Below are 286435 nucleotides of genomic sequence, written 5' to 3' on the forward strand. Positions count from 1 at the left end.
TCACTGCAGATGGTGATTGCAACCATGAAATTACAAGACACCTACTGCTTGGAAGGAAAGTTATCACCAACCTAGACAACATATTAAAAAGCAGAGACATCACTTTGTCAACAAAGTTCCGTCTAGTCAAGGCTATGGGTTTTCCATGGTCATGTATGGATGTGAAAGTTGGACTATAAAGAAAGCTGAGCACAGAAGAATTGATGCTTTTGAACTGTGGTGTTGGAGAAGACTCTTGAGAATTTCTTGGACTGCAAGGAGATCCAACCAGTCCATCCTAAAGGAGATCAGTCCTGGGTGTTCATTGGAAGGACTGATATTGAAGCTGAAACTCCAGCACTTTGGCCACCTGATGTGAAGAGCTGACTCATTTGAAAAGACTGGGAAAGATTGAGGGCAGGAGGAGAAGGGGATGGCAGAGGATGAGATGGTTGGATGGCATCACCGACTCAATGGACATGGGTTTGGGTGGATTCCGGGAGTTGGTGATGAACAGGGAGGCCTGGTGTGCTGCAGTTCATGGGGTGGCAAAGAGTTGGACACAACTGAGCTACTGAACTGAACTGAACTGAATGCCATTTGCAGCTATGTGGATGGACTTAGAGATTACCATACTAAAGGAAGTAAATCAAAGACAAATTTCGCATCATATTGCGTGTATGTAAAATCTTAAACAAAGATTTAAATGAACTTGTTTACAAAATAGAAACAGACTCACAGACATATAAAACAAACTCATGGTTACCAGAAGGAAAATGGGGTTGGGAGGGATAAATTAGGAGTTTGGGATTAGCAGACACACACTACTATATAAAAACTAAACAGCAAGGTCCTACAGGATAGCACAGGGAATTATATTCAGTATCTGGTAATATCCTTAATGGAAATAATCTGAAAAAATATATATATATATATAAGAAGCAAAGACTTTACTTTGCTAACTAAGGTCCATCTAGTCAAGGCTATGGTTTTTCCAGTAGTCATGTATGGATGTGAGAGCTGGACTGTGAAGAAGGCTGAGCACCAAAGAATTGAATCTTTTGAACTGTAGTGTTGGAAGAAGACTCTTGAGAGTCCCTCGGACTGCAAGGAGATCAAACCAGTCCATTCTAAAGGAGATCAACCCTGGGATTTCTTTGGAAGGAATGATGCTAAAGCTGAAACTCCAATACTTTGGCCACCTCATGCGAAGAGTTAACTCATTGGAAAAGACTTTGATGCTGGGAGGGATTGGGGGCAGGAGAAGAAGGGGATGACAGAGGGTGAGATGGCTGGATGGCATTACTGACTTGATGAACGTGAGTCTGAGTGAACTCCAGGAGTTGGTGATGGACAGGGAGGCCTGGCGTGCTGCGATTCATGGGGTCGCAAAGAGTCGGACACGACTGAGCGACTGAACTGAACTGATACATATATCTATATATAAGAACTATACATATATATAAATATATATATACACATATGTATACATATACATATACATATACATATACATATACATATACATATACATATATAACTGCATCAGGGTCTTTTCCAGTGAGTTGGCTCTCCACATCAAATGGTCAAAGTATTGGATCTTCAGCTTCAACATCTGTCCTTTCAGTGAATTGAAGGCAGGAGGAGAAGGGGGCAGCAGAGGATGAGATGATTGGATGGCATCACCAACTCAATGGACATGAATTTGAGCAAACTCCAGGAGATAGTAGAGGACAGGGAAGCCTGGTGTGCTGCAGTCCATGAGATCACATAAAGTCAGACACAACTTAGCAACTGAACAATATATAATTGAATTCCTTTGCTGTGCCCCAGAAGCTAACACAACATTATAAATCAACTCTACTTCAACTATTTTTAAAAGGCCTTTTCCAAATGCAGAGAAGCCAGGGAGAAACCGCCTTTGATTCTGCTCAGCTTCAACGCACCTGTCCTTGGAGAGGCGGCTAAATGCCACATCCACCCGATAGGTGCTCTGACCTCCACTTGCATTACAGGAGGAAACACCATACTATGGGGAAACACCCTACTCTGTGTACACCTGCCAGGGACACTTTGTGGATTCTGTGAAGGCATTTTGCACACTTACATCCATGCACAGCTTTGCTTTCTCTCTGCAGTTCAGTTCTACAAATTCTTCCCAAAGAGAGACCAGAGTCTATTAACTTTCGTATCCTCTTCCTCCACAACATCCCCCCAGATAACACCTCATACTTAGTAGGTGCTCAGTAAATGTGTTGAAGGGAAGAAATGGAAAGGAAAAGAGAGAAAGGAAGAAAGAAGAGAGAAGGGAGAAAGGGGAAGAGAGGAGGAGGAAGAAAGAAGGGAAAGAAGGAAGGAGGTTTCAGACAAGCTCTCAGGTGGAAACAAGAATCTGTCAACAAAGTCAGGCAGCTCTCTGCGCCTCTCCTCTCCCTCCCAAGGGCTGACAAGAGGACCCAGGAAGCAGATTGAATTTTCTATTGTCATCCTGGGGGTAGATGCCCTGTCTTGCCAGCACCCTGTGTGGAACCCAACCCTTTATGGATAGCGCTGAAGATGTGTTTCTGATGAGAAATAACAGCTGCAAACTCATCTGGATGATTAAGAGTCTCAGATCGACAACCTTGAGCAGGATCCAGTGAGATAGAAGAAATCCATCAGCATCTCGACTCCCTTTGGGAACGGGAGGTTGCTGAGCAGAGGAGGAGTACCAGGCTTCTCCGGCCAAGAGGTTGGTGAGGCTTCCAGGTAAAGACAGAGGCAGGGGATGGCTGGAAGGTGGGGGCTCTGAGCCTGGAACCGGAGGTATTTAGGATGGAGTTGGCTGAAATGCAGTTTATGGAAATGTACTCCCATGTTTCTTTTTTCGTTTCTGAGAACTGGGGGACCTCAGAGTCCCATGGTCATTTTTCCCTAGCAGAGGAGGAATGGCCACGGCGGTGAGTGGAGCCCAGGAAAGAACAGCAGACTTTACCAGAGTCTGCAAAAGATTCTAGTCGATGCCAGGAGCTGGCAGCATGACCTTGGAGCATTCAGTTAGCCAACCCTGTCCTCATCTGCAAAACCTGTTTTCCCACTCAAGGTGGTCCCACGTCCCATCTTCAGTCTTTACGGACTCTTTGTGAACCAAGAAGCTTCAATGGGATTTGGAAATAATTCTTTATTTTCATAGGGTTTCCCTGAAGGCTCAGTGATAAAGAATCTGCCTGCAACGCAGGAGACGCAATTTCAATCCCTGGATCAGGAAGATCCCCTGGAGGAGGAAATGGCAACCCACTCCAGTATTCTTGCCTGGAGAATCCCATGGACAGAGTAGCCTGGAGGGCTACAGTCCATGGGGCCCAAAGAGTTGGACACGACTGAGTGACTAAGCACACAAAAGATTCTAGTGTCAGAGATGCTCAGAGCTGGCACCTTGGCCTTCAGACGCTTAGTTAGCCAACCTTGTCCTCATCTGGAAAACCTATTTTCCTACTCAAGGTGGCTCCATGTCCCATCTTCAGTCTTTACAGACTGTCTTTGTGAACCAAGAAGCTTCAGTGGAATTTGGAAAAATGTCTTTTTTGTTGTTGTTTTTTTTCTTTTTTTTTCAGAAAAACCTTAGGCTGCACTTATTTACCTTATTCAAATTCAAAACTAATTCTTCCACCCCACATACTTCTGGTCTTTCCTCAATTGTTGCCAACCAAAAGAGAATCTACTCTGCTCTCAAACTTACTCAAGAACATGGTTATTCTTCGTCACACATTCACAACACCTTCACCTATTCATTTATTCAGCAAACATCTTTTTGAGCACATACTATATCAAGTCTGTAAGGGAAACAAAGATAGATAACATAGCCTTGTCTTTAAGTAGTTTCTTTATGGGACAAAGAAGTTAAGCAAATAAATCAATGATTGTATGTATAGCATCATTTATTCCATACAAAATCATGTTCTAGATTGTAAGTTGATCAAAATCTTAGCGGTCACCCAGTCTTTAAAACATCCAGTTCCAGAGGTTTTACTAGCTTAAACATAAAACAACACTTTATTAATTTAAAAGTGAGGATTGAAAAAACAACTTTAAATTGAAACTAACTTCCACAGGAAACTATTGATGTATTCAATATATTGTATATACTATACAGTCCATTGATATCTCCAGGCCAGAATATTGGAGTAGGTAGCCATTCCCTTCTCCAGGGGATCGTCCCAACCCAGGGATTGAACACAGGTCTCCTGCATTACAGGCAGATTCTTAACCAGCTGAGTCACCAGGGAAGCCTTCAATATATTGTAATAAATGATAATAGAAAAAGCTGAAAAAAAGAATATATATACATATATGCCTATATATTTATGGGCATCCCCATTGGCTTAATTGTAAAGAATCTGCCTGCCAAGCAGGAGACGTGGGTTCAATCCCTTGGTTGGGAAGAGCCCTTGGAGAAGGAAATGGCAGCCACTCCAGTATTCTTGCCTGAGAAATCCCATGAACGGAGGAGGCTGGTGGGCTACAGTCCATGGGGTTGCAAAAGAGTCTGACATGACTTAGGGACTAAACAGCAGCAGCAGCAGCATATATGTATAACCAAATCACTTTACTGTACATCTGAAACTAACACAGTACTGTAAACCAACTACACTTCAATTTTTAAAAAAAGCAACAACCAAAAAATAATTAAAAAATAAAATACTCAGTTCTTCAAAGTATCAGCCTTACAATCAAAGCATCATCTTTGCATTGGAAAGGCCTAAGTTCTGTGATTATAAGAAAGAGATCAGAGACTTTTTATCAATCCATATAAGATAAAGGCCTGCCCTTCCTGATGCTTCCATGACTCTCTATCCAGCTGGCCTTTTAAATCCAGAACTTAACCCCTCCAGACCTCAGTTCTTTTCCCTGCCAAATGAGAGAGCTGGACTACATGACTTCTGAGATCCTTCCACCTCTAACATTTTATGATCTCTGTTTAAGACTGAGATGACTTTGTTCAGCCTGCTGTCCAGAGGGTAACCTGCCAACTTTCATAAAAACAATCATCATTAACCTATGTTAATTGGTCAATAAAACCATCACAATTTTATAGCGTGAAACTTGAGACCCGCTGAAGCCAGTGCTACCAAGGAGTCAAGTGGAAGTTCAGCCTTAGAATCAAAAAGAGCTAATGAGTACCTGTCATTTTAGTCAAAGTGACATAGACTCAAACTTATTAAGGCTGAAGTGAGGACGAATGAGTGACACATGAAACCATCTCAGGGTTGGAAGAGCTCAGGCCAGTCAGATGGTGGAGGAGGCTTTCCAGGATAGAACTGGTACCCAAGGAGGAATCCAGAGGGCTTTCTGCCCCTACCCCCAATACTACACAGAAGTCACACCTTCATCATGAGCCCAATGGAAACTCCATCCCAAACCACTGTAGTCAAAAACAATTAGGGTTTCCTTTTCTCCACACCCTCTCCAGCATTTATTGTTCGTGGATTTTTTGATGATGGCCAGCGGGATGGGGTGGGAAGGTGGGAGGAAGGTTCAAATAGGAGGGTACATACATATACCTATGGCTGATTCATGTTGGTGTATGACAGAAATCAACACAATATTGCAAAGTAATTATCCTTCAATTAAAAATAAATTAATTTAGAAAACAAGAATCATTAAAGGGTTTTGTTTTGTTTTGTAAGGTAATCCCTGCCTGGAGAATCCCAGGGACCGGGAAGCCTGGTGAGCTGACATCTATGGGGCCGTACAGAGTCGGATACGACTGAAGCGACTTAGCAGCAGCAGCAGCTGCTGCCCTCAAGACTGGTGGGGGTAGCTTTTTAAATGGGCTGTGATTTTCGTTTGTCCTAGAACTTGCTGCCCTGCCTGCCAGAGAAGAGATACAGCAGATGAATTAAATCACAGAAGTGTGTTCCAGTTTGACTACCCCAGGGGCCCTAAAAGACCACCACAGTCACCTTTGGGGCCAGGATGTCTGTGGTCAGTGAATAAAGCCTGTGGTCTGCCTTCCAGCCTCATCTGGCAACTGCTTCCCACTCTTCCTCAAGCTGCTTTTTTTTTTTTTTTTTTACCACACTATGCAACATGGGCAATCCTTAGTTCCCTAACCAAGGACTGCAGGGGAAGTACCGGATCTTAACCACTGGACTGCTAGGAAAGTCCCCTCGAATGGCTCAATCTGCTCAGTATCTGCCCCACTTAGATTTGAGGACCATCTCTCAGCCCTGGCTCTTCATTTGTCCTTTGGCCTTGACAGAAGTCTGCTGAACTCGCAGCTCACCCTCAAAATCAAAATTGTCCTATTGTGCGCCACTCTATTCATAATAAAATGAGAATTATCAGGTGTTACCATCTATCATGGATTTGCATACTGTATCTTGCTAAATCCTGACAACATCCTTGTGAGATCAGAATTGTCCTCACCATTTTTATAGCAAAGGAACTGAGGCTCAGGGAGTTGAAATGTTGATAAATTTCCAAGGTCATATACAGGTAATTGGTGGAACCAAACTTCACACCCACATGGTCTGGCTTCCAGAGCAATTTCTCCATCATCTCTACCCCTACTCCATTCACACCCCGGCCCTCCATCAAGGAGGCATGAGATAGGTAGATTCATTTTAAGTTGTCAGTCGTGCCACCTTGCCCAGGACTTCCCAGGTGGTTCAGTGTGCTTGCCAGTGCAGGAGACTCCAGTTTGATCCTTGGGTCGGAAAGATCCCCTGGAGGAGGTCATGGCAACCCACTCCAGTATTCTTGCCTGGAGAATCCCATGGATAGAGGAGCCTGGTGGGCTACAGTCTGTGGTTGCAAAGAGTTGGACACAACTTAGTAACTAAACAAGAACAATTAACCTTGGTCACTGAAACAGGTGAAAAGTGGAAGTTGGTTGCTGTGAAAGACTGGTCCATAGCCACCCAAAGGGCCCAGAAAAACCCACAAGGTGACAGCCATGGGTTTGGAGGTCACGGAGGTAAGGAGCCGAGCTGTGAAGATGAAAGTAGGCAGCTCAGAAACCAATGCAAGACTTTGGAGGCTGTGGTGAGAGGTGGCTTTTAGGACAAGGCACATCCTGCCAGGGGGAGGGCAGTTCGTTACGGATGCTGCGTGTGGCTGGACAGAAGGAGACATTGAAGGTCAGCCACCTAACTTCTATCATCCTGTGTTAGCTGTGCCAAGAAGCCTTCCAACCTAGTATAGAAAGACAAAGTCACTCTATTCATAGAGATCATTATATAGAGACTCTATATGGTAACTCGTTGTTTAGTCACTCAATCGTGTCTGACTCTTTGCAGCCCAGTGGACTGTAGCCTGGAGAAGGCAATGGCACCCCACTCCAGTACTCTTGCCTGGAAAATCCTATGAATGGAGGAGCCTGGTAGGCTGCAGTCCATGGGGTCGCTAGGGGTCGGTTATGACTGAGTGACTTCACTTTCACGCATTGGAGAAGGAAATGGCAACCCACTCCAGTATTCTTGCCTGGAGAATCCCAGGGACTGGGGAGCCTGGTGGGCTGCTGACTATGGGGTCGCACAGAGTCGGACACGACTGAAGTGACTTAGCAGCAGCAGGACTGTAGCCCACCAGACTCCTCTGTCCATGGGATTTCCCAGGCAAGAATACTGGAGTGGATAGCCATTCCCTTCTCCAGGGGATCTTCCTGACCCAGGGATCAAACCCACATCTCCTGCATTGGCAGGCAGATTCTTTATCACTGAGTCCAGGGAAGCCCTGATACACTCTTACCAAGTTATAAAAGGAAAATATATACCCATAGAGAGAAGTGGGGAGGGGTAAATATAGATGGAGGAGGGGAAGTACACTGTTGGGTGAAAAATAGGCTACAGGATGTGTTGAATAACATGGGGAAAAGAGTCAATATTTTGTAATAACTGTAATTGGAGTATAGCCTTTAAAAATTGTATAAAAATTTTTAATAAAAATAAAAAATTTAAAAGGAACATATATAATATAGACCTGCAATCTATACACCTACTGTCTTACATAAAGACAGAAATAGTCTTTATAATGTTCAACAGTCAGCCCTGGAATATTCCAGGTATGTCCTGCTTTACGAAAACTTGTCATACAAATGTGTAAATGCATTAAACCTGATTCTGGAAGAAGGGATTCTTTCTTCAAGTTACCTACAGGTTTTGAGTTGCCCAGGTTCAACTTAGAGACATGTTTTCTGGAACATGTCTGCTGTGTAGAATGAAGATGTCTGCAAATGGATCAATACAGTCCTGCAAAGCATGGCTGGCAGTGGCTGCAATCACGTGCACATGCCCCTGGGGATGTGCTTTTCGATTTAACAGAGCCAAGCTTATTTTTCTGTTGTGGTATCACTAACCAGAAAGGTTCCAGATGTGTATGTCTGAAAGTTCAGGAGGGATGTGACTGGTTATATGTACTGTGTAGTCAATGCTTATGTTGCTATAAGACATTATAACATGGTGTTACACATGGGTTCTAGATGCTTGATTAGCAATACATAATATTGTTAGTGTTTTAATGAAGGATAATAAGGTGGCCTTCCCCAAGTACTCACATTGAACAAAGTACCTAAATGTGGAAAAATATTCACCAGGGAGCACTGACCTTCCAAGCCATAAGGATGGAATCCCAGGTCTGCTTTTTCTGTGTTGTGATATTGTTCAAACCACTCACCCTTTCTGAGCCTCAGTTTCCCTCTGTAGCTCCATTTTAGGGCTGCCTCCTGAGCCCCATCCTTCCCACACTTTCTTCTGTCCCACCCCAGCAGGGCTGACCCTCCCACCACATGGCTGCTATGCCTGCTGCTCACTGTGCCCACTTGCTTTTTCTCAGTTTTCAGCCCACTTGGCATCCGTCGTCCTTCAAACCTCAGTTCAAGCATCATTTCTTTAGGGAAGCCTCGTTGCAGGCACAGCCAGGTCCAATGCTTCCTTTAAAGACCACGTTGCCCTGCATTTATCACTCATGCAGCTGTATATGCATCTGGGTGATAATTTCACTCATGTTTATCTCCTCCAGCAGACTATCAGCTCCTGAGAAGAGAGGCCGTCTGTTGTACTCATCACTGAACCCCAAGAAGTTGAACATTGTGGAGGCTTGATTAATGTGTGTTGGGTGAAGGAATAAAATTAATCAATCAATGGATATAAAATGGGATGACATCTACCTAATGATAATAATAATAATAATAATAGAAGAACAGTGTACTCTCCCCACCATACACCCCTCCTCAGCATACAACCCTTAATTTCAGGTACATATAGTCTTGAATTATGAATATCTGACCTTACAATAGTTCATTCCTTCTGCCAGCTGCCCACCGCCCACCACTGATCTATCCAACCAGTGTGAAAACAATCTTTAATGTCAGGCAGGAGCAACTGTCCACCTCCTGCTGCTTCTCCACTGTGTCTTTTCTCTTCCTGAACAAGTTGCTTTCTTTCTCTCTTTGCCTCTCTCCCTCAGGAGCAAAGTGAAGAAGACCCTAAACAATTTTGCTTATCGAGTCAGTGATGGTTCAACATCTTTAAAGAAATTTGCATTTTTCCCCTTTCCCCTGTTCTGTCTGCCTTTCCTCCTCCTCATACCTCCCTTTCTTATACCCCTATTTCTCCAGTCATTCTATTTGTGAGCCAAAAAATTGACCTTAATCATGACTGATAAATGCAAGAACAGTGCCCAAGTGATTCGTCTGAATCAATGAGGAGAGTAGAATTAGATGTCATAAAGAAACCAACCTCAGAAGTCCTTGAACATTCCCACATCTTTCCCTGGAGTCCCCACAAAAGTTTACTCCTTCTGCTTTCCTCCCAGCAATTCTATTCCTTCCAGAATTCAGGGCAAATGCAGACACAGGATATTCAACTTTCAGACTCATTGTTTAATTACTAACCCAGCAATAAGATGATGTCTCCTTTCCTTGCAGATGTGCAGAATCTCAGCTACCCTGTGATTGACTGGTTCCGGAATCTTAAACAAGATTCAGAATATTGTTCTTACATACAAGGCTCGGATTCCTCAACTCCTTCACAACTTTCATCCTCCCTTCTAAGAAGTTGGAAGCAAACTGGTAGATCATTAGAAAGATCTGTTGGAGGTAAGACCATCCAAATTTTAAAAAGATTGGTAGTGGGGACTTCCTTGCTGGTCCAGTGGCTACCATCTACCTTGCAGTGCAGGGGAAGTGGGTTCAATCCTTGGTCGGGGAACTAAGATCCCACAGGTCACAGGGCAACTAAGCCTGTGCACCACGACTACTGAGTCCAGACACTCCGGAAGATTCTGCATTCTGCAACTAAGACTCAACACAGCCAAATAAATATTAAAAAAAAAAAAAAAAGAGTGCTCACAATACCAAATCTTTGGCCTGGGATCTGCATAGAGCTCCTAGCATCTCAGGGTCCAAGGTCCTCGACAAATGAGATTCATGCAAAGCTCCAACAGCAACAGCACTGATAATTCCAGAACTCCTGTCCCCACCCCCTGTGCCTCGGCCCTCCTGGGCCCACCTGTCTGTCTGGTAGAGCTGGCTTCCCCTCATTTACCACGTTGCCTTACCATCTAGTCCTCAAGGGAGTCTATAGTCACAGTTTAATAGAAATCACAGTGCAATACAGCAATGCCAGCCATCTTTCATGAAACATGTCCCAAGTCTGTGCCACATCCTTTGCAAACACTGCCAAGCAATCCATGAGGAAGAATGACTGTCCCCACTTTGCAAATGAGGGGACTCAAGTTACATGACAAAGGCTGGATGTGGGGGCTGAGGTCCCAATGTCTCCGTCAGTTCTCTTCTCTAAAACCCCACAAGCTCCTGTCCATCCCATCCCAGTCTTGGGGTCTGACATGCACATTTCTAGATTTCTTTTCCAAGGGGATACTTTGCGCAGAGTCCAGAGCAGACAAAGCCCAAATGGTGAGGTGGCATGCATACAAAAGGGAAGCCAAGGTGAGCCCAAGAGAAACACTATCAGGGTTCCAGCCAGAGGGATGACCACCTATAACCTGGGTGCCAGCGAACAGCTGGAGCCAGAAGCCAAAAAAGGTGAGCAGTAAAGAACAGGCATCTCCAGGTACAAGAATATGGATGGAGCTAAGAAGTTTGGAGCTCTAGCAGCACACACTTACTCGGTCATGTCACAAATTTCAGGAGGCAGAGCTCACGGCCCCTCTCAGGAAGAAGAAGCCACTTTCTGATTATGGAGGCGCACACACCTAGATATGGCATTCTGAGATGTTATATTAATGATGGAAGTCCAATTGTAAATCCACAGGGGAGATTCACTTATTAAAGGTCCATGAGAGGAATCAAGGAATTTAAGATGACTAAATAACCAGGCATCCCCAGCCATCCTGGACTACAAGTTTGTGTTCTGGAAAAGCAGATTTTCTGGAAGTGGACGCCTAGGCTGACCTTGGTCGATATTTTAGCAGCCCACCCTGGTTTCTGATGAGCAGCGAACCACTGATTATTGCCACTGATGGCTGCTATGGCCTATTTGTTGTGGTCTCTGGGGAGGAAGAGCCACAGTCCTTTTTCACCAGTTTTTTTCAGCTCCTAAACTTTTTTCCTCTGCCCTCAATCTCACACTCCCACTTCAGGAGGGGGTGACCCTTCCCAAGAGTCTCTTTGTGGGCTGCCAAAACATTTTAACTTTTCACATTCCTGTTTTTCCACTGAATGCCCGGATGCATTTTATTTTCCCCCAATATAGGGAACCTCTGGCTAAAGAGGTTGGAATGCAGTGATGGTCCGAGACAGACTGTTGGATGGAAGGTCCCACCTCTGCCACTTGTTCTGAGCCAGCTTGATCTTGTGTGCTCTGAGCCATGGTTCATGATCTGCGTAAAGTAGAAAGGAATAGCACCCACCAGGCAGGGTGATTTCAAGTACATCGTACCTGAGAAGGTAATTGTGACCATCAGTGCCTCAACCTCAGTCCCCTTCCACCGACTATAATAACATCTATCGTGTGGCTTGCACTTCACAGCTGTCCAGGGACTTTCGTGGGGACTCCATTCAGCCCCTCTGTTTGCATGATGCTTACCTGTGTGCAGCTGCGTTGAGGTCTTGTAATACCTGTGTGTTTGATTATTGTAGTCCTCAGTCATGCCCTACTCTTTGCTACCTCATGAGCTGTAGCCTGCCAGGCTTGTCTGTCCATGGAATTCTCCAGACAAGGTCATTTGCTAGTTACAGGATTAACTGTCTACCGGAGATGGTCAAAGGTTCATCGAATGTAGCAACTGTGTGGACTGGGGTCACATGTTAAGACATATTCTGAGGCCAGTGCTTTGGGAAAGAGTGCTTTGGGATCCAGGAGGCAAAGAGACAGGTGTTTGGTATCCTGGCTTTTCCGTCTTGAAGGCTGCATCACAGCATCCTTCAGGTCCACCGATCAGAAGGATTCTTCAGCTGTTCATTGTCTCCTAAGAACACATTCATGCTGAGGTCCAGGCACTTTTTTCAGAGGTGAAGACCTGAGGTGGAGAGAGGAATGTGCGATCTGAGCAAAGTGCTGGCACCCAGACTATCTGCCACGTCCTTCCCTGGGCAATGGAGCCAGAAAAGGGAGCAAGTTCTACTCTCTCAGCAGAGAGCAAGGATTTCAGGCGCAGTGTGGGACGGACAAGCCCTGTAGAGCCATTCCCCTGGGACTTGAAATGCCTGCTCCCCACATGTGGCTGGGAGCTGATTGCAGAAGTTGCAACTCCTTGTGAGTTGCTCCAAACACAGCTGCGCTCCTCACCTCGTGTCCACATAATTAACCAGCAGTTGTTGCCGCTTTGTGGAACACGGGCTAGGCCACCCCTGCAGTGTCCTGTGGGGACATTCCAAGTCTGCGGCAGACAATTGACAGGCGGGAGAAGTTTCTGCCATGCTTGGCTGAAGGGACTGATGGCAATCTAGCTTTTCCTTTCCCATCTGGCATCATCCTAATTGTCCTCTCCTCTCAGCAGCAGCTCTCCCTCCAGACCCTCCCAGAGTATCCATGCACTCCTGGACACAGACCCCACCACTCTTCTAAGGTGATCCAGCTCAGCCCCAATTTTCACCTCTGCATGGGAGTTTGGATTGAATCCCTAAAAACACTGAGTTCTAGTGTGTCTAAGCTAGAAGAAACCTTAAATATCTTGAGGTCAATCTTGCTGCCATGCAGAAGAGGAAATTTACGCTTGGTATAACCAAGGACACACAGCTGGCCGGAGTAAGGCTGTGCTGACTCCCAGGGCTGGTCACGGCCACATTCCACTCTCATTTGATCCTCCCCAAACCCTGCAAGACACTCAATCCACAGCAATCTGGACCCTCATGATCTTCCTAGACAAGTTGTGCTGCTCTCTTAACTCTCATTTCCATATCTTTAGCACCAACCAATTTTTTAAAATTGAAGCATGGTTGATTTGCAATATTGTGTTATTTCAGGTATACAGCAAAGTGATTCCATTTCATTATATATATATATATATTTTTTTGTTATAGATTATTGCAAGTTATTGAATATAGTTCCTAGTGCTACACAATAAATCTTTGTTGTTTATCTATTTCACATACAGTAGTGTGTATCTGTTAATTCCATGTTTCTAATTTATCCCCTACCCTTTGGTAACCATATGCTTAATTTCCATGAGTCAGTTTCTGTTTTGTAAATAAGCTCATTTGTATTATTTTTTAGATTACACACATAACTGTTACCGTATAATACTTGTCTTTATCTGACTTCACTTAGTATGATAATCTCTAGGTCTATCCATGTTGTGGCAAATGGCATTATTTCACTCTTTTTTACAGATGAGTAATATTCCATCTTCTTTTTCCGTTCATTTGGTTGATTCCAGTTTCTGGCTATTGTAAATAGCGCTACTAAGTACATTGAGGGGTGGGATGTATGTATCTTTTTGCATTAGTGGTCATCTTTTCTGAATACGGGCTCAGGAGTAGGATTCCTGCCTGCAGCCATTAATTCTGTGTGTGGATCTATTCTGGGAGAAAGTGGATGCCTGTGCCTCTGGTCTCAGCCAGGTAGCCACAGGAGAATTGCTGCGCCGGCTGCACCTCGGCCATGAAGGTAGACACAGGCCACCACGATGACTGACATCCCCTGGTGGATGCTCGGAGAGTAGGCAGAGAACTTTAGATGTCTGACACCTGTCCAGATGCAGGAACTGAAAATCCCTTTCACCGTAGGTGATTCTGTCTGGGGAGGGGTGTTAGAACCTGGTTCTGCCTAAAGCCAAAGTGAGACACACCTCTCTCCAAAGTCCACAGTACTAATTAACTCTATGTGATAGCCTTGCTAATGTTTAAACATAACCCTAGATACCCCCAGCACTTCCCAGGTTGCACAGTGGTAAAAGAATTCGCCTGCCAATGCAGGAGGCTCAAGGGACGCAGGTTCAGTCCTTGGGTCAGGAAGATCCCCTGGAGGAGGAAATGGCAACCCACTCCAGTATTCTTGCCTGGAAAGTTCCATGGATAGAGGAGCTTGGCGGGCTACAGTCCATTGGGTCACAAAGAGTCAGACAGGACTGAACACACACAGCACAGCACAAGTCCCCCCAGACCAAACATTTCCTCTCCTCTTGTCCCAGCATCTCCAGGGACCTCATCCCCAGACTACCCCAGGCACACACCCTGTTGTGCTCTCAGAAGGACAGTGCTCAGAAGGCAGTTGAATAGGGGAGAACCTGTTCATAGCATCATCTCTCACGTCCCAGCAGGGATGGATGACCATCCTGGCAGCCTGAGGTCATGTCCGTCATCTGGGCAGCCAAGTGTGGAGGACCTCTTCCCAGTTTTCCGAGAAAATGAGGCTCAGTCTCCATCAGCAGTGTCTCCTTCCTGCCCTCAGCCAGGACACACCCCCACCTCCTTGTCTTCTCACAGCCTCTCCTATACTTTTTTCAAGTGAAAGTGAAAGTCACTCAGTCATATCCGACTCTGTGACCGCATGGACTATACAGGCCAGAATACTGGCCAGAATACTCCAGAATACTCCAGGCCAGAATACTGGAGTGGGTAGCTCTTCCCTTCTCCAGGAAATATTCCCAACCCAGGGATTGAATCCAGGTCTCCTGCACTGCAGGCAGATTCTTTACCAACTGAGCCACTAGGGAAGTCCAAGAATACTGGAGTGGGTAGCCCATCCCTTCTCCAGGGGATCGTCCCAATTCAGGAATTGAACTAGGGTCTCCTGCATTGAAGGTGGATTCTTTAGTCCTCCTCAAATCCCTCCTCTTCCGTGAGGTCTACTCTATATACTCCTCGCCAGGATTAGGAGTGGATGGCTTCGCCTAAACGCTTTTTGTAAAATAAGGGGATCAAGCTGAGGGATCACTCAGGTCTCTCCCAGCCCATCTATATCGTTAATCAATTTCCTTCCGGGTTAACTGAACCATAGCTTCTGGCTGATCCTTAAAGGTGTGATCAAGCCTGGCCAGTGCACTTGCTCATCAAGCTGAATTAATACATATTGAGTGAGGAAATGGAATGGGGAAGGTAGGTGTTGATAGAGAGTGAACCAATCAATCATTCAGAAAGAGACAGAAAAACGAAGTCTTTTCCCAGGGAAGCGATTCATGGGTGTCCAGGGTGGGTGGGGGTGGGCTGAAAGGGAAGACAACACTCAAAGTGAAAGAGAAGACAACTGTTATCATGGCTGTGCCTCTTGTTTGGTATTTGGGGTTCAGGTAGAGATAAAAAAAGAGAGAGAGAGAGATTGGAAGATGAAGGGCATGACTGTCATTAGGCCAGGAACTTGGAAACCAAGATTTTTAAGGCACCCATATCCATGCTCGGAGCTTCATCTGTGACATGAGAGACCTGGAATCACAGTCTCAAAATGTGGGCTGAACTAGTTAGAAATGCAGAGTCCCAGGCTCACCCGGGACCAAATCAGCCCTCAACCAGACCCCTAGGTGATGGTGTGTGTGCTGAAACATGAGAACCGCTGTCCTGGCCAACCTCTCTGTGACTGCAAAGCAGAAACTGTTGGAACATGAGCACTGGAGCCCCAACAGTGCTCAAACGTTGATGTACCCCCAAAATCATCTGGGAAGCTTTTAAAATGTCATGTCCACAAGGCCCTTTCTGGGAATACAGCTTATTCCGTATCTTGATTGGGACCGTGGTTCTATATGTGTACATATATGTCCAAACTGCACTACATTTCATTATATTCAAATTATATCTCAGTAAAGTTGACTTCAAAAGAAAACTGTCCCTAAACCTAAATCTTTTACTAACAGTAAAGCTGTAAGGAAGAACACTGTGTTCAAAGATATAAAGAATGTCTCAGGGGGCTTCGCTGGAGGTACAGTGGTTAAGACTCTGTGCTGTCAGCATAGTGGGGTCATGGGTTCCATCCCTGGTCTGGGAACTAGATCCCACCAGCTATGTGGTGTGCCAAAGTTTAAAAAAAAGAAGAAGAAAAATGTCTCAGGACATTGTCCACTCCTTCCCCTAGAGAAGGGGCTATGCTCAAGCATGATGTGAGCTGGCATGTTTTCCAAGGAGACAAATCTGGTTTTTGTAACCAGTTTTTTTAAATATTCTTACATGTCACATGAATCACACACACACAACACACAGTCCCAATGCCTAGCTCATACCAAGTAGGTCAAAATTCCTGTATATATTTTTAAACCTCTCCAGGTCATTCTAGTGTACAGCAGGGCTGAGAATTACTCTAGAGTTTCTTTTAAGTTTCAGCCATCAAGCCTCAGGGCTTCGCTGGGATTCCCCCACCCTGAGTGCCCAGCACTGTGCGATGGCAGCATTGGGAAAGATGGGGGAACAGTACGTGGCACATCGTGGCCCTGAGTAGTTTATAGTCTGGTTTGGGAGGCAAGACAGGGGTCCGCACAAAAAGGAAGCCAAATTGCAACTGAGGGACAGACATTTGCACAACTGGAGAAGTTCATGTCCCCACACAAGGGTGACAAGGGCGGGATAGTCCCTGGATGTGGCAGGTACTCACCTGTCAGGTAACTTTTGAGAGCCCTCCCCTTGGTTCCTATCCCACTTCTGCTTTTAGAGATGAAGGGGTAAAAGTGGAAGCAGCAACAGATTTTATTTTGGGGGGCTCCAAAATCACTGTGGACTGCAGCCATGAAATTAAAAGATGCTTGCTCCTAGGAAGAAAAGCTATGACAAACCTAGACAGCATACTAAAAAGCAGAGCTATCACTTGGCCAACAAAGTTCCGTATAGTCAAAGCTATGGTTTTTCCAGTAGTCACGTACAGATGTGAGAGTTGGTCCATAAAGAAGGCTGAGTGCGGAAGAATTGATGCTTTCTTTTGGTGCTGGAGAAGACTCTTGAGAGTCCCTTGGACGGCAAGAAGATCCAACCAGTCAATCCTAAAGGAAATCAACCCTGAATATTTACCGGAAGGACTGATGTTGAAACTGAAGCTCCATTTCTTTGGCCATCCGATGCCAAGAGCCAACTCATTGGAAAAGATTCTGATGCTGGGAAAGATTGACTGCAAAATGAGAAAGGGACGGCAGAGGATGAGATAGATAGCATCACCGATTCAATGGACATGCGTTTGAGCAAACTCTGGGAGACAGTGGAGAACAGAGGAGCCTGGTGTTCAGACCACTGGGTCGCAAAGAGTCAGACTCAACTTGGGGACTGAACACCAATAACAGAGAGATTAAGCAGCTTCCCCAGTGTCACACAGCTAGGAACGGAGGAGGGAAGCGTTGAACCCAGACGACATGGCATGCTTCCCATCAGGCACAGGTTGAGTTCTCCCCAACCTTGTCGATTTGCCAGAACCAATCGATTGTTAAACTCTATGGTGCCCCGACTCAGGACACGGGAACAAAAAAATAAACCAGAGCCGTGGTGATGTATGCTGGAATGTCACTGGAGACATCTACCCAGTTTGCAATGGCAAAGACACGTGGCTGATCGCAGGGTACAGGTGTCTGGTGCCTCCTGGGGAGCTCCAGGAGGTGCGGGCACGGCGCGCCCCACCGCCCCTCCCCCTTTGCCAGGGCAACGTAGGGCGTCAGACAACATTGCGGCCGCCTCATTATTGGGCGGCCCGGCCATTGTCCCCGGGACAATGGTTTCCGGCCTCTGCTTTGTGTGGGGCTCCCAGCCGAAGTTATTAACCACAGGAGCTGCCTTTGAGGGACATCCAAGGAAGGGGTGAAAGGTCACCGGGAGCAGCGAGGGGAGCGGAAGTGGGAGGGAGAGGCAGCACAAAAGAGAGGGATGAGCCCCTGTCCCCTCCCTCTCCTCCTGAAGGAGCCCCAAACAGAACTGGACTCAGAGGGAGGCCTGGCGGAGTGGGGGTGGGGGGTGGGGGGAGTCGTCAAGAGGAAGTCCCTGCTGCAGAGCAGAGAGGAGCCTGGGATGGCTGGATCCTAAGGGACTCGGATGTGGAAGCACCGAAGGGACGCAGGCTGCATGGGGTGGGGTCAGAACCAGGGTGACTGGAAACAGGAGGAGGTGACAGAGGCTGGGTCTGGGGCTCCCCCACTCCCCCTAAAACAGGTGCTCAATTCCCGGGACCTCTGATGTCCACGCTACCTGCCTGACCTGCTCTGGGCTGGCAGGGGTGAGGACGCCATGCTTTAGGCTGCCTGGCAGGTGGCCGTGAAAATTAAGCCATACATAGACCTGGTGACCACCTGCCCTTAACTGGATAGGAAACTGGCACCGGGACAGGAAGAGGACCATGTAGGGCACAAACCCAGTGATAGGCAGTATTGGAATTCCCTCCCCTGGGAGAAGGCCTAGGGGTCTCTTACATTCACCTGGAGCCTCCATCCTCACCATAGAAGTTCCAGTTTCTTGGGTTCCCATGGCAATCCCAACTTCCTGGATAATGTCAAGAGGCCTGAGCCCCCTCCCCTCCAAGATGCCAAGCAGAGGGAAGACAGCCTCATTCTGCCTCTCAAAGAAAAGAAAGGCTGAGGGGGCTGCTCCCATCGTGGCTACCATCCATGCCAGGCCTGCCTCCTGCTCTGCCAGCCCAGAGGAAGATGCACAGACCAGAGTCTGCCCCCCAGAGTAGGACCAGAGCTTCAGGTCATGAGGCCACAAGAGGCCTGTGTCTTGTCCAAGGTCAGAAGGGTCAGGAATGTGGGGAGGGGCAATACACTGAATTATAAGAGAAGCATTTACAGCTCTCTACAAGTTTAGATGGGACTTCCCAGGTGTCTTGGGTTGGGAAGATCCGCTGGAGAAGGGATAGGCTACCCACTCCAGTATTCTTGGGCTTCTCTTGTGGCTTAGCTGGTAAAAAAATCCACCTGCAATTCAAGAGACCTGGGTTCGATCCTGGGTTGGGAAGATCCCCTGGAGAAGGGAAAGGCTACCCACTCCAGTATTCTGGCCTAGAGAATTCCACGGACTGTACAATCCATGGGGTCACAAAGAGTCGGACACAACTGAGCGACTTTCACTTTCACTTTTCCCCGGTGGCTCAGTGGTAAAGAATCCACTTGCCAATGCAAGAGATACAGGAGACTTGGGTTCAATCCCTGGATGGAGAAGATCCCCTGGAAGAGGAAATGGCAACCCGCTCCAGTATTCTTGCCTAAAAAAATCCCATGGACAGAGGAGCCTGGTGGGCTACAGTGCATGGGATCCTAAAGAGTCAGACACGACTGAGCACACACACACACAGACACGCATAAGTTTGGATATGTAGAGGTTATGACTGGAAAGCATAAATTATTCCACTCAACTTTTATATTTAAGGTTCAGTTCAGTTCAGTTGCTCAGTTGTGTCTGACTCTCTGAGACCCCATGGACTGCTGCAAGCCAGGTTTCCCTGTCCATCACCAACTCCCAGAGCCTACTCAAACTCATAACCATCATGTCGGTGATGCCATCCAGCCATCTCATCCTCTGTCGTCCCCTTCTCCTCCTGCCCTCAATCTTTCCCAGCATCAGGGTCTTTTCCAATGAATCGGTTCTTCTCATCAGATGGTCAAAGTACTGGAGTTTTAGCTTCACCATCAGTCCTTCCAATGAATATTCAGGACTGATTTCCTTTAGGATGGACTGGTTAGACCTCCTTGCAGTCCAGGGGACTCTCAAGAGTCTTCTCCAACACTATATTTCAAAAGCATCAATTCTTCGGTGCTCAGCTTTCTTTATAGTCCAACTCTCACATCCATACGACTGCTGGAAAAACCATAGCCTTGACTGGACAGACCTTTCTTGGCAAAGTAATGTCTCTGCTTTTTAATATGCTGTCTAGGTTACTATTGAAGGTTACTCAGTTTTTAAAACTAAAAAGAAATTTTCAGTTACATGATACGGTTGCTTGGAAGAGAGAAAAAAAGAAACACCTGAGAGGTGAGGACTGCAGGTGGAGTTGGGAGGGACCACAGACCAGCCAGTTTGGGGAGCTTGCAGGAAAGGCCCCCAGAAGACCAGCATCCCGTCTCCTCTCCAATTTTTCATCCCAAATCCTGTTTCCAGTCCCCTGAATCAGTCGTCTCCCTGCCGTCTCCCCATCACGGTGGGAATGCCCACTTCATGGCCCCCTCCACCCCATCACCCGTCAGCATCTCTCCCAGGCTTCCTCCTCCACAACTCCAGCTCTCCTCACACCCCACCCTGGTTCCAGACATCTCTTTATTACCACACCCTGCTCAGGCCATGAAACCTGGCAGCTCACTCCTCCATCCCCTCTCTTGCCCACCCAGCATATCCCAAGGAAGCCCAGAAGAGACCAGTCAGCTTTCTCCACCCTCACCCCATTTCCAGATGCTCTCCTGAGCTTTGCTAATCTCTGACCATCTCTCCCTGCCTCACATTTGGGTGAAGACTGCCTGGTATATCCATAACTGCCCTTTCAGAAAGCCAGACAGTTGTATGCTAAGTTGCTTCAGTTGCGTCTGACTCTTTGTGACCCCATGGACTGTAGCCCACCAGTCTCCTCTGTCCATGGGATTCTCTAGGCAAGAATACTGGAATGGATTGCTATGCCTTCCTCCAGGGGATCTTCCAACCCAGGGATCAAACCCACGTCTCTTATGTCTCCTGCTTTGGCAGGTGAGTTGTTTACCACTTGAGCCATCTGGGAAGTCAGAGAGTTGACCTTAGTGCAATAAACAGCTAGGGGTAACTTCACTTTAACAAACTTACAGTGAGGAGATCAAACTAAGGTAAAAGTGAGGTCTCTCTCTCTCTCTCTCTCTCTCTCTCTCTCTCTCTCTCTCTCTCACACACACACACACACACACACACACACACACAAAGACTCATACATACATGCTTCCCTTGTGGCTCAGCTCGTAAAGAATCCGCCTGCAATGCGGGAGACCTGGGTTTGATCCCTGGGTTGGGAATATCCCCTGGAGAAGAAAAAGGCTACCCATTCCAGTATTCTGGCCTACAGTCCATGGGGTCGCAAAGAGTCAGACACAACTGAGCGACTTTCACTCACATACATACATGCACACATTCACACACACACACACACACACACACACACACACAGCCACAGCACAACCCTTCAAACATTGCCTATATTCCCATGGCCATTCTGACCACCGTCCATGTCTCTCCAGAGCCGAGGACACTATGCCTCTCTCCTCTGTTCTAAATCCCCTGTCCTGAAGCCCCCAAAACTGCAACCCTGACCCAAAGCCTGCAGCTACTGCAAACTGCGCAGAAGATACAAAAGGCTTTCGTTTCCCCTTCAGCACGCTCCATCCTTCTGGCAGCCAGACACCACAAGCACCGATGTCATGGGATAAACTGGCACATGGTAACAGGGCTCCATCCAGCTACTGCCCCAGGTCCACCTTGATCCTCTCCTCACCAGCAGCCCAGAAGCCAAAACCTTCCAGAATTGGCAACAGAGGAAAACTGAGCCAACAACTAGAGGAGGAAGTGGGGGGAGTGGAAAGCAAATGAAATGTTAAGAAAAAATTAAGCAATACTTGCATTCTCATTAGGAGGAGCATGTGAGATGAAGCACGTTATGTTATTAGGCATTCTCTCGATTCAGTAAACACAAGCTGAATAAATTTATAAATATCAGCATTAAGCGAGGTTTAACAGGGGGCTGTTTATCTTCCGCCTGTCAGGAGGCAACGCTAACCATGTATCACTCTCAGGCCAGGCCATCTCCACTTGCCTGCCCCGGGTGCCTCCGGGCCCCTCCCAGCCCCACCAGGGGCGCTGCAAGTGTCTGGGTGATTTGAGGACACACTGGACACCCCTCTGAGTTCAAGGGCTTTAACTCCAGCTTTGAGGAACCTGGGGAGCCTCATCAGGCTGTTGGAGAGTCAAATAAGGTACTGTTTAGATAGTGCCTGGCGTAGAGTAGGTTCACAGCCAAACAGCACCCTTGCTCACTTATCCCCAGCACAGAATTGGAGGAAATGTCCCTGCAGCCATGGGCACTGCCAACCTTGATGGGAAGGAAGCAGGTGGCAGGTGCAGGGGATGGCAGCCTGGGGTGGGGGTGGGGGGTCATGCACACAGAGACCCTGGATTTGTATTATCCTGGTTCTGCTGTGAACACTGGTGGGACTTTGTATGGGTAACTTACCTGGTTAGCTCCTCATTTTCAAAAGATTGAAGACAGAAGGAGAAGAAGGCAACAGAGTATGAGATGGTTGGAGGGCATCACCAATTCAACGCACACAAACTTGGGCAAACTTTGGGAGATGATGAGGGGCAGGGAAGCCTGGCATGCTTCAGTCCCCGGGATCACAAAGAGTTGGACACGATTTGATGACTGAACAACAAAGTCTTGAAGTCCCTCTGACACCCCAGCCTAGGTGACAGCGGCCCACTGAGGCCACAGGCGATAAGTACTGAGTGTCAGAGAACAAGGCCGCTGAGACCAAGAAGACTTCACATAACGGTGCGATCTGAATGTTGGGGAGATGCCACTCCTCTGAGATGCCTGTAGCCTGTGTCCTCCTTGCCTGCACTCCACCTGCAGCCCAGGCCTGTTCACCAGCTCTGAGAATGAGCAGCTGTGATTCTGAAGGCCTTCCCAGACCACACAGCGTCTCCTGGATCTGTTGGCTTTCAGTGTAGAGCCTGGACCTCAGGTCACGTCTAGGCACCCACGTCATTCTCTCTCTCACTCTCATAAAACAAATTATCTTACATCAAATGAAACAAAACCTGCACTCCTGGTCCATCTCACTATGTAAGAACTGCTATATCATGACAAAGCCCCCAACAACAGTAAGTCCTCAACAAAGAAGTGTTGAGTACGTGACTGACCAAATTTCCAGCTATCCAATAAGGCTGCTTTTATTTTATTTTTGAATTTTTTGGCCATAACACTTGGTATGCGGGATCCTAGTTCCCTGACCAGGGATGGAACCCACGATCCCTGCATTGGAAGCAAGGAGTCTTAACTACTGAACCACCAGGGAAGTCCATCAAGGCTTCCTTTATTGAAAGAAGTCATAAGGTCCCAGCAGAGTCCTTGAAAACAGAACATATACTTGGGCTCCACATGAACCAGGATGTAGCCCAAGGTTTATATTTCCCAAAACGTGACAACACAGAAATACTCCTTCTCTTCCTTCTTCCGTCTCCTGAGCCCTCTAGAGTCCAAGAATTCACCCCAGGACAGACTCCCTAAAGTTTTCCTGAGATGCTTGGCTGCCAGGCAATATTTCCGTGATGCAGTGGGTGGATGTCGCAGGATAAAACTGTGCAATGGGATGGCTCCTCCCCCCGCCCCAACACACTGCAGGCAAGTGAGCTCGTAGAAGGGCCCCCTCTGCCTGCTCCAGCAGTGGTCAGCAGAGCCCAGTGCTATCCTTTCTAAAGGGAGAGTAAATAAAGGCAGGTAGCATGAAAGGGAGAGTAGGTCCCAGGCAAGTCCCTGACTGTCTCCAAATGTCTGCCTCCTTATCGATCGAGTTAGAGTTAAGGTCAGTTTCCAGTCCCCTCCAGCCTGAATCTTGTTCAGTTGCTCATTTGTGTCTGTCTCTTTGCGAACCCATGGAGTGCAGCACACCAGGCTTCCCTGTCTTCACCATCTCCCAGAGTTTGCTCAAACGTGTCTCCATTGAATTGGAGATGCCATCCAACCAACTCATCCTCTGTCACCCCATTTTCCTCATGCCCCCAGTCTCTCCCAGCATCAGAGTCTTTTCCAATGAATCAGCTCTTTCATATCAGGTGGCTAAAGTACTGGAGCTTCAGCTTCAGCATCAGTCCTTCCAATGAATATTCAGCCAGAATCTTAATCATCACTGTTACTATGCTCTCTGGCTATGCCTGGAATGAAGATTCTGGGGAGCTGAGTTGCAATGAAACAGCATTAACTGCTTATTTACAGACCCTTGAGTGCAAGTGTATTGGGTTTTATGGCTGAGATAAGCACTCAGGCAAATTCTATCATTCAACCACATTTATAGGAAGCTGGCTGTGTGTGAGGTTCTCTACCAGAGACTCTGAAAAAAATTGCAGAATTAGTGCAAAAATCATAGATCCCCAAACAAGCAGCATTTGAAAGAAAGGGTGCCCGCGGGCTTCCTTGCATCTGAAACCAGGCCTAGAGTCATCCATATGCCTAAATGGTCTGCTACACATGCTCTTGCTATTGTGGCTATTAGAGTATCAGCCACAGAATCAAGCATAGACCAGACTTTCCCTGGCCTTTTTTTACTCCCTGAGTCTAAGGCTGGAGTCACAATGATGGCAGTAAGGCACATCTCACTGGTTGGGTCCCACTCACTCTGATGGAGCCTGTCCAAGATCAAAGTGCCACAGTATTTCTGGAAACCTCAGAACAATTTCACAGAGACTGATGTGAATGCATGGAAAATAAGGATCAGGAGGGTGGTGGTGTTAATACCAGCAATAGAGAGGGCAAGAAGAGAAATAATTGTTTCTTTGAGCAGGGGAATATGTGTGTGCGTGTGTAAAGAGAATGTGTTGTTTGGGGGATATATCACCTTGGAGGCTCTTCAGTGATTTCCAAGAGGCAATGCGTGCCCTGAGTTCGGGAGACAGTCGGACCAGAGAGATATATTTGTTATCTATTCACTACTTCGAAGAGGGTACTGAAGCATGAAGGTTGGGTAAAGGCCAGAGGAGAGAGTGAGTTAAGAGCATATGACCAAGGCCCCAGCATTAAAATGCACCTTGAAGTAGAGATGGGGAGAGAAGGAAAAGACATAGAAGAAGATATATGCACAACACTATGGAAGATGGAAGCAGCCACCGGTGTGCACAGTCCCTGGACATCAGCTCAGCAGAGGGATTCAGGAAGGAGAGAAAAGATAACCGTGACAGATACTGCAGGGTGGTCACAAGGCTAGGGACTGAGAAGAGCCACTGAATTTGACACTGACGACCTTCAGGGGAGCCATGTGAATAACAAGGCATGGACAGAAACCCAACCACAGGAAGGGAGAACATTTGTGAACCGCAGAAAGATATGCTGAAGTCTTCATCCCTAGTTCCTGGGAGTGTGTCCTTATTTAGAAGTGGGATTGTAGCAGATGTAATCAAGTAAAGATTTATATCTGAGAGGCACAGATGTAAAGAGCAGACTTCTGGACTCAGTGGGAGGAGAGGGTGGGATGATTTGAGAGAATAGCATTGAAACATACACCATATGTAAAATAGATAAGCAGTGGGAGTTTAATGCATGACGCAGGCACCCAGTACTCTGCGACAACCTGGAGGGATGGGGTGGGGAGGGAGGTGCGAGGGAGGGTTCAGGATGGAGGGGACACATGTATGCCTATGGCTGATTCATGTTGATGTCTGGAAAAACCCAGCACAATACTGTAAAATAACCATTCTCCAATGAAAATAAATAACATTTTTAAAAAGATGAGCCTTTGATGGTCTTTTCTGCAAAGCAGAAATAGAGACACAAATGTAGAGAACAAACATATGAACGCTAAAGGAGGAAGGGGGCCTGGAATGAATTGGGAGGTTGGGACTAACATATACACACTACTATGTATAAAAGAGATAACTATGAGAACCTACTGTATAGCTCAGGGAGCTCTACTCAGTGGTGATCTAAATAGGAAGGAAATAACAAACAGAGGGGATATAGGTACATATATATATACAGTTGATTCACGTGGATATACAGTAGAAACTAATGCAATAGTGTAAAGCAACTATACTCCAAAAAAATTAATTAAAAAAAAAGGTGGGGCCTTTAATCCAATATGACTGGTGTTCTTATAAGACACAGGAGAATATGAAGACATAGACACACAGAGGGCAGGCAGCCACGTGAATAAAGGCAGAGACCAGAGTTACGTGGCCATAATCCAAGGATTGCTCAAGTGACCTGAAGCTGAAACAGCTGGAGAAGGATCCCCCCCTAGAATTTTCAGAGGAGGCATGAAGCTGCCAATACGTTGATTTCAGAATCCTGGCCTCCAGAACCATAAGAAAGCAGATGTCTGTTGCCTTAAACCAGCCAAATTATGGTACTTTGTGATTGTGGCCCTAGCAGACTCTTACAGGCAGGGAATATAATAAGAATTTGTTCATGCAGAGGTAGAATCAAACACTTTGAGTAAAAGAAATGCTTATTTTTTAATGGACATCCTTGAGTATGTTCACAGAGCAAGAGAAAGGAATCCAGAGAGAGGGAGAAGTTAGAAACTCAAAACAATGGGAGAATTTATAGGCCTGTGTGCATCCTAAGTCACTTCAGTCGTGTCTGACTCTCTGCGACCCCATGGACTGTAGCCCATCAGGCTCCTCTCTTCATGGGATTTCCCAGGCAAGAATACTGGAGTTGGTTGCCATGCCCTCCTCTGGGGGATCCTCCTAACTGAGGGATCAAACCCAAGTCTCTTATGTCTCCTGCCTTAGCAGGGGAGTTCTTTACCACTAGTGCCACCTGGGAAGCTCCTTATATGCCGATTATACCTCAAATTAAAAAAAAAAAAAAAAAGGAAGAATGGTTACTTCATGAAACATGGAGGAGGCAGAAAGAGATTGAATCAAGAACCCAAGTGACAGAAGTGGTCTTGCCAAGGAGGTGGAGGGGGACACTTTGTCCTCTGAGGCCAACAATCTTAGCGTCAATCTTATAGAAAGCAGAGCCTGAGGCAGGGATTGAAGAGCTGACACTTTAGATGGGAGAAAGACACAAGCCCAGGACAGTGAGGGATAGGAAAAAATTGAAGGAGGGCAAGGGGCAACATGAAGCACTTGATGAAATGCAATACTGTGCTAAAGGCAACCTCACAGCAGACTAAGAAGACACACAGCTGGGTTTCTCTGTAAGAGACATAAAGAGAAATCAAAACGAAGTATACGCTGAAAGGAGGACCGCTCCCCTCCAGTATCTCATTTCCCACCAATCAAGACTTATCCTACAGTGAGTACATGCCCCTGAACTGCCTCACTCAGTCCGTAGTTGCCAAAATGTCAAATCTCAAATCCCATGGTGTCATCAAGTCTGTAAATGGAGGGATGACTCAATGGAATGGGCACCAAACAAGAGAGATAAAGGAGGAACCCAAGGAAGCACTCAAGATTTGTGGCTTATACAGGCATACAGTATTGCATTTCACAGACAATGCATTTTTTGCCCATTATTGTGGCAACCCTGCATCAAGCAAGTGTATCAGTGCCATTTTTCCAATGGTATTTGCTTATTTCATGTCTCCATGTCACATTTCGGTAATTCCCACAGTATTTCAAACTGTTTCATCATCATTATATTTGTGACGGTGGCCTGTGATCAGTGATCTTTGATGTGACTATTTAAAAATGACACACTAGATAATGGCTAGCAATGAGGTATTTTCAAACTGTGTACATTTTTAAGACATAATACTGTTGTACACTTAACTACAGTAGAGTTCAACATAAGCTTTTACATGCACTGGGAAACCAGAACATTTGTACGACTCTTTTTTGTGATATTTGAGTTGTGTTGGAACTGAACCTGCAGCATCTTCAAGGTTGGCCTGTAAAACAAGGAAAGGAGGAGAATGGATGAGCGGAAATATAGAGACTTCTCATTGAGAGAAGTAGAGGAAATTGACATCAAATGGTTATTGATGAGACATAACGCAAGTAAACTGTGGGAAAGGAAGGGGTGGGGAATACAGTTAGATGCCCCCAGATTTAAAGAGGTAGAAGAAATAAAAGATAACTAAGATAAATCTTATCGCAAATGTTATATTATGGAATCCTAGAATTGGACATTAGAAATCACTTTGCTTACCTTTTATACTTTAAAGATGGGGTCTGGAGAGAATAAGTGATAAGTAAGTGCATTTATAATACCTATTAACGGAGGAGTTCTTTTCTGGTAATGAGCACTTTGTGATTTTTTGTGGACAATTTTGAGCGTGATGTTGCTACTATCTTAAATACACATGCCCATGAGAAACCATGCAAGGCAAGCATTGTAATCCAGACACTTCTCCACCTAGCGGCCCCTGCCTGAATTACAGGCAGAGTCCGGCCAATGGGAAGAATCCGCAGAGGACAGTCCCGGGATCCCAGAAGGACACTCACGACCCCTTCACAGACCCAGACCAGCTTCTCCTGGACTTGTTTCTTCCTTTGCCTTAGTTCTCAGGGACTCAGTGTGTCTGTTGCCCCCTTTCCTTCCCTCAATCCACACTGTGTTCCCTGCCCTTTCCAGTAAAAGTAAGTCAGAACTAGGGGGTTAAAAATCAACAAACCTTGCGACTTTCTGCCAGTGGTGGTCCTGGCCTGTTAATTCTTTGAAATTCCTGGCTGGAATGAACAGCGGCACAGTGCGCACACAGATGTGAAGTGCAGGGACTGAGACCCTGTACCTGATGGACCTCTCTTCTTTGACTCTGAGAGATGGGTCTCATCAACCTCAACCACTGCCCTCCGTCCCCGCAGCTCTCATTTGTTCCAGCTTCTCTCTCGGAGAGTCCGTGCTATTTCTCCCCCCAGGACAATTCCTTGACTCACCCAGAGATCCTGCCAAACTGCTGGACTCAGAGGAACATCCCTGATGTCTCCAGGACAGCCTCTGGGAGGACTCCCTTAGGGAACTGGATCACAGTTTCGTTTAAAACGCCCAGAAAGAATTGATGTGTTAATTTACCAAATCTCCACATTAGAGCTAGAGGCAGGTTTAAAACTCAGAGAAGTCAACTGAGAATTTTTTTTTTTTTAAGGAAGAATAAAAAAATTCTATTTTTGTTCTAGCAATGATGATATTCTCCCTGCCTGCTGATGAAACACTTTGGGGCCAAGCGTAGATTCTCAGAGCAGATAGAAGAGTAAAGTCTTAGTTATCCAGAGCTGAGTAACAAATTATCATGAACTTAACTACTTAGAGCAACAAATGTTTATTATCTCACACAGTTACTGAGGGTCAGGAATCTAGGAGCTCCCTAGCTGGGTAGTTCAGGTTCTGCGTTTCTTAGAGGTTATGGTCAAGCTGTCAAGCAAATCTGTGGTCATCTGAAGACTGGACTTGGGCTGGAAGGCTGACATCCAAGATGTCTCCCTTACATCCTTGTTGGTGGGGTGGTGGGGGGCGACGAGGGGAGCCGGGGTGCGGGGGAGAGGGGGTAGAATCAGTTCCTTGCCACAGCTTCCATTTCATCCTTGGCCTTCTCTTCTTGGGTAACATACCCCCTACCCTTTTCATTCATCCTCAGTGGGAATGGTTTAGAGTCTCTTTATGTTCTTCTGAACGCCTCTGTTTCTGTTTCCCACCTTCTTCCTTTGAACCTTGTGTTTGGAACTGAACCCAGGGACTTCCCTGGTGGTCCGGTGGTTAAGAATCTGCCTTGCAATGCGGGGGACCTGGGTTCCCTGGTCTGGGAACTAAGATCCCACTTGCTGCAGAGCAACTAAGCCCAGGAGCTGGAACTACTGAGCCCAAGCAACACAACTAGAGAGTCTGTGCATCCCAATGAAAGATCCTACGTGATGCAACTAAGAGCCAAATAAAATAAATAAGTGAATATTTTTTAAAAAAGAGAACTGAACCCATAACCCAGGGGCAATGTGACCCACAAGGAATGCGGAGGGAATATTAACACTTGCACCTTGGATGCCCTGTTACCACGGATGCCACCTGAGACTATAACCTCTCTGTCAGCCATGCTCCTCCTGCAAGTTGTGCCTAAACAGCTACCCTTTGAGGATCGTTCTTTTGCTTTGGGGTGACAGTGAGCTAACCGAATGGCCCAGTGTTTGCTCATAAGTCTGATGGGTCTTTGGATTGATATTGTCACATTCTTTTCAAGACAAACACGTGTTTTAATACATCTCTGGAGTCACTGTGCCTTAATTAGAGAAGAGACCCATTTAGGGTCATTTTAAGCAAGCTGTTCAAGTGTTCTTCGTCCAGGAAGCCAAAGCCTGGAGACACAAGGGTCTTGCCAAGGCTTCACTTGCCTTCCAGACAGTCTTCCACACTGACACCCAAGCCACTGTTGGGAATTAGAAGGTCTGGGGCCAAGCCCTGGCTCCAACACTCATAGTTAGGGGCCCTTGGGTATGTTAGCTCATGAGCGCCTCACTTTGCTCATCTGTGAAACAGATCAATACTCACCGCATCTATTGTTTACCAAGATGGTATGAGAAAGTGCCCTGTGGGTGTTAGTCATTGTCATCATTCGTAGGAGCGTGCCCACCTCCCCTGATTCAGCAGGACACAAATGGCAAGGGACATGGAGAAAAGGGGGTGGCTCACTGCACTCTGGGGTGCATGGCTGGGAAAATGCTAATGAAAGGCTTTTATCTTCCATGTGCTTCACCATCTGGTAGGGAGGAGGAATAAGGCATTAAAATTTTGCACAGAAAACACACCTCTAAAGGAAATCCTGAGCTTACCCTGCCCTCTCCTGGGCCTGGAATGGTGTTGACTGACTGTCTGGGTGATTCCAGAAGGCAAAGCAACCCCTCAGCCTCCCACTTCCAGAAGCTTATTAGGATAAAGTGAGTGGGAATATTGACTGACTTCCTCTGGAGCACTGCAAGGAGGAGCTGATGTCATGACAGCCCCCAGAGGGTCCCAGAAATATGACAGGTTTATTGGGACATGAGTCAGTGAATAGGGGGTTCTGAACATTTCTGCATTCTGGTGCATGCCTCCTTCCTCCTTTAACGTGAAAGTCTGAGGCTAATTCTAAGCTCATTCATTGTTTAAGAGTGGGTATGTGCTCACTCGTGTCGGATTCTTTGCAAACCCATAGACTGTAGCCCGCAGGGCTCCTCTGCCTATGGGATTCTCCAAGCAAAAATATTGGAGTGGGTCGCCATTTCCTATTCCAGGGGAATCTTCACAACCCAGGGATACCACACCTCTTGAGTCTCCTGTATTGGGAGGCAGATTCTTTACCACTAGTGCCACCTGGGAAGCCCCATTCATTCATTCATTATTTGCTGTCTATTCTGTATCAGACACTGCATGGAAGAAATCAGAGCAACCCCCAGTACCCCTTGCTATGTTCCCATCTCCTCGTTTGAGGAAATGAAAAGGGATTTGTAGAAAAGGAAGAGCTAGTTCACAGAAGTCAGAAGGTGAATCTTCAGAATCAATCTGGGAGATGGGATAACAACTATTCTTTAAGTACGGGGGCTGCTACACAGAGGAAGGTTGACCCATTTGTCTCCCTGGTCTTGAGACCTTAGGGCATCAAGAGAGGAAAGCTGGGTACAGGCCTGGTGATGGAGGAGACTCAGGTGAGCAGGGTGATGAGAAAGCTGGTGGGAGATTATGAAGAAAACTCAGGTCTTGAGGAAGCCAGAGCCATGAGGCAGAGGAAAGTGTGGGGTCAGAAGCAAAGACCTTGAGGTAGAGTCTCCCTTGTCTGGGTCTTATCTTCTCACTAGAGCAGGAGCACCTGGGAAGGAAGGAGTCTCGTCTTCCCAAGGTGGAGCCTACTCTCCTCTTGAGTGAGAAATGATGGGCCTGGGCTTAGGCCATCTATGTGACCTTGGTTAATTTGCCTGCTGGGTCTAAGCATCAGAATCATCTTCTTAATCCTAATCAGTAAGTGTCTGACATTGACTAGCAGCTCAAGTCCTGTTTTTCTCTGAATTCCAGTGCCCTTCAGAAACTGATCAGCGATCAGTTTCTTCCAGATAGGAGCTATGTGCCTGTGCCTGCATACTAAGTCTCACTCTCTGTCTCACTCTTTGGAGGAGGGCATGGCACCTCACTCCAGTATTCTTGCCTGGGGAATTCCTATGGACAGGGAAGCCTGGTTGGCTACCATGGTGTCCATGGGGTCTCAGAGATAGGCGCTTTGACCACAGGAACTCAGTCCAGGATCCAGCAAACACCTGCCTGCCTTGTGGATTCAATACATCCAGGATCAGGCCCGAGACTGCAGAAGTGCAGAGGACCACGCCCCCTGGCTTCAGGGACCGAGGTGGACTGGGGCCACGCCAGCGGGAGCTTCGGAAGTTGAAGCCTTCTGCTTCTGCTTCCCCGGATCCGAGTCGGGCGGGGCGGCCAAGGGGCTAGAAAGCTGGCCGCTCCCCGCCCCCCACCCCTCCACTCTCTGTCTTGCCCGGAGCAGCGGGCAACAAATGGAGGCGGGGGCGGGGGTGGGGAGTCGGCTCTGCTTCGCCTTCCAGGGCGCAGCTCAAGGATGCTCTGTGAAGCTCCTGGCTTCTTATGATACTGAAGCTGCAAAAGGATAGGATCCTATGCAAATAAAGGCCAGTGTAGCGGAAGGCTAGGTACCTTTAATTAAAAGGAAGGCACCTGGAGCCCCAGCCAGTGGGAGGAACAAGGATCTAAAGCAAGTCTGCCAGGCTGCTGGGGTGGTGGGGGTGGGGGGTTGGGAGAGGTGGAGCTGAGCCTAGCAAGGCTCGCCCTTTGCTCCAGGCCCCTCTTTTCGTGTCCCCACTCTCCTCCCCAAGCAGAGGAGGGGCATCCTCACCTGGCCGCCGCTGGGGCAAGGTACTGGGCACCTGGAGAAGAAAAGGGGCTTTTCTGTTCTTTGGAATAGTTCTGACTTTGTGCCCCTGGCCCAACACCCTGGACCCAGCTCCCAGACCCCAGAGTCAAAACTGTCTACAGGAAATCATTGACCCCAAGTGACCAGGCAAGTGAGAAATAGAGTCATTCCCCCAGGATTGCCAGAGTCAGGGCCCTTCTGCTACCAGCTGGAAATTCCATGAGGCCAGGAGTAGCAACTACAGGCTTCCCTGGTGGCTCAGTGATAAAGAATCTGCCTGCAATGCAAGAGACTTGGGGTCGATCCCTGGGTCAGGAAGATCCCCTGGGGAAGGAAATGCCGACCCAGTGCAGTATTCTTGCCTGGAGAATCCCATGGACAGAAGAGCCTGGCAGGTTACAGTCCATGGGCAAGAGTCAGACATGATTTAGCAACTGCTGCTGCTGCTGCTAAGTTGCTTCAGTCGTGTCCGACTGTGTGCGACCCCATAGCCGGTAGCCCACCAGGTTCCCCCGTCCCTGGGATTCTCCAGTCAAGAACACTGGAGTGGGTTGCCATTTCCTCCTCCAGTGCATGAAGGTGACGAGTGAAAGTGAAGTCGCTCAGTGGTGTCCGACTCTTCTTGATCCCATGGACTGCAGCCTACCAGGCTCCTCCACCTATGGGATTTTCCAGGCAAGAGAGAGTACTGGAGTGGGTTGCCATTGCCTTCTCCAGATTTAGCAACGAAACAACAAAAAATAGCAATATATATTGTATCATATATAGTATTACGTGTTGTTGTGTAGTAGGTACAGATATCAATACTAATAATACAGGTAATACTGACGAATATATTAAATGAAATAAATGGATAAGGTAGCCTTTATTTACTGTAAAGTTTGTATCAGTCTACAGTATTACTGTGGCTTCTAGCATTTCAAAGTACTTCCACACATGCCAGTTCATAAGAGCCAACCCAGTGAGATTAGTGAGGAAGATATCCTGAAGAACTTTGTACTGAAAATGAAAAACTATGGCTTAGAGATACTGAGTGTTTTTTGCTCAGGACACATTTCTAGGAAATACTCCTTTGCACTGGGACCAGAAAGCCAGTACACTTTCCACCTCCCACTTAGTCCTCATTTATAAAGCTGGGGACACAAAGGCCCAGCCAGGTCCTTGGCCTCCCCAAGGTCCCATAGCCTTGGTCTCAAGTCTAAGACCCTGTGTGTGTTAGTTGCTCAGTTGTGTTGATTCTTTGCCACCTCATGGGCTATAGCCCTCCAGGCTCCAGGCTGTGCATGGACCTGGCAGGAACTGTGCAGGCAAGAATACTGGAGTGGGTAGCCATTCCCTTCTCCAGGGGATCTTTCCAACCCAGGGATCAGACTTGGGTCTCCTGTATTGTAGGCAGACTCTTTACCATCTAAGCCTCCAGGGAAGCCCAGCCTCCTGACTCTCAACCAATTCTCTCTCTCTCTTTTTTTTTCCTGTCCTACATAGAGGCAGATATTCTTTACATAACTTTCCAACCACACCCCCGACTCTCTCCTGGTCTTTGTTTCTCTGTTACTCAGTCACAAGGGTGCTATCTGTGTCCAGATCGGAGCGGGATTTGAAATCCACACTCCTCAGCAACTTTGAGTGCATGCTTCCTCTCTCTCCCATCAGCCCATCAAACACAGTCTGGGTCCTGGACAAACATCTCTGTTCTCTCTTGTCTGATCTGTCACCAGACAAACTTCTCCTGGGCCATTGGGAAGTTTTGAGAAGAGCCAAATCTGTCTTCCCTTTTGGGGGGACCCTAGGTCTGAGTCCTCCAGAAAACATAGGAAGGTAAGGGGGCTAGCAATTATATTCAATCTGTTTTTCATAGGACTTCAACCTATCACCACCAAACCCAGGGTGAAACTGAGAGTCAACAGGTGACCGTGACAATGTTTCCACCACCCCATCCCCATCGTGCCTTCTCCACCTCTGACGCTCCCATCAGCCTGAAGGGAATTATGGTACCGCAGCCTCTCCATGCCTGCAACCTGGACTCCTCCAAGTCTTTCTCACACTGCACCAGGAAGAACTTTCTAAAATAGGAGTCTGGCCACTCTTTCCCCACCTCCCCCACTAGAATCTGCTTAGACATGTCCCTTTGCTTTTTAGGATAAAGTCCAAACTCCTTATGGACTACTCTGATCCAACCCTGCACACTTTCCCAGTCCTATCCCTCAGCCCTCACCATACCTGTGCACGACCAGCTGTGCACACACACATATTCTATAATTACACTTTATTTCTCACTTCAGGCTTCCCAGGAGGCACAGTGGTAAAGAATCCACCTACCAATGTAGGAGACACAGGTTTCATCCCTGGGTCAGGAAGATCCCCTGAGGAAGAAAATGGAAACCCACTTCATATTCTTGCCTGGAGAATTCCATGGACAGAAGAGTCTGGTGGGTTACAGTCCACGGCATTGCAAAAGATGTGAACACAATTGAGCAGCTGAGCATGCATGCTTTCTCGCTATAGTGAGTTCAGTTCCCTAAGAGCGCCTGCCAAACCCTCTTCCCTTGCCTCCAGTCTCTGGATCTTCACTTGCATTATTTTTTTCTGCTCATGTCAGACTATTCTACTTTCTCCTTTTCCTCTGTTTGGTTGGTTCTACCTTTTCCTTCAGGTCTCTGCTTACAGGTCCTTTTTGAACTGCTAAAATTTTGTGAGGTGCCCTCCAGATTTTTTGCTGCTTATAATTCCCACTCTCCACCCTACCCCATCACAGCAGGCAGCACACCTCCCTTCAGACCTGTCTGTTCATTCCATAGGACATGATTCTTGTTCTGGTCAGCACGATATTCCCAGGTCTCAGCAGAGTACTCAGCACTTAACAGATGCTTGATAAAGATTTGCACAATTAAATACATGGAAAGGAAGCATTGGGGTCACAGGAATAGGGAAAGAAAGAAAGAATAAGGAGAGGGTTGGAGGGAGGGAAAGAGAAAGGGCTATCCTGGTGAAGTCATCCAGGCATTATATTCAATATCATAACTGCTTCAAATCCATCATTCCTCACATTTCTTAAAAGTTTGCAATTCACCCCACCCTGCTAATAGGATGTGAGTATTATATGCATTTTTTTCTAAGTATGAAGAACCTGAGAATCAGAGTGGGTGAGTGACTTTCCCAACATCACACAGCTCAGAGCAAGACTGTATCATAAACTCAGGTCTCTCCCAACTCCTCGGGCTCCAGAATAGAGAGATTGAGTCCCAACCATGGAAGTCCAGCTCTCTCTTGAATCTTGAAGGAGAGACTATAACACTGAATTCAGTCACCCAATTTGACCTATGAAGGTGGCTTTGGGATCCCAGGGAGCAGAAATGCAATTATTCCCTGATTAGTTTGGGGCAGTCCGGAATGTGCTCAGGAGGAAGAACATTCCCCAGCAACATCTGTACACCATGGAGGATGCCAATGACCCTGGATGAGGCAATCTCACAGGTACCTCCATCTGACCTGCTTACCTTCCAACTTGAAAGGGATATTCAAGGGTCATGAAAAGAGAAGCTAGACTAGGCTTGAGGGAAGCCGAGTAGTTCATCCATATTTTAAAGGTGCCCACCCCACCCTGTGCTTTTGAACTGTGGTGTTGGAGAAGACTCTTGAGAGTCCCTTGGACTACAAGGAGATCCAACCAATCCATTCTGAAGGAGATCAGCCCTGGGATTTCTTTGGAAGGAATGATGCTAAAGCTGAAAACTCCAGTACTTTGGCCACCTCATGCGAAGAGTTGACTCATTGGAAAAGACTCTGATGCTGGGAGGGATTGGGGGCAGGAGGAGAAGGGGACGACCGAGGATGAGATGGCTGGATGGCATCACTGACTCGATGGACATGAGTCTGAGTGAACTCTGGGAGATGGTGATGGACAGGGAGGCCTGGCGTGCTGCTATTCATGGGGTCGCAAAGAGAAGGACACGACTGAGCGACTGAACTGAACTGAACCCCAACCTGTGCTCCCATAATCCCATTTTTCAGTTTCAATTTTTCCAGGAAAATATCCACGTACATACACGAAGAGTTTATCGAACAATTTTGATAAGAACCCAGATGAGTGATAAATGTCCATCAAAAGGAGGACAGTTACTTAGACTCTGTCCCATTCACATTTTGGACCCTGATGGAAAAGTTCAAAAGGACAAGGCAGACGTGTCAGTCTTGAGATGCAAAGATGTTTCAGATGTTGCTAGTGAATAAGCACAATTTGCAGAGCAAAACCCTTTCATTATGCTGCTAAGCAGAGTGAAACTTACTTCTGGTATGCTGCTACACATGCTAAAACACACACTCCAAACAGAGGTCATTATTTCTGCAGTTACAGACATTAGGTATGAATAGAAGAACAAATATTGAAAAGATAACAGGGTTACCTCGGGCTAAGGGCTGGAAGAAGGGAGACATTTATCATTTCTGTTTAAATTATTTATGACCTATTATATGTATAAGCTAAAAGTAAATAAATAAAAACAAAGAAAACTAGAGAAGACACTGGCTTATCAATAAATCTGAAAGTGACAGATCAGACATCCCCGCCAGACTGCCCTCTCCCCACCCCCCTCCACCCAGGGCACCTGGGAAGCCGAGGCCCATGCCTGCCCCTCCAGGAATGATGTCTTATGTTCTGGAGTCACAGGAACAGAGTCGGGGAGGAGAGTTCTCTGGTTGAAGAGTTTGGCAGAGCTGGTCTGGTCTATGAGCACAGTCTCAGGGAGCCCAGCGTGGGTGCACAGCCCAGATGAGGGGGTAAAGAGACAAAGCAGCTCACGTGTACCTGGCGGCCTTGCGCTCTGGTTTTCCCAGGAACCTGCAAGTTCAACTCTCCTCCCCAGTGCCATTCGCCCACTGCTCTTAGGAGTCTCTCAGTGTCTCCTCATGTCCTGAATATGGTGGTAGTGACACCACCCCCCGAGGTCCATGAGTAACACTCGGCATCACCTGTGTTGTGACTAGGTTTTCTGTTTTTGTTGAGGCAGGCATACAGAATCTCAGTTCCCTGACCAGGAACTTGGAGCACATGCCCCCTGCAGGGGAGATGCAGAGTCTTAAGCACTGGACTGATAGGGAAGTGCCTGTGACTAGTTTTATTTCCATTCTAGTAACCATTTCTGAGCATCCTTTGTGCTCCAATGCTCTGTCTGACTTAAGCATCATAACAATATGAAAGAAGTACCCTTATTGGCCTCACTTCTCTTAGAAGCTTCAGCTCGGAGAAGTTGGGTGCTTGGCACAAGATCACACCACCTGTACAGAGTGGTGCCAGAGCATCATATTTGAGCACCAGATTCCCAGCCTGGAAGAGAATGGTGACTCCTACACTTTCTCTGTATGACGGAAGGGCAGGTGTCAGGATCTGAGTGGGAAAAGATCCTTCTCTAGGACTATGGGGTCTCTCCCCCAACCCCCCAGAGTGAGCCTGAGAGAAGTGATTCTACTTGGAAAACTAAAGTTTCAGAGCAACAAGATGAAAGTTTGCAAGGAGAGAGGCAATGTAGATGAAGTGAACAGGAGTCATCAGGCCGACAACTTCAAAGGAGAGGCATTAAGGATGAAAAAAGGGCATGCTACCTTACATAAAGACCACATGCCTACAAATGCAAAGAACTTTTTAAGAAGTTTCAGAAAAGATACAGATTTTTTTAATATTGGAGTGTAGTTGGTTTACAATGCTATGTTAGTTTCAGGAGTACAGCAAAGTGAATCATGTCTAGATTCTTTTCCCATATAAGCTATTACAGATTATTGAGTAAGGTTCCCTGAGCTATACAGTAGGTTCCTGTTAGTGATCGATTTTATATACAGTAGGGTATATACATCAATCCTCATCTTCCAATTTATTCCTCCACACCTCTCCCCCAGTAACCATAAATTTATTTTCTACATCTGTAACTCTGTTTCTGTTTTGTAGATAAGTTCTTGAGGATCTAATGTACATGGTGACTAGAGTTTATAACACTGTTTTATATAGTGGTGGCACAGGTGGTAAAGAATCTGCCTGCCAATGCAGGAGATGCAAGAAATGTAGGTTTGATCTTTGGGTTGGGAAGATCCCCTGGAGGAGGAAATGGCAACTCACTCCAGTATTCTTGCCTGCAAAATCCCATGGACAGAGGAGACTGGCCAGCTAGAGTCCATAGGGTCACAAAGAGGTGGACACAACTGAGTGACTGAATACACAGACACACACAAACACACACACTCGCAAGAGAGCAGAACTTACATATTCTCACTAAAATAAACAGACGAATGAATGAGATGATGGGTGTGTTAATTAACTAGATGGTGGGAATTCTTTCACCGTGTATACATATATCAAATCACTGCGACATATGCCTTAAATATCTTACAATTTTATTTGCCAATTATATTTGTCAATTTTATTTGTCAATTATATTTGTCAATTATACCTCAATAAAGCTCAAAACACAGGGGGAATAAAAAGGAAAATCCATAGGTAGATGATTAACTCATTCTTGCCACAAATGTGTTCTGTGTCTGCACTCTGCTAAGTGCGTAAAAACTCGGTTAGGGAGAAAGGTAAGACTCAACATGACTTCCACCTTAATTTTTTTTTCATTCTTTCATTTACCTGGCCTGTCTGTGAATCTCGGCAGTGTAAATCTCATTACTAAGGGTCATGCTTTCTCCTATTAAGCCACTGATGGCCCCTGAATCTGACAAACAAAACGGTTTTTCTAGTTTGCTTCTTCCTAGTTTGTTCCGATAGCTTTCTTGGAGCTGTTAAAGCTGTCCTGCCCTGTAAACAGCCTGTGGGAAAGTGGAGGGAAGGCTGTCTCAGGTCACATGAGCCCAAGTTCCCATCATGACTCCACTGCCCAGCCATGGGATGATCCAGAGCAGCCCCTATGCCCATGTTTCCCCAAAACTCAGTTTTGCTGGCTGTTGTGGAAAATAAATAGGGTTAAATGTAAGGCATTTGACAGTTTCTGGCATTTAGGAATACTTAATAAATACTAGTAGATTTAGCTGTTTTCTTAGAAGGAAATGCATGTTCAGTGTTCCATCAACGTGATGGCGTGTCCCCTCCTCCTATGGGGACCAAAGAGGACCACATTGTTGGGACAACTAGAGCCTAAAGACCAAAAACGGAGAGGCCAAAGCTCTGCTCCTCCAAACGCAGGGGAGTCAAAGGCTGTCGAGTCTGTGGAAGAATGCAAGAGGTCTAAACAGGAAGAGAGTTTTGGGCCCAGCCAAGGCCCAAAGCATGGCAAGGTGCCCAGGGTTACTCAGCTTAGAATGTGGGAAGCCTTCCAGGGGGTAGGCAGTGAAGGCTGGGGGCAAGAGGCAGGTTAAACCTTCCAACTCCTTCTCTATCCCTCAGCTTCTCCTGCCTCCTCCCACCATATCGCCAGGGTCTCAGATCCTTTCATCAGGGCCCTGGGCACTACCAGGCTCTGTTCTATGGTTTGTGCCAACATCAGACACCTCTGGCTTTCCAAGGCCACAAAGAACAAAACCAACCCTGAATCTGATGAAAAAAGTCTCAGACCTGGTTTTTTCCCTTGGCACCTCCCCAAGGACAGCTGTCAGGAGGGCAGCCCATTTCAGTGCCCTGGCGTCCACCTAAGAGGATTCCTGTGTCCTGACCCCCTCTGCTCTGGGCTGGACTCTGGGGCTGGGCCAAAGGGAGGGCATTCCTGCCTGGTGAGCTGCACTTTTCTCCTGTGGCAGGAAAGTTCTCTGGCCCTGGGAGTTTGATCTCACCCTGACCACACCCTGGGATCCAGAACCTTCCTTTCTGATGGGAGGTAGAGTAGGTGCTGGGGAGTGAGGGAACTAAGTGGGAGTGAGCAGAATTTTTAACATCTGAGGCAGACCTGGGTCCCTTGTGTTTATTTGGACATTGAGTCAGCCACCTACCAGCTGGGTAACCTTGGAAATTGTACTCACTTTTCCTGGGCCTCAGTCTTCTCATCTGCAAAATGGGTGGCAAAGGAACCTAGGTCATTATTTACAACTTTTTAAAACACTGTTAAAAGCAGGAGAAAAAAAAAAAATAATCTGACCTCTCTGCTTCCCCAAAGGAGATTCTTTCTTATTCAACCCTGAAAATACCAAGTCTCCCCGCTCCCGACCAGCCCAGGTAGCAGCCACCAGGTGCTTTGGGGTAGGCAAAGAGCTCCAGAGACCTGTGCCCAGGACACATCTCCAACCCCCAAAGCAACTGGACAGATGCCAAGGGTGGCTTTTTCCAAACTGCCTTCCACTTTCCTTTCCCCTGCCAGGATCTGTATTTGTATTTCTGTGTTTTGAAAGCCCAGAGGGTGGGGGGAGGAGAGGAGGAGTGCTGGGTAATTAATGATTGATTCTCTGGCACAGCCGCCAGGAGGCCTCAGGGCACGCTGTTGGCCACTTCCTGAGGCATAGGGGACAAGGTAAAAATCCCACCTGGCTGCGACAGAATTGGACAGGTCTGAGAAGTGAGGAAGGGGGAGAGGGTGGTGCCCTGAGCACTTCTCAGGGCATCAAAGCTCTGCCCTGGCACCACACCACGCCCCCCCTACCCCATGCACATATGCACTGGCTCTGCTGCCCTCTCTCTGGGTCAGAAACTATTCATTGCACCCCTCACAGACACCCCCAGCCCCAGAGCCTTCCCTGCACCCGCCCTGCACCCACAGCATCAGCGCACGCTCACTGGCCCTTTCCTGCCCCACTGCTCACCTGTCCATCACCCAGTGGCTCACATGGCTGTATGACGAATGCACAGTGCTGCTGGGAAAGGATGAAAGGAACCGACTTGCACAGCAAAATTTTAGAGGAGCTTTAACTCTGCCCTTCTTGGAAGTATTGCCCTGCCTTTGTTGTCTAATAATAATTAACTTTTGTACAGAGCTGCAGTTTTCAAAGGCCTTTTACGTTCATAATTCTATTCATCCTCACAGCAAGGCTATGAGGTGGGTCTCACCCTCCTCACCCTCTCACTCCCACTGCTACCCCCACTCATATGCTACAGAAGAAGAAAGTAAGATTCAGAGAAAATGAATGGTCCCATTTCACACAGTCAGGGCTGACAAGCTAGCTTTCTAACTCAGGGTAGGGAGCTGCTGTTTCTTTCCCAAAGGATGCACTTTAGTCCTGGGATCATTTACTATGTAGGGGAAGGTGGCATAGTGGGTAAGCAGGGAGCAAGGATCTCCCCAAAGACAGCTGGGGACTGGGATCTCCTCCTCTGGATGGAAGTGGTCTTGGGTCCCTTCACCTAGGATATAGAGAGGTGACAGGGAGAGAAGCCTGTAGACCCACTCTGGGGTTCAAGGACCTGAGCCAGGAGGTTGCAGAATTCCATCTGCACCCAACCCAGAGACAGTTTAAACTCTGAGCTTCTTATAAAAGACCCCAGACCACCTTCCTTCCCAACTCTATCAGCTGACATGACCAGCTCATTCTGGTTTCCCCAGGACAGTTAGCCATTTTAGCACCCCAAACCCCACGTCTAGGGAATGTCCTCAGTCTCATCCCCAGCTGGGTGGATTTCAGCTGAATTGTGGAAAGACAGACCCCCTTTGGAAGGTTCCGTGGATCAACTTGGAATTTAAAAGTCTCAGAAGACTCACGGGGGTTAGGCAGCCACCTGGGATGTATATTAACCTCTTGGAATGTTGAACAGCAGACAATTCATTTCCACAAAGAAACACTCAGATCTGTGGCCACATCTGCCAGATTTTTAAAGGAAACCAAAGTTACTCTCTCTTCCCTATTGATTTTCATATAGGCAAATAATTAAATTTTCTTGGAAAAACACTGAGTTTAAAAAATCATAACTGGGTTTAAACCACACACTGCCAGATGATAGTGTCGATATGAAAGGCTTATGGACATCACATCTGAGAAGGGCAGGAGAAGGTGTTGGGTTTTGAAAGAATGTACTAAATTTCCCATTGCTCTGAGCATCTTAGCATGCTAAAGTTATTTGGAAATTGTAATTACATCAAAGGAAGGCTTGAGATGTTCATGCTTAACTAAAAGGATCATGGAGTTTTCCTGTTTGAGAAAAAACTGTGATAAAAGCCATTTTCAAAATTATGTGTATATAATTATTAATATAAATATACAAACTTTGTGGAGCAAATGGCATGCATGCAGAGTTGTATCTGATTCTTTGTGACCCCATGGTCTATAGACCTCTAGGCCCCTCTGTCCATGGAATTTTCCAGGCAAGAATAATGGAGTGGGTTGCTATTTCCTCCTCCAGGGGGGAACTTCCTGACCCAGTGATTGAACCCACGTCTTGCATCTCCTGCATCTTTTGCATTAGCAGGTGGATTCTTCACCACTGCACCACCTGGGAAAATTGTGTGTATGTATATGTATATATATATGGGGTTTTTTTTGAGCTTCCTTTTGCAAAAAATCAGGATACTGGTTAATAACCATTTCCTTGGCCTTGGTTGAAAAGAATTAGAAAGTAGCAGGGAACCCAGGCCTTATTTCCCATTGTAATTAGAAAGCAGAACCAGACCCAGAGGCAACGGAGCTCACTGTGTTCTCACTGCCTGTTGGCTCTTGGCTTTGGAAGAACTCGTCCGTGGTGCCTTCTCTTGGTAACCCACTGTCACCCCAGTCTGAGGGTGGGCTGTTCTCAAGGTGTGCAGATGTGCAGATTAATTTGTCATAGTAAAATGAATTTTTTAAAACACGAACTCACAACTGCGACCTGAATGTTTCAATAACTTGCTGTTTTTGTCCTCTGAGAAATTTTTCTAAAAGCAAAGAGGGAGACGGGGCTTTGTTTTGCTGAGCAGGAGGAAAGCATTGGCAAGACTGAATGTGTGCCTTTTAAAAGTTATTGGTACCTGTCAGCCCCTCGGCCTGGGCAGATCTCCTGAGGTTTGCAGAACTGTTTGGGTGAGGGCTTATCGGGCTCACCCTGGATGGAGCACTGCCCTCCCCCAACCCCAGGCAGGAGGGGAGCTCGGGCGGACTGTCTCTGAGAGGCCTCCACACTCCACAGCTCCGCTACAGACAAGAGGGCAGGCATCAGAGTAGCAAACTGGCTGAGGCAGGGCAGAGGGGTCTGTGGGACCTATACCCAGGTCCACTTTGATCCCGACACCCTTCTTTGCTCTCTCTCTCTGGGGTGAGAGTGGAGTTGGGGGGAGGTCTGACTAGAGAAGCAGAATATCTGAACATTGTGAAACCACAGAGCAATCTTAAGTAACAATTTTCGAGAAGCACTTAAAACAATAGAGCACCAATTGTTTTTTGTTTCAAGTCACATGTAGGGGTGGAGGACCCATTTCAGGACATACATATTCTTTTTCTATTCATAGAATGATTCATTTCTGCTAAATCCAGAAAAAGCAAGGCTGGGCAGGAGGAGGAAATGGATTAACCTGAAACCTTTTGTGGGATGTTGTATGCGTGTGTATGTGTGTGCTATTCAAACATGTGCACACACACTCCTGCATTACCCCTGTTTCCTCTGCCTCATCCCTTCCCTCTCACCCTAGTGGCTCTGGCCTCTGCATCCCAGAGTAACCCCTCCCAGTTACAAGCATCACTCTCCCCCAAGCTGTAACCCTGAGTCCAGAGCAGGCCTCAGTGTGGGAACACCCTGCTGGCTCTGTAGGACATTGGTTCACCCACACAGCCATCCATGTATCTGCTTCCTCAACAGAAGAGGAGAGCAATGAAGAAGGGGAGGAAGCTTTTGCCCCCACCAAGGGCTTCTCATCTCCACCCAGAGAGCTCTTCTTATCCAACCCTTCTTACCCCTGCTCCCCTGAGGCTGCTGATTCCTGCAGACAAGTCAAAGGTCAGCTCGCCCCGTCCCTTTATAACATACTTCCAGGTTGAGTTGTTATCTAGGCAATCTAGGCCCTCAGCTAGGCCTGTCCTCTGAACTCTTTCCCCAAGTTCAAATTCCTCAGGGAGCAAGAAAGGTGGCGGGCTTCACTGGCCCCAGAGGTTCCCAGAGACCCCTGTCCTCAAGCTCTAAAGCCTCCATCGCACACTCCTCAGATCTTTCCAGGCCTGCTGAGTTAGGGCTCAGCTGCCTCTCTCTCCTCTCTCCACTGGAAACAGAAGCTCCAGCGAATGTTTCTAACTCCTGAGTCCACTCAGCCATGTCCCCCTTGCAAAATCCTCCCCTTCCCGCACCCAGCCAGCCAATCGGCGGCCTGCGAGCCTCTCCAGACCCATCTCTCCGGGCCCCGGCGGGATAAAACCAGTCGGCGATGCCGGGTGGATGGGAACAAACTTCGGAAGGAGGAGAGACACGGGGTCCAGGGCACCCTCGAGGGCGGACCCGGGCAGTGAGGGCCTGTGGCCGGCCGGCCAGGTATGCCGCCCAGGGGTTGGCTGAAAGCTGAGTGGGAGAGAGGGGTGATTCGAGAAGGGAGAGGGTCCCAGGAAGCCCAGCAGCCTTTTCTCTCTCAAGTTAAACTGGATGAGGCTGGGGCAGCCGAGCGGAGGGCCCCGGGTTAGAGTTTGGCGCTGCCCAGCGGACCCCAATGCCGGCTCTTCCGGACAGGCTCATGGGTTAGGCCGGCCTGAGGTTGGCCACTCTTAGCCTGAAAATCCTGCGACCCCTGCCTGGCGATGAAAGCCTCTGGGTAGGGCCTGGGGAGGAGGTCTAAGGCGGCTGGCCGGAATCTCATAGCCGTGCCCGGGTCTGTGCAGGGCAGCGGCGTGGCGGCGGGTGCGGCGCGGACCTGCGTGAGGAAGCCCTGAGCCCTCGGCGGGCTGCGAGCGACTCTCCGGGATGCCTCACAACTCCATTAGATCCGGTAAGAACGCGGCGTGGCCGGGGACCCCCGGAGCCCCCGCGTCGCTGTGCGTCCGTGCGTGCGTTCGGGTCGGTGGGGCTCGCGGCTCAGTGGACCCCTTGCGTGGGGGCGCAGCTGGGGACGCCTCGGGCCTGGCTCTCCGCAGCGGCCGCCTCGCCACTCTCTTGGGCCCTGAGGTCTCCCCTCGGCCCGGCGGAACCGACCTCCCCAGGCCTGGGTTTCTGATGACCACCGGGAGGGGCGAGGAGCTCTCCGTGGGGTCAGAGGAGTGTCCTTCGCGTCCCATCCGCCTCTCGCCTGGCCCGTCAGAGTGGCCACCCTGCGCGCTCTCAGGCCCTACGCCGCGCCCCTGCTGGACTTGCAGCTCCCCTGCTCCCGACCTCTAAGCCCTCGTCCCCGGGTGCGCGCAGCTGTCTCCTGAGGCTCCCCGGGCGGGACCCTGAGCCCCGCGCACTTCTCCAGCCCACACGAGAGAAGCCCGCGGTCCGGGGCCCAGGAGCCGTGAGCGCACTGGAGGGCTATCGGACTCCTCCTTGCTCAACACCGGTCAGTAGGGGACCCGCGTGCGGGGCATCCGGCAGGGCGAGGACTGAGTCCTCCGCGGGCCGAATCCCGCTCCCCACCGGCATCCGGGTCCACGGCCTTCAAAAGCGCTCGGGGTCCCTGGCCGCGGCGCTGACTCTCCGAGACCTCCGGGCTTAGGTCGGGGTGGTCTGTGCCAGGAAGGAGCCGCAGGGCTGGGGCCGGTCGGCACAGTGGGCATGGCCCGCCGGGCCCTCAGCAAGTGTGGACAGCGAGCAGGAGTCACGGCCCGGTCCGCGGTGATGGATGGAGCCGGGCCAGCCGCGGGGAAGGCGATTTATGGGGCCAGGGCGCAACGCTATCGATTTGGGCCGGTGGAGTGAGAGGAAATCAATATTTCAGATGAATTCTCGGCGAATATGAAGTCCCGCTCGGCAAGCGGGACATTTGTTATAATAAGGAGGGTCGCATCGGGCGCTGCGCGCGGCTGAGATCTCAATTTAGCCCAGAGCGCCGCGGTGCTCTGGGACTGGAGGCGGAGGATCCACCGACACAGGCGCGGGGACCCCTGTGCACGCCCGAAGGTTTCTCATTCGGGTTCGCTCCACCACCGGAGACTGAGTCAGCAGCACGCTCCCTCCCGATCCCGGTGGCCGGAGGTGAGCGAGGCCACCGCAGTCCTGGCCCCGCTCTGCGGGCGCCCGGCCTTCGGGGAGCGGAGTGGAAATCTCACCAATGCTCCCGGGAGCGGCGGGGTCGGCGAGCCAGGAGACCCAGCGGAGCGCCTGGCACTCCTCACTCCGCGCCCAGGCGTCATAAAAGCTCCTTGACCACTTTCTGGGACCAGAACCAGGTTTCAGTCTCCTAGTCTTTAGCCTAATGCGGGTGTAACGACACACGTCGCCCTCGCCTCAGAATCAGGACTGGTCTCCCAGGCCGAGCGCGCGGCGCGGCGTCAGGTGCTGGATCCCACGCCAGGCTGGTTCCGCAGCTTCTGCTCCGCTCCGGGTTTCTTTCTACCCTTAAGCCACAGCCGACTTTCCCCTGACCGCTCTGGCGGTGATAAGAGTGGGTGCTCTCTCTCGGTCCTCGAATTTACAGTCCTGGACCAGACCTTTTCCTCTCTGTCGCTGCGTGAGAAATAAGACGATGTCACGGTCCCTCGGGTTGGCTGGATTTTGTTTTCACTACTGATTGTCATTACGGAAGCGCTCGTTAGAATACATGGAAATCAAGAGGGACAGAAGAAAGGGCACAATTTATTTTTACTTTATTTTTAATCAGCCCCAAACCCAGATGAAGAGACCCTGCTTTTCCATTAGCTCGGAAGCAATCGCCTTTGGGTTTGGGGAGGGAGCGGTTTCGCCCCTATCGCAGGCAGGGCCTGGGACAGAAGTATTTTCTGTCTAGAGGGGACTTCTTCAATCCTCTCCCCAAAACAAATAAAATAAGTCTGAGAGAGAGAGAAAGGCTTTCTCCTATAGTTTAATTTAATGCTAATGAAACAGAAGAAAATTGCTTAAAGCATAGCTCAAAAGATTCAAGGCTGTCCCCTGTTTCTTTTCCAAATCCTCTCTAGGTAAATCTGAGTGAGAGACCCTCCGTCTTTCCAATCACTTGACACGATTGTCTGTATTTAGAACTAAATTCACAAGCTGAGCCCTCCAGTTTTTTATAAGCCCATTTCCCTCGTTGGTCTTAGAGATTTCCTTCTTTCTCCCTTTCTGAGTTCATGGCTCTGCCTGGACTTTGCCTGGAGAAGCCTTCTTGAAGCTTTTCCCTGGAGCAAAATGGGGTGAAGGCGGCCGGCGGGATCTTTTCGCGGGAGCGAGGCCCAGCTCACCGTTTCAGATAGAACGAAACGCGCTGAGAAAAGTTTTGCTCGGCCTCTGCCGCCCCCGCTACTGCGGCTCACCCCAGGCTGATCTTGCTCCGCAGGGGGATCTTTAAAATTTCTTTTTTCCTCCCTACTGTTTTATTCTGAAGGGATGTAGAGAGCGAAGAGTGAATGAGTCTGATTTGCCGATGGTCAGCGATGGGATGAACGGTCCGTAAAATCCACCCGGAGTTTTGTAGCATCAAGGAACAGAGATCCCGAGCAAGAACTTTTCTTTAAAGAGTAAAAGATGCCACCTAAGTATTAGAATATAAACAGTACTACATCCGTGAGGAAGAGGGCTCAGTTAAAAAAAAGCAAGCAGGTTGTTATTAAAAGCTATGCACAGTAACTTTTCAGAAATCCTCTTCCCCCAACTCCTGAAAATATATTATTCAAGAAGTAAGATGAGACTTTCCATGAAGGAAAGAGTGTTTCTCTAACTTCCTTAGATCACAGACGGAAAGCCCCCCCCATACCCTCCTCTCGGTTTTAAAAAGGAGAAGCCAAGAAACTGTTTTCTTCCCAGGTTTGTTGCCTGGGTTGAAAATAAGGTCTAGGGATGAGAAAAGGTCTTGAGGAACATAAAGAGGCATTGGGGTTCCTCAATTCATCTTTGTTTGGAGATGGTCCATCCTCCAACCCTGCTCCAAGCAAGTTAATTAGGAGATAATTTAGCTACCTTGTGAATTAGTTTTAAGATAAGTATCTTTTCAAGCTTTGTCACTTTAATTGCCCCACTGATTGATAAGAAGTAATTATTTCTAATTGACACTTTTTTGATGTCTATTGGAAGCATTTATTTGGGACATTTTCAGGGTGGAAGGAAAGTTAATTAATTTTATCAGTCTATACCCAAAAGGACTGTACCTAATTTTACTGAGGAGGACAAAGGAAGTGGAGGGGGAAAAAAAAAACCACACAAATTAATCTCAGAAATTTAATTATTAAGAGATATTTTGGTTCAGAGGGGAGCACCTACCATTATAACTACATGTCAAAACTTTCTATTTATGGCCTCGAATCTTGAATTTTAATATGGCACGTGGTTTATGTGTATGCCTTTTCCCAGGAAAATACATCCCTTTATATACTGACTTCATTTTGGAGGTTACTCAGCTTTGTAATTAAATTTGTGAAAAGTAAGATCAAGGGAGCTCAGTACCCTCAGAATAAATGGTATCATTTTTGTAAGAGCAAATTGTAAGAAAGATTTACTAACCGTCATCCTTGCTCTGTAATTATTGATAGAGTTGGGTATAAAGGTGAAACTTTACTTACGGTGACATGACTTTTCATACCTAAACCTCAAATCTCGGAGTAAACAGTTTAATCATTCACATCCCTTAGAATGTGTTCGTGTGAAAGAAAAAGAAGGGAGAGACTAAAGAGAAAAAGAAAGACCCTGAAAGGAGACAATGAGGGAGGGGAGCCTAGAAGGGAAGAAGGTGATTGGAGAGGAAAAAGAAAGAACTCATTTCAGAAATGAAGGTAGCCAGGTACTTGGAAACTTTGCCATTCAATATAAGGAAATCAAAATCCTACCTTAAAACACGTCCTTTTGAATATGATCTCAACCACATTCCCTACACCCTCACCATCACCAGAACCCCCACTTGTTCATGCATAAAAAGGCAGGATCTTTGGGGACTGGCTGGTCCAATTTTGGGGTGTCTAGACATCAAAGTTTGGATTTGGTGCCCACGAAAAGGAAGCAAGAAAAGAGACATTGTGCTCTGGTGGCTTATAAAGAGATTTAAGTGTTGTTTATTTTTATTATTAAAGCCCCTGGGATCATTCCTAGTTCTGAACCCACAATCTTTTCCGTGGATTGACTTGTGACTCACTGACATAGGAAAACATTTCCACATTAATCCAAAGTGGAGACACACGCTCCCGCACACCCACGCATGCCTGAAATCAGAGCAGTTATCAGACATGATACTGTCCTGTCAGGTTCATTTCAGCCAGTGCCTGTTTCCATCATTTATGTTTAAAATCTTGTCTGCTTTTAATGATGTTTCTCCCGTATTACGTGGAGCGACAAGAATGAGGAAACACGTTAAATGAAAAGAAATTTAAAACTTACAAACAGCAGATAATATCGCATACCAACCTCACTATTAGTGAAACTGAAATAATGTATAAATAATGCAAAAAAAAATCAGCAAGGGAGAGTTTAGTAATGGAAAATTCCCCTGCAATTAAATGAAAGAGTAATTTAGTGGAGATATGCCTGGATGGATTAGCATTTATTAATTGGTTCTCATAAAAACAATTTGTGTGTGTATGTTTGGGGAGAGAGTGTTTAAAGTATGGATTTTTCATGGGAAAATTTCCTCAAATATTCATATCAAATTATGTAGCGATCACAGTCTATTTTGTGAAAAAATCCAGTTCTCTCACTGGCGAATTTCACCTGCACACAGAGAAAGTAGGGGTAAGGAAGAGAAACCCCTTGAGATCAAAAGAAAGAAGCGGGGTTCCTTTTTCTCTTGGGACATTTTCGGGCGTGAAACCAGTTGGCAGAGCCGGCTATGCTTAGGAACATCCAAACCGGTCCTGAGACGACTCCCAGGTGACCCATCTCCTCTGGGACATGACTAAGAAGCAGAGGAGGCTGCTCTGTGGCTCTGCCCCCCGCAACCCCGCCCCAGTCTGCTCCAGCATCCTCACCAGCTCAGGCAGGAATTGCAGTTTGTAATCTCAGCGAGGAGCTTGCTAGGGTTGACTGATGCGGGGATGTGTTTACTTTCTCTCGCCACAGTTGGTCTGTCTTCAGTTCTAAGCATTTTAAAGCTGCTCTATTTATCAATCCAAGAGGTACTGACTTCTCAGTTGTGCTGAGAAAGCTTTGAGCTCTGAGGTTCTGAGTACACAAAGAGATAAAAGACACAATTTCATTTAAGGGGGGAAAAAAGATGATTTTAAAAGGAGGAGGGAGGGGAGCGTGCCCCTCCCATTCCAGGCTACAGTTTGCTTTTGTTTTAGTTGAGATTGGGCGAAAGACTGTGTCTCAGCCCCCAGGAGCCTTCACTCCCTTCAGAGATACAACTTGGGGGTGTAAAGCTCCTTCAAAAAAGAGGAGGATGCAACCTCCCACTCAGAGCTCTTTGGTGGGGAGGATTCTTTCTAGAACACCTTGGCTCAGGTTCTTTTGGAGACGAAGTTAAAAAGACATTCTGCCTAGGAAGTAGGTGCAATGCCTGCTTCCAACAGACGTGCTAGGTGTTTCTTTTTTGGAAGAAAGAGTATAGAAAGCGCAGTCCAAGGGTCTCCTTGTTCCTGAAAACTTCACCCTCCCAGGCGAATCTCGGTTCCTCCAGTCCATGGTCAGTGACCCTACGGTAGAATTTCTGGATCAGGGTGGAGTGGGCAGGGGCATCCACAATTCCTTATTTATCTGTGTTCTTAATTGTATACTGGGTCGTCCCTGGTGGCTCAGTGGTAAAGAACCCACCTGTCAATGTAGGAAATCCAGCTTCGATTCCTGGGTCGGGAAGATCCCCTGGAGAGGGAAATGGCAACCCACTCCAGTATTCTTGCCTGGAGAATCCCATGGACAGAGGAGCCTGGTGGGCTACAGTCCTTGGGATCGCAGAGTCGGACACGACAGAGCAGCTAAACTTGTTGTGTTATGTTTAGTCACTGAGGTCCAGAGTCAGGGCTGACAAGTCTTTGGGGGTTTCTTAAAACCCCTCCAGACCCCTCCCTTGGTCAGGTGGGCCACATGAGCAAATGTCTCTTACCGGCACTATGGATCAGAAAAATCATGGTAGAAAGGTTTCTGTTTTAAACCACCTTTGGACACTAAGTATGGGCTTTACTTTGACTGGGGCTTCTTCCCCACGAAGGACAAAGGGCCTGGGTACACACCAGTGTCTCCTTGCCACGGCATGTCTCAGATCAAAGGGAGGGAAATTCAGGGGTCCTCCAGTGATATGTGGGTCTTGTTTCTGTGTTAATGCTGGAGGGTCCTCCGGAGGTCCTGAATACCATGGAAAATGCCAAGGATCATCAAGGCTCCGCACAGCCTGCCCACGGCTGCGGCAGCTCTGCCTATGCCTCATTCGTATCCAAAGAAAGAGGTGCGATACACAGTGCTGAGCACACCGTGGCACTTAGGGAGCCCTTGGTAAATGTAAGTTCTGAATATTTTATCTCTGAGGGCTATTGCAGGTGTGGAATTCTGCTGGGAGTGAGCACATCCATCATCTCATTTAATTCTCAGGAGCCACCAGGCAGGTGTGTTACGGACATTTTTACAGAAGAGAGGAGCACTCGTGCTCAGTGAGGCTGATGTGTCTGCAGCTCCCTCTCCACTGTCTTCTTTCTCAAAGTCCAGCTCATCAAAACTCCCCGCATCGCTAGATGGCTTCACGCCTGCAACTCTATTGGGAACTTAGGCCAGCATCTTGGGGCAGGAGGCTCAAGGATTCTTACCAATAGAATCAGATAGGACCATCAGTCTGTTGGCTTGGTTTCCTTATCACCGTCCCTAAAGCTCCAACTCAGTTAAAACAGACTATTCTCAGTCTTCCCATCTGCAAAATGGGGGCAGTGGTCCCTATCTGGATGTCCCTCCTGGAGGTCCTGTGAGGAGGAAGAAGATGGTCAGCCACTCAGGAAAAGCAGAGAGAGGGTGCTTTCTTTTAACACATCCCCTCCAGTGCTGCCATGTTTCCACCTGCATCAAAAAGAGCGGCTACCCTCAAGAACCTCAGAGCTCCAGCGGTGCAATCCTTCAGCGCACGGTACTTACACAGCAGTATATGCAGAGCAATGCCGAGGTTGTGAATTTAAGTCTCACCTAGAGCATGACCCTTTGGGCTTCCCAGGTGGCACCAGTGGTAAAGACTCTGCCTGCAATGCAGGAGACCCAGGTTCGATCCCTGTGTCACGAAGATCCCCTGGAGAAGGGAATGAGAACCCACTCCAGTATCCTTGCCTGGAGAATTCCAGGGACAGAGGAGCTTAGCGGGCTACAGTCCATGGACTTGCAAAGAGTCAGACACGACTGGACGACTAACACTTGCACAAGTACCTCCATAAATCATAGACCATCAGGGAACTTGCTTCCTTGGCATTTCCAAACCCCACTGGGCCTGCCTGCTTGGCTACATTTCAGAGACTAATAAATTAGTGGAAATGATGGACACAGGTTCAGAATTACTGGGAAGACCAAATCACAAAGTCAGGGGTGGTTGCTGGGTGCCCTCTCCGTGGGCAGCAAGTGGGGAGCCCTTGGGATACCAGATCTTATTTCCCCAAGTTTAGGTTCATTCCCTCTTCTGCTTCCTGAGGGTTCCTCTCACTCAAGAGTTCAAAATTAAGTCATCTGCTCCTTTGGCGCTTCAGCCAAGGTTCCACTTGTACCAGGAGCTGGAAAGGGAGTTGTTTTGTCCCTTTTTGCTGTGGAATGCAACTGCCCAGCTCCTGGCTGCTTGCATTTCTCAGAAGCAAACCCATCTTTGATTTAAGCAGAGAAAGACATGGAGAGACAAAACTACTTCTTCCCTCCCTTCCTTTTAAAAATTTTTATTGGCGTATAGTTGCTTGACAATGTTGTGTTCGTTTCTGCTGTACAGTAAGGTGAATCAGCCATACATATACATAGATCCCCTCGTTTTTGGATTTCCTTCCCATTCAGGTCACCACAGAGCGCTGAGTAGGGTTCCCCGTGCTATACAGTAAGTCCTCATTAGTTATCTATTTGTTACATGGCAGCGTATATATGTCAATCACAGATCTCCCAACTCATCCCACCCAGCCCTTTCCCCCTTGGTTTCCATACGCTTGTTCTCTATGTCTGTGTTTCTATTTCTGCCCTGCAAATGAGATCATCTCTACCATTTTTCTAGATTCCACGTGTGTGTGTTAATGTACAATATTTGTTTTTCTCTTTCTGACTTACTTTACTCTGTGACAGTCTTCTACGAATTATGCCTTTTGCAGAGACATGGATGGACCCCCTTCTTCTCTAACTCTGTTCCTTTTCTCTCCTGTCCTCAGCTCCAGCACTCCTCCGTGTTCTCTTCTGCACTTGTTTCCCTAAGTGGCCTTGGAGTGACCTGAGTCGTTAGTGCTAATTAGTCCACCGGGATGTATTGCTACTGTCAGGCCCACACAGCAGAGTGGTTGGGAGCTGGTTGGGTGACGCATTTGAGGGACAAACAGCTTAATCTGCTGTCATCGTGTGAACTGCGTGTTTGCACACACCCAGGGCCCACTGTGTGTGTTGCATTTTGATTCCTTGGCTTCTTTGAGAGAACTATTATTCCTCAGATCAACTCAGGGCTGGCTGTGAGGTGTCAAGAGGGCGAAGGACTTTTGAAGTCACTGTGAAGCCAGGTCCTGTGAATGAATTCCTTTCCATCTCTGAAGGCGGTTGAGGGGGTGCCTCCAGAGGGGCTTTGCCCGTGAGCCTGACCCTGCTGCTTTCTTGCTGTGTGATTTTAGGCAAGTCAGTTGTCTTTCTGGGGAGAGTTTCCCCTGTATAAAAGACGGGCATATTGCAGGACTTCTAGGAAACACTGAAAGTGAAACCAGTTTCCTCACCTGGCACATAGCAACTACTCAAGAATTTTCCCCTGTTCCGATACATGGATACCTGGGGAGAAGAGTCCTTCTAAATTCTCCAGGACAGATGTTCAAACAAGACACGGTTTTAGCACTTCCTGTGAAACTCTCCATGTGTAACTCGAAACCCTGTGTCAAAATTTTGCTCCAGTTAAGATTTAGGACAGGGTTTCCCTGGTGGCTCAGTGGGAAAGAATCGCCTTCTAGTGCAGGAGACACAGGTTCGATCCCTAGTCCAGGAAGATCCCACATTCCACAGAGCAACTAAGCCCATGTGCCTTAACTATTGAGCCTGCCCTGTAGAACCTGGGAGCTGAAACTACTGAGCCCACGTGCCCTAGAGCCTGTGCTCTGCAAGAAGAGAAGCCCCAGCACAGCAGCTGAAGAGTAGCTCCTGCGTGTCACAATTAGAGAAAAACCAGCGCAGCAATGAAGACCCAGCACAGCCAGAAATAATAAAAATAAATTAAGGGGAAAAAAAGATTTAGGACAGACATGTTAATATTCTACTTGGACAAAATCATAGACCTGCAGTCTAGGGGTGTTGGATTAAATGAAAGGATTCATGAAAAGTGCTGACTCAGAGCCCTGTGGCTATGATCAGCTGCTACCCCAATCCACTCTGAAAAAGGAGTCCTTGTTTCCTTTTACCAGAAAACCCAATCATCGGGGAAGCAGCAGGTTCATGATAGAATGGGCTGTCTGTGGATTTTATGTTGGCATCCAGAACATTCTAGGGTTTTGGTAGAATTGGCCTTAGAAAAAGGATGAACTAGAGTGAGCATGCATCTGTGATGTATGTGTAGCTGAGATAGGACCAAAGCGAGATGTGCTTTGAGTGTGTGCGTGCATGCTCAGTTGCTTCAGTTGAGTCCAACTCTGCGACTCCGTGAACTGTAGCCCGCCAGGCTCCTCTGTCCATGGGATTCTCCAGGCAAGAATACTGAAGTGGGTTGCCATGCCCTCCTCAGGAGGATTTTCCTGACCCAGGGATAGAACCCACATCTCCTGCATGCCTTGAGTCCTGATTCCTAATTGATCCAGAACCATATGTTTAAGCAAAAAAAAAGAATTCATGAATTTTCTGCTTTCTTTCTCCTTCTCTCAATCTCCACCCCTACCTTCTGTCTGATATTTTCCTACTTTGTGTAATAGTAATCCAGCTTTGGCACCATAGCAAACCCTGGTTGACATTTAAAAGTCTGGAATTAGCTAAGCAAGAGATTTCTGACTCCAGCTCTGTTGTGCTCTTTCCCTTGAACCTGAGATTGTTCTTGATGACTGTCAAAATGGAGATGGCAGGAATGGGGTGGTTTCCTGACAAGTCCTCGGGGCAGCTGGCTGTGACTTCGAATTGGAGGAAGAGGCTGGGGGGAGGATGCTGGGGCAGGAGAGACACTGAGGTCAAGCTGGAATCTGAAGGTCAAAGCTTTCATCCAATTTCACAAGCGCTTGTGGATGTTACCTGCCATGTGCAGAGCATCATGCCGTTGCTGGTGACACCCAGTGCCAGGGTAGTCCAGGCAAATGAGAGGGGTGAGAGGCACCATCTTGGAGCAGGGAGCTAAAGTCTTATGATTCCCTGTCAAAGGATCAAACACACAGTACCAGGGCTGAAAATAATCAGACAAAACAATTCAGTGTCTGGACGAGGACTGCAAACTAACAACCCAAACAGTGGGAGCATTAAAGGTCATTTATAGCCAGGAGCCACCCCAGCGCAGTCATGTGGTTGCTGATAACAGATAAACCTCATCTGGCTTTCTGGAGCCTGACTGATCTCTGGAGAAGTCACTGTTCAAGAAAGGCAGCATGTGAGGCTGTGTTGGATCAGTCAGCTCCATGACAGTGTACACCGGGGCTCTGGGTGGCTGGCCAGCTTGTGGCAAAATGTTGCAGAATTGTAGGTGCAAACGGCGTGGACCAGATCAGAACTTTGCTGGGCACATCTAATGCTTAACCCCCGTGTGTTCAGAGATTTGCAGATTTTATAAGACATCTCCCTTTAGGCAGAGTGACAAGACCTGGGTCCTTCCAGTCCCCCGTCCTCTGGTGATATGAAAGTGAAAGTGTCAGTCGCTCAGTTGTGTCCGACTCTTTGCAACCCCATGGATTATAGCCCACCAGGCTCCTCTGATCATGAAATTTTCCAGGTAAGAATACTGGAGTGGGTAAGCCATTCCTTTCTCCAGGGAATCTTCCCAACCCAGGGATGGAACCAGGGTCTTCTGCATCACAGGATATGATAACACCCCAGAGATCCCACAAGCCGCTCATCTCCTGCTGGCCTCAGAGTTGTCTGGACAGGTGCCCCCAACTGGAACAGACATTCTCTGGGTCTTGGGGTTCACCCTCTTGTTGAGTGTCACCCTCTCTAGAGTCTTCCTGGAGCCACACAGTTGCCACCCTGATTACTTCATCACAGCTGCTTTCCTCGGAGTCTGACTGGTCGGCTTGGCTGGAAGGTATCCATCCCCCCAGGAAAGCTTAAGCAGGAGCGTGGTGAGCCCCTGCCCACGCTGCTCTCTGTCCCCACCTTCCGGGAAGTCACTCACTGTCCTACCGTGTACACACGATTGCACACAGCCTTGTATTATTTACAGACTGTTTTCTGTGTGTTCATTAGCCTGCCCTGCATAGAAGCCTGGGAACCTCTTTACCCTGGATGTTTTCGTGTGTGTGTGTTAGTTACTCAGTTGTGTCCAACACTTGTGACTCCATGGACTGTAGTCTCCCAGGCTCCTCTGTCCATGGGATTCTCGAGGCAAGAATACTGGAATGGATTGCCATTCCCTTCTCCAGAGAATCTTCCCAACCCAGATATCCAACCCAGGTCTCCTGCAATGCAGGCAGATTCTTTACTGTCTGAGCCAGCAGGGAAGCCCCGTGCCCCTGGATGGAGGTGGCCAAAGATACGGGTCCTTGCGGGCTAGGCACATGTGGTCTGAATCCCTTTCAGACAGTGGGCACCTGTGTGACCTCAGGAGCCCCTCACCAGTAAAGCAGACCCATGATTCCTGCCTCAGTGGGCGGCTGGGGGGCCTGCTGGACCTCGCATCCATGATACCTACATCTCAGCCATCCTTAACACATGCCGCTCAAATGCCACCTCCCCTTAGAGGCTTCCACAATTCCTCTCCTTCTCCCCAGTGTCTTTAGTACCTTATTTTTATGGCATGTTTTGCAGCCTACTTTGTATAAGAATGTCTGTTTCTATACCTCTCACCTTCTAGACTTGAGGATGGGATGTCACAGAAGCCTTGTAGGTTCTGTTACATCAAATTGGCTACCTGGACCCAGAGTTGTTCAAGGCCAGGAGGGTGAAGCCCTGTTGCTCCATTTTACCGACAAGGAAACTGAGGTCAGATAACTATGCCGTGTCCCAGATGGCATAGGTTAGTGGTAAAGGAATGGCTCCATGCCTATAACTGGGACTCTCGTGATATGGTGCTCCCTTTTGAAGGGTGGCATGGGGTACAGTGAAAGCTGACCCAGGGGAATGAGAAGAAGGAGCCCCCTAGTTTCTGACTGGATGGGCAAAGCCCAATGACAGCTGCCAAGACAGACAGAAGTGCACACACATATACACTCATACTCACACCCACATGTATGCACACACACACACACGCTCCCATACACACCAGTGTACAGAGACTCGGACATACAGACACATCACACAACCGAGGCTGAGACTAGCATGAGTCACCAAAGCATGCAAAGTGCAAAATTTAAGGAGGTCCCACTCTTGGGCTCATTAAAGGACAGAATCAGCCCTGAAAGCAAGTGCCCCCTTAAATACTATACCCTGGGTTCCTGGCTGTCCTCACCCTGGTCCACAGCCTATGATACACACACCTACCCAGTTATACCTACACTCTCACACACATGGATGACAAGTGCTCACACACATACATGCATGCATACAAGACTCACCCTTTCATACACATAAGCACATGTGTGTGCCAGAACATTTTCCTTGGTTTGGGAGTGATGCAAATGATGGCCAAAGAAATCTCTGCTGTCAGAGACCCCAAGAGACTTGGTTGTGAAATTATAGGAGCAATTGACGAGAGCTGACTGAGTCCATGACTCTAGACACAGTGAAGAAAGTGAGGTTCCAAGAGGTCCAGGGAGCCTGCAGTATGTTGAGTATCAATTCTGGTCAGTCTAGCCTGCGGTTACTGACTTGTAACCTCCATGTTCTTGAAATCTGTGGTTTGAAGTCTGAGCAGAGAAACTCCACTGTCCAGTCATGACCTCTGCTCCACCCCCCTTAGATTATGGGACCTCTGTGGCTGTGGAGCCCTGCAGAGACCTTGTTTTCAAATGAGACCCAAGGGCAGTCAGTCACTGGCACAGGTTGCTTGTCTGGCCAGTGTCAGAGCCGCTGGAAATACTCAGGCTCTGGGCTTCATGGCAGCTCTGCCCAAGCAAGGAAAGTGTTACCAAGAGTGTGAGCAACAGCAGCAGGACTTGGACTTGCCTGTTCAGGAATCTGACCCCTTGCTTCCCCAAGGATGACAACATGGAAGACAGCTGGCGGAAAACTGTCACTGGTGGGCTCCTTGGCTCAGACAGCGAGAATGTCCTTGCTCAGAATCCCTGGGAGCCCTGCCCTGGAACCTTAGGAACACGCACGCCCTGTGTACTAAACTAGTAGGTGCAACGTGAGCAGGAACCACAGTCTTGTGGACTAACAATGCCACACCGTACTTGTTGCAGCATCACAGGAACTGATCACTACAAACAGTGTGGTCATAGGAAATATTTCATGCATTTGATCAACAAACATTTGTATAACTTCCATAAATCAATTCTTGAACAATGTTTCCCTGCGGAGTGGGCAAAGGTACCCACTTGTGGATATGATGAGTAATGAGTAGTGGTGGCAGGAAAAACTACATTTATGGATAAAATACCTTTGAGTTAAAGGAGCATTTTTTTCCCTCTCTAGTGGCCACTACCTCATACTTTTTCTTGGGTCCTAGGAGTTGATTTAGCATGCATGTGTACTTAGTCGCTCAGTCTTGTCTGACTCTTTGTGACCTCATGGACTGTAGCCTGCCAGGCTCCTCTGTCCATAGGATTTCCCCGGCAAGAGTACTGGAGTGGGTTGCTATTTACTTCTCTAGGGATCTTCCTGACACAGGGATTGAGCCCATGTCTCCTGCATTGGCAGGCAGGTTCTTTACTACAGAACCTCCTGGGAAGCCAGGAGTTGATTTAGCAGCATGTTCTAATTTCCCTAGGTTGAGTTTGCTGTGGTGTTCCTGGAAGAACACTGTGTGAGACCCTCCAGATGCCCCAACCCTTGGGAACAGCTGAGGTCAATATGAGACTGGTGTTACCTGACATCCACACAGTGACCCCAATTCTGTGAAATGATGAGGTCCCCATGCCTGTGTCAGAGCATCCTGAGCATATCCATCATGGGGAATTTACATTGCCACCATCCAAAGAGAAGATGTGCCCCTTCCTCTCATCTTTACTTTCCCTGACAAACCCCCTTCTTTCCAGGCACTTGGTATAATATAGCGCCCATGTATCAGTCATTTAGGAGCCCAGTCACTTTGTGGACCATAAGGACATACACAGAAAAGGCAGGCTCCTGGATTGGGGTATCCTGGCACTCAGCTGCCTGCGTCCATTCGCCCATCACACCTTGAGCAGTTGCTCCTTTGTCTCATTCTCAGCTTCCCTTGCATACACCTAGAGCCGTGTCATCTCCACTCAAGATTTTCTCTGAAGATCCTGTCACCTCTGACCTTTCCATCCCCGTCACCTGTCTTAGTCAGCCTGGGCTTTGATGTCAAAATGCCACAAACTATGTGGCTTAAACAACAGACACCTATTTCTCAAGCTCTAGAGGCTGGAAGTCTAGGGGGAAGTGCCAGCATGGTCAGGCTCTGATGAGGGCGCTCTTCCCAGTTGCAGATGGCTGCCTTCTTGCTGTGTCTTTGCATGGGTTTTCCTCAGTGCAGGGGACTAAAGAGAGAGAGCTCTGGTGTCTCTTCCTCCTCTTACAAGGGCACTAATCCCGTAATGAGCCGCCTACTCTCACAACTTCATCTGACCTTAATCATCTTCCAGAAGCCTCCACCTCCAAATATTACCATATTAGGGGTTAGGTCATCAACATATGAATTGAGATGGACACAAACGCTCAGCCCATGACACCAGCCATAGAAATCATGGTATATTTTTCTTCCTTTTGGATGCACAGGCCACTTTGTCCACCCTCCAGAGGTGCTTCTGTTCCCTGCCCTCTACTCCTGTGACGCACCTGTTTCCGCTCCTCCTGGCCTTTTTCACTTCTACGTGGGTCTCCCTGTGGACCCTGTGCCTGCATCACTCCAGGTTTTATTGTAGCTTCTAAGGGTCCATCTGTAGTCGCTTCATCTCTGACTCTGACTCCCTGGCAAGCCTGTACCTGCCTGGCAGTGCCTGGCACGTGTGTCTCACCTCACCCCCACCAATCATGCTCAGTTACTCCCAATTCTTATGATGTGCTCTCCCCGAACCTACATTCCCAGCCACAGAAGCCTAGAGTTCTCACTCCTGTCTCAAAGGGCATTGCTACTCTAATATTCAGCCCAGTAAGTAAACATCCACTGAGTCCTTCAGTATGGCAGGCATGGAATTTAGCTATGGGATTATAGGGCTCAAGAACCATGCTTCTGCATTTATGCTGACATTCTAGAGAGGAAAGCAAACTGGGCTTTTAGCCACAGCACAGAGAGAGAGTGAGGGTTTCAGTCCAGAGAGGCACAAAATGCTGAGCTAGGAGGTGGTGGCATGCTGGGCTGTGAGTGGATGGCGGATGGGAGCCTGCCCTGAGACAGGGGCAGAAATCCACCAGGGACTCAGGAGGGACAAGTGGGAGCAGAGATGTGATGTCCTAGGAGTGTGGGCAGGTTCCAGGACTCAGGGTCAGCCCTGCCCATAGCAGACAGCAATAGCAAGACAGGTGGGTTCAGACAGACTGTGTGGGGCTTGGACCAGAGGGGCCAGATGAAAGAGTTCACTCTAACCCTGCCATCACCAAGTCTGAGTCCAGTGCACTCAATATGCATGGGGGGTGGGGAGCTTTTCACTTGCTGTGCATGGAAACTGCCGTCCTCCGCTAGCTGGACTCCACGTTTCTCTTGTTGCTGATTTCCAAATTCCTTTTAGTTCTCTTGTTAGAGCCACATACCCACTTACTCTGTCTTCTTTGGGCTTTGTGGTATTTTTATTAAGTGGAACAGCTTGGCAATGGTCTGTGATCACTAGGTGATTCACATTATCAAAATGTTCTGGTTTCCCTCCTTTTCCAGTCCTGTTACAGAGAATCTGAGTCTGGTGATTTTCCAAATTCATCTTCTAGTCCTGCTAACTCTTCCTTTGCATCCAGTCATTAGCAGGTATTTGTGGGCAAACCGCTGGTGAGCAACCCGAGAAGCTTTGATCTCACCCCTCTGACCCTATTTCCCACTATTTCTGTATGCAAACTCATGTTCCAGCCAACTAGCCTTTGTTTCCAAAATACACCATGTACATTGCCACCAATGTGCCTCTGCCCAGTCAGTGGCAGCTGCCTGGAACTTTATCCCCACCCCCTTACTCCCCTTCACAATGCCCTGTTCATGTTCTTTGGGGTTGGCCAAAAAGTTTGCTCGGTTTTTTCCATGTTACAGAAAAACCCAAACAAGCTTTTTGGCCAACCCAAGACTTCCTTGGGCTTCCCAGGTGGCTCAGTGGTAAAGGATCAGCCTGCAACATAGGAACGCAGGTTCGATCCCTGGGTTGGGAAGATCCCCTGGCAGAGGAAATGGCAACCCACTCCAGTATTCTTGTCTAGAAAGTCTTGTGGACAGAGTAGCCTGGCGGGTACAGTCCATAGGGTCCCAAAAGAGTCAGACACGACTTGGCAACTCAACAACAAGACTTCCTTAAACCAAACCCTCCCTGTCTGATACCCTCACATTTAGTGACCATTCTGTCTGACCGCCCACTTCACCTGCCTCTCAGCTAGAATAAGGACTCTTCTAGTTGTCTCTGCATCCCCAGCATTCCTCTAAAATCCTATAGGGAGTGAGGGTCCCATATAACTTCATGATGGTGGTTTTCGCAAAATTCTCTCATAACATGCTTCGTTCTCTTCCTAGTTGACCTAACTTGTCTATCTGAAGTTTTAAATGAAGTTTTCCCAATTGAAATATACTTGATCTTTTCACATGATATTACAGTAATTACTCTCCTATTTTTCTTCATAGTAAGTGGCCACTATGGAACTGAGGTGGGGGCTTCCTAGGTGGCTCAGCAATAAAGAATCTGCCTGCCAGTGCAATAGACCTGGGTTTGATCCCTGAGTTGGGAAGATCCCCTGAAAGACAAAATGGCCACCCACTCCAGTATTCTTGCCTGAAAAATTCCATGAACAAAGGAGCCTGGCAGGAGTTGGACATGACTTAGTGACTAAACAAGCAAGATGTATGCTAGATGCTTAATAAATATTTGCTAAATGAAAGAACCTTTTTGAAAACTTGCTTTCTACAAATATTTCTCAAGCGTGGTCTCTAGTCTAGCATCAAAGGCTCCTGGGGCTCTGTTACACAGTGTGGTGCCCTGGAATCTGCCTCCTTCACTGGCTTCCCATGTTGCCACTGTGGATCAGCATTGGGGAACCCGTGATCTGAAGTCAGCCCGCCGCAAGTCCCAGCTGGAAGTTAATCCCGTGTGGAGTCTCTCATGCCGGCCTTCTGGGGAGAGCGTCAGTCCTTCTATGTGCCTGGCAACTCCTCTGCTGGGAGAGCTCCCATCTGGGTGTGGACAGGAGTGGGTCAGACTCAGGAACAGTCTCAGTTTCGCTCTGAACTATGTGTGCTGAGTCTCTTCAGTCGCGTCGACTCTTGGAAACCCCATGGACTGTAGCCAGGTTCCTCTGTCCATGGGATTCTCCAGGCCAGAATACTGGAGAAAGTATCCATGCCCTCCTCCAGGGGGTCCTCCTGAGCCATGGATCAAACCCGCATATCTTATGTCTCCTGCATTGACAAGTGAGTTCCTCACTGCTAGTGCCACCTCCTTAACTATCCAAGGTGGTGTCCTCAACTACAAGGGGGCTTCCCCAAGCCTGCTCTGCCTGTTCAGAGCTCGAACCTGGTTGATCTCTGGGTGTGTTTGCTGGAGCTGCTGTAACAAAGTACCACAAACTAGGGGCTTCACAACAGACATGCATGGTCTCATGGTTCTGGAGGCTGGAAGTCTGAGGTCAAGATGTTGGCAGGGTTGGTTTCATCTGAGGGCTGAGAGGGAGAATCTGTTCAGTGTTGCTCCTCTAGCGTCGGTGATGTGCTGGCCATGGTTGGTGTTCCTTGGCTTGCAACAGCATCACTCTGATCTTCTCATGGCATTCTGCCCATGTCTCTCTCTCTCTCTCTGTGTCCAAATTTCCTCTTTTAAAAGGATGTGGCCACAATGAATTAGGGCTCACCGTGATGACTTCACCTTAACTTGATCATCTACAGAGACCCTATTTCCGTATATGGTCACATTCTGAAATGCTGGGGCTTAGGACATCCATGTGTGAGTTTTGGGGGAGCACAGTTCAATGTGTAACAGTCTGAGTGTTGCTGGTGGTAGGTCTAGCTCAGTCCCACTTTAGCCTCTTTGGGTTTGCATGATACCAGCTGTAGAAGCCCTGGTTTGGGACTGACCGAGAGAGAAGTGGACTTCTCTGTCGGTCCAGCAGTTGAGAATCTGCTTGCCAGTGCAGAGGACACAGATTCAACCCTTGGTCCGGGAAGATTCCACATTCATGGGGCAACTAGGCAGGTGTGTCACAAGTACTGAGCCTTCATGCCCTAGAGCCTGTGCACCACAACCAGAGAAACCACTGCCATGAGAAGCCCCTGCATCCCAACTTGAGAGTAGCCCCCACTCAGCACAACCAAAGAAAGCCTGCATGTAGCAGTGAAGACCCAGCACAGCCTAAGAAAACAAACAAACAAATCTAACACTAACAAAACAAGGGGGAGAAGTGACACCTGTTCTTGAGGGATTTCTTGTTGCTCACAGCCCCATAACCCCATGGAGGAAGGGCCTCTGCTTCCCAAACTCAAAACCCACGGATAAGAGCTTCCAGACTTGGTTTCCCCACAGAAGAAAATCAAGTGACAAGCAAACTGGTAACAGGACCAGGACTCTTCCAGGGTGCGCCTGGGCTCAGAGTACCGTTGTCCGTCACCCGCGCTGCCATCTTCCTTCACTGTCGGCCAAGATGGCCCTAGGTGAGATGGTGCTGAAATCCCACAGGGCCCGCTGGGCTGTGGAATGAATGGGACCATGGTTCAGAAAACATGAGTCCTGCCTGGGCTCTGCCGTGAAGTGAGTCTGTGGCTTCAGGCAGGTGACCTCCCCTCCTGGCTGGGGACCCTCTCGGATGTGGCCCACAGCCTGGCACTCGCACATGTCCCCCTCCGTCGTCGGTCAGCGGAGCATCTTTGTCTTCCATCACTCAGGTCATGAGCAGCCTGAGGGCCCACTGTGTGCCTCTCCCTTCATCTTTCCATAGGTGGCCCCGAGCTTCTCCCGTGGAAAACTTGCCCACCGCCCCCCCCAGCAGAGCTCTCTTGCACCCCCTCTAGTATCAGCAGTTCCTGGCCTCCATTCTCAGGCCTGAGGGCAATCTTGCCGTTGTGGATGTCAGGACTAAAAGGACAGTAGAGACGATCTGTGCCTTTCAAGCCAGATGAGGAAAGCAAAGTACAGGCAGGAGGGCCCCAGAGCCGGTGCGACCCTGGTCTCCAAGTTCTCAGCGCCCCTCCCGTTTCCTCCCTGAAACCACAACCTGCAGGCCGAGTCTGCCCCTGCACCTTCCTGTCTCCTCAGGCAGTCTTGTCCAGTGTGTAGTCCACGCTGCTGCAGCTTCTGATTCTGGGGAACCAGCTGCGGACAGGTGTGGAAGCCACAGATACGCAGTTTCGTCACAGATTTTGCTCAGTGTGTCAGACTCACGAGAGCCATTGTTCTTCATTTGTTCCAACCTGTTTGACTCCTCAGGGTGGCCAAGACCATCCTGCTCCACAGCCACGGGACACACAGAGACACACATACACACACACACATAGGGACGCAGACACAATCCCACACACTTATATATACACACAGGGACACAAACAGTCACATGCACACACCACACACACACAGGGATACAAACAGCTATACACACACGGACATGAACAGCCACACACATACACACACACAGGGACATAAACAACCACACCCACACAGACTCATACAGACACACGGGGACACAGACACACACACACATGCACATAGGGACACAGACACACACTCACACACTTATACATACACACAGGGATACAAACAACCACACATACACGGGCATGAACAGCCCCACACACATACACATATGTACACAGAGGGACACACACACACAAGGGCAAGAATAGACACACACACACATTCATACAAACCAAGGGACACACACACTCATATAAACACACAGGAACACAGCCACATACACACAGACATGAACAGCCACACACACACACATATATACACACAGGGACACAGATGCATCCACACACACTCATATACACACACACAAGAACACAGACACATTAAAAAAAAAAGAACACAGCCACATACATACACATTCATATATACTGAGGGACACACACACTCATATAAACACATAGGGATACAAACAGCCACATACACATAGGGACACAAACAGACACATTCACACACTCATATAGACATACACCAGAGCACAAACAGCCATACACACACACAAAGAAATGTACACCCCACCACAGGTTTTCCACAGGGTTTTAAAAAGAATTGAAGGAGACAGTGCTGTGAATAGATTTTAAAACTTTAAGCTTCTTTTGGGTATCAGGGATGATGAACCCGTAAGTTTCTCAAGGGCAAGAACTGTGTCTTCTACTCAGAAACCATCTCCCCACATACACACAGGCTGGAATATTATTAGGCATAGAGTGGGCTTTTGTTGAATTGAAATCTAATGAACTGAAAATTGCCTTAATATAGAACCAGTAAAAGAAAAACAGCATTAATATCCATGAGCCTCTGACCCCAGGGGGAGTCGAGGGCACAGCACAGTGACTGGTACAGATGCTGGGCTCCTAAGGGTGGGATCACTGAGTGCTGACATGTCTGCCTTGGATGTGCCCACTCTGAAATGTAGAGGCCCTGATCCTTCCCACTGCAGCCCTAGGTGTGCGATTCCAGGGATCTGGAGGCATCTAAGAGGCTCGGTGGCAAGGAAGGAGCTGACTATGACCTCTAGGCAACCACCAGCAAGTACTGGCAAGTTCCATTTGCAGCCTCTCACCAGAAGTTTGTGTTTAATCCATAAATTCATGCTTTCAATAAATATTTATTGACCATCTACAGAGTGGATATAAACTCTGGGCAATCGCCAGACGAACTTTTTAAAAATACGTACATTGTGCCAAGAGATTCTGGTTGAACTGACAGGGGTGGAAAGTTTCTGAATACCCCAGATACTCTAGCAGGCAACCAGGGTGGAAAGCACCAGTCTTCTTCCTGTGATGCAAGCTTAGATGGTCGGACACTATACCTGTCCTCCAGGAGCCAGGTGTCCAGGGAGCAGGCAGAGCACTGGCCCCAAGAAAGACCAATAGTGAGGCTCAGATGGAAGACTGTGGACCAGGGCAGTCAGAGGGGAAGAGAGCAGGGGATAAGGAAGGCCTCTGAGAGGTGGTCCAGGCAGGCCTCTGTCCTCGGTAACATGACGGCCAGGGTGCGGGGTGCGTTTTAGCCACCCCAAAGCCACATCCACAGAGAGGAAGCTTCTGCTCTTCAGGAAGGGGAGGGAATGTGTCTCCAGCTTGGGAAACAAGGATGGAGGAGAGACAATGCCCAATATTAATCACAGGGAGAAAGTGGCCCAGTGCTGTTTGGCTTCCTAGCATCATCAACTCAGTGGACATGAGTGTGAGCAAACTCCAGGAGATGGTGAAGGACAGGGAACCCTGGCGTGCTGTCATCTGTGGGTCGCAGGGAGTTGGACACAACTGAGAGACTGAACACCACCAACAACAATCTATGGGCTCTGAGAAGCTTGCAGAGGCTTCCAGAAAACTTGAGACAGCCCCAAAGGGGAGGATAGCCAGGAAACCCTTGGGCTGGGTGAGCTTTCAGGGCTCAGAACAGCCTATTGCATTCCACTTGCCTCCAGTTCTCCAGACCCTGCATCCTTGAGCTTTCCAGAAGGCTTCAGGATAAGGCAGGAACTCTCATCAAATACTTTTGTGAGGGAGCTGAGAGGTCATTTAGGGGGCTTGCCTGGTTGCTCACGGGTAAAGAATCCACCTGTGATGCAGGAGATCTGGGTTCAATCCCTGGGTGGGGAAGATCCCCTGGAACAGCAAATGGCAACCCACACCAGTATTCTTGCTTGGGAAATCCCGTAGACAGAAGAGTCTGTCAGGCTATAGTCCATAGATGTCTCAAAAGAGGCAGACATGGCTTAGCAACTAAACGATAACAACAAGATGTCAACTGACATTTACAGGAGCTCCATCCCTGGAAATCCAACCCCTGGGTCCCTTCCTAGGAGAGAGGTGACAGGGTTAATCTCAGGGCTGGAGGAGGTGGAGAAAGGCCTTGAAACCACACAGTGAAGCCACCAGATTAATAGAAGAATGGGGGGGGGGAGGGGAATAGACCATTAGGAAGACAAAGAGAAAATCATGCTGGAGCAATAGAAAGGGAAATCTAATATCAACTAGGGAAAAATAAATGGAGATTAGGGCAAACAAATTAGCTTTAATGGGTTCAATGCTAATACAAGAATAACAGCCGAGCTGTGAATGCCTTTGAGGGGAAGATGGGCTAGAGAACCAGAGCAGTCATGCAGGCAATAAAAACAAGAGAGCTCAGGGAGGGAGAATCGGCCAGAAGAGCGAGGGGAGGGGGGAAGGAAGAGAGAAGGGAAAACTGGGGATGAATGAATTAGGGGAGAGGTGCAGGGGAGGGGTCTGCCATCTTGGACAGGAGTGGAGGGAACTGGGGCAGGGAAGGGGCCAAGAGGAGCAGGGGCCATGAGCAAGGGATGGAAAGAAAAACTAGCAAGACAATGGGAGAAGACTGAGGACAGAGGAATAAAAACCTGCATAGGAAGGGCTGGGGGCAGAAAGGGAGTGGAGGTGGATGGCATTCAAGACACGGAGGAGGACAAACCAGTGTGGAAGAGGGGGGAAATATAGTGGAATTCGGTTCATTCTTTGGCTAAAGAAAAGTTGTAAAAAAGGAAAAATTCAACCTCAACAGCATGAAAACCCAGAGAGGCTTTCGAAGTGGGCTTTGCCATGTACCCATGCTTGGCAGGTGATGTGAAGACACATTCGCCCGCAGAGAAAGTTCTGACTGTCCATCAGGAATGGCCACACTCTGCCAGGGGCAGTGCCGGGGGCACCTGGGAGCCCTCAGCTGGAGTCTCAGTTCTGCCCTTTGGTAATGATGCACCCTTGGGCAAGTTACAGACAGTCTCTGCTCACATCTCTTCATCTGTAAAATGGGGATCATGTGCTGTTATGAGAACTGGATGGGAAGATGCACATAGAGAGCTCGGCCTGGCCCCAGAGTGAGCCCTTCCCACACCGCTGGCTGTCAGTGTTATTCCTAAGCATTGACTCTGGGGGCAGGGTGGGGGGGGGGTTGTTGTTCAGCTCAGTTGTGTCTGATTCTTTGCGACCCCATGGACTGAAGCATGGCAGGCTTCCCTGTCCTCCACTATCTCCCAGAGGTTGCTCAAACTCCTGTCCATTTAGTCAATAATGCCATCCAACCATCTCGTCATCTGTCATCCCCTTGTCCTCCTGCCCTCAATCTTTCCCAGCATGAGGGTCTTTTCCAATGAGCTGGCTCTTTGCATCAGTGGCCAAAGTATTGGAGCTGCAGCTTCAGCATCAGTCCTTCCAATGGGTATTCAGGGTTGATTTCCTTTAGGATTGACTGGTTGGATCTGCTTGCTGTCCAAGGACTCTCAAGAGTCTTCTCCAGCACCACAGTTCAAAAGCATCAATTCTTTGGCACTCAGCCTTCCTTATGGTCCAACTCTCAGGTACATACATGACTACTGGAGAAACTATAGCTTTGACTATGTGGACCTTTGTTGGCAAAGTGGTGTCTCTGCTTTTTAATATGCTGTCTAGGTTGGTCATAACTTTCCTTCCAAGGAGTAAGCGTCTTTTAATTTCATGGCTGCAGTCACCATCTGCAGTGATTTTGGAGCCCCCAAAAATAAAGTCTGACACTGTTTCCGCTGTTTCCCCATCTATTTCCCATGAAGTGATGGGACCAGATGCCATGATCTTCGTTTTCTGAATGTTGAACTTTAAACCAACTTTTTCACTCTCCTCTTTCACTTTCATCAACAGGCTTTTTAGTTCCTCTTCACTTTCTGCCATAAGGGTGGTGTCATCTGCCTATCTGAGGTTATTGATATTTCTCCCGGCTTGATTCCAGCTTGTGCTTCTTCCAGCCCCACGTTTCTCATGATGTACTCTGCATATAAGTTAAGTAAGCAGGGTGACAGTATATAGCCTTGACGTACTCCTGGGTGTTCATTGGAAGGACTGATGCTAAAAGCTGAAACTCCAATACTTTGACCACCTCATAGGAAGAGTTGATTCATTGGAAAAGACTCTGATGCTGGGAGGGATTGGGGCAGGAGGAGAAGGGGAAGACAGAGGATGAGATGGCTGGATGGCATCACCGACCCAATGGACATGAGTTTGAGTGAACTCTGGGAGTTGGTGATGGACAAGGAGGCCTGGCGTGCTGCGATTCATGGGGTTGCAGAATCGGACACAACTGAGCGAATGAACTGAACTAAACTAGGTTTGTCTAGGTTTGACTCTAGGGGGAGGGCAGCGAATACTGAAAGTAGCCCGTCCTCTCTTTGTCTTTCCCTTCTTTCTTCTTCTTTTAAGAAAATCTTGGTAAAATACCAGCCAAGCTTAGTTCTTTCCCAGTTAGAGACTAATACAGGGGATCCTCTTTATTCTCCCTCTGTCTCCCTCCCTCCACCCCTGCCAGTCCTCTCTCCCTGTTGGAGATGAAAGAACAGGGCTACACCCTCCCACCTCTGGGCTGATCTAAGGCAAGAGCATCTGAGGAAGCCAGACCTCTTACCTCTTATTCCAAGGGCTTTGGGAGACCCTCAGATCTGCCAAAACATCAGAGTGTAGGGGGCTGGGAGCTGATTCTCAGGACCTTACAACCTGGGGGCCTCCTGGGCTGCATTAAAGTGCATGAAGGCCCCACAGGAGGGACAGTAGCCAATAGGCTAGGAGAAGGAATCACAAGAATAAGCCTAGAAATCAGTGACTAACCACTCAGCCAGGGAACCCAAGAGGGGAAAGAGGAGCTGGGATGACTTCCTGTCCCTCAGGGAATTCTAGAACCTCACCTTTTGCTCATCACTCAAGATTTTGAAGGAGGAAAAGCAGAAACTGATCCAGGCAGGGAGATAGGGTAGATGGGGTGTGAGAGCTTTGTCACCTGCAGAGAAATAAGTTTATTAAATTAAAACTATCCCGATAAAATTATAACCTCCAAGACGGCGAAGATCCACCTGTCTTAATCCCTATACATCCTCGGAGCCTGGAGCCATGCCTGACCTGGGAGCAGTGATGGTCAGATGATAATGGAAGATGTTTTTGAATGCTGTACACGCATCGTGTATGGCACACAACACGCTGTAGATCACACAGCATGCCTAGGAAGAGAGGCAGAGAGAGGTGAAGCTCATGCCAAAATCAGAGGGGGAGCAGGGCTTTGTATGTAGGCAGTCTGTCTCCTGAGCTTGCTCTTCTAACCTCTACCCTATACAGCTTCAGTGGATGAAAATAAATGAATAAATGAACCTCACTTCACTCATCAGGGCAAGAGGACAGATTTGCAAATTTCTTATAGTTTGGGCTTCTATGAAGGACTGATAAGCATGCCACACAGAAGGGCTCAAAAGCTGAAGGATGAGACAGGGCTTTCCCCTTATTGCATGTGGTTCTTGTCAGCACTGCCTCACCAGCAGCAGGTGATCCAGAGACAAACTCTCCAGGAACCCTGCCTCCTGTGCCCCTCAGATGGACGAGCGGCTGCCAAGAGTTACCATCACCTTGGAGGTCCGAGCCCAGCCCCCTGGCCCATCCTCAAAGTGTCAAGTGATAGGTCCAACCTCTTCTATTTTTTCCCTGGTCCTAGGAATGGGGGCATCTTTCCACAGTTACTGTCTCGGGGTTATCCCAGTGCTCCTCCCTGCTCTTACAGCCTCCAACCACCTAGATAAACAGGTCCCTCTATTCAAGCACCTCTGCTGGAATACCTAGAAACAGATTTGTGTTTTCTGATCAGCTCCTGACTGATGCTCTACTTAATGCCAGAGGAAGTCAGAGGAAACAGGATCCCAGGACTGGCTTGGTCATATCCTTGGCCTTGAACCCAAAACACAGTGCTGAACTCCTTGGCTATGAGGTCTGGGGAACCAGTTTCTTTTTTATGGACAGACATCAAGGGTAATATCACCCCACAGCCCTGAGTCACAAACTTATCAAGTGGGTCTCTGAGTCAGGGATGTCCCAGTTGCCAGGAGAGGAGGTTTCTGCTATCAAACTGTGGTCCTCCCTAGCTGGAGACGGCTTTTGTGGCTCTTTCCTTCGGTGCAAGAAGTCTCCCTACCAGCATTGTAAACCCCTCATCATTCTCCATAGCCCTCTATGGCCAGGGTTAGGGAAAAAATGGCTTCCCAATTTGGAACCCAAAGTCTTGAGTTGGTGAGTCTTCTTATTGGTGTAAACTGGTGACAGGAATATTCATCTCACATAACTGTCCTGCCCAAATGACAAGGGTGTGTGTGAGCCATTATGCTCCCTGCAAAGGTGTAAGCCTGACAAGCGTCACACCTTAGTGATGACCTTGAAGGTTGGATGTGAAAGCCAACTGAAAGGCCCTTACATTCATCCCATGGTTCCTGCAGAAGGAAGGCAGACCTCTCTTCTCCTGTGTCATGATGTCTGGGCCTCCTGTTTAAAACAACTCATGTCTGAGAGTATGTGTCATTGAGAGAGACAGAATTCTGCTGAAAGCAAAGAATGTGTGGGCTTCACTCAGCTTGCTTTGGCCCTGATTTCTTTCCTGCCTCCCTCTTCCCTCCCTCCCTCTCTTCCCTCTCTCCCTTCTTTCCCCTCTCTTCCCTTCCTTCTAGGAATGAACTCAACCAGCATTTATTGGGTACCTACTGTGCATCAAGCATTACATTAGAGATTAAGGTTTCAGAGAAGAAGCCAGGCAGGGACTTCCCTTGTGGTCCAGTGGTTAAGAAACTGCCTTGCAATGCAGGGGGTATGGGTATGATCCCTGGTCAGGGAACTAAGATCCCACATGCGTCATAGTGAGAAAGCCCATGAGCCTACCACTCTGGAGCCTTTGAGCCACACCTAGAGAGTCCACGCACCTCAATAAAAGATCCTACATGATGCAACTAAGATCAGACACAGCCAAATAAAGAAATACATATTTTTTAAAAAGAAGAAGCAGCCAGGCAGAGGGAATATCGTGTGCAAAGGCCCCAAAACAGGAGGACACACTGAGCTCCAAGGTCACAGACAAGGTCTCTGAGCATGTAGTGCAGAGAGTGTGGTAGAAGGTGGCCTCTGATGAAGCTGAAGGTCAGGTTTTATGCTTCCATGGCGGGTGGTATTGTGACCAGCCCAGACAGTCTTAGTGCCTCTGTCACCCAGAAATTTCTGATAGCAAGCTGAATATAAACATGAGGGAAGGACTTCCCTGGTGGCTCAATGGTAAAGAATCTGCCTGCCAGTGCGGGAGACACAGGTTGATCTCTAATCTGGGAAGATCCCACATGCTGTGGAGCAACTAAGTCTGTGAGCCACAACTACTGAGCCTGCGCTCCAGAGCCTGGAAGCCACAACCACAGAAGCCCACACGCCCAAGAGCCCGTGCCCTGCAATAAGAGAAGCCACTGCAATGAGTCCTTGAACAGCAACCAGAGAGTAGCCCCTGCTCGCTGCAGCGAAAGAGAAGCCCACACAGCACAACGAAGACCCAGTGTGGTCAGAAATAAGTAAACAAAATTATTTTTTTAATGGGGGAGAGATCCGGACTGAAGATAGCTGGATGCCCGGATCCCATCAGTACAGGGTTAGAAGGTAAAACAAGGAGAGAGGGTGGGATCACCAAGGATGACGGTGTGGAGTGAGGCAGCACTGAGACCTGAATGAAGCCTGAAAAAAGAGTAGATAACATAGAACAAAGCAGGGAAGAGAACCTCATTAAAGAGAAACACAAGGAACTGGGACCAAGCGCCAAGCCTTGTTATGGAAGACTCTTTAAGAGGGATAACTCAGCACCTGCCATCCACCAACTTCCTAGCATCTGAGCACCTGCTAAGCATGAGGCATATCACGGGGTGATCCCTGAATAGCAAGGGATGAAGGAAAGGACACAGGAACAGCCAAGTATGACCACTTGTTGAAATCTGGTTGACATCAATAAGAAAGAGAGGTTTCCTAGTCAAGGGGAGGTTTGGTTTTGTTTTATAAGCAGATGCTGGGGAGGCAGCATAGATGAATTTAGTTGTTTGCAGGTCCAGGGGATGGGCCTGGTAAAAAAAAAAAAAAAAAAAAGGAGACATAATATAAAGTTAGTTACTTCTTCTTTGGGCTCCCCTGGTAGCTCAGGCAGTAAAGAATCTGCCTGCAATGTGGGAGACCTGGATTCGATCCCTGGGTTGGGACGATCCCCTGGAGAAGGGCATGGCAACCCACTCCAAAATTCTTGCCTGGAGAATCCCCATGGACAGAAGAATCTGGCAGGCTACAGTCCATGGGGTTGCAAAGAGTCAGACACCACTAAGCGACTAAGAACGCACAACTAATATAAAAGACAAAGACATAGGAGGCTGATGGACAGAGTTGCGACACAGGTGGAAGGAACCAGTGAGAGACGGATGAGAGGGTTTCAAGCAGCAGCCTTACCGACCTACTGTCTCTCTTCTCTGGTCACCCTTCTCTGGTCTCTCCTCCTCTGGTCGGAGGAGTGCAAGGCACAGAGACCAAGGTCATGCAGCAAGTCCAGGGTAAAACCAGATGCACACTGCTGCTTCTCAGCATATCGGCCCCTGTGTTGTAGTCCAAGGGCTTAATGTGCCCAGGTAACCTAAACCTCATAGATATGGAGGGACTCAGCATGTAGACTTAGGGTGGAAGGTGGGACAAGAGGTTGGAACACTAGGTCTCCACGGCCCTGGAGCGTCTCCCTTGGCAGTGATTTGAGGCAGAGGTCCTGGTCTGTATTCCTTTCTGTGCCAGAAAGGCATGGAGCCTAAGGGAACAGCTGCGAGGTTATAGCAGGAAACCACAGGCCCGCAGGTGAGTGTGCTGGGGAGACAACATCATGTGGCTGAGATGGTCAGAGACTGGGCAGCTCTGGCACGGCCACCATGGTCGAGGCAGCAGTCCCCAACCTTTCTGGCACCAGGGACCTTCTTCCTGGAAGACAATTAAACTACAGAGTAGAGGGTAAGGGGATGGTCTTGGGATGGTTCAAGTGCATGACATTTATTGTGCACTTTATTTCTACTATTGTCTCATCAACTCCACCTCAGATCATCACTCATTAGATCCTGGAGGTTGGGGACCCGTGCCTTGGGGAGGACAAGTAGGCACAGCGAGATTTACAGGGCACCTGAGAGCAGCCACTGCACCCTCCACTGCAGTGCTTTCAAGGCTCAGATGCTCGTCTTGACAGTTCTTTTAGGCTGAAACAAAAATCTCCAGATAGTCAAGTGGAAATTTTCACAGCACAATACATTGAACCATTCTCGCTTTCGGGCTAGGCAGCAATGTGAGAAATTAGATAGAACGTAACGTGGGGAAAGTACCCAGCAATGGGACTTGGGGGTCTCGCAGTGGGGAATCCACTCACCAACCATCACAACAGCCCCCCTCACATTTGTAAAGCATTTTTCTGCCACGGGTATTTACCAAAGTGTTAATTAAACTTTTGTAACAGGTGCTAGGTAGACAAAGACAGGATTCCTGCCCTTGAGAGCTCATAAAAGAATCTAAACAGATCAAGGTACTGTCCAGTGCAACCAGTGCTGGGACTAAGACTCGGGCTATGGGGCTCAGGGACTCCCTGATGGTCCAGTGGTTAAAACTCTGTGCTTCCACTCCAGTGGCATGGGTTCAATCCCTGGTCTGGGAACTAAGAACCCACATTCTGTGCATGTGGCATGGCCAAGAAAAATTAAATCAAGATTGAAAAAAGATTGTGGGGCACAGGGAAATTATCCTACATCTCAAGGGTCTGAGTACCGTGCATGTAGCAGGAATTCAGGGCAATAACTTTTCTCTGGTCCTCGTGCATGCGTGCTCAGCCGTGTCTGACTCTTTGCAACCCCATGAGCTGTAACCTGCCAGGTTCCTCTGTCCATGGAAGTTTTCAGGCAAGAATACTGGAGTGGGTTGCCATTTCCTACTCCAGGGGATCTTCCAGACCCAGGGATGGAACCCATGTCCCTTGTGTCTCCTGCATTGGCAAGTGGAATCTTTACCACTGGCGCCACCTGGAAAGCCCCTTCTGTTTTCCCCCTACCATCCTTACTCCTCAGAGCGCTGTTAAGGAGTGAAGAATGACAAAAGAAAGCCCTCAGATCTCTCCAAATGGCCACTTTTCCAAAATATACATTTCTGGACCGCAGGCTTCACCCAGACCTTTGTAGAGCTTTGTCCCCTCACTATATGCTCAGAGTTCTCTGTGCCCAGGCAAGCTGGCATCCCTTTGTCTGAGGATCTCACAGTCAGAAGCCACTTATGTCCAGCCACGCCGTCTTATCTTCTTCCTCCACCCCCACGACCTCCAGACCAACAAAGGGCCTTTGTTCAGGAAGCCTCAAACCTCTTCCTGGGTCACACCTTCCCCACCTCCCACCCCCGCCCAACCAGGGGCTCCTACTCATTCCTGGCTTCCGGCCTGAGAGCCCACCTGGTTCACAGCCACATGGACAGGTGGTCAGTATGGTGGGTAACCCTGGGGCAGGAAGGAAGGATGCGCCCACCTCTAGGCTGCTAGTCTGGTGGTGACTCGCCCAAAGGCGTCCACTCCCCCACACCGGACACAGGAGGGACAAAAGCCTTTGGGTGACGAGGATTCGGCTCCAAACCTCAAACCATTGGGCCTATCTCCATTCGCAGCCAGCAGGCTCTTTCCACCCTCTACCCTGCCTCTCCAACAGCTATAGTAAATGTCTTTCCATGTCTTGAGAGCACCAAAGCCTTGTGTGTGGATTTTCTTCCTATGGAAGCTTCTTCTCCTGGTTACCTCCTAGTCATTCTGCCTTACAGCTTCCCTCTGACCACTTTTGGGCTCCTCTGGCATCTGACTTACCTCTTCCTAAAAACCTCTCTCTTAACATGATGATTCCCAATTTATCTGATTGCGTGTGTGTTAGTCGCTCAGTTGTGTCCAACTGTTTACCACCCCATGGACTGTAGCCACCAGGCTCTTCCGTCCATGGGATTCTCCAGACAAGAGTACTGGAGTGGCTAGCCATTCCCTTCTCCAGGGGATCTTCCCAACCCTAGAATGGAACCCAAGTGTCCTGCATTGCAGGCAGATTCTTTACTATCTGAGCCACCAGGGGAGTTCAATTTATTTGACTGCATCTCTCCAAAGATTGTAAGGTCCTCAAGGGCCAGCTTTCCTGTCTTGTTCAAGGTGACTTTCCCAGTGTTCTGATTTATACTCAGTACTTGGTATCTACGGGCTTCCCAGGTGGCTCAGTGAGTAAAGAATTCACCTGCCAATGCAGGAGACACAGGGGACACAGTTTCCAACCCTGGGTCAGGAAGACTCCCTGGAGGAGGAAATGGCAACAGACTCCAGTATTCTTGCCTGGAGAATTCCATGGACAGAGGAGTCTGGAGTCTGTGTGTCCATGGGGTCACAAAGTGTCAGATAAGACTTCAAGACTAAGCATACACCCACTTCGTATATATGTGTTGAGATCAAAAGAGATGAAAACTGTAATATACAAAAAATAAAAATCATTATTCTAAGAAGATGGGGCTGAGGTGGGGGGTGTACATGCAGTTACTTTTTCTCTGAAATTTTCTTTACCAGCCATCACCTGAGGTCAGCATCAGACACTGCAGGACGTTTTGTTTAGTTCTTAATAAGTGGATAGAAACAATATGCTTGAAAAAAAACCCAACTTTCTCAAATCATAAAATTAAAACAGGCAGTAAATGGAGCGTAACTCTTAAAAAATGTATAAAAAATATAAGGCGAGAAAGACAATATCATATGATAATGTTTATATGCAGAACCTAAAAAATTGATACAAATGAACTTATTTACAAAGCAAATACAGATTCACAGACTTAGAAAATAAACTCATCATTACCAAGGGGTAAAGGGGGTAGGGATAGATTGGGAGTTTAGGATTGACAGGTACACACTGCTATATTTAAAATAGATAACTAGGGACTTCTCTGGTACAACAGTGGCTAAGACTCTGTGCTCCCAGTGAAGGAGGTGTGGGTTTGATTCCTGGATGGGGAACTAAGATTCCACGTGCCATGTGGCGTGGCCAAAGAAATAAATAAATAAAATAGGTAACAAACAAGGACCTACTATTTAAAAAAATGACTAGATGGTAAAATACTGTATACATGGAGGGATAAACAAATTAATAATAATAAGCCTGGGAGGGGGAGAAAGAAACTACTCTTCAGAAGGAAATTTAAAGAATTTTTTAAAAGAATTCAAGCAACTTTTCAGAATAAAAAAACTACTGAAAAAAAGAAATTAAAATAGGCAGAGTCAACACAGGAATCTAGCCCAACACCCTTTGCACGGTCATATAAAGAACTCAGAAGTCAATAAAATGAAATAAATCACCAGGGACTTCACAGTTTAAGAGCCAGAGGTATGAGTACATCTTCCCTTTCACACAGATGCCAGCTGATCCAGTAAATAACCCTTCCAACGGGTTCCAGAGAGTTTGAGTCTCTAAGGATATCGATCAGCAAGCCCTTCAGGAAGATTTAGGACAGTGACCCTCAGCTTCAATGGAGAAACAGGATAGGTTTGTTTTTAAGGCACAATTCCCAATTCATGCTACCAAAAAAATAGCCTTTGGGTTTTTTTTAACCAATTGCCTTTCTAGGGGTGAAGACTTCCACCTGTAGGAACCCTAGCTTTCAGATGTAGTGGACCTAGCATGGACACCTAAGCTCCTAGATGGCTTGGCAGTCTTAAGTTCTGGAAAATGGGGACAAAGATGAGCTGCTCCAGGTCTTGCCCCTTTGGGTGGCTCTCTGGTGCCCCCTTGTGTTCAGTGTCTGGATCCAGAAGAGCCAAAAGCAGCAGGAACGGAGTGAGGGTGGAAAGGCTGAGCCACTCTCCAGGACTGCCTGTGGCCAGTGAGAAGTCAGCCCTCTCCAAAGCGGGCTCAGGCCTCTCTGCTGAGCACCTGGATGTCTTCCTGGCCCTGGTGGAAACACACTGGCTAAGGCGAGTTGCCTAGAACTGGACAGGTGGAAGCAGTGCCCAAGGTCACCCAGTGGCCTCCACTAGGGAGATGGATCATAGTGTCCTTCCTGCCAGGTGTTTGGCTAGCGGGCTTTTCCCCCTGACTCAGTGCCCAGGCCAGAGGCACTTTTAGCCTCTTGAAAAAAAAAACAGACATTGACCGCTCTGCTGAAGACAGCTTGAGCCCCTGAGGGGTCATTGCAAGGCAGTTCTGAATGTGCTAAGTCAGTGGGCAGTAATGAGCACAGTGTGCCTAGCAGAGGCACGTCCAGCCCTCAGCCATAAATAGTCCTTAACAGGCTGACACAGGAGGCCTGGCAATGGCTCTTCCTCCTTACCCGCCCGCCTGTTCCCCCTGACTCCCACCCCGGGGCTCTGCCATCCTAGCCAGATCACCAAATCATCATGCCGGGACCATGGCATCTCTAGCGTGGGACTGTAGGGCCAAGGCCAAGTTTCCAGGATCTGTTCTGGCTATAGAACAGGGCTCTCCCAGCAGCCCCAACAGGAGCATTTGTTCCTGGTTAGATCTTGACCCCCCATCATGCAGGCTGAGTCACATCAGTCACATGAATGTTCACTGTGACTCTCTAAGCCCTGGTGTCCTCATTGGCCAAAGGAAGACCTCAGGCCTGAAGTTCGCCCACCCAGAATCTAGGGATTTTAGAGAACTGAGTATGTTAATAAATCCAACAGAGGCCTTCTTACCTAAGCCTTTGTACATGCTGTTCCCACTGCCTGGAACAGTTTTCTTCCTCATCTCCTTCTCTAGTCTGACTCCTCTTTATCTTCAGCCTCATTTTAGACTTCTCCAGGAACTCTTCTAGGGCTTCCCTCACAGCTCAGTTGGTAAAGAATCTGCCTGCCATGCAGGAGACCTGGATTCGATTCCTGGTTCAGGAAGATCCCTTGGAGAAGGAGATGGCAACCCAGTTCAGTATTCTTGCCTGGAGAGCCCCATGGTCAGAGGATGCTGGCAGGCTATAGTCCATGGGGTTGCAAGAGTCAGACACGACTTAGCAACTAAACCAATACCAACACCAGGAACCTTTCTCTGGTCCCCTGAGCCTGGGCTTGGTCCCCTCCAGGGGTTCCCATAACCCCTTTCATGTCCGAGTCCCAGTGCTGGCTCAGGTCCATTTCTGGTGTCCCAGATGTGGCCACATGGCCACCAGCTGGTCTAACTCTTCATTTGAACCCCATGAGGCAAGTACAGGAATCATACCTACCTTATCCAACTCAACATTGGGAGGGCCTGGTACAGTGCCTGCCATGTAGTCGGTACTCAAGAAATATGCGTTGAGAATAGGTGGATGGGCTCAGAATGAAACACACGCTGGGGCTGGAGGGTAGAGGCCGAGTCAGGAAGGCAGCTAAGGAGACAGGCGCACATCACGGTGTGTCCACGTTCTGTGCCACTGCCCACTGCCTGGCACGTCAGTCCTGGAAGCCCCAGAACATGGGCCAGTGAGGTCTCTGCCTGCCTCTCAGTGCTCCGAACAGAGCTCAAGTTGGAAGCCCAAGGACAAGGCCCGCTCTGTCCTAGCTGAGCCAGAGAAGCTCTGCTTTTATTCTTTTGAGTCTGGGTTTCTCATTGTCTTTGTGCTTAAAAAATCTTGCTCTATAGTTCAAAAGAAGAATGAGGACAACACACTTAAATACCACTGATTTCTTCGTCCCATGCCCTCATTTTAGAGGTGAACAGAGACGCAGAGAAAACATGGAGACTTCCCCAAGATTACACAGTTCAGCGTCAGAGTAGGAAGACAACCTGAATCCTCAACTCCTTAGATACTTTCCAGAGGGTAGAGAAGGTGATGGGATTGTTATTTGGAGTGAGGTGCTGGGGGTCTGAAAGGAGACTGCGTGTGTGTACTCTGTCATGTCTGACTCTGCAACCCCATGGACTGTGGCCTGCCAGGCTCCTCTGTCCACGGAATTCTCCAGGCAAGAGAATTGGAGGGGATTGCCATTTCCTCTTCCAGAGGATCTTCCTGATCCAGAGACTGAACCTGTGTCTCCTCATTGCAGGTGGATTCTTTATCTGTTGAGCCCTCTGGGGAGCCCACGAGAGGATGCTGAGCAGACACAAAAGGTCCCCAGAGTGGAATATGCCCCTCTGTGGCATCATACATCCCTGCCCCTGCCACCCTGAGCTAGCCCCTACTCAGAGGCGGGAAGCAGAGGGGTACAGCAGGAGCCCCAGGGGGTGTGACCAACAGAGCTCAAGTTTAGGGGCTCTCATCAGCCAAGGCCACATGCTGCCTGATTCTTTGCCTGGTGGCCCTGACAGCAGTCCCCCCGGGTTACTGTCTTTCAGGCCACGGAGGGCTGAACCAGCTGGGAGGGGCCTTTGTGAATGGCAGACCCCTGCCTGAAGTGGTGCGTCAGCGCATCGTGGACCTAGCCCACCAGGGCGTGAGGCCTTGCGACATCTCCCGCCAGCTCCGTGTCAGCCATGGCTGTGTCAGCAAGATCCTTGGCAGGTAAGCACAAAATTTACCCCCACCCTCTTCCCTCCCAGGGACTCGGGTCCACTCCGGTGTCTGGCCTGGGTCCCAGGGTCTGAACAGGATGTGCGGGCCTCGCCCATCTGCTGCTCGTCTGCCCCATGTCCTGTTTTCTATGCGCTTCTTTGTTCCTAAAGCAGAAGAATCTTCCCAAAAGGCTTCCCCCCTGCTGAGACCAAGGGATGGACATGAGTTTGAACAAACTCCGAGAGGTGGTGAAGGACAGGGAAGCCTGGCGTGCTGCAGTCCTTGGAGTCGCAAAGAGTCGGACATGACTGAGCGACTGAACAGCAACAACAGGGAGGGGACACGCAATCAGAGGTGGCTCCTGAGGTCTCGCTCCAGCACGCGGAGTGTCTGAGTTTGTGCTTCTCAAACTGTAACTCCCAGAGCACTTGCAACAGAAGCACTGGGGTGTTTTGATGAAATGCAGATCCTAAGCCCCAGACCAGGCCCATGGCAGCACCCTCTCTGGGAGCCAGATCAGGACACTGTGATTTTTATGAGATGACCAGGTGACGCTTACGAACGCTAACTCCGGATCAGCAGTTCACAATCCTGGCCGCACAGTAGAGTCACCTGGGGAATCTTAATTTAGAAAAGAACTGGATGTCTAAGCTCCGGCCCACACCAGTTAAGGCAAAACTTTAGGGGAATGAGCCCAAGTTTGGGTATAGTGTTAAGCCCTAAGATTCTAATTTTCTGCAGCCAGAGTTAAGAGCTATTAACCTAAAGGTTCAGGAGGGACCAGGAGCAGCAAAGCGTAGTCCAGCCTGGAGGACCACTTCCAGTGGAAGTGCCCATGCGTGGGGTTTTCTTGGCTTTGTGTCAGTTCAGTGTCTCCCTTACCCAACCCATAAGTGAGATTCAGGAGGAGCTCTGGTTCAAAGAGGTCAAGGCTTATAATTGAACGTGGGAAGCCCTGCCTCCCTGGTGGAAGTCATCAGGGAAAAGTGTGGTCCCCAGGTCTCCTGGGGTCAGGAGAGGGGTTTCCCAGGTGGGTTGCAGCACCCCAAGAGGGGCTGAGTGCTAGTGGATGGTGACACCCTAAAGGGAGTATTAAAGAGCCAGGTTTTATTTCATGGCTGAAGAGACCAGAGTTTCCCCCAAGGAGGAGAGGTAGGCTATCCTGACACAGGTCACTGATCTGCCTAAGCAGCTGGTTGGGGGATGGGGGATGGGGTGTGGGGAGACCCCAAGAGAGCTGGCTTAGCTTAAGGAGCTGGACATGGCTAGGGCTCCAAGCCAGGCTGGTGTTCCAGAGTCCATGAGGACCAGCTTCAACCTGAACCATGTAACCGGGTGGAAAACCAGTGGCCGGGGCTGTGGGGTGGGGTGGAGCGGGGTTGGAGGTGTTTTATGGAGAACAAAGGTGAAACCAGAAAGTCAGGGCAGAGGGCCCAATGACCCCAGCTGGCTTTCTGGGGAAGGAGGAGTAGAACCAGGATGGTCGAGAACAGTCAGTCAAGCTTCAGCCAAGGAAAACTGGATGGAGCACACGGCCACCACCTTGAGCCTGTTTATACACACAGAGCACACTCAAAATGTCCTTCCTTAGAAGGGAGATCTTTTGTGCTCCATAAGGTGCTTCCTGAAGGTGTTCAGGTGCAGGAGACTGGCCAGAGGGATGACAGGAGAGAGAGAAACCAGGCATCACAGGGTGAGGCCTTTTGAAGAGCGTTCTGGTTCAGCAGCAGCATAAACCTACCCATGCAAGGGAAACAGGCAGTGACAGGATCGTGGTGCCAGAGACCAGCCTTGGGGGTCACCATTCACCCCCTCAGGCCCTTCCCCAAGAAGCCTCAGAGGGGAACGAGAGTCTGGCTAATTTGCTGCCCAAAGATCCCCACCTGCTTACTGGGTACTTCTTTGGGGTTCTCTATTGGAGTAGGTACTACGAGACTGGGAGCATCCGGCCTGGAGTGATAGGGGGCTCAAAGCCTAAGGTGGCCACCCCCAAGGTGGTGGAGAAGATCGGGGACTACAAGCGGCAGAACCCAACCATGTTCGCCTGGGAGATTCGGGACCGGCTCCTGGCCGAGGGTGTCTGTGACAACGACACTGTGCCCAGTGTCAGCTCCATCAACAGGTGAGAGGGACACCGCAGCCGGGGACTGGGGTCCCTGGGCTTTGGGGGAATCATGATGGAGACCTGACTTGAGTGGAACAGAACCTTGGAGGGCGGTGCACGCTGAAAAGTCAGGCTGGAAGTGCCCTGGGCCCAGGGTAGGTACCACCCCTCTATAGCATCCCCACTCCCACCTCAACCTATCCCCCTCCCCAGGGCTGGACTCCCTGCAGTTTCCTTCCCCACATACCACATCCTCTTTCATTCAATAAAAGAAACTTCTTCTTGAATCGAGCCTTTCCTGCATGAGACACAAGACCCCTAACCCCTAACCCCTAACAAGACCTCATTCAAGCATCCACCCATTTGCTTAGCCATTCAGTCATTCAGTCACCACCTCAGTCAGTTATTCACTCACTCATTCATTCACACATAATTTACTCATGTGTAGGCCCTAAGGCTGGAGTAGGAAATGGCAACCCACTCCAGTGTTCTTGCCTGACTCCCATGGACAGAGGAACATCCAGTCCATTGGGTTGCAAAGAGTCGGACACGACTGAAATGACTTAGCACACATGTACGCCCTGAGGATGCACAAGCCTTGTCTGTGTGGCACTTACAGTCCAGTGGGAAAACAGACCACTAATCAAGTCCTAATTGATGTCCACACAAACAACTGTAAAAATGCAGTTCTAAGTCTGGCTAGGGAGAAAAATATGAGGGCATTGAGCTGGTGTCAGGTGGCTTGGTTTAGGGAGGTTATGAAAAGATGTCCCAAGTAAGAAATAACAAATAAGAGTTACCTAGGTGAAAGGGGGAGTGAAAGGAGCTTGAGATAGCACATGCAACGGCCCTGTGGCTAATAAGATCTTATACAAGAAGCTGAAAGAGGGAAGTCCCGTGGTTAAGACTCTGCACTTTCACTTCTGAGGGCCTGAGTTCGATCCCTGGTTGGGAAACTAAGATCCCACAAGCCGCATGGCCAATAGAAAAAGAAACGAAAAGCTGAAAAGAAAGCCAGCAGGTAAAGGGAAGGGGAGCGCAAAGGTAGACCGAGGTGGAGATGTGAGTAAAGGCTGTTTGCCCCTCAGAGGCCGGGTGTCATGCTATGTATTCTTACCTCTCACCGATAAGCAATGGCAAGAACCTGCACATGAGATGTTAACCATAAGGCTGACTTGCATTTCAGAAAGTCCAGTCTGGCTGCAATAGAAAGAAAAGATTAGAAAGGGTCAGGAGCAGATAGGAGAGGGCCAGTGAGTGACCCTGGAGGTAGAGTTTAGTGGGGGCAGTGAGATGCAGAGAGGGATCAAAGCTGAAGAGAGATAAGAGGTCAAATCTGCCAAACCTGATGACGGCTCAGTGGAGGAGGGAGGGAGGCAGATACCGAGCCCCGCCTGTATTTCTGCCTTGAGTGACCGGTGGGCTAATCATGGAACGGGAACAGTGGGAAGGACCAGGAGTGAGGAGTAAGGTCGTGGGTTTGAGTGTGGACAGGTTGAGTTTGGGGCTTCCTGGATGGCTCAGTGGGTAAAGAATCTGCTTACAATGCAGGAGACTCAAGTTCGATCCCTGCGTCTGGAAGATCCCCGGAGGAGGAAATGGCAACTCACTGTAGTATTCTTGCTTGGAAAATCCGATGGACAGAGGAGCCTGGTGGGCTACAGTCCACGGGGTTGCAAAGAGTCGGATGCAATTTAGCAGCTAAAAGAATGGGCTGAGTTTGAGGTGTCTATAGATACTCAAGTGGGATCTCAAAAAGGTGGATGGAGCTGAGGCAGCCAGAAGCCCTGTCTCCTGCTATAAGAGCCTTTCTTCTCTTCCTTACAGAATCATCCGGACTAAAGTGCAGCAGCCATTCAACCTTCCCATGGACAGCTGCGTGGCCACTAAGTCCCTGAGCCCAGGACACACGCTGAGTGAGTGCCGAGGGTCCCACAGTCACAATCAGCCCCTTGCATACACACTCCCATCCAAGTACACACACAGAGTTGCACACAAATGTGTCCACACAGACACACCCATGTGTTTGAACTGAGCCCAAACCTGGCTGGAATCCCAGGGAAGATTTTCTGAAATGTTGAGGGCTGGAAACAACGCAGGCCAGAACCCTGGCACCAGTAGGCAGGGCCCCTGACTCCTCTGTGGTGGTGGCAGGGGCTCTGAGGGGTGTCAGGCCCACATCCTGACCCTCTGTCTTGCCCCACTGCAGTCCCCAGCTCAGCTGTGACGCCCCCAGAATCTCCGCAGTCGGACTCTCTGGGTTCTACTTACTCCATCAATGGGCTCCTGGGGATCGCCCAGCCTGGCAGCGACAGCAAGAGGAAGATGGATGACAGTGAGTGTTGGGGGGACAAGAGGGTAGGTTGGGGGTGCAGGAGGGCAACTGCTCAGACAGGGCTTCTCTGGTGGCTCAGGTGGTAAAAAAAATCCACTGCAATGCAGAAGACATGGGTTTGATCCCTGGGTCAGGAAGATCCCCTGGAGGAGGGCATAGCTACCCACTTCATTATTTTTGCCTGGAGAATCCCATGAACAGAGGAGCCCGGAGGGCTACAGTCCACTGGGTCACAAAGAGTCAGACATGACTGAGTGACTAATACTACTACTACTGAGTAGACAGAGACCCCCTTAGGCCCAGGACTTTGTGGATTGTCTCTAAGCCACCTGGAAGTCTTGCTCTTCCCTCTTCCCAAGTGAGTCTCCTTCCCCACTCTGGCCTGGGCGATGGGTCGACAAGCCCCCTGAAAGCTTTCTCCCTGCTGGGGGATGCCTGCCAGGTGACCAGGACAGCTGCCGGCTGAGCATTGACTCCCAGAGCAGCAGCAGCGGGCCCCGCAAACACCTCCGCACGGACACCTTCAGCCAGCACCACCTCGAGTCGCTCGAATGCCCCTTTGATCGGCAGCACTACCCGGAGGCCTATGCCTCCCCCAGCCACACCAAAGGCGAGCAGGTGAGGGGCCAGCCGGGCACGGGAGGTGAGCAGACAGGTGGGAGGGAGGGCAGAGCAAGACATGGTCTCTGAAAGCTCCCTAATCAACTGGCAATTCTAAAAGCATCTAGAAGTTGCTTGATGGGCCCAGGGCACGTGCTTCCAGCAGCTCCAAGGCCATCATGGGCATTATTTCACCAGACACTAGCAGCATCTTCCTGCTCATCCTTCCAGTCCCCTGCCTTCCCTCACCTGTAGCCTCTGAGCTTAGAGCAATGCAACCAACCGTGCCATCCCCCTGCCACAGTGTCTCCCCCAGATAGCAGGGTCAGGTCCTACAGCAATAAAGTTGCAGCTCCGGCCTTTACAGCGTGACCTCCACCGACACCTCCGGCCCCGCCTCGAGCCACTCACGCCTCCCCACCCCTGTGCCTGCCATGCTCACGCTCCTCTTGTTCACACCTCTCTGCCCTGGCACACGGTGTGCCCGCCTCGCTGAATGCCTTCCTCCCACTTCTCTGCCTGGAAAAGTACTGCTCGGCTAGTATGACTCAGCTCAAGCCTCACCTGGTCCATGAATTCTTCCCTGCCCCTCAGGCACGCTTCATTTTCACTCTCCCAGACTTCTGTATGTCCGGAGTGGGAGGGGCCACTCCCCGGAACTCATGGGGTAGCGTCACTGCCTAGCGGACAGCGATGTCAAGATACAGCACATTTCTTGAGCACAGGGCAGCATCTCAAGGCATCCTTTTAACCTCCAGCATCTCCCATTGTGCCCCTCTAACAGATGCTTAATAAAGGTAGACTGAGTAAATGCACGGAGAAGGCACTGGCGCCCCACTCCAGTACTCTTGCCTGGCAAATCCCATGGACGGAGGAGCCTGGTAGGCTGTAATCCATGGGGTCGCTAGGAGTCAGACACGACTGAGCGATTTCACTTTCACTTTTCACTTTCATGCATTGGAGAAGGAAATGGCAACCTATTCCAGTGTTCTTGCCTGGAGAATCCCAGGGACGGGGGAGCCTGGTGGGCTGCCATCTCTGGGGTCGCACAGAGTCAGACACGACTGAAGTGACTCAGCAGCAGCAGCAGCAGAGTAAATGCAATGAGAAATGCAACCCGAGAAATGTAAGCTACAAGCAAAGTTTTATTCCCAGTGTTCAGGACAGGTGAAATGGCTTATCAGAGGCTGGCTTCTATGAAAGACTGGCAGAGATGTCCAAAGCGTCTCCTGGAGCCAAAAAATGACTCCGCACCTCTGTTAATTATCTTCTGTCAACACCACAGTCTCAGTGTCTTCCCCATCCCCCAAACCAACACCATCAATCAGCTGAGGATTTTCTCTAGAGCAGTGTCTGCTCACTCCTCTCAGCTCAAGGTGTCATCTGAGCCAGGAGTGAGGTAAGCCCGTGTAGCTTTAAGATCTGAGCGGGACAATGGTGACGATGCCAGTGACCGGCTGAACCACTGCCAGTGACCGGCTGGGTGGCTGGGCCCTTGCCAACAACGCAGCTGGGCAGGCAATCTGCGTCAGCGATTTTATCAGCCTCGGCTGTGGCAACCAGGAGGGCTTCAGAGAAGGCTGGCTGTCAGCAGACCTGGGGAGAGGGCAGGGCGATCAGCCACGAGTCAGCACATGGCTCCCCAGGCCGGGGTTGACTGGGCAGGAGGGGAATGGGGCCACAGCGGTAGGTCTGCCAGGAACCTGCTGTGAGACATGGACCCCACACAACTCAGTGTCCTGGTAGAGAAACCTTGCTGCTGAGACCCACTGGGTTGTGCAGAACCATTCCTGAGCTCCCTTACCCCTCTGAGGGACCTTGCTTGATTATAAGGAGTCCCAAGACCCTACTCCAAACTGACATCCATACATAGGGGATCATGCCAATGGAGAGTCTTGAGCCAGAGGGTCCACAGGGCCCATTCAGTCCAGTCTTTCCATCTGCCTGGAGAGGACTAGGGCCAGGAGGGTGGAGAGGGCTGACAGGAGTGAAAGTTCGTAGAGCTCAGACCTACAGTCCCTGGTTGTATTCAGACTGGTCCACTGTCACCTGTTTTAAATATGGTGCTCCTATGCGAGTCCTTATTTGAAGACTGGAAAAAGAGAACTTAAAAACCACACAACTACTCTACTCCCTCATCCTACTGTTGAGGAGATGGAGGTTCAGTCATGTCCATTACTGATTCAGTGCCTTGCTCAGCTAATCACTCCCTCCCTCATTCATTCCCCTGCTCGATGTGGAAGGACAGGGAGGACCTAGCCTGTGCCTGGGGCTCCTTGCCTTTCCCACAGCTGCCAGTGCTGCCAAAGGAACACCCCAGTGTCCTCTTGCTGGGCAGGGAAAGGGCCTCTGGTCTGGGAAGCTGAGAGAGAAGCACAGGTCCTCACACCTGACCTCAGGATGGAGCAAAAGCACGGCCATCTTTTCTGTAAAATCAACAAAAGGCAAAGCATTCAACATAAACATTTCTGTGGGCTCATTTCTGGTTGCTATTTTACTACCAGGCACAGTTAGGAGTCTGAAAAGCTCTTGTTCCTCTATTTCACAAGTGTATCAAGAACAGATCAACACAATGTGAATATTATGATGACAGAGCCTCAAGAACTGGGCAGCTTGTGACCCTTCACATAACTCTAAAGTAGCTATTTATTGAACATGTTTGTTACTAAGCATTTTGTGCTAGGTATTTAATGTAGGTATATAAAATCTCCTTTAATCCTTGCATCAGCCTTGTAAAGAAGATCTATTATCCCTGTTACCCAGGTGAGAAAACCAAGGCTCAGAGAGGTCAAGGAGACTAAAGCTAAGAGTTCAAACTTGTCCAAGTCCTGAGGAATTGTGCCCTCTGCACCCCAATTCAAGTCCCACCCCAATAAGAAATCCAATAATCCTTGATGTGTTTAAGGCATTTAGGGTAACATTACTGAAATGTCTGATTTATAGGTTTGCTTATTTTTCACTGAATTGTTAGATTTTGGAGAGCTATAGGATTTTGAGGTGGGGCTTCCCTGGTGGCTCGCTTCCCTTGTGCCTTAGCTGGTAAAGAATCTGCCTGCAATGTGGGAGACCTGGGTTCGATCCCTGAGTTGGGAATATCCCCTGGAGAAGAGAGCAATGACTACCCACTCCAGTACTCTGGCCTGAAGGGTCATAAAGAGTCAGACACAACTGAGCGACTTTCACCTCCCTGGTGGCTCAGATGGCAAAGAATCTGTCTGCAATACAGGAACTTGGGTTCAATCCCTGGGTCGGGAAGGGCTCCTGGAGAAGGGAAGGGCAGCCAACTCCAGTATTCTTGCCTGGAGAATTCCATGCTCAGAGAGCCTGGTGAGCTACAGTCCATAGGGTCACAGAGTCTCGGACATGACTGAGTAACTAACATCACCAGGGTTTTGAGGAGGTATTTTGTATCAGATCAACATGTCCACAAAACATTTTAAACTTTTCTTACACTTTCTAGAAGTCAGGCATTTTGTTCAATTTCATGAAACCAGGCTCTAAGTAACTCTACCCTGCCTAGAAGCAGGAAGCTCCCTCAGAAGGTGTAGAACCAGAGTGCCATTTAGTCAGTAATTGCTGCTACAGGATAATGGTGCCCTTGTGGTCTCCAGAGTTGACTGCAACTTCCATAAGTCCCTGGCATGCAACCAGAAACTGCTGTGGCTCCTTGGAGAACCCAGCTCAAATCGTTGAAAGTGATTGCCGTTAGAGAGCTGTTATATAACCACGGAGCACAAGCCTTGGTTTCAGTTTTTGCACACCGGTTCACAGAGCACATTGGTGACATGTGTGATCTGCATGTGGGGAGCAGAGGTGTGTGCTATTTCATGGGCTGATGGGAGGGTATCATGATGAGGGGTGATGTACCCTTGGCTTTAATTGAACAAGTTCTTCTTGGAAGAAGCATTGGAGGAGATGGCCCACTCATGTCAGGGGAGGCTCAGTGATGTCTAAAATGAGGTTCACAAAGAAAACCTCTGGGGGCACTTGATAAAGAATTTTTAAACAAAAGTAACCACAAATATCATCTTCAAGCTGAATGTGCACATTTGTATTTGCTTGGACATGGAGAGAGAGGGAAGAAGTCTACCTATTTTGCTTAGGTGTCAGATCTGTCCTTTTACTGAAGGAGAGAGCACAGGGGTCAGGATCAGATTTAGACTCCACTTCATACTCACCTAGGACATTCACCTCTCTGGTCTTCAGGCTCTCAGCATCTCAGACATAATATTGCTTGCCTACATCACAAGGCTGTTGGGAGAAATGGATCAGGATAACACAGGCAACATCTAATGCCTGCTCTCTTTACATGTAAGATGTTATGATGTTATCCACTACAGAGCAGTGGTTGAGAACATAGGTCCTGGAGTCAGACCAGGGGAGTGTGACCTGTGGGAGTGTGAGAAGTGTCTTGACCAGCCCTGTGCCTCCATTTCCCATCTGGAGAATATTTTAATGAAAGGAGGAAAGCACCCTGAACAGTCCCACGTGCTAACTGCCCCAGCCCTGCATCTTGCCCTCCGTGGGCCCAGAAAGGGTGAGGAAACCCTGAAGGAGCCCAGCATCCAGCCAGGGTGTGGTCCTTAGAAGGACCCACTCTCTTCTGTGTCTGGCGCCGTTGCCACCAGCCAGCCTTGAATTCCAGAGCTGTCGGAGGGCGAGTTCTGCCCCTAGAACTGGGAGAAAAACAGAAGGGCTGTGAGTCAGAGAATAAGAACTGATTAAACAGACTAAGTGGAGTCAAGACTGAGCGACTGAGCGGGAAGAGGGGACAGAGGAAGCGGGTATTTTCTAGGGGGAGCCGGCTGGCGGGGGTGGGGTGGGGGGCTTTAAAAGGAGAGCCTGCCGCCCACAGCCTCTGTGCGCTCACTTCTTCTTGTTCCCCAGGGTCTTTACCCGCTGCCCTTGCTCAACAGCGCCCTGGACGACGGAAAGGCCACCCTGACCCCCTCCAATACACCCTTGGGGCGCAACCTCTCGGCTCATCAGACCTACCCCGTGGTGGCAGGTACGATGCCCAGAATCTCCCGGGCCATGCGGGGGCCGGCTGGCGGGCAGAGCTGGCTGGTGGAGAGGAGGAAGGTGTTAGGGCCCTGGGCCTGGAGAGGAGAGGGGGACTCTGCTGGCCGGTCAGCAGGTGGGTCGAGAGGATCTCGCCTTCTGTCCTCGGCCCTTTCTCCGCCTGCCCTCCAGCGCGGGGCACACGCAACCTGCGTCTACACTCACAGAGGCACAGCAGGGAGGCAGAAGTGCCCTCTCACCTCCTCCCCCCACCTGAGTGACACCGCGTAGCCCCGCCCACTCCCCACGCCCCGCCTCAGGGAGGAGCCCGCCCGCGCCTCGCCGCCCCGCCCCTCCCGCATCTCATGGCTTGGTTTGTGCATGTTCCCGCCCCATCATCTCACACCCCTCTCTCCTTGTTGTCTCCCTCCCTCCGGCAGATCCTCATTCACCCTTCGCCATAAAGCAGGAAACCCCCGAGGTGTCCAGTTCTAGCTCCACCCCTTCCTCTTTATCTAGCTCCGCCTTTTTGGATCTGCAGCAAGTCGGCTCCGGGGTCCCAGCCGGTGCCTCGGTCCCGCCCTTCAATGCCTTTCCCCATGCTGCCTCCGTGTACGGGCAGTTCACGGGCCAGGCCCTCCTCTCAGGTACGACAGGGAGGTCCCGGGCCGTACAGCCATCGCGGGGGGCGGGAGGGGGAGTCCTCACGGCCGGCCGCCAGTTCCCTACTTTGGGTCTAGCCCTTACTCCCCCCCTCCCCACCCCCCCCGCCCCCGCCCGAGTCCTCTCCACCGTCATCCTCTTCCCTCATTCCTCCGGCCACTTTTGGAGGCGCCAAGATGCTGTCCTCTATGCCTGCAGAGTCAGGCCGTGGGAGGGGCAGGCACTCTGGGGGTTCTTGGAAGTGGGGGTGCCTGGTGGATTTCCAAAACCTTGCCCCAAAGCCCCATGAAAGTGCCAGAACCCTAAGACCAGGAGCCAGACTTCAGTACAGCCCCAAACCCTTGGTCTGGGTAAAAAAAAGGCAAAAGAAGAGAAAAAGAAAACTCTGGAGAGAGAAAGGCATTGGCTTTGGGGGCCAAATTCTGGATCAAATTTCTAAGGATGGAGGGTCAGTCCCAATTGGGTCCCCGTAGTGTAACTCTTGTGTCCCTAGCTTAAGTGTCTCTCTTGGAGGACACTCAGGCAGAGTGACTCACCAACCCAAGAGATAGGAAAACAGGGACTTTTCATCAAGACCCTCATCCAACTCAAGGCTGGAAGCACCTTAGGGACATTTAGTTCAAATCTCTCCTTACACTGATGGGCAACAGGCCCAGAGAGAAAGACCCGGCCAAAATCCCTGAATAGGAACATGGTGACATGTCAGCCTGCGTGCGCCCTGTGGATCAGATCCCAGCAGAGCTGAGTCTCCCTGGCAGAAGGACACTGGCCCGTCCAGGCAAAGTCTGAGCAGTGGCTGAAAAAGTCAGAGGTGTTTGGCTAGGCAGGGAGAAGGCCAGAGGTGGAGTGAGGGAGGGAACAGAGGTCCATAACAGTCTTCAGATATTTGAAAGGCGGCCACAGAGATGAGACTATTTCAGAAGTGGGTCCAAGGCATTGAACCAGGACCCAGGGAAGAAACCAGGAGTGGGCCAGCCCTTCTGGACCAGTGGTTTTCAAGCTTGCCAGGCCTCACAACACTCTCTTGAAATGCAAAGTTTGACAGAAGCCAGGTATCCAGACCAGACAAATGAAGAGCTGCTCTGTCTGAAGCCCTTGCACTTGAAAATCACTGCATCATAAGAACCAGACCTCTGTCCACCCAGAGGGAACTCAAGGTCACCTTATTCAAGTCCATTGACCCTTCCTTATAACTGTCTCTACATTTAATGTCTGTCTGGCACCTAGGACTTCCCCCCCCCCCCCCCGTGCATCCCCATGTCTAATGAAGGAGGACCTCTTAGGGGAGGTGGGCACAGAGGTAGAGGGTTCATAAAGGAAGCCCAGCGTGTGGGCAGAGAGGCAGTGAGGAAGGATCTGAAGCAAGGAGGAAAGTGTTGACTCAGTGCAGAATTTCAAAAGAGGGTGAAGTCAGCGGAGATGGGTCATTTGTTTTGACCAAAGTGATTAAAGAAGAAAAGGCTGTGAGCTGAGTGAAGTGATGTCAGCCAGAGAAAATGGGACAGGGTTAGGAGGGGAGAGAGGAGGGGGAGAGTTGGAGAGACTTAAATGCAATGTGTGGTGGGGCGGGGCCCACTCACTGGGCACCACTGCCTGCCTGTGTATCTGGTGGGCAATGGCCAGGAGGGCCGAGAAGAGGCAGGTAAGGGATGATGGTGTGGGTGAAGCATGTGGTGTCGGGGAGCAGTTCTTCACTTACTGGGAATTGTGAAGAGGCTGGGCAGGATCAGCCAGAGAGGAGCAAGAAGGACCCAGGGCAGTGGGAAGCAGATATGTCAGAGCACAGACCTGGGCATTGGTGTGAAGTGTGGTTGAAACAGCCCAGTGCAGAGAACCTACCCTCAACCCCCTCCTCTACTTTCTCCCCTCCCTTAAGGGCTTCAGGCACCTCCAGACAACATGCGATCAAATCAAGGATCATGCTTCCAACTTCTACGAGCTCTTAGTTTAACGGACATATCCTGTGTCCATTGTCCATGCAGGACTTGGAGGTCATCCCTGCATGGGGCAAAGCAGAAGGAAGCAGACACACAGTGGTCATTCAGGCGGGGGGCCCCCAGAGGCAGACCCTGGTGAGGCTGATGTACAGGGTGTGATCCCCGTGAAGGCTGTGGAGCCCAGCCTGAGGGTGGAAGAGGCAGCACAGAGGCAGAGGCTCTGGGAAGAGCAAGCAGGGCCCAGGCTTGGAGAGGCTTGGTCTAGATGGTTACTAAGAGCAGGAGGCAAGTCAAGGCCACAGTCCACAGAACTGGGCCTGCCCTGTGACTTAGCACAGGGGTTCAGGATGGCTAGTGTCCATGCTGAGCCCAGGTGGTGGCCTGGAGCTCCTGAAAGACTGTCCCCTTGCAACCTCCAATCAAGATTGGACCTAAATGCCTACCACGTGGCTGAGCTGGAGTGAGCAGACTGGGGAGATGGGGTAGGAAGAAACGAGATTAGGAAGGGAATAATTTGAGACTTCTTGAAGATCCAGTGATTAGGACTCCACAATTTCACTGCTGTGGGCCCAGGTTCAATCCCTGGTCAGGAAACTAAGACCCCATAAGCCATGGGCACCATGGCCAAAAAAAAAAAAAAAAAGGAAGGGAATGATATCAAGAGTCTGGGGGCTGGAAACCTATGCAAGGGAGCAAGAGATTGATTTGGAAGAATAAAAAGAAAGCCAAGACCAAATTAATGCAAGGTAATGATGCTTCAGACAGGGGAGAGGATGAAGGACTAGGTAAATTTTCATTCCATAATCATCACCTATCTGAATGCCCTCCCCAGCTCTCCTCCTCTGAGTAGCTACCTATGGACTGGACCCTGCCTACCGCCTCCCACCAGGTCTTTGCCTGCCTCAGAGTCACCACCAGGTCAAGTTCTCCCCAGCCCAGCCTCTGCTAATGCAGTGTTCAGGATGTCTTTTTCTGGGTCTCAGCTTCTCCCTAATCAGCCAAAAAAGAAAAAAATCTCACGGTTTGGGAGGCAGGAGGATTGCCCCTAAAATCTCCTCCCAGATGCCCCTGTCTAGCGTCCCAGCACACTGACCGAGAGCAATATTGATGCTGTCCTTGTCCTGTCTGTTCCCCGGCTGACTCCAGCTCAGCTGTTGAGGAAGCCCTGACTTTGGCTTTATCATCAAAGAGTCCGTTACCCGCCTCCATCCTTCTGTGCAAAATTATATTTAATCCTGCCAAAGAGATTTCTGGATTGCCATAAATTCTCCTTGCTATCAGAGCAAGATAAGGAGTTGAAAAGAGGTCACATAGAGGGCGGACATCAAAGGAGCCGATAAATGGTCTGAAATCACCTCTACCCTCAGAATTCCCCCAAGTCCTGGTTTTCTGATGCTGGCCTCTATCGATACGTAGGAGATTTACCAGCATTTCTGTGGTGCTAGTGTTTTCTTGCAGAACCTGACTTCCTTTAATATGCAGCTTTATCTACATCAGCTTCTTTTCATAAGTATGCATATATATATAGAATTTATTTTACTTTGTGTGGCTGTGCAGGATCTTTGTTACTGTGCTACGGTAGTGAGTTACCACTTTATTTCTCTAGTTGGGGAGAGTGGGGACTACTCTCTAGTTGGATGCTCGGGCTTCTCCTTGTGGTGGCTTCTCTTGTTGTGGAGCTGTAGGCACACAGGCTTCAGCAGCTGCAGCTTGCTCGCCCTAGAACATAGGCTCAGTAGTTGTGGTGCACATGCTTAGTTGCTCCAAGGTATGTGGAATCTTCCCAGACCAGGGATTGAACCCATGTCCCCTGTATTGGCAGGTAAATTCGTATCCACTGGACCACCAGGGAAGTCCTGCATCTGCTTCTTAAAAATAGAACTATTTTGAAAATATATTTGAGTGCAGAAGAGATAGAATTACAAACCGAAGATAAGCTTATGGTGAAGAGCCTTAAAAATCAATTAAGTCCAGAAAATAGGCTGTGAAGGCATGCCTCCACCTCATGGCTTCTGTAGTTTCATTCCTAAGAAGGTTGTAAAGTTCTTGGCTTTGGGGAAAGAAACCGAATATTTAAGGAATTGAAGCAGAGTCCTGCGGCTTCCCAGGTAGCACTAGTGGTAAAGAATCTGCCTGCAATGCAGGGGACACAGGTTCAAACACTGGGTTGGAAAGATCCCCTGGAGAAGGGAATGGCAACCCTCTCCAGTATTCTTGCCTGGGAAATCCCATGGACAGAGGAGCCTGGTGGGCTACAGTCCATGGGATCCCAAAGAGTCAGACATGACTGAGCCACTAACACTTTCGCTCTTTCCTGGGGACTAACGGAAAAGTTGAGGGTGAAAGGTGTCCTGAAGACAGTCTCAGCCGGCTTTTCAAGGGGGCCAAGTTTCAGGGGAGGAAGCCTCCAGGAGTTGATGCTCCAGCATCTGACTCAGACACCTCTGTCCCACTGGCAGAAAATTAGGTGACTGAGAAGAAATGAAGATTAAAAATCGCAGAATACAAGGGAGTAAAGCTGATGAAATTCAATTTCCAAGAGCATTTTAGGGGCTAGTTCTCGTGGGATGGGACTGAGGGGGGCAACTGTGCCTAAGTTAAATCATGGCTTAAGGAGAGCTTGTGTCCTGGTGCTCTGTCCCCCTGAGCTGTAGAGCTTAAGAAGCAGCAGGACCTGGTGATGGAAAAGGACAAGATGAGAGTAACATGAGAAGGGGAGATGTGGGACCACAGGAGCCCCAGAGAGCACCTAGGCCAATAATAGCTAATAGGTGGTCTGAGAGCCAATACTTACCCCCAACCCCAGTCACAGCAGACATAGATGCAGCCTCAGAATCCTTCTCAACAGTGCAACAGGAAGCCCCCTCCCAATCAATCAAGTATTGATTTAGGTGAACCCAGTGTACAATCCCTCATCTAACTGAGCTCTTCATAAGAGAGATGAGAAGATGCAGGCCAGGGAAATTAAATACTGTCCTCCCTGGCCATAATCTAGACCTAGATGTCTGTCCGTCTCTCGGAAGTAGGGAGGGAATAGGAAAGGGGAAAGGCTTCAGGCCTGAGTTAGCCGTCACCCTCTTCCGTCACTCTCCTACTCACGTCACATCCGCCCTCTGTCCTGGATCTGCCCACAGGGACTTCATGCCACTCCTTGCCTCTCATGGGCTCTAGTACCAGGGGCTTCATCCAAGGGTTGAAGGGGCTGAGTCTGAGAGCTGATGGTACTGCAGTCTTTTTTGAAGAAAGATCCAATTTTCTACCTGTGTCCCCCTGTCCTTCTCATCATACTGAAGTTCCCCTTCTCTCACCTGTGTTGCCAAGCCCTCGTTTGTTCAGGCCTGTGTCAACTGAACGCATCTGTCAAATTCCAGCGGGTTCCACTCTGTTTGGTCCAGCACCAACCACTGCCAAGCAGTATGCTCAAAACAAATTAGGAACTTAAGGGGTGGTGTCCATTTTTACCAAAACATTCACACAGCTTTGAACCATGAACACCAGTAGCTCTTTCCAATAGGATTTATTCTGTAAGGTTCCCCCTTGGCATGTAATAACTTATAGAATGTGTCCATTGCATGAATCAGTGTGCTCCTGTGGCATGAAACTGTTGACTCTGAATGATGCTGATAACATGATGGTAATAGTAATAAGGTGTGTATGGCTACTTTCATTTATTTATTTATTTTTTTCTCATTTTACATGTGAAGAAGCTGAGGCTTAGGGCATTTAGGTGGCTGGTCTAAGGGCACTTGGAAAATTAGTTGTAGAAGCAGAATGAGGACCGAAGTCCTCTGATTTCTGGACCCTTCCCCCTAGAGGAAGGGAGGAAGTCCAGGAGGCCTGGTCTGTCTGTTGAGCCCCCCAGGCTTGGCTCCAGTACCCTCCCAGTCTATCCTCCCTTGACTTAGTGCCTAGCCTTGCTAATTCACATTCTTGCTTACTGCTGTATCCCCAAGTGCTTCTTAAAGTGCCCAGGATATCAGGATTAATCAATATTTGTCAAATGAATGAATTGTCTTCAAAGAATCTCTAGAAATAGAGGTAAGGAGGCAGTTACTGCTGTATTGACAACTTACAGGGTTCTGTGAGAGGTACGTTCTCTTCCACCTGTTGCTAGGCACCCCCTAGAGGGTCTGACACAAGAAGGACCCCAGGGGTGGGGGTGGGGGGTTGATGGAGGGAAAATTGGGCAAACAATGCCATGGTGGGGTGGACCTGGTAACCTGGTTGACAGAGGCTCACAGGGAATCCATGTGGGTCCTAGGAGAAAAGGCAGCCCCCAGTGTGGAAAGAGGTAAAGGCATTTTGATAAAATGGTGATAATCTAATCCTGTGGTTCTCATTCAGAGGTGATTTTGCCACCCTGGGGTCATGTGACAATATCTGGAGACATTCCGGGTTATTGCACTGGGTGGGAACTTACTGGCATCTAGAGGGTAGACCCCAGGGATGCTGTGCAACATCCTGTAATGCACAAGACAGCCTCCCCCCACCCCCACCCCCCATCACGGAGAATTATCTGGCCCCAAGTGTCAACGGGGATGAGGTTGGGAAACCTCCTATCTACCTCATAAACATCACCATAAACTCAGACAACCAGATGACTTCATCATCAAATGGGGTGTTTTGAGAGGGAAGAGAGTGAAATGTGCGTTCTTTGTATATATGCTGGGACAGTATTCATATCCAGGCAGATTGGGATGTCTTTTAACCTGGTCAAGAATCCTTGGGTGAGGGAGGATCCTGTGGGCCTTCCAGACAGGGGCCATGAAAGAAGGGACACGGGTGGGGGGAGGATTGTGGTTGTTGGTACGTGGTGTGGATGGAGAGAAATCACCAGGTTAAATGGGGTCTCCAGAGTGGGAAGGCTTGACTACCTGAAGGAGAGGAGAGGCAGAGCCAGAACATCAGAACTTCACGGAGCAGCCTCCATGTCACCAAGGCCGGAATATTTCCCACAAATTATAGATAAACAAAGAGAGGGATACTTGTCTGTTTGGCTGAAAATAGTTCTTTTCAGGAATGGCATGGATAGATGTCAGTGGTTCACAGGCTTGTGTAAACACTGCCTGTCAACCCACATCTCCTTTCCAGGTCAGGAATAGGCAACATGTTTCATGTCCCTTGCAGCTCTGATATGTTATATCCACCCGCAAGGCCAGGTTGAGGAGCAGAAACCCCATTCTGGCTCAGAGGCAAAGAGTGTGGTGATTGATTAACAATGTCTGCCACAGGTCCAGAAAAGGACAGTGATGGGCCAACCAGCCACCCCTTTGCCATCCCTTCACAGGGCCTTGACCTTGGTTCTCCTGGGAGCTGGGGCTGAAAGGGTGGCCAGTGGCCAGTGGCCTCTAATGTGTTTATTTCGGCCCACTGTGCTGGCTGCTATGCAAATGCCACAGGGGACCACAAAGACCTAGAAGACATAGCCCCCAGCCTCTCTCCAATACCATGACGATGACTAAGATTCTTGTAAATAAAATCATTGGAGGAGAGGGAATAATAGAGGCCTGTAATAGCCAGGCCTGCCCTACATGGTGGAGCCCGTGGCCTGGTGAGGGCCCACTGAGTAGAGAGGAGCTTGGGCTCAGAGAAGGAGAGGGGAGGGAGGAAGTAAGCCCAGAGAATGGCTGGGGAGAGAGTGTGAATGGCAGAGGTTAGGCTTGCAGAGCCTCCGCACAGCAAGACAGTAAGTACAGGAGCCCACAGTGGCCCGCCTGATAATGCTTTGCTGTATCTTTCCAGGGCGAGAGATGGTGGGCCCCACACTGCCTGGATACCCACCCCACATCCCCACCAGTGGACAGGGCAGCTATGCCTCTTCTGCCATCGCAGGCATGGTGGCAGGTAAGGGGTGGGGCTGGGCAGGAGGGGAAACATTGTAAAGAGGGAGTGGTGGCCACAAGTGGAGCAAGAGGGTACAAGAGGTAGGGTGTGCCCCAGGCATAGACTTTCTGAAGGACACTGAAGGATGGGCCAAGGGATGCAGCTCCTTGTTAACACCAGGAGAAAAGACCCCAGTACAGTCCTGGTCCCTTAACTCTCCCTCCAGCTCAACCCGCTTCTTCCCAGAGGCTCCCTACTTCCCATCATGATGCAAAGGGAGAGGCTGAGACAGACTAACATTCAAATCAGAGCTCTGCTATTTGTTCCAGTGATTCAGTAAGCCTTCATAGAGAGTCATCCGGGAGCCATTAGACAATGGAGGTAAACCTAAGCCCAGCTCTTAAGCACCTTGTGGTCTCCCAGTTACTTACCTCTGATGAATCCTGGTTTACCCTTTCTGAAAAATATGAGTGTGAATGGTGTTGGTGATGATGGCGATGAAGATGATTGGAATATCCTTCACACCTCACATTCATTCAACCCGGCACAGTCAGGACCCATGGCTTGAGTATTCTAAAGGTGCTAGAGTGTGAGATGAGCAGGGAGTATGTCTCCATCATCACTTGGACAGTCCTGGAATCCTCCCCAACAGTCTTGGGGGTCTCTTTGTCTGACAGGATGATCATCACCCAGCAGTGACTTGGGGTATCAAGGTCTGGACAAGTGAGAACAGTGGGAGAACAGTGGTAGTTTCTCTGGGTGCATCTCATACTTTTAGGAACCCTACAGGAAGAACCTCAGAATGGATAGGGTGGAGCCATACGCATAGGGTCCCTGGTGGCTCAGATGGTAAAGAATCTGCCTGCAATGCAGGAGACCTGGGTTCAATCCCTACATGGAGAAGGGAATGGCTACCCACTCCACTATTCTTGCCTGGAGAATTCCATGGACAGAGGAGCCTAGAGAACTGCAGTGCATAGGGTTGCAAAGAGTCAGACCTGACTGAGCAACGGACACTTTCAGAGCCATTTGCACTGCCCTGAGAGGTCTGAGGACCTGGAGCTTCTGGAAGAGGCTCCGAATCAGGGCATCTGTGACACCCCTTCTCCCCACCAGCCTACCTACCTCTGACTCCAGAGACTCAAGGCCTTCACCCAGACCTGCTTCCCCTCCCCCGCCAGCAGGGGTTATTCTTTACCAGCCACCCACTGTGGGCGCCCTGTGTGAGGCAGGTGGGCTGGGCGCTCCTGGGCAGAGGGAGGGGACAGAGGAGGGAGGGAGGGACGGAGGCTCTGGGCTCCCTGGGAACCCGCTGAGCTGGCACTTGTTGCTGCCTGGTTACCGTGGCGATGTGCTTAATGCAGCGTTGAAAATACAGAATACTGACTCCTCTCTCCCTCCTGGCCCCAGACTCCCTCCCTCCCTCCCTTCCTCTTCTGGAGCGTGAAATGAGATTGGTCAAGATAAAAAAGGAAAAGATTCGGTTATTTTTTTAAGAGTGTGGATAATGGGGCCTCTCAATCACAATCCCAGGCTCCAGTCAGTGCCCCCATCCCCCTTCCAACCTCTCCACCTTTCCCTGCGCCTGCTTAGAGGAGGAGGAAGAGACAGAAAGCCCAGGGCTTTTCTCTTAATTATGAATCATTTCCCGGGGGCAGGCCCAGGGCACAGGGTTCCTGGGGCCCAGAATGTGACCTGTGAGGTAGCTGGGAGGTGCAGGCCTCTCATCAAAGTCTCCCAGGTTGTTTCTCTAAAGACCTCATCCTGAGTGGGTGTTGCAGAAAAAAGAAATAATAATAACACAAGTACACCGTGGACCATAAGTGAATTCCAAGAGGGGGTTTTCCTGGCAAGGTGGATGGGCACCCAGTAAGTTTCACGCAAATCAGTTTTTGGAAAATGCAATGTTATTTAAATGTATCCCTTGGTTCCTAGTAACTCGGTGGTACAAATGAATTCTTAAGGAATTTTTTTGGTAGAAAACTATTTGTCCACTTCTTACCAGTGGTTACAATCTCCTGATTGATTGAAGGGGGATTTCTTCCATTAAAGTCAAACTTTCATTGAGCACCTACTGTGTTCTAGATAGATACAAAATGCTCTCAGCAAGGCATGCCAGTGACAGTCTTCAGTCAGTTGTAGAAGGACAGACGAGATCATTTGTTTGCATTTTCTGGGTGCCCGGCCATTCATAGGTACAAGTTTATTTCTCATTGACTCCTCTCCATAAGACTGGAGCATTGATATAATCTTAGGTTTATGTAGATAAGGAATCAAGCTTAGAAAAGCAAAGTGGTGTGCTTGGGGATCATAATTATAATCATACTAAGTGGCTGGGTTGTTCAAACACTATTCTTTTGATTTTCAAATCTTGCATTCTTTCTGCTACACCACACTGCCTCCCATCATATCAGAAGTAACGACACGGGCTATAAGAGGGCAACACGGGCTATAAGAGGGCAACACGGGCTATAAGAGGGCAACACAGGAGCAAGACCAGGGCACAGATTTCTCTTGACTATTCATCTTCTGTTTTCCCTTCTAATTGTTGCTGTTGCGCTTCCTGCCCTGTTAATACTGTTAATGGCCCTCTTATCAGTTTTGGAGCTGAACAACAACTCCGATAGATGGATACACCCATCTATCTCTCCATCTTTCCATACATTCATCTTTTCACACATTTCCCCGTATATCCATGCATAATCTTATCCATCCTTCCATCATTCTATCGTTCAGCCCTGTATTCATCTTTCCTTTATCCATCCTTTCTTCCATCCATCTACCCACTTTTCTATTCATGCATCCATCCATTCACCTGTTCACCCATCTTTCCATTCATCCATCCATACTTCAATTCATTCATCCATTCTTCTATCAATTCAACCCTCTATTCATCTTTTCTTCACCCATCCTTCCTCCCATCCATCTATTCATCTGTCTTCCATCATCCATCCATCCTTTAGTTCATCTGTTCAACCTTTTATCCCTCTATTCATCCTTCCATGCACCTTTTCATACGTCTATCCTTTCTTTTATCCATTATCCATACTTCTGTCATCCATCCTTTCAACCATCCTTGCATCCTTCCATCCATTTACCAGTTTTCACTTAACAAATAGGAGTTGAGATTCTCTGGTATGGGATGCAGTGACCAAGCCAGGTCCATTTGTTTACAGAGCTTACAGCCTAACAGTGGAGAAAAAAGTATAGTAAACAAGTCAACAAATGAATCAACAACATAATTTCAGATAGCGATAGCTCTGGTTCAGACAATAAAATGGGATGATGTAATAAAGAGCTGCAGGGAGAAAAGATAACTACTTTAGATTGGGTGATCAGGAGAGGCCTCTCTGAGAAGGTGTTCAGAGTGGTCAGCCAAGTGATAAACTGGGGCAGACCATCCCCAGCCCAAAAGAACAGCAAGTGCAAAGGCCCCAAGGTAGGAACTAGTAGTGTAGCATGATTACACATGGGAAGAGTGTGAGTATAACAGAGAACAGGGAGTGAGTGGGAAAAGCACTATAGAATGAAGAGATATTGGTAGTGGGGGGGAAGTGGGAGGTCAAATTTTAAGCCTGCCTGGGTCATTGGGAAATCAGATGGTAGACAGTCAGAAGAGGACACCTAGAGACCAGGTAGGGGAGGGACAATTGCAATGGTTGATACAGGGCATGACAGTGGCATGTGCCAGGGAAGCAGCAGGGAAGGAGGAGAAAAGAGACGTTGAGGAGGTAATGTATTTTGGTGGTGGAGCCAATAGCACTTACTGGTGAGTTGGCCATAGGGGTTTAATGACAGGGGAAACAAGGATAAGTCCCTGGTTTGAGGTTTGGGAAAAGGCATGGGTGGTGGTGGCAAGTATATATGGGAGATCAGAAGAGGAAATGGTAGAGTATTTGGCATATGGAAGTCAAGGATTCTATTGGGCCATATTAGGATTGAGACACCTCCTAGATAATCAGTTTAATACATCAGTAGGCACATGATGTATATCTATAGTCAGGAAAGACTAGGGCATACATTTCAGCCATTGTGCAGAACTGTTATTTAATGCTTAAGGGATTATGCAAGGTCACCAGAAAGAGGATGTGGATGGAAAATCACAGAAGGCTCACAAACCAAGCTCTGGGGTCCTTCAACATTTAGAGATATAGCAGAGAAGGAACCAACAAGGCAAGAGAGCAGGAAAGGCCAGTGGGTTAGGTGGCAAACCAGGGGAATTGGCACCATGAAACCCAAAGGCAGGGAGGGAGTGATGAACTGAATCAGAGTCAGCCAAGTGACCTTTGGAGTGATCAGGGTAGAGGTTGTAGGGATTTGAAGGGATCAGCGTTGGCCTGACTGGAGAGGGGATGAGGCGGTGAGGACAGAGACCATGGATCAGAGAAGGGCTGTGAGCTGCAGAGAAATGTGGGCTAAGAAGAGGATTTCTGAAAGAGAAAATAGCAGAGCCTATTGGCTGGCTAGGGGAATGATGGATTGGAAAGGGAGATGTTGACAAAGAGTGACGAGAAGGGATAAATTATGAGGGCCCAATCCATGGAAAGATGAGTGGGGTAGGATGCAGAGCAAAGAGGATAGGTTGGCCTCTCATGAGAGCAAGGACATTTCATCTGCTGTGGATGAAGGTGGGTTGACGGACGTGATGGTGAAAGGATGCTGCACCTAGGGGTGTACCACCTCCTCAGCCCCATCCTCTCCTCCACTACTATGTGACCAAAGCACATAGGTACCCTGTAGGTGTGCGCTGGATAAATGGACAAGTGAGCGAGTGAGTGAACGCATGAATAAACGAGACAGTGAGGGGCAAATACATTGGGTTTCCCACATTTCTTCCTGTCCTTCGGAGCTAGCTGAGGTTGGCATTGGCTGGAGTAGGGTCAAGGCCTGAGAGCATTGCTAAGGTACAATTGGCTTTCTCCAAGGATGCACTGAAAGCAAGGAGGCGTGGGGTACACCAGCAGCACACAAAGCAGATCACACTGTGAATACAAGAAAGAGCGCTGGAGGAGGCACCGAAGGCCAGGGTCCTAGCAGGTTCTGAGGGAACATGTGGCCTGGGGCAAATGTCTTTCCCTCTCTGGGCAGCATTTGTGAAACGAATGGTTCAGCTCGGTTCGGTTTAGTCACTCAGCCGTGTCTGACTCTTTGTGACCCCATGAATCGCAGCACGCCAGGCCTCCCTGTCCATCACCAACTCCCAGAGTTCACCCAGACTCTCATCCATCGAGTCGGTGATGCTATCCAGCCATCTCATCCTCTATCGTCCCCTTCTCCTCCTGCCCCCAGTCCCTCCCAGCATCAGAGTCTTTTCCAATGAGTCAACTCTTCGCACGAGGTGGCCAAATTACTGGAGTTTCAGCTTTAGCATCATTCCTTCCAAAGAAATCCCAGGGCTGATCTCCTTCAGAATGGACTGGTTGGATCTCCTTGCAGTCCAAGGGACTCTCAAGAGTCTTCTCGAACACCACAGTTCAAAAGCATCAATTCTTCGGCACTCAGCCTTCTTCACAGTCCAACTCTCACATCCATACATGCCCACAGGAAAAACCATAGCCTTGACTAGACAGACCTTTGTTGGCAAAGTAATGTCTCTGCTTTTGAATATACTGTCTAGGTTGGTCATAACTTTCCTTCCAAGGAGTACGTGTCTTTTAATTTCATGGCTGCAGTCACCATCTGCAGTGATTTTGGAGCCCCCAGAAATAAAGTGTGACACTGTTTCCACTGTTTCCCCATCTATTTGGCATGAAGTGATGGGACCAGATGCCATGATCTTCATTTTCTGAATGTTGAGCTTTAAGCCAACTTTTTCACTCTCCACTTTCACTTTCATCAAGAGGCTTTTTAGCTCCTCTTCACTTTCTGCCATAAGGGTGGTGTCATCTGCATATCTGAGGTTATTGATTGGATGAGGTCATTAGTTTCTTTCTTTCTCTTTTTAATCCCTTTTTTTTCCTCCCTCCTTTCTCTTCCATGTATTTGTGTTCACCTGACCTGTGTTAGATTAATCCCTGCCCCTAATGAACTTCCTGTGTTACTGCCTGTCACTAATGCCCTGGACAAGGACCCAGAAGCCTTCCTCTCCTTCAGGCTCTTCCTCCTCGCTTCCATTCCTCCTGTGCAATTGCCTACCTCTCTGGCAGGAAATCAGCACCCACTGACCCCAACTCAGGCTTTAACACTAGTTGGATGATGGATGTGGGGCTCTGGTGAGCTTTATTTTTGTGCCTGCCTAATGGGGAAATCATAAATGCTGGCATTCCTTGCCTGCTTCTTCTGTTCCAAGAGCGGTGCCCTAAGCATTTGATGTATGTTATCGAATTGAATCCTCCCCACAACCCCATGAGATAGGGGCAATAATCTGCCCCGTTTGACAGACGAGGAAACTAAAGGTCAGAGCAGCTCAGTGACTTGTCCAAGGTTGTACAAGCCGGAAGTGGGGCACAGAGATTTGGCTCCAGAGCCAGGCAGCTTCGAGCCCCACTCCCAGAGCCTGGGAATGAGTTCAGGAGCCAAAGAAGGCACTTGACTTGTAACAGCAGATGAGATTCTGGAAGGCGGTGTGGACATTCATTAGAGTTCAGGATTGGTGGGAACCTCGCTTTGTGGATGGAACTGTCTCCCAAGTGCATAAATGGATGGTCTGGAATTTCGAGTGAAGATCCCTCAGGTCAACTTCTCCTCTGTCATTTCCCATCTGTGGGATTTGAGGCTAACTCCTTACTCATGCTGCACTCCAGTTTCCTCTTCTGTAAATTGGCATTATTGATGGGCGCCTCTCAGTTGTGAGAATAAAGGGGCGTCGAGTGTGGGAAAGTGCTTTGCCAACCTTAAGCTCCGTCTGAGTTCCAGCAGTAATTGCGGTGGTCTGCTTTATTATTTAAGGGAATTCTCAAGTCATTTCTTTGGTAAGTAATTCTAGTGAGGCCAAGAATCCACTCACAGAAACAGGTGATCTGATTTGCTTTGTGTAAGTCGTGTGCTAAGTTTTCTTCAAGTGGCAGTTTTGAGATGGGACAAGAGTCTCTTCAGAGGAAGTCTCAGGACCCACATGCTCTCCAGACCCCTCCCCTTTTCTGCCTTTCATCCTCTGCACCCATCCCCAACCACACACACACACACTCTCTCTCTCCCCATCACCTCCATAACAAAGCATATTGAAGGAGGCTACAAAGAACCCACCTGCCAATACAGGAGATGTGGGTTGGAAAGATCCCCTGGGGAAAGAAACAGCAACCCACTCCAGTATTCTTGCCTGGAAAATCCTATGGACAGAGAATCCTGGCAGGCTGCAGTCCATGGGGTCGCAAGAGTCAGACACGACCTAGTGATTAAACAACGACAGCACAGTTTATACTCCCTCGAGTCCTTCCTTGACCTCTAACCTCTCTCACTCACATTGACCCCTCCTGGAAAGACCTTTCTACAGAAAGTCCAGACAGCAGCAGAACTGATTAGAACCTGGTACCTGGAGTCACAGCACAGCTTTCAAATTCCACCAAACCCTGCAGCTGTGTGAGCTACAAGATCCCCAAGACTGTATCCTCATCTGGAAAATGGGCATCATGATAACATCTACCTCCTGGGGTTCCTGTGAGAGCTGTCGTGTTAGGACGGTACCCCCAGTCCCTGACGGAAAAGGCACTGGCCCCCAAAGGAATGCAGATGGAGGGGCCTCCAAAGGGCTCTTGGAGGGGTGTCCTGAGCTCCCACTGTCCCTGCCCTGGCCGCACCTGTCCCCCAGGGCTCGCTCTGTGTCCAGCCTGCAGACCCTCATCCCCCAGTCCCAGCCCTCAGGCCATGAATCCACCTCATGGGTCTCTCACCTGTGTGCCTCCCACAGGAAGCGAATACTCTGGCAACGCCTACAGCCACACCCCCTACTCCTCCTACGGCGAGGCCTGGCGCTTCCCCAACTCCAGCTTACTGAGTAAGTTGCCTCTGGGGCCGTCGCAGGCCCTCCATTGTTCGGGGCAGGTGGAGGTGCTAGGTTGGACCAAAGTGGTCTGAGAGCTGGGAATCCCCAGTTCGATGGCGGGCCTGGAGAGACAGGTGTTATCCATAATCCGAGCAGGTCAGGGAAAGGCAGGGTACCAAGTTGTCTGGGGGGAGAGGCGGAGGGGAGACTCCTGGGCATCACTCACTTCTCTGTCCTGAGGCCATGTCTGTGAAATCTGTTCTGTGTAAGGTTCAGGGCTCAGGCTTCAGGAGGGTGGGGGTGGAGGGGGCATCTCTGCAGGATGGACAGGCTAAGAAAGTTCCACGGGGAGGGCACATCTCTATGCCCCTGCGCATCTAGGAGGGTGCCAGCAACCCTCCTGCTGGGGAGCGTGCTGATTGCAAACAGTGCCATCCTGTCGCTCTCATTAACCATCTAAGTGGCTCGAAAATACTCATGATTCAGCCCCAAAGCCCTTACACAGAGACCCTCTGTTCCACCATATTCCTGATATTTGGCTTGAGATGTGGGCATCAGCCTTCAGTATGGAGGTCTAGATAATGAACTGGACTGCAGGGCTTCTCATCGGCCCCTCTTCCCCTGGGCCGGGGTTGGGTTGAGAAACCAAGGAAATCAGGAAACCAAGCCCCATAAATGAACTTGAGGGATCCCTCTGGAGTCTCCATGAAGGGGTGACCTGGAGGGTTTGGGAGCAAACGTGAGCCCTGTTGAAGCCACAGCGCAGTGCAGCCGACCCCAAGGGTCTCCATTCCCAAGACCCCCCCTCCCCCTCCTGTTACCTCCTCATGTTCCAGGAATGACTAGGAGGCTGACTGACTTGGGCTCTGTTTGCCATGTGAGTTCAAGCCACCCTTAGGTCCAATTCAGCTCAGAAAGATGAGGGCATAGAGATGTGCCCTCCCCATGGAACTTCCCCTGGCCGTCCATCCTGTGGGTGTGCAGAGCAGCCTGGAGGAGACTCTCAAATCCACATATCCCTTGAGCAGTCAGCTTTCCATCCCCCCTGGTTCCTAAGATCCTCTGATCTTGTGCCTTTTGGGCAAGGCCAGGGAACACCCCAGTGATCCCCCAGTCAGTACTTGATTCTTCAGGGCTCCAGTCGTAACTTCTGTTGCTTGCCCTCTCTCAATGCAAGGGTGCTGAAGGTCAAAGGAATCGTGGGGAAGGGAGGGGCAAGAAGCCACTGTTCTCCTTCTGGCCAGAAACTCAAAGGTGAGGCCAGAGAAGGAGGAAATAAGGGCCAGAGAGGAGTTAATCTTTGATGATCAGATAGGCCAGAGGGATCAATGATTAACTCACGCTGTCTTAAAGGTTAGCAGAGGCAGGGGGAGGCTATGGTGCAATTTTTTTCTTCTGACCGGCAGTGTTGTTGTTGTTCTTTTTTTTTTTTTTTTGAACCTGTCCAGGTTCCCCATATTATTACAGTTCCACATCAAGGCCGAGTGCGCCGCCCACCACCGCCACGGCCTTTGACCATCTGTAGTTGCCATGGGGACAGTGGGAGCGACCGAGCCACGGGAGGACTCAGCCTGGGACAGGCCCCCGAGAGTCACACAAAGGAATCTTTATTTATTACATGAAAAATAACCACAAATCCAGCACTGCAGCTCCCTCCCTGTGTGGTTGATTCAGTGAACCATGAGAGACAGGACGATGGTGGAGGAGACGCCACCAGTCCTCCGGGACTCCTTAATGAGGGACAAGAGTCCCAGGGGGACACACTGTCCCATTCCAAAGAGACAGAATCGGAGGAGAAATGTGGAGAAGAGGGCTGCAGAGGGATGGCCCCTGGGGCCCACGACGGGCTCCGGGGCACACAGAGGCGCCTCTGTGTCTCCATTGTCGACACGCGCTAACGACCATGGGCTGTGAGCGCTTCTGCCCAGCCTGCAGCCACAGTGGGTGCGAAGGCTCACCCCCACCGCCACCCTGAGAGGCACCGCCTTCTCTACGCAGCTTGCTTGGCTCTTCCTGCTCATCCCTCCTGGTCACAGGCTCAACCCTGGGTCCAGCCAACCAGGAGCTCCACCCAGTGGTCAAGGTGGTCAGCCTCCTGCCTTCCCCTTACCTGCTGCTGTGAATGTACCAGTTCCATCCCAGGGGCTCCCCCGCAGTGGAGAATCCACCCCTCTCCTTGGCAGCCAGACCAGCCCATTACAGCTGGAGACAGACATTCCAAAGCACCCCTCCCACCCCACCCCAGGCTCTGGGGGGTGGAGTGCAGCCCTGCCCAGAGTAGAACCAGGCACTAACTGGGGACCCTGCCTCCTGCTCCCAACAGCCCTGCCAAACCCACAGCTACCAGAGACCCTGACACAACCCCGCCTACAGTTCCCTCTCTGGGCCCCACAGCTCCCACCCCCACCCCCACCAGGCCTGACTGTAAATACTGTAAATGAGCCTCAGCTTAAGTCAAACTACCCCTTTCCTCTCAGTATCGTTTCCCTGCCATGTCCAGCTTCTCTCCTTGACGCTTCTTTCTTTTTTAAAAGACAGCCCACCATTGCCATATGACTCAATAAACCATTGCTCTTGGTCTCTGGCTTTGGGGTTGACTGGGTAGGAGGCACCCTGTGACAGGGTTTTCTCCAGAAAACCTCAGAGCCTAGCAGCCAATGAACTCTTATTGGGGCTGCGTGTTGAAAGGACCACTACTGTCCGGGAGAACCCTGACTTAGCATTCTGCCCCAGGGAGATATGTTCGACACCAGGCACACCACGTACCCCAAGCTTTGATTGTTCCATCTCTGAGTCAATGAGAGCAGAAAATAAGCAAGTGGCCTGGTGCCCGACCAATCACAGACTCCCCGCAGGTGGTGGCTGCTGTTACTTACAGGAAGCCAAACAATCAGCCAGGAAGGCTGGTGACAGATCCAGGAACAGCGCCACACAGGAGCCTGCATAAACAGCTCTTAGGATCCCTGAGGTGTGAGAGGAGGGAAGAGAGAAGACAGTTATTGGGCTCAGCTTCCTGGGAAAGTGCTGAGAGTGTCAGTCGCTCAGTCATGTCCAACTCTTTGTGACCCCATGGACTGTAGCCTGCCAGGCTCCCCTGTGGTACCCTCCAGGCAAGCATACTGGAGTGGATTGCCATTCCCTTCTCCAGGAGACCTTCCAGACCCAGGGATCAAACCAGGGTCTCCTGCATTGCAGGGACATTCTTTACCGTCTGAGTCACCAGGAGCTGCATGGGATCCTCACATAAATGAACCTGAGATTTGCCCTATTTTACATATGGAGAAGCTGAGGCTCAGAAAATAAAGAAATAACTTGCCTGAGGCAGGAAGTGGTAGATCAAAACCTCTTACCTTAAGTCCAACACTACGGCTTAGCACCACAGGCACTCATCAGGGATACCAGGGGTTCTAGACCCAAGGGAGATCCAGGGACTACCCCAGAGAGTCTAATATCTTTTGGCTTGGTTCCTAAGTATTGGGTTGGCCAAACTGAATGAACTTTTGGGCCAACCCAATGTTTGGCAATATGGTAGGACTTCCCAGGTGACGCTAGTGGTAAAGCGCTTGCCTGCCAATTCAGGAGATGTAAGAGTCTTGAGTTGGATCCCAGGGAAGATCTCCTGGAGGAATTAATGGCAGTCCTCGCCAGTATTCTTGCCTGGAGAACCCCATGGACAGAGGAGCCTGGCAGGCTATGGTCCATAGGGTTACAAAGAGTTGGACGTTACTCAAGTGACCACACGTGAAATATTTGGCAAGACTGGGTAGTCAAGAAGCCGGGGCCAGGAAGGGGTGAGGGAGTTACTGTGGGGGCTTAGAACAACCCTCTTCTGTGAAATTCCACAGAACAAGGTGGGAAATACAGTGGTGACTGCAAGGGCTGGCTCTGTCCGCAAGAGGATGCTCGTCCCATCAGCAGCTGCCTGGTGTCTGTGTGGACCATCTTCATTAAGGACCCAGCTGGAGCGAGGCCGGGGTTGGGGGGCAGGATGCCCAGGACAAGCTGACAGTTGGGCAAACAGCACCTGGGGCTGAGTCTGAAGCAGGAAGGGATTCCTCAACAACCCCTCATACCCAGGGACTCTCAGGCTGGGAGGGCAGAGACTCTGACCACCCCTGGTTCTCCCAACAAAGAGGCCAGGAGTGCTCGCTGAGGGTGGTATGGACAAGGGGCGGACCCTCCCACAAAGAAAGCCGGTCCTTGTGTCTTCCTTGTGGATCTGAGAAGAGTCTTGTTCTTCAATAAGAGGACTTCCCTCTAGCCTCAGGCAGGACTGAATCCCATTATATCTGAGGCTCTTCATGTTCCCAGACCTCTGGGTTCCTGAGCTCCCCAAGACAGTCCCCACCCAGGAACCACCTCGAGTTGCTTGGTGCCCCAAGGAGTCCACACCCAAACCCTTTCTGGGAACACCAGTGCCCTGGTAGCCTCTCTAAGCCCTGAATGACAGAGGAACTTGGGGTGCTTTTGCTGGGTGACAGTAGCTCAGCTCTCCCCTTTTTCCTCAGAGGTGAGCTGAGCCTCCCAGGATGCTGCTCAGAGCAGGTGTCTGTGGGTGTGTGACATGGCTCAAGTGCAGCAGGTCCCAGCCAGTACTTCTCCGGACATTGTGTCCATGGTCAAACCCCAGGGGCTTAGAAAATATAGCTATCTACATGTCAGGGTCTTCTCTGGTGGCTCAGATGGTAAAGACTCTGCCTGCAATGCAGGCAGGAGACCCTGGAGACCCTTGTTCAATCCTTGGGTTGGAAAGATCCCCTGAAGAAGGAAATGGCAACCCACTCCAGTATTCTTGCCTGGAGAATCCCATGGACAGAGGAGCCTGGGGGGCTACGATCCACAGCGTTGCAAAGAGACACAACTGAGTGCGCACGTGTGCACACACTTGCTGGGGGAAAGAGACGATCTGAGGTGCCCTGTCTTCGGGGGCGGTGTTGGGACAAGTCGGGGAGGTACATGAGGGGGCCGTGGGGAAGAAGGAGCCTGAAGACAAAGATGGGAGGAAAGGGGCATGGCCACAGAGGATCAGGGACATGGGCATGTGGGACGCATCTGTGGGCAGCGGGTGGGAAGTAGGGGATGGTCCTGAAGACCTGGACCTGGGCAGAGAGAGCCCAGCCTCACCACCCCCTGCCCCATCCCCAACCGCATTGTGCCCTGGAAGCAGCCCTTTCACTACCTATGTGGAGAGGCCTCCTCAGCTTTCCAGGCTGTTCTCCCTGGTCTGCCATCCTCGCCCTGCTCCTCCAGCACCCTCTGTACCCTCCCAGCTCACACCAGGCCAGCCCAGGGTGCCTGGAGCTCAGGGGTCAGTGTGGGCCAGGCAGCCCCTGCACGTGGGTGGGTTTCCTGCTAGGAGACAGAGCAGTTAGGGTGCAGCAGAACCCATCTGTCTAAGGTGGGCTGGAGCTGCTGTGACCCTCTGGCTCCTGCCCCATGGCCTGGGGGTGGGGGACAGGTGGGAGCCCTGCTCTAAGGCCAGCCCCCAGGCTGGTTCCGAGCCCTCCTGTCACTTCTTTAATATTCCTGGCATTATTGTTTAGTCGCTCAGTCGTGTCCGACTCTTTTTGACCCCAACGACCACTTTTGTCTCCGATTCTGAATGTTGGCCTCATTTCGCACTTGGGGAAACTGGGAACAAGAGATGCCTGGATTTTTCAAGGTCATTCAGAGGAGCTGAGACCACTGCCTGCACTCTAATCTGAGGCTGAATCTGCATCCTAATCTAAGGCCTTGAATAGCAGGGTGTGGCCGGGTTTCGCAGAGACCTCAGGCTCCCGTAACTCTGTGGTGAGGTACAGAGTTTCACGGCCGCCTGGGGCACTGCCACACTCACGCAAAGTGGGGACAGTCCTGGATGAAGGACCCAGAGGTTCGCCTGCGGGTTGGGAAGGAGTGCTGGGACCAGAGGGGAATGCCAGCTGAGCCTCCATCCTTGGTCCCAAGTCTCCCCCAGGCCGACCCTTCAGCCCTCCTCCAGCTGTTAGGGTCATAAAGCACCTCCACCTGCAAGGGATCTGATGGCTCCTCTGCCCCAGCTTGTGTGTCATCCGCAGACAGACAGTGACCAGCCATGCTCCCACAGCTGTGATGTCATCCGCAGACAGACAGTGACCAGCCATGCTCCCACAGCTGTGATGTCATCCGCAGACAGACAGTGACCAGCCATGCTCCCACAGCTGTGATGGCAGTGAAAGCATCTCGTCCGACAAGGGCCGCCTCCTCTCTCTGCTGCTGAGTCGCTTCAGTTGTGTCCAACTCTGTGCGACCCCAGAGATGGCAGCCTACTAGGCCCTTCTGTCTCTGGGATTCTCCAGGCAAGAACACTGGAGTGGGTTGCCATTTCCTTCTCCAATGCATGAGAGTGAAAAGTGAAAGTGAACTTGTTCAGTCGTGTCCGACTTCGCGATCCCATGGTCTGCAGCCCACCAGGCTCCTCCATCCATGGGATTTTCTAAGCAAGAATACTGGAGTGGGGTGCCATTGCCTTCTCCGCCTCCTCTCTCTACCCGCCTCATCTCTTTCTCCTTCCTTTTCTCACCTCTTCTAGTTTCCTGTTCCAGTCCCTCTTCTGCAGGAGTCCAAAGAAATTATTCCTTTGTGAGACCTTTTGTGTCTCCAGTGAATATTCGTGAGGACTTAAGAGGTCCTGCATCTGCTCAGAAAATGCCGCAAGCATTTCTCCTTCCTCCCTCCTTTCCCTTCCGTTTCTCTTCTCTCTGCTCTCTCCTCTTCCTCTAGCTCTGGGGGCACTTGGGATACAGATGCTGGAGGTCTTTATCTCCTGATGGCAGATACTGATTCCCTACTGCTCCCTGCTCTCATGCACACGTGCACACACACACACACACACACACACACACACACACACACCACCAGCAACCCCACCTCCACATCTCTAAGTGCCTCAAGCAAAACCAGGTGCCTGGCTTCCTGGATGAAGCTGGAGGAAGCAGGCAAGGCTGGTCCCCTCCCTGCCAGCATCCTCCCTGAGTATCACCCTTTCTCCTCTCGCTGAGCGGCAAAGGCTAAACCTCAGGTGCCGAGGGCCTGCCCTGAGACTTAGGTTGAGGGCTGGGTCTGCGGGGTCTGGGGCTTTGTTTTGCGGGGAGAAGAGAAGCTGGAGCCCAGCTCTTCCACATCTGTGCCCGGTGGCAGCCGGCCAGGCTGGGGAGTGAAGCGCTGCCTCCGGCTCTCCCAGGGAAATGTGATTTCCCCTTGAGTGAAGCGGACTGTGCAGTGTGGAAATTGGCTCTTTTCTGAGCGAGTGGAGGCTGTTCTGGAGTGGGGGGCGGGCTGGGGCCCGCGGGAGGCCGCGCTGGCCCCCGGAGTGAGCCGGGAGCAGCCATGTGCTGAGAACTCATTAGGGATAAATCACACTAGTACCAGCGTGAAGCCAACACCCTCCCCCCACCGTGCCTCCTGGTCCTCCCTCGTCTCAGACTCCCCCTCTTTCCCTCCCCCTCCTCCCTAGCCAAGGCATCCTCCCCCGTGTAAGGGGAGCCCAGGCCCACATGCGTGTGTGCACTCACAGCCCCGCCTGCTGCCTCAGATCCAAGGGCCCATCCTTGAATGAGAGCCATGTTCATTTACAAATAACTCTTTTTGTTTGTTTTAGATGTATTTGCTTTTTTGCCAGGAGGGGGGCATTAGTCACTTCACTAACAGCCCAGGCCTGGGAACTCACCTTCCCCTCCACTGCATCCCTCCACTGAGTCCCGATTCTTATGACCTGCTCCTGCTTCACAGGGAGTCCTGAGTAGAGGCCCCCAGCTGTGGGCAACATTGGTTTCTGCTCCCCCTGGCCCCCATACATGCTCTGGGGAGAGGTGGTGGTTGTGATTTAGTTGCTAAGTCATGTCTGATTCTTGTGACCCCATGGACTGTAGCCTGCCAGGCTCCTCTGTCCGTGGGATTCTCCAGGCAAGAGTACTGGAGTGGGTTGTCATTTCCTTCTCCAGGGGATCTTCCCGACCCAGGGATCAAACCCACATTTCCTATATCTCCTGCATTGCAGGTGGATACTTTTTACCTCTCCCCAGGCAGATGAGCCCCTGGGAAGAGGAGCACACCCCATTGGTCCTGGCCCAGAGAGTCCCCCAGTCCAGTCACACACCCACCAGGGGACATTGCTTCAGGAAAAATGCTAGCCATAAATGGATGCCCTTGTTCTGAATGGAAACTTATTTATCCATCAAAGCAAAGAAGGAAAAGAAAGTGTGTGAAAAAGAAGGAGGGCTTCCCAGGTTACTCAGCAGTAAAGCATCTGTCTGCCAATGCAGGAGGTGCAGGTTTGATCCCTGATCCAGGAAGATCCACTGGAGAAGGAAATGGCCACCCACTCCAGTATTCTTGCCTGGGAAATCCCGTGCACAGAGGAGCCTGGCGGGCTACAGTCCATGGGGTAGCAAAGAGTTGGATGCGGCTGAGCACACACACTAAAAAAAAGGGAGGAAGTAAGGCCTCTTGACCTCGACAAGAACTGAGGTTTACCTGTTGAAATTACAACCACGTCTTCTCCAGAACCACCCTCTTTACTGATGACGAGAGACAAGGCCTAGTCACCAGCTATTTTAGGGGCTGAGGTTGTGGTGTCACTGGAGCTGTTAGTTATGGTCATCTGTTTACCCCCCGGGAGACAGCGTTGCTGCAGAGTCCGGGCCTGGGTGTGGGGCTCTGTCCCCACCCCATCACCTCCTGGGTGGCAACCCCAGGGACATCCTCAGCTTCCTGGGCCATAAAATGCACGGCTTTGGCCCGAATGATGTCCAGCCCTAAGGTCATGAATCAGTAGTCACCCGGTCATCAAAGGCATTACGGGACTCATTTGACTGGTTTAGGTATGAAGCTCTCTTCCAGATTCCCCAGGTAATTTTCCATCAGGCAAACACCATACTTCATATGTGGAATCAGTCTCTGTTTAGCGTAGGGACAGAGTGGCTTCTGGTGCCCCACTCACCCAGGGCACTAGAGTCCTGCCTCAGCTGGCTAGGTGAAAGCCAGGCTTCCAGGGGATTCCAAGCTGGGGCAGAGATGAGAAAAGAGAGCAAAGCAAATACAGCCACAGTTAGTACAGGCTAGGGCATGAGAAGGTGTAGGCCTCACATCCATCCATTCATTCATTCATTTGGAAGTAGATCATAAGCCACCTACTTTGTGCCTGTCCCTGTAAGAGGGACAAACCGGATGAGACTACCCTCCTCCAACCCCACCGTCACCCAAAATAAAAACAAAAAACCACAGAGCTTAGAGCTTTTACAAAAGTCATTCTAAGGACTTCCTTGGTTGAAGGTGGAAGATTGTCCCCATCCTTCAATACAGGGGATGTGGGTTTGAGCCCTGGTCAGGGAACTAGGGCTTCCCAGGTGGTGCTAGTGGTAAAGAACCCACCTACCAAGGCAGGAGGCATATGAGACATGGGTTTGATCTCTAGGTCAGGAAGATTCCTTAGAGAAGGGCATGGCAACCCACTCCAGTATTCTTGCCTGGAGAATCCCATGGACAGAGGAGCCCAGCAGGCCACAGTCCATAAGGTCACAAAGAGTCGGACACAACTGAGTCCATTTAGTGTGCAGCACGCACACAGGGAACTAAGATCCCATGTGTCAGGGGCAACTAAGCACCACAGCTAGAGAGAAATCCACGCACTGTGACAAAGAACCCATCACAGTTCTGCTTCCTCTAGCACTTCATTGTACACTGCAACGAACAACCCCTGAACTACATCTAACGCCGGACACAGCCAAAAATAAACACTAAACAACAAAAATGTCACTATAGAGCAAGGTAGGAAAGGGATAAAAGCCAGAAGAGAAGGGATATAATGTGTTGTCAGGTCTGAAGGTAAGATTTGCAAAATTCCTCCTGCCTGCCACCTGCCACCCCAAGGCCCTTCTCAAGCATCCATAGCTTCTCCCAGGAGCCTCTAGGAACACCAACTGCAAATCCTAACCTCCAGCCTCACCCCTCTTCCTTAAAAGGATTATTGTCCTGACTTCTGTGTCCCAAGGAGGGCTCGGGAGGGCTCTAGGCAAGAAGTCTCAATGTTGGCGCCCTTTCCCAGAGGCCCTCCCACCCCACTGCAGGCACTGAGGGCCAGCCTCCCCACCACCTCCCACCATGATTAACTAGAACCAGACAGCCTGGGTCTTTCTTTGAGTCAGGAATCTTTATTCCTCCAGTGGGGTAGGGAGTACAGGAGATGCTCAGAACCTCAAAACAGACCAAAAGCTCCCCTCCTTGTGGTCCTGCCTGGCCCCCTCCTCTCCATCTCAGCAGCTCCCTGACCCAGGCTGGGGCCAGCCTACTCCCTGACCACAGGTCCAAAACTGGAGGCAAGAGAGAAGGATGAGGGTGCTGCGTAGAGAGGGTAGAGGAGGCAGGTGGAGGGTATGGGGGTGGGGGATGGGGACGCCACCTGGCTGTGAGTTCCACATCTCTTATCTCCTGGGTTCCTCCACCCCCTGAGCTCTGGCTCAGGGTGGTGACAGTGACCTGGGCCTTGGGGACAGGCCTCACCTCCAGGACCTGTTCCCCATGCACGTTTCCACCCAGCTCTACCTGGAGGGTGGCGGGAGGGCCGTTTGGGGGCTGACATGCAGTGACTAGGGGAGGAGAGGGAGTCGCTGTGGAGAAGCAGGTGCCTTCTCCCAGCAGCAGCCCAGGGTGGGGGAGGGGTGGGGGCCGAGACCCAGGCTGAGGCTCGGGGGCCCATCTGAGCATGTCGCCTGCTAAGAAGAGCGGAGGCGGGGGAGGGGAGGGCGGGGAGGTGAATAAATAATAGGAAATAAAACTTCATGAAGCAGAAAATAAAAGGCAGATTATACAGATGTGGCAATTTGAAGGATCATTGCCTCTGTCCTCTTTTTAACTGCTGCATCTGGAGTTTTGAAGCAGCTTATCCCCTCCCCTCCCTCTGTCGAGTCCCTGCCTGGCTGGAGGCCCCCAAGGGGCCAAGACACGCGAGGGGACAGCACCTCAAACACTTGGCCAGAGGTGGTGTTTCCCAGCACCACGTGCTGCCGCCCAGCCGGGGATGGGCCTGCGGGGCTGGGACACTGGGGGAAAGGGCGGCCTGGGTGTTTTGGGGTGAAGCCACCCCGAGTGAAGTGAGGTTGAGGTTCTCTGTGTGAGGAAGGGGAGGATTTGTGGATGAGGACAGGGCTTCCCAGGTGGTGCTAGTGGTAAAGAATCCTCCTGCCAATGCAGGAAACATAAAAGATGTGGGTTTGATCCCCGGGTCGGGAAGATCCCCTGGAGGAGGGCATGGCAACCCACTCCAATATTCATGCCTGGAGAATCCCATGGACAGAGGAGCCTGGAGGGCTACAGTCTATAGGGTTGCAAAGAGTCGGACACGACTGAAGTGACTTAGCACACTTGCGCACACAGGGTTGGTGATGGGGGGGTTTGGACAGGTAGGGGTGGCAAGAAGGAGCCTGGATGATCAGAATCAGGGTGAGAATTTGGGTGGAGCCTGAAGAAGGGTACTCCTTGCAAAAAGGGGATTTGGGTGAGGTTTGGCTGGAGGGTGAGGTCTAAAACCTTTGTATCTTCTTGCAGGCAGCTTCTTTCTCGTCTTCATCAAAATTCATTTGTTAAGCCTCAATTTGACACTGTGCCAGGTGCTATATAAACAGACATGGTCCCTGCCCTTAAGGAATTTCCAACCTAAGACACACACACATGCCGACATTTTGTTTATTTTAAGTATTCATGCATTCCCCACCTTGTTCCAGAGAAGATCTGAGACAGCTCACAGTAACTGCATGCAATGAATCAGTCAAATACAAATAGGAAATAAAGCACTGGAACCACAGAAAATATAGACTGGGTAGAAGGATGGGTCCCGAACAGCAAACATGCCTAGAGTCTCTTGGCGGCCAAGCAAAAGTGCTGTCATAGTCACGTACTGAGTCTCATTCGTTCAATGAGGGAGTCAGCACCTCTCTGTGCATACACCTCCTTCCCTCACCGTCCGTGTCACATCAGATGGGGACAAAGAAATCAGAGAACCAGAAGCTTCTACCTGATCCCAAGGTGAGGCAAAGGCCCATCTGGCTCAAATCTCCCCATAATCCTGGTGTGTGGTCTTTCAAAGCAATGGACAACCTGTCACAGCATCACAGTTTAGGGGAATGACCTCAAGTTCAGTCTCACGGGTCATAAGTAACATTTACATAGAAATTTGGCTTCCCTGGCAGCTCAGTGGTAAAGAATCTGCCTGCCAATTTAGGAGATGCAGGTTCGATCCCTGGGTCAGGAAGATCCCCAGGAGGAGGAAATGGAAACCCACTCCAATATTCTTGCCTGGAGACTCCCATGGACAGGGGAGCCTGGTGGGGTATGGTCTTGGGGGTCACAAAGAGTCCTACATGATTGAGCATGCACACATGGCGGTGGGGGTAGGAACAGAAATTTACCATTTCCAGGAGGATTTATTGAGGGTCCATATCCCTACAGACAGAACTCCAGGTCTGCAATTCCAAAAAAATATTAGGGCTGAAAGCTTAGATTTGGAAGTCTTTCCCAGCAGTTACTCTGGTGCCCCTGAAGTCAGTGAGGCAAGATCTCTGAGGTTACACTTTGGGAAAAGGCTGAGTTCAAGGCTGGGGGCGGGAGCGATACAAGCAGAGGAAAGATGGAAAAGAACATGTAAGGAAGGAGAAGAAGAGCCAGGAGAATGTGGAGTACCGGAAGCCCAGGGCGGATAAAGTTTTGACATTTATAATTTTCAACACCAAGAGCCAGGCCTTGGACAAGGCCCTGCGATACGATGGAAAACAACCTGCATTGTTCCCGCCTTTGGGAGGTTCATGTTCCACTGGGAGCAGACAGACAGGAAAGACTGGAGAGGAGGGCAGGGGAGGGATGTAGAAACTTCGGCTTTGATGTAATAGGGAATAACTGGGGGAGGAGAACGCAAAGAAGGCTTCACAGAGGAAGTGGCATGTAGATGGCAGTGGGTTTTTCCTCTTCCCAGTCCTAGCTCTCAGTATTTCTCAGCAGCTGGTCACAGCCCCCACCCTCTGAGTAGCATTGCCTCCACACCCCACCCCCAACTTGGAAGGAGGCCTCCGATTACCTTAAGTCCCTAGTGATTGGCTCAGAGGTGGGCACCTGGCCCAAGGTATGTTGCTCAAAGAGACCATACCCTGGACTTGAGTTTGACATTTCTGAGAAGCAGATATCCTCTGTGTGCTAGGTTTGTACCAAGAAGAGGGAGCCTTGGGAGTTCCTAGGGACCATCTTGGTCCATAAGTGTTGGTATCAAGAGGGTTGCTCCTGTCTCCCTCGACCTGGGAGGTGGAGCCCTGGACAAGAGAGAAATGGGTTCCTGGCTCAGTGCAGAACCTGACCCGGATTGTCAAATTACTCGAGCCAAATGATGTCCGTTTCTGCTAAAGTCCATCTGAGTTGACATCTGTCACTCACAATGTCCAGGCAGAGAGAGAGCCGAGTGCAGTGGCCCAGCCTTGGAGAAGGACCCCATGTTTGAGGGCAGAAGGTAAACTGGAGCCCAGAGGTGGGAGGGTGCCTGGGGAAGGCCGGCAAAGCCAGTGCTAATAGCTAACCGGGCTCCCTCCTGTGCCAGGCATTGTTCTGAGTTGTTTACGTGCATAATTTCACTTAAGGGCCCTGTGAGGTAAGTGGTGTTATTATCCCCATTTTATAGAGAAGCAAACCGAAGCACAAGAGGCTAAGCAAGTGGCCAGGTCACGCTGGGCCTCGTGTAGGGTCCACAGATCAAGGGGCAGATGGGGCCAAAGGTCACTGAGAGATGAAGGGCTGAGGAGGTTGAGAAGACTTTGGTGATGGAGGGTCATCAGTGGAGAGTGGTGGCTGGAGGCCAATGTGCCAGGTGTGAATGGAACCAGGTGAGGGAGCAAAACAGCTGGCAAAGACTACCCATCCGTCGGTCTCAGCTACAGGAAGCAGAGAGTCAAACACAGGCTTTTCTTTTTCCTTCTGATGGTGATTCTTCAAGTTGTTTACAAGGCAAGATAATGAAGGGGTAGAACATAGGCCCAAGACCCAGATGGGACCCCCAAGGGGGAGCTCTAAGGCAGGCAGAAAATTGGGGAGAGAGAGGGGATAGTCCCAGAAAGGCAAGGAGCACCCCTTCCATGGGAGACAGGGAACAGGTGGAGGTGGAGCCGCCAGTCAGATGCAGAATAGTTGGGGACAAAAGTGTTATTGTAAGGATGTGAGGGTTCAACTGTAAAGAAGGCTGGAGTGTCAAAGAAATGATGCTTTCAAACTGTGGTGCTGGAGAAGACTCTTGAGAGTCCCTTGGACAGCAAGGAGATGAAACCAGTCCATCCTAAAGGAAATCAGTCCTGAATATTCATTGGAAGGACTGATGCTGAAACTCCAATACTTTGGCCACCTGATGCAAAGAGCCGACTCATTGGAAAAGACCCTGATGCTGGGAAAGACTGAGGGCAGGAGAAGGGGACAACGGAGGATGAGATGGTTGGATGGCATCATCGACTCAATGAACATGAGTTTGAGCAAGCTCCAGGAGTTGGTGATGGACAGGGAAGCCTGGTGTGCTGCCATCCATGGGGTTGCAAGAGTTGGACATGACTTAGCTACTGAACAATAACAAAGGTGTTGGCAGAGTGGGTGATAAGGAGGGGCCATTACACAGAGTTTGACATTCAGTAAACCCCATAAATGAGCAGGGCAGCATGCAGGTTGGGGGAGGGGAACCGGAAGGGAGGAGAGGCCAGGTGTGAGAATGCCAGGTTGGCCCAAGGTTCCAGGTCATTCTCTCTGACCCTCTTTTCTTACAGAAAAGTTGCACACATAGTATAAACATCTCTAGGCCATTACCATTATCTACCCTATTCTAGGCTCACTCACTCAAGTTATTGCATCTTAAAGCCAAACTCCCAGGCTGTCTCCCAAGCCATGAGTTGGTCACTGTTCTGCTCAAAACTCACCCTTCTGAGCTGCCCACCAATTTTTATGATCTCCCATCCAAGTACTAAACAGGCCAAACCCTGCTTAGCTTCCGAGATCAGATGAGATCAGGTGTGTTCAGGATGGTACGACCATAGACACTAATTCCTTTATGACCTGGCCTGAGCCCACCCTGACCACTCTGTGTCTTACCCCATCCCCCCTCCAACCCTCCAGTGCAGCTCCTCCAACCCTGACAAAGCCCTCTTGTTTCCATCTGACTCTGAGCCCCGAAAGGAAATGACCCAGCCCTCAGGCCTTAGTGACCTTTAACTCCTCCCTGGTGCCCAGAAAACAACAAATAAATGAATATTAGCAGAAAGCCAGATAGAGCAGAGATGCTGAGAGACCGGGAATAGGTCGCACCGGGGTGTCACCTGGTTCATGGCAGTGAGCTGAGCTCCCTAGAAGGGAAAGGAGGCCCTGAGGACAGACTTCAGCCAGCCTTATGCAGTCTGAGCTGCTCACCAAGAACTTGTGTCCAGTCCCTTCCCCTGCAAAGGAATGGACCAGCCCATTCCCCTCCTGGGTGGGAAGGAAGAGGGTGGAGACAAGGTCAGTCTAGGCCTGTGGGGTTTGATCTGTTCCATACGCAGGACTGAGACGGAGTGAAAACTTGACTCATTTAGTTTTCACTGTTCTAGGTTCCCTGAGACAATTCTGTAGGGAATCCTAGGCTGTCCCGTATGACTCCAGAAACTTTCCTCTCCATCAGCAGCAAGAGGGTCTTCCCAGATGGCTCAGTGGGTAAAAAACTCGCCTGCAATGCAGGAGACACATCTCTAGGCCATTACCATTATCTACCCTATTCTAGGCTCACTCACTCAAGTTATTGCATCTTGAAGCCAAACTCCCAGGCTGTCCCCCAAGCCATGAGTTGGTCACTCAGGACCACCATCAGGAGATGCAGGTTCGATCCCTGGGTTGGGAAGATCCTCTGGAGAAGGAAATGGCAATCCACTCCAGTATTCTTGCCCGGAAAATCCCATAGACAGAGGAGCCTGGCGGGTCACAGTCCATGGGGTCACAGAGAGTCAGACATGACTGGGCAAATAAGCACAAGCATTTCACTGAAGGAAGATGTCAAAGTACCAACCCCTTTGCCTTCCCAGATGGTGGGAGGCCTGGCCTGGTGGGAAGCCTGACCTGGGCCACTATGGCCCTAGGGAAATGGTAGAGCCTGGTTCTGGTGACTGCCAGGAGCACCCAACTCACTTCCTGTTCTCCTAGAGACACAGCTGCAGCTGGACACCTAGTGTTTGAGGCTTGGGAGATGCAAGCCCGCCGCCTAGTGGTCACATGTCATAACCGCAGCCTAACAGCCCGTCAAGCCTCCAGGCCAAACCCAGCGTGGGCAGCGCAGGACAGGGGGCACCCCAGCAGCCTGAGGCACCTGGCTTTGGAGACCTCCTGTGCCAAGGTGAAAGGGAGGTACAAGTTCTACAAGAGCAAAAAAGCATGGAAGCGTCACAGACATGCATGCATGCAAACAAACCTCTGCCTTTTATTCTGGTTTTGGAAATAAGGATACAGGTCAGTGAGGTCAAATAACCCACTCACGGCGGTTCAGCCTATAAGCATCACTTGTGGACCAAGTCACGTCCACATGGCGCTAGTCTACCACCCCAATCAAATGAGACAATTGGCCTCTGCCCATCAGAGTGGCCCATGCTGCTGCTACTGCTGCTAAGTCGCTTCAGTCGTGTCCGACTCTGTGAGACCCCATAGATGGCAGCCAACCAGGCTCCCCCATCCCTGGGATTCTTCAGACAAGAACACTGGAGTGGGTTGCCAGGCCCATGGAGCCTTAAAAATACCCATTGGTGCCTCTGACCCAGACCTACTGGATCCAGATTCCTGGGCGTAGGATGGGAATGTCTCCAGTGCCACTCTATACTGCCAGTTGGGCACCAGAAAACAGGATGGTCCTCTCTTGGAGGCTAGGGACATGCTTGATTCATGCCTCAATCTCACAGTACTGGCCCATAAAGGTACTTAATATTATTGGAGAAATGAAAGAATGAACCATGAGCGGGTGAATCAATGATTCTGAGGTCCCCTCCCACTGCAACAGCCGATGTGAGTCCTGCACACGCTTAGCGTGCTGCACACACATTCACAGACGTGCACATGCACACACACACACACAGACACACACATGCACACACATGGCGAAGGGAACCCAGCCTGCCACCCTCAGGCAGGTGCTAGAAGGTGGCCTCAGCTGCCCAGAGCTGCCTGCTCCTCCCAACCCCCCTCACTGGTACACACCTCCTTCTTCACTGGCCTGTATTTATTTTGCACCCATTGGGTACGTGGCCCAGCCACGGATAGACACTTGTTGGTGACCCTCAAGTGCCAGCCCCACCTGGTGGAGTTGCAGGCCCCAGTGTTTGTTACAAGCATGAAGGAGAAGGCAGGGCGGCAGGAAGGCTGGAGAGGCCGTGCGTGCGTCAGCCAGCAGGCGGGTGGCGAGAGGCCCCTTTTGGCAGGCAGCCGGCTCTCACACTTGGCTGAACAGAGACAATGGTGGCTGCTTGGCGGCCCAGCCTCCTTCCCACAGGCAGAGCCTCGGGTCCTCGAGTGTCCGGAGAACAGCCCAGCTGGGACGCAGCCAAAGGGAGCACAAGGGGCCTTCCCAGGGGGGGTGGCAAGGGCCCCTGGGAGCAAGCTGGGGGAGGGAAGGGGTCCCTGAGTGAGTCCTGGAGCTTCCAGGGGAGGAGTGTGTGGGGACAGAGCCAGGCCTTTACCGCCCCTCACAACTCTCCAGAGCCCCCAGGGGACACGGCATGCGTCACCACCTCTTACCCTTAGCCTCCCCAAACCTGGAACACCTCCTTTCCTGCTCTGGGGAGGCAAAAGCCCTTGTTACAGGGCTCTCCACTGAACTCTGGGCGCCCCCTCCCCTTCCGGCCCTCACCGACCACCGTGGGTTTCACTCTGATGATCAGCCGTTGGCCATGGGAGGCTGGGCCTCTCTCATCTGCCCCCTATGTGTGCAGGATGTAGGGAAGACCAGACAAAGGCAGGGGGCCCCAGAGCCAGCCTCACTGAGCCCTTGAACTTGCCGAGTCTCTGCTCCTGCCCAGAAGGCTGTTCCCTGCAGTGGGCAGGGCCCAGCTGGGGTCTCCCAGGACCTCTTCCAGCAAGTCACCTGATTTCCAGAGCAAGACCGCTCCCAGTGCTACAGCTTCCTAGCCTGTCTGTGCCGAGGTCTCTGCTGCCCTGGTCTCTGTCCCCGAGGATGGGGAGCTCGCAGAGCCTCTGACACTCAGACAGAGGGCTGAGCAACTCCCCAGGTCCAGGAAAGGTGTCCTCTGTGGCTTCTGGAGGGATGGAGGGTGGAATGGGATGAACTGTGGGAGCTGAATCAAGTCTTTGACCTCTGTCCTCTCTTGGGAGGAGCCAGGGTGGGGGCAACAGTATCAGGAGAACTCCAGTGTGGAGAGTGAGGGAGGGAAGGGGGGACCGCACTAGGGTATCCTTCCATGGGGAAGAGGTGGGGCCCCATCCTCAGCACGGACCCGCTGACATAAGGCTCTTCCTAGAGTTTCATCCCAAATCCACCACAGGCCCAGGCCACTGGGGGTAATTGGTGAGGTGATCCCAGCTTCACAGTTGATTGCGGTTCCGTTTGGGGATGATCTTCCGGTAGGTTCTGCGCTCTGAGATGTTGCGCTTGACCTTGGCCGTAGTGGGGGCCTCATCCTGGTGCAGTGATGGGCTGGAGTGGGACTTCTTCAGGCTGGGCTTGGGCTCCTGCAGGCCTCCAGCTTCCCTTCCCAGCTGCTCCTCCCACAGGTCCAGGTCTTCTGACGGGCAGTGCAGACGGGCCACAAGCAGCTGCAGGTAGGTCTCATAGCGGGTTTTCTGGAACACATATGGGTCCCACTGCCTCAGCAACACCCCAGTTCCAGGTCAGGAGGGGGCTGGGATGGTGAGGGACAGACAGATCACACTGATGCTACAAGGACAGAGACTTCAGAAAAAGGGCTGGGCCAACAGCTAGCATTCACTTGAACAATGATCTCTGCAGATTCTGTCCTTCCCCAGGTGTCTTAGAGTTACACCCATCAGCCTGGCCCTGTTCGATACAGCCAACACTGCCTGGTGCTGTAACTAACATCTCTGGAGCATGTTACGTCGCTAAGACACTAAAAGATCCATAAGCTACTAGGCTAGAGATCTGTGCAGCACTGCACTCAAACAGCACACATCTGTACGCAGCCCTCATTGAGTCTGAACAGCATTTTAACAACTGGCATCTGGAGAGCATGGCGCTAACTACCCTCATCTGCTTAACACTGCTCGGCCCCGTAACTAGCATCCTTCAGACACAGTTCCCAGTTTACTCAGTGCTTTCCCACCCACTGGGTCCTTATCCACGCCCTGCGAAGCTGGGTGGGAGTCATCGCTGTGCTTTATAAAGAGGGAGGGTCAGTGTTAGTCGCTCAGTCGTGTCTGACTCTGTGACCCCATGGACTGTAGCCCGCCAGGCTCCTCTGTCCATAAGATTCTCCAGGCAAGAATACTGGAGTGGGCTGTCATTTCTTTCTCCAGGCGATCTTTCTGCCCCAGGGACTTAACCCAGGTTCTCCTGCATTGCTGGCAGGTTCTTTACCATCTGAGCTACCAGGTAAGCCCACCAGGGAGGGTCAAGGCCTTGCTAAAGGTCCCAGCGAAAGGTTGGTCAGCGGTGGGGAATGGCTGGAGTGCTGCAGGCAGGGCTGGATCCTATCAGCCACCCCTGGGACCCTGGGGAAGTGGCATGCTCATGGCCATGGATACAGCCAATGCCCCAAGAGGAAGAGCTAGAAAAGGAGGCAGAGGATAGTGCACGGCTGGTGGGCACAGACAGGAGGTGACAATGACGCTTGCTCCCCTCTCCCCTCTCTGCCCCTGGGTGGCCTCTGCCCTCCTCTCTTGTCACACTGCCCCTCACCCACCCTCCTGCTGAATTTGGGGGCAGGATTGGGGGTGGGGTGAGGAAAATATTTCAGCATCAATCAGAGAGCTAATAAAGATCATTCCTTAGTTACGGCCATAAATGAGGCATGGATGTGATCAGGCCTCATGAAAGTATATCAGGTGTGAACAAGTTTAATCTCTCTGTGCCTCAGTTTCCTCATCTGTAAAATGAGGATTAGTGTCCTTACCCCAGAGCAGCTGGATGACTAAATAAGACAATCCATGCAACAAGCTTCAGAAATACTGACTATTATAATAGTACTAGGTAGGTATGAGGGGAAATAATTCTGTTAAAATATAGTTTTTCCAAGACTTCCTTGGCGGTCCAGTGGTTAAGACCCAGCACTCCCAATGCGGGGGTCATGGGTTGGATCCCTGGTCAGGAACTAAGCTCCCATGTGCCAAAAGGTGTGGCCAAGAAAATTATACACACACACACACACACACACACACACATATACACATATATATAGTGTATATATATAATAATTGGGCTTCCCAGGTGGCTCAGATGGTAAAGAATCTTTCTGCAAAGCAAGGGACCTGGACTTGATCCCTGGGTTGGCAAGATCCCCTGGAGAGGGGAATGGCAACCCACTCCAGTATCCTTGCCTGGAAATCTCATGGACAAGGGAGCCTGGCTGGGGGGCAAGACTGAGCAACACGCACGCACGCGCGCGGGCACACACACACACACACACGAGTGTTACCAGACAAGCAGCTGCTGTGTTCCAAGGACAAGAGGTGAAGTGGCCTGAGAGCACACAGACACACTCACTTGTGCAGGCGTGTGCACACATTCGTGTGTGTAGACCGTTCACACAGGGCTGGAGTTCTCACGCAAGCCCCTCCCCCTGCCCTGAGCGGCTGGGAGCCAAGCCTGCAGGGACAGCCACGGCCATGAGAGGGCGGCAGAGGGTCCAGGCGGAGGGCGAGACGGCGACCTCACCTCGTACTCCAAGTACTCCTTCCGCACGCGGTAGTCTTCCAGCTCGCGGCTGCGGCCTCGCCGCTCGGGTAAGTTCCTCTGTAGATCCAGCAGGTCGTCAGAGGCAGCGTCCAGGCAGTTCTCGTGGGATCGATGCTGCTCCTCCTGGGAGCGGGAGGCGGTGCGGGGAGCTGTTTCAAGCCCTCCCTCTCTGTCCCCACCATCCCGAGACCTCCCCTCTCTGTTCCTGAGCCCAGGAGTACAGCTCCATCCTGACCCAGGGGCCCAGATGTTCAGTCCAGCCCCTGTCCCCCACTTCTCCTAGGCCAGGTGCACAGCCTCTCATCTCCCTTCTAGTCCTCCAGGGTGTATCCCACCACCACATCCCGCTCCTCCCTCAGGATCAGGTCTTACCAAGGAGCCCTGGGTTGGGCCCACAGGCAGGATGGGCCGGACGAATTTGCGCTGGGAGCCCACCGCGGCAGGGAAAGGCGGAGCTGAGTGCGTGGCGGCGGCTAGGTTGATGCGCGCGATCCAGGAAGTCATCTCCTGGGCAGTGCTGTGGGCAGAGAGAACGGCCTGTCCCTTGGACCACAGAGTGCTAGCCTATCCCCGCCCTCCAGCCTCTGGTGGTCAGCACAAGCACCTGGCTACAAAAGCCAGAAGTCCTGCCACTGGCTGAGGTGGTTGCCCCCAGCTGGTGGTTTTTCTCACCCAACAGAGGCAAATCTGGGAAAGCAATAGAGTTTATGTTTAGTTAGTCGTGTCCAACTCTGGGACCCCAAGGACTGTAGCCTGCCAGGCTCCTCTGTCCATGAGATTCTCCAGACAAGAATACTGGAGTGGGTTGCCATGCCCTTCTCCAGGAGCTCTTCCCGACCCAGGGATCGAACCCAACTCTCCTGCATTGGCAGGTGGGTCCTTTTCCACTGAGCCACCAGGGAAGCCCTGCTGCTGCTGCTGCTGCTGCTGCTGCTGCTGCTGCTGCTGCTGCTGCTGCTGCTGCTGCTGAGTTGCTTCAGTTGTGTCTGACTCTGTGTGACCCCATAGACAGCAGCCCACCAGGCTCCCCCATCCCTGGGATTCTCCAGGCAAGAACACTGGAGTGGGTTGCCATTTCCTTCTCTAATGCATGAAAGTGAAAAGTGAAAGTGAAGTCGCTCAGCCGTGTCCGACTCTTAGCAACCCAGTGGACTGCAGCCCACCAGGCTCCTCCCTCCATGGGATTTTCCAGGCAGGAGTACTGGAGTGGGGTGCTATTGCCTTCTCCGCAGGGAAGCCCAATAGAGTTTATATCAAACGCCAAAAAATGATCAAGTGTTCGTGGCTTCCTGGAATCCTCTGGAACTGGGAGGCTTAGTCCAACTTTCAAGGAAAAGGCGGTCCCAGGGATGAAATGGGCTTAGGGCGGGGGATGGAAGCTGGAAGTTCCCCACTCCCCACACTTCATGTGTATCGGACCCACCAGTGACACATCTCAGGTCAAGCCTGCACCTCCCTCCAGGGTGGGGCCACCACCCGTCAGAGGATGAGAGGTTCATAGGAGGAAAGCTGGGGCCTTGCTATCGCCCATCCCCGCCCCCGACTTACGGTGCCTGGAAGAGGTAGAGGCGCCAGTCGGCCGTGCGCAGCTGGAAGACATGTGGCTTCTTGGTGTAGTGGGTGGCGGGGGTGGCCAGTGAGTGGTGCACCCCCACCGGCTCATCCACCATCTGCCCCACCAAACTCTCCCCATCAAGGCCGTGGTCCTGTCCCTGCCACAGGGCAACAGAGGCTCAGAAAAGAGGTTTCCATCAGCTGCCCAACCTCCTACACTGCCCATCAGGGGTGGGGTGGGGACACCCGCCTTACCTTCAGGAAGTAGAGGACCATCCCTCGAAGTAAGGTGTGGAGCATCTTCCAGCCGCGCTTACCCCATGGCGCTACCCGGGAAGCAGAACACGAAGGTGGGTGATGATCCCCCCCACCACATCCAGACCCTCAGAGGCACACCATCTCACCACCTCCAGTCCCTCCCCAGGTGCACAGAAACACACAGAAGCACACCAACACAACAAAACACAACCGATCACAAGCAGGCAGTACTGTGTCTCACACACACGGGCAATCACGCTTAGATACCGAAACAGAGCTACTTACGAACAATAACACAAGTAGGTGCTCATCCAGTCCAGCCCCCCTCAAACACGCCCACCCACAAGCACAGCTCTTCTGGGACCTCTTTCTAGTTCCATCCAGAGAGACACAGGGGCTCAGAAGCTAGGGCTGAAGGCCTACCTCCCCATGGTCACCTCTTGGCCTTGCTCATGTGGCTTCTCACGACCAAATGCCAGTCCCCTAGCTGGTTACCACAGCCCCATCCATCTGGGACCCCATTCCTGCTCTGGTCATGTGGCTCCCTGCTCCAGAGCCCTCAACGGTCTGCAGGATGAAGCCCAGTGCACCTCGCGCCGTCTTTTCTCTCACACCCCACCCTGTGCTCTTTTCCTGGTGGGGATCTTTCTGCAAATAACGAGACCCTCTTTTCCTCCAAGGTTCAGCTCAGAGACCATCATGTCCCAGAAACCTTAACTATCCTGTCTCCTGCATTCTACCCCCAAACAAAAACAGAAGCCTCACCCTCCTCCACACCCCATACCCGATCGAGACCTCCCTGCACCATGCAGCTAGCTCTTCTGTTTATCCCAGACACTGCCTTGTTTGTCTAATTCCTACCTTAGCACAGAGGCCCAGGGAGCGGGGGATCCCTAGGTTTGTCTTGTCTCTGCATCACCTCCCCCACCCCAGCCCTGAGCTTACAGTCACTACTGAGGAAGGACCATGGGCTGCCCATCCTCCACCCATGCCGTCTCTCTGCACACCCACACACACATCGGCTCAGGACATCGTGTTCCTGGGCAGGGCGCTCTGCACACACTGGTAGACAGATGCACGACAGCAGGCAGACACTCACTCTTCTTGCCATCTGCATCCTGGTGCATCTTCCGGGCCAGGAAGCCCTGCTTGTAGGTGGGCACCGTGGGGTCCTGGGCCAGCTGAAGGAAAGGGTTACTCATCTTGCCAGCTGGCGGAGATGGCCGGGCCTTCTCGGGCCTGGCTGTGTCTTCTTCATCCCTGGGCATCAAAGAATCGGTCTGGGGTTGCTTGAATGGGCAGAGGCCACCAGGAGGCACCCTTGCCTCAGGACCCCACCCTCTCTCTTGCTGGGCAGCCACACCTCAGGACCCCTAAAAGAAGCCCTCCTTCAAGGTCAGCCCATCAGTTCCTATCATCCCCATGCCCTCATGGCCTCTGGCTCCTCCAGGTGTTACATGCCCCCCTGCATCCTCTCTGAGACCAGCCTGATGCCCTGCCTCTGACTCCACCCATGCAGAGGGGAGCACTGTCCGGGACTCTGAACTCTCCCATTGGGCTGGGCGGGAGGAGGGCAAGCAGGGGAGAGGGTGGGAAGGGAAGATGGGTCTCACTTACACGGCCCACTCGAGTTTCTCACTTCGGATAGACCAGTAGAGGGCCTGGAACAGAAACACACAGCTGGGCCTGAGAGCCTCAGGCCAGGGGGCCCATACTCTGGCAGAGGTAGGACGGGCATGCTGCCACCTCCATCCCAGTGTTACTGCCCTTCTGCCCCGGGCAGCAAGCAACCCATGGATCCATGCATGCAGGCAACAATTTATCAGGCATTAGCCATGTGCCGGGCACTGTGCTGGGGGCTGGAGACACAAGGGTGAACAAACCAATCCCCATCCTTCCTTGAGCTTTTCTTTGTTTGTGCTCAGTGTGACCAACTCTTTGTGACTCCAAGGACTCCAGCCTGATGTGTGTGTGTGCTTAGTCGCTCAGTCGGGTCCGACTCTTTGCGACCTGATGGAATGTAGCCCGCCAGGCCCCTTTGCCCATGGGGATTCTCCAAGCAATACTGGAGTGCGTTACTATGCCCTTCTCCAGGGGACCTTCCAAACCCAGGGATCAAACCCAGGTCTCCCGCATTGCAGGCAGATTCTTTACTGTCTGAGTCATCAGACAAGCCCATAGCCTGCCAAGCTCCTCTGTCCATAAGATTTGCCAGGCAACAATACTAGAGCAGGTAGCCATTTCCTCTCCAGGAGAGCTTCCCAACCCAACGATTAAACCCAGGTCTCCTGCATTGCAGGTGGATTCTTTACCATCTGAGCCAGTAGGGAAGCCCTTTCCTTGGACTTAGTAAGGCCTGAACTAGTTCCCTGAAGGGGAAATGAATCACCCACATACCATCCTGCCCAGAGGGATCTGAGGCAGTAGGAACGGCTCACTACAGAGCAGTCAGCATTTGGTGAGTGAATGAATAAATGAGATGCCATGACTTTGAAATGATATGTCTGAGAGTATGCATGTTCACGGGGCTGGTTGGCTGGCTTCTGGAGCTCTGGCCACACCTAGCGGTGGTGCCATGCAGATACTAAGTGTTCAGTTAATGTTTGCTGAATAGACAGGAGAATAAATACCGTGACTGCTTATAAAAGCAGCCTGCATGCCAGGCCCTGGACTAAGCACTTGACCACCTTAATTTCATCATGGTAACAACCCTGCAAAATGGTCACTCACCCTGGGAGAACTTGCTTCGGCCAAAGTGTAAGCTGCCCAAGGCTAGAATTCAAACCCTGCAACCTCTGGCTCCTGAATCGTAGCTCCAGACTTTCACCACGTGAAGCTTTACACCAAGGACCAAAAAACCAGCGCTTCTCAGACTTTACAGGCCTAAGAGTCACCCAGAGGCATAACGGAACAATGTAGGGGCCTAGCCCGAGATTTGATTCAGTGGATCCAGGCCAGGGGATGTGAATTCACACAAGCTGATACATTTCAACGGGACACTGATGCCGCAGGCTGGGCAGTATCACTTTTAGTTCCCTTTAGTAAAGAAGGCCTGTTCTGGGATTTCCCTGGCAGTCCAGTGGTTAAGACTCCATGCTTCCATTGTAGGGGGGACAGGTTCGATTCCTGGTCAGGGAACTAGATCTCACATGCCACAACTAGAAGATGTTGCTTATTGGTGACAAAGATCCAGTCAAATAAATAAACAAGGAATTATGTTTTTAAAAAGGCGTGTTGTCTCAAGGATGTCTTGGCAGAGCCAGGCCCGAGCTCATGTTCCCCTTGGGACAGTGAGCTGAGGCTCCAGGCCCCACGTGGACCCCATGCCGTACCTTGAGCAGTTCTTTGGGGAAGTTTCCGCCATCCCGCAGGCCGTTCAGGTTGGTTATGAATTCCTGGCAGCTCATGCTCTTTCCAATGTTCTGTGGCCAGAAATGTGGAGAGGGGGGCAGCTGGCACACATGTCCCACTCCAGCAGCAAGACCCCTGGCTGGCCACCCTGAACCTCCCCTCCCTCAGGGCCCTCCGTGACCCCATCCCAGGCCTTGGTCATGGTTCCCCTCTCCCAAGACCCCCATAGGCTCTCACCTGTCCGTGCAGGTCCGTGTTAAGGAGCATGATGGCGCAGGTCAAGGTGTGCACGCAATCTGCCCCCGCGGAGAGAAAAGGCCGTTGGAGCTAGGACTCCTGCATTGCCTCTGTCTACCCTGGGTGGGGGGACCTCCCCAATGCTTCTGGGTCCCCACGGCCCCCCAGCACACTCCCACCAGTCACCACCCAGTGAACCGGCCCCTCCCTACCTACTGAGGAGAAAAGCCCGGGGTTGCAGTGATGGAAGCGCTTGGAGAACTGGTAGAGGATCCGCTCTCGTTCCTGGGTCTCCCCACTGAGCACCAGGGCCTGGAGGAAACCCCTGGAAGGAGGGCCCGTGTCCAGGCAGCGCCCAGCAGCCTGAGCTTGGGGCCAGCCAGAATCCAGCTTCTGCTGGTGGTGCTTTCTCCCTGTCCCCCGCCTCGCCGGCCATCCCTCCTCCCCAGAGAAGGCCCCCAGGTGTTACCGGAGCGCGCGGTCCAGGCTCTGGCCTCCGAACTGGAAGAAGGACAGGTACGCCTCAGCCACGGCCCTGCTGAAGTCATTGCTGCAGAAGGAAAGTGGGGATGAAGCCTGGGCGGGGACTGGTGGGCCTCCTGGGGCCTGACGGGGGCTGGGGGTGCGATCAAAGGAAAGGCACTGGCAGCCCCTGGGACCCCATTGGCGCTGAGCTGGAGGGACATGGGGTTGGGGTAGGGGAGGCAGGTGGCCAGGTCTGGCAGCTCTAGGCAGGGACTGAGGGTGGTCCAATGTGACTAAGAGAAAGAGACAGGCACAGCAAGGGTCTGGGGGTGAAGGGGAGAAGGGTGCAGCGGACAGGGCAGGAGTGAAGGCATGAGAGGTCAGCGGTGGCGGGACACGGGCAGCGGTCCTCCCCATCCTGACTAGACATCCAGCCTTGCTTGAGTTCGAAGCCCCTTACTTCTTCCTCAGGTAGGCGGCCACTTCAGACTTCCGGAAGCCCTCCAGGTGATAGAGGCGAGAGGCCAAGTTCCAGGCCACCTTGTCAGTCCTGACGCCATTCGCCAGCCTGTCTCCAGCTGGGGGCCTCTGGCCTTCCTCTGGGGGTTGCACTTGGGGCATAGGGCTCCCAGGAAGCCTGTGAAAGTCCATGAGTGTCCTCAGGCTCCCATTTGGGATGGAGACAAAGGGCTCCTGGGTCAGGTGTCCTTGAGGTCAGTTGGGGCAGTGGGGAGCAATAGTGCTCAGAGTCCATGCTCAGGGCGGAAGCTGGGGCTACCTTCTACCCCCAGGGAAGAGTCTGTGTCACAGCCCGCCTGACCTGACCTGGGCACCAGGAGGGCCCAGTGTGGGCAGTATCCACAGCACTAGCAGGGGCTGGAGCCGAGCTTGGTGCCAGCGGATTCTCAGGTAAAGCATAGGGATGCACTGAGCCTAACTCCCCCTGGGCGGCAGGTGCAGCCCTCTGAAGACCCTGTGGTACTGAATCCACCCAAGGAGGGGTGGGATTACCTCCCCAAACCCCAGCAGCCACCTGTGTCCCTCACCTCTCCTGCCCTCCCCGTCAGGCCTCCTTGCCCCCCTTCCCTGCCACCAGCTCCAGCCTCCACTCATAGATCTGCAGCCAAGGATGGTGCAAGGATGAGGCGAGAACCGAAAACTAGACTGGCTTTAGGGATGGTGATAGCTGGGGTTGCCACAGAGGTGGTTTCAAACCCTTGCCCTCCTATATCAGCTGCTCTATCATATAGAAGGGTCTCACTGCAGGGGCTTGGATGGGGACCCACAAAGGTGCACAGGCCCAGGAGACCCCTGGGCAGACTCAGGGAACACTCAGAACCTCAGAAGTCACCAAGACCAATCTCCATCTAACTCCTGCATTGTCCCTGCAACACTGCAACCAAGTACTGGGCTATCCTTGTTATTATCATCCAGGTTGCTTCCCAGGTGGCTCAGTGGTAAAAAAAATCTGCCTGGGTCGGGAAGATCCCCTGGAGGAGGAAATGGCAACCCACTCCAGTATTCTTGCCTAGAAAATCCCATGGACAAGGGGAACCTGGGCGGGCTGCAGTCTATGGGGTTGCAAAGATTCAGACAAGACTAAGCGACTGAACACATGCGCGCACGCGTCATCCAGGTTACCATAGTTAGAGAGTTGCACAGGGAAGCAAAACTTATCACAACACGAAAGTGTTCACCAATGGACTATCCACTTATAAAATTTGGCTGGACTTAGTAGTCCTCTCCACGTAACACAAACGTATGTCTCTGCCCCCATCTGGGTCAGTGACTTTGCTGATAACTTCTCCCTACTTCCTGAGGCTCATCTGCATCCAACAAGGCAAACATAATGGAAATCAACTGAAAAGTGACATTACAAATCTTGCCGAAAAAACATAGGATGTTGTGAAGTCCATGAAAGTAATACTGAAAGATTCCAGGGGTCACTTGGGACGCCAGAGACAAGTACAGGAACAGGAAGGGTTATTCCAATGAACAACTGAGGAGGAGGAAGTAAAAATAATGACATGCTTGTCACATGTAAAGAGAACTACTTGGGGGACTTCCTGAGAGGTCCATCGGTTAAGACTCCACACTTCCAGTGCAGAGGGCATAGGTTCAATCCCTGCTCAAGGAACTATATCACACACGCCTTGTGGTACAGCCAAAAAAATGTAAACAGAACTACTTGGATAATCAGCTGAAGAAGCCCTCAAATACTTTTACCAACATGACCTAGTCAATTAGTGTTGTTACTAAAGTAACATCTAGATAGGGAGGCACTTTGAGGGAAAAAAAAAAAAACCCCACAAAGCAAATATAATTTGTTATGGAACTGTATACTTTAAATGGATGGATTGTATGATATGTGAATTATATCTCAATAAAGCTGTTAATAATCTTCCCGACCCAGGGATTGAACCTGGGTCTCCTGCACTGCAGGCAGATTCTTGACCATCTGAGCCACCAGGGAAGCCCAAAATAAAGTAATAAATAGACCCTTATGACCTTACTGTGAAAGTTAAAGATGAATGAATGCCATCTCACTGGGCCAGCAAATGAGGCTAGGAAAATGAACTTCCTATATTGTATTAAATATAAGATTAAATAAATTTATTTCTGTAATATTTAGTGTGGTTTACCAAGAAAAACATCAGTTAAACCTTTTTCATTATCTACTATGAAAGTATGGCTTGCATTTTAGGTATATTTACTTTTATTTGGGGTTGAATTAAGGCTAATTTCTGGTACAATGAACACTCTCTTTTTAGATACTGAGAGACTCTTCTGATTACTCTGAACATCTCCAGAGACCGTGTTGATTTCTAGCAGTGGAAGAAAGATGCTTCTTTGGTTTCTGATATTGCCTGAGGTTCATCATCACTCAATGACATTTAGATCGGAGTAGAGTTAACCTTCCAGTCAGTGTAACACCTACCAGTTAGTGTAACACTTAAACCATTACTGGTGTTCCCTGATCTCTTTCACCTGACCTCAATTTGGCCAACAAAATCCCTTTCCCATGGAGAGATCCTAGAGGCTGACAGGCTTCACGCAGTATCCTTGGAGCAGGAGGACATTTAGGTGGGTTTCCAGGTGGCCTATTCCTACCTCGGCTCACAGTTCCGGGGTCATTCAATCCTGCTATGGACCCCAAGATCCACCATTCCTTTGGTACCAATCAAACCTCCCCCTGCTACTCTGTGAGGGAGAGAGATCTGAGTCAGCACTCTGGGCCTCCCCGTCACATCTGCAAATTCACAGCAGCATGTAATCCCCATACCACTAGCTCTGACCTTCCCTCCTCCCAGACCTGCCTAGCATGGCCCCCATTTTTCGCACACATGGTCCCAGTCAGGTTCACTGCACAAGCCCCTGGTGGTCTCCTGCTGTCTGGTAGTGGACATTTCTCCCTGGCTGTCCCTTGGCACATGCAAGTTCTGCCCTATGAGTACGATCATCCACTCTCTGGTTTCTTGCACTTCCAAACCCTCCACTCTATAATCCCGGCTTACATACGTCTATGCTAGGTCCCAGTGTGCGTTTCTCATGTCACCTCACACAGGTCAGAAAGGCCATCATCAAAAAATCTACACAGGTCAGAAAGGCCATCATCAAAAAGTCTACACAGGTCAGAAAGGCCATCATCAAAAAGTCTACACAGGTCAGAAAGGCCATCATCAAAAAGTCTACAAACAATACATGCTGGAGAGGATATGGAGAAAAAGGAACCCTCCAACACTGTTGCTGGGAATGTAAATTGGTGCAGCCACTATGGAGAACAGTATGGAGTTTTCTTAAAAACCTAAATATAGAGCTACCATATGATCCATCAATCCCAGTCCTAGGCATAGATTTAGAGAAAGCCATAATTCAAAAGGATATATGCACCCCAATGTTCACCGCAGCACTATTTACAATAGCCAAGACATGGAAGCAACCTAAATGTCCACTGATGGATGGATAAAGAAGATATGGTATACACATACATACACATACACACAATGGAATATTTCTCAGCCATACAAAAAAATAAAATAAGCCATTTGCAGCAACGTGGATGGACCTAGAGATTATCATACTGAGTGAAGTCAGACAACTATTGTATGCTACAACTTATATATGAAGTCTAAAAAAAAAAAAGATACAAATGAATTTACTCATAAAACAGAAATGGAAAAAAGCTTATGGTTACCAAATGGGAAAGAGGGGTAAGAATAAATGAGGAGTTTGGAATTAACATATACACACTATTATATATAAAACAGATAACCAATAAGGACCTACTGTAATAGCACAGGAAACTATTCTTCGTATTTTATAATAACCTATAAGGGAAAAGAATCAGAGTGGGTATTCTTAAATGCCTATATAACTAGGAGGCAGAGGGCGGTTAGAATGACACTTACGATTTTGCAGAAGTCAGGCAAGCGTCAGGCTGGCTGGCTCCGGCCTCTGCAGTCCTGGCGGGGCTTAACTTTACTTCCTTCCCTTGGGTTGGGGCCTCTCCTGCCTCCTCTTTTTCCAGGGAACCTGGCTCTGCCCCATCTGTCTCCAGGAATGAAGGGCTTGGAGTATCTAGTGTCCACTTGGGAAGAACACTGCCTGGGGGGTGGCCCTGCAGTCGCAGGCTGCCTTCCCGGGAGGAGACAGGGCTGGGCAGGGAGTTGGGGCCTCTGACCCCAGACTCAGGGCTGCTCGGCTCCGGCGAAGAGGCTGGGCTCCCCCAGGGGTGGCCAGGGGCCACGGTGCAGGGAGCAGACTCCTGGACACACTCTGTATCCCTGTCACCTGAGAAAGAGCATGGAATGAAGCTGGCATGGGGTGAGGGGCAGGCTGCGGGCCAAGGGGCCTGGCAGAGCCAGGGAACAGCCTGGGCTGTCATCGCTAGCTGGTCCCCCCTCCCCTACCCCCCCGGCCTCCTCCCTGAAACTGCACATTCTGTCCCTGGTCATGGGGCAGTGACCTCCCACACATGGGGCAGCAGGCAGAGAACTCCAGCCCCAAGGCAACCAGGGGTTCAAGGTTGCTAAACCATGAAGATCCAGGAATCCAAAAGGCTGGCTGTTTTGTTGTTCAGTCGTTAAGTCGTGTCTGTCTCTTTGCGTCCCCATGGACTGTAGCACGCCAGGCTTCCCTGTCCTTCACCATCTCCCGGAGCTTGCTCAGACTCATGTCCATTGAGTTGGTGATGCCATTCAACCAACTCATCCTCTATCATCCCCTTCTCCTACCTTCAATCTTTCCCAGCTTCAGGATCTTTTGCACATTTCATCATTTACTCTATGAGATGGTATTTTACTTATTTATTAAAAAATTTTTTTATTCTTCATTTACTCTATGAGCATTTTATTTTTTTTTAATTTTAGTCTTCATTTACTCCAAGAGATGAGTATTTATTTACTTTTTTAAATTTACTTTTAATTGGAATATATGGGGGTGGCAGGGGATGAGATGGTTAGATAAGCATTACCGACTCAGAGCACATGAATGTGAGCAAACCCCAGGAGACAGTGAAGGACAGGGAAGCCTGGCGTGTTGCAGTTCGTGGGACGGCAGAGTCAGACACAACTTAGCGACTGAACAATTGCTTTACAATGTTGTGTTGGTTTCTGCCGTACAAGAACACGAATCAGTAGGTATACATATGTCCCCTCCCTCTTGAAACTCCCTCCCACTCCCCACCCCATGCTGTCCCTCTCGTTGTCACAGAGCACTGGGTTGAGCTCCCTGTGTTAGTCAGCAACTTCCCTTTAGCAGAGATGGTTATTTTTAAACCCACTGTATTGATGAGGTTACAGAGGCAGACACAGAGTTTAACCCCAAGTCTGTCTGGTTCTAATACAATACAAGGGACTCCTTACTGACATCCTGGGATCCAAGAATGGCCTTTGTCCCCACTCCCAATCAAGCCCTCAACCACTTGATTTCCCAGACTCCACACTGGATCTCACCTCTGTCCTGGGAGCTAAGAGGCCCTGGGGGCCAGGAAGGAATGACCTTGGTTGGCCAGCCCTGGGTGCTGGGCCCGACCTGTTGAGAAAGATAGAGGTACATCCATGAGGCCTGGAGACACTGAGAGGTGTAGGGGGCAGTGTAGGAAGGGGAAGATGGGGAGGGAAGCAAGACTGTAAGTATACAGGGCCCTCCCTCCCAGCTGTCCTCCCCCATCCCAGACCACACTCCCTGATCTGGGCCTCAGATCAGTTATGGGCACCCTGGATGGGACCCACATCCTAGGTGGGCTGGTGCTGGGCCCCGGAAATCACGGGGCTCATGTTCCCTCTTTAGAGATGGAAAAGGTGAGGCCCAGAGAGGGGAAGTGACTTGCCCAAGGCTGCACTGGATGTGTGGCGGGGCTGCCGTTATATTCCACATGTTCCGTCTCCCAGTTCAGAGTTTTGTCCACACAGGATGCTGCGGGCAAGGCAGGGTCAAGGCTGTCTCTCTGAGAACTCTTAAGGAAGAAAAGGAGGAGAGATTTGCCCCAGGGAAACTGCTTCCAGAGCTTTTCCCACATCCCTCTGGCCTCAGGGCCTCATCCATGCTCACTGATTTCTAGTCATCTCTGCTCTGTCTGCTCAGAATGGGCCCTGCTTCCCATGGCCCTGTTCAATGAGAGGCTGTGCTGGAGGGAAGGTCAACAGCCCCCAGACACTGGGCTGGGCTCTGTCATCCCAGATAAGAGCAAACTGCTAGCTCCCAGGACAGGGCTCCCAGGCCTCCCTCTGAGGACCCCAGGGGGCCTGGAGCAACCAGGTTCTAGAACACATGTCACAAAACAGAGCCACAACCGCCCCCAACTCCACCCCAGCCTGTGGGTGGAGGGGCCTTGGCAGTGTTCACAATTCCTCAGATCTTGGGGTCAGAGCTCTTCCCCATTGTTCTCTGGGATCACAGAGATTAGAACGTTACAGCCTGGCTCTGCCATCTTGAGTCTCCTTATCTCTTAAGCAGAGGCCTCCCTGGGGGAAAAAAGTGCTCACATAACTTGTCCCCGTAACTTGTGCTAGTTGGTATCAAGGACCTCTGCCATTGTCCTGAGGGCCTGAGCTTGTGAAACTGAATTCGATGAAAGATGCTAAAAGTAACAAAATGCTGCAATCTTTCCCAAACAGAAAGGACTCTTAGAGGAGACATCTCCCCAGCCGGAGAAGAGGTCACCCCTGCAGGTTGACCCCTGCCCTGTTACAGTTGGGACCTTCTTCGAGGTGGGAGGCCAGAGTCTAAAGACCGGCCTGGAACACGCTGCAACGGGAGGAGCTACTTGTTCTCTAAATGTGTCCAGACGCAGCGCCTTAGAGCTGGTGAGATGGAGACATTTGTGCCTTAACAAATGTCATCTACTTAACAACCGAGCATTGTCATCGTGCTCAGCTGACATCACAGCTCCTGTAAAATTCCTTCTATTTCTGAAGGCCACCCTGGGCCTGCCTTTCTGCTCTGTTGCTCACCAAAAGGAAGAGAGTTCTGGGCCCAGTGATGGCAGAGGAAAGTCCTTCCTTCTGTCCATGTCCCCAAGCACAGCCCAAGGGTTGGTTCTCGGGGCTCAGTTTACCTCGGTCTCCTCCTGGCTGGAAGGTGCTGCAGGAGCCCCCTCGGGGGTGTCCACCACGACCCAGGAGAAAGAGTGTGGCCTGTAGGTGGGCACAGGGAATGGAGGGGTGGTGTGCCCGCTGGACTCTGCTGTGCTCTCCCCCAGATCCGGCTCATCGCCCAGTTCCCAGGGCACTCTGCCTCCCGGGGGTGGAGGCTCCAGGGTCTGCGGGCTCTGGGGCCCAGTCCTCACATCTACATAGGAGTCCGAGAAGCCCCAGGAAAAGTGCGTTTCAGATGCACTGGTGTCCGAGCAAGGGCTCTCCAGGAAGAGCGGGTTGTCAAAGAAGATGCTCTCCTCCTCGGCACTCCACTCAGGAGACAAGTCCAGCGTGCCCTCCCTCGGCCATGCTGGGTTCTGGGTCTCCCCTTCTGGCCCGCTGCTATCTTCCCCCGAGGCCTCATCTGCATCCAGGGGTGGGCTGGGAAGGAGGCCCGAGTTCCGGGGGCCAACTGGGCTGGAGGGAAAAGTGGGGAGGTCAGCAGGGGACGTGGGAATGCAGCATCTCAACTCAGCTCTGAGCCCTTCTGTCTTCTCCAGCTCCTCCTCCAGGTCTAGCACGCACATCTGGGCCTGCAGGATCCCCGCCCAGAACACCACCTGCGTGGATGTGCTCTGGCTCTGCCCTGGGCTCCCCGGAGGCTGGTTGTCCCTGGGAGACCTGGGGGAGGTGGATTTTTGTCCTGCCCGTTCCTGGGAAGAGCCACTCCCCACGTGCATGGGCTCTGGGCTGGAGCCCTGGGGACAAACATCGGGCCTCACAGCATCAGGAGGGACAGAGACCCAGGTCTGTTCCCTGTGAGGTTCGAGAGGTTCAGGGTGGCCACAGGTCTCCCCTAGGTGGGCTTCCGAGTGGGGCTGCAGGTTGTCTCCCAAACAGATGTCAAGGATTTCCACGGGTCTGGGGTGGCCACAGAGTCCGTCGTCGCCCATCATCCAATGAGCATATGCTGCGTTAGAGCCTCCAGGAGCATCCACCTTCACAAGCCCATAGTGTGGATTAGAGGAAGCGCTGGCCAGGGGGGCAACCGGGACCCCGCATGTACCCTGGAAGTACCCAAAGCAAACTCAGGTTAGCACTCGGCTGTCAGCCCCTGGAAGCACACAAATGGCAAGTTACATATGGTTTTGAGTGCCTGCCACATTCACAGCCCAGGCCAAGGGCCACTGCCCTCGACATGGAGGCAGGGGTGAGGAGTGTACCATACATGCTGTCTGACCCATGACTGCAACTGCCTGTCCCATGGGGGCACCTGCCCCAAAGACACTCAGCTGTTGGCTGAAGGTGGCTCCGGTGGCTGAGCTGAAAAAGATGAACTGAGCACACCAGAGCCTTCTTTGGGGTACCTGGATTGGAGAATGTTGAGGCTGACAATGTTGGTAGCAAGAACAAAAGTCACAAATGTCTCCAATTAGCAGGAAAGCAAAGGCAAACCAAAAAAAAAAGACACGGAAACCACTGTATGTGGGAGCCAAACAGTCAAGGACTAGAGGTGAAAGGAATGAAATAGACTCAAGAGAGAAACAGGCAGCCATGGGAGAAAGGCCATGGCCAGTCTTGTTTCCACTTCCCGAGGCTCCAGCCTTCGGGGCCTGCATCCTTGCAACAATGAACCGGCCACTTCTCAGTTACAGCCATGCAGTCTGGCCTAGGTGGAACCAGGAAGAGGAGTACCAGCTAAGCTCAGCCTGGGCTCCTGCAGGGAGGGCGGGGCAGGGCAGGGTGGGCTTCAGCCCACAGGGAAGATCCAAGCTGCATGGGGAGGAGACCACTGCCTTCTTGGTGACTGGGGGAGTGGGTGGAAAAAGCTGGGGATGTCCACCCATGTTCCCTTGGGGCTCTACCACATCTGTTCAGAGCTGCCCAGTGCATCAGCCACCATGGCACTCTGGGCGGGGCCTAATGGGATGCAGCCGAGGATTCTCACGGGGAATTTTCTAGAAGACATATCTCCATCCCCTGCGTGTGGACTTCAGGTTACACAGCTTTTGGGAGTGGCTCTACTGCTTTAGCGGAGAAGGCGATGGCACCTCATTCCAGTACTCTTGCCTGGAAAATCCCATGGACGGAGGAGCCTGGTAGGCTGCAGTCCACGGGGTCGCTAAGAGTCAGACATGACTGAATGACTTCATTTTCACTTTTCACTTTCATGCATTGGAGAAGGAAATGGCAACCCACTCCAGTGTTCTTGCCTGGAGAATCCCAGGGATGGGGGAACCTGGTGGGCTGCTGTCTATGGGGTCACACAGAGTCAGACACAACTGAAGCAACTCAGCAGCAGCAGCAGCAGCAGCAGCAGCAGCAGCAGCAGCAGCAGCAGCAGCAGCAGCAGCAGCAGCAGCTACTGCTTCAGAACAACTGTCCTGTTCTGATCCTGTGGACACTGTGAGCCTCGTAACTGGACCCATTTCCCTCCCAGAACTGGCCCTCAGGAAGTGTAGGTTAAATCTGCAGGCCCTATGCACGCATTTCCAGGTTTAAATGCACCCCAGGGGACTTTCCTGGTGGTCCAGTGGCTAAGACTCCATGCTCCCCATGCAGGGGGCCTGGGTTCAATGCATGGTCAGGGAACCATATCCCACTTGCTGCACCTAAGAGTTCACAAGATGCAACTAAAGCTCCCACTTGCTGCAACTATTTCTTGGTGCAGTCAAATCAATAAAAATAGAACAATAAATGCACCCCAGACCATGTCACATCTTTCATTTTCCCTTTGCCTTACTTTCCTCACTCATATATGTCTACTTGGAGGACTGTATATACATTAAGCTGTTTTTTGAAATATCTGGGAGAAACAAAGGCACAAGTAAACACACACATATCCCTGCTCCCGACTTGCAACCATGTGTGATTTCCCAATACCCACTGTCCACCTACTTCATGGTCCACCAGGAGATACTCAATAAGGGGGAAGTCTCAGAGACAGGGAACCAAGGCTGGGTGGGGTCCTATTGTTTAAGGTCACCAAGAAAGCACAACTGGGTACTGTTCCTTCTTTCAAGAGGTGCCAGAGAAAAACGAGACAGGACCAGCGTGAATTTCAGTTTCTTATTCCCCTTGAGAGCATCCTCCAAAAAGTCTCTCAAAACCAGAATCCTTTTCTGGTTTTTATTTCTCCCTCTGTCCCAACCCTCACATCCTTCACTGCAAGCACAGCAAGAATCTGTAATTGCCGATCTGTGGCCTCGGGATTCTGAAGCTTTAGGCCCCAGGAAGGGCCCATTTACCACTGAGTTCTCAGCCAGCCTCCCCAGTAGACTGGAACTTCCCAAGAGCTGAGGCCACTTCTTACTTTCAGTCTTGTATTTGATGTTCTGAATCCAATCAATCTGAAATCTGCTCCTCCTATGTGTCTCCAACTCTCTTAGCTCAGCCTCAGTCATCATCTGGGACTTTCCTGGTGGCTCAGATGATAAAGAATCTGCCTGCAGTTCAGGAGACCCAGGTTTAATTCCTGGGGAGGGAAGATCCCCTGGAAAAGGGAATGGCGACCCACTCCAATATTCTTCCCTGGAGAATCTTATGGACAGAAGAGCCTGGCGGGCTACAGCTCATAGGGTCACAAAGAGTCAGACATGACTGAGTGACTAACACTTTCACTTTCAGTCATCATTTGAGCATCTTCCTCTCTACCCCATACCTTCCCCAGGTTAAAGGCTGAGGATTCATACGGTTTACTCTTTAAGTCCTCGGCTGGCCTCAGGGGCAATCCCTGGCTACCTTGCTCCCCACAAGCAGCTGTCCATTTTCAACTCTTCCCCTCTCTGGGTGAGAGCCCTGCTATGATCCTATCTCCAAGGGGGAGAGAACGAGTGAGGTTAGGACCCACCATCTATATTTGTGCAACCCCTCTGGAGCCAAGCTCCCCTCCCTAGGCCTTCCTGGAGAATGACCAAGTATAAATAAAGAGGTCAGACACCCCCCACCCATGCACGCACGCACACACACACACACACACGCACACACACACACACACTCTGCAGGCTTCTCAAGGAAACAGCCCTTGAAACTGTTAGTTGTTCAGTCGTGCCCGACTCTTTGCAACCCCATGGCTCCATGGACTGTAGCCCACCAGGCTCCTCTATCCATGGAATTCTCCAGGCGAGAATTTTGGAGTGGGTTGCCATTCCCTTCTCCAGGGGATCTTCCTGACCCAGGGATCAAACCTGGGTCTCCCGCATTGCAGGGAAATTCTTTACTGTCTGAGCCACCAGGGAGACAGCCCTTATGGTATGGGAAACTCAGGAAGTAGCTCCATTTATGAGGTAGAGAGCAGAGGTGCAGGGAAGCACCTCCATCACAGACACCTGAACTCGGGGCACCCCCAGCTCCCTTCCCAGATCCCTTGACCATCCCTCCCTGCCAAGACCTGGTCTGTTTGTGCCCAGCAGGCTCCCCTCCTGAGATGCCCCCCTCCAGTCCTCACTCCTCCACACATTCTATCTGACGTGTTGTCTACCTTAGGAGCGCATCCCTGTGGGCACCACAGCATTCTGCTTAAATGACTTCAACTCCCCTCCTCTTGTTAGTGAATTGCTTGACAGCCAAGTTCAAATGACAATAACGGGAATGGGAAATGATGGGCAGGGGGTCGGAGGAAAGTGTGCCCTGCAATTTTTAATAAGACAGGAGTTCCACACGTCCCTGTTTGTCAAAGTGCTCAGTCACTCAGTCGTATCCTACTCTTTGTAAGCCTGTGGACTGTAGCCCACCAGGCTCCTCTGTCCATGGGATTTCCCAGCAAGAATACTGGAATGGGTTGCCATTTCCTACTCCAGGAGATCTTCCTGACCCAAGGATTGAACTTGCATCTTGGCGTCTCTTGCATTTGCAGGCGGATCCTTTACCACTGAGGCACCAGGGAAGCCCTTACAAATAAACTTGTATATGAAGCAAAGCAGACAGACAGGTGAATGTCAGTGACCGTGCTAGACATAAATGAGGATTGGACTGGACTTCCCAGAAGAAACGGGGTCTTTCCCCATGGACTCAAAGGGAAAGAAAAATCAGAGAAGTTGTAGCAGCTTTCCAGAGACTGCAGGGAACAGATTGCTGGGGCCTGAGAGGACGGAAGGGCCTGAAGGAGGTGGGGTGCGGTCTGGGGGAAGACAGGTAGATCCAGCACATGGTGGGGAAGGAGGTATACCTGCACACCACCCCCTTTTCCCTCTAGTATTTCAGAGCATTTACTCTATCATGTAATTCCTAGCGTGTCAACCCACCTGGTTCTCACTTGCCTCCCCTCTCCAGGAGGAGGTTCTTTGTGTTTCTTGCTATCACAATCTCCTATGAAAATGCTACCCCTAATCACTTCAGTGACCAACTGTGTGAGTATCTTGATGAAAGTGAAAGAGGAGAGGGAAAAGTTGGCTTAAAACTCAACATTCAGAAAATGAAGATCATGGCATCTGGTCCCATCACTTCATGGCAAATAGATGGGGAAACAGTGGAAACAGTGACAGACTTTATTTTGGGGGGCTCCAAAATCACTGCAGATGGTGAGTGCAGCCATGAAATTAAAAGACGCTTACTCCTTGGAAGGAAAGTTATGACCAACCTAGACAACATATTAAAAAAGCAGAGACATTACTTTGCCAACAAAGGTCCATCTAGTCAAAGCTATGGTTTTTCCAGTAGTCATGTATGGATGTGAGAGCTGGACAAGAAAAAGGCTGAGCACCAAAGAATTGATGCCTTCGAACTGTGGTGCTGGAGAAGACTCTTCAGAGTCCCTTGGACTGCAAGGAGATCCAACCAGTCAATCCTAAAGGAAATCAACCCTGAATATTCATTGGAAGGACTGATGCTGAAGCTGAAATTCCAATACTTTGGCCACCTGATGCAAAGAACTGACTCATTTGAAAAGACCCTGATGCTGGGAAAGATTGAAGGTGGGAGAAGGGGATGAGAGGATGATATGGTTGGACAGCATCACCGACTCAATAAACATGAGTTTGAGTAAACTCTTGGGAGTTGGCGATGAATAGGGAGGCCTGGCGTGCTACTGTCCATGGAGTTGCAAAGAGTAGGACATGACTGAGTGGCTGAACTGAATTGAACTGTGTATACCTGCTCCAGCTGCCAAGTGTGAGGGGCACAGCGTTATCCTCTAGTGCCAGCAGTTAGAAAGCTGAGGGTTAGTGTGGACTAGAGAAGCTCAGGACCACTCATGAGACACCTGGGGTTAAGAGCCTGGTGGCAGGTGTCCTGGTTCCAGGCAGACAGGTCCACATGGGCGCACACAACCTCTAGGCAGAGCTGACACATTTAGCAAATACACAATAAAAGATGCCCAATATTGGGAACATATTTAGACTGAAAATCGACGCATTTCTCTGAAATTTAAATGTAGCTCTGGATTCTATTAATTATATCTGGCAACTCAACTCATGTTGAGAGCGCCCATCTCAGTAGGGTGTAGCTCAACTAGCTTGTGCTTTGCAGCCCAGACTGCAGGCCTGCCAGTCACCCCATGGGTGAGGCAAGTGGTGATGTTGCCCTTCTACTCATAAGGAAACAAGGCTCAGAGAGCTTCAGAAATGTGCCCGGGTAGCTCAGCTGGTGGGTGGGGAAGCTGGGGTCTGATCCAGGTCTGTGGCTCCCTTTAGCGGCACTTTCTTTCCATCCACAAATCAATTCCTTTGGGTGTTCATGGATTGAACAAAGCATGAATTTCTTCTGAAGTGGAGTCACCTGAATTCACCTATTTCCCCCACTGTCCAGGGCAGGGCCTGCCTGACTCAGAGGTGACACTCCAGAAATGTTTGAGAAAATAAGAGGAAAGATGGAGAGATGGGTGCAGGGAGGGAGGGAAGGATGGATAATGGATGGATAGAGGGATGAATGGATGAACAGAAGGATGGACGGACGAATGGATGAATGGATAGAGGGGTGGAAGGAGGGAGGGATGAATGGATGGGTAGGTGGATGGGTGGATGGATCCTCAGAAAGCTCCCTCTTCACAACCTCACTACAGGACTAGGGCTTGGAGAAGGAGGCTTGGAGAAGGAGATTTAGCATCATTATGACATGAAGACATTCCCCTAAGGGTAAGTCTGGCCATGAGCCAATCACACCTTACTCCCAGGAAGCCCAGCACCCTAAGGGCAGAGCTTTCCCAGAAGTGGAGATTTAGCATCATTATGACATGAAGACATTCCCCTAAGGGTAAGTCTGGCCATGAGCCAATCACACCTTACTCCCAGGAAGCCTAGCACCCTAAGGGCAGAGCTTTCCCAGAAGTGGTTCCCACCAGGCCAGTCCAGCAGCCAAAACATCCATCTGGGTCCTGGCTCTGAGGAGGAAGCTGGACTGAGAGGAAGAAAGTTCAGGACCCATTCAACCACCTTGTCTGTGATCTTCACTAGAAATGCAAGTTGACTGAGTCTCTGTCTCTCTCCTTCCCTTTCCCAGCCCACAGCGCCTCCCCGCTGCCGCATTGCTTCTTGTTGAATGAAGGGACAGAATGGCCTGAGGGGTGAGGTCACTTCTTATGACCAGCATGGCAGTCCCACCAATCACCTAGGTGAAGGCAACCTGACCAAGCAAGGGTGAAGAGTCAAGGTTCAAAGGTGGAGACCAGTCTCTTTCCTGGAGGTAGGATGGCACCTTTTAGGCAGAGGTAGGCCAGGAATTGGGGAGCAGAGCCCAGGTTTCATGTATCTCGAATATTCTTGGTTTATTCCCCCGCCACACCCTTGGTATTTAGTGTTAACCTCTTTTAAAATCGCTCAGGTATCTTAACCAGAACAAAGGAGGGAGAAAGTGTCCAACCCAGGTCTCTTAGCAGGGTTCCGTCACCTCTGAAAGGAGCAGCCCTTCATGTCTCTAAGCACCATGATGGGTCAGGAAGCTTAAGGAAAACTTCTGGGACAAGTGGGATGGCTCTTTGGAATCCAAGAAAATGCTCTGAGTCAGAAGCCAGTGAGGGGAAGGATTGGGAAGGGAGCAGAGGATGGGGGAGGGATGGGAGAGAGTGGGTGCTCCACCGGGCGGCCCCCCAGGGCTCCTGTCCAGAGCAGAGCGACCACTGCTCGGGCCGTGCCTGTATTAGCTGGTGGGAGGTAAAGGACACAGAACCCGACAGCTGGGGGACAAAGGGGACATACGTCCCTTGTACCCTCACCTAACCTCTCCCTCCAGCTTCAAGACAAGGTTTCTTCCATCTTGGGAAAGGAAGGAGCCCAGATGGCACCTGGATCATCCTATTGAGAGCAGGTTCTCTCTCCACCCTCTGCTTGGGCACAGAGCCTGTGCCCTGACATGTTGAAGGCCACGGGAGGCCAGGGGAGAACCTGTCCGAGGGGGACGGGGGACAGCACGAGTGTCACACATTCAGCCCCTACTCGCCATAACCTGGAGGCTCACAGCCTAGTCTCAAATCCTAACTACCACTGCCCAGCCACGTGACTCTGGTCCAAAACTTCACCTGGCTCCTTGCCTGTGAAAGAAGGAAACCAGATGGATAAGTCTTCTCAGGAAGTTTGCTAGAAAATGGGAGCAGGGGCTTCCCTGGTGGCCCAGGTGATAACAATCCATACCTTGCAATGCAGGGGACACTGGTTTGTTCCCTGGTCCCAGAAGATCCCACGTGCCACAGAGCACTAAGCCCGTGCGCCACAACTACTGAGCCTGTGCCCCAGAGCCTGAGAGTCGCAACTCCTGAGCCCACGCTCTGCAACTCCTGAGCCCACGCTCTGCAACAAGAGAAGCCACGACAATGAGGAGCCTGCAGCGAAGAGTGGTCCTCACTCACCGCAACCAGAGAAAGCCTACGGAGCAACGAAGACCCAGTGCAGCCCAAAATAATTAAATGAATAAACAAATAAGTAAAATCTTTTTGAAAAAGAAAGAAAATGGGAGGGGGTCTGAGTGCCAACGCTGAGCCCGCCCTTGGGAGGTGCTCAGAAATACCACGTTCAGCTTGGATTAATCTGGCTGCTTCGCAGGTCCATTTGGAGAAGAAAAAAATATGAGAAAACAAGCAAACAAATGGCCCTCCATGAGAGCACAGGCTTGGCCCTGTGGGCTCCCTCTGTACCCGAAGAGTCAGTTCCTGGATGTCCTGTCTGGAAGGTGTGTGTCTCTCTCTCCTTTTAAGCTTCCAACTCAGAAAGCTGCCTCCTTTTGCCCTGGCAACATTCCCTTCCTATGCAAAAACCAAAGTCTTCTGGCCCATCCCGGGATTTAGGAGGTGATCTGCCCTGTCCTTCAGCAGCCCTGAGTGGCAGCCAGGTTAAGGGTGTTGCTCTGAGGGCAGTTACCCTCCCTTCCCCCTCATGCTGTCCCCGGGCTGAGGTCACAGGACAGACACTCCTTCCTGAACCTGGCGCCAGGGCACCCAAGGTACATGACATATGATGAGGGGCCACCCCACATCCTGCCCGCATGGAAGGCAGCTTCATGCAAATGTGCAGAGAGAGCGAGAGAGAGAGTGAAACACACACATATGCAGTTGGTGCTGAGAACCCCGAGATGGGTCAGCTGAGAAGCAGGCATGGAGGGAGAATGGAAAGGACAGAGAGGAGAGTGGTGAGCAGAAAGGATGAGCCACAGGCAGAGATGAGGGGGCAGAGGGCCACACAGTAACTACTGCCCACAGGAGGACAACAAAGCCTCAGAGCCAGCCTGGGCCTCCCACATGCTGTCCTGGATCTCCCCCTCCCAAAACAAAAAGCCCTGAGCCCAGATTCTAACCCATAGGCTGGGTGGTTCCTTATCTGTAGAGCAAGCAGCCTTGTGATGTCCTAAAGCCTGGGAGACAGGCCTCCTGGCTGAGGCCCCACAGTTCTCTGGGGGTGTTTATTATCAGCTGATGACAGGTCACCCTTCCCAGGCTTTTAGCAGAGAAGAGTGACTCTGCCTGTAGGCTCTCAGGCCCTAGAATAAGGGGGCAGTGGCTGAGGATAAGAACTAGGAAGCGTGATATTGTCCCGAACAGGGACGCCATTGAGAGTGAACTTGCTCCTGGCAACCATCAGGGTGATAAGACTGAATTCGTGCTGCCGGGGCAAGCCAGCAAGTTGGGCCCCCTCCCCCTAACCCAGCCTTGCTGCGGGGGCCTGAGGGCAATGCGGGGCTGGGAGGCCGAAGTCTGAGCTCCTACAATGACCACACCCAAAGCTCCCCCCACCCCAAAGCCCCAGCCCGAATGGCTTCCTTCTCTCCAGGGTCAGGGGAGTCAAGCCTCATTTGGGGCTCAGGCCTCATTAACCCCCACTGGGCACCAGTCACCAGGGAGGCTCACAGAAGATTCAGGAAGGGGCTCCCTGGGAGGCTGGGGTAAGTGGGAGCCACAGTAGGATTCAGGGAAAGGCTAGATTGGGGGGCGGCTGGTTGATGGAGAGGAGGAAGGAGAAGGTTGGGGCTGCGGCCCAGGGCTGGGCTCATGGCTGGTGCACAGGCCTTCAGGACCCTCCATCCTGCTCACCTGCCCCACTAGGGTCCGCACATGACTCCCTGCACCCTCCGCCCCCACCCCACGCAGGCCCACCTTGCTCACCTCCAGAGAATCGGGAAGGGATGTGTGGGCCTGGCTCCCCTGGAGCGATCCTGCCACCCCGTCTGCCCGCCCTGTGAACGGCGAAGGTGGCGGCTGCTGCTTCCGACTTCCGCTCCCCTCACCACACTCACCCTCTCTACCCGGCTCAGGCCTCCGGGGCTCCCCTGCTGCTCTGCACCTCACACTTCCTGCCCCTAAGTGAGAGCCCCTACTCCCAGCTCAGTGCCTCTAGCCGCCAGGCCCCTGCTCCTGGGGACCCCCACCCTCTGCACAGCCCAGAGTCAGGGCCTGGGAGAGAAAAAGAGGAAGACGCAACGCCCTGGGCTGTGAGCACGCCCCACCCTCCTCCCTGCGGGTCTGTCACCAGGTTCTCATCTCTGCCCAGCTCTCGGTTCCTTGCACGGCACCCAGTGGGACTCAGGAGGACCCTGGGGCTGCCAACTTTTCTTTTTCCCTCGATTTATGTGTGGCTAGGTCTTACGGAGGGGCTTCCCAGGTGGCTGGCTCAATGGTAAAGGATCTGCCTGCCAACGCAAGAGGTGCAGGATTGATCCCTGATCCGGGAAGATCCTACGTGCCTTGGAGCTATGTGCCTTAAGCCTGTGCACCAGAACTACTGAGCCCACGTTCCTGGAGCCTGTGCTCCATAAGGAGCCTGTGCTCCTCACTAGTCGTAACTAGAGAAAGCCCTCGGGAAGCAACAACACCCACTGCAGCCAAAAATAAAGCAATTAATTAATTTTTTAAAAAAAGACCCACAATCAAAGGCTTCAGACCTGGGCCAGCCTGGCCCACAGCACAGAGGGCATGGCTCCAGCTACACCCCCAAACACACACACCACACACACACACACACACACATATACACACACAGAGCAAGGAGTCCATAGGGACATGCCTACCTGGCCTTTCTGCATCACACCCTGGGCACCTTGGAACCTGGGATTCTCTGCTTCCTGGACTCACAGGGTCTCTACCCTCTCTGCGGACATTGCATCACCGCTCTGTGCAGCCCGAGACCTGGAGGGAGGGCGAGAGACAGTCAAGAGGGGAACATGGCCTGGGCCTGGGGGCAGGTCACGTCCCTCTATGCCCATGCTGTATCAAGACAGGACAGGGAAGAGAGAAGGAAGGGGACAAAGGCTGGGGATGGGCTCTGCTGCCATATACAGTGATGGCTGAGGATCTCAATTCAAACTTGGGCCTCCAGGCCATCATTAAAGGGGGAGGCAGAAGAAAGGAACACTCTTTCCATAAGAGTTCATCAGCTGTGGCGTTATAACACTGACATATCCAAACACATCTTGATGGGGGACCCTCCACTGTTCCGTTTCTGGGGCTGCAATGCTAGACGCAGGCTTATTTCAAGCTCAGTGCAATGCAAACCTGGTTCCTTACCTCCTCTAAGCTGCTTCTCCTCTGTATGAGGGGTTCTTATTCCCAGCCAGGTGACAGAAACTGAAGTCACCTTGGCCTTAATGCCAACCCTCCCTCAGGCCAATCCTAATGCCAACCCTCAGGTCTCCAGCCTCATGAGGTGTCTGGAACATGGCAGCGCCGACTCCATGCTATCTCAATGTGAGAAGCCACTGACGGTCAGGAATAAAACACAGGATCCCCAGGGTTTCCCTGGTGGTCCAGTGGCTAAAACTCCACGCTCCCAATAAGTGGCCTGGGTTCATTCCTGGTCAGGGAACTAGATCCCACATGCCCCAACTAAGAATTCAAAACATCCCAGGCGCTACAACTAAGACCTGGCAGAGCCAAATCAATAAATATTAAAAATATATAGGAAAATAAACAAGAAGTAATCAACATGTGATTATAAACGTGAGGAGTGCTGGCAGGGGAACAGGTGGGGAGAGAAGAAAGTGATTGGGGCTGGGGGGCTCACTGCAAGGGGAGACCAGGGGCATCATATCCCCGTGAAGAGGAACCAGGATGTGAAGAGAGAGCATGGGGTGGGCATTTTAGGAAGATGAAACTGCATGTCTAGTTTGTTACCGAGACTGGAAAGGTCTCCAGGAGTGAAAGCCAGACAGTGTGGGAGGGCGGGAGAAGTGGATGGGCTGGATCCCACAGGGTCCCCAGGGGCAAAGCAAGGAACTTGCAGGTATATTTATTTTTCAGATCGCCTGGCGCTGCATGGAAAAGAGACAGTGAAAGTGCTCAGTGAGGTCAGGGAAGGGCTCTGTGACAGTCCAGGGGAGGCGGGACGGTGGCTTGGAAGGGGGTCAGAATGGTATAGCAGGGAGACAGAGGATGTGGGACCTACATCAGGGATGCCTGGTAGAATCTGCCACTAAAGTGGTGAGAGACAGAAGTCAAGGGCGACTTTTAGAGTTCTGGCTTGAGCAACTTCGAGGGGTGGTAATATTTTTGGAAATGGGAAAGAACTGGGGAGATGAGGCTCAGGGGAGAAAATCAAGGGTTTCAATCTTTAAATATTAGGTTTGAGATATCTATGAGCTACTCAAGCAGGAGTGGCTGGTACCTAGAGTGGGTGGGAGGGCCTGGAGTGCAGAAAGGAGCTTGAGTGTGACCAGCAGGAAGGCACCCACACTAGGGGTCGGCAGAGCCTCCCCAGAAGACGCCTGCAGAGGAGAGCGAGCAGGGGCTGTCAGGGAGGTGAGAATGAGAGGGTGTGTTGTCATCAAAGACAAGAGAGGAGAAAGACAACTTCAGAAGGAGGAAGTGGTTGGCTGTGTCAAATGCTGCTAGAAAGCGGAGGATGATAAGGAGAAAAATGACCATCGAAGGAGGCCCACAATGAGGTTACAGACAAGCTGGGGGTGGGGGTGAAGACATGATGGGGGCGACCAGGAGGTGAGGACTCAGAAGCCAAGGACCGGGGTCCACCCTCTCCAGTCCCAGCTCTGCACCACCCCTGGGCCCCTTAGCATGCTGGGCTGAGATGCTGTTGGTCAAGCCAGGTGCCAGGGATCAGCCTCCTCTAAGCATTTCTGAATCTCCATCCATGCCGCTGACTGTGAACTTCTCAAGGGCGAGGACTGGTCCACTCGCCTCTATCACCACCCAGGTTGTGCAACTGGTGGGGGCCGGGCTCATAACTGCTCCAAGGCCTTCTGAGGAATGAAGGAGTCAAAGCTGCTCATCCTCATCCCTTGACCACATCAAGCGACACTGTGGGAAACGGGGTCGGCCTCTCTCTCTCCTCCCAGTGGGTCTTGCATGTGTTTGGTGTGTGTTTTTGGTGGGGTTCTGGGATGTGGCCAGGGGGAGGTTCCTGCTTAGAGCAAACTCCAAGAAAAGACTCCTGCACCCATCAGCTCTGTTCCATCTCCTAGAACTTTCACCTCCTTCCCAAGATGCAAGGAACAGAGCTGGAAAGCCAAGGAGGGCCTTCTGCTCACAGGGTGTGTGGCTCAGGGTGAGAAGGGGAAGGCAAACTGGCTCCTGCCCCAGAGCCCTGCCAGAGATGGGCTTTGATCTTTTATGCCCCCTCCCCCTTCTGGGGGTCCCAGCCCACTGTCCCCCTCCCCTGGGCCCGGCAGATGTGCAATCTGCTGACCTGACCACAGCCCAGGGGCAGGCAGCCCCTTCCTGCCTCCCCCAATGTGAGCGGCTTCCTGTTTGCCTGCAGAGGAAGCTGCTGGGTGCAGGTGGGGAGGCGGCGTCTCACAGACTGAGCGCAGGTTGGGGAGTGGAGCCCACCTTCCCGGAGAGGAGCTCTGGGGCTTTCAGCACACAGCCCACACTCCTGAGAGGCAGAACGTGAGAGGACAGAGGGGATGGACACCTGACTTCCGACAACCTTTCACAGCGGGCCCCTAGGTGCTGACATTCATCGGGCCCTTTACAACCAGTATCTCCAAACTCTAGAGTCTAGGGTGGGGGTGGGGTGTCATGAGCCCCATGCCACAGAACAGATGAGGAGACCAAGGGTCAGAGTAGCCACTCCGGCTGAACTTGAGCTCAGGACTGTCAAACCAAATTCACTTTCTGCTATACCCCACTGCCATCCACACACCACTCATGTGAAGGACCAAGGCTTCTTTCCAAGCAAGCAGGGCCACGGACAGCCCAGTTTGAAAACTCACCTTTAAAAAAAATAATTTTACTTGTTTGTTTTTGGCTGTGCTGGGTCTTCGCTGATGCACGGGCTTTCTCTAGTTGCCGTGAGCGGGGCCTACTTTCTAGTTGCAATGGGCAGGCTTCTCATTGAGGTGGCTTCTCTTGTTGCAGAGCACAGGCTATAGAGCACAGACTCAACAGTCGTGGCACACAGGCTTAGTTGCTCCGCGGCATGTGGGATCTTCCCGGATCAAAGATCAAACCCATGTCTCCTGCACTGGCAGGTGGATTCTTTACCACTGAGCCACCAGGGAAGCCATGAGTTCATTTTTAACAAAGCAGACCTTAGGAAAACTCTGATGCTGATGGAGCTCACTACCATCCTTCTGGGGGTACTAGTTACCAGGCAGAGGGAGAGCTGAGGCCAGAGGCACCTCATTTGGGCCACATGTCCCTGTTGTCTCTGTAGAAATTTTGTTCTGCAAGGAGGCTTGGGAGTGAGGCAGCCACATGTTCCTTCCTCCAGAAAATGCCCTTTGCTCTCCTAGCCCTCAAGCCTTCACAAGGCTGGGCCCTCGGGAGACAGACAGGTGTCTGTCTTCCTAAACAATCCTCTGACAGCTTAGATGATGACAGCGCCACTGGCCAAGTGGACTGCGGGGTCCCTGGGGATCAGAGCAGAGAGCTGGGAGGGAGGTCCAGGTAAAGGGCTTCTAGGGACCGAGTCCATGACGGGTCTAGGGATGGGGTTCCCGGAGTCCCTCCCTAACACCTGCAGTCTTAGACTTTGGAGAGAGAGGTATCCCTGAGCAGGGCAATGAGGACAGAGGGCAGAGGCCAGTGGTAACACCATCAAAAACCGCCCTGCACATGTGGACACCAAGAATGCCCTTGATTTCCTGGGGAAGGGCAGGAAGTGATTATTACAAAAATGAGTGACAAGCTTCTATCTCCCGGACTTGGTTGCCCAATCGACTGCTGGGTACAGTAACTTTGTGAGGTGTCCCTTCCTGGCCTGGGGACAGGTGGCCAGGCCACCAATCCCTGGACATTTTCTTTCACGAGAGTCTGGCCTCAACTGCTCTCTCCTAGAGCTGCCCCATGCTTTCAGATTAGCATTTTCCATGTGGCTACTTTTCACAGGTTCATTTAGGTAACCAGAAAGTAGGGGTCCACAGGTACTCACCTCTGCCCTTGAGCCCGCTTGGTACCCAGATGATGCTTACAAACATCTGTCTAAATACATATGCATTAAGATTTAACTTATATGCAGAGTACATCATGAGAAACGCTGGGCTGGAAGAAGCACAAGCTGGAATCAAGATTGCTGGGAGAAATATCAATAGCCTCAGATACGCAGATGACACCACCCTTATGGCAGAAAGTGAAGAGGAACTAAAAAGCCTCTTGATGAAAGTGAAAGAGGAGAGTGAAAAAGTTGGCTTAAAGCTCAACATTTAGAAAACGAAGATCATGGCATCTGGTCCCATCACTTCATGGGAAATAGATGGGAAAACAGTGGAAACAGTGTCAGACTTTATTTTTTTTGGCTCCAAAATCACCGCAGATGGTGACTGCAGCCATGAAATTAAAAGACACTACTTGGAAGAAAAGTTAAGACCAACCTAGATAGCATATTGCAAAGCAGAGACATTACTTTGCCAACAAAGGTCTGTCTAGTCAAGGTTATGGTTTTTCCTGTGATCATGTATGGATGTGAGAGTTGGGCTGTGAAGAAGGCTGAGCGCCGAAGAATTGATGCTTTTGAACTGTGGTGTTGGAGAAGACTCTTGAGAGTCCCTTGGACTGCAAGGGGATCCAACCAGTCCATTCTGAAGGAGATCAGCCCTGGGATTTCTTTGGAAGGAATGATGCTAAAGCTGAAACTCCAGTACTTTGGCCACTTCATGCGAAGAGTTGACTCATTGGAAAAGACTCTGATGCTGGGAGGGATTGGGGGCAGGAGGAGAAGGGGACGACCGAGGATGAGATGGCTGGATGGCATCACGGACTCGATGGACGTGAGTCTGAGCGAACACCGGGAGTTGGTGATGGACAGGGAGGCCTGGCGTGCTGCGATTCATGGGGTCGCAAAGAGTCGGACATGACTGAGTGACTGAACTGAACTGAAGATAGACTCAGTGGTAAATGATCCGCCTGCCAATGCAGGAGATGCAGGTTCAATCCCTGATCTGGGAAGATCTCCTGGAGAAGGAAATAGCAACCCACTTCAGTATTCTTGCCTGGAAAATCCCCTGAACAGACGAGCCTAGTGGGCTACAGCCCCAAGGGGTCGCAACGAGTCCGAAACAACTTAGCGACTGTACAACAAGATACTATAAAAGCAAAAATGCTCACAACTTCAACATCCATAATCAGGAAACAGACAAATTATGGGATCCTGGCACCTTTAACTATCTTGCTTTTGAAGAGTATTTCATGAAGTGGAAAGATTCTCATGGCATATTATTAAGTAAGGAACTTGATTATATATTTGGCACAGTCTCATTTTTTAAAAATGCATGTACCTAGGCAATGAAATACCAAAACACTGGTTGATAGTGGCAATCTCTGTGTGGTAACAATACACAGGATTTTAAGCTCTTTATGGTTTTGTGTGTGTGTACCTGCTGTTAAAAATAAAGAGGGATGGACTTCCTTGGTGGTCCAGTGGTTAAGACTCTGTGCTTTTTTTAATGTAGGGGGCTAGAGTTTGATCCCTGGTCAGAGAGCTAAGATCCCACATGCTGAGCGGTAGGAGGTTCAAATTAAAAAATAATACAATACAGTCAAAGCTATGGTATTTCCAGTAGTCATGTATGGATGTGAGAGTTGAACCAAAAGAAGGCTGAGTGCTGATGCTTTAAAACTGTGGTGCTGGAGAAGACTCTTGAGGGTCCCTTGGGTAGCAAGGCAATCAAATCGGTTAATCCTAAAGGAAATCAACCCTGAATATTCACTGCAAGGACTGATGCTGAAGCTGAAGCTCCAATACTTTGGCCACCTGATGTGAAGAACCGACTCACTGGAAAAGACCCTAATGCTGGGAAAGATTGAAGGCAGGAGGAGAAGAGGGCGACAAGAGGATGAGATGGTTGGATGGCATCACTGACTCAATGAACATGAATTCTAGCAAACTCTTGGAGATGGTAAAGGATAGGGAAGCCTGGCATGCTGCAGTCCATGGGGTTGCAAAGTTGGACACGACTTAGCAATGGAACAAAAACAAAAACAAATATGTATGATGTTTGTCATCAGCAAAAATAAATTTGTTGTATTAAGTTACAGAGAAATATTTAATTTCTTTGCTCACTTTAAAGGCTGGGAGTTTCTTTGCCAACACCCCTTACTTGCGTGGGATGGAGGTGAGCCTGAGAGGATCTGATGGGACCCCCTCACTTACCACCTCTCAACTGGCTGCAGGGTGACTTCTCTGATGCTGGTGTAGGGACTTACCTGGGGCCCCAGAACTGATACAGAGTTTAAGATGAAGACATTAGAGGTCTAACAGATACAGTAAGAAACCATCTCAGAGCTTAACTTATCAGACTAAAAGCAGCAGCTCTTGAGAAATTAGGTTGTCATAAATTCCTTCTGCAGGGCAGATCTACTCCCAGAAGGAAGAACTGAATAAAATCTATCCCACCTCCCTTCTCTAGGAGAGATTTATGGCCCAGAAGGAGACTGAAAAAAACAGTCATACCTATAGAGACCAACACTATCCCTATTTTCTTATTTCATGTGTTCTAAAAACCCATTGGTCTTACGAAAAGAAACCTATTTGTTCTTCGCCTGGAAGGCTTTTTCTCCCTCCTCCCTTTCCCCTACTAATTTAGGTATATAAGCCTTTAACCCTTTAATAAGTGAAAAGTGAAAGTCGCTCAGTCATGTCTGATTCTTTGCAACACTTTAACAAGCCAGCTACTTAGATTGACTCTCATGTGCAGGCCAATAAAACTTTTTCTACTGTTAATCATGTCAATATAATTCACAGGTACCAGTGACAACATCTTAGAGGGTTCTTCTTATTTAGTTGCTAAGTTGTGTCTGACTCTTCTATGACCCTATGGACTATAGCCTGCCAGGCTCCTCTATGCATGGGATTTTCCTGGCAAGAATACTGGAGTGGGTTGCCATTTCCATCTCCGCGATTTTCCTGACCCAGGGATCAAACCGGCATCTCGGGCTTGGCAGGCAGATTCTTTACCACTGAGCCACCTGGAAAGCCCCTTTAGAGGGTAAAGTTTTTCTTTTCCCCCTCTCCCACATCGTTCCTGGGTCAGGAAGATCCGCTGGAGAAGGGATAGGCTACCCACCCACTCCAGTATTCTTGGGCTTCCCTTGTGGCTCAGCTGGTAAAGAATCTGCCTGCAATGCAGCAGACCTGGGTTTGATCACTGGGTTGAGAAGATCCCCTGGAAAAGAGAAAGGCTACACTCCAGTATTCTGGCCTGGAGAATTCCATGGACTGTATAGTCCATGGGGTTGCAAAGAGTCAGACATGACTGAGCAACTTTCACTTCACTTCACATTGTAAAGATTATCTCCTCCATGAATCTACCAATCTAAAGCTGTATTTGCCTAAGTAGGCATAGGGTATACATAATAAACATTTTTAATAGTTAAGATGTATTTGAATATGCAGTAAAAAGTCATGATTTCACAGATATTGTTGCTAAGGACCACACTAAAGTAAATTATGCCTACTTCACATTGATTTTTCAAACTGCGTGCACTCAGAGAAAAATGTTACATGAAATAGCATAGGTGGAAAATTTTCATGTCAGAAATCATGATAAACTATGTGAATGAGTAGACAGTTTTTATATGGCTGAGTTCAACCTTTCAGGCAGTTACTCTTTTGGAGAAAGAACTGCGGTACTCCTTATAATATTAACTGGCCTTCATCCATCATTGATTGATGAGCATAGAATTCAATTCAGGTGCACAACTGGCAGAAAACCAAGGCTCTTGTGCTACCTAAAGGAACAGATATGCTCTGACATAGTGAAGAAGGGAGACAAAAAGAGCAAGGCATTTCCTGGGGCCCCCTGAAAGGTCAGCGTTCCCCTGGAGGTGCCCACAGTTAAGCCTGCCCAGAGCAACAAAGCCATGGGCTTCCCAGTGCCCTCTACATGACGCTGGAGATGATCATGTCTATCAACAGTTGCCCACGGGGACAGAGTGGGCAGCCTGTCTGGCTTGGCAACTTCCAGCCGGAACAGTGTTAGGGCCCAGAGCTCCTCCCAGGGAGAGAGCCCACACACCTGTGCTTCCTGAGGTCACTTCCCTCCTGTCTGCCTCAGCCCTTCCACACATCCTCCAAGGATCCATGGAGAGACATCAGGAGGGCAGGAAGCCCTTCTTGGCCATCCCCTGACCAGCTTTTCATGAGAGGATGCATCCCCGAGGTTGTGGAGCCAGCAGAGGGCAGAGTTCAAAAGGGCATCCATGCCTCCTTGTTGGTCCAGCCTCTCCATCCACTTCTCCCTGCATGCCTGCCCAGGGCTTTGTTCTAGAGGGGCCTCCTCTGCCCTTGGGGGCCTCCCTGGAAATTCAGATGGTAAAGAATCTGCCTGCAATGCAGGAGACCTGGGTTCAATCCCTGCATTGGGAAGATCCCCTGGAGAAGGAAATGGCAATCCATTCCAGTATTCTTGCAGGCAAAATCCCATGGGTTTCTCATGGACTTGAGAAAGCGTGGTGAGCTACAGTCCATGGGGTCACAGAATCGGACAAAACTTGGCAACTAAACAATAACAACAGCACATGATGACCTACCCATTCCTGCATGTTCACATCCTACCCACTCACTGAAGGTTCAGGAACACTCCCCAGCCTGCAGTCCTAACTACCAACAAGAATACTGTAGGTAGGCGAGCAGGACTTCAGAATAATCAGGCACCCGACAGCCTGTCCACGTGCCCGTGAGTGCACCTCCCCACCCCTGTGCCCAGGCCTGCCCTCGGTCCTGTCAGTGACATCCCATCTGCCTGGTTTCCCCGGCTAGCAGGCACCCTTCATGCCTCCAGCACCCAGGCCTGCTGGTTGTCCCTGCCCAGCAGCCCCACCATTCCTCCCTTACCTGAAGAACCCCAGAGACCTTTCCTGCTTCCCAGGTTCATGTCTACGGTCCCAATTCTCCTTCAGGAGACCCCCTCTGCCCTTGAAAATCCTTCCTGATTGACCCCTAGTCCACTGCCTCTCCCCGTTGCCTTTAGGGAAAGCCCAACACTGGCATTTGAGAGCTGCCCCCAACCTCTCCTGAGACCACACATGCCTACCCTGAGCCACGCCGCCAGTCTATGGGGCTCCCCTGAATGTTCCTGGAACTTTGATGCATTGGCATGTCCTCATGCTGGGCTCCTGGTCAGCTCTATTTCCCTTCCCCATTCTCCTTTCCTCCTAGCCAATCCTCTTCATCCACCAATGCTCACCCCCATCATGCCATTTCTCCCAGACAACTTTCTAGACCAAGCCAATAAGAATCAATATGGTTACACTCGATAACATAAATCAAAGCAAGATCCTCTATGACCGACCTCCAAGAGTAATGGAAATAAAAACAAAAGTAAACAAGTGGGACCTAGTTAAACTTAAAAGTCAATACACAGCAAAGGAAACTATAAACAAGGTGAAAAGACAACCCTCCAGAATGGGAGAAAATAATAGCCAATGAAGCAACTGACAGAGGATTAATTTCCAAAATATACAAGAAGCTCATACAACTCAATACCAGAAAAACAAACAACCCAATCAAAAAGTGAGAAAAAGATCTAAACAGACATTTCTCCAAAGAAGACATACAGATGAAAAGACAAACACATGAAAAGATGTTCAATATTACTCATTATTAGAGAAATGCATATCAAAACTACAATGAGATATCACCCCAGAATGGCCATTATCAAAAAGTCTACAAACAATAAATGCTGGAGAGGGTGTGGAGGAAAGGGAACCCTCCTGCATTGTCGGTGGGAATGTAAATTGATACAGCCTCTATGGAAGACAGTATGGAGATTCCTCAAAAAACTAGGAATAAAACCACCATATGACCCAGCAATCCCACTCCTAGGCATATACCCTGAGGAAACCAAAATTGTAAAAGACACATGTAGCCCAGTGTTCACTGCAGCACTATACAACAGCTAGAACATGGAAGCAAGCTAGATGTCCATCAACAGATAAATGGATAAAGAAGTTGTGGTACACATACTCAGTGGAATATTACTCAGCCATTAAAAGGAACACATTTGAGTCAGTTCTAGTGAGGTAGATGAACCTAGAGCCTATTATACAGAATGAAGTCAGAAAGAGAAAGATAAATGTCGTATACTAACGCATATATATGGAATCTAGAAAGATGGTACTGATGAATTTATTTACAAGGCGGCAATGGAGAAACAGACATAAGAGAACAGATTATGGACATAGGGAGAGGGAGGAGAGAGTGAGATGTATGGAGGGAGTAACATGGAAACTTACATTTCCATATGTACAATAGATAGCCTATGGGAATTTGCTGTATGTCTCAGGGAACTCAAATAGGGGCTCTGTATCAACCCAGAGGGGTGGGATGGGGAGAGAGGTAGGAGGAAGTTTCAGGAAGGAGGGGATATATGTATACCTGTGGCTGATTCATGTGGAGGTTTGACAGAAAACAACAAAATTCTGTAAAGCAATTATCCTTCAATTTAAAAATAAACTAATTTTAAAAAAAGAATCAATGGTTACGATAATTTTATAATTCCAAACATGGGATGTAATCAGAAGCAATACACCAATCAGTACAACAATTGGTTCTGATAGCACAACAATCAGAAGCAATAAACCAAGTGTCCAGACACCAGCCAGATAAATCTCCTTAAAAAACAGCATCGAGTTTCATAGTAAGATCAAGATTTGTAGCACAATACAACGTCTGTAAGTTTAAATTACATGCACATATAAATCAACACCATACATTTCTCTAAAATAGTCCGGATCTCAGGATAAACATGTCATAAATATATCAGAGTAGCTGCTGTGCAGAAAAGGAAGATGCTGAAGGGCAGTCAGTGATGAGGGATAAAGAGGAAATCGTACCAAGATCCCTTATAAATCCCCCAGAATTGAAAAACAACAACATGAAGACAAAAATCCAAGTTAAACCAGAGGCCAAGGACATGAGCAGAAAGAGAAAGACAAAGGGCTTAAAAAATACAGGAGACTCATAACATCGCTCATGATAAAGACATACCTATTAAAGAAATACAACGTGATGCCCAAGTCTGCAGGGCCATGCCAATGCAAACAAGCAATCCTGGAAGTAGTCAGACTGGGGCTTCGGAAAGCAGGCTGGCAGCATCAGTGGAAATGTAAAATACACAGAGCTTTTCAATCAGTAGTTACACGCTTATGGATTCCCCCTGCTGAAAGTCACAAGAGTGAGCGAAGATGTAGATACATGCGTGTGTGCTAAGTCACTTCAGTCGTGTCTGACTCTTTGTGACCCTATGGACTGTAGCCCACTAGGCTCCTCTGTCCATGGGATTCTCCAGGCAAGAATACTGGAGTGGGTTGCCATACCCTCTTCCAGGGAATCTTCCTGATGCAGGGATCAAACCTGCGTCTCTTGTGTCTCCTGCATGGGCAGGCGGGTTCTTTACCACTAGTGCTACCTAGGAAGCTGGATGTAGGTACAAGTATCCAAACGCATACTTGTCTACCACAGCAAACAAACTAACAAAAATAGGAAAAACAATTTAGAAGACCATAAAGGAGTGACTAGAGAAATACAGGCCAAAAATATTTATTTTAAAAAGATGAAGCATATCTCTACCTCCTGAATCAGAATAAATATATTAAGTTAAAAAAAAAAAAAGGTACACACCTGAGTTTTCTCATTTGTGCTAAAAAAAAAAAAAAGTACAGTTTAGGACTTCCGTGGTGGTCCAGCGGTTAGGAATCTGCCAGTAAATTCAGGGGACACAGGTTCGACCCCTGGTCCAGGAAGATCCCACATGTTGCAACTAAGCCTGTTGTGCCACCACTACTAAAGCTTGAACTCTGCAACAAGAGAAGCCACCGCAGTGAGAAGCCCAGATACTGCAACTAGAGAGTCAGCCCCGCTTGCTGCAAATAGAGAAAAGCCCACAGGCAGCAACCAAGACCCAGTGCAACCAAAATTAAATAATAAAATTAATTTAAAAATACTTTTTTAAAAGTACAATTCATACACGCTCATTTACAAACAGAACATTTGTTCGCAAGCATTCTCAATTGCCTCTGAGGAGGACTAGGAATCAGAGGACAGGACAACAAGAGAGATTTCTGTGTTCCTTAAGGGCTGTTTGAACAAACATCTGTAAAAAAACAATTTTTAACAGGCAAGTAGTACCTTTCAAAATATTTTTAAAAGAATTTGTAATCCACACAAAGATTGTGTTAAAAAGAAGAAAAGAGGTGGAATGCACCCATAAGCCCTGCTGTTGTCTAAGAACCCCCTGCTGTGAGACACCCTGGAGCCCTAACAAGCACCCCTTCAGCCAAAGCTTCTCTCTTTCAGAACACTTGGCTCTAAAACTGCACCACATGATCATAAACCCTGATTCTTCTTCAGTCACTAGCTGTGTAGAAAAGCGGGCAACTTGCTTCTTGCTGGCCTCAGTTTTCTCATCTGTGAAACGGAGTTGTCTGTAGCTCACAGACGTGCTGTGAGGCTGGTTTGTGTTTGCACATAAGGTGCTTAAAGGAGAGCCTAGCATACAGTACAAATCGACATACCCTCTTGTCTCTCTTTCGAGCCTACTAATCAGATCATTCTTTGTAAAAGATTATTGGAATTTTCCTAAACGGCAACAGTTTTGCTCCCCATAGTCAGTCTTTACTGATTTGAAAATCTTGTGGTCTGCCTCCCACTTTAGCCCATGTCCTTCTAATGGATGCTGGGTGTAAGAAAAACAAGTGAGGGATTTCCCGGGTGTTCCAGTGGTTAAGACTCTATGCTTCCAGTTTAGGGGGTGAGGGTTCAATCCCTGGTCGGAGAACTAGGATCCCACATGCCAAGGGGCATGGCCAAAAAATAAATAAATAATTTAAAAATTAAAGTACAAAAAAGAAAAGCAAGTGATACTTCTCCTGCAAAGAGACACACTCTCCATCTCTGGTGATTGCCTATTCCCCTGCTAGTGTAAACCACCAGGCCCGATCCTGAGTTTTCCTACTTGTGAGCATGCAAAGTCACTTGAGTCATGTCTGACTCTTTGTGACTCTGTGGACTGTAGCCCACCAGGCTCCTCTGTCCATGGGATTCTCCAGGCAAGAATACTGGAGTGGGTTGCATTTCTTTCTACAGGGGATCTTCCCAACCCAGGGATTGAACCAGCATCTTTTATACTTCCTACATTGGCAGGGGGGCTCTTTACCACCAGTGCCACATGGGAAGTTTTCTTGGGAGCATGTAAATCTTCTTGTCACAGCAGCTGAGAGCATCACCTGCCCTCCTGCATGTCTCCGGTCAGCAGTCTAAACCCGTCCCCTCTAATGAGAGCCGCAGATGCCTGCTCACTTTCTATGGCCATGAAGGCCTCCCTCGCGTTCCTCTAACATGTTCAGCAATGCCCACTCTGCTCCAGCCTCCTTTACATCTCCGGGCCTTTGCACTTGCTCTTCCCTCTGCCCGGAATGTTCTTTCCCCAGAGAGTCACATACCTGTGTCTTGTCTACACTTGGCTCCTCAGCACAGCCTGCCCTGACCACCCTATTGAACCCAGGAGCCCCCATCACCTTCTCACCCCTTAAGCTGCTTTACTTTTGTTCATAGCATTTATCTGACATGACAATAAAACTGTTATTGTTACTGTGGGCTTCCTTGGTGGCTCAGACAGTAAAGAATCTGCTTGCAATGCAAGAGGCCCAGGTTCGTTCCCTGGGTTGGGAAGATTCCCTAGAGAAGGGAATGGCAACCCATTCCAGTATTCTTCCCTAGAGAATTCCATTGACAGAGGACCCTGGCAGGCTACAGTCTGTGGGGTCACAAGGAGTCAGACATGACCGAGCAAATCTCTGTTACTATCTGTTGTCACTGTCCATTTCTCTCCACCGGAAAATAAGCTCTATGAGAGGAAAGACTGTCTTATTCAGTGATGTATACTTAACACCGAGAACAGTGCCTAACATGTGGGCCCTCAGTATTTGTCAAATAAATGAACAAATAAGTGACTCAAAAGAATATGTCTTCTGGGATTTCTATGGTGGTCCAGTGGCTAAGATTCCTTGCTCCCAATGCAGAGGGCCTGGGTTTGATACCTTGTCAGGGAAGTAGATCCCATATGCCACAACTAAGAGTTCACATGCTGCAAATAAGACTCCACACGGCCAGATAAATGAATGAATATTAAAGAGAAAAAAAGGATATGTCTTCTGGGGAAACTCAAATTGATGCCTCGGATTTAAACCTCCCAAGTCGGACAGCTTCCCTGGTGGCTCACTGGTAAAGAACTTGCCTGCCAATGCAGGAGACAAGGGTTCGGTCCCTGGGTTGGGAAGATCTCCTGGAGAAGGAAATGGCAACCCACTCCAGTATTCTCTCCTGGAGAATGCCATGGACAGAGGAGCCTGGCCGGCTACAGCCCATGGGGTCGCAAAGAGTCAGACACGACTGAGCAGGCATGCTCATGCCCATCGTCATCCTGCTTCGTTTTGTTTTACAGCACTTCTCCCTCTCTGAAATAATATGATTCATCTGCTTACCTATTTTCTCTTTCCCACAACTCAGGTAAATAACAGCAGCTGTATTCTCAGGGCCTCCATGTCTGATTAGTAGTTGGCATTCAGTAAATTTTGTATGAATGAATGAATGACCCTTCTTCAGACCCCTCACCTAAGGGAAACACCATATCTGGAAGAAAAGAATGAGTCACTCAGCAGGGTCAGTTGTCTAAATCTGACCTTGGTGTGTTTCACATGTAGAGGGGCTCAGAGACATTCAATTAGTGGCTAATTACATTCAATCAACCCTGGGCCAGGGGAAGGACTGGGCTAATGAGGTTCAAGGGCAGGTGGGGCCCTGGCTGCCCTAGCCTTCCCTTGCTGCTGCCCACCTGACCCAGACATGCAGGCCATGGACACAGGGGTCTGCGTGAGCACGCTTAGCAATGCACGGCACCTTGCAGCCTGGGGGGAAAAACACCCGCAAGGAACTCACAGTCTTGGCTCCACTATTTTGCTGAAAGAAGCTAAACTCAAGCGTAGGGCCAGGAAGAACCTTAGCGGGATAATGCGAGTTTGTTAGCTGGGCAGACACTGTTTACCGTCTTAGGAATCTCTGGGGTTTCCTGACCAGACACACCTAGCAGGGCCAAGGAGCCGGGGGCCAGCACCCAAGGAAATGGGGAACAGCTGGCTTCTCCTCCATCCCCTTGCGCTCCTGGAGAGGCAGACAGCCTGCCAGGCCGGCCAGGCTCCCAGCAAACAGAGAGAAGGTCCCAGCCGGGTCACAGGCCCAGGGGCCACCGAGGCCAATGGGATATAAGGAGTATGGCCCTCGGTGGAGCCCGGCTCAGATGCTAGAGGCTTTTGAGAACTCCTCCTGCACTCAAATGCAACCCGCCCAGCTGGAGGAGGTCGGTGGGGCCACGGCACCCCAGCCCAGGCCGGGGCAGGCTCTGCGGTCCCCCTGCTGTCCCTGGCCCCGCCCCCTGATGAAGTTGAAGGCGGAGGACCCCCCACTCGCTCCTGCTCTCCCCGGTTGCATAGGGGCTCCCCCGTTCGGCGCCCCAGTGCGCCGGCACACGGTCCCCATCGAGGGCGGCACGGGGCCCCACCTGCTCTTACCCGAGTCCCGCCGGGCTCCTGCTCCGGCCGCCCGCCCACCCGGGCGCCCCATGGCCGGGAGCCCAGGCGCGGGCTTGGGGGCTGCGGGGCGGCGGCTGCGCTGGGGGCCGGGCCGGGCCAGCTCCGGCGCGCGGCTCGCGGGAGGCACTGGGTTTCCGGCGCGGAGACTAGGGCGGCGGCAGAACCGGCGGCGCGGGGCGGGGCGCGCGAAGCCGTCTGACTGGTCTGACGACGGCGGCGGCGCGGGGCCGGGCGGCGCGGGGCCGGGCGGGCGGGCGCCTGCTGCACGACCTGCGGTATTCCAGACGGGCCGGCCGCCGGCGTCTGGACCCCGCTCCGGTGTCCTGCTCCAGCCCAGAAATCAGCCGGAATCTCAGACGTGTGCACGACCCCGAGCGGAGTCCAAATCCGAGTCCCTCCAAACCCATCCTGTAGTATTTCTTATTTGGGCTCAAGAAAAAAGTGGCATTATTTGAGCTCGGAATTTCAGCCGTCTATAACTTGATTTATGGTGAAATTTCGCTTGATGGTTTAGGGATCGGTGGCTTGGAGACGAATAGCTGTGTCTTGAAACTTGAATTTGTAAACATGTCCTCAGAGGTCGTGGTGTTGGCAGGAGGCTCTTATTTGTCAATGCCCCACTAGATGCCACTCTAGTTCCTGTCTGTGTGTAAGGCGCTCTATGTGAAAATCGAAGTGAGTCCATATTTCTAGTGCAGTCAGTGATACTTTAGCTTCCTTAGAGACGGACAACAGAAGTCCGTTTCTTTCTCCTTTTTTTTTCTTCTTTGGCCACATCTCACCGCAAGGGGTGAGATCCACCCCGAGGATCCCCACCGCCTGCAGTGGAAGGGCAGAGTCTTAACCCCTGGACCACCTGGAAGTCCTTAAAAGTTCCTCTGTACTGAATGAGGTCCTCTTCAAGCAACAACAGCAGCTATTACTAGTATTTAATATATGGGCATTATCAATATGCCAGCCACTAGCTCTCTACCTGTCTTAATGCTTAATCCTATAATCACCCTGTAAGGTGGAAAGCCATCCCTATAAAGGAAACGGAGGCACAGAGAGGTGAAGTAACCTGACCCATGACAAACAGACAGGAGCGGTCTGTCAGCATGCAGCGCTGTTGCTTTGTCATCTTTGGATGACAGACTTGATGCTAGGTCAGCAATCCTACAACTTAATAATAATTTGTTTGGTAATGGTACAAACATTTACTGTGCACCTACTGTATGTATGGGCTTCCCTGGTGGCTCAGAGGTTAAAGCGTCTGCCTGGCTTCAATCCCTGGGTCGGGAAGATCCCCTGGAGAAGGAAATGGCAACCCACTCCAGTATTCTTGCCTGGAGAATCCCATGGGCGGAGGAGCCGGGTGGGCTACAGTCCATGGGGTCGCAAAGAGTAGGACACGACTGAGCGACTTCACTTTCGCTTCACTGTACTGTATGTATGCCAGACACTGACTAGGTACTGTGGAATAGAAGCCTGAACCAAGTACTCAGAGAGTTCACCATCTAGCAGAGGAGTGGTGTGTTGTGAACTGGTGCTGGGAAGTGAGGGGCCACTCCCTGAGGGAAAAGATCCTAGCAAGGAGGGAACCACACAGGGAAAAGGTGCAACAGGTAACTGCCTGCAAACTCCCCTCAAATCCTTGGCTGACTCCTGAATGAACAGGCATGGGGCAAGAACCCACATGACCCAAAGGAAAACAAAAGCCGAACAGAAATTTGAACAGTTTGTTGCCTGCTGCTGAAGTTTGGACTCAAGTCCTGCTGCCTTAGAGCTGCTTTGTGAACACTTGGCTTTTTTGTTTCTATTTAAAATTTTTTATTATTTTGAGGTTCAGTTGGTTTATGACACTGTGTAAGTTTCAGGTGTACAACATAGTGATTTACATTTTTTGAAAGTTATACTCAACTTATAGTTATTATAAAACATTGGCTATGCCAATGTAAAATATATCCTTATATATATATATTGGATACAGAATATACAGAATATATATTGCTGTAAAATATATCCTTATAGCATATCCTTGTAGCTTATTTATATTCTATAAAGAAGTTTGTTCCCCTTAATCCTCTACCCCTAGTTTACCCCCTCCTCCCTGCCCTTTCCCCACTAGTAAGCACTAGTTTGTTTCTATGTCTGCAAGTCTGTTTCTTTTTTGCTATTTTCGCCAGCTTGTTTTATTTTTTAGATACCACATGTAAGTGATGTCACGCAGTATTTTTCTTTCTCTGACTTATTTCAGTAAGCATGATGCCCTCCAAGTCCATCTCTGTTGTTGCAAATGGCAAACTTTCATTCATGTCTATTTCTGAGTAGTATTTCATTGTGTGTGTGTGTGTGTGTATTTATCCCACATGTTCTTTATTCACCTGTTTATGGACACTTGTGTTGCTTCCATATTTTGGCTGTTGTAAATGCTGCTTCAACTGTCCATTGAAACTTCAGAATGACACACTTGAGGAGTAAAGACTGCATTCCAAGTTTAAGGAATATATACCAGGATTAGGGACAAATCAAGAGAAATCTAAAACCAAGCCCCTACAAAACCAAGGTGAGTTTCTGGTCATTTGATTTCCTGCTGGAACAAAATTTGACACTCTTTACAGGAAAATAAAAGAATCCAGAATGCATCATTCACAATATCTACCATACAACGACAACAATGGGGAAAAAAATAGTAGACATTGTGAATAGAATATGTGAACTATGGTCGAAAAGAGGGGGGAAAAACAATTACTGTATACCCACTGAAAGGAAAAAAAACCAACCTTGCTAACTCAAGGAAAACTGTTAAGTATGGGTTTCCCCTCATATTAAGCAATTCTCCAACTCTTCAGACCAGTATGATGTCCTATAATTTAATTATGACACTACTGCTGCTGCTGCTAAGTCGCTTCAGTCCGACTCTGTGCGACCCCATAGACGGCAGCCCACCAGGCTCCCCCCTCCCTGGGATTCTCCAGGCAAGAATGCTGGAGTGGGTTGCCATTTCCTTCTCCAATGCATGAAAGTGAAAAGTGAAAGTGAAGTCGCTCAGCCTTGTTCAACCCTCAGCAACCCCATGGACTGCAGCCTTCCAGGCTCCTCTTCCATGGGATTTTCGAGGCAAGAGTACTGGAGTGGGGTGCCGTTGCCTTCTCCTACTCAGAGTTATTGCAGAACCCACAGGCTAGGGGCTTCCCCTCACTTCAAATGCCAGTCACAAGTTCCAGGTTGTCACCTGGACTTCTCACTCACTGGCTATAAATTAAGGACTCCCAGGACCCTCTCCTCAGGCTTGTTAATTTCTAGAGTGACCCACAGAACTCAAGAATCACGTGACTTACTGCTACCAGTTTACTTTAAAGGATGTGACTCAGGAACAACCAAATGCAAGGGACACATAGGACAAAGTATGGGAAAGCGTGCAAAGCTTCTATACCATCTCCAGGCCCACCACCCTCCTGGTACACAGATGTGTTCACCAACCCATTCTTTCAAGAGCTTGAAGAAGCTCTTCAAACACAGTTCTTTAGGGTCTTTATGCAGGCTCCATATGTAGGCATATGATTAATTAAACCATTGACCTTTGGTGACTAAATTCAATCTCCACACCTCTCTGCTCCCTGGAGATCAAGGGGATAGGATTGAAAGTTCCAATCCTCTAGTTGAATGACGGTTTCACCTGGCAACCAGTTCCCATCTATAGGAGCTTTCCAAAAGTCACTTCATTAACATAAACTCAGGTGTTTTGAAAGCTGCTTGTTATGAATAACAGACAACTCTCCTTCATCTTTGTCACTGCAGAGCTATTTCAGAAACTGGGGACAAAACAAACAAACAAATATCACAACAAAACGTGCTCCTATTACTCTCTCACTCAGAAAATTACAAGAGGCTTTAGGAGTTCTGTGCCAGGAACCAGGCGCAAAGACCGAATATGTATTTCTTATTCTATCACAATGATCATGCCTGCAGGCTTCTCTGGTAGATTAGTAGTAAAGAATCCACCTGCTGATGTAGGAGGGTTCGATCCCTGGGTCAGGAAGATCCCCTGAAGATGGAAATGGCAACCCACTCCAGTACTCTTGCCTGGGAAAACCCATAGCTAGAGGAGCCTGGTGGGCTGCAGTCCATGGGGTCACAAAGAGTCAGACACGACTGAGCAACTGAGAGCACATTCACAACCTGTGTGCCAATGTTCCCCTCCTCCTGCGGTGAGTCATAGACTCTCTCTTGTCTTCGCCAGTGCCTATGAAAATTGTGACATGCTAACTTTCTGGCTTACAAGAGGAGTAAAATCAAATCTCAGATCCTTTCATAGTTACCAACTTAACAGAGATGAAGAGAAAAATCTTGTAAGGAATCAGGGGAGAAAATACAAATTGCACACATGGATCCAATGATAAGAACAGTGGTTAACTTCTCATCAGAAACAACGTAAGCCAAAAGGCAACGGGACACTATTTTCAGTGTTGAAAAAGATCTATTAACTTATAGTTTCTGTATCTAGTTTAAAACATGTTTTAAATGGAAATCTAAATAAAGATATTGTCGAATAAACAAAACTAGTTTTTGCCACCAGCAGATTCACACTACAAAAGAACGTGAAGAAAATTTTCAGGATGAGGAAATGATGCAAGATAAAATTTAGAATCTACAGAAAGAAACAAAGAGAACAGGAAATGATAAATATATTAGTGAATATAAAAGACAATTTTCTTTCTTGTATTCAATGATTTAAAAATCAACTGAGAATTTAGATTAAAAAAACAATAATATTAGAGGGGTTATAACACATGTAGAAGCAAGGCGTGTGACAAGAAAAGCACAAAGCAAAAGGGAAGGTAAATAAAACCACATTGTTGTATGGTTCTTACATGTGGAGCTTTATAGTATTAACTCAGAGTAGTGTCAGTGTAAGATATAAAAAGAACTATTGAAATAGAGAAGTCAGGAAAGCTATGAAAAATAAGCAAAAAAAAAAAGGAGACAAATAGCAAGATTGAAAAGTAATCAAGAACTACTGTACACACTCCAATTAAAAGATAGAACTTGTCAAAATGACTAAGAAAAGACTCATCTCTATGCATAGAAAAGATACCCAACTCTACATTTAGAAAAAGGAAACAAAAAAGAAGGGACACAAATAAAACAAGTAGCAAGATTGGAAAGTTATCGACAACTATATTAAACACTTCAGGTAAAAGGCAAGATTTGTCAAAATGACTAAGAAAAGACCCAACGCTATGTTTAGAAAAGATTCTCTTTAAGATATAGACAGGTTGAAAGTAAATGAGTGAATAAATTTTACAATGTAAACAGTAAGCCTGAGAAAGCTCGGTGTGGTTATGTTAAGTTTGTACAAAGTAGACTTCAACACAAGGAGTATTCCCCAAATTAAAAAGTGTCATTTTTGTAAAGATAAAAGGATCAATTCATCAAGAAAACATAACCCTAAATATGATGAGTCTAACAATCAAACTTCCAATACATCAAGCAGAAATTGACAAAACAACAGAGAGAAATATAAAATTCACAGAGTTGAATATTTTCATACTTCTCTCAGTAATTAATAACACAAGTACAAAGTCATAAGGGTACAGAAGATGTTAACATTATAATTTATCATTATGAAATCAACATTATAGAATATTATACCACCGACCGCAGGATATATATTCTTTTCAAGCACACGTGAACTTTAACCAAGACCAACTATTTGGACTATCAGTCAGTGGGTTGACATTGTAGAGATTATGTCTTCTCAATCAGAATGAAATTAAGCTAGAAATCAGCAGCAATAATTTATCTAGAAAATGCCCTAATATTTGGAAATCAAGCATTATGCCTCTAAATAACCCAGGAGCCAGAAAAGATATTACAGGGAAAATTAGGAAATATTCCAAACTGAAAAGGCATGAAGACAAATAAACAGACCAGTGTAATGGAAGTAAAGTGTCCAAATATAGTTCCACACATGTATGGTCAATTGGCATCATTTTGCAAAGTGTCAAGGTAATTTAGTGAAAAAAGGAAAGTCTTTCTACAAATGGTTCTGGAACACCTAGTACTCTGTATTGTAAGAACATGAACTTTGGGACTTGTATCTAGAAAATATAAAGAAATCTTTCAACTCAATGAAAAATGGGCAAAATATTTGAATAGACATTTCTCCAAATAAGATATACAAATGACCAATAAGCTTATGAGAAGATGCTTGACATCATTAGGCATCAGAGAAATACAAATCAAAATGCCAGTGAGATACTTCTTCACATCCAGTAGGCTGGGCACAATAAAAGAAAATAAGTGTTGGTGAGCATATGGTAAATGTGGATCCTCCTATGTTTCTGGTTCAGATCAGTTCAGTTGTGTCCGACTCAGCGACCCATGAACTGCAGCACACCAGGCCTCCCTGTCCATCACCAACTCTTGGAGTTTACTCAAACTCATGTCCATTGAGTCGGTGATGCCGTACAACCATCTCATCCTCTGTCATCCCCTTCTCCTGCCTTCAATCTTTCCCAGCATCAGGGTCTTTTCAAATGAGTCACTTTGCATCAAGTGGCCAAAGTATTGGAGTTTCAGCTTCAGCATCAGTCCTTCCAATGAATATTCAGGACTGATTTCCTTTAGGATTGACTGTTTGGATCTCCTTGCAGTCCAAGGGACTCTCAAGAGTCTTCTCCAACACCATAGTTCAAAAGCATCAATTCTTCAGTGCTCAGCTTTCTGTATAGTCCAACTCTCACATCCATTCATGACTACTGGAAAAACCATAGCTTTGACTAGATGGACCTTTGTTGGTAAAGTAATGTCTCTGCTTTTTAATATGCTGTCTAGGTTGGTCATAACTTTCTTTCCAAAGAGTAAGTGTCTTTTAATTTCATGGCTGCAGTCAGCATTTGCAGTGATTTTGGAGCCCCCCAAAATAAAGTCTGACACTGTTTCCACTGTTTCCCCATCTATTTCCCATGAAGTGATGGGACCAGATGCCATGATCTTCGTTTTCTGAATGTTGAGCTTTAAGCCAACTTTTTCACTCTCCTCTTTCACTTTCATCAAGAGACTCTTTAGTTCTTCTTCACTTTCTGCCATAAGGGTATTCCTCTGCATATCTGAGGTTGTTGATATTTCTGCCAGCAATCTTGATTCCAGCTTGTGCTTCTTCCAGCCCAGCATTTCTCATGATACACTCTGCATATAATTTATATAAGCAGGGTGACAATATACAGCCTTGATGTACACCTTTTCCTATTTGGAACCAGTCTATTGTTCCATGTCCATTTCTAACTGTTGCTTCCTGACCTGCATATAGGTTTCTCAAGAAGCGAGTCAGGTGGCCTGGTATTCCCATCTCTTTAAGAATTTTCTTTTTTTAAAAAAAGTTTATTTATTTATTTTAATTGGAGGCTAATTACTTTACAATATTGTAGTGGTTTTTGCCATACATTGACATGAATCAGCCATGGGTATACATGCGTCCCCATCCTGAACCCCCCTCCCACCTCCATCCCCATCCCATCCCTCAGGGTCATCCCAGTGAACAGGCTCTGAGTGCCCTGTCTCATGCATCGAACCTGAACTGGCAATCTATTTCACATATGGTAATAAACATATCTCAATGCTATTCTCTCAAATCATCCCACCCTTGCTTTCTCCCACCAAGTCCAAAAGTCTGTTCTTTATATCTGTGTCTCTTTTTATGTCTCTCGTATAGGGTCATCATTACCATCTTTCTAAATTCCATATGTTTGTGGTGATCCACACAGCCAAAGGCTTTGGTGTAGTCAATAAAGCAGAAATAAATGTTTTTCTGGAACTCTCTTGTTTTTTTGATGATCAAATGGATGTTGGCAATTTGATCTCTGGTTCCTCTGCCTTTTCTAAATCCAGCTTGAATATCTGGAAGCTCATAGTTCATGTTCAGTTGAAGCCTGACTATGCTGCTGGTAGGATTATAAAATGATCTAGTAGCTTTGGAAAGGGGTTTCCCATGTGGTAAAGAATTTGCTGGCCAATACAGGAGACTCAGGTTTGATCCCTGGATCGGGACGATTCCTCTGGGGAAGTAAATGGTAACCCACTTCAGTATTCTTGCTTGGGAAATCCCGTGGACAGAGGAGCCTGGCAAGGCTACACAGTCCGTGGGGTCACAAAAGAGCTGGACATGTTGTTGTTCAGCCACTAAATTGTGTCTGATTCTTTGTGACGCCATGAACTGCATCAAGCCAGGCTTCCCTGTCCTTCACTGTCTCCTGGAGCTTGCTCAAACTCGTGTCCATTGAGTCGGTGATGCCATCCAGCCATCTCACCCTCTGTCACCCTCTTCTCCTCCTGCCCTCAATCTTTCCCAGCATCAGGGTCTTTTCCAGTGAGTCAGCTCTTTTCATCAGGTGGCCAAAGCATCAGGGCTTCAGCTTTAGTCCTTCTAGTGAATTTCAGGGTTCATTTACTTTAGGATTGACATGACTTAGGGACTAAACAACAACGAGCTTTGGAAAACAGTTTGGTCATTCCTCAAGGTTAACCATAGAAGTACTGAATGACTACAGTCCTCCTTTCTGATACATACCCAAGAGAAATAAAAACACATGTTCACATAAAAAATGTGTACACAAGTGTTGATAGCAACATTATTCATGATAGGCTAAACTGGAAACAACCCAAATGTCCATCTACTGATAAATGAGTAAATGAAACATAGTAGTGTATCCATGCAATGTAATATCATTCAGCTATACTGCTCCGTGATACCAGGATATGGATTAACTTCAAAACATTACACTAAGTTAAGGGCACAAAAGATCGCATACTGCAGGAGCCCATTTATATAAAATGTCTGCCATAGCAAGTCTGTAGAGACAGAAAATAGATTAATTGTTGCCTAGGACTGGGGGAAAGGGGAAGAGGGAGTGACTGCTAAAAGATATGGGGTTTCTCTCTGGGGTGATAAAAATGACGAAACTGTGGTGACGGTTGCACAAATCTACAAATACCTTTGTACATTATGAGCCAGGGTTCTCCAGAGAAATAGAGCTAAGAGGATTTATTTATTTATCCATCCATCCATCCATCCATTCGTTATAGGAATTCACGCATGATCTGGCATCTGCAAGGTGGAGAACAAGGAACTGGCTGCTATGAGTCCCAGTCTGAGTCCAAAGCCCCGCGAACCAGGGAAGCCCAAGTCTAAAGCCCAAGTCTAAAGGCGTAGTCAATAAAGCAGAAATAGATGTTTTCCCGGAACTCTCTTGCTTCTTCGATGATCAAACAGATGATGATACTCTCAATTCAAGCAAAGAGAGCAAATTTGTCCTTCTTATGCCTTTTTGTTCTATTCACACCCTTAGTAAACTGGATGATGTCCACAGGCATTAGCGAAGGCCATTTGCTTTACCCAGTCTACCCATTCAAATGCTAATCTCTTCCAGAAGCCCCCTCAAAGTCCAAAGTAATGTTTTATAGCTATCTGGGTTTACAATGGGGCTTCCCTGGTGGCTCAGAGAGGACAGAATTGGTCTGCAATGCTGGAGACCCATGTTCGATCCTTGGATAGGGAAGATCCCCTGGAGAGGGAATGGCTACCCACTCCAGAATTCTTGCCTGGAGAACCCCAGGGACGGAGGAGCCTGGTGGGCTACAGTCCATGAGGTCACAAAGAATTGGACATGACTGAGTGACTACTAACACTGTAACTAACTGGGTATCTGAAGAATTGGGGATTCTGGGATCATCTGGTGAGATTGGCCCAGGCACAGATGTTGATGGATAAGGAGAGGAGAGAAGTGGAAGGAGATCGGGGGATGGAGGTTCTGACAGACGTGAGTGAGGGTCTCCCTACTGGGTCATCTGGAATTACTGGGTGGGGGCTGGCTTCATACCAGGGGACAGTGAGGGTCTTAGGGGAGTTGGATCAGGACCCCAGCACCCATCCTGCACTTTGCTTCTGCAAGCTGGAGACAGCTGGAGGTACTTGGGTTATAGCATTTTAATGATTTTTTTTATATGGAGGGCATTCACATATATTATTTAATTGTCCAAACAACTCTGAGAAGTATTAAGATTTGGGTTTTTCAAATGTATATAATGAGCCTCAGGAAGCTTCAGTAGCTCCACTGAGATTTTTGTGGCTTTCTCAACAGGAACATAGTCCCCTCAGGCCCCCATATCTACCTCAGGAGAAGGAATCACTATTTTCCCAATTCACCCCCTAATACAAGAAAGAAGGCGAAATCTGAAAATATAAAGTAATTATGGGAAAATACTACTAATTTTCCGTGTGTTGGAACTGGTTTCCACTCCAGGCTGAGCTAGGGGGCGCTCTGTGTGGCGTCTCCATCACCTGGAATTGACATAGAACCCGTATGGCAACCCACTCCAGTGTTCCTGCCTGGGAAATCCCCTGAACAGAGGAGCCTGGTGGGCTACAGTCCATGGGGTCACAGAGTGTCAGAAGATGAAACAAGCCAGGTGGATCTCTGGGGCAGAGTCTTCTAAGGAAAGGGAAGAGTAAAGGGGAGGTGCACATAAAATTCATGTGCTCCTAGTGTGTTCACAGTAAGTTTTACAGGTATCCCCCTGCTTTCGGTACCCCCTGCTTTTGGAAAGTCTGCTTGACACCACTTCTTTTTACAAAAGATTTACAAAAAGTGTTTTGTTTTTGCCAATGGAATCCAAAGAGGATTTTCGCTTTTACAAAAAAGAAAAGGAGAAAACCAAAAATAGCATCCGTGGTTGTTTTGTAGCCAGCCGTTACAGAAGCCATAGCAGCACCTAAGCACCCCTGAGTTCCTTTCTTGGGAACTACACTCAGTCTCTCAGCATCAAGGAACTGTAACTTTGAACTGTATCTGTGAGCATCTGTGCTTTATCTCGATTTATCTTGTGCACCTGTTAGCAAGATGTGTCCTAAGGTAATTGCTTCTTCACTGTATACCATTTAGGCTTAGGAAAAATTGTCACAGGAGCTCTCTACTTCCTCAGAGGGGAGAAACCTTTAATCAGTCCCAGGTAAGTAGCCAAGTGCTTTGCAGATTGCAAAATGCAAAACACTTAGTCCCTTGGCTTCCCTGGTGGCTAGGTGATAAAGAATCTACCTGGCAATGCAGGAGACATGGATTCCATCCCTGATCTGGGAAGATCCCACATGCTGCAGAGCAACTAAGCCCATGTGCCACAACTATTGAGCCTGTACTTAAGAGCTCAGGAGTCTCAACTCCTGAACACATGTGCCACAACTACCGAAGCCTGAGGGCCCTAGAGCCTGTCCTCTGCAACAAAAGAAGCCACCACAATGAGAAGTCTTCGCACGGCAGCTAAAGAGTAGCCCCTGCCTGCTTGCCACAACTAGAGAAGAGCCTGTGAGCAATGAAGACCCAGCCTAACCAAAATAATAAATAAATAATACAATTATCTAGCTATATAACTTAATGAGGACGGGCATGGATGGTCCTCAATGTCTTCACGGAAAAAGTTGCCCCAAAGCCTAGATTTGAAAATTGAGTAGGAGTCAGGTGGTGCAGACGAGTAGAGCGGGCGCTCTGAAGCAGGGTGTAGGGTGGTGAAGGGATAGGGCTCAGATTGCTCCACCTTGTGTGTGTGCATGCTCTGCTGCTTCAGTCATGTCTGACTCCTTCTGACCCCATGGAATGTGCCTGCCAGGATCCTCTGTCCTTGGGATTCTCCAGGCAAGAATACTGGAGTGGGTTGCCATGCCCTCCTGCAGGGGATCTTCCTGACCCAGGGATAAAACCTGCATCTCTTAGGTCTCCTGGGTAGGCAGGCAGATTCTTTACCACTAGCACCACCTGGGAAGCCCAACCTTCTCACTTAGGAGAGGCTATAAATCTAATCATTACTGGCCAAGCCCAGCAGGAACTAGCCCCTACCTCCCTCTCCCTGCTCCCCATGCTCCAGCTCCATGGCCTGTGATAAAAGGAAAGAAAACGTCCATGACCACATAAGAAATGGTACCAAGGAGAGAGAAGAAGGTGGAGGAGTGACTCCATCATGGCCCATGGAGGGGAGTGCCTGACTCCAGGACGTGGGAGGAAGCCCCTCGGAGTGGAGGTGAAGTACCGGAAGCAGCAGTCCGAGTTCACTGGCCACCAAGATCATTCCTCTGCTCTGTCTCTGAGTCAGCTTTTCTTAGTCATCCAATCTATGTGGATTTTCCCTGGGGAGAGGATGCAGGCACGGCTGTTCCCTCTATGGATCAACTCCTCATGGTAATGAGGGTCTTGACCTTTTTGTTTATTTATTATAGACAGAGCCAGCCACCACCCACCAACATGAAAACATGCCTGTCTTCCTTGCAGACACGATGCTGGAACTCCTGTGTTGAGTTCTGGCAAGATGGGTGTGTGTACTCCCCCGGGTGGAGGTGGGGTAGGGTTCATTCCACACGTCAATCGATCATCCAGGTAAGAGGTCCTCAGCTAGAAACAGGACCACAGTTTGTTGGCTTTCTTTTTTAATTTTTGGCCACACTGCACAGCATGTGGGATCTTAGTTCTCCAACCAGGGATTGAACCCATGCCCCCTGCATTGGAAGGCGTAGTCTTAACCTCTGAACAACCAGAAAAGTCTTTGTTGACTTTCAAGTATGTATAAGAAGACCCTTAGAATCTCTTGGGAGAAGAGAATCCCTTAGAATCCTTTTGGAGACTAGACATAGGTAACAGACAACATTTGCTGGATACTTGTCAAGGGTCAGACCCTACATGTAAATAGTCCAAGTCAGGATTAAACTACAGCTCATAGCTTTTTCTTAGGAAATCTTTAAAAGACTTGACTTTCACTCCAGAGAGCATGAATTGACCTGTTTATTTTTCTTCTCAAGAGTTTTCCCAGAACTAAGATGGGAAGAGAATAATAGGATTATCTTCAGGAAAATGCTGACCCCTGGTGGACATTTCTTGAACTGCTTTTTAAACAACCGCCACAGTATGGATGGTGAACCCAGAGGCATAACTTTTTTTGAAAGTTGACCATCCCTCTATTTCAGTTTTCTCAGGCTAAGAACCCCAATAGAAATAGAGTATTTCACTGTCTCTCCACACTTTTCTGACAACTGGGTTTAACATCAACCATGTTGAGATTTTTCATTATGACTTAGGGATTTAATAATTATATGAAGAAAAAATACAAAATGATTTGGTTTCCCCAAAATTTGAAAAATTTTGCCTCAACTGAACTTTCTATTAGAGCACAATCTATGCCCCCTAGAAGTTAAGCTTGAACTGTCTTAGATGGAGAAAATAAAAAAGCTTCTACTAAAACTGAATTCCCCTAAAATTGAGTTCCTCTGCTAAGTTTATGATTAACCTCTCTATCCAAAACTTTATTTCCTTCCCATACCTCTTCCTCCTCAAGATTGAAAAGTATCAAAGAAATGTGGGAGGAGGGGTTGTAACCTAGCAAAAGCCTGAGATATTCCCAGGACAGAGCCCACCTTGACAGAGTGTTCCCTGCCTGCCACTTATAAAGTAGAAACAATTTAGCCTTATACACCTTTCTTGAGTTCCAGAGAAAAAATGTAATCAGAGGAGTGGGAATATGCAGAAACAAAGGAAAATATTCAAGCAAAACAAAATAATTTTGGTTTAGTCATTAAATAAAGTCAAAGACCTTTAGTTTCTTCTCAAGAGCTAGAGATAATATTCTGAACCATATTCTTGAGCTATTTTGCAGACACTGAAACCCCCACCAGGTAGAAGAAGTCAACTGTATGCTACTCACAAGCACAGACCCCAGACTGGTTGGAACTAGATGGGTGATGATGTTGACTCCCAATTACCGCACCAACAACCAATCAGAAGAATGTTGATGGTCACAAGCTGATCACACACTCAGTAACCCTCTTCCTCGTGTGCGTGAAGTCGCTTCAGTCATGTCTGACTCTTTGCGACTCCATGGACTATGTAGCCTGCCAGGTTTCTCTGCCCATGGGATTCTCCAGGCAGAATACTGAAGTGGGTTTCCATGCCCTCCTCCAGCGGTTCTTCCAGACCCAGGAATCGAAATCTCGTCTCTTACATCTCCTGCATTGACAGATAAGTTCTTTACCACTGGCATCACTTGGGAAGCCCAACTCTCTCTCACCCTTTCTTTAGTCTGAGTATCACTGCTGGGCTCCTTACTGGGTACCCTGCAATAAACACTGAATTTTCCTTCACCACAACTGAGTCAGTAGATCGACTTCACTATGTGCAGGTGAACAGAGGACCAAGTTTAGTTCAGTAATACCATCTTCAACCCAAATTCAAATATGGTCAAAAGATTCGACTGACTTTCTCTGGAGGCTTTCTCTGAAGTCAAGGACCATTTCCCTTCTTTGCATTTTAAGCCTCTGCCAGGCGCCAGATACAGGTGACTCGAAGAAGCAGCAGGGAGTCTTGGTGTCAGGGTCCTTGAGTCAAGAGCCTTCTGGTCCAGGAGGTCTTGGCACTGGCACACTGATGCCCAAGTTTCACTCCTAGGCCACCCCCGAGCCAGTCTCTGGGAGCTGGCATCATTTATTTTTAAGTTCTGCCCATGAACCTAATAAGAACTACAGAATCAACCCTTTCCTACTTTATGTGAGAAAATTGAGGCCTAGAGAGAAGAGGTCACTTGAGCAAATTCACCAGCTAGTTAGTAAAGAAACCCTGACTAGTCTGTGAAAGTCTTAAAGACGGGATCCATGTGCGTTCAGTGTCAAATTTACAAATTAGCTGTTCTTTGATTCTATGATCTTATAGTGTGATCAGGCTAGAAGTGACAGGAAAAGACTTAAATTACTTTTTTCTCCAACCTGAGTCCCCCAACTCCTAGTCACCCTTGTCCTGCATTTTAATTGTACAAAGCCTCACTTTATTTTTAAAATATTTTATTTTCATTTATTTGGCTCCATCTTAGTTGCAACACATGGAATCTTTGATCTTCGTTGTGCATGCAAGATCTCTCTTTTTTTTTTTTTAGTTGCAGCAGATATGATCTAGTCACTCTTAAAGGAAATCAACCCTGAATACTCACTGAAAGGACCAATGCTGACGCTGAAGCTTCAATCCTTTGGCCGGCTAATCTGAAGAGCGGACTCTTTGGAAAAGATCCTGATGGTGGGAAAGAATGAAGGCAAAACGATGAGTTGCGACAGAGGATGAGATGGTTGCATGGCATCACTGATTCAATGAATATGAACTTGGGAAAACTCCGGGAGATGGTGAGGGATAGGGAAGCCTGGGGGGCTGCAGTTCATCAAGTTGCAAAGAGTTGGACACGACTTGGGGAATAACCAACATGTGATCTAGTTCCCCAACCAGGGATCAAACCTGGACCACCTGCATTGGGAGCATGGAGCCTCAGCCGCTGGACCACCAGGGATGTCCCACCAAAGCCTTGCTTTCCTTGCTGCCCAGGCCCTGGGTTCTATCCGTGAGCCAAAGACGGCCTGTAAGTGCTGGTCCCGGTGGTGATTTCTTCACAGCAGGCTGAGATCTGTGAGCTCCAAAGTCTACTACTGCCTAACTGTGTTAAGTATCGCCCAGATAAAGAGATTTTGAGCCTTTTCAAGCCTATCTGCTTTGCATATCCTGTGAAAGTGTACCCAGCATTTGCTAGCTGGGAATGAGCCCCAGGTCACAAAATCCCCAAGCTGCTGCTGTCCTTTGGAGATTTCTGACCCAGAGATTCCCAACTGCGCTACAGAGTGACATCACTTACACACACAGGAGCTCCTTCCCCCGAGTCCGCTTGCTCTCTTCCTTCTAAGTAGAGACCCACTTCTGCCTAGCCTTTGGCAGACCCCTGCTGTGATGTCCCTCCTGAAAAACGTGTGTGCTTGGTCGGTCAGTCATGTTCAACTCTTTGCAACCCCCTGGACGGTAGCCTGCCAGGCTCCTCTGTCCATGGGATTTTCCAGGTAAGAATACTAGAGTGGGCTGCCATCCCCTCCTCCAGGGTATCTTCCCGACTCAGAGATCAAATCCTTGTCTCCTGTGTCTCCTGCACTGGCAAGCGAGTTCTTTTCCACTGAACCATCGGGGACGCCCAGTAAAGCTTGTGTGTGCTACTGCCACCTGATGGTCAGATCTTTTCATTGCAACCTCCTCCTAACAGTCCTTTCCCTTTTGCTAGGCTTCTTTCAAAAGTTCCCTGGTCCAAGTCCTCTGCTTAAATTTTCTGACCAATACAATACAATAATCCCTACTGAGATGTCAGTGGCTAGTTTATTTATTCATCAAATGTTTATGGAGCACTCAGTATCTCCCAAGCTGAGTTCTTAGGATACGGACATGTCACTCAGTTGTGTCCAACTCTTTGCGACCCCATTATCTGTAGCCTGCCAGGCTCCTCCATCCATGGGATTTTCCAGGCAAGAATACTGGAGTAGGTTGCCATTTCCTTCTCCAGGGGATCTTCCCAACGCAGGGATCAAACCCCAGTCTCCCACACTACAGGCAGACTCTTTGCCATCTGAGCCACCAGGGAAGCCCATCTTGGGTTATATCATGGAACTAAACAGATGAAACTTCTGTGTGTCTGGCATTCTAGCAGCATGAGGGTGGCTTAAAACTTCTCCTCTCTTAAGAACACTTCAGAGACTTCCCTGGTAGTCTGGTGGCTAAGACTCCACACTTCCAATGCAGGGGACCAGGGTTTGATCCCTGGTCAGGGAACTAGATTCCACATGCTGCAACTAAAGATTCAGTATGCCATAACTAAGACTTAGTACAATCAAATACATGATTTTTTAAAAAACTATATTACTTGTATAACCATATTAAAAAAAAAACAACCCTTGTGGCTCAAAGTGTGGTCCATGGTACAGCAGCTGCAGTATCATTTGGAAGCTTCTGGGCTTAATATCAATAACCTCAGATACGCAGATGACACCACCCTTATGGCAGACAGTGAAGAGAAACTAAAAAGCCTCTTGATGAAAGTGAAAGTGGAGAGTGAAAAAGTTGGCTTAAAGCTCAACATCCAAAAAACGAAGATCATGGCATCTGATCCCATCACTTCATGGCAAATAGATGGGGAAACAGTAGAAACAGTGTCAGACTTTATTTTTTGGGGTTCCAAAATCACTGCAGATGGTGACTGCAGCCATGAAATTAAAAGACGCTTACTCCTTGGAAGACAAGTTATGACCAACCTAGACAGCATATTAAAAAGCAGAGACATTACTTTGTCAACTAAGGTCCGTCTAGTCAAGGCTATGGTTTTTCCAGAGGTCATGTATGAGTTGGACTGTGAAGAAAGCTGAGCGCCAAAGAATTGATGCTTTTGAGCTGTGTTGTTGGAGAAGACTCTTGAGAGTCCCTTGGACTGCAAGGAGATCCAACCAGTCCATTCTGAAGGAAATCAACCCTGGGATTTCTTTGGAAGGACTGATGCTGAAGCTGAAACTCCAGTACTTTGGCCACCTCATGCAAAGAGTTGACTCATTGGAAAAGACTCTGATGCTGGGAGGGATTTGGGGCAGGAAGAGAAGGGGATGACAGAGGATGAGATGGCTGGATGGCATCACTGACTCGATGGACATGAGTCTGAGTGAACTCTGGGAGTTGGTGATGGACAGGGAGGGCTGGAGTGCTGCCATTCATGGGGTCGCAAAGAGTTGGACACGACTGAGCGACTGAACTGAACTGAACTGAACTGGGCTTCCCTGGTGGCTCAGAAAGTGAAGACTCCACCTGCAATTCAGAAGACCCAGGTTCGATCTGTGGGTCGGGAAGATCCCCTGGAGAAGGAAATGGCAACCCACTCCAGTATTCTTGCCTGGAGGATCCCATGGACAGAGGAGCCTGATGGGCTATTGTCCATGGGGTTGCATAAAGTCCAACACAACTGAGCGACTAACATAATTGTCACCATTAGGCCTGGAAGAGTTTTCTATCTTGAACTTACTCCTTTTACCATGATTGAAAATATCGCAACACTCACACTTTTGTCACACACAGAATTTCACTCATATTGTCTCACTTCATCCCGTATCATCCGCATGGAGCATGTGGTTCCTTCCCTGTTACACAGGAGGAAGAGAAAGCTAAGGTAGGGCAACCTCATTATCATCTTAGGACCCAGCATCTAGACAGGATCTTAAAGATTTTCTCCAGTTAGTTGCCTTTCATCTGCTTGGTTTCCTTTGTTTTCAGCATTGACATCTCCTCTTCAAAAGCCCTGAAGGGAAGTTGAGTTTGGGAAGCAGAGGGCTGTGTGGGAGTGGGGTTCTAGGGTGGGAGCCCAGCCTCTCAGCCTCCCCTCTATGGACTTTGTTTCCAGGGACCTCAGAGAGGCATGCATGGAGCTCTGTTTGGAAAACTCTAATCTAAATCAACACTCTCTTGGAACAAGGAGGAAGTAGGCCTTAAGGAGAAAGGCGACTTGGCCAAAATCACACAGCAGGCTCTGGACCCAGCGGGGTCTGACTCTAGGAATCCCCCACCCCCACCCTGGGACCAAGCCCAGAGGTCAGCATAGTCCCAGGAAGGGACAGCACCCCTTGCTGGCCCAACTCTACTTAGTGGAGATGTGTTTGATAAACCATCATTCTCATAATCCTCATTTCCATCTCATGGGGTCAAATTCAACATTCCACCTGTGAATGTGTTTTGTAATCTTATTTGTTTGTTTTTGGCTGTGCTGGTCTTCGTTGCTGCTCAGGCTTTTCTCTAGTTGTGGTGAGCGGGGGCTACTCTCTGTTCGCGGTGTGAAGGCTTCTCAGTGGGAAGGCTCCTCTCGTTGCAGGCGCAGGCTCTAGGATGAGATGGCTTCAGCAGCTGCACCACATGGGCTCAGTGGGTGCGGCTCCAGGGCTCCAGAGCACAGGCTCAATAGTTGTGGCTCTCAGGTTTAATTGCTCTTCGATGTGTGGGATCATCCTAGGTCACGAAAGGAACCCAAGTCTCCTGCATTGGCAGGCAGATTCTTCACCACTGAGCTACCAGGGAAGTCCTCCGCCTGTTAATCTCACATTTCCCAGATGTCCTCTTCCCTTAACATACCAGGAGGGAGGTGTGGGGGGCAAGGTTTTTTATTTTTAGACATTTCGAAACTGTGAATATATACTATACATACAGGAAGCCTCCAACCACATCCATGCCAAGAGATAGAATGCTGCCTGGCCCTCAGCTTTCCGGTAGCGCATTCTTGCTGCCCTTCGTGGGCACAACTCTTTCTGCAGGCCTCCCCACAACCCCTCCATCTGCCTGTTTTGAACTTTATATAAATGAAATTGTGCTCTCGGCATACTTTTGTGATTCTTAAACCCCACGTGATGTCTATAAGACTCGCCCGTCTTGTGACCACAGCCGGTTTTGTTTTATCCATCTTCTTTGCTGTCGAGTGTGTATGAATGAATGTAGATGTACATGATTTCTGTGAATTGAGCATGTATGAATGGCTATACATGTATGAATGTGCATAATCATTTCATGTGTACATGATTTACGTGTTAACTCTTTTCTTTAATAATTTTATATCTATTTTTATATCTATTTATTTATTTGGCTGCACTGGGTCTTAGTTGTGGTATGCAGGGTCTTTGATCTTCATTGTAGCATGTGGGATCTAGTTCCCTGATCAGGGATGGAACCCGGACCCCATGCACTGAAAGTGTGAAGTCTTACCCACTGGACCACCAGGGAAGTCCCCATGTGTTCATTCCTCTGGGGTAGGCATTTGGGTTGTTTCTATTTGGGGGTTATTGTGGATGATGGTGCTGCAACCTTCTAGCAAAGAGATCTGCTCTTCTGTTCTCCAAGGAGAGTGAGACCCCAGGAGAAAGGGACTCAGGGGAGGTAGCCAGGCCCACCCCAGGGGTTTAAAAGACCAGCCCCTGCCCCACCCCCACTTTCAGTTCTCTTTGCCCCAAGCCCAGCAAGGCCACAGACGATGAGGTTTCAAGTTTTTATCATAAAACAAAGCTTAAGTCACAGAGAACAGAACACTTTCCACTCAACACATGCAACACACATTCCCTGAGCACCTGCTGAGGCCAGGCTGTGTGCTCGGCCCCAGGGAAGACCAGAGACGGGGGAGGTCACGGTCACTGCTCCCAGGGGCTCACAGGCTGGTGAGGAGACAGACAGGGGCACATCTTCCAAACAAGTCTCAGGGAATCAGAAGTGCTAAAATAGTCCGGGAGCGACTCATCCCTCCCGGGAGGTCAGGAGAAATCACATTTGTGTGGCGTCTTGGGAGCGGGGGGACTTTTGATGAAAGGGTTGTGGAGGGAAGCTGCAGGAGGTCTGGAGTGGGGGGCGTGCTCAGGGCCTGGGCCAGAGGTTCTAGACTTCATGGAACATTCCAGAAAAAAACAAAAACTAGGAGACCTACGCATTATGCTAACTTTTCATTGTTACAGGTTGAAAAGTGAAAGCATTAATTGCTCAGTCGTATCCGACTCTTGGCGACCACACGGACTATAGCCCACCAGGCTCCTCTGTCCATGGAAATTTCCAGACAAGAAGAGTGGAGTGGGCTGCCATTCCCTTCTTCAGGGGATCTTCCCAACCCAGGTACAGGTTAGGGCATCACAAAAATAAGAGATTAAAAAAGGAAACGCTATCACCTGCTTTCAACATCACTTCCTAAACATGGGACTATTTTGATATTCTACTCCTTTACAGAAAGGACATCATTTCCAAATAAAAGACTCTCTTTCAAAGTTGGTTTAATTTAACAAAAAGATACTTAGAATTTTTTTTTTTTTTTAAGAAAAAGATACCAGGAAATCCTTATTTCCCATTTTGCTGCTGCTGCTGCTAAGTCACTTCAGTCGTGTCTGACTCTGTGTGGCCCCATAGATGGCAGCCCACTAAGCTCCCCTGTCCCTGGGATTCTCCAGGCAAGAACACCGGAGTGGGTTGCCATTGCCTTCTCCAATGCATGAAAGTGAAAAGTGAAAGTGAAGTCGCTCAGTCGTGTCCGACCCTCAGTGACCCCATTTTGCTACAGACCCTAAAAATCTTGCCCCTAGAGTAGCACCATTTTGCAAAACAAGAAATGGAAGCCGCTTAGCGGGAGGGAAGTAAGTGCCTGGGGATCTGCGGTGAGAAAGGAGGCAGAACTGGAGCTGGCCACAGGGTGTGGACTTTACCCTGAAGACACAGGCCACCCTGAGGGCTTTGAGTAGGGCTGGGGTTCCATCTGCACTTCAGAAAGACCTTGTGGAGGGAGGCTGGGTGAGCAGAGGAGGTTGGAGACTGGGTCTTGTTCCCACGGCTCTTGTACCTCCTTCTGAAGGTCCCCCCAGCTGAGGCCACCTGCTGAGCCCCGCAACACCCAGGAGACCCTGAGCAGGGTGGACAGGCATCTCTGGAGTCATGGACATGCTGGGACTGGGGACAGGAAAGGCTGAGCACCATGACTAGTCCTGCTGTAAGTAGAACCTGGTGACCTTGATGGCCTCTGTGGGTGTATTGGTGAGGCCCACGGGCTGGTCGGCCTCCAGTGATGTGCAGAGGAACCAGCCGGGGCAGGCAGCCGACTCGAAGCTGGTGGTGGGGCCATTGTCAGAGCGGATGAAGGCGAAGCGCTTGTCCTGCTCCCTGTTTTGGTTCAAGTCGGTGATGTTCACAGCCTGGAAGTCAAGAAGAAGCAAGTGAGGGCAGAGGAGCAGAAAGGTCCTCGCAGCCCACCTGGCCATCTGAGAGTAAGTGCTGGGGAAATGCTGGCCTGGCAAAAGTGTCCTCGGTCTCAGGACAGCCTGACACAAGGAGGTTGTCCCGTGCTTACACCTTGATTTGGGGACATCTGACCACTGTAGCCTTTGGTCCATACATTTGGCAAACACACGGTACCATCAACAGAGGCCAAGGCCTTGGAGGCTGGATTCTGTTGTGTCTGCACCTCTGAGAGATGGGAGAGTGCAGCAGCTGGGCAGGGCATAGCAGTCCACATTATTCACAATATCTGATCATTGCTACTCCACACAAAGCAGGCAGTCACTTTCCACTAAAGTGCCTGTTCACTAGTGGACAGAAAGGACAATGCCACAATTATAGCCATTCTCATTTGGGTTAAGATTTTGTCCAACAGTGCCCTGATAGAAAGCTCTCTTTTTCCAGGGCTGATGGCCCATTAAAGTTGCACAGGAGCACAAGGCCCTGGAGGGGATGCCATCTCATGGATTTGAGTAGATAAGGGCTGAAAAGGAATGGTCCCAAAGGTTGGCTTTACTGGAAGAGGGCAAGTCCAAGTAGGTTAGTGGCCCTTGGGCAAGAGAGTGACACACAGACACTGAGGTCCCCAGAGAAGCCAAGCCTCCTGGTGTCCTCATCCTGGTAATCCCTTCTCTCATTGAGGCTAGACTTAGCCACATGGCAAGCTCTAGTTAATTGGACAGTAATGGTATGATATGAACAAAAGTTTAATAAGTGCTTGCACACTAAGGCTTGCCTTTTTGGAGTTATCCCTCTTGGAAACCAACCGTCATGCTGTAAGGAAGCTTAAGCTGACAACTGAAATCAGTGAGACCGTGTGGAAGGAGAACCTGGAGGATGAGCCCCAGCTAAGATCCCTGCTGAATGTGACTGCGGTAGATCTGTGTGGCACAGATCTGCCCAGCTGATCCTAGTCAACCCACAGAATCATGAGAAAGGACACACTTTGCTCGTTTTAAGCCTCTGAGTTTGGGGTGTTTGTTGTTTGAGGCAGGTCCTTACCTCTAACTTGAGCTTGATCTCATCTCCAGATTTGACGCAGGCCAGGCACAGCTTCCCCCCATGGATCCCCAGGAACATAGTATGAGGTTCGATGGGTACCACATCTATCTTCTCTGGGGAAGAACAAAGGGGAAGTTCAGGTTGTAGAGAAGAGGAGGCAGAGATGGAGAAGACACAGCAGGCTGGACTCTCCCTGGGGACTTTTCTGTTCCCCTAACTACAATCCTGGGCTTCCCTGGTGGCTCAGTGGTAAAGAATACTTCTGCAATGCAGGAGACAAGGGTTTGATGCCCACGTCGGGAAGATCCCCTGGAGAAGGAGATGGCAACCCACTCCAATATTCTTGCCTAGGCAATCCATGGACAGAGGAACCTGGCAGGCTACCATCCATGGGGTTGTGAAAGAGTCAAATACAACTTAGCAACTAAAAAACAAGCAGATTAAAACCCCAAGGTCAGAAGGACAGTGAGGCCCCATCTTCTTGGTCAGGATCCAAACAGAAGATCAAACCAAGCACACTATCTAGCTACTCCTCAAGGACCAAGGCGTCTAAATTATGCTCCAAGTGATTGCTACCCTTCTCTTCTTTCCCTGGGCTTCCCAGGTGGCTCAGTGGTAAAGAATCCACCTGCCAATGCAGTAATGCAAGAGACAAGGGTTTTATCCCTGGGTCGGGAAGATCGCCTGGAGGAGCAAATGGCAACCCACTCCAGTATTCTTGCCTGGAAATTCCCATAGACAGAGAAGCCTGGTGAGCTACAGTCTATGGGGTCGCAAGAGTTGGACATGATTGAGCACGTGCATGCAACCCCCTTCCCCAAGACCCCTGTGCTCTAAGTCCACAAGTGTGCTGCCCATGGGGCCCAGTACATGATATCAGGAGTGGGGCCCCATGACTTGGTCCACAGAAGCCTGGGTGGGTTTGAACCCATTTTTTCCCCGTGGTAGTCTCCATGCACTCATTAGGAGTGAAGACCTCAGTTTCTCTGTGCCTTAACATCCTTATTCGGAGAGTTACCAGAGGACAGGAAAAGTGGGTCTCACGCCCTTTTAGAGTGAGGAAGGGGCAGAGAACAAGAATGGGCATCATGCCGTTCTACAATACCAAACCAGCCAACAAGGACGCGAAAACATCCTAGAGGGCTGGAAGAAACCCACATCCTATCATCCAGTTGCCCATCTTTTACTAAGGAGAAAACCAGGGAACAGAGTGAGTGAACCTTGGTCAAATTCATCCAGGTTGACATGGATCTGGAATATGACTCAATGTGGTATCCTAGATTAAGGGATATAACCCACCCTGTGGATGGTGTATTAGTTTTAGGTGGGAGTGAGAGTTTGAACACACAGAAACACAGGCTTCCTGGGCACTAGAGGAAGAAAAGGGCTGGTCTTGCCTTCTGGGCCCTACCTTCCCATTTGTGGCCTGGGGATCATAGTGTCTGTAGGTGGTTTCTCCCAACCTAGGCTCTACCCTCTCTGTCTTCTTGAGGCTCCCCTCATATGTGTCCTTCAGTGGCCAGGCCTCTCTAGCTTCAAACATGGTCACAAAGAACCAACAGGGATTAAGACATGGTACCTAAAATTCCCAGGGTCAAGCCACAATGCTGCAGACCCCTGGGCAAAGTGACCAGTGCCCACTCAGCATTGACCTTCCTGGCCACCACTCACCCTCTAATTTAATATTTGCTTCTTGCAAGTATCCAGCAACTAGTTGGTTATTCCTCAGGTAGAAGATCTTCTGGTTGACATCCCAGATCCTGAAAAACAGAAGGACCCAGCTATAGTGGACAGCTGCTATGTGCCCAGCCCCTTCTCTGTATTCCCCAGAGTGTGTTCAGTTTTCTCCCAGGGGTGTGGAATTAACCACACCCATAGCATGAATGTGAGGACTGAGGTCAACACTGGTTAAGAGACAGACCCAAATCCCAGATCTGGTAGGCCCTGTACCTGCCTTCTACCCCTGTTCTCACCTTGTTTCTCATCCTCAGCTTCCCAAGCAGCCACCTCCTATGTCAGCAAAGCAGACTCTAGATTAGGACCATTAATAAACTTCCTGGGTGTAGACATGTTCTTTGTCTGCACCATCCAATATGGTAGTCATCAATCACTTGCAGCTATTGAGACATGCAGCTATTGAGCTCTTGAAATGTGGTGTGATTGAGGATCCACATATTTTCCAATTTTTTTTTTTTTTTTTGGCTATGCAGCATGTGGAATCTTAGTTCCCTGACCATGGATCAAACCTGCGCCCCTTGCATTGAAGCACAGAGTCTTAACCACTGAACCACCAGGGAAAGATCCCAATTTTTTTTTTCTTGTATGTTGATGAATTTAAATGAAAATCTAATGAGTCATCTGAGATTGGTGGCCCCCACAGCACAGAGCTAGAAGCTTCAAGGGTCAGGCCCCATTGCAGCTAACTCGCTCCAAGCCTTAGACCGTGAAGACTTGTCCCCAAAGTCTGTTCCCTATTGGCAAGTCAGCTTCCCTTCCAGTTCACCCTGTGGCCTGTTTCTGGCTCCCTCTTTTTTCTTCTTGATGAAGGGCCTCTCTGTCTGAGAACAGGGTTGTAGCTGTGAGATGGAGTAGCAGGGCCCCCGCCAGGACGTGGACACTTCACTCCCTGCTGCCTCCATCCCCCAGCATGACCTTGGACCTGTGCCTCATCTCCTCACCTGTGAAAGGGGGCTGGCAACACCCATCTCATCAGGTGACCTTGAAGAGCCCATGAGCTCAGAGAGAGGGGGTCAGTCAAACTGTAAAGTTCTTGGCTGGAATGAGCATTTGACCTTTCATGACTATTCTTAGCTCCTGAATGAGTTGAATTCCATCTGAAAGGATTAAACGTTCCTTTCTAGAGGCTTCCAGTGATAACTTCTGGAGATCCCAGCCAAATGGGAGGAGGTCGAGGCAGACCCCTGAGAAGAGGAGGGGCTTCTCTGGGACCCACACAGGCACGCAGAGTCCCAGCCTGTAGCCTCAGGCATGAGAAACTCTGGACGAAGAAACAGACAGGGGCACCGTGGACAGGACACAGCCCAGAGCTCCAGACTGATGGTTAACAGCGCCTGATTGTGTTGGACCATCAGAGTGTCCAGCTCCCCTGGGGGCTCAGTTTCCCCATCTGTGACCTGGAGTGAATTCTAACCCTGCCTGCATTACAAGGTTATGAAAGAGCCCAGAGGCCACATGAAGACAGCGCTCTGTATTAATCACCATCACAGCCTGCTGTTGGGGGATGGTGACACCTTGCCACATTCCTGACGCAGTTTTTAATAATCGTAATAGTTTTCAGGAGCCTGATGAGCTGCAGTCCATAGGGTCGCTGAGAGTCAGACACGACTGAGACCCCTGTCCACCACAATAGTTCTCAGACACTTTACTGCTCTCAAAACACTGTCACAATGTTATCCGTGCCTTTGGCTTTCACAACCTTGTAATGCAGGCAGGGTTAGAATTCACCCCAGGTCACAGATGGGGAAACTGAGCCCCCAGGGGAGCTGGACCCTCTGACGCACCAACACAATCAGGCATTGTTAACTATCAGTCTGGAACTCTGGGCTGTGTCCTGTCCACAGCGACCCTCTCTGTTTCTTTGTCCAGAGTACTCTCCCAGGCTTCAGCCCCAGCATGGCTTCCAGGCACGTTTCTGTCGCCAAGATGCCTGAGCCCCTGAGCAAGTAAGTCAGGCTTCCAGTCAAGCTTTGCACATCTGGGAGATTTTTAAATACAAGTGCTGAAGATCATGGATGTGGCAGCCAACCTTAGTTAACTAACCTTAGGCAGCTAACCTTAATTATTAAGGGATGTTTAATGGCTCAGACGGTAAAGCATCTGTCTACAATGAGGGAGACCCAGGCTCAATCCCTGGGTGGGGAAGATCTCCTGGAGAAGGAAATGGCAACCTACTCTAGTATTCTTGCCTGGAAGATCCCGCGAACAGAGGAACCGGTAGGCTACAGTCCATGGGGTCGCAAAGAGTCGGACATGACTGAGCGACTTCACTTCACTTCACTTTCAAGCCCAAACCCAGGGCAGCCCCAGACGGCTGTGTCCTAGGTCGCTTTTCTACCCCTCCGGCCCAACTTCCTTGGGATCAGCCTTACCTGAAGGCTTGCATCTCGCAGGGTCTCTTTCCCAGGGGGTGGCAGGCTGTTTCTGAATGGAACAGGAAGAGGAGGAGACAGATTAGGTAACCGTGGATGTAGATGTCCATCCTGTGACCTTGAGGCGATGGGAGACTGCCATTTCGGACCCAGAGGAGCCGCTTATAAAGAAAAGAGTGGCTCACCCAGCCGGGCTGCGGGCGCCTGTCCCACGAAAATGAACGGAAACGCCTGCACATTTCCAAAATGAGAAACCTTGCTGTTGTCACTTTCAACCCTGCCGAGTGTCGCAATGGGATGTCGTAACCCATTCCCTCCCCTTTTCCTCTGTGCAATTTCCCCAAAATTGAGATTTCTATTTCCCCTTCACCCAGTTCCTGGGAAGAAGGGCACAATGAAAACCCAAGCCCCTCATCTGCCTGACAGGTATCCCGAGGCTTTGAAAAACCAAATGCGAGTAGAAATGTCCCCCTCTTGCAAGAAGCCAAGTGGCAGTGTTCCCAGTGCACGTCAGAGACTCAGGCCATTTTGTGTTCTTTGAAAGAGGGACAGCCTTGCTGGACCTTGGACCGGGGGCGGGCAAATACTCTATCAGACAGAGATCAGATAGCAAACGCTTTAGGATTTCTGGGGCCATACATCATTATTACTCAACTCGACTGTCATAGTTGAAAAGCAATCTTAGGCAACCTGTAATGAGTGCATGTGTGCAGTCAATGAGTCCTGTCTGACTCCTTGTGACCACATGGGCTGTAGCCCACCATGCTCCTCTGTCCATGGGATTCTCCAGGCAAGCATACCGGAGCGGGTTGCCGTTTCCTCCTCCAGGGGACCTTCCCGATCCAGGGATCCAACCCATGTCTCCTGCACTGGCAGACAAGATTTTTCCCCATTGAGCCTCTGGGGAAGCCCAGCCAGTCTGCAAACCCACAAGCTGATTGGGTTCCAGGACAGCTTTATTTACAAAACAGGTGGTGGCTGGATTTGGCCCGAGGCTTGCTTTCTCCTATTCTAGAGTAAGCTTCCTGAGAGGGGACTTTGAAACCAACTCTATTCCTGTTATCCTTGTCTTTGAAGTTAGGGTCTTGGGAAAATGGGATGAACTCCACATTCCATTTGGGATGGAAATGAATCCAAAATCGGCCTCTGGTACGTGCTATTTGCCACCTGTGTGACTTGGAACAAATCGTTTGTTTGGCTCTCTGCTTCCACCTCTTCGTACTCAGAATGAGGTCGATTATGTCATCCTTATGGGTACAGGGAGAGGAGAAATGTGAGAGGGAGAAAGGGACAAAGGGATGCGGGAAGGGAGGAGGAAAGGAGGGAAGGAGGGAGATTGGTTGATTGGAAGGTGAAAGTTCTGGGTCAGAGTAGGCATTTGGAAACATTAACTTCCCTTCTTACTACATTCTAGACAGGGAAAGTGAAGTGAAGTCGCTCAGTCGTGTCCGACTCTTTGTGACCCCGTGGACTGTAGCCCACCATGCTCCTCTGTCCATGGGATTTTCCAGGCAAGAGTACTGGAGTGGGTTGCCATTTCCTTCTCCAGAGGATCTTCCCTACCCAGGGATCGAACCCAGGTCTCCCGCATTGTAAGCAGACGCTTTACTGTCTGAGCCCCCAGGGAAGTCCTAGACAGGGAAAAGGAATGTATATTCCTCTTTATGGACAGAGAAGAGTTGGAGCGGGTCCTACATGATCTCAATGGTAGGAGGATGGACCGCTAGTGCAGAAGCGCAAATTGTGGCATTTGAGAACTTGATGGGCACTCAGCATCATCCTGCCTCACCCCATCCTTGTTTCTGAAGAAGACCCAGAGAAGGAAAGACATCTGCCCAAGGTCACACAGCTCGTCCATGGCAAGGTACAGCCAGAAATCCAGGTCTCCTGGTTCCCACCCAAGGGACACCCTATTACAGCAGTAGATCTTGAGGAGTCTGACTTTATTTTCAGCCAACCCATCAGAGGTTGTGTTCAAATGAGGGTAAAATCTGTGAAAAAGGAAGGCTGCATGGCATATTTGAAAGTTACTTGTCTTTTTTTTTTTTTCACTTTGCAATACTGTATTGGTTTTGCCATACATCAACATGAATCCGCCACGGGTGTACATAAGTTCCCACTCCTGAACCCCCCTCCCACCTCCCTCCCCATACCATCCCTCTGGGTTATCCCAGTGCACCAGCCCCAAGCATCCTGTATCCTGCATCGAACCTAGACTGGCAATTTGTTTCTTATATGATATTATACATGTTTCAATGCCATTCTCCCAAATCATCCTGCCCTCTCCCTCTCCCACAGAGTCAAAAATTCTGTTCTGTACATCTGCATCTCTTTTGCTGTCTCGCATACGGGGTTATCATTACCATCTTTCTAAATTCCATATATATGTGTTAGTATACTGTGTTGGTGTTTTTCTTTCTGGCTTACTTCACTCTGTATAATTGGCTCCAGTTTCATCCACCTCATTAGGACCGAAAGTTACTAAGAGAGTGGATCTTAAAAGTTCTCATCACGAGCAAAAGCAAAAAAAATATTATTGTGTTGTACATCTGAAACTCACATAATGTAATACATCAATTGTTACTGTTTAGTCGCTTGGTTGGAGAAGGCGATGGCAACCCACTCCAGTACTCTTGCCTGGAAAATCCCATGGACAGAGGAGCCTGGTGGGCTGCAGTCCATGGGGTCGCGAAGAGTTGGACACAACTGAGCAACTTCCCTTTCACTTTTCACTTTCATGCATTGGAGAAGGAAATGGCAACCCACTCCAGTGTTCTTGCCTGGAGAGTCCCAGGGACGGGGGAGCCTGGGACAGCCATGGGCTGCCAACTATGGGGTCGCACAGAGTCGGACATGACTGAAGTGACTTAGCAGCAGTAGTAACAGTCGCTAAGTTATGTCCAACCCTTTTTCAACCCAAAGACTGTAGCCCACCAGGCTTCTCTGTCCATAGGATTTCCCAGGCAAGAATATTAGAGTGGGTTGCCATTTCCTATGTTATTTGTACCTCATAAGTCAGTTATATCTTGATAAAAATGTTTTTTTAAAGAGGAAGTTTGCAAATGAACTTTCTCAGATCTTTAAAGAGCTCTTCTTTCAGAGCAAATGCAACATTTCTGCAAAAATTGTGTCACCTCCCTGAGTGGAATGAAACAGCATGTAGGCCCTTTCTGGGCAGGGGGTAGGAGACCCTGGGGCTGGGCAGTGGAGTCACTTAGGACTGGGGCTCCCAGGCAACGAGCCAGGGCTCTCTGAATCTGTTTCCTTATCCACTGTGTGTATTAGTTGCTCAGTCATGTCCCGACTCTTTGCAACCCCATGGACTGTAGCCCGCCAGGCTACTCTGTCTGTGGGATTTCTGAGGAAGAATACTGGAGTGGGTTGTCGTGCCTTCCTCCAGGGATCTTCCCAACCCAGGAATCAAACCCACGTCTTTTACATCTCCTGCATTGGCAGGAGGGTTCTTTACCATTAGCACCACCTGGGAAGCCACCCCCTACTGGCATCTCTGACTACACACAGTCTCGCTTCTGGTGCTCAGCCTTCACTCCACTTCCTGAGTTGAGGTTAATGACCATGCCACAGAGTGGACTCTGCCTCCCCCGTCAGCGCCCCAAGCTTCCCTCCCAGCTCCAGACATCACCGCTATAACTGGTGCCTGCTACGTGACAAGCCCTGCCCTGCTAGCCACCAGTGACAACAGAAACAACTAAGACCCACTTCAAGGGAAGCAGGACATTCAGGTGAAATCCATGTCCTAAGAGGGACACGAGACAGGCTCCACAGAGACCACACGAGTGAATCTTCATTGTGGATGCCTGTAAAGTGTTCAGGGCAGTCTGCCCACACAGGAAGTATCCTATACATGAGAACTCTTTCTCAGTTTCAGTTAATGGCATCTTTCAGTTCTAGGATTTCCAGTTGCTTCCTTTTTTTGGTAGTTTCTAGTTCTCTGCCAGAAGTTGCAATCTTGTCTTTTACACCTTCGTTCTGTTATTCGTTCAGGTTCTTAAAAAGGCTGCTCCAGTTGACTCTATCATTTGAATCCCCGTTGGGTTTTCTTCTATTGTCTCTTTTTCTCTGTTGCACACACTGTCTTGTATATGCTGATTATTTTATTAAATGTTGGACACTGTAGCAAAAACTGTAGGATCATTTGAGGCTCTGGGTAATGTACGCCCGCAGAGACACTTCATTTTTTTTGTATGCAAATGTTTATAACATTATTCACAGCCACATATTCTTAACAGCCCAAATCTGAAAACAATCCAAATGTTCATCAGTGGGTGAGTGGACAAACTGTAGTTACCCTGTGATATTGTTGTTGTTGTTTAGCCACTAAGTCATGTCCAACTCTTTGCAAACCCATGGACTGTAGCCCATCAGGCTCCTCAGTCCATGGGATTTCCCAGGCAAGAATACTAGAGTGGGTTACCATTTCCTTCTCCAGCAGATCTTCCTGACCCAGGGATCGAAGTCGTGTCTCCTACATTGGCAGGTGGGTTCCTTTCCATGCAGCCACATGGGAAGCCCTATCCTCTGATACACTGCTGGGCGATAAAAAGAAGCAAAATATTGATACATGCAACAATATGGATGAATCTCCAAAACCTGGAGATGAATGAAAGAAGTTAAGTACAAAATACCATGTACTGTACCATTTCATGTATATAAAATTCGAGAAAAGGTAAAACTATAATGATAAGATTCTCAGTTGTCTGGAGCAGGGGGTCTAAGGAGGGTGTTGACTGTGATGAAGCATGGGAAATTTTTTTGGAATGAATATACTTAGTGCTACTGAAATATACAGTTAAATATGGTTAAAATATAATGTTTTAAAAAATAATGTATGTATTTATTTTTGGCTGAGCTGGGTCTTTCTTCGTTGCTGAGTGGGTTTTTCTTTAGTTGCAGAGGGCAGGGGCTACTCTCTAGTTGTGAGGCATGGGGTTCCCATGGCGGTGGCTTCTCTGATTGCAGAGCACGGGCTTTAGGGCACACAGGCTTCAGCAGCTGCCACTCCTGGGCTCTAGCTCAGTAGTCGTGGTGCGCGGCCTTAGTTGCTCTGCGATATGTGGGATCTTCCTGGACCAGAGATGGTGCTTCTGCTGGGCACCAAGGTCAAGGGCACTGCAGCCCCAGGTAACTTCACCCAAACAGGACTTGAGATGTCTCAGAACTGCGTTTCAGGAATGGTGCAGGCTGCTCCATTTAGGTCCCAGCCCAAACCTGGGTTGTTTAAGGTGGGGCGGGTCTCTCCTACTCAGTGGGAGATAAAATACAAACTGTGTCCTTCTCCACCCCTGAGCCCCATGAGTCTGCCTGATAGAAGTGGTTGAAAAGTTGAGCAGGAGTCAGAGAAGGGAGGACTTTTAATTCCTCTCCAAGGAGCAGGGCATTTATCTAAAAGGAAACTGAGTCAGAGGGTGACAGTGTCAGATTTGTCTTATTAAGATCAACCTAGGAATAGTGACCAGGTGGATTAGAGTTGGACTGAGCTTGGGGGTGACTGGACCTGAAACAGTGGGGTGACACAGATCTCGGCAGTGGGTGCTGACAGCAGAATCTCCAAAGGTGTGCTTCTGACTTGTAGCGCTGGCCTAATTCTCGGGTGTATGTGCCCACCAGGGATGATTTCAAGCCATCCACCTCACTGCATAAGCTGGGGAAGAGATGGGACCTCGCTGTCTCCAGCACCCTAAAGGTACGGGGAGATTGACAGCTCCTGAGTCTTTCTTAGAGAGAAACTGTCTTCATATTTCCCGACCCCAGTCTTCCTCTTCGGTAGCCCAAATGGCTCACCACATGGATCCCGTCCCCCTTGCAAAAAAGCAATGTGTGTGCATGCTCAGTCGCTTCAGTTGTATCCAACTCTTTGCGACCCTGTGGACTGTAGCCCTCCAGGCTTCTCTGTCCATGGGATTCTCCAGGCAAGAATATTGGAGTGGGCTGCTATGCCCTCCTCCAGGGCATCTTCCCAACCCAGGGATCAAACCCCTGTCTCTTATGTCTCCTGCATTGGCAGTCAGGTTCTTTACTTACTAGCGCTGCCTGGGAAGTGCAAAAAGGGATGCCTACTGACAAATCCAGTTTTTCAGGAAATGTCAATGAATCTTGATGCGAATTTTCAGCTGTGTCTCCTGGAGTTGTTTTTGTTGTCAATCCAAGGACTCTTGGGAAACATTTAAGCTGCTGGCTTTGGGTGTTCAGGTGTGCACCTTTGACTTAATTTCGTATTTCAAATCTTCAGCTAATTCTTGAATGCCTGAGTTACAGCGCATACACAATACAGTCAGCACTGTTGTCCAGACCTTGTAAAGTTTTCCTAAGATAATAGAACAAAGACTCCAGTTACTCTCTCCCAGAGATGAGTAAATGCTTGAATACAAAGCAGAGGAAAAGGACGAGAAAAACAAGTCCCCATAGTGTAATATGCTGTCCTCTCTTGGTTGGTCTCCACCTACCCAGCCCTGCCAGGCAGCCAAGTTAATTTCAACCAATTCTGGTAGCTGATTAGAAGAAGCTCCCTATAGCAGCAGGTCAGGCTTCCCAGGTGGCTCAATGGTGAAGAACCTGCCTGCCAATGCAGGAGATGTGGCTTCAATCCCTGGGATGGGACAATCACCTGGAGAAGGAAATAGCAACCCACTCCAGTATTTTTGCCTGAGAAATCCCATGGACAAAGGAGCCTGGCGGGCTACAGTCCATGGGATTCCAAAGAGTCAGACACGACTGAGCGGCTAAAGAACAACACAACAAGAGCAGCAGGCTAGGTTTGGAGACAAGTGTTCTCCTGAGCATCTCTCCACCAACCTGCAGCCATCACAGTGACCAGCTGGTGAAGGTCAGGAGAGTGTGCATAAAGCCAGCTGTGACTGATTGCTGATTTATAAGAAGCCTGTCCTCCTCCCAGATGATATGGTCCACATGGGGTCTAACTGATAAGATGGCTCATCATGTCGACCTCGCAAACAAAGAATAAATCAGTGATCCTTGAGACTGACCAAATTGCCCAAATTGCCCAAATGGCATCCTGTTATCTCACTGGTGCCTATCTTCTCAAAGCTGTGAGACCATCAGATTCCAGACCTCCAACTATGCGACCATCCTTTCAGAGAGTTTTTCATTGGTGGGGTATAGGAAGGACTCTGTCAGAAAGGGAGGACGCTGGTTCTCCTTAAGGGCCAGTCACCCTCTCTTTTCCCTGTAATAAATTTCCCTTTTCTTTCCTGACTGCCCAGCTCCCTCTCTTTTTCTCTGCTCTTGCCTTATATTCTGGTGCCAAAACTCAGGAAGGAAGATTCACCGCAACTGGGTGGGCTCCTCTTACCAGCCCACCTCGTATGGTCCCCTCCCTTGGACCTTGCTGAGAAACTGAGAAGAGCTCCAGGACAGGACTTTCCACTTGCCTTGTTGGACTGATGTCCACATACTGACCCACATTTCATCCATTGGTTACAAGGGTGAGTGAAATCCCATTCTCTTAGATCCTCTCTCTTGCCTCATTTCCAAGTCCTAGCCCTAGGTGGGAAGATCCCTAGGCCCTCAGGCCCTTGGCCATGTGCCCCATCTGACCTTGAAGTAGGGGACGCTCATTTCAAAGCAGACTATCATTCAGTTCAGTTCAGTTCAGTTCAGTTCAGTTGCTCAGTCATGTCCGACTCTTTGCGACCCTATGGACTGCAGCATGCCAGGCCTCCCTGTCCATCACCAACTGAGTCGGTGATGCCATCCAACCATCTCATCCTTTGTCTTCCCCTCCTCCTCCCACCTTCAATCTTTCCCAGCATTAGGGTCTTTTTAAATTACTCTCTGAGAAAGTCCTGAGAACAGGGATGCTTTTTTTCTCGAATCTTTCTCCTCGCTTTCTCTCGCCCTTGGCTAACCTCCCTATTCAGCTACAATGGGTAATTCTCAATCCTAGCCCTCAAAATCTACCTAGGATTCCTTCTCTGAAACCTAAAAGCCTTGGGCTTCCAAGGGGAGATAAGACCAAGAAGACTTATTTACTATTCTAACACTGTCTGGCTGCAATACAGACTTGATAACAGTTCCCAGTGGCCAAGTATAATTTTCTCCGGACCTCGAGAGCTTCTGCCGCTGCATTGGCAAGTAGTTAGAAATCCTTTACGTTCAGGTTTTCTTCGCTCTCCGCTCTCGACGCTCTCTCTGTGAATCCTGTTCTACTTAAATACTCTTCGCCTATTCTGGGCCACATCCTCCTAATACAATGTCTCGCAACCCCTGTTCAGATTTTTCTTCTTCTTCCTTTGACCCTTCTGACCACAGGCCACCACCCCCTGCCCCCGCCCCCCTCTGTCATCGCTCTCAATTCCCTTGCAGCTGCTCCAGATCCAGTTCCACAACCTCCACCTTACATGCCCTCTTCCCTCCCTCCCACCTTCTCAAGAGTAGGCCTTGGCCAACCACCACAGCTCCCAACACCCCTCCCCAGACTGTGCCTGGGATAAGCTCTGAGACCTCAGCCCCACCCTCTACCCTGAGGGTCCCAAGGCCTTACCCCAACCTCCCTAGATGCCCTCCCCTTACTGGTCCCGAACAACTTTAAACAGGAAACTTCACTGCAGGACCCCTCTCCTTCACCTACCCAACCCCTCCCTTTACCAGAAGTACCTGGAGCAGAAGGCATTGTTTGGGTTCATGTCCCATTCTCCCTTACAGATCTATCTCACACTGAAAAGCATCTTGGCTCCTTCTCCTCAGACCCTGATAATTACCTAGAAGAATTCAAGTGTCTTACCCAGTCTCATGACTTAACCTGGCATAACATTTACATCATCCTTTCCTCCACTCTTCTCCCAGAAGAGAAGGAACAAGTATGGCAAGGCTCTCAGGCGCATGCTGATGAGATACACAGGACCCACACTAAGCCCTTAGGGGCAAGGGCTGCCCCCCAAGATGATCCCAACTGGGATTATCAGGCACAGAGACCTGGATGAGCAGCCTGTATTCATATGATTGCTTGCCTCACTGTGGGCCTTTAAAAGGCAGAGCATAAAGCCATCAACTTTGATGAGCTCCAGGAAATAACTCAAAGACTGGATGAAAACCTGGCATAATTTCTAGCCAGGTTAATGGAGGCCCTACAAAAATATACAAAATTAGACCCCACTTCAGCAGAGGGCACCATTGTCCTTAACACCCATTTTATCTCCCAGTCACTCCCAGATATCTGAAAGAAACGAAAAAAGGCAGAAGAGACCTTTTAAATTTAGTCTTTAAGATTTTCAATAACCGGGAAGAACAGGCAAAGCTAGAGAAGGCCCAAAGAGATCAGGCCAAATACCACCTTTTAGCCATTGCCCTACATAGCTCCAAGCCTCCATTAACCAACAAAGAAAGGAAGCCACCTGGGCCCTGCTTCAAATGCAGCAAAGAAGGCCACTGGGCCCGCTCATACCTAAAGCCAAGGCCCCCTCCAGGTCCGTGTCCCAGCTGTGCATAAAGGGGCACTGGAAGATTGACTGCCCAAATCCCCCTCTAGAAATCTGGACATTCCCTCCTGGTCCCTAGCAGGAGTCCTCTGACCCAGCTCTACCCAACCTCCTTAGACTCACCGCTGAAGACTAAAGGTGCCCAGGGCCCCATGCTCCGACTCTCATCACCTCTATGGAGCCCAGGGTAACTCTTACAGTGGCAGGTAAGCCCATCTCCTTTCTCATTGACACAGAGGCCACTTACTCTTCTATGCCTGCCTACTCCGGAAAAACCAAGGTCTCTCAGGTCTCTGTTATAGGGGTTGATGGTTTAGTATCTATACCACGAATAACCGAGCCTCTACCTTGCACACTTCAAGATACCCCATTTTCCCATTCTTTTCTCATACTCCCAAAATGCCCCATTCCTATTCTTGGGAGAGACCTTCTTTTAAAATTCAAAGCCGCTGTTACTATCCCAAGCCCACCCTCTGATCTAGCCTGGTAACTGCTCCTTAACACCCACCACTTCTGTTGTTTATCTACAACAGGCTCCTTTCTGTTTTCCAGACGAAACTCTATAGACAATTCTTACCCCCAACTAGGAACTATACCGCCACACCTCTGTAATCACACTTCACATCTCTCTTTCCTTTCAGGCCGATCTGTCTATCATGTCTCAGGAACTGCAGGATATTCTCTTACTTTGTCAGGGAGACTCCCTTCTGCATATGGTGTAAATACTCCTCTTGAAGGGGTTACACTGGCAAGTTCACTGTCAATTCCAGAGACTACTAACAAGTCCCCGGAAAGTCTCCTATTTGCTATCAATTTCAGCTGCTGTCTTCTTACTCCTGGAATATTTTTCCTATGTGGAACCACTGCTTATTTATGTCTTCCCACAAACTGGACAGGAACATGCACCCTGGTGTATCTGGACCCAGATATTTCTATTGCTCCTAACAATCGGACCCTTCCTACCGCACCAACTCGTAACTGACCCAGACTGGAAATTCAATTCATTCCTCTATTAATCAGTTTAGGAATAGCCTCTGGGATTGGGACAGGGACTGCAAGGCTCACAACTTCTTTAAATTACTATCAAAGCCTTTCTAAACTCACAGCCTAGAAGAAATACCTAGCAGCCTTATCACTATCCAAAACCAGCTAGATTCCCTGGCAGCCATGATCCTCCAAAACAGAAGAGGATTAGGCCTCCTCACAGCAGAAAAAGGAGGTCTATGCCTATTTTTAGAGGAAGCCTGCTGCTTCTACACCAATAAATCAGGCTTTATAAAGGAAGCAGCAAGAAATCTGACAAACAGGACCTCGAGAATAAGCCAACACCTCAGTAATTCATGGGAAAACTGGGTAAGCAATTGGAATTGGATGCCCTGGGTCCTACCTTTTCTAGGCCCTCTCCTTCTACTTAACCCTTTTCTAACTTTCGGCCCAAGATTAATGCGTCTTTTTTCAAAATTTCTTCAGGATTGCTTACGAGCCTTCACCAACTGAACTATCCACGAGCTATTTCTAACTCACTCAGATTATCAAAAACTTCGACCCCACACAAATCCCCTTGACCCACATTCCAGCCTTTTCTCATCTTATCCCCATGTCACCCCTGTCCCACAGGAAGCAGTTATAGCACATTGACCTTCAGCCCTTATCCTAAATCAAAAGGCTGGCAGTCCCTTTCTGATGGAGTCCTTCTTATACCCCACCAATGAAAAATTCTCTGAAGGGATGTTCATGTAGCCGGAGGTCTGGAATCTGGTGGTCCCGCAGCTTTGAGAAGATAGGTGCCAGTGAGATAACAGGATGCCATTTGGGCAATTTGGTCAGTCTCAAGGATCACTGTGATTTATTCTTTGTTTGTGAGGTCGACATGACGAGCCATCTTATCAATGAGACCCCATGTGGACCCTATCACCAGACACGAATGGTAAACTCACCATGAGTCCTTTCTGAGGTTCAGAGTTTTCCAAGATTATCTCTGTTCCAGCAGTTTCGGGGTTTGATATGGATCTGCATTGAAAGCCACTGTTTATCTAAGTTTTCTTCATGTTTTCCAAGGTACTGGTTTGTTCTTTCCTTCTGGGCTTTGGTGATAAATTAGGTCTCTGCAGGCAGAGTGAAGGGAGAGGAGACAAGAACTTGGGGGAGGGAACAACTCTGTTTCTCGCCAGCGGTGTTTTGGCCTCTGTGTTCTACTCTTTTATACCGGTCTTGTTTGGTGGTGATTTAGTTGCTAAGTCATGTCTGACTCTTGTGACCCCCATGGACTGTAGCCTGCCAGGCTCCTCTGTCCATGGGATTTCCCAGTAGATTATCATTTCCTTCTCCAGGAGATCTTCCCAACCCAGGGATCGAACCCGGGTCTCCTGCATTGCAGGTGGATTCTTTACCAACTGAGGCACCAGGGAAGCCCAAGTGCTGGTAGTATTCCTGCCTGGAAAATCCTATGGACAGAGGAACCTAGTGAGCTACAGTCCATGGGGTCCAAGAGTCAGACACAACTGAGAGACTGAGCACACACACATACAACAGTTGAGCAAGGTGGGTGTAGACACCCCTCAAGAGACACACTCTCAAGATGGAGATGTACTCACTTCGTAGAATAAAAAAATCAAGGCTCAGACAAATTAAATCACTTGCCCAAGATCTTGGTTGAGCCAAGATTTGAACCCAATTCCTCCACACTGCTGTCCTGCTGGAGAAGAAGGTGACGTCTTTTCCTCACTGCTTCATCGCATAGTTAACAGGAACAAGAACTGTATTTGTTCTTATACTCTTCCCTATGTGTTTGAACTCACATCATATAGAGCAATGATTTATTCTCTAACTGTTTGAAAATTTTAGGAGGTTTTTTTTTGCTAGTAAAGAAAGGATGATTCTAAAACCTTACATAGGTTAAAGGGGTTATGGACTAGAATGGCCAATTTCCCTAGTTTTTCCAGGATATTCTTGGTTTCAGTACTGAAAGCCCTGTGCTTAGTCTCATCTAACCATTCTTGACCCATTGGACTACAGTCCTCCAGGCTCCTAGTACTGGAGTGAATTTTCCTTTTCTTCTCCAGGGGATCTTCCCGACCCAGGGATCAAACCTGCATCTCCCATGTCTCCTGCATGGCAAGCAGACTCTTTACCTGCCAAGCCACTGGAGAAGCCCCACTGAAAGCCCTGCATCCTGGGGACATTTCAGTTCCTGGAAAACAGATGATTGCTCACCCTTAGGAAACCTTTCCTGGTGGCTCAGATGGTAAAGAAGCTGCCTACAGTGCAGGAGACTCAGGTTCGAGCCCTGGGACAGGAAGATGCCCTGGAGAAGGAAATTGGCAACCCACTCCAATATTCTTGCCTGGGAGATCCCATAGACGGAGGAGCCTGGCAGGGTACAGTCCACGGAGTCACAGAGTCGGACAAGACTGAGTGACTAACACAAGAAAACTTTAGAAGGTGCTGGCATCATCTGGTAGCTAGTGCTGCAAATTGCAGGCACAATTAAATGTCAGTCATTGTCCCTTGCCAAGTCACCTAGTAGCAGAGATGCTTTCCATTTTACTACATGAATAGACAGGTAGGTAAATCATGCTAGAGTACTCCAAAACCGTGGTAAGTCTTCCACTCAAGAAAAGAGACTGTAGCAGATACATTGTTAATCAATCACTTTCATTCTGATCAAGTTAGTTTTCAATTAAGCCATTCATATTTAACTTCATCCAACCATGTAATCAAGACATGGTCACCATCTAGTAGCCTGAAATTGTTTTCAGACTTAAGTTGTAGATAATATTTACTTTTTCATTGTCATCATCTTCATCCCCTCCTCCTCCCCTTCCTCCTCCTCCACACACATCAGCTATAAGATTAGCAGTATAAACAGAGTTCCACTGAAGTAAATAGCTTGTCCAGGGTAGCACAGAGTACACACAGGACAGTTCCATCTTCATCCTTGTCTCTTTCCTCACTTTTACAGCTCTTCTGTCAAATCATGATTATCTCTGGGCCCTCTCTGGTTGGCATCAATGGTACCACCCCTGCTCCAGGTGTTAGAGAATGTGGGTTCCTCCTCCCAGGAATCACAGTGTCTTCACTGGGTTCACATACATTTGCTACTTGAATTCAATCCAATCCAAGTTATACTTTAGCACCAAGTTTTAATTGAACATCTACTATGTGCCAGGTGAAAATATTTTGGAATGAACCATTTATAAGCATAGTGATTTCTTCATAGTATCACTGTCTGTTCCCGGGAGTTGCATCTTCCTTTACTCATTTGAAAGATACATAAGACCATGTGCTATTTCACACAGGCCACTGGAGACTGCTACACCCTCTGGGGGAAGGGAAAGGTCAGCTGCTTCAGAAATCCTGGCTGTGGTTTACAAAGCATTTCTCCCTCCATGATCACGTTTGGTATCTGTGCCCCTAGAGTATATTCCATGGTTTGGAAACAGACTGTCTGCTGTCAGGCCCAGCTCATTCCCTTATACTGGCTGTCTTGTTTTGAGCAAATTACTTAACCTTTCTGTGGCCCAGTTTCCTCTTCTGAAAATGTGAACCATAGTAGTCCTTCCTCATGTGGTTATGGGGAGAAGTAAACCGTGTAAACAGTTCAGCAGAATGCCCAGCTGGAGCAAGTGCTATGGAAGTGTTAGTGATTACTGTGTCCTTGAAACCCTGAGTTTGCCAGCCTCCTCTTGACATTGAGGAAAGTGAGATCCAGAAAGGAGAAAAAAGTTACCCACTAGAGGCCAACTTAGAATTAAAAATTGGATCTTCAGACCACCAACTTTAATCTTTTCTCTGCCCCATATACATTTTAACTAGAAATTGCAAACCAGTAGCTCATAGACTGAATATTTTATTTGCTTTCTTTATTGTTTCATTTTGGGACTTCCCTGTAACTCAAACAGTAAAGAATCTGTCTGCAATGCAGAAGACCCGGGTTTGATCCCTGGGTCAGGAAGATCCTCTAGTGAAGGGAATGGCAACCCACTCCAGTATTCTTGCCTGGAGAATCCCATGGACAGAGGAGCCTGGTGAGCTAGTCCGTGGAGTCGCAAAGTCAGACACGACTGAGCGACTGACGCTACTACTGTTTCATTTAGTCAGAATGCAGCACATCACAACGTCAGAATATCCAATTGTTTTTGAAAACTGAGAAGTTCTGAGGCTTTCCTGGCAGTCCAGTGGTTAAGACTCCATGCTTTCACTGCAGGGGTTGTGGGTTTGATCCCTGGTCAGGGAACTAAGATCCCACATGCTGCATGATGTGGCCAAAAAAGAAAAAAGAAAAATGAGAAGTTGTGGCCACTTTGGCCTGCACTCTCATGGGCCAGCCACTTGCTGGTACTGACTAGTGACAGCCCCTAATTCTACACAGTCCCTGCCCTTCTCTATTACCCCTCAGATCTATGGCTGAGGACCAGATTGTATTAGCATTTCTCATTGAGCTCACAATGTTCTTTCTCATGCTTAACAGAAACACTTCTCCAGTTTTCCACCTCTCTATTGACAGTAGGAAATGACCAATGGGCTCCAAGGGCTTCATGATTATTTTCTCATACAGGCATGCTTCCTTGGGCCGCCTGCTCACTCAGTATGCACGGGGTTCGCAGCCTCTGCCTCAGACATCTGCACAGTCTCCCCGTGGTGGCCGCTGCCTGCATGGTGGCCAGGTCTCTCAGACAGGCCAGGAGCTCCATGCCCTTGACATTCCCCTTGAAGCTTGCTCTTCAGAGTCTGAGAGCACTGGGTAAATACTTTTCTTTCTCATGTTTCAGATGGAAAAATAGAAGCAAAAGGAGCTTACCTAAAGCCATGGTGAAAGATGAGGTCCTCCAAGATCTTCCAGGCTCTGGCTCCAGACGGAGCGGCGACACAGGAAGGAGGCACAGCCAGGCCACACCTGGGCCACCAGCCCCTCCCAGGGCAGAACCACTCCCTCCTACCCGATTCCTGTCGGAGGGTGAGAGGAGGAGCCCCAGCCTGCCTTCCCACATACCCACGCAGGGCTGGCCACTGCAAGGAGGTGGGCAAGCCCAGCTTCCAGAACGGTGACTCAGGCTAACAGAAGCCAGACGGGTTCTGATCTGCATAAAATCGGAGGTCACATGTGAGGAGCTGAGCTGGATTAGTGGGGCTGGACCTTTGTTTCCACCCAACCCCAGTGAGCCCCAGTCTGTGCCTGTGTGTGCACCTTCATCCAGACAATGTGGGTAGACTTAACCCTGTGTGCCCTTAACCTTAACTAGAAGAAGGTTCTCTTCTGGCAAGCCTAAAGAGAGCCACAGAAGGTCCCTGATGATCTTTTTAAAAATGTGTATATTTATTTATTTTTGGCTGTGCTGGGTCTTTGTTTCTTCATGGGCTTTCTCTACTATGGAGAGCGGGGGGCTACTCTCTGTGGTGCTAGGGCTTTTCATTGCCGTGGCTTCTCTTGTTGCAGAGCATGGGCTCCAGGGTGCTTGGGTTTCAGTAGCTGTGGTTCCCAGATTCTAGAGCACAGGGTCGGTAGTTACACGGGTGCACGGGCTTAGATGCTCCGTAGTATGTGGGACCAGGGATTGAACCCATGTCTCCTGCATTGGCCAGGGGATTCTTTACCACTGGGCCACGAAAGAAACCTCTCTCTGATGTTCTTATGGAGAAGGCTGACAAGAAACAAGTAAACTAACTTCAGACAGCAGTAAGTGCTAGAGGGGAAAGAAAAATCATGAGGCTTTCAAGGGACCTGGGGTGTGTGTGATTTTAGGGAAAGTGGTCAGGGGAAGCCTCTCTGGGAAGGCAAGCTATGGACTGTAGCCCTCTGTCTAGGCTCCTCTGTCCATGGGATTCTCCAGGCAAGAATACTGCAATGGGTTGCTGTGCCCTCCTCCAGGGGATCTTCCAGACCCAGGGATCGAACCCGCATCTCCTGTGCTTCCTGCATTGCAGGTGGAATCTTTACCACTGAGATGAGACCTGGATGATTAAGCAAGAGAAAGAATGTTCCAGGCGGAGGGACAGCAATCACAAAGGCTCTTAGGTGGGATCTTCCTGGTGGGTTTGAGGCCCGTATGGTTGGGGCTTGGCTTAGGGAGCAGGGAGTATCCATGTTACCCTCAGGCCTTATGCTCAACCGCTGGCATGATGCTGTCCAAAAGGTCAGGCTCTCCCCACCTTCTCTGGAAGAGTCTGTGTTCCCAACCCACTTTCCCATTTGCCATTCAGAACTGGCTAGCTTCATGGTCCCCAGACCTTGCCAGCAGGGAGCAGACAGCTCAGGAAAGTGGGAAAACTTTAAAACTATCCAGGCTGATACATGGGAGCAGAGGCAAGGGCTTCCCACAAGGTTCTGCATTGGTATGGGTCTCATCCCGGGTCTGCAGCTAAAGAGCTGTGTGACCCTGGATGGGTTCCTTCTATTCCCTGGGCTTTATTCTGATAACTGCAAAGGGAGCAGTCACTCTCTGCCCCACCTGAGGTGAGGAGCTGGCTGCAAGAAGGAATGACAGCCAGCCTCTGGAAGGCTTTATAAATTGTGTGCATTGAAACAGGACCTTACTGTCATCAATGACTTAGGGCACAGGTCCCCAACCCCTCAGGCATCTACCATTCCCCATCCTTCCCATTATCACCTGAATCACCACCCCACCCACCAACCCCTTCCATGGAAAAACTGTCTTCCATGAAACCGATTCCTGATGCCAAAAATATTGGGGCCCACTGCTTGGGGCACAGGTGAACTGGAGGCCAGGTTGGTGGCTGCCCCCCATCTGGATCCCACCACCTCCAAGTGTGTCTCCTCTGTCCTGGAAGGACAGGCCAGCAGTTTGAGGGAAGGTTTATCATTCAAATGTGTCTGGGAGGAGCAGTTCATGGTCCCCCAACCATGTCTCGGGCCTGGGCTAGCTCCTCGGCTCAGCCCACGATGGGGCCTAAAGTCAGACCAGGGGATGCACGGTGCAAGGTGCCGGGTGTCAGAGCCAGGCTGGGCCACGTCCTGGCCCCGACCGCAGGGACTTCCCATGGGGCCTCACTTCCTGCTCTCTGCAGCCCAGCCTCACCACCTAGAATGCCAAGGACCCTGGGCTGGGGCTGGCTGGGAATTTTTGAAACAGTTTTTGGAGATAAACGCTTGTTGGCTAAAAAAAATCAGGAACTCAATTTTGTAAATGTGGAAAGTTGGGCCATGGGGCAGGCAAGGATGGTGAGAATCTGTTATTGCATCAGGAGGGCAGTCCTGGGAGGCGGGCCCTAGTGCCCGGAGGTTCAGATTACCTAGCCTCGTGAATGACATCTGTGCCATCTTGGAAACAGCTGGGGAAATGAGGGTAAGACTGTGGCCTCCCCTCATGGAGGGTGGTGAGGACTGAGCTAATAAATTCAGGACACAGGAAGGTGCCCACACAGGAAACATCATTTAGGTGTTGGGTTGGTTTTTCTCCATAAGATGGTATAAAAACCCTGAACGAACATTTCGGCCAAGCCAGTATTAGCTTATTCTTGCAGGCTACGGGTCTGATATCTCCCCTGGGAAACCAGGGGCCTGGCCTAGCCTGGGCTCGGTACAGAGATGGTACTCTGGGCTGCCTATCAGGACCAAGGGATGGCATGTAGATCAGAGAACAGGCTGGGGCTTCCCTGACAAGGGGCACATCCAGGGTGGAAAGGCCACTTGAGAGCATCTATAACTACCCCAGGACCTGGTCCACTCCCAAGATCTCCTCTCCAGGCCTGCCAGCACTCCTCCAAAGCTGTAGGGCTCTGAAGGATCAGAACCTGGCATTGGGTACCCAGAGCCCCTGAGAAACCTGGAACTGAATGTTCCAGAGGTGGGGAGGACTGATGGCTCTGGAAGACCAGGCATCAGGGAATTTGGGGACTCCTGGTGGATGGTGACCCTTGGCCGTGGAGGGTGGGGGTGTTTCTGAAGAACCCCAGTGACAGTGACTGACTTGCTTTGGGCCAGTGCTCTGCACAAGGAAGAAGGGGAAGGGTGGCAGTCGGGGTGGGGTGGTGTTGGAAGGAAGCGTGGAAGCAGGAGGGACCAGGAGACCAGGTGTCAGGAATAGGGGTGAAATCTTAAGGCTGGCTGTCATTGGAAGCCCTGTCTTGGACTAAGATGGTTGCAGGTAAGGTCTCCTGGCAGGACAGACCCCAAGGGTCCAAAGGGAAGTCTTACCCTGGAAACAGAAGTCTGGGCCACAACCAGGCTCAATGGCAGGGCCCTTGTGGACTGTGGGAAGACTGTGGGGAATCCCTCCACCATGGCCAGGTGAGCAGCACCCAGGGGCAACCTGGTTCCTGTGGGTCTAGGGATATGAGACCATGACGCAGAATCAGAGTTGTAAAAAGAGATGGTATCGCTTTTACAATTCTGATGACTGTAAACCCTCAAGCTGTTTCCCATAGTCTTATGAATAGATAAACTCTAAAGCCCTTACTTCATGGTGGCTCAGACAGTAAAGAATCTGCCCGCAGTACAGGAGACTGGAGTTCGATCCCTGGGTCAGGAAGATCCCCTGGAGAAGGGAATGGAAACCCACTCCATTATTCTTGCCTGGGAAATCCCATGGACAGAAGATCCTGGTTGGTTACAGTCCAGAGGGTCACAAAGAGTCAGACTTGACTGAAAAGACTTTAGCACACATGCAAAGCCCTTCCAGTGTCCCTAAGAGTCTGCGCCATGAGGTCCGGGCTGTGCTTGCTTAACAGCTATCGCCTTGTCCTCTGAACTCCAGCCACACAAGCGTCCTTTTGATTCCTCAAATTCACCTCTTCCTCCAACCTCAGAAACTTGGCATCAGTTGTCCACTGCATGGAATTGCTCAACCCTCCTTGCCCCTAAGACCTCAGTTCAAACATTGATTTGTGTGATACCCTGAGCAACAGCCGCCTCCCTGGTGGGTCACAGTAAGGACTGTGTCTTCTTTGTTCACCACTGAGTCCCTGACTCATAGCACAGGAACTGCCTCAGAGAGAAACGAAACAAAGACAGGATGGGAAGTCACCAGGCATGGATATCATGCCTCTCTCCCTCTCACATACACACACACACACACATTCATATACATACACACACCCATACATACATACACTCTACAGATAAACAAGCCTCCCAAGCATAATATTCACAATGATTGCACATTGAATGAAGCACACAAGTTCACATCAATCAAGGTCAAGTTATGCAGACACTGTTTAACACATGATCCCCTCTTCTGGGAACTACCCCCATCACCACCATCACGGCTCACCGGGTCAGTCAACTATAATGTCCTGACTTTGCCCTTGTTATTGTTGTTTAGTTGCTAAGTTGTGTCCAACTCTTTGAGACCCCATAGACTGTAGCCCACCAGGCTCCTCTGTCTGTGGGATGTCCCAGGTAAGAATACTGGAGTGGGCTGCCATTTCCTTCTCCAGTGGATCTTCCAGACCCAGGAATAGAACCCATGTCTCCTGCATTGACAGGCAGGTTCTTTATCACTGAGCCACCTGGGAAGCCCAACTTTGTCCCTAGCCCATAGTTGATTGGACTTTGGGGACAGCTGCTTCAAACTAACCCACTGGCAGAAATAAGGAAGTGAAAAATCAGAGAAGCCAGGCCATGTGTTACTGCTCTCAAACTGAGGACTTAGAACTCTATCAGCTTTAGTGGGGCCACTTTTTGCAGGTATACAGAGAAGCAGAGAAAGCCATTTTGCAGAAAGGAAGAATCGAGCAGACAGACAGATGCAGAAATGAGAAGACAGTGGCTTTCAGCTGTCAGACGATAATGCCTCATTTCTCATAAGCTTAACATTTCCAGTTAGTCTCACATGATATGCTATACTTCCTGCCACCATGTCTTGTCTCACAGGCTAGCTCAAGCATGTCTGTCTCCTGCAACCAAAGGTTTAGATTAGATAATCCCATAAAAGCTAACAAACAACACATAAGGAAACGGAGGAGTCTGTCAACATGAAGCTCTAGAAGGGACAGTCCAGGAAGGCATAGGTAGATGATGGGAAGAATCGTTTCCTGCACCTGGGTAGTACATCCGGTCCACGAGCTCCTGGGAGAGTCCCTGCTTCCATAGGGCCACCTGAGGCTTGTCTGCTGGGTATGCTGACTTGCGTTAGCAAGGCTCTCCTTTTCTTACTCCAGCCATCTCATTCCATCCTCGGCCATAGTGCATGGGGCGCAGGACCAGAGTCAGAACAGTGGCATCTTCCTGGTGTTGTCCAAGCTGTACCTGAAAAAGGAGGAGCAGTTTCTGGTGCTTTCCCGGCAGCTAAGTGGTAGAGCTGTAAGCTAGTTCAAGGTGGACTGGGTCCCTGTGATAACAACCAACAATAAACAACAACCAATGATAAAACCTAATACACATTTGCTCCAATAACATTCACTCCCCACCCACCCCCACCAGGTGCTACATTAGACCCCATGGGCACAGAGGTGAGTGAGGCGGGCGTGTCCTTGTGCTCACGGGACTCAGTCTTCATGCCTTCAGAAAAAGGACATCACATGGCCAGGTACACGCTGCTGTATTTAAAATGGATAGCTGACAAGGAACTATTGCAGAGTACGTGCTCAATGTCATGTGGCGGCCTAGACTGGAGGAGAGTTCGGGGCAGAAGGAAACATGAAAGTTTTAGTTGCTCAGTTGTGTCTGACTCTTTGCAACCCCATGGACTGTAGCCCACCAGGAGCCTTGGGGAAGAATGGATACATGTATATGTATGGCTGAGTCCCTTCACTGTCCACCTGAAGCTATCACAACATTGTTAACCAGATATGTTGCTAAGTCACTTCAGTCGTGTTCGACTGTGTGTGACCCCATAGACGGCAGCCCACCAGACTCCCCCGTCCCTGAGATTCTTCAGTCAAGAACACTGGAGTGGGTTGCCATTTCCTTCTCCAATGCATGAAAGTGGAAAGTGAAAAGTGAAAATGAAGTCACTGAGTCATGTCCAACTCTCAGTGATCCCACGAACTGCAGCCTACCAGGCTCCTCCGTCCATGGGATTTTCCAGGCAAGAGTACTGGAGTGGGGTGCCATTGCCTTAACCAGCTACACCCCAACACAAAATAAAAACTTTAAAAGAAAAAAAAAGAAGAACATCACAGCATGGTGTGTGCATGGATAATAGAAGCACAGAATTTGGTGGGAGCACAGAGCAGAGGCACCACCATCAGGCTTGGAAATGGGCCTGAGGGAGAGACATGGGACAATTAGTAAAGGAAGAAGAGAAAGAGACAGAGGCCCCAAAGGGAGAAAAAGCATTGCTGGGGGCTTCAGGCAATTATAAATAAGTCACATCAGTTCAGTTTAGTCGCACAGTCATGTCCGACTCTTTTCAACCCCGTGAACTGCAGCACGCCAGGCTTCCCTGTCCATCACCAACTCCCAGAGCTTGCTCAAACTCATGTCTATTGAGTTGGCGATGCCATCCAGCCATCTCATCCTCTGTTGCCCCTTTTTCTCCTGCCTTTAATCTTTCCCAGCATCAGGGTCTTTTCCAATGAGTCGGTTCTTCACATCAGGTGGCCAAAGTACTGGAGCTTCAGCTTCAGCATCAGTCCTTCCAATGAATATTCAGGGTTGATTTCCTTTAGGATTGACTGGTTTGATCTCCTTGCAGTCCAAGTGACTCTCAAGAGTCTTTTCCAACACCACAGTTCAAAAGCACCGATTCTTTGGGGCTCAGCTTTCTTTATGGTCCAATAAGTAATTTCTTTATGGTCCAAGTAAGTCAAATAGGCAGATCCAGAATGCCAAGTTCAAGAGGAAGAGCCTATAGAGTGATGTAAGCCTGGCATCCAAATCCTTATTCATCTACCACATCAAGGGCTCTGGACTTTGGCAGGACTGGGGGATCCAGAACTCCCAACAAGGGAGACTTGGAGTGGTAATCAAGTTGGAAGTCAGGGAAAGGCTGGCATTTCCCCTCTTATATCGCATAGTATCTGGAGGATGGGGGGTTATAGAGCTGATAGTAGTTCTGGGCTCTTACCTTCTCCTCACCCAAAACAAACAAACAAACAGACTTGAGCTAAAGTGTATCTGTGTTTTTTGTTTCATGTCCCAAGATGGCCAGGCGCTGGGAAGCCCTGACCCACGTATTAGTCACCTGAGAACGCTTCCTTTTCTGAGGCCAGGGACTTTCAAGGGGAATGTAGAAGCATTTCAACCACAGGGTCTTGCGGTGCGTCAGAATTCCTGGAGAGACTGAACAACAAGCCACTCTGTGCTGGGTAACAGGAACGTGCAATTGACCTGTGGTCTATTACAAGGTATTGCATCACTGGGGAAACAAGACTGTGCTCAGGAACAGAACAGCCCAGACTCTGGTTGCCCCAGACCTAGAGGCTACCCCAGTTGGCTGCATATCAGTGCTGGGGGACCAGGGTCAAGTCCTTCAGGAAGGCCTGCCTGTCTCAGTCTCTTGCAAGAGCACAAGGTGCGCACCTAAGCCAGACCAGCCTCCCTGCTACTTCGTATCACTGGTTCTGTGCAAACTCACTCTCATTTGTGGTTCACACCTGACTGATAGAGAGTGGTTTTCACACATGTGCTTGGAATCAAGTAATGGAGATTAGCCTGCAGGCATTGATTGGAGTAGGAAATGGCAACCACTCCAGTGTTCTTGACTGGAAAGTCCCATGGACAGAGGAGCCTAGTGGGGCAATGGGATCGCAAAGAGTGGGTCAGAACTGAGTAAGTGAGCACACATTGACTGGGGAGTTAATTCAGAATCCACACTTCTATGAAAAGGCAGATTGAGGGCAGGAGGAGAAGGAGGCAACAGAAGATGAGATGGTTGGATGACACCACTGACTCAATGGACAGGAGCTTGAACAAACTCCAGGAGACAGGAAAGTGAAGGACAGGAAAGCCTGATTAGCTGAAGTCCATGGGGTTGCAAAGAGTCGACATGACTTAGTGACCAGATAGCAACAACCACACCTCTATGGGGTGAAGAAAGAAGGAACTAAGCTGAAAGAAAAGCTGAGCTGCAATGTAGTCACACAGGTCTCCACCCATCCTCTAGGAGATCTGGAGCTAGGGTGGCCCTGGCAAGGGAGTCAAGACTGTATTTACCCATATTGACTGGCCTTTGGATGCAGGCTTTCCTTGGACAGGAGATGCGACTGTATTGGCTATGGTCCATTCTCCATGGGCCTTGGGGGAGGTGATCTGGGTAGCATTTCCAGCTAGATTAGAGTTGATTAGAGTAGCGATGACTAATGACAGCTGTCATGCTGACATATGAACTCTGTCACTGAATTTTCACAACAGTCTTTAGAATGTATAACTGTTATCTTTGTTTAACAGATGAAGAAACTGAGGGATGGAGATGTTTGGCTCAGAGACCACTTAGCCACCAAAATAACTCCTTAAAAAATCAAGCACTAACTGTGTAGTCAGGAAATTCCAGTTCCGAAAACCTTAACTTCTCATTTACCCATGGACTATTCCCAGACAAGCCTATATTTCTCTCTAGGATTTTATTTTCCCAGCTCTAAAATGGGGGTCATAACGTTTGACCTACTTTTTACTTCCCTCATAGAAGTGTTGCCAAGACCAGTGAAAAATGAGACTGGGTTTGTGGGTGTGCTTTGGGAACTAAGTCCTATACAAACAGAAGATGGAATTCTTACTACACATGCAGGACAGTCTGTAGTCTAAAGGATCAAGACACCTGACTGCCTCCTGCCAGCTTGCTCCTCACCCTGGGGGTCATCATGGAGGGAGTGCTGGAAGCTTCACAAGCTGGCCAGCACTTGAACCTGTTTCTGCCTGGAAGGTGAAGTAGTGGAAAGGAGTGAAAGCTTTTGTCTCTTGCAGCAAGATCTGTTTCTTTAATTTGGGGATTTGTCTGAGGCCCTTTATGGGTTTGATAAGCTAGGAGACCTGATGTGGTTCATCAGAGAAAGCTGCTAGCTATAAAAGCCAGGTTTTGAAGCCCCTAGCATGGAAAGAAACCCCAAGATAAGAACAAAGGAGCACAGAAAAGAGGCCTCCTACAGGTCAGCAAGGAGATCAAACCAGTCAGTCCTAAAGGAAATCAACCCTGAATATTCATTGGAAGGACTGATGCTGAAGCTGAAGCTCCAATTCTTTGGCCATTGAAAGCAAAGAGCTGACTCATTGGAAAAGACCCTGATTCTGGGAAAGATTGAGGGCAAGAGGAGAAGCGGGTGACAGAGGATGAGATGGTTGGATGGAACCAATTACTCAATGGACATGAGTTTGAGCAAACCCCAGGAGATGGTGAAGGACAGGGAAGCCTGGTGTGCTGTAGTCCATGGGGTCACAAAGAGTCAGACATGAGTTAGTGATTGAACAACACCAATGGCCCAGAATGACAGTGGTTCTAGGCTCCAGGGTGAGACTTGGGATCTGAGTGTTCACACCACAGCTGGTCGCAAGAGAAGGCTGTATGTGTGTGTTTTCAGTGATTGACCTGAGTCACACATACCACAGGGTCTCTTGACTAATTCAAAAACAGAGAAGCCTCCATCTATATCGATCTAAACAGGTGTTGAGAGTGACTGTGGTCTTTGGGTAAAAGTAGGTACTCCATGCTCATCCAAATGGATGATGAGGAAAAATTCTCCAGGTGAGGTGTGGGCTCAATGAGGAGGGAATAGACCCCAGGGGAAGCCAAGGCATAGCCCAGGAATAACTTTTTCCTGTGTGGGGACAGTTTTCCCTTCTGTGAAATGGGAATGATGATAACACTTTAATAATACTAGCAAAGGTTTCATATTATTTGGATACAATATGTACATGTCAGTTGATGGGCAAGGCTCTTCCAAAATTTTGTGTATGGTGAGATTATTTGTTTATTTATTATTATTTATGTATGCATGTACTTATTTTGTGGCCATAGAAGTTTAGAAGTGTCATGTATTTGTGGTGAATTAAATACCTGGACACTAAGTCATGGTCCTCCCCTTCCTGTTTGTGTTTTTGCAATGAAATTCTGCTCTGATATTTAGAATGGCCCCTCATCTCGTCTGGGCTTCTCAGGTAGTGCTAGTTGTAAAGAACCTGCCTGCCAATGCAGGAGATGCAAGAGACTTGGGTTCAATCCCTGGGTCAGGAAGATCCCTTGGAGAAGGGCAGAGCAACCCATTCCAGTATTCTTGCCTGGAGAATCCCATGGACAGAGGAGCCTGATGGGCTACAGTCCATAGGGTCAAAAAGAGTCAAACACGACTGAAGCAACATAGCACACAGATCCATTTTGGTCGATACTTGACTGTTCTTTTACTCTTTTCTTTTTAAGATTTCTGTTTAATATTTTAGGCATGTCTTTTGTGAATAACATTAAGCCAGATTAAAAAGCCCCCTTCTGAATAGCATTAAGCCAGATTTAAAAATCCCATTCTGACAATCTTTCAACTGGAAAGTTTGGCTCATGTTCATTTATTTGTCATCTTTAACATATTTGAACTTTCTTTACTAACATTAATTTTTAAAATTTCTATCTTAGCCCTTTTTTCTTTTTTTAATTCAAGGATAATTGCTTTACAATATTGGTTTGCTTTCTGCCATACATCGACATGAATTAGCCATAGGTGTACATATGTCCCCTTGCTCTTGAACCTTCCTTTGACCTCCCAAACATTCCCATCCCTCTATGTTGTTACAGAGCCCCAGTTTGAGTCCCCCGAGTCATACAGCAAATTTGCATTGTATCTTAGACCTTTTTCAAGGCTTCTTTTTTTCTAAGTTTATTTATTTATTTATCTTAATTGGAGTATAATTTCTTCCACAATGTTGTGTTAGTTTCTGCTGTACAACAGCATGAATCAGCTATATGTATACATATAAACCTTCCCTCTTGAGTCTCGCTGCCACTTCCCCATCTTACCCCTGTTATTATTTCTCATCTTTTGCCTTTTTTGGGAGGCGTTCTTCTTCTTATTATTTTTATTCAAGCTTTCCCTCTTGTACTGGTATAGAAGTTACATACTCTATTTCTGCTATTAAAATTTTACCAGGAATATTTTACCCTTTTCAGAGTCCAGAGGTAATAAATATACAAACTTCTTTCCCTCAGACTACATGGATTTATGAACACTTTGAAATTCCATCATCTCCCTCTCAGCCCATAGTTTATTGTAGAATGACATTTTTGTTCTATCATTTCTGTAACCCACATTTAGATTTTGTTTTCTTACAGACATGATTTGTTTAGATTTTCCTACATGTTTACTGGTTTCTTGGCTTACAATTCTTACTTATATCCCCAATGTCCTGTGATTGGCTGAATAATACCCCTGCCCCAAAGATAGATCCATCCTGGAACCTGTGAATGTGTTATATTACAAGGGAGAGTGATGATTGATAATCAGCTGGCCTTAAAGTCGGGAGATTATCCTGAATTATCTGGGTGGGCCCAATGTAATCAGAGTATTTAAAAGTGGGAGAGGAGTGGGTGGTACAATGTCAGAAGGACCCAACCCCCATTGCTGACTTTGCAGGTGAAGGAAGAGGCCACAAGCCAGGCACTGTAGGCAAACTCCAGAAGATGGAAAAAGCAAGGATGCAGACTGTCTTCTAGAGCCACCAGCAGCCCTGATGACGTCTTGAATTTGGCCCAGTGAGACTTGTGTCAGAATCCTGACCTAGAAAAATGGAAGACAATAATTTTGTGTTGTTCTAAGCCACTAGGTTTATGGTAGTTTGTTACAGCAGCTAATAGAAAACTAATACACCTTCTTTCTGGGATCATTTTCCCTCTTTTCAAAACATCCTTTAGGTATTCTTTTAATGAAGGCTAATTGGTGTAAACTCATTTTATTATTTTTCTGGAAATACCCGTATTATGCCCTTTTTCTTTTTTTATAGTTTTATTTGTTCATTTATTTTTGTCTGCGCTGGGTCTTCACTGCTGCTGGGGCTTTTCCTTAGTTGCAGTGTACATACTCATCATGGCAGAGTCTTCTCTCATTGTGAAGCATGGTCTCTAGGGCACAGGCACCGCAGTCAGGACACATCAGTTTAGTTGCTCTGTGGCAAGTGGGAATCTTCTCAGACCAGGGGTCAAAACTATGTCTCCTGCATTGGCAGACAGGTTCTTGACCACTAGCACCACCTGGGAAGCAATTACACTCCAAGAAAAAAAAAAGGAGATATAATCTCAAAAAAGGTTAACAATCACTACTCCGGAGAAACTTCAGAAATTAAAATAAACCCTCAGGTATATTTTGTGTCTTTCTTCACTATCTCCTTGCTGTTCTGATTCCTAGTCCATTCCTTCCTTTCTGTAACTTCCAAGAGAGACCTTAGCTTCTTTTCCCATGTGTGATTTTGGAGTTATACAAAATGGAAAGAAAAATAGTAAAATTCCAATACATAAATTAGCAAAGGAAATTGTTCAAAAATTTGAAATCAGATAGAAAACAGAAATGTAGAAAATATGTACCTTCTACCATTAACATTAAGAAAACTAAGATCATGGCATCTGGTTCCATCACTTCATGGCAAATAGATGTGGAAACAGTGGCTGAATTGATTTTGCGGGGGCTCCAAAATCACTGCAGATGGTGATTGCAGCCATGAAATTAAAAGACGCTTACTCCTTGGAAGGAAAGTTATGACCAACCTAGACAGCATATTCAAAAGCAGAGACATTACTTTGCCAACAAAGGTCTGTCTAGTCAAGGCTATGGTTTTTTTCAGTGGTCACATATGGATGTGAGAATTGGACTGTGAAGAAAGCTGAGCGCCAAAGAATTGATGTTTTTGAACTGTGGTGTTGGAGAAGACTCTTGAGAGTCCCTTGGACTGCAAGGAGATCCAACAAGTCCAACCTAAAGGAGATCAGTCCTGGGTGTTCACTGGAAGGACTGATGCTAAAGGTGAAACTCCAATACTTTGGCCACCTCATGCAAAGAGTGGACTCATTGGAAAAGACCCTGATGCTGGGAGGGATTGGGGGAAGGAGGAAAAAGGGATGACAGAGGATGAAATGGCTGGATGGCATCACCGACTCGAAGGACATGAGTTTGAGTGAATTCCGGGAGTTGGTGGTGAACAGAGAGGCATGGCGTGCTGCAGTTCATGGGGTCACAAAGAGTCAGACATGACTGAGCTACTGAACTGAACTGAACTGAACCATTAACAATGAAATCATAGATAAAATAAAGTACTTACACCGGGTGAATCAACAAAAATTAGGAAAAATGCACTTCCCAATGTGGTTGAGATTGCAGTGAAATTTGATGACAGTGACAAGCTATTGTTCAAACTTTTTCAGAAGATGACTGTGTGACATGTATTCCCAAAAATGTATTATAAATCTTTGCTCCTTTAATCCTATTTCAGGGAATCTTTCAACAGGAAACAATCTAAAGGATTAAAAACCACATGATTATTTCAGCATAGGCAAAAACAGCAGAATTTTAGAAGAGACTTCAATGTGCAAAAAAGAAAAATTCATTAATAATGCTATGTTTAGGGAGAACTATACAAAAATTTAAAGTGTTAAACTTTTTAAACTTTTTAATTTTATATTGGAGCATAGCTGGTTAACAACGCTGTGTTTGTTTCAGGTGTACAGTGAGGGGACTGAGCCATCCGTATATCCATTCTCCCGTAAACTCCCCTCCCATCCAAGGCTGCCACATAACACTGAGCAGAGTTCCCTGTGTTATACAGGAGGTCCTTGTTGGTTATCCATTTTACATATGGCAGAGGGTACATGTCCATCGCAAACTCCCTATTTTCCCCCCTCCATAAAATGTTTAATTTTGAAGACTGAGTAGCAGACATGAAAAATGCTTAAAGCACACTCTTAGTTTTCATCTTAGAGGCTCAGAAAAGGGGAGGAAATTGCTGAGGTGCAAAGTTCTCAGAAGATGTGGACCTAGGATGCAAATATCCCTCTTTGTTTAAAAACAAAACAAAACAAAACTCTGAGCAGATGGCTATGCCTCATGATTGGATAATCCTATTGCGTGAGTAACAAACTGAGAAGCCTGACTCCACGTGTAGAGTTTACAGTTCTCAGCAAAAATATCTGATCAAAAATGTTACTCTGGCACACACTAAATGAGCTACATAGTGATTCCTGAGCAGAATAATAAGTAGACCCAAGTGTTCACCTACTCTGTTCTCAGGAGGAACAATGTATAACCATCAAGGCTTTAAGACTCAGTGGGGAGAGGTTTTCTTTTCACAGGTTCTCCAGCCATCTTTCATGCCCCTGATGCCATCAGCTCTTGACTCATCATTGTGGTCATCAGCCAACTCATTTTTGCCAATTACATCCACCAACTTCATGTCTGTGTAATTCTCCCTCAACCCAGAATTCTTTTTTTCCGGCCAGAAACTCATTTACCCTTGAGTTCAAAGGCCACCTCCTTTGGGAAACCTCCCTGATGATTCTGCACCATTGTTAGAGCTTTCTCCCAGAGCTTCTCTGCCTTTTTGTTTTTATTTCCATGTGAGCTTCCTCCATGGCTCAGTGGTAAAGAATCTGCCTGCAGTTCAGGAGCCGCAGGAGACGTGGGTTTGATCCATGGGTTGGAAAGATCCCCTGGAGGAGGAAATGGCAACCCACTCCAGTATTCTTGCCTGAAGAATCCCATGGACAGAGGAGCCTGGTGGGCCACAGTCCACAGGGTCGTAAAGAGTTGGACACGACTGAATTGATTTAGTACACATGCATAGATATTATGTTATGGTAAACTGAGATTCTATTTATTTCTTCATTATGACTGGGAGTTTACCCAAATCAGAATCATGTTCAGTTCATAGCAAAATGGATCAAATATGGGATCTGCTGCTGCTGCTGCTGCTGCTAAGTCGCTTCAGTCGTGTCCAACTCTGCGGGACCCCTTAGACGGCAGCCCACCAGGCTCCTCTGTCCCTGGGACTTTCCAGGCAAGAATACTGGAGTGGGTTGCCATTTCCTTCTCCAATGCATGAAAGTGAAAAGCGAAAGTGAAGTCACTCAGTTGTGCCCAACTCTTAGCGACCCCATGGACTGCAGCTTACCAGGCTCCTCCATCCATCGTATTTTCCAGGCAAGAGTACTGGAGTGGGTTGCCATTGATCTGGAGTTGGATAAAGATGGTTTTAGATTTTGGCCACACACACAAACTCTGACCTTGGACAAATTATGGAGCCTCTCTGAACTTCTGTTCTTTCATCAGTACTCTAGAGGTTAAAGAAAACCTATTCATTAGGCTATTTGCTGTTGTTGTTGTTTAGTCTCTAAATCATGTCTGACTGTTTTGTGACCCCATAGACTGTAGCCCAACTGTAGTCTATGGGATTTCCCAGACAAGAATACTGGAGTGGGTTGCCACTCCCTTCTCCAGAGGATCCTCCTGATACAGAGATTGAACCCATGGCTCTTACATTGGCAGGTGAGTTCTTTACCAAAGAGCCACCAGGGAAGCCCTTATTAGCCTTTTAGGCTATTAGCACATGATTATTCAGTTCAGTTCAGTTCAGTTGCTCAGTCGTGTCCGACTCTTTTCGACCCCATGAATCGCAGCACGCCAAGCCTCCCTGTCCATCACCAACCCCTGGAGTTCACTCAGACTCAGATCCATCGAGTCAGTGATGCCATCCAGCCATCTCAACCTCTGTCATCCCCTTCTCCTCCTGCCCCCAATCCCTCCCAACATCAGTCTTTTCCAATGAGTCAACACTTCACATGAGGTGGCCAAAGTACTGGAGTTTCAGCTTCAGCATCATTCCCTCCAAAGAAATCCCAGGGCTCATCTCCTTCAGAATGGACTGGTTGGATTTCCTTGCAGTCCAAGGGACTCTCAAGAGTCTTCTCCAACACCACAGTTCAAAAGCAGCAATTCTTTGGCGCACAGCCTTCTTCACAGTCCAACTCTCACATCCATACATGACCACAGGAAAAACCATAGCCTTGACTAGACGGACCTTTGTTGGCAAAGTAATGTCTCTGCTTTTGAATATGCTATCTAGGTTGGTCATAACCTTTCTTCCAAGGAGTAAGCGTCTTTTAATTTCATGGCTGCAGTCACCATCTGTAGTGATTTTGGAGCCCCCCAAAATAAAGTCAGCCGCTGTTTCCACTGTTTCCGCTTCTGTTTGCCATGAAGTGATGGGACCAGATGCCATGATCTTCATTTTCTGAATGTTGAGCTGTAAGCCAACTTTTTCACTCTCCACTTTCACCTTCATCAAGAGGCTTTTTAGTTCCTCTTCACTTTCTGCCAAAGGGTGGTGTCATCTGCATATCTGAGGTTATTGATATTTAGCATAGCTAAATGTCCAACAAATTTTAGCTATGCACTCAAGAAATGAACACCTGGTGTAGACCAAGACCAAAGACTTTTTTGTTATTTTTTTAAGCCTTTTTTTTTTTTTAGGGGAGGTGTGCTGAGCTGGGTCTTTGTTGCAGCAGAAGGGCTTCCTCTAGTTGCAGCAAGTAAGGACTACTCTTCATTAAGGTGTATGGACTTACTTGCCCCGTGGCATGTGTGATCTTAATTCCCTGACCAGGAATCGAACCTGTGTCCCCTTCATTGGAAAGCAGATTCTTAACCATGGACCACCAGGGTAGTCCAGAGACCAAAGTCTTTTGAATCCCAGATAGGTGATCCACTTCCTGGGCCAGGAAGAGGTGTGTGAAGCACAGATCCTCCTGCTCCTTGAGCCGACATGAGTCTAGCTCTGCAAATCAGCAGTTGCTTCTCCTATCCCCTGGGAGCCCTCAGGCACTGGCGAAATCCCCTCACCCATCTCCTTCTGCCCCCACAGCAAGGAAGGCCCAGGAATAGATCATTGTAGGAGCAGGAGTCAGAGTCCCGAGCCACTGTCCAAGTTCCCACTCTCTCCCTGTCCTGGACCGAAAGACAGTGAGTCACTACCACATCACCCATGACACCCACTGGTCTTAGAGCCAATGACCTCATGACATGAAGAAACTGTCTTTCTGAGAAGAATCTATTCCAGGTAAACAAAAAATTGCTTCTCGACTTCTACTACCATTTCTCTGAACTTAGGTTACCTCTAAGTGACCCCTTAATCCTGACATTACAAGCTGGGGACCTCATCTTCCATGTTACTGAGAGGAATGAGGACATTTGTCAGGAACTTTCTTGACTTCCTTCCTCAGAACTGCAGAAACATAACAACACCTAATGATAAAAATCACATAGTCTGGAATCAGAATGGACCCAGAAATGAGCCTGGTTTCCATCTGTTAGTAGCTGAGTAATTTTTAGCACATTTTCTAAACTTTAGCCACTTATCGGGGCCACGAATCTGTGAAATCAGGTTTTTAAAAAACACCTTCAAGATGCTATGAGGATTAAATACAATAACTTGGTGAAGAACCACAAACGTTGTAGGTACTCATATATTGATTATCCACTTGTCTCCCTTTCAAAATACGGTTGTTTCTTCCTTTCTGTCCCTGAAGTTCCAGCTGTTAGATGGACTGCCTTGCCTCCCTGTCAAGTCACCTCAGTTGTGTCTGACTCTTTGAGACCCTATGGACTGTAGCCCACCCAGCTCCTCTGTCCATGGGATTCTCTAGGCAAGAATACTGGAGTGAGTAGCCATGCCCTCCTCCAGGGGATCTTCTTGACCCAGGGACTGAAGCTGGCTCTCTTGTGTCTCCTGCATCGGCAGGTGGGCGTTAGACACAGGACAACAGCCCTGGACAAGTAGCTCTAATAATACAGTATATTGGATAAACAATTTTAATTGGGGGAGAGGAAGGGTGTAAAAATGGTCTTTCTTTTGTGAAGTAAAAGTGATATTAAATAGAATTTGCTGTTTTTATTAAGGTCTTTATTAAAAGTAAAAGAGGAGTTCTCCAATTAAAACAATTATTGGCATGAGTTAATCAAAAGTCTGTGAATAGTTGTTTTAAAGAATCACTCGGATAATAGAAAACCTCCTGCCCCCAACCCACTCTCAGTCTAAAAATATTAATTACCTCTTTCCAACTGCAAAAGGAGACCATCTTGCTCATTATGCCAGCCTGGGTCTTCACCACAGGGTACCCACCTGCTCAGACCACTCCATGAATTCCCACATGTGTCACATGAATCTTTTACTGTCTCTACACTTGTCTTTATTATTATTATTATTTTGGGGGCCACACTACATGACTTGTGGGATCTTAGTTCCCTGACCAGGGACTGAACCCTGGCTCTCAGCCGTGAAAGCACAGAGTCCTAACCACTGGACCACCAGGGAAGTCCCTTGACCATATCAAAAACTCTCCACACTCCCCATTCCTTAGGTTTGTTTTGCTCCCTCAAACTGCCGGGTCCTCCTTCTTGCCTATATTCACCTGCTGCAATCCTGGTGGATCCTCAAAGCCCCCACAGAATGCTGCTTCCTCCATGAAGCCTTCATGATGCCCCAGCCATTCACAGTCTCTTCCTCTTCACAGGCTGTTCGGACTTTCCCAGCAGCACCAAACCCTGGCTTATTTGAGCTTGGTAGTCACCCTCTGCTTGGAGGAGGAGTGAGTAGGGATGATGACAAATATAGGCTTTTGGTCAGGAAGGTCTGAACTGGAATCCAGTCTACACCACTACTCATAAAGGCAAGTGACCTAACTTCTCTGAGCCTCAGTTTCCTCATTTGTATGATACTGTCGGGCTGCACCCTGCAGCAGGCCTTACAAGGTCTGAGCTTGCCCAGCTACAAGATCGAAGAAAGAGCCTAGGGTTAGCAACAGAGACATCGGTGGTTTAATGGATGGGGGAACTTACACATCTGAAGCAAGGTCCTGGAGCAACACCCCACCATGTGTGGCACAGGGCAGGACATGGTGGTCATCTTGTCTCCCAAGGGAAGGGGAAATGGCCAGTTATAGGGGAATTGATGTAAGGTGGCTTCACTAGTTACAGGGAAACCAGCAGAAGGGCATGCTCCTCACCACCATTTTGATAAGCTATCACTAGCTAGGGCCTGGGGCAGGTACCTAGGGACACAGGTGTAAGTGAAGCAGGCACTGGTCAGCCGCGGTCCAGAGAGCAAGAGAACAGCCATCTTGAGTGGCCAGATCATACAGATAGGTTCCGAAAGTGCCCCTGATGTGAGGCACCCTGAGGTAATATGCCCAACACAGCGCCTTCAAGGTCAACCATTAGGCAGAGGTAATCAGTATTAAGATGAGGACCGACTCCTATCTCCCACCGCATCCAGCCCTTAGCTTGGTGAGCTTCTGTTCTGGTATTGCATCTTGGCATTTTCTGTTTCTTTTTTCTTTCTTCTGAGACAGGATTCAATTAGCCCCCGATGGTGTGAATACGGATAGATCTAACCACAAAATGGAGCTTCCCAGGTGGCTCAGACAGTAAAGAATCCATCTGCAATGTGTGAGACCTGGGTTCCATCCCTTGGATGAGAAGATCCTCTGGAGAAGGAAATGGTAACCCATTCCAGTATTTTTGCCTGGAGAATCCCATGGATGGAGAAGCCTGATGGGCTACAGTCTGTGGGGTTATAGTGTTGGACATGATGGAGTGACTGAGCGTGTGCATGCGCGTGCAGAAACAAAACATTTCCAGCTTTAAAGAAAAAACAGAATGCGATAGTGGAATAGTGGAATGCTCCCTCCTCTGTGAGCAGCCTTTCTCTCTATCCTTTTTTTCTCTTGGTTCTTTCCCCCTCAGTTTGCCCCCACCCCATCCCACGCCTGCCAAAAGCCTCCCTTGATTTCTGTCCATTCCTCCAAACTTCCTGTCAGTTCTGGAAACTACCTGATAATTTTTTCAATTCATTACTTTTCTATTTCCGTTAGTCTGAGTTCCCTTCCATCACTTTCCCCACAGAACCTGGTTGATAAAGACAGACCTGTCAACAGGGACTGACTTTTCATACTATGATTGTCAGCACTTCACCTGCCATGCAGGCATTTGTGGTCACAAGACATGTGACAGCTCTCACCAGTGGTCCATGAGCCAATCTCAGATCTCAGAGTATATTTTTATATTTCAATAGTATAATTATGTGTTTATTTTTAGATGTAATATTGGGTTTGCCAATAAGTTTGTTCAGGTCTTTCTATAGCATGTTCTGGAAAAACCAAAAGCAAACATTTTGGCCAACCCAAATAGAAACAGAAACAGCTTTTACATTTAACTTCTGATTTCAAGGATGTCATTGGAGGAAGAGGCTAAAGTGGATAATTCCTGTTTTAAATAAATGCCTGTAGTGTAGTTGCTTTTTTGGTTTCTTTCCACCAACCAAACATGCTTCCCACTAAGGATAAATCTTCCACTGATCATGTCTGGGAAGGAAGTAGGGCTTTGCTTTCCATTTCATAACTTGAAAGAACCAAATACTCCCTTCCTCTTCCCTAGACAGTGAGGCTGGGACAGGCACATGACTAAAGATGGGACGACTGGGTGCTCCAACTGAGGACTTTGAACTCAAGGGAGTGACGTAAAGAAACAGAAAGTATTGTTACTTCACTCAGTATAAATATCATATGATATCATTTATATGTGGTATCAAAAAAATGATATAAGTGAACTTATTTACAAAAACAGAATTAGAGTCACAGATATAAAAAACATACTTACAGTTACCAAAGGAGAAGGGCCTGCATGCTAAGTCACCTCAGTCCTGTCCAACTCTGAGCAACCCTATGGACTGTAGGCCACCAGGCTCCTCTGTCCCTGGGATTCTCCAGGCAAGAATACTGGAACGGGTTACCATGCCCCCCTGCAGGGCATCTTCCTGACCCAGGGATTGGACCCGCATCTCCTGCATTGCAGGCAGAATCTTTACTGCTGAGCCACTGGGGAAGCTGCTGTTATCCTAACCACCCTGGCTATGGGTAAGCATCTTGATGACATGAAGCACTGAATGAGATCAATGTCAAAGTAATTTCCCCACAGTCCCAGAGCTATTGCAGAGCTGAGTTTATGATGGGACAAGATTTCTGCCCAACATTCCCTGCTTGGGTCCAGTGCTCTGCCAACTATACCTCCCTCCATGGGAAGATATCAGACTTGTCACTGTGAGTCAGCCACCATATGAGCATGAGTTCTACATATGCTGATTCTAAACTGGGCTCCAAGCTGCAAGGTGGAAACCCAGGAAGGAACATGGACTTCCCTCAAGAATAATGGAAGAACATTGACTCAACTTTCAAATACCATGGGATAAGACCCAGCAAAGCCTGCACAGTCAGGGTGGGTGACAGATGGATGAAAGCAGGAGGCAACCACCCTGAGTAGTGCTTTGCCTGCTCTCTGTGGTCTTAACAAACCATGCCTTGTTACTATGATTCTGTAGGCATGGGAAGGGGCAGTGTACATGGTAGCCTGGCTCCTCAGCCTCATTTTTAGCTTCCTTCCAGCTTGTCCTTGCAGAATCTGGGAAGCTGAAAACACACCTCTTAGACTCCCTTAGATTCTTGGTAACATCAAGTCTACCAACCAGAGACATCCACAGGAGACCTGAATTTAGAATGCATTATGTGGGGAGGGTCATCCATTCTCTTCAGGCTTCTCAGATGGCTTAGTGGTAAAGAATCCGCCTGCCAGTGCAGGAGATGCAGGAGATCCAGGCTCAATCCCTGGGTCAGGAAGATCTCCTGGGGAAGGAAATGGCAACCCACTCCAGTATTCTTCCCTGGAGAATTCCATGGACTAAGGAGTGTGATGGAATACAGTCCATCAGGTGGCAAAGAGTCGGACATGACTGAGGATTAAATCACATCATAAGGGAGCCACTGAAGAATAGGTACACTACTATCCAGATGCAGCAGTGAGGATCAAGGTGTAGAACAAGGCCAACTGAGGTCTGGAGGCTGGTTGGGAAGCTGTCTCAAGTAACCCATGGATGCTGAGACAAGGTTCTGAACTTTGATGATGGCCATCAGGATGGACAGAAGACTCCGGAGATATTTAAGAGATAAAACCAATAGAACGTAGTGACTACTGAATATGGGGACATGACTCTTGAATATGCAAGGACAGTAGCAATCAAGGATATTCTTATTTGGGGGGCTTAGATAACAAGGGGAACACTAGAACCATTTATTGAGAAAGAAGATACACGAAGAAGGAGGAACAGATTGTTCCTGAGGGTGGTGGAGAGAGATGGTTAACTCAAGTTAAGTCCTGTTGTGTTGGCATGTGAATGACCAGTGGAGGTGTCCAGTTGGCAGTTGGACATACACACCTGGAATTTAGAAGGCTGCACTAGAGATAAAGATCCATAAGTGATGGTTGAAGCCTGAGAGAGATACCTGAAAGAGAGTATAGAGTGAAGGGCAACCCAACATTTCAGAACTTACTATTATTATTTTACTTTATTTTATTGATGTATAGTTGATTTACAGTGTTGTGTTAATTTCCACTGTACAGCAATGTCATCCAGTTATACACACATATATATTCCTTTTCATACGCTTTTCCAATATGGTTTATCACAGGATATTGAATATAGTTCCTCATAGCACTTATTAGTTTGTAATGTCATTTAAAAAAATGATCTGTTTCCTATGTTGGGTTATGAACTCTAATATTTTTTTCTTTGAGTCTTTTATCTACAATAGTACCTTAATGGAGCAAGAGCTCAAAAAGCTGGAATAAATAAATCAATAATGAGTTGTTAGTAATTTTAAAAGGGAAAGGTTTTTAACAACTAGAAAAATATATCTTCCTCATGCTCTCAAGAAGAGGCACTGGTGAAGAGAGAACGAGGAAATAGATAAGATTCATGAAAAAGGAAAATCAGACATGGGAGGGGGCACGAATCTGTGCCTGAGTTATATTTCTAAGCGCAAGATGCATGTGTTCAGTCATGTCCAACTCTTTGTAATCCCATGGACTGTAACCCACCAAGCTCCTCTGTCCACGGAATTTTCCAGGCAAGGATACTGGACTGGGTTGCTGTTTCCTTCTCCGACGGGTCTTCCAGACCCAGAGATTGAACCCTTGTTTCCTACATTGGCAGACAGGTTCTTTATCACTGAGCCACCTGGGAAGCAGCAAGAGGCCTCTGAATATATTTGCCTCAAGGACTTGACCAATCAGGGCACCAGAGAGGCTCACAGGAACCCCAACCGGATGCTCTTGGACCACCTGGAAGGAGGGCGCCCTCCTTGAAGTCCCTAGTTCCCATTACCAACCAGTTACAGCTATGTCTCTCAGATACTGTTCCTGGTCTTTCTATGACCTTATTTAGAAATCGATTCAGAAAGTAAATCTCCTATATTTACTAACCCCTAGTAAAGTAAAACTTCCTTTTCTTTGTTCTAAAAATGTCTCCTCTAGGTTTCAACGAGTGTCACGTCTGAAGTGCTGTCCACTTCCCTTTACTCCATCGCTTCCTGAGCTGCATGCAAACTGAGATGTCCTAGAAGCTGCCTCCAAGCCCCACACAGTTCTGGGACCCGTGGACAGCAATTACAAGTGTTTGTCATTGACCCTGAGGTCAAGCAGGTAGGAGAGGTCATACACTGATCAGAAATTCTCCAGGGGGCCATATAGCTTCCCTGGTGGCTCAGTGGTAAAGAATCCACCTGCCAATGCAGGTTTGATCCCTAGGATGGGAAGATATCCTGGAGAAGGAACTGACAACCCACTCCAATATTCTTGCTTGGAAAATTCCATGGACAGTGGAGCCCGATGGGCTACAGTCCATGGGATTGCGAAAGAGTTAGATACGACTTAGTGACTAAAACAACAATATGGGAAATAATTTCTATGAAAACCCTGGCAGCTATTTTGCAAAATCCCATATCCCACATTGATGGTTTGCAAGTCCTAATGTGCTTTTCTCCATCTGCTATCCAGCAAAGCTAATTCTAAAGCTTATTCTAGCAAGCATTAATCCAATAAAATTGATCTGGGTTTACCCAGTTTGACACAATGACCACTATACCCTCTGTTCCTTTGGAGGAACAATTTGTGACAATAAATTCCCATTTCCTCTTCACACAGTTTACTCTCCATCTAAGAGCCCTATTTTTTATCACAGCTTTTATGTCTAATGAAATTATAATCAGTGTATATTTGCTTTATGATTATTCTCCATTTCTTGCCACTGGAATTTATTCCTTAATACATCCCAATACTTAAAACAGGATCATACACAAAGCAAATGCTCCACAGTTAATTTTTAAATGGATGACTCTATCTTTTCATTCTCTTTACTAAATACTTTGTCAATATTTATTTGTTTATTTGGTTCCCCTCAGCATGTGGGATACTTGCAACACGTGGGATTCAGTTTCCCAGTGAATAATCGAACCCAGGCCTCTTGTTTTAGGAGTTCGGAGTCTTAGCCACTCGACCACTAGGAAAGTCCCTTTTCTAAATATTCTCTCAGTTTTCCTCTGGGCTGAAACCTGGCTGTCCTCTGGGTGTCACAGTTACCCTGCAGCTTTCTCAAGAGAAAGGACTCAAGCCTCTACCCTCAGATATCTCTCAGCCTGGAAGCTGGGGGCCAGCATCAGGTCCCCTCTTTGCTGATAATACGATATGTCATCAGCAACTTTGTTAGATGAAAACCCACCAAAACAAACAAAAGCCCAGTTCTTTGATCGTTAGACCATTGTATACCTCTCTTTGTAAATTTCAACTATTGATCTCTTGATCAGCCCGCTCCCCTTCTTAAATATTTGGCAACTGGAACCAAGTCCTCCTCTTTGACCTAAACCCAGGGAACCTGTACATCCATTTGGATGACCAGCACCACAGCCTTTCAGCCCCTTGCCTTTCTCACCTCCAGTCACTTCTGCGTCTACTTTCTTTTCTATCTACCTGCAGGGTCACACCCTGTGCCCTGTCATCACTCTTAACCTCTTCACTTCTAACATGTTTAAACATCCTACTCTCTGACCACAACAGACCATCTTTGTGGCCTCCCTCCCTCCTTTCTTTCTCCCTCTGTTCCTCGCTCTCTCCAGCGTCCCCACTATTTGTGTATTTCAGCCACTAGAGATCTCTAACCCTTTGGTCAACTTGACTCCATCATTTCCTTCAATATTTATTTCTTTTCAGCCCCCCACCAATTTGACAAGCTTTTGTCAATTACTTCCCCCTGCTTGGCCCCTCTGCCCTCTCATTGCTCTTCCTGGCAAAGTTCTGGATTTGTCCAATATCTGCCCTCTCAAGTCCTACACCAAAGTCAGTGAGTACTTTAAGCGAACATGGACCCAGGATTTCCCTGGTGGGTCAGTGGCTAAGACTCTGCACTCTCAGTGCAGAGGGCCTGGGTTCAATCCCTGTTTGGGGAACTAGATCCCACACAATGCAACTGAGACCCAGCACAGCCAAATAAATATTAAAAAAAAAACCATAAAAAGAGAACATGGACCCCATGGCACACTGATGATACAAAAACCAACTGGCCTTTATAGTTGCTTAGCAACCCTTCCATGTTTCCATAATTTGATGGCTATCCCATCCCCACAGAAAATTATCCTCCTTCGGTGTTCTACCCTACTTCCTCTTCCCTCACTTTAGATCAGAGTAACAGAAGACTTTCTTAACCACCCATCAACCCACTTTAAAACCTATTGAATCTTTATTCTTTTCTTCTCTCCTGTCATCCAGTAGAAGAAAGATTCCCACTCTTATCCAAGGTCAGTCTCTACACTTTTACTCTGAGTACCATCCCATTCAGCCTCCTCAAGGCTCTTCTCTCATCAGTCATTCTCCATCATTTTGTGACCTCCTGTGTGCCATGCTCCATGCTAATAGCTTGGAAGTGTTAACTTCCTCAGTCTTCCTCCAAAAGACTGTGATCAGTCTATGATGTGGTGGTCACTCATAGTATATACCCCCTTAACTAGTGCAAGTTTATATGTGGTAGGAGAAATACATTTTATGCTCCTTATTCCAATATCATTAAATAAAATTCTATTTAGTCCCCTTTCCCACTTTTTCTGGTAAAATTAAGCCAAAGGCCTGTGGTTTGCTTATCATACAAATAATATGCCCATCAGTGCTAATTTTCATAATGAACAAACAAAAAAATCTCAGCAATACCAGCGGTGTTCACTTCTCCCAACAGCTTCCATAGGAGAAAGCATGGTTATACATCAGAAACTAACTCAAAGGATCCATGTTGAGAAACATTAAGTTAAGAATAGCCACAAGACTATCATTGTTTTTCTGTGTATTATGGTGATCTGTATGAATATTCATTACTATCTCCAACTCTTCTGTTCTTAGTTAAAATAAATATGTCTTTGCAAGCAATATTTGAACAAAAAGATCTTAGACAGCATCAAAGCCTTCAGAAGTTGCTGTGTCCTCTAAAATTAAGCTAGAAAAAGACGCCTGTAATTTGAGTGTGTTGTTTTAAGGACTAATGTGTTGCTTTTCTTTGGAAACATGCCCCCATATTCTTTGAGACTTTTCTCATTAAGTGAGAGAGTCAAATTTCCCTTCCTTTGAATGTGGGCTGACATTAGTGATGCACTTCTAATGAATACAGCGAGGTGGGAGTGATGCTGAATGACTCGTAAAGCCGGTCATCAGAAGGTATACAGCTTCTGGGACTTCTCTGGTGGTGCAGTGGTTAAGCGTCTCCCTGCTAATGCAGGGGACACTGGTCTGCTCCCTGGTCTGCGAAGATCCCCCATGCCTCACAGCAACTATCTCTTGTGCCACAACTACTGAGCCCACACATATATAGCCTGTGCTCTGCAACCAAAGAAGCCACCACAAAGAGAAGCCTGGTCACCACAACTAGAGCGTAGCCCCTACTCCATGCAACTAGAGAAAGCCTGCAAGCAGCAATGAAGACCCGGTGCAGCCAAAAATAAATTAATCAATTAATTTTAAAAAAGGTTATGCGGCTTCTGCCTGGCTCTCTCACTCTTGAAACCCAGTCACCATATTGTAACGAAGCCCAGCCAGCATGGAGAAACCATGCGAAGTTGTTTTGGGAAACAATCCCACTGAGGTCCAGCAAAAAAACCAGTATTACCTTCCTACCTGTGAGCGATGGAGCACCCAGGAACTTCAGCTCCCATCCTCTGAGCTCCTTCAGTTGATATTGTGTGTACAAGAAACAAAAGTTTCCCTCGAGCCCTGCTCAATTGTAGACTCACAAGCAGAATAAGTATGGCCTCCATTTTTTTTTTTCTTTCTTTCTTTAAGGCACCATATTTCAGGATAGTTTATTTCACAACAATGGATTAATGAAAGAGTTGCCTTGAAAATAATGCTGAAAAAGCATTTCCAGATCCTTAAATGATATAAAGATCTGAAAGATTTCTTGTTAAGACTGAGGAAGTTTGTTGGCACTTTTGTTTCAAATGTATCATGGAAAGATAAAAGAATATGATTCCCTGACATTTATAATTTTAAAAAATGGGTAAGTCTATTTCATTCAATTTACTCAGATGAGAGGTAGCAGAGAAGAAATTTAAAGATATGTTCTCTCCGGAACTCATGTCCTTACCCCAAAACCCATACAGTATCCCCACTCTGTTTTCTAAAGATTTTTTTTTAATGTGGAGCATTTTTAAAGTCTTTATCAAATTTGTTACAACACTGCTTCTGTTTTATGCTTTGGATTTTTGGGCTGCAAGTCATGTGGGATCTTAGCTCCCCAACCAGGGATTGAACCTACACATGCTGCATTGGAAAGCAAAGTCTTAACAACTGGACAAATCTCACTCTGCATACAATTAATCACCCAAATCTATAGACTCTACCTTCTTACTTAAATTAATTACTTAAATTCCTTAAATTAATTGACTTCTCTCAAACCCCTGCAACAGTCATTGGACACTCATCTCTTGGCTGGATTGGACAAGGGCAATGCTGGAGCAAGGAAAAACCACTTGAGAGGCTGTGCCAACATCCGTTTCCCAGCCAGCAGCCAGAAGCCACTGTTTTCAGAGATAAACCTGATCATCTCATTCCCCTGCTTGAAATCATCTATAGGGCCCTCTTGCTGAAGAGCAGGCTTTCAGCATGCCATAATTAAGTTCATGATCTGACCCCTATTTTCTTCCAAGCCACATCCTTGCCTCATTCTCTTTCTTTATATGACTTGCTCCAGCCACTTGTGGCTTCTTGGAGAGAATTAATAAAAGGCTTCCTTTCCTGATTTTGTTCTCATCAGCTGGAAAGTCATTAGAGATACTGGATTTTTTTTTTTAGTACAAGGCACTTTATTGCCAACTGTCAAAACAATCTCATAGTAAATAATAGAGTATAATATGACTTCCCTGGTGGTCAAGTGGCTAAGAATTTCCCTGCCAGTGTAAGGGTCACAGGTTCAATCCCTGGTCTGGGAAGATTTCACATGCCGAGGGGCCACTACTAAGCCCTTGCAACTGGAGCCTGTGCTCCACAGCAAGAGAAGCCACCTCACTGGGAAGCCCTCGAATTGCCACTAGAGAGTAGCTCCTGCTCGCCACAACTAGGGAAAACCTAGTTTTCTCTAGTTAAAAATGAAATCCCAGCACAGCCAAAAATTAATTAATTAATAATTTTAAAAAATAAAGAGTATAATATTGAAATGTGGGTGGGACCCCTGGAGTCAAGGCATAAAACCTACATAACTATATGAGGTGATCCTAGCAGCTTATATTCATTTATGAGCATATGGGAATGAAAATGCCAAAGTCTTCACCCCTTAGGAGCTCAGTCTGGTGCCATAAAATAAGAATGTTGATAGAGGCAAGTATCCACCTGCTGCCAGCAGAGTACTGCGGATAAGAATGGGCTCTCCCACACCCATATTCATTCCCTCTTCAGGATCTCTTCAGGGTGGAAATTTCCATCCCTTTGGTTAAGTGGTTGGTCCTAGCTTAGGAAATGCCACCTACAAGGTACAACAAAAGTGTACCCATGAACAACACAATAAGGAGAGACACCCTACCTCCAGAACAGGAAAGCATGCATGTAACATTAGCCTGAACCATCACCCAAAAGCCATGCCTCTTTCTGCACTAGTCAGTCCCTAGGCAAAGCACCTCCTGCCCCACTGGAGTCTATTCTAGTGAATTCTCAGAACAAAACTTCCCTGAATTTCCATGCTGATTGCCCCTTTGGCCTCTCTTGCAGGACTTAGGGGAAGTAATGACTGATGAGCAGCCTCTCATAATGAGGATGATTTTCCATCTTCTATGACTAATAAGCCTGGGCAGAGAATGACATCTTGGGTCACATTTGAGCCACATATTTATGTACAAGAGAGTTATGTTTTTATTCTTAACTTCCTATTTTAGTCATTCCTTTTTTTTGTCATGGAAACAAACCCATACAGAGTGTCATGTACTCTGATTGAGACCTAATTTCTCTGGGGGCTGATGCTGAAGGAAGTTTGATGTACATTGGGGATCCTTAGAGTCTTTCTTACCAAGAATCACGTAGAGGCTTCTTAGAAATTCAGGTTCCTCGGCTCAGCCGCATAGCTTTGTATTAGCCAGTTGGAGGTGGGGACCCAGGAATCACTTTTTTTTAAATTTAAATTTTATTTTTTTACTTTACAATACTGTATTTGTTTTGCCATACATTGACATGAATCCAACACAGGTGTACACGAGTTCCCAACCCTGAACCCCCCTTCCACCGCCCTCCCCATATCATCTCTCTGGGTCTTCCCAGTGCACCAGCCGCAAGCATCCTGTATCCTGTATTGAACCTAGACTAGCGATTCATTTCTTACATGATAGTATACATGTTTCAATGCCATTCTCCCAAATCATCCCACCCTCTCCCTCTCCCACAGAGTCCAAAAGTCTGTTCTTTACATCTGTGTCTCTTTTGCTGTCTCGCATATAGGGTTATCATTACCATCTTTCTGAATTCCATATATATGTGTTAGTATACTGTATTGGTGTTTTTCTTTCTGGCTTGCTTCACTCTGTATAGTCGGCTCCAGTTTCATCCACCCCATTAGAACTGATTCAAATGTATTCTTTTTAATGGCTGAGTAATACTCCATAGCGTATATGTACCACAGCTTTCTTATCCATTCGTCTGCTGATGGACATCTAGGTTGCTTCCATGTCCTGGCTATTATAAACAGTGCTGCGATGAACACTGGAGTACACGTGTCTCTTTCAATTCTGGTTTCCTTGGTGTGTATGCCCAGCAGTGGGATTGTTGGGTCATAAGGCAGTTCTATTTGTAGTTTTTTAAGGAATCTCCACACTGTTTTCCATAGTGGCTGTGCTAGTTTGCATTCCCACCAACAGTGTAAGAGGGTTCCCTTTTCTCCACACCTTCTCCAGCATTTATTGCTTGTGGACTTTTGGATCACAGCCATTCTGACTGGTGTGAAATGGTACCTCACATTGTGGTCTTGATTTGCATTTCTCTGATAATGAGTGATGTTGAGCATCTTTTCATGTGTTTGTTAGCCATCCATATGTCTTCTTTGGAGAAATGTCTGTTTAGTTCTTTGGCCCATTTTTTGATTGGGTCATTTATTTTTCTGGACTTAAGCTGCATAAGTTGCTTGTATATTTTCGAGATTAGTTGTTTGTCAGTTGCTTCATTTGCTATTATTTTCTCCCATTCCGAAGGCTGTCTTTTCACCTTGCTTATAGTTTCCTTTGTTGTGCAGAAGCTTTTAATTTTAATTAGATCCCATTTGTTTATTTTTGCTTTTATTCCCAGTATTCTGGGAGGTGGATCATAGAGGATCCTGCTGTGATTTGTGTCGGAGAGTGTTTTGCCTATGTTCTCCTCTAGGAGTTTTATAGTTTCTGGTCTTATGTTTAGATCTTTAATCCATTTTGAGTTTATTTTTGTGAATGGTGTTAGAAAGTGTTCTAGTTTCATTCTTTTGCAAGTGGTTGACCAGTTTTCCCAGCACCACTTGTTAAAGAGATTGTCTTTAATCCATCGTATATTCTTGCCTCCTTTGTTGAAGATAAGGTGTCCATAGGTGTCCACCTATTTATCTCTGGGCTTTCTATTTTGTTCCATTGATCTATATTTCTGTCTTTGTGCCAGTACCATACTGTCTTGATGACTGTGGCTTTGTAGTAGAGCCTGAAGTCAGGCAGGTTGATTCCTCCAGTTCCATTCTTCTTTCTCAGGATTTCTTTGGCTTTTCAAGATTTTTTGTATTTCCATAAAAATTGTGAAATTATTTGTTCTAGCTCTGTGAAAAATACCGCTGGTAGCTTGATAGGGATTGCATTGAATCTGTAGATTGCTTTGGGTAGTATACTCATTTTCACTATATTGATTCTTCTGATCCATGAACATGGTATGTTTCTCCATCTATTAGTGTCCTCTTCGATTTCTTTCATCAGTGTTTAATAGTTTTCTATATATAGGTATTTAGTTTCTTTAGGTAGATATATTCCCAAGTATTTTATTCTTTTCGTTGCAATGGTAAATGGAATTGTTTCCTTAATTTCTTTTTCTACTTTCTCATTATTAGTGTATAGGAATGCAAGGGATTTCTGTGTGTTGATTTTCTATCCCACAACTTTACTATATTTATTGATTAGTCCTAGTAATTTTCTGGTGGAGTCTTTAGGGTTTTCTATGTAGAGGATCATGTCATCTGCAAATAGTGAGAGTTTTACTTCTTCTTTTCCAACTTGGATTCCTTTTATTTCTTTTTCTGCTCTGATTGCTGTGGCCAAAACTTCCAGAACTATGTTGAACAGTAGTGGTGAAAGTGGGCACCCTTGTCTTGTTCCTGATTTTAGGGGAAATGCTTTCAATTTTTCACCATTGAGGATAATGTTTGCTGTGGGTTTGTCATATATAGTTTTTATTATGTTGAGGTATGTTCCTTCTATTCCTGCTTTCTGGAGAGTTTTTGTCATAAATGGATGTTGAATTTTGCCAAAGGCTTTCTCTGCATCTATTGAGATAATCATATGGCTTTTATTTTTCAGTTTGTTAATGTGGTGAATTACTTTGATTGATTTGCGGATATTGAAGAATCCTTGCATCCCTGGGATAAAGCCCACTTGGGGTGTATGATCTTTTTAATGTGTTGCTGGATGCTGATTGCTAGAATTTTGTTAAGGATTTTTGCATCTATGTTCATCAGTGATATCGGCCTGTAGTTTTCTTTCCTTGTGGCATCTTTGTCAGGTTTTGGTATTAGGGTGATGGTGGCCTCATAGAATGAGTTTGGAAGTTTACCTTCCTCTGCAATTTTCTGGAAGAGTTTGAGTAGGACAGGTGTTAGCTCTTCTCGAAATTTTTGGTAGAATTCAGCTGTGAATCTGTCTGGACCTGGGCTTTTGTTTGCTGGAAGATTTCTGATTACAGTTTCACTTTCCGTGCTTGTGATGGGTCTGTTAATATTTTCTACTTCTTCCTGGTTCAGTTTTGGAAAGTTGTACTTTTCTAAGAATTTGTCCATTTCTTCCACGTTGTCCATTTTATCGGCATACAACTGCTGATAGTAGTCTCTTACGATCCTTTGTATTTCTGTGTTGTCTGTTGTGATCTCTCCATTTTCATTTCTAATTTTATTGATTTGATTTTTCTCTCTTTGTTTCTTGATGAGTCTGGCTAATGGTTTGTCAATTTTATTTATCCTTTCAAAGAACCAGCTTTTGGTTTTGTTGGTTTTTGCTATGGTCTCTTTTGTTTCTTTTGCATTTATTTCTGCCCTAATTTTTAAGATTTCTTTCCTTCTACTAACCCTGGGGTTCTCCACTTCTTCCTTTTCTAGTTGCTTTAGGTGTAGAGTTAGGTTATTTATTTGACTTTTTTCTTGTTTCTTGAGGTATGCCTGTATTGCTATGAACTTTCCCCTTAGCACTGCTTTTATAGTGTCCCACAGGTTTTGGGTTGTTGTGTTTTCATTTTCACTCATTTTTATACATATTTTGATTTCTTTTTTGATTTATTCTGTGATTTGTTGGTTATTCAGAAGCGTGTTGTTTAGCCTCCATATATTTGAATTTTTAATAGTTTTTCTCTTGTAATTGAGATCTAATCTTAATGCATTATGGTCAGAAATGATGCTTGGAATGATTTCAGTTTTTTTGAATTTATCAAGGCTAGATTTATGGCCCAGGTTGTGATCTATCCTGGACAAGTTTCCGTGAGCACTTGAGAAAAAGGTTAAATTCATTGTTTTGGGGTGAAATGTCCTATAGATATCAATTAGGTCCAACTGGTCTATTGTATCATTTAAAGTTTGTGTTTCTTTGTTAATTTTCGGTTTAGTTGATCTGTCCATAGGTGTGAGTGGGGTATTAAAGTCTCCCGCTATTATTGTGTTATTGTTAGTTTCCCCTTTCATACTTGTTAGCATTTGTCTTGGGCTTCCCTTGTAGCTCAGTCGGTAAAGAATTTGCCTGCAGTGCAGGAGACCCAGGTTCAATCCCTGGGTTGGGAAGATCCCCTGGAGAAGGAAATGGCAACCCACTCCAGTATTTTGGCTTACATATTGTGGTGCTCCTATGTTGGGTGCATATATATTTATAATTGTTATATCTTCTTCTTGGATTGATCCTTTGATCATTATGTAGTGTCCTTCTTTGTCTCTTTTCACAGCCTTTGTTTTAAAGTCTATTTTATCTGATATGAGTATAGCTACTCCTGCTTTCTTTTGGTCTCTATTTGCATGGAATATCTTTTTCCAGCCCTTTACTTTCAGTCTGTATGTGTCCCTTGTTTTGAGGTGGGTCTCTTGTAGACAACATATATAGGGGTCTTGTTTTTGTATACATTCAGCCAGCCTTTGTCTTTTGGTTGGGGCATTCAACCCATTTATGTTTAAGTTAATTATTGATAAGTATGATCCCATTGCCATTTACTTTATTGTTTTGGGTTCGGGTTTATACACCCTTTTTGTTTCCTGTCTAGAGAATATCCTTTAGCAATTGTTGGAAAGCTGGTTTGGTGGTGCTGAATTCTGTCAGCTTTTGCTTGTCTGTAAAGCTTTTGATTTCTCCTTCATATTTGAATGAGATCCTTGCTGGGTACAGTAATCTGGGCTGTAGGTTACTTTCTTACATCACTTTAAGTATGTTTTGCCATTCCCTCCTGGCCTGAAGAGTTTCTATTGAAAGATCAGCTGTTATCCTTATGGGAATCCCCTTGTGTGTTATTTGTTGTTTTTCCCTTGCTGCTTTTAATATTTGTTCTTTATGTTTGATCTTTGTTAATTTGATTAATATGTGTCTTGGGGTGTTTTGCCTTAGGTTTATCCTGTTTGGGACCCTCTGGGTTTCTTGGACTTGGGTGATTATTTTCTTCCCCATTTTAGGGAAGTTTTCAACTATTATCTCCTCAAGTATTTTTTCATGGTCTTTCTTTTTGTCTTCTTCTTCTGGGACTCCTATAATTTGAATGTTGGAGCGTTTCATATTGTCCTGGAGGTCTCTGAGATTGTCCTCATTTCTTTTAATTCGTTTTTCTTTCTTCCTCTCTGATTCATTTATTTCTACCATTCTATCTTCTATTTCACTAATCCTATCTTCTGCCTCCGTTATTCTACTACTTGTTGCCTCCAGAGTGTTTCTGATCTCATTTATTGCATTATTCATTATATTCTGACTCTTTTTTATTTCTTCTAGGTCCGTGTTAAACCTTTCTTGCATCTTCTCAATCCTTGTCCCCAGACTATTTATCTGTGATTCCATTTTTATTTCAAGATTTTGGATCATTTTCACTATCATTATTCGGAATTCTTTATCAGGTAGATTCCCTATCTCTTCCTCTTTTGTTTGGTTTGGTGGGCATTTATCCTGTTCCTTTACCTGCTGGGTATTCCTCTGTCTCTTCATCTTGGTTATATTACTGCATTTGGGGTGGCCTTTCTGTATTCTGGCAATTTGTGGAGTTATCTTTATTATGGAGTTTCCTCGCTGTGGATGGGGTTGTATCAGTGGCTTGTCAAGGTTTCTTGGTTAGGGAAGCTTGTGTCAGAGTTCTGGTGGGTGGAGCTGGATTTCTTCTCTCTGAAGTGCAATGAAGTGTTCAGTAATGAGTTATGAGATGTCAATGGTTTTGGAGTAACTTGAGCTGCCTGTATTTTGAAGTTCAGGGGTGTGTTCCTGTGTTGCTGGAGAATTTGCGTGGTATGTCTTGCTCTGGAACTTGTTGGCCCTTGGGTGGTGCTTGGTTTCAGTGTAGGTATGGAGGCATTTGATGAGCTCCTATCTATTAATGTTCCCTGGAGTCAGGAGTTCTCTGATGTTCTCAGGATTTGGACTTAAGTCTCCTGCTTCTGGTTTTCAGTTTTATTTTTACAGTAGCTTCAAGACTTTTCCATCTATACAGCACCGATGATAAAACATCTAGGTTAGAAATGAAAAGTTTCTCCACATTGAGGGACACCCAGAGAGGCTCACTGAGTTACATGGAGAAGAGAAGAGGGAGGGGGGAGTTAGAGGTGACTGGAATGAAATGAGGTGGGGTCAGAAGAGGAGATAGCAAGCTAGGCAGTAATCACTTCCTTATGTGTGCTCCACTGTCTGGACCGCTCAGGGATGTTCATGGAGTTATACAAAGAAGAGGAGATGGAGGAAGGAGACAGAGGTGGCCAGGAGGGTAAAAGAGGGAAATGAAAAGGAGAGACAGATCCAGCCAGTAATCAGTTCCCTAAGTGTTCTCCACCGTCTGGAACACACAGAGATTCACGGAGTTGGGTAGAGAAGAGAAGGGGGAGGGAGGAAACAGAGGCAACCTGGTGGAGAAAAAGGAGAGTTCAAAGGAGGAGAGAGCAGCCAAGCCAGTAATCTCGCTCCCAAGTAAAAATGGGTACTGAAGATTGGGTTTTTAAAGGTACAAAATTGATAATAAATACCAAAAAGCAAAGATTCAAAATCTAAAGTAGAGGTTAGATTTTCAAAAATACAATAATAAAAAAAAGATGAAGAAGAAGAAAGAAAAAGTCACATGAATTATTAAAAAAAAATCACAAAATATATATATATATGGTGTTTGCTTTAAGAAATTAAAAATTTAAAAATGCTAAAATAAAATTTAAAAACAAAGAAAAAAACAAAGAAAAAAAAAAAGAATGATCATAAAAATAGTAAAGGTAAATCTGGGACTTCTCTGGTGGTGCTGTGGGCAGTGTGGGGTCAGTTCATTTTTGGATAGTTCTTTGGTCTGGCTTATATTTCTTAAGATTTATGCTTCCAAGGTGGTTCCCTCTGTTTTAGCTTCTTCTGTTTGCTGGTCTCTTCAGTGTCTGTTTTCCGCCCTGACACAAGGGGGACGGTGGTGGACACTTTTTTTTTTTTTTAGGCTAGCTTGTTCAGTCGTGCTGTGGGGAGGGAGGGATGCTGCAAGCAAATAACACTGGCGTGTGCTCGCAGTGTCTCAGCCCCGCTGGGCCTGTCCCCGCTCACGGCGCACACCGCTCAGGCTCTAGGTTGCTCCGCCGGGAACCGTCTGAGGCTGGCCCTGGGCTGCATGCACCTCCCCGGTCTAAGCCGCTCAAGCTCAGGCACTCACTTAGTCCTCAGAGGCACAGACTCGGTTGGGCCTGAGTTTTGTGCCCTTCCCAGGTCCGAGCAGCTCAGGAGTTTTGGCGAGAGTAGTCTCTTTGACTTATCACCTTTCCCGACCCTGCTGCTTAGTTTTCTGGGTGTACAACTGGCGCGCCTTATTAGGCAGATGGTGACTGTCCAGAACCCCAAGAAGTCTTAGTTAGCAAAGAAGTTTGCTTGCAGTTTGGAAGTTTTTCTGGGGCTGCGATTGCCCCCTTCCGGCCCTTCCCGCTCTGGCTGCCAGTCACCAGAGGGGGATGGTCTGCAGCGGGCTAATTCTTTGTTCTGTGCGCGGTCCTGGCGGTGTCTTATGTTAAGAGCTTTTCGCGCGGTAGCTATCCCACAATCTGGTTTGCTAGCCCAAGTTAGTTCACTCTGGTTATGATCAGCCATTCCGGCCCGATTCTTGAAAAGCATTGCAGCCCGCGCCTCCCTGCCCAGCCCCTGCTTGCTAGTGGCGGATGCAGGCGTCTGCGCTGCTTCTCCGCTGGGGGAGTTACCATTGGGCTTGTAATCTGTTGCTTTTAATTATTTATTCATTTTTCCTCCCTGTTATGTTGCCCTCTGTGCTTCCAAGGCTCGCCACAGACTCGGCCATGAGAGTGTTTCCTGGTGTTTGGAAACTTCTCTCTTTTTAAGACTCCCGTCCCGCGATGGAGCTCCCTCCCTACCTCTTTTGTCTCTTTTCTCCGTCTTTTATATTTTTCCTACCTGTTTTTGAAGACAATGATCTGCTTTTCTGGGTGCCTAATGTCCTCTGCCGCATTCAGAAGTTGTTTTGTGAAGTTTACTCAGGGTTGAAATGTTCTTTTGATGAATTTGTGAGGGAGAAAGTGGTCTCCCTGTCCTATTCCTCTGCCATCTTCTCCTGTCTCCCCAGGAATCATTTTTAACTAGCTGATCCTGATATAAGTGGTCAAGAGAATCTGAGAACCTCTTGTGCTCTAAGGCCAAGTTATAGTTTAACGTAGTAAACAAATTGTCAGGACTTTCCAGGTGGTCAAGTGGATAAGAATTCACCTTCCGATGCAGGGGACATTTGTTTGATCCCACATGCTGTGGAGCAACTAAACCCAAGGGCCACAACAAGAGAAGCCAGCACTGCAGCTACTGAGCCCACACACTCCTCAAAAAGAGAAGCCCTTGCATTACAACTTCAGAGAAGACCCCAGTTCTGTTCAGTTGCTCAGTCGTGTCCGACTCTTTGTGACCCCATGAATCGCAGCATGCCAGGCCTCCCTGTCCATCACCATCTCCCGGAGTTCACTCAGACTCACGTCCATCGAGTCCATGATGCCATCCAGCCAACTCATCCTCGGTCATCCCCTTCTCCTCCTGACACCAATCCCTCCCAGCATCAGAGTCTTTTCCAATGAGTCAACTCTTCGCATGAGGTGGCCAAAGTACTGGAATTTCAGCTTTAGCATCATTCCTTCCAAATAAATCCCAGGGTTGATCTCCTTCAGAATGGACTGATTGGATCTCCTTGCAGTCCAAGGGACTCTCAAGAGTCTTCTCCAACACCACAGTACAAAAGCATCAATTCTTTGGTGCGCAGCCTTCTTCACAGTCCAACTCTCACATCCATACAGGACCACAGGAAAAACCATAGCCTTGACTAGACAGACCTTAGTCGGCAAAGTAATGTCTCTGCTTTTGAATATACTATCTAGGTTGGTCATAAACTTTCTTCCAAGGAGTAAGCGTCTTTTAATTTCATGGCTGCTGTCACCATCTGCAGTGGTTTTGGAGCCCAAAAAATAAAGTCTGTCACTGTTTCCACTGTTTCCGCTTCTGTTTGCCATGAAGTGATGGGACCAGATGCCATGATCTTCATTTTCTGACTGTTGAGCTTTAAGCCAACTTTTTCGCTCTCCTCTTTCACTTTCATCAAGAAGCTTTTTAGCTCCTCTTCACTTTCTGCCATAAGGGTGGTGTCATCTGCATATCTGAGGTTATCGATATTTCTCCCGGCAATCTTGATTTCAGCTTGTGTTTCTTCCAGTCCAGCATTTCTCATGATGTACTCTGCATAGAAGTTAAACATCATTATTCTTGAGGATATTGATGAAAATATTCTTTGCATCTACAGTTTTCTTAGAATCATTCAAAGCCATTGATTAAGCTCTCACTGTGTGCACAGCACTGAACTCAGGGATTCGGAGAGCAAGAAACAAAATTTTTTTAAATATTGAAAAAAACAAAAAACGAAGTAAGAATTTAAGAAGACTGGTACTGGGGAAGAAGAAATTTTCCTCTGCTCTTCTAGGTTCTTCTGGATGGTCTGAGAATTAAATTGACATGAAGCATTAGCAAGAGAAAATCAAACAAAAGTTTAATAACATGTACAAATGGGAGAGACCTAGGAAATCTGTGAAACTCCTCAAAATGGCTAAAACCCTCACCTTAAATATCAGTTACAGACAAAAGAGGATATTGAGGGTGTGGAGGGTGTTTTGGGACTCCAAAGGGGAGAAAGGCAGTTGACATGGAGATGGAAAAGCAAATGTTTGGCAAACAAATGTTTGCTGGCCCTGCAGAGACAAGGGGAAACAGAGGGGAGTTTTAAAAAACAGACTTTGATAGATCCCTTCCTGATTACACACCTAGTTCATGCTATAGTTATCTATGGGCACAGCTCCCTTCCTGGAACAGTCCCTATGCCTACATTCTTTTAGACAGTTAGGGGAGAGTTCAAACTTTCACCCCAAACCTTTGGGGCTTTGATTGCTTTCAGCTCAAAATAATCCACATGCCAGAGATTTTGCGTGCTAAATTTTGCTCTCCTATACTAGGAGGTCAAATCTCACATATATCTCCTTGTGCAGAATGTAAAGGAGGATTCAGTAAATATTCATGGAAGTCATCAGAGGAATGGATAAAGAAGATATGATACATATATACAATGGAATATTACTCAGTCATCAAAAATGATGAAATAATGCCATTTGTAGCACCATGGATGGACCTAGAGAGTGTCATACTGAGTGAAGTAAGTCAGACAGAGAAGGAGAAATATCATATGACATCCCTTATATGTGGACTCTAAAAGGAAATGGTACTAATGAACTTACAAAGCAGAAAGAGATTCCCAGGCTTAGAGAATGAACTTAGGTTTGCTGGAAGGAAGATAGTTACGGAGTCTGGGATGGACATGTACACACTGCTATATTTAAAATGGATAACCAACAAGGACCTGCTGTATAGCACATGAAACTCTGCTCAGTGTTATGTGGTGACCTGGATGGGAAGAAAGCTTGGGGGAGAATGGATGCATATGTATGTATGGCTGAGGCCCTTTGCTGTTCACCTGGAAATATCACAACACTGTTAACTGGCTACATGCAAATACAAAATAAAAAGCTTAAAAAATATGCATGGAAGGAAGAGAAGGAAGAAAATAAAAAGAAGGTAATATCAGAAGAATAGCACAAGTACGTTTATCATAATAAATATGGCCGGGGGCAACACACAGAGTCATGAAAAATAATAAATTGTTCTAAGTCACTAAGTTAAGATTGGTTGTTACACAGCAATAGGTAACTGAGAGACCATGCAAAAGGCCTCAGACTTTGGCTGGGAGCCCTGAGGCCCCATCCATTTCCACCAGCCCTCTTTCTGGAAACTAGATTCTTCTCCACTACTCCCTCACACTGCCAAAGTCCTTCCTGACAAATCTGGGGCTGTTCTCCATAGTGCCTGACATCCAAATCAGATCATTTGTGGAATACTATTTGAGTTTCCTGGGACTGCTCTGTACCATGACCATAACAAGTAGTCCTGCAACTTATTTATACATTTATTCCCATATCCATTCAGCAAATGTTGATGAGTGCCTTACACATGTGATAAGAATTTTTTCATGTCATGAAATAAAAATGAACAGAGCAGGCAAAAACCTCCACCTTATGGAACTTGCATTCTAGTGGAAGGAGAAAAGGGAAATATACTGATGAAAAATAAATTTCATATTTTATGGCAAGAATCCCTTGGACAGTAAGGAGATCAAACCAATCAATTCTAAAGCAAACCAACCGAGAATATTCATTGAAAGGACTGATGCTGAAGCTGAAGCTCCAATACTTTGGCAACCTGATATGAAGAGCCAACTCATTGGAAAAGGCCCTGATGCTGGGAAAGATTGAAGGCAGGAGAAGGGGATGACAGAAGATGAGACAGTTGGATGACATCACCAACCACAGGACATGAGTTCGAGTCAACTCCGAGACCGCAAAGGATGAGGAAGCCTGGTGTGCTGCAGTCCATGGGGTGGCAAAGAGTCAGACAAGACTTAGCAACTGAACAACAACAACAATGTTTTTCTCTGTCCATTTAGGTCTTCTCTCTCCTCTTCAGTGTGTATTGTGTGACTGCATTAACCAGACCTCCTTAGCAGATAACATTCCTTCCTAACCTCATACATAATTGGGTCATGATGACCTACTACTCACTTTGTACATGCAGATCTGGATTGTATAAACTGTCAGTATATCATCTGATGTGTAACCCTCTATCTCAAAAATGTGTATCACTGTTCTTTGACCTACGACTGGTTAACTGGCTTTCTGAAAGACTGTCTCCAGGGTTATAATCTTCAGGTTGGCTAGAGTAAAAATTTTCCATTTCTTTCTTAGCTCGACTACAGATTAACTTTTTGTCAATAGAGCAATGCATAAATAATAAATCATAGATTGTGATAGAAAGTGAGAGCACAAGAGAGGGCTCAGGAGAGTTGAAGTTCAGAGAGGGGCACAGGTTGCAGTTTTACTTAAAGAGATCAGAGGAGCCTTCCCTGAGGAATGAGACTTCCACACTGAAGGCTGGTGCAAAGGCCCTGGGGTGGTATCAGCCTGGAGCATTTGTCTCTGAAAAACAGCAAGGAGTGTGATGTGGCTGAAGCAGAGTAAACAGGGAAAGTCATAGAGGAGAATCAGACAGCTGTATTAGAGTTCTCCAGAGAAAGAGTAGGAGATATATATATATATATTTGATGTATTATGTGTTACATATTATAAATATATATGTCATATATATAAAACACACATATGTTATATAACAGACACATATATATTCCATATATATGCATTATTTATATAGGTACATATGTATATACATATAACCCATATATACACACATAACACATATATGGAAGCCAAGAAGCCTTGCAGTCTGCTTGAGGACCAGGAAAGCTTGTGGTATAATTTGAGTCCAGGGGGCTGTGTGTGTGGAGGGATACTGTTGGTACAAGTCTTGGACTCCAAAGACCCTAAAATCAGGAACTCCACTATTTAAAGAAAGGGGAAGATGATAAACATCCAAGTTCAAAAAAAGAGAGCAAATCCACCCTTCCTCAGCCTTTCTGTTGGATTCAAGCCCTCAGTGAATTGGATGATACCCACCCATGTAGGTGAGGGCCATCTCTTTTACTGGTTCTACTGATGGGAATGTTAACCTCAGACTTCCGTGATGGTCCAGTGGTAAAGAACCTGCCTGCCAATATAGAGGACACAGGTTTGATCCCTGGTCTGGGAAGATTCCGCATGCCACAGAGCAACTAAGCCCTTGGGCCATAACTACTGAACTGCAAGTAGAGAAAGCCCACACACACCAGAAAGGACCCAGAGCAGCCAAAAATAAACTAAAACATTTAAAGAAGTCTGTTTTTACAAATGCTAAACTTTTCTGAAAACGCTCTCACAGACACACAGAGAAGTAATATTTAACCAACTCTCTGGGCATCCCTCAATTCAGTCAAGTGAAAGTGTTAGTCACTCAGTCATGCACAACTCTTTGTAACCCCATGGACTGTAGCCCACCAGGCTCCTCTGTCCATAGGATTTTCCAGGCAAGAATACTGGAGTGGGTTGCCATGCCCTTCTCCAGGGGATCTTCCAGACCCAGGGATTGAACCCAGGTTTCCCGCATTACAGGCAGTTTCTTTATGGTCTGAGCCACCAGGGAAGCCCTAATTCAGCCAAGCTGACACATACATTAACTGTCTCATTTTCCACATAAACCCATGAATATTCATTAGAATAGTGTCCCCTGGAACCAGTCTGGAAGATACTTATCGTGGAGATACCTAAGTCTGCAGATTACCTGTCTGCTCAAAGCAGACATGCTCATATGACTGTGCTATTTGCTGTGTCTCAGGTCCTGGAATGATGGGCCCTCAGAAAACGTCCTCAGGCAATGGTTCAGTGTAGAAGAGCCTGTGCTGAAACCGCAGGCTGCCAGCCTCCTTTGTCCCTCCTTCTGTGACCAGAGTCTGAGCAAGGGAGTCAGAGGGGATGAGTGTAGGAGAGGAGGCTTCACTGCAGTGTCTCTATCACAGGGAGAGGGGCTGGCACACTGGGTACTAAATGCTGGAGGGATTACAATAAGCTGCCTATATTCCCAGGTGGCTCAGCTGGCAAAGAGCCCACCTGTCAAAGCAGGAGACCCAAGAGACTCGGATTCAGTCCCTGAGTCAGGAAGACTCCCCTGGAGGAAGAAATGGCAACCCACTCCAATATTGTTGTGGAGGAAACTCCATAGGTAGAGGAGCTCATGGGGTCACAAAGAGTTGGATATGACCGGGTGCACACGCACCACCACCATACGAACCTTCAAGTTGTGAACTTTCAAAGCCATGAACACGTGTCTGGTCCCAGCAAAGAGAGCCTGTGCCATTAGCGTCAAGTGTGAGTGAGACTGCAGCTCGCCCTCAGGGTCCTATTGCTGATGCTCCTTCAGCTCTACCGTTTCCCACCTCCTCGCCCTCCTCCAGTCACTAACTCTTCCTGCCTGTTCATTCAACATGTTATCTGTTAACCGTATTAGAGTACTTTTCAAGGCACTGTACTGTAAGGTTTAAAATGTTTTATTTTTTGTGTGTGTCTGTCTTTTATGTCTTCTTTGTCTGAAAATTATTATAACCTTATTACAGTACAGTACTAGGGAGCTGATTGTGTTAGTTGGGTACCTAGGCTAACTTTGTTGAACTTAGAGCAAATTGGTCTTAGGAATACAATCTCCAAAGGGTATTTATTCAAGCGTAGGGGACATAATTGCTCACCCAGCTCTGCACCCAAAAACCACCGCAGGAAATTGATCTTTGTCGCCACCTGCAGCCCAGAGAGCACATTGCACGTTCCGGGCCTCAGATAGGCTTACGGGGTGTGGATTCCGGATTTGCTCAGAGTCTGTGCCTATTGAGCAGGCAGAGATTGAAATTTACTTTGGGGATAGATAGATTTTTTTGTTTTGGTCAAATCACTAACAAACGCTTTTAATTACACAAATGTGAAATCCAACTGGAAAGTGTGAAAGTGTCAGTCACTCAATCGTGTCCGACTCGTTGTGACCCCATGAACGTAGCCCACCAGGTTCTGTCCATGGAATTCTCCAGGCAAGAATAGTGGAGTGGGTTGCCATTCCCTTCCCCAGGGGATATTCCCAACCCAGGGATCGAACCCAGGTCTCCTGCATCGCAGGCAGACTCTTTACCATCTGAGCCACAGGGAATACAGTTCAATAACTCAAATGCCAGTGCTTCTAAGACATTAGTTTTTCTATCTATGCTCAACATGTTAATTTCTGACATGCTCACTTAAGAAATGGTTGTATACTATAGCAAAATTCTGTTACTAACCAGTACCCCATAGGGTCCTTCCCTGGACAAACCTTGCACATGCTCTGCCTGCCTCTTGTTTATAGAAAAACTTTAGCCTCGCAGATCATCCCCAGGTTCCAAAGAATAAATTTAATCAGAGAAGTGAAAAAAATGTAAAAATAAAGGAAAACAGTGAAGCATGACAAAATAATAATACTTTAGCCATTAAATGAAGTTAAGGACAATTAATTTCTCCTTAAGGGCTATAGCTGTCTTCCCTGGGCTTCCTTGGTGGCTCAGACAGTAAAGCATCAGCCTGCAATGTGGGAGACCCAGGTTCAATCCCTGGGTAGGGAAGATCCCCAGGAGAAAGAAATGACAACCCACTCTAGTACTCTTGCCTGGAAAATTCCATGGACTGAGGAGCTTGGTAGGCTACAATCCATGGGGTCGCAAAGAGTAGGACATGACTGAGTGACTTCACTTCACTAAGGGTTGTAGATAATATTCTGACTCAGGTCCTTTGAGCTGTTTTACAGATACTGAAACCCCCACCAGGTAAAAATTAACTGTACTTGCTCCCTACAAGCATGGAGACCCAAGACTGTTCGGAACAAGAAGGTTGATGATGTTGATTCCTGGTTATCTCACCACCAACCGATCAGAAGAATGTTGGAGGATTCTGGGATGCTCTCCCTCACCTTGTCTTTAAAAATCTTTCCCTGAAAACCATTGAGAGTGGGCCTTTTGAGCATTAGTTACCCGGACTCCTTGCTGGGTGCCTGCAGTAAACACTACACTTGCCTTCACCACAACCTGGTGTCAGTAAATTGGCTTCACTCTGCACAGGTGAGCGGACCCAATAATCTTCAGAAAATTTTGGTTTCCATTAGAGTTTTCTTCTTCACTTTTCCTTTTTCCTCCCTAAATTTGGGTTTAGGCTTCCCCAGACTTCCATGTGTTATATAGCCTATGGAGTGTGTGATATCTTCAGCATTTGTTTTGCAGGGGCTATAGTAATACAGTGGCTTTAGGGTGGGCATGGAATCCCAAAGTGAACATTTGGGTCATGAAGGAAGTGTGATATTTTTTTCAGCCCATGTGACTTTGGACATAGAAGTTATAGGAGACCCGGAACACATCATCCTCTTGTATAAAGTCTCTTCAGAGCTCCTCAAAATAAAGACAAAGTCCTCTAAGCATAAGCCACTGCCTCTGTCTGGAACTTTTTGTCGACACACATATACAGCATACATGCACACCATACACGTGTGCACACGGGTATGTACACATGCATAGATGCATGCACTCACACACACAGTTGCACTCAGGACTTCCTGCAAACCTGTGTCTGCCCACAGCTCCTCCTGCCCCTCGCTTGGCTGGCTCTCATGCATGCATTACCTCTCTTAAATCCTTTCCTGACCCCTTGGGATGGGACCATCCAGTAGCCCAGCTCCCTGGTGCTACCTGAATGAGAGGTTGCCACACTGTGTTCTAATCACCTGTTTACTAGTTTCTGGCTCAGGACCTGCCAGTTCAGTTCACTCTGAGATGTCAATGGTGGATAAGACCTCATGTGTGCCTCTCTCAGGAATTTGCATAATAACAGCTCTGATGGGCTGGTTGTGGAATGAAGCCTTTGGCATGGTCACCAGGAAGAAGGAAGAATTTCAGAGACAATACTTGGGGCAGGGCAAAGAATATATTCCTGGCATCCCAACATGTCTGTCAGAAGCGGCTTCCATTTCTTACTCTTAAATCCCCAGGGCCAGAACACCCCATCATTATTTCAACCCAAGGTTCCCTGAGTGCTGTTTGGAGTGTTTTCTAGTCATTCCATAGAAAGCAGTCATGGATGTTGGCTTTTATTCGTAACGCCTGGTCTCTTCATCTTTAAAGTATAGGGGCCATGTCTTCTAAACCTCTTGTATCTTCTTCCTCTCCCAAGCACTAATACTGTGTTGACATATATTAGATGTTCCAAATGATTTTTACTTAAATAGAGAATATGATCCAACTCATCTTCACTGGCCCTTCTCTAGTGGACTGTGCCTACCACCCACCCAGGCATACCCAGGCAACTCCCACTCCTTGGCCCTGTTCCAAGCTGGGTCAAGTTGAGTTATCACCGGTGAAGGAGAGGAGTTGGTATGGGAAGATGAAGCAGGGGTCAGGCCAACCTTGGAACCACAGCATCAAAGCTGATGCCAGGACAGGGCCAAACAGAAGGCAGGGGGTGGGAGGGGTGAGAGGCAGAGCAGAGAGGAAGCTGAGATGAGCAGAAGACCTAGTAACAGCCCGGTTGGTCCAGCACTGATCTCAGGGGCCCAGACTTGAAATCTGGGTCCTACTTGAAATACTTGGATGTTTCCTCTAGGTCTCCTCCTTCACCAGGCATCCATAATCTGGCCCCACCTATCTTCCCTTCTTAATTTTTGGCAACTCCCCAGCCATAAGCCTTGGGTCCCTGCACATGGATGATTCATCCACACCCTAAATGTGCTGGGAACTCCTCTATCACCCCTTCCCAAGTTACTTCCTCTGCTTAGAAATACCTATCCCCACATTCTCTGCCTGGAAACTACTTTTTCTCTGGGGCCCAGACAAAACACTCTTTCCTTTGTGTAGGCCTGTCTAGCCCTTTCCGCCAGCTATATCTCCACACTGCTTGGGGTCTATCTACCTTGTTGCTAGTTGTCCTCACACTGTACCCCAAAGTTCCAACAAGAGCCAAGTGATTATCCACTCATTAATTCAAGACTGCACTTAGGGCCTTTGATGTACCAGCAACTACTCTGGGCACTGGTGACCCAAATTGAACAGAGTGCATGCATGCGTGCTAAGTCCCTTCAGTCATGTCTGACTCTGTGCAACCCTGTGAACTTTAGCCTGCTGGGCTCCTCTGGCCGTGGGATTCTCCAGGTAAGAATACTGGAGTGGGTTGCCATGCCCTCCTCCAGGGGATTTTCCCAACCCAGGGATCAAACCCACATCTCTTTTGTCTCCTGCATTGGCAGGCTGGTTCTTTACCACTAGCACTACTTGGGAAGCCTATAATTGAACAGAACATGCCCTCAAAAAGCACAGAGTAGTCCCAGAACATAAATACATAGTTATGGGGCTTGCTTGGTGGCCCAGTGGTTAAGAATCTGCCTTGCAATACAAGAGACACTACTTTGATCCGATTCAGGAAGATCCCACATGCTGCAGAGCGACTATGCCCATGTGCCACAACTACTGAGCCTGTGGTCTAGAGCCCACGAGTCAAAACTACCGAGCCCATGAGCAGCAAGCACTGAAGCGTGAGCACACACAGCCCATGTTCTGCAACAGAAGAAGCCACGGCAGTGAGAAGCCTGCGCACCACAACAGAGAGTAACCCCCGCTAACCGCAGCTAGAGCAAGCCCTCGTGCAGCAGGGAAGACCCACTACATCCAGACTATAAAATAACTAATTAATTTAAAAAATACATAGTTATGATATGATATCCAGGTGACGAGTGATGAGGAACATGCAGGGAAAGAATCTCAGTTTATTAGGGCCACAAAGCCTGGCATGTCTTTCTTCTGCTTAAAATCTTCCCATAGCATCCCTTGGCACTTAAAAATAAGTGAAAACACTTATTTGCCTTCAAGATCCCCCCCATGATCCAGTCCCCTGCTGATCTTGTCCATCTCCTAACCCTCTCCAGGATGCAGCCCTCCAGCCTTCCACTACTATTTGGACACACTGAGCCCCTTCCGTCTCAGGGTTGTGTGTTTGCTATTTCTCTCCTGCATCCCTTCCTGCTCCCACTGCCTCGTATCCTTCAGCATCAGCTCAAATGTCACCTCCTCCAAAAAGTCAGAGTCACCTCCCCTGACCGCCCTCTCTAATGTTACCATTAAATACCTATTGCCCTCACCCTCTCTCATGCAAATTGCCCTTGTCTGTTTTCTTGTTTTTGTATTTGCTTGTTTAGTGTTTTTCCCACTCAGTTATCAGCTGCAAGGAAACTTAGTTTTGTTGCTCCTAGAATAAGAGTGGAATAAAAATTTGTGGAATAAGGTTGGGGTCAAACGGACCGGGTGTACATGTACAGCCTTTGTGACCTTCAGCAAGTTAAGTATGTCACTTCTGTTAGTCCAGTCTCTTTACCTGTCAAATGCGGGTAAGAACACTTGCCTTGCAGGATCATTGCGAGGGTAAAGACAGGTCTTTGTTGCTTTGCACAGGCTTTCGCTAGTTGCAGTGAGCAGTGCACTTCATTATGGTTTGCATGCTTCTCATTGTGGTGGCTTCTCTTGTTGTGGAACACAAGCTAGGTGCACAGGCCTCAGTAGTTGGGGCATTGGGCTCTAAGGCCCACGGGCTTCAGTAGCTGCTGCACACAAGCTCAGAGGTCGTGGCTTGTGGGCTTCAGAGCATGGGCTCAGTAGTTGCGGTGTATGCACTTAGTTGCTCTGTGGCATGTGGGAGCTTTCTGGAGCAGGGATAGAACCTGTGTCCCCTGCAATGGCAGGCAGATTCTTATCCATTGCACCACCAGGGAAGTCCCTGAGACACACTCTTCTTAAATGTCCTGGCTCACAGTACAAGTTGGCCAGATGCTGAGTGGTTGTATGAAATGAGAAGAGTACCAGCGGCCCACTCCTCTGAGCCTTGATACGACAGGCTCCCTGCTCTAACTTGAGCCTAACCATGGGTCCTTTATGTAATGGAGAGGGCTCCAAGGATGTGTAACTGTTCTAACTACAAACTGTCAGGTGAGATCCATCTCTGTTTCCGAACTATAACCAGTCAACTCAACTCATCAGTTCCACGGTAACCTTAAACTCAGTACATCCAATCCAAACCCACTGCCTCCTCATAACTGTTCCCTTTGGTCCTCACACATCAAAACTAGCAGACAATCAACCGTACTGGTCCATCAGTTAGGAGACTGATTCATTGTGAAGTGTCTGATAGAAAAATTGTTACCTGAACTATTAACAAAACTGAGAATGTAAACAGCCCAAGGCATTATCCATAGACAGAGGAGGGGAGCTGGATTCTGCTTGGAGCTTCTTGGTTATTTCTAAGCTCCAGAGCTGAGGGATCAGAGAAGAAACCATGATCAGGCTTCCAAGAAGGGCTCACCAAATCACCCAATCCCTCTGCATTAAATGCTGCACTCAGAGGCTCATGAGGGCCCTGTGTTGGTTGCCTACAGCTGCTGTAACAAATTACCACAAATGTAATGGCTTAGAACAAGACACATTTATTATTTTACAATTCTGGAGGTCAGAAGTCTGAAATGGGAGTCACTGGACTAAAATCAAGTTGGCAGGGCTGTGTTTCTTCCAGAAGCTGTAGGGGAGAATGCATCCCCTGCCCTTTCCCAGCTTCTAGGAACCACCTGCATTCACTGGCTCATAGCCCCTTCCTCCGTCTTCAAAGTTAGCAGCATTGCATCTTCCATTCTCTTTCTGACCCTCCCTCATATGAGGACCCTGATGATTAATCATGAAGGGTCCACTGGGATAACCCAGGATGGATTAGCTTTCACTTAATCACATTTGCAAACTCCCTTTTTTGCCAGGTAAGGTAACATATTCACAGGTTCTTGAGATCAGGGTGTGGAGTTCGTTGAGGGGGCCATTATTCTGCTCAACCCTCAATAAGATGAGCTTGGTTTGAGAGCACCAGGCCAGAACCCAGCTTCCTGTCCCCCTACCGACTCTGTTCAAAGTAGAATTCAGTGCGGGCTGAGGGCTCACTCTCCTTGGTAAGTCGCAGGGGCTCCTGGGGTTCAGAGGAGCCAGAGAGGAACCAGCCAGGCCAGGCAGCAGCCTCGAGCCTGAAAGAGGGGCCTGAGCTTCTCTGGAAGAAGGTGAAGCGGGTGGCCTCTTCTCCGCCCTTGTACAGGTCCTCAATGTTCACATCCTGTGGGCGCAAGGCAGAGGAGACTGGATGGGACAGCTGACTGTCAGTCCTCGAGGCTTCTGGGGCTTGGCCAAAGAGGGAACCAAAAGGTGAGTCTTTCCCCAGGGAAATTCCCTCTGCAGGTTCTAGAGGGAAGGGTCTGGGCACTGGGTGCAGAGGGAGATAGTGGAAATCCAAACAAGAGGGATGTGTGGACCTTGCTGGACCACAGATGGGCATAGAGAGGCCAGAGCACCCTGGAGGTCTATAGGGGCCCCCAGCACAGGGTGCGATTGCTCACCTCCAGCTGCAGGGAAGGCCCCTCCCCTGTCTCCACACATGCCAGGCAACGGCTACCTCCCTGGACCCCCAAGAAGATGGGGAACTTGGTGCGTTCCAGGTCTCTGTTGGGGAGTATGCAGATGGTCTCTTGGAGGGAAGAAGAGAAGAGAGCCAGGTGCTGAGGGGACCCCAGATTGCAAGCTCTTAAGCTAGCTAAAGCTTGGGTAGAAAGGAACTGGGCCAGGGCACAGCTGACCTGGCCCCTGCGTGCAGGCTGGGACTCCTATCAAGGCCCTGATCCCTCACTGGGAGAGATCTCCCTGCCTCAGTTCTCACTATCACTGGAGACAGAAGGGGAAGGAGAGCCTGGGGGCAGATGGAGTTTGTGTGAGTCCCAGGAGGTCAAGGCCCCAGATGCTCACCTGCATGACAGTTGTCTGCATCGGGATCTCCCACCAGGAACTGGCCATCCCTCACGTACAGAGCCTTCTGCTCTGCATCTTTAATTCTGGAACAGGAATTGATGCTGATTGCCCACCCCTTTCAGACACCCCAGGCCCCCCAGCCCTTCTGCCCCAGGCTCTGAATGACCTGCTCATTGGCAGTTCTTCTGTGTTGAGTCCTGCCCCAGGCCACAGGTGCGAGACCTTGCACCATGGCCACAGAAGCAGAACCTAGAACCAAGATCACCTGACTGATCAAGTTGACTGAGCCCCTTTGTAACCATTCCCAAAAGCCCCCCTGATCATCGCTAACAAGCTTCCTGACTCCCAATTCACTTTCACTCTTCACTTTCATGCATTGGAGAAGGAAATGGCAACCCGCTCCAGTGTTCTTGCCTGGAGAATCCCAGGGACGGGGGAGCCTGGTGGGCTTCCGTCTATGGGGTCACACAGAGTCGGACACGACTGAAGCGACTTAGGAGCAGCAGCAGCAGCCTGCTCCAGTAAACACCCCATAACACCCCAACCAATCTTCCAACGCCATCCTTCCAGCAGGGGTTATCTTTGTCCTGAGGCTATAAGAATCAGCTATTAACTCATGAAAACTATCTTTCCCTGGTCTGTCAGGAGGTCAGCCCACTGCACTTGCAGTGTCCTCCTTATTTCTGCTCTTTGTTCTTAATAAACTCACTCCCTTCTGAAATGCTCTCTGTCTGGAAATTCTTTCCCAACCCTTACTTAGACTGCCCCAACATCCTGCAGGTAAGAAGTAGGGATGCTACTCCATCCAAATGTAGGTCAAGACCAGGTTAGCCATAGGCTATAGGAAAGTTCTCCTGGGGCTGGGCATTTTTCAGAGACTGCATCTCTGTCTTGACCAAGCTTGGCCCCTGTCAGGCCCTCAGGGCAGTGATGGGAGTCAGGGTCTTCTCACTGAGGTGTACAGAGTTTTCCTGACCCTCCAGCCCTCCAGCATGTAAGTATGTAAGGGGTGGGGCGGGGGTGGGGGGTGGGGTGGAGTAGGCCGCTTTGGGTGTACCAGATACAGTCAGCAGGGAGTCAGAGCAGGGCCCTGATGACTGGCAGTGGGGTTGGCAGTGGTTCTAATGATCAGTGTGGGAGGGTAAACATGTGCAGGGAGGCTGAAAAGGAACCATGGTGAGTCTGTGCAGATCAATGCCATGCCCACAAGGTTAACCCATTGCTGGCTGGTTCCAGAGATGGCCATCAGTTGCTCTCAGGCCTGGGGATGCTCCTTACCTTCAAGGGCAGAACCTCTGGGCCAACAGCACCACCTCTAGGGGATTCTTCTTTCTCAGTAACAGCTAAGTATAATACCCTGAGCTCATAACTGTATGTGTTTAAAGCAGGTTCCCTTGCATAATAAAAATGAAGATCTGAAAATTACCTGTTTTGGCAGCTGGCCTTCTCCCTCCAACCTCAACTACCAGGAACTTCCAGCCACATTCTGTTCAGGGACAGAACCCAGGCTAGAGACCCCAGAGAGCTGACATCCTGTTTTGTCATTTGCAGGCTCCATGCACATGTGTCTTGCCTTCTCAGCCATGCTATAACTTGCTGGGGGCCCTGACCAATCCGCCATATCTAGGAGAGGACGGGGCCACAAAGAAGACAATCTTCCCAGGAGGCGTTAGTGGTAAAGGGCCCACCTACCAATGCAAGAGGCCTGGTTCAATCCCTGGGTCGAGAAGGTCCCCTGAAGGAGGGAATGGCTACCCACTCCAAGTATTCCTGCCTGGAGAATTCCATGGACAGAGGAGCCTGGCGGGCTACAGTCCATAGGGAGGGACTCAGTCGCAGAGTCGGGCACAAGTGAGCGAGTAATACTCATGGAGAAGCTGAGGGAATGCGTCCTAGGTGTCAATCCTATTTTATTTTTATTATGCCCAAACTCATTCCTTGAAGGGCTTGAGAGAGTTTACAACAAAAAACATGGATAATGAAGTGGCAAATGGAAAGTAAAGACTCAAATATCAGATGAGAGAAAAGTAAGAGTTAGAAGCCCAGAATGGGAGTAAAAACCACAGAGGTTAATATATAAAAATGCTGTCATTGAGACTGGAAATTATCTTTGAGCTTTTAGAGAGAGGAGGCTGAAGCAGTACAGAGAATGTGAGTCTGAGTCCTAGTCCTGTGTGACATCAGGTACTTAATAACCTTTTTGAGCCTCAGTTTTCAAATCTATAAAGTGGGTTTAGTAACACTCCCTTGTAGATTTCTCAAGATGAAGGCAAGGCAGTAGAATGGCTGGCTTCTTGCAGAAGCTCAGGGAAGAAAGCTTCCGTGATTTTGGTAAGTGCCTTAATTATGGGGTACTTGAGCTTTCTGGGTTAGACGGAACTTCATCCTTCTGACTCAGCCTTCTTTTCTTCCTCTGTCATTCCCAGACCCTTGATTAGGAAAGATAGACTCCAGGAAGACTTACATGTAGTATTTTGCCATGGGGAGGGAGCACATTCTTACAAGCAGGGGTCACTGGTCCTCACTGAGAGGGGAGAAAAAAAGGGCTGTCAGAGTATGAATGGATAAAGAGGATGTACATATACACAATGGAATCATAGCCTGTCATAAAAAAGAATGAAATAAAGACATTTACAGCAACGTGGATGGACCTAGAGATTACCATACTAAGTGAAGTAAGCCAGACAAAGAAAGACAAATATCATATGAAATACTGTTTATCTGTGGAATCTTAAAAATAACACAAATGAACTTACTTACAAAACAGAAAGAAATTCACAAACATAGAAAACAAGCTATGGTTACCAAAGGGGACATGAGAGGCATAAATAAGGAGTTGGGGATTAACATATACACACAACTAGATACAAATAGATAACTAATAAGGACCTACTGTATAGCATAGAGAATTGTACATATTACTGCTGCTGTTGTTGCTGTTTATTCACTAAGTCTTGTCTGACTCTTTGCGACTCCATGAACTGTAGTCCACCAGGCCCCTCTGTCCATGGGATTTCCCAGGCAAGAATACTGAAGTGGGTTGCCATTTCCTCCTCCAGGGGATCTTCCTGACTCAGGGGTTAAATCCATGTCTGTAGCAGGCAGATTCTTTACCACTGCGCCACCAGGGGAAGCCCATCTATCTATCTGTCTACCTATGTATAACTGAATCACTTTCTGGGCACCTGAACCTAACACAGTATTGTAAATCAACTATAATTCAATTAAAAGTTTTAAAACAGAATGGCTGCAATTTTAAAAAAAGAAAAGAAAAGGGAGGGTGGTGGAGCTGGAGAACAGATACCCTGAAGGCCCCAAATCACCCCATCACAAGGCAGAAAGTTCTCACCAGGGACTTGTCCATCGCTGGACTCTGAGAATCCACCAAGGTGCCCCTAGTCCAGCCAGTTCCAGGCCCTCTGAATCGCCCTCCTTTGAGACCATCCAGGAGCACATCTAGCTGAGCTGGCAGGGGTATGAGCCATGACTGTGCCCTGGGGCCAGCTCTGGGTAACAGGATGGAAGGTACCCCCAAAGAGTTTAGCTAAGAGACATTCCCCAGGGCTTAGATGGGGGTGGGTGGGCTCCAGCCTCACAGTTTGAGGAAGAACCTGGCTTAGACCCTGTCCCACTCCCCAGCCTGGCCTTAGAGACACCATCCTGAATTCCTCTGGGCAGCACTTCTAGGAAGAACCTCCAGCCTGCACCAGGGATGGGCAGGATCTCCCTGCAGTTAGAGAGCATTGTTCTGGGGGACGCTTTGCCAAGACTGTGACCTACCAGAGGTTATCCAAACTCCCCCGTTCTATTCCAGATGGAAAACAGCACATGCATGAGACACAGACTTGTGTTCTGTGGAAGAAATGGTCCAAAAACTGAAGCCAGTAACCTCTATACAGATCCCAGACCACAAAGCTTCACACAGCTCTGCTTCTGCCAGTTGGATCATTTGTTCCCAGAGCTTTTCCCTGAAATGATCACTTTCAGAAACGTCCTTCTAGAACCCAGCACAGAAAGAAACCCAGAGCCAATCATGGCATGAGGCTGGGGGGAGTTGGAGAAGAGTCCAGAAAAGTAAATACAAGGATGGCTAAGGCTGAGGCTAAAGAATAGATCTGATTCTCTCACCAAGGAAGAAGGGAAAGAGAAGAGCGGAGGAAAGAAAGCAGATATGTAGAGGAAATGGGAGAAAGATAGAAATGAAGAAACAGGGCTCAGAGAGGGAGAGGGTGATATTGAGCAACATTTTGGGAATCTACAAGATGGAAGTCCTGCACTTCCAACCATCTCAACCTCCCTGAGCTCCTGGCCTGGATGTTAGAAGGATGGCTGTAGTCAAGGTGCCTTTTAGTACAGGACCTGCCACTTGATCACCTTGAACAAGTCATTTCCTCTCCCTCAGCTTTGCAGAGAGAGTTTGAGCATTGGTGAGGACGAAGGATCATGGGACACCAACAGGAGTACAAATTCGGGATAGATGTTGGTGACGTGAATCAAGGTCTTACAGCATTCTGTGTACTTTGTAATTTCATCTGTTTTCCATATTCTAAGGGAAAAATAATGAATTGCCCAAGTATTTAATAATAAAGATGTTCATGGCATCGTATTTTATAACAGCAAGAAATTGGAAATAATCTATCTTCCCATAATAGGTGACTGGTAAAAATGGTAAATAAGAAAGTGGCGGCTCAGTGATAAAGAATCTGGCTAGAATACAGGAGACATGGGTTCAATCCCTGGGTTGGTAAAATCACCTGGAGAAGGAAATGGCAACCCATTCCAGTATTCTTGCTTGGGAAATCCTATGGACAGAGGAGACTGGCAGGCTACAGTCCATGGGGTCGAAAAGAGTCAGACACAATTTAGAAACTCAACAGCAACAAAAATTACGGTAAATAAGAAAGTATGTGTACATGAAAGACAATGTTGTGGAAAAACATTTTATGATATATAAATGTTCAAAATACCAAGTGAAAAGTGCAGGCTATAAATGAGGTGTGCATTATGTTTCTATTTAAATCTATGCACATACATAGAAACAAAGATGATGAATATTTTACAGCACTTATCTATGGCTGACATGTTTATGGGTGATTTTTATTTATTTATTTTAGCATTTCAACATTTTTCTTTATATGAATATGAATTTCCTTTGTGAATGAATGAAAGTTGCTCAGTAGTGTCCGACTCTTTGCAACCCCATAGACTGTAGCCCGTCACTCTCCTCTGTCCATGGAATTCTCAAGGCAAGAATACTGGTATGGGGGAAGTATATGCTAAGTTTCAATTTTTTAAAAAATGAAGTTTTCAATCCAAGTCATTAGTTTTCCAGAATGTGCCTGCCCATTGAATCACCTGGAGAACTCTTGAGAAGTACTATTTCCTGGACTGAAGTTTCTTGAAGTTACTTTGTGATCAACTGGGCTGGGGAAATGGTACAAGAATTCAATTCTTCTCACTCTTGAATGAACATATAAATCATCTGCAGCTCTTGTTAAAATACAGATTCTGATTCCTTAGGTCTGGGGTGACCTAAAACTCTGCGTTTCAAACATGCAACCAAATGGTGTTAATGCTGGATGACACTTTAAGTATCAAAGGACAGAAAATCCCCCGGCCCCTTATAGGCTGACAGCAGCATGGCCTTGATGCAAACCCACTTGATGCTGCACTCACTCTCAGCCAAACTATTGGAGAAACTTTGGTTGGAGCAGCAGAAATATGGGCAACCTGGTGCTGTGTCAAGGGCTGGCTGGGGCAGATGACATAGAGGGTGAAGCGTGAGGCCAGACAGACAGGCTGATGACCCCCCACCCTCTTGGTCAGTGTCAAGTCAGAGCCAACAGAAATTCGAGAATGGTCCAGTCCAGCAGGATCTCTGGGACTCTAGAAGCCTCTTTTCCTGGTCTGGCCTTAAACCTGTGTCTCTCCTGCTGCTGCTGCTGCTAAGTCGCTTCAGTCGTGTCCTACTCTGTGTGACCCCATAGACGGCAGCCCACCAGGCTCCCCTAAAGAACCCCAAATCAGGAATCCCTGCCTGGGGTCTTGGTATAGATTATGATGTATAGAAGTGAGTGGGAACGAGAAGCTGGCTTCTAGTTCATCGGAGAGCCTGGGTTCCTGGTGTGGAACATCTGCCATAGTCCTTCCCAAAGTACCACATACTCCCCCAAAGCTTTCCCTTCCCAATTGTCTCCAAGTGACCTTTCATTGGATGTTAGGCTATAGCCCTCTCTGGACACCATCTTTGGCTGTCTCAGTTCTCATCAATTCACCTGTCCTGGACCCAATATCACCAAAAATTATCCCCGGGCTTCCTTAAGCTCTTTTGCACATCACACTCACATTGATCCCACCCTCTCCTTCATCCTCCTACACACTGTCTCCATTGAATCTGTTCTCTCCAAGACCAATATTAACTTTTGTAGAGTCAAACCCAATGACTTTTTTGATTTGTCAGGTCTTTGGCAACTGCCTCCCTTGGATCCCTTGATATTGATTCACACCTCCATTCTCTGCTTCTCAGGTCCACTGTGGATTCTTCCTTTTTTGTGGGGGTCATCCCTAAACCTTGAATTCACAAGCTAGCATCCTAAGCACTTTTCTTTCATATGCCATGGAGCTGCAATCCATCCATTTCCACAGGTGCAATGATCATCTTTCTCTGATGCCTCCCAAGCCCAGATTGATCATCCTCCTTTATCTCCAGCACCCTCCAGGGTACCACCCTCTGGATATCCTGCCGTCATTCTCAACCAAATGCTTCTAATGTCAAATTCATCTTCTCCTCCTCCAAGTCCATTCATCCCTCCCAGTATCATTTCTCTTGCTGCCATAATATTCCTCTAGACAGCGAGATCAAAACCTGAGAACTGTTGACAATTTCTCCTACTTTCCTGACACTATGACAGATTGATCAACAAGTTCCAATCAACTATGTCTTTAAAATATAACCTTTGTTTTCTTCAAAGCCATCAGAATGGGCCTATATTCCTGGTTTCTCCACCTTCAGCACAGCCCAACCTACCTGAGGTTTCTGGACTTGTACTCTAAGTACTGCAGATCTTTTGGCATTAAGGTCACTGGACATGGATATAGATAATTATAGATGGATAATTGTAGAGGATGATCAACCTGGGCTTGGGAGGTATCAGAGAAAGATGATCATTGCACCTGTGGAAATAGAAGGGTTGTAGCTTCATGGGATACGAAAGAAAAGTGCTTAGGATGTTAGTTTGTAAATTCAAGATAGATAATAATATACCATAATTATAATACCATTATTATTATTATCTATAGTTGAGCATCTAGTTCTGCCAAGTTAATTATCAGCTCAGACTTACAAAGTCATGTCACTTAACCTCCAATCTTCAGTTTCAGCATCTATAAATCATGGAATTAGAGCATGTGGTTATTAAAATTCTTTCCACATCAAACTATCAGTGATTCTATGACTCAATGTTTAAAGACTATTTTCTTTATCATTGCAATCCTACTTTGAACTCCCATTAAGTTTCATTGTGTTATTTATTGTTTTATATGTAGACATTTATTTCCCTTTTAAAATTGAACTTTAAACAAAGCTTGTAGCTCTCTCTACCTGCTCCAACTGAGATACATCCATGCTTACAAGTAGGACATAGAAACACACACTTCAGATTCAAATGGAAGGTTGCTTCTAGAATTAACTCTATTACAAGCTTGTTTTGCCACCTTGGAAAGTCCTTTTTTGTCCCTAGGCCTCCAATTTCTCATCATTAGAATGAGAGGCTAGGCGAGATCAGTATTTTTCAAAACTATTTTAAGTTTCAAAGAAAAGTTGTCATGGAAACCTAAGGAAAATTAAATGGATAAAAGGTACTTGCTTAGCGGAATCAGAGAGAAATGGAGATATGGGGATCCAGTTAGCATTGACCACTGAAGCAGGCACTGGGTGTATATGTCTATCTCAACTTCCCAATTTATCCCTCGCTACACCTTCCCCCTCGGTAACCACTCTACTCTGTATAAAATAGATAACTAATAAGACTCTATCGTATAGCACAGGGAACTCTACACAATATTCTGTAATGACCTAAATGGGGAAAGAATCTGAAAAAGGAGTGGATATATCTGCATATCTGGAGAAGGAAATGGCAACCTGGGAAATTCTTGCCTGGGAAATTCTATGGACAGAGAAGGCTAGTAGGCTAAGTCTATGGAGTCTCAAAGAGTTGGACATGACTGAGCAACTTAACAACAACTAAGGGAATGGCTACCCGCTCCAGTATTCTTGCCTGGAGAACCCAATGGACAGAGCAGCCTGGCGGGGTAAAGTCCATGGAGTTGTGAAAAGTTGGACAAGACTGAGAGACTTTCACTTTCGCTGTTAATAGATATTCTGTCTGTATGCCTGGAAGGATCTGTGAGTCTGAGATCCTTGGAAATTAACAAATTAATTAACAAACCATGCCCTCATGGCAGATCTGACGGAAAGAAAAAGATAAACCATCAGTGGGGTAGATACAATAAGCCCACAGGTTTTTACACTGGAAACTTTGATTGTTCTAAATAACAAGGACATGTCTATGTGGATGCCAGTAAAGAATGGACTCTGCCTTGGCCCTTGCCTCCCCAGCTACCTCTCGGAGATAGGGGGAGCCTGATGTTTCTCTCAGCATGCCAAGCTGCTGACCCCAATTCTTTGGTGCCTCCTGAGTTGAAAGAACTGTCTTATGAAACAAGTCTCATTCATTTGTACAAGGTGCTGACTGGCTGGCGAGGCCCGGGCCTGGTCTTGGGTGGCTGGGAAATTTCCCTTCCTTAGGGAAATGTGGGAGAAGGAAATGGCAACCCACTCCACTATGCTTGCCTAGAGAATCCAGTGGATGGATGAGCCTGGTGGGCTGCCGTCCATAGGGTCGCACCGAGTCGGACACAACTGAAGCGATTTCGCATGCATGCATGTATATATAACTGATTCATTTGCTCCGTAGCAAAAACTAACACAACAGTGTAAACCAACTATGCATGCATGAACACACACTCAGTCACTTTAGTGGTGTCCGACTCTTTGCGACCCTATGGACTGTAGCCTGCCAGGTTCCTCTGTTCCCGGAATTTCCCAGGCAAGAATACCAGAGTGGGTTGCCATGCCCTCCTCCAGGGGATCTTCATGACGCAGGGATCAAACCCATGTCTTCTGCATTGCAGGTAGATTCTTTACCTGCTAAACCATCAGGGAAGCCTATAAATCAACAATAATTTTTTTTAATTTTTAAAAATTAAAAAAAATATATTAATTACACTGCCCCCCGCTCCAAAGGCACTGGGGCATCCTTAAAGAAAATCAAGCTTCATCAAACATTCTTGGGTACCACTGGCCTAAAATGATTTCTTCTGAAATTACTTTCTAAAATCAGTGTTCCTTGAGGACTTCCCTGGTGGTCCAGTGATTAACAATCTGCCTTGCAATGCAGGGGACATGGGTTTGATCCCAATCAGGGAACTAAGATCCCACAAGGTGCAGAGCAACTAATCACTTGAGCCACAACTAGAGAGTCCGTGTGCCACAACAAAAGATCTTGCCTGCTGCAATGGAAGATCCAATGCAGCCATATAACTTGAAAGTATTTTAAAATTTATTTAAAATCTGTTGTCCAAAACATTTAAAAACCTTGACATGACTTAGCTATACCTTCCCCTCAAATTATTTTATGTGTCCCTAGACTTATTTAGCATCCTATGATATCTATGAAGGGGATACCTTGCTAACTAGAGAGCTTGCCAGGAGGAATTAAAGGGAGGTGGCCAATCAGAGTTATTGACAGAGGGAGAAGAAAAGAGAAAAAGAGAGAACACTGCCTTCCACCACTGACCTGCAGATCCTGGGTGCCTGGAACCTCCAACTGATTTCTCCAGGCTGTCTACCCTGAGTTTATATTGCCTGATCAGGGTGGGTCAGCCTGTAGCAATGTTTATAATTGGCTCCAGGATGGGGAAGAAAGGCGTTGGGATTCCACAAGGTCTTTGGCACAGTCTAGATAATAAGAAGGTGGGAACATTAATGAATGTTTGTTAAAGGGGAGAGAGTCGCCCATAAAACCTTCACAGAAGCCAAGTGCTGGGACCCTGCTCAAAGCTACTGTCATTGATACTGATATCGATGGTTTTGGCAGCCAGATAAATGATGCTGGGGTCAGACATCTTCATATCACCTTCCCTTTGGTGCCCATGGGGCTCCATCTAGCCTTAGGGAGGCAGAAGAGGCAAGAGTGAGTGTGACTGAAGGGCCTAAGGACAGATTTTTGTCCGTAGCCAGGCTGTGGCCATCAAGGCAATGTAAGAATGGGAGTTGATGATATTGTGAATAGCCCCTGTTGGGGATGATGATAGGGACATCTTTGTTTTTCAACAGGCTCTATTAGTTGGTACCAGCTTGATGAGATGAATGTCTAAAGAAATCCACTGCAGTCAGAAGACATTGACCTTAGATTTATCCTGGGATTAGCAGATGCCCTGTGCCCTAGACTAGAAGGGCATATGACACAGCGTAAGCAGGGCAGGGGTGAAGAACACCTGGGCCTCTGATTGATATTGCTTAATTCAGTCCATCTAGCCACTCATCTGTCCATCCATCCATCTATCCTTCAATCCATCAGTTCACCTACCTATTCATCCATCCAACCATCAGTACCTCTACCCATCCACCCATCCATCCATCCATTTACCCATCCATCTGCCCATCAGAATGTCTACCCATCCATCCACCCACTTACAAGGGGCAGAGACACTTAGGCATGGTATTCTCTGGGGACCAATTGCTTTATTGTAATTCTTCCTCATGGGTCATTTGCAAAGTTTCATAAAGGGCTCGATGAGGACATGGGAGAGGCCAGTCCTATACCCAGATGCCTGCAGAGTGAGCAATGAAAAAAGATGGGCAGAGGTAGAAACAGATTTCTGTTTTCTAAGGCCAATAGTCATTCTTCACCCCTTCTCCCAAACTCTTGTCCCCTCAATGGAAAAGGTCAAAGCACAGAGTATTATACCAGGCAACCAACGAGTGCTCACTGAGCATTCACAAAGACCTGTAACAGATGCATGTAAGACATGGTCCCTGTTATTAAGTAGCTTTACAGTCTGATTGGGGAGCTAAGTCATAAACACTTGAAAAGACTGGACTCTCTAATCTCTGAGCCCAGGGAATACTGAAGACAATAGAGGAGAGAGCCTCCTTGAGTAGAAAGATAAATTCCTAGAATTGAAAGGGCTTTAGCCCTTTATATAATTCCTCCTCTTTCAACTACTCCTGTCAGCTCATCCCTGCTAAACCCCTTTTGAATTCTATCAGCCCACAAGTGATACAGCAATCACACTTGAAGCTGGAAAAAGCTTCAAGAATGAGGTAGAATGTCAGCTGCTCCCTGCAGGGTAGGTCCATTTTGACAGGCAGAAGAGGGTGAAACAATATTCTGGGTAGAGGAATAGTCTCCACATTTGACACTCTCTGGATTCCAATAATTTGCCAAACATTACACAAGGTGCTTGGAAACAAGCTGGGACAGACTTTACCTTGAGGTGACCTCAGGGGCCTCAGATCCCAAGTCAGTTTATTACAAGGAGGGAGAGTTAGCATACAGGTGAGCACAAAGCACTGTCAGAGCTGATGACCATGGCTCTCTACTCAGCAAGGGCTCCTGGGAGGAGGTGACGAGATGAGACCTTTTCTGGGCGTGTGGGCAGACAGTGTGAACCAAGTCTGTTCTCAGCAGCCCTGAGAGGCCTGTGGTAGCAGCTTGCTGTCTGCTGCCTGAGGCCTTATGCTGCTTCTGGGCTGGAGCTGCTGAGGTCCCTGGAGCCAGACCCTCCAGCCTGGCCTCTGCCTCGCTGATCCTTCAGCCGCAGCTGAACCTGCCAGGCTGGTCTGACTGGTGAGGTGCAGAGGGGACACGTGGAACTACCACTGGGACCCCTCCTCTGGCTTCTGCTGTGATTCCCCATGGTTTACGTGGGGACCCTGGAGTCACAGCCTCTGGCCCATATGTCTGAAGGTGCAAAGGTAGTTGAGAAAGATCTAAACCTTGCGGAAACAGAATATTCAACCAATTTAGTATGGTCAGCTTTAAATATATATCTATTTGTTATACTCGGCTGTGTCGGGTCTTGGTTGCCACACTCGGGACTTTGTTATGTCACATGGATGTTCCATTGCAGTACACAGACCCTCGAGTCGTGCCACTTGGGCTCCGGTAGTTGTGGCACAGGGGCTTAGTTTCTCTGCAGCATGTGGGATCTTAGTTCTCCAACCAGGGATCGAACCCTTGTCCCCTGCACTGCAAAGCAGATTCTTAACCACTGGACCATGAGGGACATCCCTGATCAGCTTTTTAAGTTTCATATTTGGGGAAATAAAGGGACTGGTGTTCATTTTGAGCAGGGCAATAAAAATACTCGAGAAAATTGCAGTCATAATAACATTATGATTTATTTCTCTTCCCCTCCATACTAGTCATGTATTGCTGGATAACAGGTGAACTGACCCCAAACCTTAACAACATAAAGCAGGAACACTTATTTTCTCAGGGTTCCTAAGGACTGGGCTGAGCTTCACTGGGTGGTTCTGCTTCAGTAGCTCACTAGGTTACAGTCACTCAGAGGTGCAGCACTTGAAGGCCTAGCTGGGCTGGAGGCGGAGCTACTGTCAAGGTCACTTGTGTGGCCATTGTCAGGAGCCTTCATTTTCCACCACTGGGTCTCCTTATAGGGCTGCTCACACATAGCAGGTGGCTTCCCCCAGAGCAAGTGAACAAAGAAACAGACCAAGATAGAAGCCACAGTGTCTTTTATAACTTAATCTAACAAGCTACATAACATTGTGTTGTTACGTGTTGTTAATAGAACATAACATTCCGTTGTGTTCTATTGGTCATGGAAACAACTGTGGTTGAATGTGGGAGGGAGCACAGAGGTGGGGCATGAATACCAAGCGACTGGGAATCATCAGTCACTCCAGCTTCATTGTAGAACAATTAGAAAATACAGATAAATAAAAAGAAGGAAAGAAAAATCACCTCTAATAGCATTACCCTGACATTGCTAAAATGGAAGTCAACTCTTTCAGACTTTTGTTTCTATGCAGAAATATATATAAATAGGTTTTTTTTTCATTAAATTGCAGTTATAAGATATGCTACTTTGTAACTCATTTTTCTTGCTCAATATGTCGTGAGCATCTTTCCGTGTGAAGACACATCAGTATCTTGGATTTTAATCGTACCTTGTATTTCAAAAGGTATGACATACCCTTTTTCCATCTTCTGAGTTGGAGCCACTTCCTCAGACACCACTACCCTCTCCCATCCATGGTTGAAACATGAAGGCAGAGATGGAAAAGGCAGCAGATGATGGTGGCTGAGTTAAAGAGAAGGGGGCGGGGTCTGAGTCCTCAGCTCTATGAACACTCTCCCTCTTCTGCACAGTGGGGCCCTCGTGTGGCAGGCTGGTGGCCCTGATAGGCTCAACCAGAGATGCGCTGCCCTGTGGGGCTAACAGCTACCAGGTAGTTTATCACAAAGCATGGAGGGTTCCCACCACTCCCCTGACCCTGACTCATGACAGGTGTATTTCATGGGGCTTTTTCAAGGATTCACACCAGTAGTGCCAATCAGCAGAAGAGGAAACTGTAGAAAGCCCCAGATCTCAGAAGGATTTACCCAAACTGGGAAACAAGTGCAGGAAGACTGGCATATGCCCAGCCCTCAAAAGTGGGGGCCGTGAGAGCAGAGTCAGAGGCAGAGTGACGCCACGGGTGTCCTCCGACACCTCCAGCCCCTGCCAGAGCTGGCCTGCAGGGAGCCCTGGAGACACGCTGCCCTAGTCACATTGCTGGAAGTAGAAGTCGGTGATGGGGTCGTCCCAGCTGGGGTCCTTTGGGAGTTGGGTGATCTGTAGAGGCTGGTCAGCTTCAGGCACCGTGCAAAGAAACCAGCCTGGGTAGGCAGCTGACTCAAAGCTGGAGGTGAGCCCCGTGTCCCGGCGGTAAAAGGTGAATTTTTTAGACTTCTCGGCACTGTGGTAGAGCTCCATGATGTTCACTGGCTGCAGACAGAGGGCACGACAGGTGAGGGACAGGAGCAAGTGGTAGAACATAAGGAGGCAGAACCGCGATCAACAGAACGCTGCGAGGGAGAGGTGCCCCAGCCACAGCAGCAGCAGCAGCATCTTTGACTTAGTGAAGCCAGAGAGTGGTGAGGCTGCCCCGACAGGACCCACCTCTAGTTTCAGGGTTGGTTCCTGCCCTGTCCCACACGACAGGCACTGGCTCCCACCCTGGACGCCCAAGATGACTGGAGAAAGCTTGGCATCCAGAGACCGATTGGGGACAACGCTGATCTCCTCACCTAGAGGAAGGAAGGGGATGTGGGAACTTTGACTGCCCTTCCTCCCTCTCCCCCACTGTAGGCTGTATCAGATACCCTCCCCGACAGCTGGACAGAAGGGGAGCTTCATAGCAGCTGTCATGTAGAGAAAGGTGGTCTCGTAAGGTGGTCCAGTGAACGTCAAGACACATAGGACCATGAAGATGATACTATCTTCCACCCCCACATCCACTCCCTTGTCCAGGGTCAAAACTTCAAACCCCAAGGGAAATTTGATCACCTCTTTCAATGCCCCTTGACCCTCCAGACTTTTTTGTAACCTGTCTTGATAAAACTCCCAATTAAAGTTATTTGGATATCTTTCTACCCTCCTGTGAGAGTCTTGAGATCAGGAAAAGGTCTTATTCCTCTCTGTATAATTCCTCCATCTCTCTCTCTCTCCCTCTCCTTCGCACACACACACCCTCACAGAGAGCTCTACCTAGCCCTAACACCTGGTAAGAGTGTTCCAGGTGTGCGCTGCTTAGTGAGCAGGCCCAGACACACTGTGAGCACAAAGTCAGATGGTGCCACCTGCCCCTCTGAGTCCCACCACTCTGAGTGACCAAGGACCCTCAGAGAGCCAAGGGGACCCAGAGTGAAGAGACAGAAACCCCCTCTCCATGGGAGTAAAGATTTAGACAGCCTGCGTTAGTGCTGTCCTCAGCAAGGGCTACCAGGAAAAGGGATGTTGGACGCAGCTCCACCTACCGAGGAAATGACAAAACAGCCGTCTTGGAAAAGAATCCCACCTCTATATAGAGGCTTCCGGTGCATGGCGCCATTCTGGAAAGTGTGGTACTTCATTTGTCCTTGCTCAGAGCCTGGTTTTTTGACGCCCTATCTACTGTGTCAGGTCTGTAGGTTTGTGCCAGTGTTTTTAAGCCCTCTTCAGAACCCCTCCCTCTGAGCACATAGAGACCTAGGGAAGTGGGGGCAGGTTTTGGCCACCAACCTTTAATGACCTTCCCCGCTTGTAGGCCTCCGGCTAGAAGCTGATTATCATGCAGGTAAAGCACCTTCAATGCTGCATCCTTCATTCTGAAATATCAGGACAGGATGACACTCAGTTAGGGGAGGGGTTGCTCCAGCTTACCTGGGCTCCCGAGACTCCCCCAGTCTCAGGCACTATCGCCCTCTCTTCCCACTGAGCCGGAAGTAATGGCACAGCGTTCTCTCCCACCCCTGGGGGCGCATGCCTATCACTGGGACAACACCTCAGCCTCCCATCTGAGTCTGGGACTTTCTCCTTCACCCTCTGCAATCTTTTCTACACTAACCGGACTCTCATGTGCTACACTGGAAAGGAAACTAAACTGTGGGTCAGAGTCCTGGGTTCTCACCCTGGCTCTGCCACCATCATCACAATAGACAGATGGTTCACTCTCTCTGGGCCTGAGTCTCCTCATTGCTAAACTAAGAAGGTGGGATAGATGCTGTTCAGGCCTTTTCAAGGTTAAAATGTGCCTTGATCAAATTCTACCTTTACTTCTTCTGCTTGGTGCATTTATTAATATATCCACTTGCCTATATAGTCCCTACTATGTGAAGGCTTTCTTTACATTTAAAATTCTTTCATTTTGCTTTTCAAATTTAATTCACATTTACAATCTCAGTTGATTTTCTGACATCTCGTGAGGTGAAAAATGTATTCTGAAGGGGTTTCTTCCAGATATCATGTGGGGGAAAAAAGTATGCTATATACAAATTGGCTAAATTTTGGCTAAACACAAAGAAATCTCTACTTCAAAGTAACTAATATGCTGAGTTGTGCTACAATCCTCTTCGAAGAGGACATAGAAAGCCAATTTAACACATTTCCTTGACCAAAGAGCACCACTGTATAAAGCCACTCATAAGACTGGCTTCTCTTGAGGGGCAAGCTATACTAGACCCTGAGCTCGGTGAGAGCAAGAGTCTTCTCACTCACTGTTCCAAGTCCGGAGTGGAGCACCTGACTCAGCACAGGCCAGTGGACAGACAGACTGACAGAAGAGTTTTGCTAATGCTATTTTGTCCCAAAGGGCAATAAGGAAGTAGTGCCTGAATTGACTTCACTTCACCACATCGGAGGGTGGGGATGGTAGGTAACAGTAGGGATCCAAGCTCCTAACTGCCTTTCTCATTACGATGGACGAGGCCACAGCTCTTTTCTCATCAGGTAACCCCCAAGAGGGAAGCTTGCCCCACTCTGGAGAGGCTGGAAGAGATGGTCTAAAGGCAAGGAGGTAAGTGCCCGTTCACACCTTTCTAGCCACCCCCACTGTAGGCAATCCCAAGCACTCCCTCAGTGGAAAGACTGGACAACAGGTCTACCCAGAACTCGTGCCCCTTCCCACTGGACACGAATCAGTCAGAGGCTCAGATACTCACCGGAAGCACAGCGCCCCGCTCAGGACCATCTTGAGCTTCCCAGTGTGTAGACTCTCCTATTTTGAGATAACAGAAAATCTTAGGTGGAAATGGAGGCTGAGCTGCAGGGGACCTGGGCCCCCTGAGCCCTCCCCACCTCCCCCCTTGACCCTCTGCCCTGGCATGAGAAGAGCCTCCAAGGAGCAGGGGAATTCTAGGTCTGGGGTCAGGAGAGGAGAGGCCCAGTTCCCCAGAGGACACCTTTGATCACTCCTTTCTCCTGACGGAGCTGTCTGCCTACTCCTCCAAGGTTGCCTCAGCCCTTTTAATGATCCCTAGGGAGGGGCCCCTGAAACTGCCTCGGTCTCGGGAGGAGCAGGATTTCCAGAGTGATTTCATACTACCTTAAGCTTCCAGAAACACCTGCCGCTCATTATCTCTCTCAGAGAAGAAAACTTTTGGAAACAGTCTCTTCTTCGAGCAATTCTGAAGAACTTCCAGGGGCTTTCCAGCCCTTTGTGATCACTGAGCTCCTAGACATCTGGCCCTGCCAGACCCAAGGGCAACATGCAGTGAGCTAGAACAACCCCCTTTCCTCCTTTCTCCCTGCCCTCCTTCCTTCTCTCCCTCTTTCATTTCCTCCCTCCTTTCCTTCCCTTCTTCCTCCTTTCCTGTCTGCCTTTGCCAAGACTGTGGAAAATGCTGGAGGTGGAGCTCGCCTGCTTAGGTACTGTTAAGAGTATATATTCATTGTAGAAAAACCTGAAAATTCAGATTGACAAAAAAAAAAAAAGAATTCTCGTCTCCACCTTGTGTATCATCAGCAAACTAAGAACAACAGTTTTTCCTCTGCACATACATACCTGTAACCATCACTTTACTCATGTTGCATCCCAGATATGCTCTGTTTAGTCTCTCTGTCCTGTTCGACTCTTTGTGACCCCATGGACTGTAGCTCGCCAGGCTCCTCGGTCCATGGGAATTCTCCAGGCAAGAATTCTGGAGTGGGTTGCCATGCCCTCCTCCAGGGGATCTGTGCAACCCAGGGAAAGAATCCAGGTCTCCCACATTGCAGGCAGATTCTTTACTGTCTGAGCTGCCTACGCTATTTTCAACTCGCTTTAGTCATGTAGGCAAAATAGCAGAATCTCTTTTCATATCAAGTATAGTGATATATTTCCCTGGTAGCTCAGATGGTAAAGTGTCTGCCTGCAATGCAGGAGACCTGGGTTTGATCCCTGGGTTGGGAAGATCCCCTGGAGAAGGAAATGGCAACCCACTCCAGTATTCTTGCCTGGAAAATTCCATGGATGGAGGAGCCTGGTAGGCTACAGTCCATGGGATTGCAAAGAGTCAGACCACAACTGAGAAACTTCACTGACTGACATAATGATATCAGAATATTGAATAGCTGCAGAGTATTTCTATGCAACATCATTTAATTACAGCAATCAATTATTATTAGCTGTTGTTATTATCATAATGTGTATTGAAAATCTTTCAGTGACAAACATCTTTGTATCAACATCTTTGCTTGTGTGTCTGATTATTTCCCTTGAAAATAAAATCTAGTTTAGGCCATCTATTATTGCTCTTTCTTCAGTACATAACTGATAAAATAATGTGTGATTGTATGACATTTCATGAAGTTTTAATCCTTCCATATGCTCTGTGTAATGGATCTAAATGAAAGGTAAGGGTCAGTGCATAATAACAATTTAATTATGTCTTGAGCACCACAGAAAACCATTTATTGTTAAGTCATATATTTTTAAAAAATATTGTTTTCAGAGGAATGGACTAAAATGTCCTTAAAATGTTCAAAAATAAATAAAATATCACTTGGTTCAAAGGGTAGAAAAATGATTCATCACTCATAATGCCACTACTGTGATAAACACCTTTCAGAAAATTAGAGCTTTATGTAAAAATTATTATGTTGGCCATAAATTGGCCAGATAGAAAAGACACTATTTGTGCAAATAGTTGCAAAAAAGAGCAAAACAAAAAAAGGCACTGCAGAAGGAGTTGGCCAATAGGCAAAATGACTTTACGCAAACAGGCTTTCATTTGCAAAGTGAGAAAAAGGTTTTGTTTCTTCTAAAAAGGTAAAATGCCAACTGCTTAGTTTGCTCCCTATGATCCCCTGACTCTAGTGAATTGCACCTGTGTGACCACAGGACGCTGCCATGGTGCTTCATCAAGCTCCCTCCTCCTTCTGCTAATAAAGAATGAAGCCAGTATGTGGTCCCCCTCCCCTCGCCTCCATGATGCTGAACATCCAGTGAAGTGAAGTGAAGTCGCTCAGTCGTGTCCCACTGTAGCCTACAAGGCTCCTCCCTCCATGGGATTCTCCAGGCAAGAGTACTGGAGTGGGTTGCCATTTCCTTCCCCAGGGGATCTTCCCAACCCAGGGATTGAACCTGGGCCTCCTGCATTCCAGGCAGACGCTTTAACCTCTGAGCTGCCAGGGAAGCCCAGAACATCCAGAGTGTTGTGCATAACAAGGGGGTGATACAGAGTGAATGGATGGGGCAATGGATGGATGAACCAAGAAAATGAAAGAAAGAAAGAAATATAAAGCAAATCCCTGCTAAGAAAACTTTTCCGAACTTGAAAATAAAACACAATGATAATGGTATGTGCTCTTGGTGTTGTACTGGAGCATTGTCAAACAATCCCATCAACAATTGCACAGTTCTCTGGGGAAAGTCCGTCTTTGTTTGACTTATTAATTACCATGGGTTAGATTATCAGACTCCGTGAAGTTAGATGTGAACTAAGAGAAGACTGATAAGTTGCAAATAATTTCTGCCTGATGGAAAAGATAGTCCTAAAAGGTACCAGTTGTCAGTTTAGTTCACGTGCTCAGTCATGTCCAATTCTTTGTGACCCCATGGACTGCAGCATGCCAGGCTTCCCTGTCCATCACCAGCTCCCAAAGCTTGCTCAAACTCATGTCCATCAAGTCGGTGATGCCATCTGACCATCTCATCCTCTGTCATCCCCTTCTCCTCCTGCCTTCAAACTTTCCCAGCATCTTTTCCAATGAGTCAACTCTTCTCATGAGGTGACCAAAGTATTGGAGTTTCAGCTTCAGCATCAGTCCTTCCAATGAATATTCAGGACTGATTTCCTTTAGAATTGACTGCTTTGGTCTGGGTACAGTTGTGTTGCTTTACAATTCATTAAGCAGGGTTTTTTTTTTTTTTAATTTAAGCCAATCCATTCCACCATTTCTTTCCTGATTGATCATATAAGCTTCTGTTCCTTGACTTACCCTTTGAATCAGCTTTATCATCCTTCCAGTTCCTTCACTTATTAATAATGATATATCTTTGATACATGCTCACTGTATGTTTGTGTGAAAGTCATGTTTTGGATTTTTTGAAAATTAAACTGGCATTATATAAAACAATGTTCCTTTGCCCCAGATTCACACACCATGTGTTGTGGTTTTCAAATATATACACAGATTCTTTGATACTCCACCCTTTAAGAAGTGGAGCTTAATTCTCCTTCCTTTGAGTGTGAACTGGATTTAGTGACTAAAGAAAATATTGGGTTGGCCAAAAAGTTCATTTGTGTCTGTCTGTAACATCTTATGGACCATGGAGGTGCCCAGAGGCTGTCCCAGCTTGCAGAAGGGTAATGTTCCCAGTGGAGACTTCTTACTACCTTTGAGTGGCAGTGCCCTGGAGGTGAGTGCAGATCCTGTCCTTCATGGGGAGATGAGGATTCAAACAGTGTAAGAGTACACACCTGTACTACTAGGTAAGCACACATTCACAAACAGCTTATTATAGCAAAATGGTCATTTTTATTAGTAAGATAAATTAAACAATAATTAAAATAGCCAATATTCATTTGATGTTCACTATGTGCCAAGAACTATGTTTAGTGGTTGGCCTGAATGTTCTCATTTTGTGCTCAGAGCTGTCCTGGGTGGTTAATATCATAATTATTATGTCTCATTCATGGATGTGAAAACCAAGAATAGAAAGATTAACTGTCATCTGATACTGTACCTATAATTAATATTAGAGTCAGAATGAAGCCCAGGAAACCTGAATCCAAAGCTATTGAGCCCAAAACACAGCACAGCAGTCAGAGTGATCTTTTTCATAGTTCGAGTCAGATCACAGCCCATCTGCTCCAGAGTCTCCGAGGGTAAAAGAAAAGACTTGGCCATGTTTTCAAAGCCCCACAAACAGTACATTCAAGGCACAGGAACCTCTTGCTCTTTCTTGAACAAGTGAAGCATGTCCCTGCCTCGGGGCCTTTGCACTGGCCATTCTCTCAGCATGGAAAGCTCTTCTCCAAGACATCAGCCTGTCTCACTCTTTTACTCTTTAAAGTCTTTGCTAAACTGTCACCTTCTCAACAAGACTTACACTCACCACCCTAAACTGCTCTCTCCTACTTCCAATTCCCCTTTCCATGCTCCGTTTCTTTGCACAGCACTCACCACTTGTAAGCACATTGAACAATTTGGGTGTACTGCTTATCAGCTCCCCTGCCAATCCTGTTGGAAAATAAACTCATTCAAAGGGAGATGTTTTCTATTTTCTTCATTGGCATATTCTAGGCACTTAACACCTTCGATGAATGATGATGCATTGACATTGAGTAAATTACACATTGTATCATGTAGAAAAAAATCCAGATAATTGCCTAACATTTTGTTCACAATTATGATTTTATTTCTCAGAGATTTTTTAAAAACTTTTTTTTGGAACCTAATTGCTTTACAACTGTGTGTTAATTTCCGCTATACAACAATGTGAATCAGCTACACGTATACATATATCCCTCCCTCTTGAACCTCCCTCCCACTCTCCTATCCCATCCCTCTAGGTCGCCACAGAGCATTGAGCTGAGGTCCCTGTGCTATACAGCAGCTTCCCACTAGCTATTTTACAGGTGGTAGTGTATATAGGTGCTTTCCTGGTGGCTCAGATGGTAAAGAAACTGCCTGCAATTCAGGAAGCCAGGGTGCAAGCCAGGATCGGGAAGATCCCCTGGAGGAGGAAATGGCAACCCACTCCAGTATTCTTGCCTAAAGAGTCCCATGAACAGAGGAACCTGGTGAGCTACAGACTGTAGGGTTGCAAGGAATCAGACATGACTGAGTGACCAACACTTTCACTCTTCACTTCAGTGTATATATGTCAATTCTACTCTCTCATTCATCCCACCCTCTCTTTCCCTTGTTATGTCCACAAGTCTGTTCTCTGCATCTGTGTTACTAGTCCTGCCCTGCAAATAGGTTCATCTGTACCATTTTTCTAGATTCCATGTATATGTGTTAATAGATGACATTCATTCTTCTCTTTCTTACTTTACTCTGTATTGATGCCTTTGACTCTTCATTCTCTTGATGTAACAGCTAAGACCCCAGGTGGACAAACTTTGGCCTGTGGGCTAAGATGGGCCCACTCTTTGTTTCGTTGGAACACTGTCATGTTCATTTGCTTAAACAGTCTATGAACACTTCCGTACTACAATGAACAGCATTGAATATTTGTGACAGACACTACGTAGCTTGCAAAACCTAAGTTACTTCATACCTGACCTGTGAGAGAAAACGTTTGCTGAAGTCTGGTCAAGACACTCTGGATCCAAGTCCTAAATGTGTCACTTATCAGCATGTATTTTTGATCAAATTATTGAATCTTTCTGTGTTTTGAAGTCCTCATCTGTGGAACAGGAATAAAAATAGTATTTACCTAGGTTGTTGAGCTTAAATGAGTCAATGTATGTGATGTGCTTAAGAGTGCCAGGCACATTCATGCAGGCATGCTTAGTTGCTCAGTCGTGTCCAACTCTTTGTGACTCCATGGACTGTAGCCTGCCAGGCTCCTCTGCCCATGGAATTTTCCAGGCAAGAATACTGAGTGGGTTGCCATTTCCTTCTCTGAGGGGATCTTCCAGACCCAGGGATCGAACCTGCGTCTCCTGCATTGGCAGGCAGATTCTTTATCACTGAGCCACCTGGGAAGCCCGCCAGGCACATAGTAGATGCTTAAACGTCAGCTATATCATCACTACCACCAGCAGCAGCAGCTACGTGGCCTTGGGAATTTGTTTCTTCTCTCTGATGTGATGATTCATCTCACCTTTTTGTTTCTCTATAAAAACAGAGTAATAGCCACTTCACTAGGTTGTCACGAGGAGTGGATGAGACAGAGGCTGTGAAAAGCATGGTAGACACTTGGCACAAACCCACAGACACCTGCTTACTGCCCTCTTTGTGTTTCCCTGTCTCCTCCCAGGTACATAAAGAGGAAACTGGGAACATAGTAGAGGCCAGGTTCACATTCCCCTAAATCTGGGGCTGGTTCAAAACCAAACACTTCCTTGCACAGGTTAATGCCCTTACCTGGGCCAGAGAATGAGAAAGCCCCACCCCAGTCTGGCTGAAAGGCCATAGCACATGCTATGGGATTTCCATGTTACTTACAAGGAGGCTAACATTGGCTGCTCATTCACTGTGCCCAGCACCATCTCAAAAGCAGTACAGGCGTTGTGCCAGGGGTCCTGGGAGATGAGCACTAGTCTATTCGCATTTGACAGATAAGACAAAATGAGGCTTAGAGAGTCTGGTTCACAAGGTCACAAACTAGTAAGAGATGGACCCAGTATTCGTCCTCTGGCAGGTGGATTCCATACTAACTTGTCCCCCCTCCCAAGCTCCATCCCCAACTGTGAACAAATAAACCATGGAATTCTACAGATTCAAGTGATAGAGGAAAGGAGGGCAGAGACGGAAACTAGTTGATCTCCCTCTCATGGTTTTGTTTGCAGGAAGGATCAAGTCTCCAGAATAACAGGGGCATCTTCCTCCACAAGAACAGGAAAGACAGTGGGAACCCCTAGAGTTGGTTCAGAGACAAAAAGCTTCACCAGTACAGACAATACAGTGGTGGACAGGACTTCCCTGGTGGCATAATGGATTCGAACCCTGCCTGCCAATTCAGGGGACACGAGTTCCATCCCTGATCCAGGAAGATTCCACATATCACAGAGCAACTAAGCCCCCACCCTCTAGGACCTACAAACCACAATTACTGAAGCCCATGCACCTAGAGCTTGCGCTGCACAACAAGAGACGCCACCGCAGTAAGAAGCCTGCACACCACAACTGGAGAG

At 48.2% G+C, this 286435-nt stretch overlaps 5 protein-coding genes, 1 long non-coding RNA gene and 1 other non-coding gene across 16 annotated transcripts; 1 reads left to right on the top strand and 6 right to left on the bottom strand.

The window, feature by feature from the left end:
* The first annotated feature begins 45024 nt into the window (after positions 1-45024).
* PAX8 (paired box 8) lies at positions 45025-110641 on the top strand. Of its 6 annotated transcripts, none has more exons than XM_069580370.1 (12): positions 45025-45157; positions 45499-45605; positions 81521-81686; positions 83602-83799; positions 85609-85697; positions 85991-86116; positions 86559-86734; positions 91604-91724; positions 92158-92364; positions 100060-100161; positions 107987-108073; positions 109510-110641. In XM_069580370.1, the coding sequence occupies exons 2-12, from the start codon at positions 45581-45583 to the stop codon at positions 109584-109586; spliced, it is 1374 nt and encodes a 457-aa protein (XP_069436471.1). In that variant the 5' UTR covers positions 45025-45157; positions 45499-45580; the 3' UTR covers positions 109587-110641. The 6 variants fall into 6 exon arrangements, with proteins under 6 accessions (XP_069436471.1, XP_069436475.1, XP_069436470.1 ...); XM_069580369.1 differs by having other exon boundaries at positions 45035-45157; positions 83599-83799; XM_069580371.1 differs by having other exon boundaries at positions 45035-45157; positions 83599-83799; positions 92237-92364.
* Positions 87842-91964, bottom strand: LOC138435554 (uncharacterized). The gene is made up of 5 exons (XR_011255134.1): positions 91712-91964; positions 91314-91392; positions 90895-90967; positions 88997-89142; positions 87842-88312 (listed from the first exon to the last, which is right to left on the bottom strand). It is a non-coding gene; the product is annotated as an uncharacterized lncRNA (long non-coding RNA).
* Positions 110642-124508: 13867 nt separating the features above from the next.
* On the bottom strand, positions 124509-169938 carry PSD4 (pleckstrin and Sec7 domain containing 4). 3 transcript variants are annotated; one of them, XM_069580368.1, is made up of 18 exons: positions 169782-169938; positions 168699-168846; positions 142390-143475; positions 141163-141288; positions 140786-140864; positions 139241-139622; positions 135292-135468; positions 134836-134916; positions 134579-134691; positions 134367-134425; positions 134111-134200; positions 132396-132439; positions 131878-132038; positions 130776-130846; positions 130515-130678; positions 129339-129483; positions 128946-129089; positions 124509-126898 (listed from the first exon to the last, which is right to left on the bottom strand). In XM_069580368.1, the coding sequence occupies exons 3-18, from the start codon at positions 143362-143364 to the stop codon at positions 126641-126643; spliced, it is 3069 nt and encodes a 1022-aa protein (XP_069436469.1). In that variant the 5' UTR covers positions 143365-143475; positions 168699-168846; positions 169782-169938; the 3' UTR covers positions 124509-126640. The 3 variants fall into 3 exon arrangements, with proteins under 3 accessions (XP_069436469.1, XP_069436467.1, XP_069436468.1); XM_069580366.1 differs by lacking the exons at positions 168699-168846; positions 169782-169938 and adding an exon at positions 153833-153928; XM_069580367.1 differs by lacking the exons at positions 168699-168846; positions 169782-169938 and adding an exon at positions 152931-153224.
* Positions 169939-189660: 19722 nt separating this feature from the next.
* On the bottom strand, positions 189661-212083 carry IL1RN (interleukin 1 receptor antagonist). Of its 3 annotated transcripts, none has more exons than XM_069583201.1 (5): positions 211798-212083; positions 196543-196594; positions 194105-194193; positions 192434-192546; positions 189661-191349 (listed from the first exon to the last, which is right to left on the bottom strand). In XM_069583201.1, the coding sequence occupies exons 1-5, from the start codon at positions 212081-212083 to the stop codon at positions 191137-191139; spliced, it is 753 nt and encodes a 250-aa protein (XP_069439302.1). In that variant the 3' UTR covers positions 189661-191136. The 3 variants fall into 3 exon arrangements, with proteins under 3 accessions (XP_069439302.1, XP_069439304.1, XP_069439303.1); XM_069583203.1 differs by lacking the exon at positions 211798-212083 and adding an exon at positions 196728-197098; XM_069583202.1 differs by lacking the exons at positions 194105-194193; positions 211798-212083 and adding an exon at positions 196728-196868.
* A 49550-nt stretch (positions 212084-261633) lies between these two features.
* Positions 261634-265028, bottom strand: IL1F10 (interleukin 1 family member 10). The gene is made up of 4 exons (XM_069586326.1): positions 264997-265028; positions 262530-262615; positions 262127-262254; positions 261634-261846 (listed from the first exon to the last, which is right to left on the bottom strand). The coding sequence occupies exons 1-4, from the start codon at positions 265026-265028 to the stop codon at positions 261634-261636; spliced, it is 459 nt and encodes a 152-aa protein (XP_069442427.1).
* An 11358-nt stretch (positions 265029-276386) lies between these two features.
* IL36RN (interleukin 36 receptor antagonist) lies at positions 276387-279333 on the bottom strand. The gene is made up of 4 exons (XM_069586328.1): positions 279305-279333; positions 277887-277972; positions 276786-276913; positions 276387-276611 (listed from the first exon to the last, which is right to left on the bottom strand). The coding sequence occupies exons 1-4, from the start codon at positions 279331-279333 to the stop codon at positions 276387-276389; spliced, it is 468 nt and encodes a 155-aa protein (XP_069442429.1).
* A 2352-nt stretch (positions 279334-281685) lies between these two features.
* On the bottom strand, positions 281686-281757 carry TRNAS-GGA (transfer RNA serine (anticodon GGA)). The gene has a single exon. It is a non-coding gene; the product is annotated as a tRNA-Ser (tRNA).
* Between the last annotated feature and the right edge of the window lie 4678 nt (positions 281758-286435).

The sequence above is a fragment of the Ovis canadensis genome, chromosome 3, assembly GCF_042477335.2.
Source record: "Ovis canadensis isolate MfBH-ARS-UI-01 breed Bighorn chromosome 3, ARS-UI_OviCan_v2, whole genome shotgun sequence".
NCBI lineage: Eukaryota > Metazoa > Chordata > Mammalia > Artiodactyla > Bovidae > Ovis > Ovis canadensis.

Coding starts and splice junctions, on each gene's coding strand:
- PAX8 (XM_069580369.1), top strand. CDS start 45,581: ATGCCTCACAACTCCATTAGATCCG. Junction 81,687..83,598: donor GTCAGCAAGATCCTTGGCAG/GTAAGCACAAAA, acceptor TCTCTATTGGAG/TAGGTACTACGAGACTGGGA. Junction 83,800..85,608: donor AGTGTCAGCTCCATCAACAG/GTGAGAGGGACA, acceptor TCTTCCTTACAG/AATCATCCGGACTAAAGTGC.
- PSD4 (XM_069580366.1), bottom strand. Junction 134,201..134,366: donor ACACGGACCTGCACGGACAG/GTGAGAGCCTAT, acceptor TTCTGGCCACAG/AACATTGGAAAGAGCATGAG. Junction 132,039..132,395: donor GAGAAACTCGAGTGGGCCGT/GTAAGTGAGACC, acceptor TTTGATGCCCAG/GGATGAAGAAGACACAGCCA.
- IL1RN (XM_069583201.1), bottom strand. CDS start 212,083: ATGCAGATCAGAACCCGTCTGGCTTCTGTTAGCCTGAGTCACCGTTCT. Junction 196,595..211,797: donor ATCTTTCACCATGGCTTTAG/GTAAGCTCCTTT, acceptor TGTTCCATTCAG/AAACAGCCTGCCACCCCCTG. Junction 192,547..194,104: donor AGCAAATATTAAATTAGAGG/GTGAGTGGTGGC, acceptor GTTCTTCCCCAG/AGAAGATAGATGTGGTACCC.
- IL1F10 (XM_069586326.1), bottom strand. CDS start 265,028: ATGTGCTCCCTCCCCATGGCAAAATACTACAT. Junction 262,616..264,996: donor CCCATGGCAAAATACTACAT/GTAAGTCTTCCT, acceptor TTCCTGTTCCAG/AATTAAAGATGCAGAGCAGA. Junction 262,255..262,529: donor TGCAGACAACTGTCATGCAG/GTGAGCATCTGG, acceptor CTTCCCTCCAAG/AGACCATCTGCATACTCCCC.
- IL36RN (XM_069586328.1), bottom strand. CDS start 279,333: ATGGTCCTGAGCGGGGCGCTGTGCTTCCG. Junction 277,973..279,304: donor AGCGGGGCGCTGTGCTTCCG/GTGAGTATCTGA, acceptor CTGATATTTCAG/AATGAAGGATGCAGCATTGA. Junction 276,612..276,785: donor AACCAACCCTGAAACTAGAG/GTGGGTCCTGTC, acceptor CTCTGTCTGCAG/CCAGTGAACATCATGGAGCT.